Genomic DNA, 288,358 nt, shown 5'->3' with positions numbered 1-288,358 from the left:
TACCATGATCATAGAAACAGTCTACGTACAAATAGTATTCATGCAGTGTAAATTAAGTAAATTAAGTGTATAGTCATAGATAGTGGAGAAATTGCTTATGATTATTACTTGCTTAAAACGGTTTGTCGGCTTTCAACCTGCTTCTTGGAAAATAATGCATGCGTCTAAATAGACTTCACATTCAAAATAACTTTGTTAGTAAGTCAAATCATAGAAAGAGTGGGTGTGGCATCGGCATCAAAATTTTCTGGGTGGAGTCATTGCCACCAATTACATATGCATCCAGAGATGTGAAATTGAAGTCCAAATTGCACCTCCATCACAGAACACTGGTGCATCATACAGTAAAGAAACTTAAATGTGGTACCCCACACCATCCCCCACACACACTCACACAAAGCTAATTATTACAATTCACTCACCTTTTGACAGCTGATCCTCCTCCACCATTTTCACAGCAAAAGGAGGATTGTGGGTGACCCCTAAGGGACTAGGTGAAGATGACAGGATGCACGCTGTATCCTGATGGGTCAGAGCCAATACATGGTCACCAGAGATAGTGCTAGACGTCATGGAAACTTGAGCACCCCCATGTGTTAGAGTTGACTTGAATCTGGAATATGCATCTGGAGGGGACTTGTTAATTAGAGATAAACTAACTGGGGCTTTCACTGGTGCCCTAACTGGCACAGGGTTTGTTTTTGACCTATTGTTTTCCAAGATTTTTGTTTGTTCATTTGGCCTTGAAGACTGAAGCTTCTGGAGTTGACTGACTGACGTAAGAGAAATGGGTTCACACAGGGGATCTTGGGATTGCTTTGAGGACTCCAGATTGCTTGTTGGTGATTGAGAAAGCTTTGGTGATGAGATTTGTTCTGGGAATAACTTGGAAGATTGGAATTGTTCTGGCAGCAGAGATGGGTCTGAGTCATTTAATGGGCTTGAATGGTTAACTCTGGGCAATAAGGTTAGCTCTACAGAGTTAGATTGTGAGACTGTGAATGTTGACCTAAGCGAAAAGGATCTGGACAGAGAAGGGAAGAGATGTTCTTTTGCTGTTGATAATCCAGTACCAGTTGCCAAAGAAGAAACACTGGAAGAAAACAAGCGCAAGGACAAGGATTTATGCGTCTCAACTTGGTAAAGTTGCAGTGACCCATGGTCAGCTTGTGAAATGTGCACAGTGGGGAAACAATTGGATTTTTGAGACCTTGAGATTGGTGTTTTGAGTGATGTCTGTATCCTTGGAGTCTCAGCAGAGGGATATGATGACATACTCTTTGAGGACCTTACTGTATAGAAGATAACACACATAATAAGCACATTAGTTGCTTTTGCAGTCATGTTGCCACATCATTTCTTTTCATTTGAGTTAATAATGAAAACAAGGAACATCCACTACAGTCATAGTTTCAACACCACTGGTACTTGGACCTGTATTTCAGAAAATTCCTGTAAAATGGGCATGTTATCCAGTCACACAGATCCCTTCATTTTCAGTAATTTATTTGTATAAATGTTGAAACTGGCGCAGGTCGTCATTTGAGCTTGGCTACATTTGCAGTGAAACAGCACATTGTCGTCACCCCGCCTCATGTCCTTTTGTCCTCTTGACAAAATGAAGACTCCTGGACTCATGTTCTGGGTGATGTAAGTAAGATACATTTTCTTCTGAACGCTGATGTAAAACCAAAACATGCATCTGTGCATGAATCAGATTATTTCAGTGCACATTTTTGGTTATGCCCATAAGAAACAATAGCAAAGTATTTGTTAAAAGGACGCACATTTAAAATGATAATAAATTGCATCTGCTTTCTGAACAGAAAGTTCAGAAATTTCCCTTTCATGCATCTTTACAAAACAGACACAGCTTACATTCCTTCATGTGTTCTGATTGTGAAGTCCGAGAATTAGATGGATGGAGCTTCTGAGCTGTTTTAGTCTCTGTGGGTACTTTGGACTTTCTGAATGGTTGAGTTGGACTGGGAGCAAGGTGGTTGATGGTTAAGGACCCACTGGTTAACGGTCTATGGGGCAACAGGGTTGTTTCAACACTGGATTCCTGCTGGATCGAGGGGAGTCTGTGTGTGGGAATAAAGGATATCATGAGTGAGTCCACGTCTACCTGGTGATGACATACATAACATACCTGGGCCTTATCATTATGATCCTTTAAATTATTACTGGAAGACCTAAGAGGCTTTGAGTTTAATAAAATGATTCCTCATTGAAGAAATAGACTGATTGACAGATACTGACTTTAACTTAAAACATATAACATGGAATCATGAGACCTGATGATGATTATTTTCTTGTCCCTTATCTCATAAAAGACTACAGATAATTCACTCAAGTTCAAATAATTCGTCTGAATGCATATTCACCAATTGCAAATGATCATGAATGAATTCTCTATGCATTTTTCCCACCTTATATGTCTAATAATGTTGATCTTGTTTAGTAAATAAACAGTTTTCAAAAAGTTTCTGTATATGGATGATAATAAAAGTTCAGTTTTCCGAGACGGCTAAGACAGATGTAGTAATTTAAACGTGTGCTTGCCTTTTTCTCAGAGGTCCAGTGTCAGTGTGGTAGCTATCTAGTGAGGTCACAGCAGATACATCTTTTAAAATTGAGAATTGCTCTGTGTTGTTATTTGTCCTATGTTCAGCAACAAAGACTCCATTTTCATCTTGGTCTATCTGTATAAAAGAAAAGAGATCAGAGCAGTAATATGTGGATGAGACAGTATGAAAGCGACAAAAACAACAAAGATGCTGTTGTCTGTGAGCTGTTTGTGTCTACCCATGCCCTATCTTGATTCATGATGCGGTTCTTGTAAGTAGAACATTTGTTGGAATAAAATAAGACACTTTTACCTCATTCAGGACTTCTATTACGAGGCACGATTCAGGTATGGTATTATGAGTTTCAGCTGAACTGCTGCTGACAGGGACAGCAAACAATGATGCATAATAGCACCGAAAATCCTCTTCCTGAGCTATAAACACAAGAGGAAAAGGCAAAGAGTCAAGTCGTGTGTTGCGATGTGAAGGACATGTTAGTTTGTTATGTTTTAAACTACAGTGTTAAAAAAAAGAAACATTATTCAGTAGTATTCTTTTTTATTGGTGACATCATGGCTGAAGCAAGGCATAAGGATTTATCATCTGATGTTTGCATTGACAGCAGCAGTCAGCATTTAACATGTATAGCGGCCAATCAATCAATCAAAGGCCATGCAAGTAACCCCCAGCACTTTTATTGACCCTTTGGTTGTTTCTCAACTTTCAACATCTAAATAATTGTCTAAAGCTTTGCTATAATTTAGAGGCACTGCATGCAAATCAGTGCAAACCTGACCTAAGAAATTACGAACATAGTTCTGATGAAAGACACATTTGACTGAAATTAAATCTACATAAATCTTGTCATTTATTATTAGGTATTCTGCACCTTATATATCAACTTATATTATATTATATTTATACGCCATATTTCATGAGGTTTTTCAGGTAGTATCACTCATCACTTTTCTGTCTTTGGAGATGCTTGGATACTTATCCCCTCAGCCACCTCCTCCAAGGATCAGAAGCCGCAGTCATAGAAAGCGGCATACTTGGGTCTGTATTAATTTATTGTCTTGTTTTAGCTGAAAGTTGTTGCCAGCACACCAGGGGATGAACAGAACTCTCACTGACAGAAACCTGCTGTTCAAAGGACACATCTAGGAATCTACAGCAGCTGTATGTCAATGCTATTATCTATGTTTATGTATTGATATCATATTTTTTATAGTAATATGGGATGATTACTGATTATATGCTTAGCTGCGCAGCAATTCATATTTGGATTATTAAATATTTAAAATATTCTTTACAAAAGACAGTTTCCTTCTGACTATACCAATTATAAAGTGTCTTTCTGTTATTGTTTTAGAGCAAATTACCTGGTGGTGACACCTCTCGATCTCTCTCTGTCTTTTTCTCTTGTCCTTTTTTTTTTTTTTTTAACCAACAATCCTTCTATCCCTTCACCACATGGGTCTGACAACTCAGGAAAATGAGAATTTAAAACAGAGGACTGCTCCCAACATGATACCAGAAAACTATTTTTATAATTAATTGATACACACATCCTCAATCCTTTTATGTTTACAGACATGAGAGGATAGGAAACTGCAGCCTCTTGTAATTGGAATGCTTCAGAAAAGTTTGGAGATGGTGGATGGAATAGTTACTAACACCTACTGAACGTCTATACACTTCCCAAAGACACTGCTGTCTTCCTCTCATCTGCATATCACTACAACAGCTGCATATTAATCATCAAGTTGTGACCACAGAAATGAAAGTTATGATATGAATAACTCTGTTTTAGTGATAGTTAGGGTTAACTTTTCAAAAAATTTAAGAGCTGGAATAAAAATATGATTGGTTTTGGAGTGCAATGAACTGTGTGACTAACTTACCTTCAAGCATTTGATAAGAGGTCTGAGTCAGTGCAAAAACAGTTAACGTACAATAGGTTACACAAAATTGCGTATGTGTACTTAATATATTATCAGAAATCCTTCTATGTCACAGTGCAGAAACCCACATCCCTGGTTTCTGGAATATGACATACAATTTGTTCCATATATTGCATGTTCTCCCCATGATTGCAGCAATTTCCTCCAGGTACTCCAGTTTCCTCCCACAGTCCAAAGAAATGGATGTCTGGGTTAGTTGGCGACTCTAAATTTCCTGTAGGTTTGAGTGTGAGTGGTTGTTGTCTCTGTATGTCTATATATGTCGGCCCTGTGATAGACTGGTAACCTGTCCAGGGTGAACCCTGCCCTTGCCCAAGATGCCAGCTGGGTTGTCTCGAACCAGATGGATAAGCACTTGAAAATTAAATAAACATATATTTGCTTCAAAATACTACAAAAGTGGATCACACATAGAGTGTAAAAACATGTAAACTTTCTTGGTTAATCTTGAGTTAATGAGAATTTTGGAAAAAAAAGAAAAGAAAAGAAAAAAATGGGTCAAGGGATAGAGAAGGGTGAGAACCTCCTTTGGGGAGATCCCAGTGGTTAGTTCATTTTTCCACAAAATATAACTATGGAACCACTTTCAAGTAATCCTTTGAAGTAAATGAAGCCTCAAGCTTCATCTGAAAGACTAAGGTCTGATCAAAAAGATGTGTTCCTAATAGCTTTCAAATCACAATAAAGTGACAAAAAGTTATTCTCAAATCAATGGCTGTGTTTTTGTGTTTCTACTTGTATGGAATTCTCCTTAGATAAACTGTAATTAAGGCCTTCCTCAAGACAAATCCTCTTGTCCTAGGTCATAGTGTTCATCTAAAGAGTGTTAGAAAAATCAAGAAAATTTCAGGATGAGACAGAGTGATCTGTGTGTTTGGAATAGGATTTAGTACAAGTGCAATGACAGGCATTACTAATGATGCTGAGAGAGAAAGAGCCAGAGGTGATAAAAGTGCAATGATGGCTATGTATAAAAGTTGTAACAGTATCATTCATATCAAGTGAAACTGAATCAGTATTTTACACCTTTGCTAAAACATTCCCAATTTATTAGCTCAGGCACAGTAGAGAGCTGCAAAAGATGTTAATTTCAAATATGTATTTTAGTTTTTTAAACCACAAGGACACTTCAGCTACTATGATTTTTTTTTTTTTTTCAAGAATGTAATTTAGTGCATCAAATCTCTATGGTTGCCTTGCCACATTTTTAACATTTCTTTTGGGAGGGCAGGGGACCAGCTTGACCTCAAAGATTTTGAAAGAAACAACCATGTGAGTTAGCCAGCTCTGGTTAAGGGGGAATATAAGGACTTGCAGATCCTAACAAGGTCAAGATTGGAATGAATCTTGATTGATGAGATGAGAAGCATTTGACAGTCCCAGGATCCAGAGGTTTGGAAGGGGAGAGATAACCCTTGTCTACCCATCTCTTGACGGCCTTGGCCGGGGGCCAGACAGCCAGGACACTGTCCTGACTGATGAGCTCAATGCCCTGAGCTCCAGACTACAGACCATTCCCTGCCCCATTCCTTACCCAGGCAGAGTGCAACCTGTCAGGCATGAGCTGCCTCGACCGGCCCTCTGCCCACACAATCAGAGCTAGTGATTACCCATCACACTGCCAAGGATGGATGGGCAGGCACTGACACATCAGACCCACTGAGAGTATCTTTTACTCTTGTTGTTTGTTTGTATATATATGTGTGTGTATGTGTGTGTGTGTGTGTACAGGTGTGCACCTGCGTGCACAGGTAATCTATCAACAACTTTGTTTTTAGGTGTTTCTTTATTTAGTCTAAGAACCAGTTTGGGTTAGTGTATCAGAAAGGCATATTGTACAGCAAGAACACAGAAATGCTGAACATGTTGTCTTAGTATTAAAAAATGTTTATGGGCACAGACCTGTGTTGATGTGGCTGTGTACATGCATGACAATTACCTGTTAGACTTCTTTCTTCCTCAGTGTTGGATTGTGATTTTAAATCCGGACCAAAGGCCAACAATGGAGTATTCATTTCAAGTGGTGTTCTGGAAATTAAAAAAGAATATTTACTGAATAAAATGTGTATGTATGCCTTGTCACATATTAAAAATTTTGTTTGGGAGAATATAAAACAAGTTTGGCCTCTGAGATTTTGATCAATAAGTAAATACAAGATAAAATAAAAATTAAGCATAATTTCACACTGTTTTCAGTCATATGCTCCCTTTCCTTTATTCTTTTATCCTGAAGCTTGGATGACTGAATGGATGGATGCACATATTGAGGGATACATGCATACATGAATAATCCATTTTGTTTCCTGCTTTCTTGTCTGATAATTCTGCTGGTGCCCCGCCTATAAAGCAAATCTTTGTCCTTCACAGTTCCACTCCCCTTCCTCTATTCCCTTCTACCCAGTCTTATTTTGCTGGAGTGCAGTGATGAATTCAAAAAGTAGTTCCCATTTGCAATAGCTTGGGAAAGGAACTTGTCATTGATGTACTTTCCTCATACTTCCATATCCTCAATCCTGGCAATGTTTATATTTTCTCAGTGTATTGAATATACTAAAATAAAGACCATTTGTTTTAAGCACATCCAGTGATAAAAATAGAGTATTTTAGGTAGGATTTTGAATGTGTTCCAAACAATCCTGCAACTTGTAAGGAAGAGCTGAAGGAGAGTTTATCTACAGGAAAGTTACAAATAAGTTACAAGTCTCTCTAAAAAGTAAACACAAGGTACAGAATAACAACCTAGTTCCCATTTAGAGGGAAATTTTCAGGCCATAGTATTGGGTGACTGTGAGGCGATGCACTGATATTGTACGTACGACTTGCTTTCTCAGCAAGGCAGTTTTCTTCTTCAGTGGAAAGAATACTTCATTTAAGTTTAAGCTTTTATAAACATATGTCAGACTTTTAAAATACTGATAAAATACTAATACTGTTTCATGCCACCTGCAATAAAGAAAAAATGATTTTGACAAAAAAATAGACCACAGTATTATTGTTGTGCACTCATCCTTTATGTGGACAGAGGTTAGCTCTATCGCATCTGACATTTGTGCTAAATGTGCTTTCTGGAAACCATTGGACTACTCTTAGAGCTACAATTTTGAATATTATTCCAACTGCTCAAGCTTGTATTTCTAAATTCGAGGGCGAAAACTTTGGCTCTCAGTAAATCTGTGGCACAGGTGAAATTAGTTGCTCTGGACCTGAATTCAAAAGACGATTGACAGTTTACATTCATAAAAAACTAGCAGCACAGGTTTAGGGATCTGGAGTTTCTTTGTGAAAAGATGTAAAAATATTTGGAAAGAAAAATCTTTCTAACTTCCAAGCTCATAATAAAGTGATTCCACCCATTCAATTTGTGGAATTTTATTTAACAGTGTAATCCTAACCCTGATCCTAACTAACATAATGACTACAGTATATTGGAGTTCTGTTCAAAAAATTAACGATTACTCTGTTGTTATTATAGGCCATTTCTGTTTTGCGCAGGAAGACCTTTGGGACTTATTGTGTGTAGGTATAATCATCATCTATTTTTTTTTATGTTTGTGAAATAATAATACAGCATATGGTTTGAAGATGACCTATAATTTGATATGTTTTTTCCTCAAATAATGTCTCACTAGGTCAGATTTAAGTTTGGTAGCACAAATCAGGTCCAGTCAGTTCTGGTCTTCAGAAGCTCTTAGTGTCCAGTTCAGATCTTAGTTCAGACTTTTATTTCAGGCTTCAGTGCTTTGATCACAGATACTTTTACTCTGGCACTTGAGCAGTTGATGGAAGTGGGAATGTTCACTTACCTCCCGCACGTTGCCCAGCCAATTGAGGAAACCAGAATGATGCCCCCCCCGGTTACTGACTTGCTTTCTATGACCTGCAGGCCACCCACAAATCTAACAAGGTAATAGAGTTTACAACTCAAATATATATATGAGCACTTTTAGCAAATTTTTAAAAACACCCTCCCTCCATCACTTTCTTTTCCATTTTTATTGGGCCTTGTTAAAATTCAACTTCTCACTATTACTTTCTGCCAGCCAGGCAGCCTCTCTGTCTCTCCATTAAGTTCTGCCGCCATCACCACTGCAGGCTTATTGCACTCTAGATTGGCTCTCTCGTCTATTCCACAGTTAAAAGCTGCTACAGCTGGAGACTAAGAGCATTCCAGCTCAGGCAGTCAACGGACCCAAAACTGCACTCTGCTCTCTTCTCCTCTGGCCTGCTCTCCAGTGGGCTACTCAGCCCAAAAGGAGCCGCTTAAATAAAGGGCTGTAATAATGGGACCTGCCGAAGCCAGGCCCTCAGGCAGTCTACTGCACAATAAGTGCTGAGAAACTGCTTTGTACACTGGGGTGTTATGTAGGATGACTACAGAGAGGCAGGAGAGACAAGTGTGGTGGCAACAGAAGGTGTCTGTGACGTGAAAACTGTGTGCACATACACATTTGAGTGAATTTGTGTTTATAGCTACTGAAATAGCAGGAGAAGGTATGTGTGATGTGAGAAAGCAAGAATGACACGCAGTTATATTCATGTTCATAGTAGTGACCCCATCAAGTTTGAAATAAGCCACTTTTAAAGAATTTTAAAGTGCCAGCATGTTTACTGTATTTCCACCATTCACGGCATATATACAAAAATAATAAATGTGTTGCTTTGCATAAAAAATAGAACAAAATGTAAATTAATTTAGATGGTTCTGTATTTTTGATATATATTTAAAAAAAAAAACTGCAATAGCTAAGGTTGCAGTGCAAGAACTATAAGTGCCATTATACTGCACTTTCAACTTCGCAATTAGTGACAGCCATGATAACTGTACATATTGTACACAGAGACAGCGATTGAGGATTTTTTTCAAACAGTTTAACACTGGCAATAACTTGTCAAGTCTACCCAGAGCTTCGCTTTAGCTGTTAATTAAAAAGCATAGAAAATACAGTTTCATTCCCAATTCACTATTTAAGCATAAAAATTTATGTTAACAGTGAGAGCACTGAAGCATTAGAATTTTTGGGTTTTGTGCTTGTTCATGGCTCATTATACATGGCATATACATTGTATTTCATATTGTCACATGAGGTTGCTTGCTTGAGATTTTTTTGTGCAAAAATGGACACGAGACCAATTCTCATGGGCATTCTTTTGTGTCTACTAACAGAAGCCTCTACATGCTTTGCAGACTGTGACTATATATACATACTTGGTCTGTCTATCTGTGTACCTGCGATGCTTCTTGAGCAGCAATCTGTCCATGTAGGTAAGGCTGTTTTCTGTGAATTCCACCCTGACAGGTATCCCCCCTAGTGCCCCTCGGCTTCTGCGTCCTTCAGCTTCTCTCTCTGAAGGGAGGTCAGCCTGGGTTGCCGTAGCCGACACTAATACTGCAGAAATAAGAGGAGGGTGAGATCACACAAAAGTAAAGTTAAGGTAGGAGAAGGAAAACACAGGTAAAAAGGGAAGCAGAAAACATCATCCGCCAGCTCCTCAACACCTTCCTCAAAACACCTCCCCTCAAGAAGTGAGAAAACACCTTGTCACCACGCCAAGAGTGCCAAAATATAAACAGACAGAAGAGAGCCCCCTGGGAATACGAAAAAGATGTGCACAACACAAAAAAGCATCGTGAGTGCATGAGAGAAAAGGAAAGATAGAGGTAAGAAAGAGAAATGTTAAGATTGTACTGGAGACACTTTGGCAGTCGACAGTGGCAGCTTTAAATTGGGCCTGGGTGCCTTTGGCCTGACAGAAATAATTAGGGCTGGAGGGGCTAGCAGCAATTTGCAGAGCAGAGCAAAGAGAAAGAGAAACAGAGTCTGTCCAAGCAGTAAAGCAGAGAAAATAGGAGGCCTAATAAAAAGCACAAACACCTAGACACATACACACGAAACCTAGTATAATAGTGCTAATAATGCACACACACATAAATGGAGATACAGAAACACTACTGCGCATGCACACATGTAAAAACACAGTTTAAAATAAAAATTGCCTGACATAGTGGGGTTTGTACATATGCAGTACACGCAGCTGAAGTGAGGTAGTAGGGCCACTCCTTGCACGCAGTGGTAAGCACTTTCTATAAGGCCTTAACAGATCAGTGCATGGACAGGGAGGGGGAAGCAGGAAAGATGAGGAATAGGTGAAATAGATGGATGGAATAGAGAGATGAAGAACTGAGAAGATTTACAATTACTGAAGTACTACTAAGTATATCCAAATCAGATCAAATCACATCATATTTATATACAGTTAATACAAGCAATTTTGAGAGTATCACAGTCTAATCTTTAATATTTTTATTCATAAGCCATGGCCGGTTTGTAGAATTTTGCTTTGCGAAAGAACTAATCGGCACACTAAATCAACATCAGCTCATTGGCTCTTCCGTATTTGAACCGTGGTCTTCCCTATACTTATTTCTAGATCATTCCTCCTATTTGTATGGTTAGAAACACTCCGTGTTTTCCCTCAGTAAGCTTTTATTCCTAGGTTCAGTAGGTGAGGTTTTTTTCAACCTCAACATTAGATGCTGGTCCAGACCTCTGCTTCAGTGTGTGGAACCCTGCTTCTGCTTCAGATTACTCTGCATACAATAAAGTAAAACCCTTTTTTGACTCTGACTTTGTCCCAAAGTTGATTTCTGGTCATGACACCCTCACACCTCATTCAAAGAGGAAATGAATAACAAAGTTGAAGTTGAGGGAATGAAAAGGGAAAATAATGATAAATTAACATGGAAACAAAATACAGCTCTAAAAACCTTGTTTAAATTACTGCTGATTCTTGTGCATAATGGGATTTAGCCTCGTTGATATTTCTAGCCACATGAGCCCACTCCTTCTCCCCCCTATAGCCTGTATGGATCTCTGCCTGTAACACAGTCTGTGGAGCTCACCTGGTTGGACAGGTATCAACATTGCACCATGATGAACAGGATCTCCTCCATCAATTGTCTCTCCTCTCCACTGTCTGAGGGCCTCCTGGAAAGATCTTGCAGACTCCTCCTCATCGTATTCTCCTCTAAGAAGAGAAGTGGGAAATCCGGTTCCATTCTCACAATTCAGTCCCTCATCTAACAAGTTTTTCTCCTCTCCATGATTGACACCCAACACCTGCAACAATATCAGACAATGTGATGTAAGGCTAAGAAGCGTAATTTCTGACCTAAGTCTGAGTGTGGTTGTGAGTGTCCCTGCAATGGTCTGGCGACCTGTCCAGGGTGTGCCCCGCCCTCAACCAATGTGAGCTGGGATTGGCTCCAGCAACCCCGTGAAACAGATAAGCAGTAGAAGATTAATGAATTAATAAATTGCCATAGCCAACAAACTTATACCTATTTAATTAGGAATTGGTCAAGTAATTTTTGATAGAAATGGAGCAATTCAATATTTTCTGATACATGTGCATACCTTTTTAACCTTTATTTATCGCAAGACATAACTACAGAATACTATTTAAACTTGTTTGTGTCGTTTCACAAAAAAGTAAAACAAATCAAGAAGTTGTAATTTTGGTTGAAAAAAACTTTGTGAAGAAAAGGTTATTGTATTGCTGTATTCTTGACTTGATTTTTGCTGAGTTGAGACTTTGACTTACTGTTCTTGTCCAGAGAACATATTCAGTTGAATTTTACTTATGCTATCACAAGCAGAGAACAGTCAAAAGCCACATAACCAGAAGGCAATATTAATAATAGCCCCAGTAACACTTTCAAAAATCTGCATTTAGAGTCATAACTCTTACTGTATACATGTAAAAGTGTGTGGGATTAAGTAGTAGCTGAAGCAAGTTCTCAACTGTTTCCACCTACCTGGCTGGCATCAGGTTGCTGTTGCATCGTTTTTGCAAGAGCCTGTGTTCCTTTTTCTAGGCTTTGATCCCCTTGGCTGGTAGTAGGATTAGACATGGAGGTGTGACTGGGATTGGGTTTGGGACCGGGATAAGTATTTGTAAGGATTCTGGGACAGTAGCTGACAACATCCTGGATGCTCACATGGGTCTGTAAATCTGTCTGCAAAAAAAGTCCACAGTAAATGAGATTAGATCAGCCTTGCAGCTGTCACTTGTGAGAGAGCTATGACACATTTTATAAAACTTCACAATACAAAAAGGGCAGAAAAAAGAACTGAATTGAGATTATTTGCATACAGTGTATGTGCAAAACCACAAAATAATGCCGCATGATAAATTGCATAAACACAAGAGGAAATACTGCATGAAATAAGAAATTAGCAAATGCAAAGGCTAGAAATCTCTCCATGAAGGAATCTTATAAAAAATATTTTCTGCTTTATTCAGCAGAAGAAAATTCCTCTGGAATTCTATGGATGAACTGATTTGCTCTGTCCCTTGATTAATGATTAATGCTTAATCAACAAAAGTCTGTGTCAAACCAAGAAAGTCTATCTTGATGTGCACTGATAACATATATGTAATGAAATGAAACTGTAGACAGCTGCCACGATCCCCATTTAGTGGGTACAACCTAATCACCATAAATGCTCATCCTGACACGACTGGCATAACCTTTTTATGACAAAGAAACCACAAGTAGCTAGTGTCACATGTCCAGTCATGCCTCCAGTGTTCCCTTAATTGTGTTTCTCTCTTTTACAAATATCCTTCCTGTATGATCCTTATCCTGTGTGTGTGTGTGTCATGGGCACGACCTTCCTTCTTCTACTTCGCCTCCATTTCTTATATTCAATCAGCTCACCAAGCCAGCCGTAAAAGAACCATGTGTGGCTCTTCATCCACATCATTCTGCCAACTTCCATGGCAGTCACTCTCTCGGTAGTTCTGTATCTAGTCTACTTGAGTTATTTCCTGTGTTTCCTCATGCCTGTTACTGTATTCTCTTGTGGTTAGGAGTCCCTCTGCACTTTTCCCCATGGAGTCTCCTTGACCAATCATGCCATTTCTGCTTGTGAGCTGCCTTCCTCACTCCTCAGCCTGCCTTCTACCCCAGCACATTTCTACATCTCTTGCCACACGCCTTATACTACATATATCCAGTTTGCCCACCATGTTGATATGGGTGTCTGTAATTCAGTCCAGAAATAAACTAGTGCAGAAATACAATGTACAGTACATCAAATTGTCACATTGAAGCATGGCTCATGCATCTTGCCTTTACATTCAAAAACAATACAAATTCACTGCCTAGCTCCCCCCAATAACATGTGGAGTCAGAACAGTCTCATAATGAATGAACGTTTCATTATGTGATCATCATTACTGTGTTTCATTGTCATATTTCGGATTCACGAATGCACATGCAGCAAACACACCTGATTGGCTGATGAATGTGTCAATCAGAAACATAACTTTTATTGGCAGCTTTATCAGCCAATGGTGACGTTGGTTGACCTGCAACGTCCGATCAGTCTCAAAATTCAATGTACAGATTTCATAAATGCACATTCAGCAATTTGTATGCTTTGTGAATTTATATTACAAGTGTGCCTCAAAATTACATTTGTGAAGTACGAAATACAACTACAAAACAAAGCATGTGCAGTCGTCAAAACCCCCGCAAGAGTTCATTCATTATGAGACCGTTCTGACTCCATAAAACACGCCCAACAGCAATCAATGCTTTCCTTTAGAAAAGTTCATTTACAAAGTGTGATCAGTAATATCTCTGTAATTATGGGTTAGAGAAAGTGGCAATGACAGTGCTTGAATGCTGACTGAATTTCTCTGCACCACAGCTGAATACAACATTCTGTTGCTTGAGCCATCTCAGACCACAAAAGCTGCTGAAGCTGTTGAATACTGTTATTCTTTCACTGAAAGTTTGCAACAGAAACACACAAACATGGAGTTGAGGAAACCTGGAAGACCAAACACTGAGAACCTGAGAAAGACTCAGAGCAGAGTGTGGACTAAAAAAGCATATCTTAATTTTGGGATCTATTATTTAGGGTTTTATTGATGGTTTTCGATGTTTGTCCCCTTTGCTGCTACTCACTGACTTTAAAAGGCACTCGAATGAGAATTTGGCCAAATGTTGACACGTGTGCTTTTTGTCTACTGGAGAATGGCTATCTGTTTTCACTTACTTTGTTGTCATTTTTTAATAACCTTTCGCAGACATTGACGCATAGAGGACAGCTCTGGTCATTATATATAAGTCATTGGGAGTCTGAGCTGCAGTTTTGTTCAATATTGACATTTTGCCATGCATAAAAGGTAGAGAGCAGCAGGCAAAATATAAAGCCTATGGCAAACTAATCCGATCAGCATATTTGTCAGCGGGCGACATAAGTAACAGTGGGGAGCTGGCTTACAGCATTTAGGCACCAACAAAAGCTGTGTTGGTGGAAAATACATAATCCTTGCTTCCTTAAATAATGCTTTATTGAGGTGAAACCCAAAGACCATCAAACTGGTCTGTGGTCTTTTTTTTTTTTTTTTTTTTTTGTATATGTTGCCAAAATACTTGGTGGTTAAACTGTTTATTACCAAGGCAGCCTTCTGTTACTGCTATGGCTGTTGGGTACCACTCTAGATAGGATGAAAGGCCCTGAATATTCTGACAACACACGGTAAAAACTGTGTCAGTTATAGTATGCGATGAAAGTCTCTGCACAATAATGCTTTGACATAAGCAAAAGCTGGTTTGACACACTTCTGGTGTCCACATCGCCACTGTACATAGGGGAGATGGATATTGTGTTGGAATGAAGACAGCGTTTCGTGCAAAGTGCACACTCCATATGACAAACCAGACAAATCGCCATCACTACTTTAGTTTATTGTCATCCTGGTGTCATGGGGCCATCTGTTGCAGTGTATGGTCTGGATTATGCCTAGATTAAAACAGTGATTTATTCCTTTTTTCTCTATTTTAGCTCCCTGAACTTTGCAAAGATTCTCACAGACTGATGGCACAGGACACAAGCAACACACTGGTCACAGAGATTATTAATTTACTAATGGAACTTTTTATGTTACTACCTGACAAATATTATTATTATATTACTATATTATTATTATTACATAAACCAAATTTAAGGGGAACCTTTAACAGTATCAGATTACTTCAACAACAGCAAAAGTATTATGATGTGTTTAAAATCTCATGGTCAGGAGAGAATTGTTTTGGACTGTAATGGATTCTGCATCTGGTCTGGAACAGTTGTGCACAGAAATAATTCTATTATCGAGAGATAAATCTAAATAAAGTAAGTCTGGCAAAGACAGAGACTTGTTCCAGGTACACATGGATGCTTGAGGTTTCAGTCAGCACTCCTTAAGCTAAGGGTTTGTCGGATCATCCAACAGCATCTGAAAGCCTCTTTCTGAAGGGACCTAGTCCAACACAAGCAAACTGAATAATCATGGCAACTTCATTGAATGGCCAGGTGTGTGTAAGTGCATAAGAAGACACAACTTTTAACTTGTTCCTAAAGCTATCTATTTTTTGATCTTTAAGCAACTTCTGTTGCTTTTCATATGAACAACCCAATTTGTGTTCAAATGAGACAACCTAAGAGAGAACTTGGTGATGTTTCTGAGAGAATTAAATAGCACTCGGTGACATTTCTAATGTGAATGTCAAAACTAGGGTGGAAACCAAGATTGCATCAAGATCCTTGACATTTTTTTTTTTGTATCATCTGCTTTTGCCTTAATTGATTAATATTTTTTCAATATGATCTAAACCATGTTAATGTCCCTCGCTGAGGGATAAACCGAGTCTGGGCAGTAGCGCCACTATAGACTAATTCAGGTACAACACTGAGATCTAGGAGCACAAGTACTGTAACCATATGTGATTCATTATTCATTCTTATAGTGTTCATCCCATGTAGTATCTGTACTGTGGTGGGTCCTAAGTGATTGAGAAGTCTCAGATCTACAGTCCAAAGCTACTTTTTCTAAATTCTTACCCAAAAAGGTGTGACTTGATGTTACTTTTATTGGGAAGTGATTACCATGGGCCTTTTAAAGTATCAAGGAACACATGAACAAGAGGTGGTTAACAATGCTTAATTACTTTGAAAGACAACAGTTTTAAAAACAAGGCAGGTAGGGAGTCAAGCACATAGTGGGTTTTAACTGACAGAACACCTTACTAATAACCTCTGTATCCACCAGAGTAAAAGAAGTATAATGAAATTGTTTAGTATTAATCATAAATGTTATCTTATCTCTGAAGCAGACTGAACATTCACTTTCATTTACTATTTGAGAAAAATATGGGAAAAAATGGGGTTTATCATGCAGTAAAAAGAAGCCTAGGATTGTTTTGGTTCTTATTTGTGAGTTAAGAGAGTTATGCCTCTCTGGCATTTCCCCGCAACAAAGAAACTCTGAAAAGTGGACCTATAGAATGGTATAGTGGACCAGGACTCCCAGTCATTCAGTTTCTTTTAAGCTTGGTAACCTTTTTCAACACTGGCTTACTCTGTAAAACGCCAAAGTTTCTGATAAAACGCAAAAGGTTGTGCTGTAATGCAAGGTCATTACTATTGTTTGGTTTGACATGGATCTAAAATGTAATATTTTGTTGGTTTATGCAACGCTTTTATATCATTTTTATTTTGAGTATTGCTTCAGGATATACAGTACCATTCAAAAGTTTGGACACACTTTCCTATGCTTTTGAATTGGAAAGTATGTCAAAAATTTTGATGGGTACTGTATATTATAATGTCAGAGGTTCTCTAGGAAATGCCCAGTGGAGTGGAAGTGGGAAGATTGGAAATAAAAGTAGAAATAGAATTTGTGTGATCAAATTAGGGTAAAATTGACAGCAAGGACAAGAGGGACACACTCTCATGGGAGACAGTATGCTGAGGCTGACAAGGTGGAAGAAGGAGTATATGACATGTAAACAGTCACCTGTATGGGAACAACTGCACTATAGCAAGCACATTTGACTAGATGAAGGATTGCTTTTGTCATCAATGACCTGCATATTGAGCCATCCGTTTAGGTCCATGGGTAGAAGCAACAGTCAGGGGTTCACATTTATTCAGAGAAATGGTATTTGGGCCACGCGACCCGACCCCGGATAAGCGGATGAAGAAGGATGGATGGATGGATGTTATTTGGGAGGCTAACAGTTATTTCATGGAGAAAACCACTGACATTCACTCTGTTGTTGCTATTGTGTGAGAGAGAGAAAAAGAGCGTGAGGTGAAGATGGGTGAGAGACAGAGATAAAGTGAGGAATGGTTGCGATTTCACAACATACATTTGTTCAGTTAAGTGTACTAATATAGATTTTAACAGAGTTGTTCTGCTATAGTTTACAGTCTGTGTCTATGTGTCAGGGGCTGGACACATGAGCTGATGAGGTACTGATGAAAGCCCCAAAACAGCATATTGATGAAATTAATATTCTTTCTGTCTTTCTGTCTCTCATTCTATATCCCTCCCTTATTATTTCCAAGGCAAACGAAACAGGATTAGCAGAGGAGAGACAAGAGTGAGATGCCTGCGTCAGCTGCGTGTGTATAATCCCCAGTCTTTCTGTCCTGCCAAAACAAACCGTTTTGTGTGTGATTTAAAAAGAATATGATTGTGTGTTTGAAACTGTGAGTGAACTTCCGCTCATGCAGCATTGATTACGGCAGGAGAGAGAAACAGATGAACAGGTATGAAGAGAAAGTGCTGCACTGTGTTTTCACAGTTTCAGTGCGTGTGCTGTCATTGTGTATAGCTTTTTTCCACCATGGTGGCTACCTGCTATATACTAGAGCGTTGACAAAGCCAGAAGTCAGGTCATTCATGGAAATAAAAAAGCAAATGTTATACCCACTATATCTATCTATCTATCTATCTATATTTGCTATGCTGTAGTGCAAACAAAAAATGTGCATAAGCCAGGAACACACATAGAGTACATACTGTACAAGTAACAACATAAGATGTAGACATCAACAAAAACACACACAAGAACACAAGTCCATAGCCATGAGGAAAAAGTGAAGAAAGAAAATAAAAAAATAAGAAAATAAAAACATGCATTTCGAAAACAACATAAACAAATTAAAAATGATATCAAAGGGTGGGAGAAATAACACTGTGCCACAGAGGATTTATTTCACGTTACTAAAACACCATGGCCGAACATGGCCAGACATTTAAGATGTGTTTTCCCCTCTTTACCCACATGATAAGTTAATCAGTTTAGGTTGTTATTGTTGCAGACCAATGACAGGCCAAGACACATTAATATCAAGAGTCACAGTTCTATATAGGTTCTGCAATAGAAACTTTCATAAACAAGGACTGAAAAAAACAATATATGTTCTTTTCCTTCAGCCTTTGTTTCCTTAAATCTCTGGGTCTCTTTACATTAAATACACCAAGTTGGCTGATAACAAACAGAAAATCCTATCTCTAACGACAAACTCAAGTTTTGTAGTGAAAACTACCCAAGTCCACCTAGTTTCAATCTAATATGATTTTAATTACATTTATAAACGTTTAAAATTCATATACTTCAATTATGTTTGAACAACTCACCATATTCTTTATATTCCCTCTCTATACTCTCTCTCTCTCTCTCTCTCTCTCTCTCTATATATATATAGAATATGGTGAGAGATAAATGAGCTTTACCTGATACCTGATAAAATGTACCTGATAAAATGGTTTCCACACAAATTTGGCTTAATAGGTCATTTCTTCATAAACCCAGAAGGGCTTATTGGTGTGTGTGGTTAGAGCTGTTTGTGCCCTGTATTCTAATTCTAGTGCATTGTGCATTTTCAGCAAATAGATCTATGCATGTTCATGTGTATGTGTTTTCTACAGTCATAAGAGTGCACACTGCAGCTCTGATGTCACCAACAGCTACATTATTGTACGCCACAGTGATCCCTCCACTTTGTGAGCCCAACAGAAGTGCACTAGCCTAATTAAACCCTTTTTCATTGACCTGTGTTGTCGGTCTGTCATATATTTGACTTTGGACTGCTGTTGCTGGTCTTGGGTTACTGCTGCCTGAGGTCTGTTCTCGGTTTCATGTGTGTGCGTATGTTTGCTTGTTTATGTGGGGTGAGTGGGTTTGGGTTGTTGCGGCTGTGTGTATGTGTGATTGCGTGAGGGTGTGTGTGTCTTGTAAGATCAGGGCATTTGCTAACAATGGACATTCATTTTCTTATCTGTCATTGAACAGGATGCACCACAACGTACAGATACGTGTGTACTGGTGCTATGCCTTCCCTTCCAACTTGTGTAAAAAGTAAAGAAAAGGGCAGAAGGTTGAGATAAGTAGATATTGTAGTCAGGGATGCAAAAACACAAAGGCAAGAATGAGTGAAACAGACTGGGATCAGAAGAGATATTATTTAAAGTATCAGTGAGAGAGAGAGGAGAGAGAGAGTTGCAGACAGGAGAGGAGATAGACTTGATGCACATGGAGCCTTGCTCACTGGGATGGCTATAATTCTGTGGAGCTTCAGTGCCCCCTTCTGGTGATAATTGGTAAAGCATCCAATGCTGTTGTGTTTCATTCATTCATTCAATTCTAACACTTACCCATTTCCAGTTTTTTGCGGGTGCTGGAGCCAATCCCAGCTCACTCTGGGTGAGGGCAGGGTACACCCTGGACAGGTCACTAGTCCCTCACAGGGACATCACACAGAGACAAACAACCACTCACACTCAGACCTACGGACAATTTGAAGTCACCAACTAGCCTAAATATGTGTCTTTGGACGGTGGGAGTCTAATTTGATATTCCAATCCATGCAACTACTTGCAGTGACAACACTAAGTGGAACATGTTAAAAATTTTAATCTGAAGCTTAATAACTTTTCTTTTGCTCTAACCTCAACCAAATTGTACAAACCGTAACAGGAAGGATTCATATTGAAATGGATTCTTTGGTACAACATGTAAGGTGTGTTTGTATGTGCATCTGTGTGTTTAAGTGTGTGTGAGAGAGAGAGAGAGAGCAAGAACTGGAGGAATTGGATTGTCAGTGTAGGTTTTTGCCAGGAGTGTGGGTCTGTGTGTGTGTTGTGTTGGTGGGTGAGTGAGCGAGGGAGTGAATGCATCTTAAGGGAGGTCATTATCATTTCTATATGTGAGAATCTGGTCTTATTAGCAGAGAAAAGTCCTTGCATCAGCAGGTTGGGGAGGGAGGCTAAGATTGGGCGGATGGAGAACACAGGCAAGGCCAGGAGGAACTGAGACAACAAATGAGAAGGAAGGCTATAGGAACTGGATGGCAGAATGGAGGAAAGGACTGACACTGCTCAAAATTATACAAACATGAAATAAACAGCCATCATTCATTGGGGTCCCTTCATTTGGCAAGCAGCTTTGTTTTTCATTGTGGTAAATGGTTTCATCATCTGTGTCCAATTCCAATTGCTCTTTGAAGCAACATAATACTTGTCTATTTCACCTACACTATGATATTTTTCTGGTTTTAATGACTTGTTACTGTGCTTCTCAGTTCTTTTCGTGGTCATTTGGTACATTTTACTTGTTTATGCAATACTTACTGTAATAATTTGACTAAGGAAGACACAAAAACAATATCACTGATTCACTGATCATTACAAATTTACAACAAATCAATAGGTGTTTTACAGCAGAAATTTCTATCAGCTGATTCACCAATTAGTCATGTCCCCTTTCACACATTTGTGTCTGTCTGTGTGTGCGTGTGCATGCAAGTATACAGCTGCAACATTGCCTTTTAATGGTCCCATAAAGCAGGGCCTCATTTCCCCCCTCATACCTAAGGATAAATTACATCCAATCTCCAAGGACTTGGCATCCCTATCAGGCTACAAGCGGCACATCACTGCACTCCTCTGTGCCATGAAAATTAGGCCCTTATTTTGGCTGGATGACTCTGGAATAATGCACAAGGCATGCAGAGTGTGCATGCATACACATATGATTTTGATAGTCATAGTTTGAAACAAAACCTGATGCATATTTGATTGTGTGTTTGTCTGTGCATGTGTGTTGTACACACAGTATGCACTTCTGGAGATAATGAAAGAGACATAGTCATAACACTCTCCTATACTGCCATCATTATAGGCCACAAGGGCTATTGAATTTGTGTGTGTGAGTGGATTGTCTTGCCTGGATTGTATTTGTGTGTGAAGAGCCTATGTGTTTTCCTATACAACTACTAGCATTAAGCCCATCACTACGGGGCAGAGAGTGCATCAGGCCCTTCACTGGACAATTCAGTACCATCACAATCAAATACACTATCAAGCAAACTACCACATTACAGTTTAACACAGAAGTGGTCACTGCCAGCTGACTCAATTAAGCCCCCCCATCCCAGAAGTCTCTATCTATCAATCTCACTTTCTATCCCGTTTTTTCTCCTTCTGTCTCTAAGAAGCATCCGTTATTCAATACAAAACTCTGCTGGCTTTGCAATCAGACATAGGATAGGAGTTGCACATGAGTAACTCACTGCGGATTTAGAAGGCAGGGATGTAGGAGTGACTGGTCATTTAGCACATTACTCAGCCACAAGTATGCCACAGTTCAGGTCAGACACACACACACAAAAGGGGGGGGGCTTTTTATTTTTTTCTCTCACTCTTTTGTTCACACATACAGTTGCAGACCCTCCTCCTAAGCTGTAGTGGATGAAGAGTGACAAACAATAAACAATGGTGCCCTCAGAGGTCTCAAGTATCGATGAATGGATCCAGCTTCACTGTTATCAGTGCAAACACAAACACAGATAGACCAACAAATTGGAAAGCAGAACCAGAGTGACACAGGGTTAAGGAGACAAACATGACAGAAGGAGTAGAAAAAGAAAGACAGAAAAGGAAGAGGGGAAAAGGGAAAAGTAGGAAGGACAAAGACACTTGGTAAAGAGTGAGCAAAAAATAAGGAAACAAAGTGTATACTGTAAGGAAAAAGAGAGATGCAGGATGGGAGATCGCAGGAATTTTGATGACGGGGGAGATGTTAGCTGATGCAGAAGGTAGTTTAGAAGACAGAAATATAGTAAGGGGCAGGGGGCAGAAAAAAATTCAAATAAATATAATTCATGCATTCCAGCCAAAGTTGTATGTGTTGTCTGTGAACATACTAGTCCAGCAGGCTTGACTTCACACTGTCCACAGATTGTGCCCGTCAGCCCCTTCTTTTTTGTCATCTGATGACCATTGTTGTAGGATGGAGGTGGAGGTGTTGGCTGTGGCAGCACTAAAGAGAACGAGCATGCATTTTATTTCATAGGATTGACAAGATATGTGTGCTACTGTGTGGCATAAAAACATTTTTACAATGATAAGTATTGCCTCTGGTTTTGGGAAAAACACATTGACCATTAACAAGACAAAAAGGACTTATCCAATATATATCCAATATATAGATATATCCAATTAACTAATTAATTAACAAAACAGCAATCATACAGCAAATACAGTTCTTAGAAAGTTGCATTTATTGAGGAGAGTCCATAATATTTAGCACATTTTGAAACATGTTGGTCTAAGGTGTAATTTTGTGACTAAAACATGTTGAAAAAATTCAGCAGTTTGGCACACATTTACAGAGCTCAACCTTTACAGGTTATGACATAGCATGCAACAATTTTCATTTCGAAGATATAGCAGACTATTGGTGTAATAGGCAGAGAACAAAGGCAAACCCCCTGTATCCTAGGCTTCTGTTCTTTTTTGTGATCTTTTCAAAAGACATGTGCATGTTACCACATGTGAGTCCCTCTCTGTTCATTTGTTGACCCAGACCACATTTGCAGACACCAGTAAGATGGCACAGTGCAGTGCACAGCATCCAGGTGAAAGTGCACAGTTTGGTATCTGCAATGGCAAGTGTCCACCTCACTGGAGGAACAGTGGGCAAGACACTGAACCTCTACGAGTTATCAGGGTGGTGCTGTTTAGCAGCTCTTGAACCTCAATGCAGAGGGTAGAAAGAATTTCAAGGTAGTGTATCAGCGACCAGCATTATATGGGTTCAAATCTGTGTGCATTCTACCTGGTGTATTTAACACATAGATAAAACGCAGGTTAAACTGACCTGTCAGTGGTTCATCCCTTAGGACTCGGATCTTCATCTTCCCTGCTGACAGCTGAAGGAGAAACAAATCTGTGGTGATGGTTATATAAACTAGGGAAGGAATATAAACATTGAAGGAAAAATTCTATGTCAATATATATAATATTTGAAAATGTTTCAACAATGACATGATTGTTAAACACATTTCCAATATAATTATATATATTATTTGCTTCTTTCAGTTCATTGTATTAGAGCCAAGCAAAAAGAGCAAAACACTTTGATGTGTGGTCATGGGTAAAAAATTTGGTCTGCAGGTTGGGCTTGAACAGACCTATTACATGCAGACTATATGAATAATGCCTATGAACGAAGGCCAATATTTAAAATGCCACGTTTGTACAGTAATCCTATCAACTGCCTCCGGGCCAAATTAGCACATACCAACATGCGTCACCTACATGTCAAAAGTGTTGACACACTTTCCTAGAAAGTGTCTGTATGAAAAAGGAATGAATAGTCAAATCTTCATATTGAGCAACCAAACCTGATTTGGGCAGAGCACTATATCTAAAATATACATATAATTTTATAATATTATATATAATTTTATAGGAAATGGTTTCATAGATAGCAATCTCATTTCATCTGAGACATCTTTCGTTGCCATTCTTGGCAGTTTTTCTATGACTTTTAAATGTTAAAGAATGAAAAAAAAAAAAAAAATAAAACATTTTGTGAAAGCTTCATTGTGAGTATGTAGGCATGAGTAACATGAGTTTTACAGATTGTATCTAAAATAACACTGTATGTAAACCAGTCATACAGTGTTTGGGCTATTGCATTGCACACTGCATTTCTGTGCAACTCGCACTTTGAGCAAAAAAATAAATTAATTAATAAATAGAAATACATTTTTATTTTTATGAAAATGTCAAGTCAATGTCATGATACTTGTAAGATATTGCGTCATAACTACTGCATAACTTTACAACTTATGGCTGAAAATGTGCTGTATCATGTCAGAAGGACATTGACCTTTGACCTTTAACAACAAAATTCTAATCCATTCATCTTTGAGTCAAAGTGAAAATTTGTGCCCATTCTGAAGGAATTCCTTAAGGCACTTTGACAGCATCAACTTCAACGACATCACCCAAAGACAAAGGATGGTGCATGAACACAAATAAATTTAACTCATATCTACAGATGTACCTTTTGGAGTCGATTCTCCTTGTTCTTCATGATGCTGTTTGCTAAAGAATTGCTGTTTAAAGAAACGCATTGTCCGGACTTCCATCTAAACCCTCCTGAATGCCTAAATAAGCAGAGAAAAAACAAAAACAAAAGGAGAAGTAATTTTTCCTTGGAAATTCTAAATCAACAATCGTGTAATACTGTATATCTACTCTATAGTAGCATAGTTATATTTCCAAAATCTGTTTGATTTGATTTGTTGTTTGTTTGGGAGGTTTTTGTTTGGGTTTTTTTCTGGTTTTCCAGGGAACCAAATCCACGACCTAACCTCCTTGTTGTGGGGCAATAGCACTGACCACTATGCAGTCAGGCAGCCCACTAGTAAGTATAGAAAAAGTAAAATAAAATCTTTCTCAAACTGCATATACTGTATTTAGAAGGTTTAGCAACAATGACAACAAAGCACTTTACAAGGGAACAGGGGAAGGAGCTAATGTCAAGAGAGAGAAAATATCAGCATGAAAAAGATGCAATAGTATGACATATCTAAATTGTATCTCCCCCAGACTAAAGTCATGAAAAAACAAGAGAGGAAAAGGCAATTTGGACAATCCCTTGGACCCATTAAAACAAGAGTGTTTCATTTATCACAACATGTTCCTTGTTTTGTTTCGCAAGGGAAAGCACTATTCCACACATCCTTACACAGAGATTACATACAAATATGCAAAGAGATACATAAATCACTGAGAAATGGAGTTCCCATAACAGAACATGAAAAATTGCCAAAATTATACCTAATCAAACATGAACACACACTGCCATCGAATCAGATTCAAATACAAGATCATAACAGCAAATGTGCACACGAATGCCTGTCAGTTGCAGAAAGGATGGCGAGGAATCCTCATTTAGACGTGGGTTATTCATGCTCTTGTTGTTGAATTATTGATGCTATTTATGCTATTGTGATGTCTGGCTGTCTTTTGAAATTTTGGATTGAGCTCCCAGACAGTCGGGGCACAGGAAGTCAAACTCTGTTTTTATGTGTGCATGTGTGTGTGTGTGAATATGTGATGGCAAGAGTTGCCAACACCACTGCCACCATTGCTATGCTGTGCTGACACTGAGGGTGGGCGTCAGGTAATCACCCTGGCGACATCACCTTGGCAACTGGACTGTTGCTAAGGGAGACAGTTGAGGCAAACCCCTGTCGGTTCAAGGTGACAGGGTGTCTACTCAGGACAAGACACCTAGTGAGATAAGGTGTGAGTGTCTGTTTGTGTATTTCTGTGGATTTTGAATTAGCAAAGATCTCATTAACTAATCTATACAGACAAACACACAGTGTATCCAATAATAATGGCTAAAAGTTTAGACACATACAAATAAAATTCCCACAAATCAATGTTTCTCCTCCTCCCACACACACCATTCCATCTTAACCTACTGCATTACGTGAGCACTGCTGCCAGACTACTTTAAAATACAAAGTTTAATCAACTTAACCCATACTTTTCTAAAACTTTTTACTAACAATGATATCTTGTGGGTGTGTATGTGCATGCTTGTGTGTATGTGCAAGAGATGTTTTGTTGACTTCAGCCTATGCATAGCCAGAAGTGCAGTGAGTGTGACATGCAATGACCTGATTGCACTTGTTACACAGAGGAAAAAATACGACTTGGATACCTATTCACACACTGCTATTGCACATTGTTATGCACCCTTCCTTGTCTTATGGATGGATAGCAGATGACAGCTTGTGTGTCACAACTTGCATATCACAAACAAACATCATAACACCAAATGCCACCTCGTCATTTTTTATCAGAGTCAAAAACAGAAAAACAGTATTTCACATAGGCTTAGTGCAAGCTCACTGATATACATATACTGATATACTGCAATGAAACCTGACAAATGCAAGGACGTGGACGTACACACACACACACACCACCTTTTACTGGCCCATCTCACCCAGAGGGAAAACTGTGAACATCTGTGCTCCAGCCACACATATGCGCACAGAGTTAATAATCCAATGCCAAAATAATTGTGTCCTCCCTCAATTCCCTCTCTTCCATGGTGAGATGAGAAAACAGAAAAAAAGGTCGGAAAGAAACTAACAGAGGTATGACAGCTGTATAAATAGAACCCTATAAACACAAACATTTGCACATTTAGTCCAACACAAGCAGTGTCAGATCCCAGATCAACATAGGTGCTATGAGGAGCCAAAAGAAATAAGTCAGACATCTACACTGCCAGACAAAAATATGTAAATAAAAAAGAGCAAATAGATATTAAAGCAGCAAAGAAAAAGTAAAGTAAGTAAGAAAAGTGAACCTCAACGACACTTCTAGATAAGGCAAGAGCTAGTGTCTGTAAGCCATGGAGGACTAAACACGGAGCTACATTTAATCTGGAGCTCGGCAGGTCAAAACGAAGAATGATGCGCTGTCTTTGCCCTGAGCTTCTTGTCTGGCTTTATTATCACCATTTTACACTTACCAGACTGATTATACTGCACCTCCTCAGAGAAAACTGAATTTGTAGGCTTATTCTTTGGTTCTGTGTGAATGTAGCCCAACTGTAAGACAAAGATGAACAATTCATCTAATGCAGGAATACTGCAATCTTAGAAAAAGGTCAGCATCCTCGTCTGCGATTTTAGTGACTGAGAGGAGATCTGATGAGAAACAGTTTCCTCTATTTCATTAGAGGTGTATTATTAGATTGATTAAAAATTTTAAGCAGGGTACCACATCTAAGGGACTGCTGCAACACTACAGACAGCTTTTAGGTAAGAGACAGGAGGGAAGTGTTGGTACATTAATGTGAAGTTTAAATTTTATTAGTCTGTGAGGATAGGTGTACCTCTTTCATTCTAGCAACCAACAGAAATGTACTATTTGAATTCCTATATAGTCTAAACTCATGTGTTTGGCTTCCTCAGACACTATAAATTGTTCCTCTCATTTCAGCACATGGAATGTAAAAGACAGTTTTCTCTCCTTAACAAATGGCTTGCTCAGTCAAGACAGATTGGCAACACCTTTGCATATGCAAAGAAATCACCAGGTCATTACTGATCAACAATTGGTCCGAAAAGTGATATTACCTTATTTCCCTTTCTAAATACTCAAAATAAAATGAATATATCTGTGTACAGTTGCCAGTTTCTTCACATTCATACTTTATATTGTGATATTTCTAAGGCATCCTTGTCTTGTGGAGTGATTACATCTTTAGAAATTAAGTAACACAAGATGGACATCAGTCAAAAAAGTGCAGTAGCCCCTTGTAACCTGCAAAGTGTTCAAAGAAAACACACAAATCCAAGTGCCATAATTTATGGAAGGATAGTATCAAATATATGCGCACAGGCAGCCACATGCACATGTCATTTCTTGGGGCTGGTGGAGCGGTGAATGTGGTAGTATTTCAGTGTGACAGGGAACGCTGTGTTTATGTGCTTATCGTTTGTGCAGCATTGACAAGACGGTCCCATCCCCATACTGATGTGTGGCTTCTTAATTAGGGCTAGGCTTCCAATAAGAAACAAAGCAGTCCTCATATGCACACTTGCCAAATCTAAAACATTAACCTACACTCATGATCTACAATTTGTATTTCATTGTTTGTGATGATGTCTGAATTTCAACCAACAGCAATGTATAATGTGGAAAGAGTGTGTCTCATCATACCTGGACTCTAAATCACCAATACAGTAAGTAGCTGTGCTTCCTGTAAATGTTTGTAAACGTGTGTGTGTGTTGGCTTGCATTTATGTGTGTAACCTTTTTCAATTACAATTTAAAGTGTTGAGGTCTGTGTGTAATATACATACTCTGCCTTTCCCTAAAGCTGTCCCTGAGTTATGTGCTCATATACAGTGATATATGCCCCTATTACACTGTTCTCCATAACTTCACATTGGGTAACACATCTCTGTGTTATTAATGAAATGAGATGAAATGAGATGAAATGAGGTGAACTGGGAATGGAGAATAAAACAATCACATTAATAACCAGTGTTTGTTTTCATTCTGCAAATTAATTTCCTGCTCACAAAAGCTGGGATGCCCCTCAATCTGAATTTGTTGGATAATGGAAGGTACACACTCTGTAATGGAATGGAGACAGAAAATAAATGTGGTGTGTTTGTGTGTGTGTGTGTAAGAGACGGGGGAGAGAGAGAGTGAGCTATCCAATCTATTTTAAATTAATGTGCAGATGCACGTGTAAGATTTTTACATTTTTAATAGTCTTTTATAGAGGGCCACTTTGAGGCTGCATGTGCTTGTGTATCTCTGTGTGTATGTGCCTGTGTTCTGTGTATATACAATCCTCTTGTATTTACGCTTGAATCAGTTGCAGCGATGTTATGACAGCCACAACATACACCCACAACAATTTTAAGGACTTTGCTGGTCACTTAGAAATAGCTGCTTTTGCTTTGTACCCACCAGTGGTCAGTCATTCAAATAGGATAATGGACATAACAAATTTTTAAGTGAAAACATGGAAATAGGGTGAGAAATAGAAAAGTCTGTTTATATAGCCTATAACCAACATGCACAATAACTGTTAATTTCATTGTTTTAAAAGGAGAAAACAAATATGCTGTGTAGTCACACATGGTTCCTATAGTATTATAAAGTTGACAAGTTCAAGCTAGAGCAATTTGAAGAAGAATCACTCTCTGTTATATACGAAAAACTCCTCAGAAACCATTAAATGGGAGATAAACGGTGAATTAAAAAAAAAAATTAAGGGTTTGTTGGAAATGCAGACCCATGTAGGTGCAAAACCTCAAAGGAATTGTATTTGTTTTTTATCGAGATATGCGTTGTATTCTTTGTTACAAGTGTGCTTCTCACTCTTCAGTTTTTTCTAACAACATTCTTTTTTTCTTTCTGTATGCTCACTGAACCATATCAAAGGAATAACATACAGTTCATCGGTTTTGAAGAATGAGTTTTATAAGCCCCTGGAACAGCTGAACTGAACTGGAATTTTCAAAGTTATTAAAAGATATCTCTATCCTTTATCACAGGCTTGTGTGATTCCTACATGTATCATTGCTTTAGCCACTCTAAACAATAAAGTTTTTTTTTTATTTTTTATTACATGCTTTTACTGGGCTACAGTTGACATGTTGAACGAGAAAATCCATAATTCTATGTAAGTCCCCAAAAGTTACTCTGAAGAGTTAGGACAGTTAATATATGGTATATTGTGAAGAAATATATACTGATTCAAAAGATAACAATTACAACAGTCAAGCAAAAGTCATTCATTCATTCATTCATCTTCTACTGCTTTATCTGTTTTCAGGTCGCAGGGTGCGGACGAGGGTGGGGTACACCCTGGACAGGTCGCCAGTCTATCACAGGGCCAACACCCAGAGACAGACAGAGACAAACAACCACTCACACAATTTAGAGTCAACATTTATAATAGACATGCGTGTCTTGGGACTATGGGAGGAACCCGAAGTACCCGGAGGAACCCGAAGTACCCGGAGAAAACCGACGTAGACACAGGGAGAACATGCAAACACCGAACAGAAAGACACTAGGGCGGGAACTGAACCTGCAACCTGCTTATTGTGGGGAATGTGCTAACCACTATGCCACGCTGCCCTCAAACAAAAGTCAGTCCAGTAGAATACACTGCAGACAGTTACAATCAAAGCAGTTTTGATTAGATTTTGTAAACATAAGATTAAAAAAAACTTGACAAGCAAGTCAATTCTTTTTTAATTCAGATTCCTAATTTTCCTAATTTTAACATGAAGATTTTCTACACATTTAACATTTTCATTGTACTTTTCCACTATGTGCTCAAAACATCTTCCCATTATTGTCTACTGTGTTTGATGTAGAATTGTCTGCGATTGTTTCCTCACTCACTCATCAAGAAACCCACAGCAGGGGTTTCTTCTGGGCAGGAACTGAACCCACAACCTTCTTATTGTGGGGCAACAGCGCTAACCACCGTGCTGCCCTATTGATTCCTATAAATGGAAAATGTAAAACATTTCAGGTACAGGTTATTAGATTCAAGAGTCTGTAGGACACCACTCACCTTTAGAATAGTCAACCACATAAGCATGGGCCTAATTTATCTCTGAGTGACTTTTTCAATTCAGTTTCCTTTCAGACAGTTTCCTTTTTTGATTTCCACAGAAGCCTTACCTTGACATTTATAGCTAGAGAAGTCATTGACCTCCCCCTCGCTCATTTATTCTCCTGCATCCCTCTCTATTACTATTTTTCATTTCATTCCTCTTTAACAGATGTTGCTGTCTTTTTCCCATCTTTTCTGCTTCTCTCACTGTATTCAGTTGTGCCTCTAGTCACCTGCTTTGGTTGTGTTGTGTCTGTGGCAATTTAGATTTGATGTGTTTTTGGCATTGAAAGTCAGCAGTATTAGGTTGCTGGTCTCAGCTGTTCCCTTTTCCTGTTACTACTTCATTTCTTTCTCTTGTGATCCCTCTCTTTACCCTGACCTCTAATTCTAATTCTTGGGCTTCCTCCATCTCTTTTCATTCTCCCCTTTTTGATTCTGTGAGGGAAAAATTTAAACAGAGACTGACAGACATTGCGACCACATTAATGTCAGCACATGCGACATCAGATACTATATTCAAGTATTTAATTTAATCAGAGTCAATCATTAAAATGGTCAAGATATCTTGGTCTGAAATACAGGCAGACTGTCAGATGGGCAGCTGCATCCTTAGAGGCCTGCTGTAAAATGGGATTACTAAATAAAATTCCTCACAAGTCAAGCCCCAACAAACTAATAATGCATGATGGAGCATAGATAAGAAGAGAGAAGAAGCAGTGAAATTATCAGTGCAGAAAGTGAAAACTTGATTCGGGTGATCCTCCCCTTCAGTGTTTTCTGTTATAGCTGCAGCCCATCCTGCCCATACTTGTTTACTATGACTTCTTCTCTCCCTCTCCCCTTTTCTCACTATTCAAGTCTGTCCTGACTCCCTCTAAATCTTTTCTCACCCCTCCTTTTCTAGTACACCAACAGTGACACTGATACTCACCCTCTCTCCTCCTTCTCTTTACTCATGCTCTTTTTCAGCTGTTGCAGTTTCTCCTCCATCTCTTTGTTCTCCTCTGCCAGAGACACAGTCTCCATCCGCAGTTCTTGCAGGTTCCTATGGCAACATACAGACACCCTCACGTATATAATCAATCAATCAACTACGATCAATCATACAAATTACCTACTCCATAGGATAGGGCAGCCAGGCTCTCATCAATAGGTTCAATTCATCTCCTGCACTAGTAGATCCCTAATGCCATGACTGATCAATACTTTAATCAATTAGTCTCTGGATCAAGGTACCACCAAGTCAGACATCAATTTAATCAATTACCAGTTGGAAAATGAGAAACTACAGAAGGAGATTGTGTTTTGCATTGGGCGTTATGAAGATAAGCTCTGTGTAGTGAAAACTATCAGAATCCAGGCCACAAGGTTTATCTTGCCTGAAACTCTGCTTTGCGAAATACCTATTCTCTATGCAGAATTTAAATAGGAACAGATGGAAATAGTATGGCAACCAAAAACTCTAATGGGCTTCTACGAAATGCCTTAAATCACAATCTTATCTCATCTTACCTGGCATTGAGCTTGATGGATTTAGCCTTGTTGTTAGGAAGCACCACAAAGTCATTTAAATTCATGCCTCTTCTTTCTGAGAGCGCAGGTATTCCTCCAGTCTCTTTTGCAGTGTTTTTCACAAAGACTCTCTCTTGAAATAAAAACCAACAGTAATGGCATAAAACTGGCTATCATGCTGGGCCCATGCTAAATCACACACCACCATAAATGATAACTGCTCCAATGAAATGAGTAAAATAGCAGGGACAGATTTACTCAAATGTATAAAAGGCAGTTAAAATAAGCAGTCCTGTGTGTTTAAATTGTATCTGGCAGACTTAAGCCTTTGACAAATTTCTGGCAACTCTTTAAAGCAGGAAAAGCCAATTACTGAAATTGGGCAGTGAGGCAGATATAATATATTGTTATAAAAGCTGAAGCTCAGCTGATAGTAAAGTGACATTTGGTAGGGGTGATTAGCTAGCTAGCTTTCACTCAAGATAGCTAACCTCTAACCTGATCTTTCATCTGCTTAAGAACCCTAAATGAACATTTAGCCCACCAGACTGTAAAACAATACAATTTAACTTATCACAGTCTGAATTTTAATGAGGTCAACTAGTGTAATAGCTAGTTAACCTGTTTTCTCTGAGGATCTTGTATTACTTTTCACAACACAAAAAGAAGAATAACGAAGGTGTAAGTAAGAACATTTTAGTACCCACTGAATCATTAACAGTAAAGTGTTGTGAATACACAAGGGAAAAAAACAGAATAGGATGCAGTCTTGTTTACCTGTCCTTTTTCTGCCATGACCTGAAACTGAATAATAGATATATATTGATGGCTTTGATATAATTTTTAAAAGCCATATGTCCAACACAGTGACTGATGCAACAAATCTCAGGACGCCCACAGATCTTCCTCCTTTTTTTGTCTTTTTGAAAGTAATCTTGAGTAAAAATGCACTACAGCTCAGTTACACATCAATCAATGTCAAGCTCTATTATAGAAAAATACAACAACCTATTATTTCATTTTAAAATCTTGTTTGTGTAAATAATTCTTAATATTTTCCTATAAGTAGGATGGATGTGCCAAATGGGAAAATGTGTACTTGTTTAAGTGAATGCACCTGCCCCTCATAATGCCAATATCATGCTAACGTTAACCAACAACGACGTTAATGCAAGGCCATTTTTCTATACATCAGGGAGCAAGAGGTCCATGACGTGGGGCACAAATTTAGGGCAAGATGACCAGCACGTCCCCGAAAAGGCTTCAGCTTTTAGACAATAAAGGCGACAACAAAAGAAAGGCTAGCAAACGTGAAGCTAACTGACTTAACGACATACAAACACTTACTTTACGTTTTGACCTCACCTTGCTCTCTCCGTGACTCTCCTGGGTGACGGTGAACTTCCACCTTTCACTTCTAAACGCAGCCTGGTTCACTGTCTTTTAATTAAACTGTATATTTGAAAAATTCACCGTCTGTATTTCACTTTTTGTCGACCTGACCTCCAGCCCCGAAAAGCTCAGGGCGTTTTGTGTTGCACTCCGGTTGCTATGACAACCAACGCTTCTCTCGCGATAGCCCTGCAGCTGGCGAGTTTACAGGAAACTGTTTGTTTTTGACGTTATTTGGGTCATTTCCCTGCACGAATGCACTGTCTAATCTTAAAATAAAAAAAAAATAATAATAATAAATAAATATATCAGGGTGTGCCATTGTTTGCTCGGGGAATAATTATAATATTCCAAGACATAATGTCCCCGTTGGCTCAGTAATCATCGGCGGTGGGAATTCCCTCCTAATTAAAATCCTGACTGCATCCAGATAAATTTTATATCTCTGATTAGAGCCTTTGAACCTTCGTTATTTTCTTTCAGCAGACTTTAGAGAAGTCTTTAGTCACCCAAGATGATGGTGTTTAGATCTTTCATGTCGACGAGCATTTCATATCAGAAGCAAAATAATTTCCCATTAGCCCCATAAGAAAAATGTGCTGGAACGAACTTGAGAAGACCAAAGTGAGGGATATAATGTGCATGTGCCCACAAGGATGCTGTTTGTTTCTCTGTAGGAAAGCTGAGCCATAATTCATTTTTGCCTATGAGCAAATAGAAATCTGGGGATCAGTTCTTTGGCAATCAAAGAGGCAGAAAAAACACCAGATAGGCCACTATTTATGTTGCCAAGATCCTGCCAATGTAATTATAAAAAATGTTTAAATTAAATTTCAATTTATATTAAAAAATTTTTTTTTACATTAAATTTTACAAAAGTGACAGTGGCTATTTGTTGTAACCCGCAAACTTTTTTAGTTTAAGCATTGCTTATGAATATGATCATTTCCAAGTAAAATAAACGTAAAATAAATAATCTGTATTACAAAACTACAAAAAAGCATTGTTATACAGTACAGGCCAAAAGTTTGGACACACCTTCTCATTCAAATGAATAGGAAAGTGTGTCCAAACTTTTGGCCTGTACTGTATATTGTATAAAATCAAGAACTTAATAAATATTCAAGTATAAATACAATGAAAGAATTAAGTGAAAATTATTAATAAAAACAATTAATATTTGAAGTCTTTCAATTGGATAACCAATCAATTGTGTGTACAGTTTTTTCTTTAGTGACGCATTTTTCTGAGCTTTAAGAACTTGTATTTCATTAATAAATGGACAAGACCAGAGAGGCTTTGATAGTTGAGAAACAAACATTTGAATGTGATGGAAATTACCCTGAGATACAGAAATAAATTTAATTAAATCACTGAAAAAGAGACCTATGAGAATGGAATCAAATTCAAAACACTATTTCGCTCTTATGAATATATTACAATAATAAACACTAATTCTTCTCTTATAATTCTGAAATAGTTTTAAGTAGCTAATAAATATATAGTTAATTATTTATGGGTATTTTTTTTTTCTTCAATTTGCCTATTTGTCTAAAGGAAACAACAAAAGCCTTAGTGTGTCTGTCTGTCCTGTTACAGTGGAGTCATGCCTTAATGCATCCAACACTCATCTGTATTCTAGGACAAAAGAAACTCACTGACATTAGACTATTGCAAAAGTATTCTTCTTCTGCAAGCTATGCCCCTTCCATTACTACTCCTTTCTATGTCTCTGTCTTTCTTTGCCATCCTTCAGACCCAACTTCAGGACAATTATGGTTCAGCAAGCACTGAACAAACCTCCACCTCATTCCTAAATCCTGCTTTCACACTCTATCTCTCTCTGCCTCTCCTTCTCTTTCTCTCTCTCTCTCCTTCTTCCTATATTGTTGGCATATGACCTATTGCTCCTGTCATGAGGGAAGTGTGGGTGTATGACTTATTGAGCGTCCCTGTGTGTGTGTGAGTGTGGATGGTCGTTTAGGGTCATGACCCCCCAGCTGGATTCTGTCTCTGCTGCTAAATGTTGACTCTTGTGCTCTCTTTCTCTCTCTCTCTCCCTTTCTCTCTTTCTCAGTCTTTCTATCTCTCTCTAAGCTCTGCCAGCATGGACAGCAGGGCATGCATGCCGATGAGTGGACAAGAGAAGAGAAGGAGTGAGAGGGAGAGGGAGTAATACAGAAATTAAGGTTGTAGCAAGGGATAGGATGCCGGGGGGTGGGGCGGTGGGGGGGGGGGGCATGGTAACAGGACAGAAGGACACATGGAAAAGCAAAGCAGGATGAAGAATAAGAACAAGAGAGCAACAGAATGCATGAAAGGAGGGGTACAACGGCAGTGCAGTTGCGGGAAAAGGACAAGCATTGCGCTGTGAAATGTCAGGGCTATTTAATTCATTAGGAGGCAATGATTATGGTGCTGTACTGAATGTCATCTGCTGGGTTAAACCTTCCTCAGTGGCCTCATGCTGGATATGTATTGACTGTGTGGCAATGGCTGGAAACCTTTTAGCAATGACATACACAAAAAAAAAAAAAAAAGAGAGAGAGAGAGAGAGAGAGAGAGAGAGAGAGGAGTCATCAGCCAGCCAGAATCAATGCCATTTTTTGTGACTCCTGGTATGCACAGAGGAGTTGTAGATAATCCTGGGAGTATATTGACGGAATAATGGAGAAATTGTTAAATAACCTTGAAAGAGGTGGTTGAGAGCATTTATACATCCATCTCCTACACCTACTTATTCGTATTCAGAGTCACAGGGGGCTGGAGACTATCTCCGCATTAACAAATGGTGGGAAAGCAGGTCACCAGTCTATCATAGGATTAACACTAGGCAAATGTATTTATACAAGCCATTTTAATCTTCTAGTTAACCTCATCTAAATTTCTTTGGACTGTTATGATGAACCAGAGCATGCAACACTCACTGACAGTTAATGGTAATCATATCCAGTTCCAGGGTCCAGGTGAAGCACAAACACTCACTTACTGTGACACTTGAAAGGAACAAAGCTATTGTTAACAGACATGGTAAAAAGTCTCACCTGTGATATTTCTTTCCCGAAAAATGCCAGTGGAAGTGGATTAAATTCATGATCGGTACTGAAATAGTAATTAAAAAACAAAAGAAAGAAAGACGTTGGTGAATGGTAACAATTATTATAGAAAAGAGACAGAGCTGATGAGTCTTTTTATAGGAACAACGCAAATGTCAGAGCCAGACGTGTTTTCACTTATGTTGGTGAATTATAATTCATAATGAAGGGGCATGGAGCTATAATGGAAAGCAAATACATCAAAATCTAAATCAAAGTAGCAATGAAAACATGATAAATGCATAAATCGCCTCAAAGTCACTGGTGCAGTTAGAAAACGAAAGGAAGGTATCTATCAGGTACAGGCAAACCTGAGCGTGTGAAATAGGTAAGAATGCCTGTGTAAGTAGCTTTACAATGGGTGTGTATGGGCTGTACTGATACATTTTGGAGAAAAAGCGATGTCTGGTGGGGTTAGTTGTGCGCAAGTTGCACACCCAGAAAAATTTTGTGCACATGTGCTGCTGATGGGGTTCCAGCTTTAGCCTGCAGTGCTTTTTGATTGAAGGCTGCTACCCTGAGTGATGCTGACTGATCATGAAGACGGAGAAGCCCCCCGGCACTCTCGTTAGAAAAGCAGGATGAGAAATGCGAAAGAGACTATAATGTGATAAAATAGTCTATTAAAAACCGCAGTAGCACAACATTGATTACAGGTTACTTGCAGTATTTACAAGCTAACTAGCTCGTCAGTTAAAATTTACAGGTTTTGCAGGGTATTTTGTAAATCGCTTTTATTTCTGTATTTCTTTTACTATTTGTAATTTTTGTAAGGCACGACACTGTCCTTAATTTCCAGCTATAGTTCTTTCAAGAACTGCAACCTTCATGTCTTATACTCTGAAAATAATCCCTTCACACTGAGGTTCTCATCACTGAAAAGTCTTTCTCAGGCCATGACTGAAAAAAAAAAAAGGTGCTCAATGTCAGTGTAAAAGGTGCGAGCTAAATGATGAGGGGGTTGAGAGGCAGGAGCAGAGGATAAGGATCAGTGGCTTCACTATAGGCCACAGTTTGATGGGATCATGGACAGGAATACGTGTCCTGGTCCTTGAAACGATAAAGACAGCCCAGTATAACATCTTAATGATTCTCCTCCATACAACAGTATGTGTCTGGTTTATGAATGTGGAAATCATTCTGTTTATTTTCATTGAGCAAAGTAGAAAAGGAAATATGAAACAAATGGAACTGAATAAAGAGGAGCCATAAAGAAATATGAGAGATAAGATGAGAGTTGAATATCATGAGGCAAACGGATTATAACTTTCAGGGATACAAATATCGTAAAATATGTGACATTTGCAGTATCTGAAGTGTTGTATAGATCTAAATGCTGAGAAAAAGGTCTGATGTCGGATATATGAATGGATAAACAGTCAAAGCCCATTCAAATGACAATGAATACAACTGCAAAAGCGGCAGAAAAGAGAGAAAGAGACCAACGAGCATTAAGGATGTAACTGTGTTGATTGAAATGAAGATAAAAAAACAACAAAAGTGGAGTGAGGGGAAACAAGCAATAAATAGAGTTGCAGCACAAAGGTAAGAAAGAATAGAGCGACAGAGCAAGGAGGATATGACAGTGTTGGGAAATGATGGCCAGCCAGTCACTGGATGTCACTGAGAAAGACAGAGAGGTAATGAGTACTCTGGTGGAGGGGAGCGGGGCCAGAGGGTTGGACGCAAAGGCCAACAGAGGAATTGAGAGGTTGAGTATCGGGGCGGAAGGGAGATGGATGAGTGTGAGAGATGAAGGTGGAGGGGGGGGCACGGAGAGGCACACGTGAGTGGCTCTTCATCATGTTGAGTGAGCTTAAGCTGATAGCACTGTGTCACATCCCCAGATACACACGCACACAAAAGTACATACACTGAGATCATGCGCATCAGTTACAGCTCAGATAAGTATCTGAAAAATAGTTGGGATTAAGAGTTGGTTAATGGCAGGCAGTGATGCTACTGATGACTCCTGATAAGAGAAGAGACACAAAAGCAACAGAGAGAACGAAGAAAAAGAAAACAGTGGAAAAGTATCCAGCACATTGGAATGAAAACAGTCAAAGGGAATGGGAATGTGCATAGACAGAGCAGAGAATCGACTTGGTCCTTCGAAGGAGGGCCAAGTCAACGACAAACCACCATTCGACATCGATGAATTGCCAATTTTGGCTCGAGAGGAAGGTTTGACAGCAACACAGACTGCCTTGTTAATCCTGCATCACAATAAAATTATGTACCATTGTTTTTTTTTTTTACTCCGTTCTATTATATTCGACTTGAGGAAAGGTAGTGAGTGTGACAGTAACTGCTGTGCGGGAATCTGGGTCAGACATGACGTTTAATAACCAGGGAACAAGATGATACTGTTTGATCACATCAGCCTATTGTTCTGCCATGGATTATGGAGACAAATGGTGGCATAAACAAGATTTAGAATACACAATTTTCTTTCCAATGTCTGTAAAACAATGTGCGTGGGAGCCCAGGTAAAATAAAATTTCAATACCTTTCACAGCTGGAATTTTTTTCCCTGCTTGATCACTCTTGAACACCCTCTCCTTCTTTCACACACACAAACTGATTTTTCCAGGTAAACACGCACATCTGCATATGTGGACACACACATTCAAAGTTGTCCGTTGAGGAGCTGTACCTCTACTGCCATCTAGAGCTTATGTGGGGAACATGGTCCCAGATTGTTTGCAGCAGAGTAGTTGAAGTTTTAGCCTGAAAAATGTCTTCTTTGTGATTTTCTATGTAAAGGTTGGGTAGGAGTGTGGTCAGTGTGCTCAGGAGATGCTCGGACACTCCTGACATTGTGATTTGCACCAAAAAAAAAAAAAAAAAAATACAAGTCATTTGTTTCCTGCTCACAAAACTACAGATCTGCAGAAGTGTGCTGAACGTGCATGGAATTTCATAAAAATCACACGAATCAGTCTTGTTTGCTTGTACCATTATTCCCCCATGGCTGTGTGTTTGTAGTAAAGTATTACTGTGTGCAACTTCAGAGACTGAAACAAAGAGCTCTATGTACATGCGACTTAAGCCTCTGTTTGCTCATGTCTGATATAACTGTTTGTATGCCAGTTTATGTTTTGCGTAGATAGCGAAGTTTGCACCGTGTACTTTCTGTAACTCTGACAGGAGCTTAAATATGTAAATAGAGGATCTCAAACAGTACACTACATGACAGAGACAGAGAGATACAAACATAAAGAACAGTGAAAATATTATCTGTCCCAAGTGCATATAGTTCATAACTCAAAAATAAACTCAGAGATGTAAACAGAGTTGGCATTAGGATTACATATGTCTCCGTGACCCGACCCCCGGATAAGCGGATGAAGATGGATGGATGTGTCTGTCTTTCCCTGAAAAAAAGACTACTTTTGCATCTTTGAAAATGTCTTCCTTTGCTTTATTGACCATTTTCATAAGACAAAAGGGAAAAGCAGCACACCTGTGTAGTGTAAAGCTAGACCCAAAAGGTGCTTAAAGGATGACAACGTGCACAATAACTAATGAGCGTTCCTTTTTTCTTAAAGTCTTGACATCTAGACTGATATTTTCACTCCGATTTATGTCTGCAAAGCTAAGCAAAGACTAAATTAAGCATCAGAACTATAACTATATTACTGTGCTCCCTTAAACAAAGTCACACAAACAATGGAAAAAAAGAGTACATTACAACCAGAGGAAGTCTCCTCTTTTTCTACCTCACAGGACTCATGCCGTCCACTTCCCAGCCTCAGCCATGCCAAACACTGAGGTGATAACTACTGTTTTGTGGTTGAAAATAGTATTTAAGTGGTTTTGTTGATCTGTGTTGCTTTATGCATCCCTCAACAGTAAACAACCCTGATCTTTAGTTAATCATTCCAGTATCAGGCCGTGCCACCTGCTAATAGCCTGCTGGTTATTTGTGCATTCTTGGCCATCTAAACACAAGCCATCTAGCCCATTCACATATCAAAAAATATGGAAAAAATGTGGGAATATGTGTCTTTATGCCTTTTCTTTCTATTGTTATTGTGGCCACAAACACAAACACATATACAGTATAGGAATGCATACATAAACATGTGGGATGGGCAGTTTCTGTCATCGCAGCACTTTCCCAAACAGGCTCTGATTAAACAGCAGCTTAGAGCGCTTTAATTTCATGGAAGAACAGACAGCGAGAGAGGGAGTGATTGAGAGAGACAGAGAGAGAAAGAAAAAGTGTGTGTGAGAGAGAAACAGGGCTAAAGAGGCATGGACAGGGGGTAGAGAAAAAGAGGGAGGTGAGGGCAGGGGTTTGGGAGAACAGAGAGAATGAAGCTAACAGCGTGTGGAGAGAAGACTGAAACAATGGACAGAGGATGAGAGAGAAAGAGATGGACACAGAAAAGAGGACGACGACTTAAAGCAGTGGAAGGCAGCAATGATAGACAGGATATGAGAGCGAGAGAGAGAGAACACGGGGAAGTGCAAGGGTACGGGAGGAAGGCGATAAGATAGAAAGAAAGTGAGATGTATTAAGAAAGTGATCTACAGGCTTGACCAGAAAAAAAAAAAAAAAAAAAGCTCAGGAGGTGAAGAAAGGTTTGAGGAGATGCATGCTACAGGCATGTGGAGGCCATCAATATTTCAGCTACATAAAAAAAATTAAGTATGGGTGACTTAATTTCTGTGGAAACTGTGTATTTGTGATTTTGCCTCTGTCGCACAACATGCTCTCTCCTCTTATCTCTATCGCACACACACACGCAGCGTATTATACTTTCATAGCACACACGCCCTTCCAGTGAGTGGTTGAATGGAACGGGGAGGGAGATTATTGGGGGATATCAGCCATGGGGATGTGACCACGGGGCCAAACTGTCACCGCACATTCTGAGCCAGCAGATGAGTGAACGGGTGTGTGAGGAGCCTATAGCAAATGAAAGGAGCTAAGCCAACCAGACTTGAACAGTTGAAGTGTGTGCGTGTATTTGTTGGCGCATTTCTTCAGTTTCAAATGTACCATTGAATAGATTTACCCACTACAGTGGTTTGGTCAAAGGGGTTTTAGCATTCAGGAAATACAATGAGGACTGTGGGAGTGCACACACGTTTATACATAGCTAGCTTTTTAAAATGCAGAGTTGGATAATATATGGTAAAGCGCTCACAAATCCATTTTCTTTGAAGAGCTCACCGTGGCCTTAAGGAGAACTCTGCAATAGCCAGCTATGGTAGCAGAATAGTAATAATAAATGAATATTAATGCCACAGTCTCCACTCTGAACTGCCTATAGATGGCAAAGGACCTTTATTGCTTGATCTTTCAGTGTGGACTTGTGTCTGCGGGTGCGTGCAAAGGATGTGGAGTCCAGAATTTCGGTACTAAGTTACTCCTAAATTTAGAATTGCCAGGATTAAGATTATCCAGGTTTTTCAGATCTGACATTTACGTCAAATACTAGCGCCTCCAGCCTGTCAACTGCAAATCTTTTATATTTTTGAACATTTTCAAATTTTAGGGTGAATTTATCCATCACCCTGAGTGGAACAGCATTGAAAAATATGAAATGGTGGAGCCTTGGCAAAAATGCTACATGAAGCATCAAAATGAGTTTCACAAACTGATCAAAAAGTGTAATATAAATGCAATTTAAATTTGCATTATATGACAAGAGGAGCAGGTTTAAGATTAAAAACTCTTCTTCAGGAAGGACTTTCCCGTGATGCCTACTTTGTCTTGTTTACTGGTGAACTTGTGGACTTTGTGGACCAGGCGGACATGAAGCATCTCTCTTCATCACTTTTATTCGTGTCTTCTTATATTTGGCTCTCTGTCGATCTTGGTGCCTCTCTTCTCATCCTGTCTTCACCTCGTTCCCTTTATCTTTCCGATTCTTTATCTCCATTTCCTATTCTGCCCCTCTCCGTCTAACCTCTTCTCCTCCGTATTTCCTTTACCTTTACATTTTTATCCACCAGTCACCTCTCGTCTTCCTCCTTAATACATCTACTGATGCTGCCCTCTCTCCTTTTCATCTTCTTCTCTGTTCCTCTCATCTCTGCCCTCTTGTTTCCTCTGTCATTGGCTATTCCTTTACTTGTTTCCTTCCATTTCTAGCCCCCCACACCCCAGTCCTTTTTTCTCACTCTTCGTCTATCCTCAACTCACCTCCCTTCATCTTCCTCTTTACCCTCCTCTTCCCTGCGTCCTCCACAGCTGGCTAGACAAGGGTAGATAAAGTGAAAGAGAAACCTGTTTTGACTAGTGAGGGCATTGGTATTTACAACCAAAATGTGTGTACCTGCTGATCAGCAGCAGTCGGAGCCCAGGGAACCAGCAAACAGTGTCAAAGTAAATGTATTGCCCTACACCTTCTCAATATTAAGACTGTTTAAAGCTGCTGCTTAGCATTCTCACTGCATGCATCTTCCTGCTCTAAGTTAAATGGATTCAATCCAGGTGAGCATACTGATACAAGTCATGCTCCCTTGGACATATTTTTATCGTGTGCTGATGGATAGTTAGTTCATCTAAATTTTGTCCTTTGAACATGTTGCATAGATGGAAACATTCTCCCACATGCACACACACACACAGCACACATAAGTGATGGTCACTAATTACACTTTGGCTCCTCCACCTTGTCACACACCAGAAGGAATCGAATAGCCTGTGACATGGTAAAATGTACTTTCTCTGACAATTTTACTCTCACAAAAGAATATAAAGTCCGCTTATTTCCACCTTTACAAGTGCAGGAGTAACCATCCTGCAATTAAAAATGTATTCAGGCAGCATCCTCCTGTTGAATCCAGTGTCAAGGAGAAACATGGTGATAGAGCAGACGGAGAGACAAGCAGGAACCACAGAAGTGGCACAAAAAGAACAATTCAGTGCTTTTCTGCTGGTATCGATTCATCAACAATTTGGAAAATGTTTGAACCTCAGGGCCACCAAAATCAGAATTAACAGTGCCACTGTTAAAAAAATATAAATAAAATAAAAAATTATAATAATAAAGAAGGAAAATAGTGAGAGGGAAAGATTTCTAGATAAAAAAATTAAATTACTAATTAATCAGACAAAAAGGCACAAGACTAAAATAAAATTAAGGTTGCTTGATTGTTCAGTTCATTAAGCATTCATTTGCTAGTAGTATGCCTGGAAATATTATCTTATAATTGGGGAGGTGAGTTTTACTGCCACAGAGGAAGGAAATGCCTGTATGAAAATGTATCCTAGTGTGCTTGCATTGAAAATCTTATTAGCCAGCATTAACCTTATGTGCCTGATCCTGGTATATCTTCAGCCAGGGTTAAGAAAGATTTATTGTTAAATAATTTTCCTGAAGAAGAGCTCCTCCTCGACTGAACAAAAACTCTGATATCATTGTTTTCTCAATATATCATCATTTTTGTTTAATCGCAGCATCAACATTTCTTTTGATTATGGACAGAAGCCAGAAGAGCTCAGAGTTGGCCGGAGAAATGCCTAACTTCAGCTGAAACACTTTCATCACTGGTCTCTGTACTACAAAAACACCATCAAGTGTTTGTTTTCTATCACTGGCAGAGCACACTGCCCACAACAATCGTTTGTCTCTCTAAATATTTAGAATACCTGAAAAGCAAACACTTTTTTGAAAAAGATCAGAAAATGCACAACGTTTTTCATCTAATTTGCTGTCAGATTTATTTGTCAAAGGCTTCATTTATTTAAAGATGATGTTTATTTGTGGATTTGCCCACCTGGCTGCCACTGGCATTATTTTTGGCTCCGGTTCGAATGTCAATTTTGATCAATCCGCAACAGCGTTCTCTTCATCCTGCTTTCAGGTGAGTGCTAAACTCAAAAGACCGGACTTCACAAATCATCAGCTGGAAGCACAGCAGGATTTAGGCACACAAAGTCCATATCCATGTGCAGTTCGTAGTGTATTATAGGGAAACTGAACATCCGTGGATTCTGGTGTTGAAATTTTTGGATAAATGTTGGAAAGCGGCTAAACACAAACAATGGCAACACTTTCAGGTCAGAGGCTGTTGTTTTGATCCCTGCTCTTTCCAACCATCAACATCTTTGAGTCACAACATCTGGTCCCAGTGAGCTGACTGGGAGAACAAGTTAAGGAGTGTGTGGCCATGAGAGTGAAAGCTGAGAGATGAAATACTGTATCTGAAGTGTCAACTGTTTGCACACATAGTAGAAATTTTATGATAGCTCCCTTGAGATGTGAGTGGGAGATTTGTGTGTGTGTGTGTGTGTGTGTGTGTGTGTGTTACGGTTATTAATCTGTATGACAGTAAATCTAATTTGTAGTGGATGCTAAAATTAACATGAGAACTAAATTACATGACAAATGTAAATTTGATTTATGGTAATTATGCTGAAATCAGACAGCCTGCGCTGAAACATGCATGTAGAGGATATGAGCAGAGATTTATGCACCATTCAAGCAGATAAGGCAATATTACAAGCTTAAATGCTTCAAGCCAACTAATGTATGGAACACGCATCCGCATAGACATACATATGCATTTGCAATATACTGTTTGTTTGCAATGAACCCAACCTCAATTATGAGTTAGAATCTCAGGGACTCTAATTCTCTGAAGGCAGTACATGCAGGACCTCATGTTGTGAAATTTCAATTTAATGGTGCTGCAAATTATACAAACTTATGTATCATATACAGACACATGATGATGAAGATTCATGCACATACTGTGCAAATGTGCGGTTTGTTTGTGTGCTTGTGCAATGCGTTGATATTTCCACAATTTGAATGTCACCTTAAAAGCAAGCCAAGACTGCTAAATTAAAATAAACTCAAACAGAAAGTTATGCAAACTAGCTCTAAACACACACACACACACACACACACACGTACGCAAGATAAGTATACTGCACCAAGAGGCCCATATAGCAGTACACTTTAATCACAGAGTTCATTTCATTTCCTCTCCTCTCTCCTTTATCACGACTTGGTTCTTATTCATGTTCATAAGAAAGCAGAGGAGGAGCAGCCAGCTCCTAATAGCTCACTGATTTACATGATGAGTGTTTAGCCACACAGGCAAACTCCTGGGAAAGGCGACAGGAGAAAAATACAAGTGGACACAAGATAATTTCACAAACACACAAAGAAGAATGTCATTTGTTTTCATATAAATACAAAGAATCACAAGCAAACGGACACAGACATCTATAGCCAAAACACACATATATAAAGAGAACAAACAAGCCATGCCCTGCCCTAAACAGATGAGTTAGCGCTCACACACTATTTTGCTTGCTTAGTGTGTAACTCAATTTGAAATGCTAACACTGCCATAGGCTCTGGGGCATGCAGCAGCAGGCGCTAACATCATCAGCCCACTTCCTAGCAATTTAACTGCACCATTTCAGCACAGACGATTGTGCAGTGGCCTCATATTTTACACATACTGAATAAAATTAATTGGGAATTTTCGGACACACATCACTTGGAACGCTGGACCTACTTTGACTCACAGCTGGAGGGGAGGGGAGGTGGTTATAACATGCTGCAGCACGTTCAAGCGTGTCACCATGTTTGTGTATGTTGTTGTTTTGTCTCTCTTTTTCTGGTTATCTGTGACATATGTTCATTCGGTGTAGACCTTGTATCAACGATAAGACCCCCAGCTCTGCCCTTATAATCCATCAGTGAAAGATATCTTGGGTTTGTGGTCAGGAGAGATAATGAGAAGGACGACGGAGAGGAAACTCTGTGATCATGCACATAACACACAAACCTTCTGACTCTTCCGACTCTTCTTGAATATAATATATGATAAGTTAAAAGCAAAAACTGTTATGTTGCTGAAGTACCCTGAAAAAGTTTGAAAATATTCCTGAGTTGTTGTTGAGGTTTACACACCTGGAGGCAATGTTGTAAACTTGGGGTAAAACGACAAAACGTGACCAGAAATTGTGTGACAAATGAGAGCGTGAGATAGAGAGAGCCATGTTGCAGCCAAGCTGTCTCCACACAACTGGCCAATCACTGTGTGAAGAGCATTTTAAAGGAAGAGCTGGCAGATGAAAAGTGAGAAAATCAGAAACTCAGCTTCTCTGGCTCAGTCTGAAGGGAACAAAACACAAAACTTCTACAGCTCAATGATCCGTATGTTACATCTTTGTTTAATCCATCCACTCAAATGTGTGCCTGACAGTTTCTTGGCGCTTTGGGTTCGGACATAAAGTTCTTGGTCGGGGTTGTTTCAGCTGCCAACAAGCTCATATGATCTCTTTATCCCTCCATCCCTCAGACCACCTAAAGAGCTAACAGCTAACACAAGTAACTTTAACTGAGTGACGTACTCAAATCTCAGAAGCAAGTGAAACCTTAAAACTTCACCAACTCATCCTGTGAACTTCAAGCTGTCAGGAGCTTAATCTGGGCAAGCACATTTCAAATTTTGAAAGGGAAAGGTTTGTCTTTGTGTGTTGGCCCTGTGATGGACTGGTGACCTGTCCAGGGTGTACCCCGCCCCTCGCCTGGAAGGCTCCAGCACCCCCCATGACCCGGAAACGAAAAAGCGGTAGAAGATGGATGGATGGACTGGGGAAAGGAGATAAATGTGAGAAATCCAGACATTGACGCCGGCTCGGTGGTGTAATCTGATTTGATGATCACTGCTGCTGAGGAAATGAATGCTGAGATTTTTCAAAGAGGCAACATAGTCATTACCTCTGCAATAAATCCTATACATAATGAACTGCACTTTACTACATATTGCCAATCACAAACTTGGAGTAAAACTGTTCCATCAATTTGAGATTAATCTGGAAGGAGGAGGAGGAAGTGGTGATTAGGCCACAGGAATTTCAATTAAACTGAGTCAAAGAGTTTAGCAGTACTGACAACTCCACCTTTATGTCTGTTGGCTGTCAACGATAACAGGTGGGGTTCACAGCAAGGCTCCAATTAAAATCAAAATCAACCTTCCTGTTTGTAATTGCTTTTCCAACTTCACTGTGTGTGTGTGTGTGTGTGTGTGTGTGTTTGTGTGCGTGCGTGGGTGAGGCTGGTGGCGAAATTTTATGACATCTACATTTCACAGGCTCATTTGGTTTTCGACGTGTTTCCAATGTTCATTCCATGAATCTATTTTGTTAGAATTTTATGTGATCTCTGTGGTTCCAGATAAGCACAAAGATTAAATCCTGCACTTTCTTCAGTGAGCACTGTGTCCTATTTCTCCTGTGGATGCCCGAGTACTTTGTGCTGCTGCAGAGATTAGACTGAGCGCCCAGACCCATCAATATCCATGACTCCCATATTGCTCGTGCACACACGCGGTGATGGAGTGAGCGGAACAGACCTGACGATCTCACTCACCGGTGAATGGCTGCTCTGATGGACTGCTGCTTTTCAGGCACGCACACACAAACACTCAGCTGGTGATGGAGTGAGGCCATTCCTTCTCCTCACCTCATGCCCAGTAGCTGGATGGCAGCCCGGTGTCGACGTGCCAATTGGCCCCTCCACTAAGAAAACCACACAAACTTTTCTGATGAGCTCAGTACAGTACAAGTTTTTCTTGCTTGCCCTCTCTCTGCCACACACACACACACACACACACCATCAATATTGATTCCGCTTGGAGAGTCCTGGTGAGCACTTTCTCTCCTCTTTTCACACTTTCCAGGCGTTTCAAAAGTTGGGTACTCTCTTAAAATGTGAAGTCCTTTGCAATTTGTCTTGCCCTTGGGCTTAAAGAGACACTTAAATGCTCTCTTCTCTACATGTACCATTTTCATTATCCTTTTGGAGCTATTTTACTGTAGATTAATATTACATTATTCCTCTGGCTGAGTACATTTTATGAACTTGTAATGATAGAATAATATACTTTTTAAAAATTATTTTTTTCATTCCATACCACTAACACATAATCACCTAGCCTGCTTCATTAGAGCTTAATCATACATCTGGCACAGCTATTAAAAGAACAAAGCAACTTTTAGGGCAAACTTACTTGATTGACATTTATGAACTTCTCCACTTCTTCACACACTATGATAGCATAGGAACAGCTGCTCCTCTCATTGAGCAGAGAAAAAACTGGGAGTTTCTCACAAGAGCTCTCCACAACGTACATGCGAAGTGTTGGTTGCTTCTTGAGAGCAAACCACCTTTGGCTTCCCCGGAGCCATCACCGTGTTAACAAGCCAACGGATTAAAATGGGGCCGCTTATCAGTGCTGCTTCTTTTTCTATTCTGCGACTGCAGATACATATTTTAGTCCTTGACTGTCCTGATATTGGGATGATGAATATCTTAATCTTATAAATTAAAGTACTAACATATATCTCTGTTCAGTGACACTGATATCTTTAGTAAGCTGCTATTGATGTCTTTTAATTTTTGCACAGATCAGGAAACGAGTTTCATTCTAGCCATCAATTTGAAGAAAGAAACAGATTTTAGTTACTTGATCCAAGAAAAAGAAAATCTAAGCCTAAAGGTCAAAACTGAACTCCTTACTTACTCCTTAACATATCAACTTCTGTTAATGACTTCCCATCTCTTGTATTGAGTATTCACAGGTATATGACAGAAGCACAGACAGAAGACAAATGAAATACAGATTTGTGTGCTGAACCGAGGCTTGGTGCTAAGTATTATTAAGATCTGCATTGTTGATTCAGCTTCGTTATTAAGCCTTGACTTAATAGGTTCAATGTCCACGACTGGCTAAATTTGAAGGCATTTTCACTCTTTTAATTTTTTTATTAATATAAATAATCATTATCTGTCACATAAATCTAGAAATCCAGAGAATCCAATGTTGTGTCAAATCTGTGCCAAGCCTTAAACTTCTGAACTGCCAATAAAAGCAAGACTGACTTTTGGAACTCCAGTAAAGACAATTGTTTTTGTATCACAGGGAAGCAATCAGTTTGAAACCAAAAGGCCAAGAAAATGATGTTGAATGTGATCTTTTTCTGTTCTCAAAGCATCAGAGTAAGAATAATAGCACTGGGACCGTTACAAATGCCATTGCATTCTGTGCGACTCAGACAGGCAGTCATGACTATTCACTGTCTTAAACCAGACTGTCCTGAGGCGCAGAAATAAAATGTGAAAAGCCTGCAATTTATTGGCCATTTATCTGACAGGAGGTCTGAAGGACAATGGTCTCGCTCCGAGTTCTACTATCTACTGATAATAATATTGAAAAAAAAAGTTGGCAAATACTTTTGTCACACGTACAAAAGATTTCATGGATTTTCAGAATCACAGCAGACCATCTTATCTACCCGTATAATAATTTGAAAACATTGTGTATCCTTATCAGGAATTGCAACGAAGCAATGAAAACAGAGAACTACGGTGCAATGCAATTTAGCCAGATTTTTCATTTCACTTGGATAAAGGATCATTTCAGTCCACCTTGTACCGTCCTTTTTTTGTCCTCATTTCTCCAGAGTCTCTGAGTCGTTCATCATAAACCAGCTCACTGAGAGGCGGAGGTCACCTCTCCACTGGGCTGGCTGTTTCTTCTGGTGTCTTCTTGCCTTTCATGGTGTCTGTGGTCTGGCTCCAGGTCCTGCTGCAGTCTTGGTCTCTCCAACCACCATAGCTCCTTCTGCAATTGTTGGACCACAGTAGGACATGGCACAGTGAGAATACTTGAGGGTGTGGGTTTGTCAGGTGACTTTGTGAGGGCAGGTTTTCTGCTTTGAATCAAGCCTAATCACACGGAGCAACATTCATCAAACTGCTGCTAAGCTCTTTAGTCTAAGCAACTGTATGTTCTTCTTTCTCTGAAACATAGTCATTACTTACAGGGCATGATTTCATAACCTGATGTGCTGAATATGAATATAGTCTTTTATTTGAAGCGTTGATCCCTGACAAACATGATTTATAAATAAAAAAAATTTATAAATCCAACAGTATAAAAGAGAATTATACTATGCAATACCTCTGAAAACACTAAAAGCAATACACACTACATTTAAACAACTCTTTTCTCCACCAGCTCAGCTGTGTGTGGTTCTTCACGTGTAGGTGTCCGTACAGTAGTTTGTATTCCCCATGGTAGATGCGTGTCTCCTTTTATTCATTCACATTCATGCATCTTTGGACCTTGCTGCATTTGTGTGTGTGTGTGTGTGTTTGTGTGTGAATGCATATGTGTGGGCCTGAGGCAGACAGAAATGAAGCAACACTCAGTAGACATCGCCTAAGGCTAACTCAGTATGGGCCTCCTTTTACACAAATGCACGTCTAACCGTGGCTTGATGCTGGGTTTCACTTCCATTTCGTCAACTGACTCCTACCACCCACCAGCATGTGGCAGGGTGGGAGGTGCTGCTTAGTCAAAGCACCTCCTCGATTGTTATTGAATCACAAGGATCTAAGGCCGTTACCTTGACAGTGTCACACCAAAAAAAAAAAAAAAAAAACAATATCTCTGCCATCCAGAACAATTTATTTCAAACATGCAGGTTATGTTATGGCACTGAACTTAAATAAGCCATGTGAGTGTGTGTGTGTGTGTGCACACCTGTCCAAACAGACCAATGGTTTCCCCAGGCAGGTAGCTGAGAGCAACACTGCAGTCTGATGATGCAGAAAGGAGCAGGGTTGTGTTGCCGTGGACACCTGTCTCCAGGTGAGTCACATGATCCAGGTGTGTGCGGAAATCACGCAGTAGCCTCGGAGCTTCTTTGGGTATTTTATCATCCAGCTCGAGGCAATAATGCTGAAGGAACAGGAAGAAAATGTCAATATTATCATATCAGGACATTAACCAGTCAGTAAAAACAGAAACTGACTAATTTTGTCCCAACATAGAATCAGTTTCAAAAAATTATATTTTCAAAAGCTAATTGCCATTAAAGGGTTTGTTGCATGAATCATGAATAATATATGAAAAATAATTACAAATGTTTAATGACAACCATAACCCCAAATCAAATAACTGCATCAAATATCTGCACAACAGAGGAAACCGAACTGCGACAGCTGTAGCCTTAGTGTAAGGTAATTAAGCCACAACAACCGCTCTCCTGTTACAGAAAATCCCTTTTATTTCATTTTATTGAGTTGAAATGATCCAATTTTTATGCAGCATGCCAACATATTTATGTTAGATGATAATTAATAATTAGCCACATGACAAAATTTAAAATGACAGCTTCACAGCTTGTAAATCTTTTTCACAGTCTGGCTAATAACCTCCAAATCCCCTTTTCTCTACTTTTTCTAAAGTTATGGCGTGTTTCTTTGTGAGACGACATTGTCATTAATCCTTTTATGTTGCGCAGTACATAAAAGAACAAACTACTGCGTCATGTAATGATGACAACGATGCTCAGCTGTAAAATCCACTGTCTGGGAGGACAACACTGTATCGGCTTCTGTGCAATCACTCGAGTCATCCGGCTCCACAGCATGCACCAATTTGCCGAAGGACAGGATTTCTACCAAAGCACTGAGCTCGACCAACTTCGACTCTGCTACATACATACATACATTTCCATAAATTAAACTGGAAGCCAAATGAGACGCACCCATCTGAATCTATCCTTTTTTATGAACTGTGACAGAGAGTAGAGCTCTGAATATTGTAGCTATAACACCCACAAGGTTTTTTGTTTTTTTTTCATAATTCGATTATGAACAGGACAGTGATGCAGCAATGCCTTATACTGACGGCATGATCAAGTCAAAAAGCCTCCCTGAAGTATCAGAAACTCTTGAGTCACCATACGTGTGATGTATGTAAAGTGATCTTTATCCCATTCTAGTGGAGGCAAACAAATATCCTGGTAAATTTCTGTTTTTCCTTGGCCCTTCTGACCTGCTTGTAAAATCTAAAAGGGGAAATGAAAAGGGGTGGGACTGTTCCACTCTTTTTCTGATACGTCAGTGGAGATTTTCCAGGGTGACAATGAGTTTTGTCATTTTTAGAATGAAGAACATGCCTGATGTCATGTTCGGTCCTTCTTTACTGTGGATCATAGTTGGTCTACCTGTTCTTTGTCTACCCCTGGGCAGTCTCCATCAGTCCCTCAGACTGTCTCTTACAGTAAACACACGTCAATGTAGTGTGATGCTTCTCAGCTGTCAGAACTTGGGCGTGAGAGAAACACCTACCTGAAGGTCCCACGTCTTCAGTGTTCCCTCTCTATCAGCTGTGACTAAATATTTCCCACAAGGGCTGACTGTCATGACAATAGATCCCAGGTTTCTGCTGTGAGCCACAAACTGTCCCACGAGACGGCCATGGACGGTGCTCCAGAGTCGGACCACACCTGAGCCTCCACAGGACACCAGGTCTGCACCACCTGCTGGAGTTTCAAGAAGTATGTGTTGGCTGCAGCGTGGACTGATATAGATTTCACAAAAATCCTGATTTTCTTACAAAAAAAGACCTTTTTGCTAAGAGGGGAGCAGATGTGGGGTCAAGTAGTGGCTGTGGCTGCATCCTGCATACCAAAAACTCTGCAGCAGTTCTTAACAGCAGTTCTGTACTGTTAGAAAAGGGCTTGATCTCAGCAGTACACACAATCCTAGTCGACTTGAGCAGAAGGCACAATGGCCAAGGTCCCAGAGGCAGATTTTTTTCAGCCAGCAAATGCAGCAGCCACACGAGGGATGACGAAATCAATCAATAAAAACCCAAGCAGTCACAGCTATTGTTTAGATAAAGTACGAAAAGTCAACTTCAGATTATAAATTGCTGGATATGAAAAGTAGTAATAAATGGAAAACTTAAAGCAAACTCCACACAACCTCAAACAATCAGTGATGTGGAGATGTGATACAGTATTTCAGAAAAAGAGACCTGCAGCATTATTTTCTTTGTAATGTGTAAATACACGACAGACAGAGTAATGCGTCATTGGGTGAGTGCATATTTCAACAACAAAAACGAGGCAGTATTTGCAGTGTAAAAAGGCTTTTGACTGTTGAACTCATTCAACTCTCTGAAATAACATCGCTGTGTTTGCATCAACTACAACTCTTCAAGTTGCAGGATTCCACAAGCAGCTAAAACTGAAATGCACTGCAACGTATCTCTTAAAACAAAAAGCTAAAATCACCACAGGTCTCACAGCCATAAAAACACTTTCAGCATCTTATGGTGGGATTACGGCATGATAAATAAATGCTGACCGCTAAATGTCGTCATGTGGTGAAAGAGAAAGAAATGATGTAACATTGAGGTTAAGTAATATCACATTACGTCAACATCATTATTCCCCAAACATTCCACAACTTAACTCTTTCCAAATAAAACAGTCTAAGTTGATATTTAGTCTTTCAAAATGAACCTGAAGCTGTTGATGTACGTCCTGGTATGAAGAACAGTCGGGTGATGGGAATGAAGTTTTCCAAGTCATCTCTGCCTTTCAAAATGTGACGAGAATCAGGAAAGTCACCTAGAAAATACAGACAGAAGGCCAAGAAAAGACGTGTACAATTTAGTCTGTTTGAAAAGTTACCCTCCTAATTTTTGTTTAAAAATCAAACCGTAAAAACTGCTGAATTAAGTGTTTCTGAGTTAGTGTGTGAGCGTGAGACCTTCCTGCTTCTTGTAGTCTTCATGTTCAGCATGTAGCTGTAGTTTCTTCAAAGCTTTTTCTGTGCCATTGTTCCACACTACAATCTCTCCATCGTAGCTTCCTGCACACATCACAGAAAGAAAAAGTAGGAACTTCTCTGAATCTTTCTTAAAATTTGAGCTTTGCTTTATGGTGGTTTTGTATTGAAAAAGAGAACTTGCGAAGATTTATAAACTCTCATATCTAACAAGTGTCCTCACAGTGAGAGAAGACATCACATTTTCAATAACTTTTTGGCAACACACACACTTTTACTTTCCACACACTGCTGAATCATGCAAGCAGCTAAAAACACTTTAAATAAGATAAAGCTCAACATCTGTCCCCAGCTACCATCTGTTCCACCTGTCAACTCTCAACAGAAAGTGCTTTTAAAATAATTCTCACATATAAGAGAGTGCTGGAGTTTGTGGTGGGCATCTCATCACATGGTTGGAGAGACAAACAGCAGCGGTTAATGAGAAGTGTGAGGACTGAGTTATGGCTGGTGTGTACGTGTGAGCAATAGGAGGTATAAAGTTTATGAGAGTATGGGATGTCTGAATAATTCATGCAGCCGAGGGCCAGCTTCAGTATTTAAAGCAACTTTTATCATGGCCTGTTCTTGTGTGTGTGTGTGTGTGTGTGTGTGTGTGTGTGTGTGTGGCTGACCAGAGAGAAAGAAAGAGACAAAACAGAAATAACATTGCGATCCTGAAAAGATTTGATTGAAAAGAGGGAGCTGCCTTTTTTGTTCCTTGTATTCTTCTTACTTGCCACTTACATTACCCACAGTGCAACTCTGGTGTGTTGCTGGTAAACTACAACTTAAGAGCTGTAACCAGATGTTAATGTGTTAAAATCGCTGGAATTTCCCTCGTTCCCTTGTGAATGAAGAAACCTGAACTCGGCAGTACGTAACTCTGCACTCCATCTTCTGCTTGAAAACTGCGTTACTGCTGTCATTTGGCATTCCGATTTTCATTTCTGAAACATTTTGGCTGTCCGTCAGAGTTCAGATGAGTTGGTGCTTGGTCTTTTGGAGGGTGTTCAGCCATGGAGGATTAAGGGATCCAAGGAAAGAAGGAAGCACGAGGAGGAGGTTGTGAGTGGAGAGGACAGGAACCCTGCGTGCACGTGCCCTGCCGTGTGTGTGTGTGTGTGTGTGTGTGTGTGTGAAAGAGAGAGAGACTGTGACTGTGTCTGTGCGAGAAGCCAAGCGGAACCCAGAAAAGACTGAATATGGATGAGGCAGCTTCAGTCCCACATCAGCCAAATGGGCCTGTTGCAACTTGATTCAACTTGAGACACAAACAAACACATGTAAGTGAAAGAAGCGCAACACACATACATACAATCTTCAGCGTATGTGTGTGTGTGTGTGTGTGAGTGTGTGTCCAACAGAACTTTAAATTAACTTTTGTCACTAGTGGCCACAATGCTGCCACTGCTTTCACTTGGCGGCACCAACACATAATTTGGCAGCTTGCAGGCGTTGATGTGAAAACAGCATTGCTCGCCGCTACCCTGAAGAAATATGCTGCCAAATGAAACAAATGTGTCATCGCTTTTCGACACCATCTTTGTGCTCAGCGGATTTGGGGAGGAAAGAATCTTTGCAGAAATAGTTAATGTAGGAAATAGAATAGTATATAGTTCACATGAAGCTTTTGATTTAGTGTGAGAAGATAAGTGTGGAAATGTAGAAAATCCTGACGCAAATGTGATTCATCCTCTCTGCACATTCGGCCAAATGGAAATGAAAAAGAGAAAATAATGCACAGGATATGAAAGCGTAGGAGGAATTACTGAATGAAATGCAGAATTTTATGAATTTTTTTTAGACAAGGCATTAGTTTATCGGAATATACCTGTGCCTCTGACAACCACACTCATTTCATCTTCTGTCTTTCTGGAGGAAACCATCAACTCCATTCCAAAGATATTATCAGGCCAAATGCTGCAATTTACTCTATAATATATAATACTATTCATAAGGCTCCTATGCATTCATCAGACAGGCAGGCAAGACCACGAGTAGCTCTCACTATCAGTTGAGTGACAGCAGGTTATGAACAAAAAAGAAATTGCAGATAAGGAGAGGTTTTGTTTTTTGTTTTTTTTTTAGTTTTTGTTTTCTCAATTTCTTGCATCACCTATTAACTAAAGGAAACAATGATTTGGATGAAGCCACAAAATGCAACCACAATGTCACATTTCACAGACCAATGCAAATAAACGCACAAACATACTGTACAACCCTGCAGCATTAAACCACACGCACACACACGCTCATCTTGAAAGACAAAGTATTCTTTCTCATTTTGCTTCACTCCCACTGAGAGAGCTCTAATAAGCATAATTTAAATTGAGCATTTGGATTAAATTAGAGAGGGAGGGTACAACGAGGAGTGTGGAGCTACGTGTGTGTGTGTGTGTGTGTGTGTGTGTGTGTGTGTGTGTGTGTCGACGTGCATACGTATACGTGGCTGGGGAAAGAACTGCAGCGGGCTAGCGGGGAGTGCCAGTTAGAAACATGGGAGAAAGGGAGGAAGCAGGAAGAGAGGGGAACTAAACGTCATGAAAAAAAGATTTTAAAGAGCAAACGTGGAAGTTTCCTAGTTCACAAAGTAGCTCTTGAATTGTGTTTTTGTTCCACTTCCAACTTTTCATTTCCTTACAAAGCATTTCTCCTTGCGGCTTAGAGAACACCCTCCCTTATCTACCTTTCCACCTCCATCCCTCACTTTATCTCTCTCCAGACTTATCTGTGGAGCTGATGCGTCAGTTTCTGTCTGCACTCCGGCAGCACAAACCGCTAAACGGAAACTGAACTTTTGATACGTGACCTAAAGTGATACAACTTTTACAAACTGAAGAGCATGCTGGGGCAAATTGGGTGCAGAGTGTCTGTAGTTTGATGGTAACAGAGGTGGACCAGTCACTGGAGGACTGCCAGATCAAGCCTCCCCAGGCAGAATAATCCAGGAAACGTGATGCGTACGAAGAGATATTGCTGATATTTCAAAGTACTCCGTCCTCACATATTAAAGACCGTACAGGCCGAGTCCCTTTGTCCATCAGTTGTTCGGATGTTGATCTTTTGTCATGTAATGTGCAGGGTTTGTTTCCTGGTTAATGGTGGTCATTCGTCTTGAGTGGTTCAAATTTGGCAAATCGGATCAAAAGTGCCACAGAGTTGAATTCCAGGGCCAAAAATATTTTTAAAAAATCATAAAAATGCACACACACGCAAAAACTTTCTGCATTGAGTCATGCAAGTGCAGAAATAAAATTGGCTGATTGAATGAAGACAGAAAACTCCACATCTGCTCTTGGCCAAAGGCACCCAGTTTTTCTTCATTCTAATAAGCGCCGGTTTGATATCAGGACTCAATATGGATTTTGCATGAGTCATTGCCTTTTGAGTCTTTCTTCATCTCTTTTTACTGTGAACTTGGATAATTTTCTCTACTGATCATAGAAATGTATTTGCTTTTCTCTCTCTAAAATATTTTCATTTTGCAACAAAATTACAAAATCAATACATTCTGGAATGTGATTAAAACAAACACAACGAGAGTTATTACAGACATTAAAATTTACTTTATCTGAGAAAAGTTTACAGAAGGTTTTTACAAAAAGGTAAAAAAGGAAGTTGGGTTCAGTTTGTTTACTTAATTTAATGTGGTTATTTATATGTGTTTTTCATTTGGTCAGGTTGGTGGGTTTTTCTTCTTCTTTTTTTTTTTTTGGAGGAAGGGGGGGTAGATCTGTGTGTATTTTGGTTTTTGTCTTTGTCCACCCTGAAGCTGATTAAGGAAAAGCCCATTGCAAATTATTAAGGTAGCTGCCCCTCCAGTCATTTGTTTCTGGGGGTTCTCGGGAATGGGATGGACTGAGTATTTATGTTTAACACCCTGCACTTTGGGTCATGCCCCATTTTTCTATCAAGTTTGGTGAAAATTGGTTTTGTGTTCTGTTGGTAGATGGAAACAACCAAAAAGCAAAGAGAAACAGGAAGGTGGAAACATTCAGCATATCCCCACTCCTATACTTATTAAGAATAATAGCAAAATGGAGGAAGGTGTTTTCTGGAGAAACTGTTCCTCCAAGCTCTTTGTGTTTCCACAAAGTAATAAAATTAAAATACAAATAAATCATATGTGTGACAATAATGAGATGCGTGTGTAGCTTTTTGTCTTCAAATAGATCTTGATCCCTCGTTTATTAGACAAATGCCAGCACAGAGCACAACACTGAATATGTTTTGTTTTTTTTTTCTTTCTTGACCTTTCCAGTTCATCTGCCTTTAATACAGTACTAATTAAAAATGGAATGAAGAATTGGCCAATTAATAGATGCTCACATGTAGAGACTTCTCTCTGTGGTGGTGGCAAATGTCACCTCACAAAAGAGAAAAAGGAAGCTGATGTTCACTTCAGATAGAAAAAAAAACCCCAAAACATTTCAATTACTGGACAATTCACTGGCTTTTATCAGCGATGACAAAAGGAAGGACCGTGACGGTAGAGGGTCTGGCAGACCATTTTAATTGCTAATTTTCCTTTAATTGTAATATGAATACCGTTTGACATTTGTTCAAATGAAAGGTGTGCACAAATGTTTCAGTCATAGTACACATTCATTTGAAATATTAAGTCTCTTGCCAACTACACATGTGCAACCATTCAAATAAAAACACAGAGCTATTTCCAGCAGAGACACATGTGGAGCTCAAGCTCTTTGATAAATACACCACTTACTTTAATCAGCAGATAACTGCTACCACTTATTTTCATTCCACTGATATTTTTCCTGAGGTTCAGTTTTATTTCCTATCCTTTGTTTCTTTCTTTGTCATTCCTCTGCATGAGCCCTTACTCTTAATTGAAGTCATGAAAGGGTAATTTACAAGGAAAGTGAACATATCGAGCAAAAGAGAGCACAAATAGTTTGTGCAAAGGCAAGTTAATTTCATACACAATATAACATCTAAGGAGCACTGAATATGTGTACACACACACACACACACACACACCTGTGACCAGAGTTTGTGGAGGCTGGAATGCAGCACAGCGCAAATCACCACGATGCTGAACGCCTCCTTTCCACTCTGAAGGCTCAACAAACGGCTGCGAGAAGGAGTGCAGACGGAAAACTGTTAACCTCCTGGAGAGGGAGCGACACAGAGAAAGGGCAGTTGTAAGCGTGTACCAAACAAACTCTCTTTAGATAATACTGTACAGGCTGGTTCATCCACAGACACTCATTCAGGAAGGCAGATTTTATTATTATTGTTATACTATCACAGTTGTGCTATCAGTGAGAGGCACAGTCGTACTAACTTGGCATGAAGAAATTATGCACTGTGGTTTGAAACTGATGAATTTGTGGGATACAGATTTTTGAAGCTGCATGAAAAGGGTGAAGCGGCAGAACGCAATGGGAATAGGTGCCAATGCAACACAGCACCATATGAATTCAAGTGATGTCTAGGTGGATGTGGGGAAACAGTATTTTCTTTTACCGCCACTGATCTGTCATCAAAGTTCTCTTGACCACTGAGATACCCCAGAGAGTGACAGAAGATGGAGAAAAGAAAGACGGATGGACGGATAGAGAGGGGGAGTTATATAACTTGTTGATAGAACACTGCTGAGTTCAGCTCACAGAGTGTGAAGTGATGATGAAGACGAAGGGCAGATCTGATGTGGGGAACAACCCTCCCCCCACAGGCAGACACACACACACACACACACTCGAGTTAATGATACTGAAGTGACTGGGAGCACCCTGGAATGTACTGACTCGTTAGAGCCCAGATGTCCGGTTGGCTTTGAACTGAGTGAGCAGACACACACACACACATACATACGCACACATACATACGCACACACAGCATTTCTCCAGTAGACACACACGCTTTCTTTCAAATACACTGTCCATACATTTTTAGTTCTTCACTATGGCTGTGAAACAGAATACATATCCTGAAAAATAAATGACAATAATCCATATAAGTACCTGTCCCAGCCCATCACCAGTATGCTGCTCTTCAGCAGCAGGACCTGCGAGATGTCCACAGTCCGACCTAGACCTGCATTCATTCTGTGGAGACAGCGGCCATTGAAGTCCCACACCTGCAAAATGTACCACTAAAATTATTATCACAGCATTGTATGAAAATGATTGCTAAGATTTCTGTTTGCATTTAGTATATTACACTTTTAGGGATGTAAAGAAAATTATGCATTAGGCCTATTTCAATGGACATTCATTTCCCAAAAAATCATTAAAAAACAAAACAAAACCTCCTTATCTGCAATCTTTGCTGTGTCCTGACATTTAAGGAAGAAACTCTGATTAGCCCAATGGGAACTCTGCAATTAAAACATCAAACTTCACATTTTGAAGGGCCCTTCCTGCTACACCACAGGTTCAATGTTTATGAAAATTGGAGACATGATGCATCCTGTTACCAGTTGGCTCAAAAGGGGGGCACCTTCTGTTGTAAATGACTTGTTAAGCTCTTTCTAATGAGTGTACACCTGACACTGCTTGGATTGTTTGTAGCTGTCTTTTGACAGGGCCTCATGTGGTCAGAAAGTGGAGGTGGTTGATTATGTTGATTAGAATATGCATAATTATTTTATCTACCTTTTTAAAGTTTGAGTTCAATTACAGTCATAATGTGAAAAAATCTGATCACTTTTGATCATGGCATCAACTACATCATTCATCAGGTACATTTGAATAAAAAAAAAAAAAAAAAAAGAGTGCAAGATGCGTTTGTACAGATTTTCTAATGCTGTTGGAAGATGATTAGAGTGAAGAGGATATTAGGGACCTTCCTCAGGCCTCGGTGATCTACTTTTCATTGACACGCATTTAACAAGACAACGTCCACTCAAAGCTTGCCAATGAACATGATTGTAATGACCGCATAAATATGGAAAAATATGCTCGACTGTTCATTGCAAACAAACACAACATGAACCATCATCATTTGGCTTTATAGGATGCGACACATTCAGCTTTCACTGCACCGGTGCTATTAACAAATGTGAAGTATGCGTGCGTGCGTGTCCACCTACTTTGACCTCTCCATCAGTGCCTGCAGTAAACAGCCGGGTCTGCGTCCCATCTAGTGCCATGGTGGAGATCTCAGCATTGCCATGGCAACAGTTGAACTGCTTGACCTTTTGGCCTGTGTCAGCTTGCCAGCAGATCACAGAAGAAGAAGAGTCACTGCTGATGACCTACACACACACACACACACACACACACACACACACACACACACACACACACACACACACACACACACACACACACACACACACACACACACACACACAGTGAGAGAAGGATATCAATCATCAACAAAAGTTTGATCTGTTTTATTCTGGGAAACAGGCAGGCTGCACTGATGTAGTCTTTAATAACTCACAAAGCCAAAACTCTCTTAGTTTCATTTCACTTTATTTTGGTGCTAAGTCTCTGAGGATGAAGATATGCTATGCTTGCTCCTGTAAGATGGGAAAAAAAAATTGAGCATGGAAGCACTGATGCTTCTCGTGGTCTTGCCTACCTGCACAAATGATCGGTGCTCATTTTGGATGCATTAGTTCTTTCTTTTATTTTTGTTTTGTTGCACCATTGTGTGGGCCACTGATATTAGCAGTCTCTCTTAGGGTGGGGCAAAAGAGACAAGACATGCACCAAATGTAAGAATTGATGCATAAAGGTCAAAGCTTGAACCCTCTGTAAAACTACTAGGGTTCAATTTAATGTCATTAATATCAAATAGTTGTAACCGAAGTGTGAAATGGACTAAGTTTTGTATTAACTGTGATTTGGATGACATGAATTAGAAGTTTCAGATGGTTAATGAAGTCAGAATTATTTATAATATACAACACAATTTATATTTGCCTTAATATTTTGCATTTAATAAAGACCAAAATAAATTTCACACCATGGTCCATTCATTAAATGTTTTGTGAACTCAAGAATGAATGTCTCGGACTGCTCCCCCACATACCTGTCTGAACAGACTATTGTACAGTACACAAGTAACAGGGTGATCATGGCTGCTGGTCCGCTTCTCCTCCTTCTGGGTCCCCAGAAGAAGAAGCAGGCTGTTGAAAGAAAGCAGGAGCAGCTGGCGTTCCTCATGGAGGAACAGGAGGGTGTGTGTGTCCTCCTGTGTCTTTGGGAAGACACCTGCCAGACGGTGAACACACTGCTGGCTGGACACGTCCCACAGACATAAAACCTAGAAAAATGACAAAGAGGGGTGGATGTTTTGGAAAGGTAGAAGATATATGAATCAACACAATCACAGAATAAAAAAGCATACCAGTTAGTATTAGTCAGAACTGAAAAATTTCTTTATGGTACAAAACAAAATGATGGTCGCAGTTAAAGAAACCCTTGCAGGGGAACTTTAGGTAAAGCTTTCAAAGGCTCTTGCAGTAGCAGATGGTGTTTGAACAGATGGCAGATGGAACATAAATCACTTCTAAAATATTAATTCTCCTCAGAAAAACTAAAGACAAGGCAAACATACACAGAGCCACCGTGGGGAGAGGAGTGCCAATATCCTCTTTACATCAGAAGGATGAAGGCCAACTTGCTCTTAATTTGGCTTCGCTCTTAGAATATGTGAAGCAGACTACCAATCCTCTGCACTACAGCCTTCTACAGCAGAGCGCTGCATAAAGAGACACAAAATCTTACCTTATCTTTGGAGTAGCTAAGCAGTTGTTGCTTGGTTTGCATGAAGCAAACTGCAACAACGGGGCATGTGTGCCCGCTGAGAGCGCACACCGGTTTGGAGGTCACATAAGGGTTCCACAGCAAGACCTGATGATCCACGCCTGCTGTGGCTACAGCCAATCCCAGCATATAGAATTAGTTGTTCACAGCAATTAATGACAGGAAAGCATGCTGTTTTTAGTCCCCTTTAAGCAACTTAATGGGGCATTTGACAGCTCTAATGTCATTTTATGTATTAGTGTACAAAGAAAGGTATTATTACATCAGCTTTGCCTGTTTTAACTTTCTTTATTCAAATGAATGACTTAAAGATAGCTTCATAATGGTTTAGGAACACCCTCTTATAAAGCTTTACTTGATATGGTGTTCATAAAAAAGGAAATCAGTGCGCTAAAGGCTGCCGTGTCCTGATTTTTTGTCACTAGCATGGATCAAGCTCCAGCTTCCCTGATTACATCAGAAACACCTCTATTTTTTTTTTTTTTCGTCTCATCAAATTTTAAAAAGCCTTTTCATGAACCACAGTAAATGTTTTACTTTTAGACTGTTTTCACAGGCTGAAGTACTTCTTGTAACAAGTAAACTGAACTTCATATGAACTTTAGAAATACACATTCGCACTCACCAATTAGATTCAGTCCAGGGTGATGGTCCACGTCCCACACTCCCCTCTTTGTGAAGAAAGAGGTGACTCGTAGATTCCTACTTTCCTTTTCCCACCACCCAATCACCATGCTGCTCTGTGGTCTGGTGCTACAGGACACAAAGGCCTCCAGTGAGCTCAAGTAACGTACTGCAGGAAACAAAAGGGAACAGGAGAGTTGAAGTAAATTACGTAATGAGGTGATTGCTAGCTTTGCTACATCCAGAAAATGAGGCCTGTTAATGACTGTGAAGTTGGAACTTGATGTGAAGAATATTTGTTTCTTGTTTCTGTTTTTTTACCTTTATGTTTTATAAATCTGTTGCTTATAATACATCAGCAGCAGGCACTCACGAGGCAGCTTGACATCTGGCTTCAGATATAGAACTCCACAGAGCAATCCAAAAATTATGTTTTAACTGCAACTGGATTGTAATGTGAAAGTACAGATCAGCCAGTAACATTTTAATTTTCGCCTGTTGTCTGAAACCTATAAAGGGAAGCCTGTGCATCTGAGAAAACAGGAACAGAGGGACATGCATGGGAAGGGAAGATTTGAAGATTATGAAGAATTAAAAAGATCCTATCACTGTTACCTACATTCATACTTTTCTCTTAGTTTTCTTGGAGTGGTAAGGGGTCAGAATATCAGCTACATTATCCTTAAAAAGCAATCATTAAAATGAAATACTTAAACCGGTGTAATGCTCTCCTCAATAGACTTCAGTCACTTAAATGATCATCTGCACAAGGCGTGAGCTTAACCTTTACTGTGCAAACTCAACCTTAGGGAGAAGATGCGTCTGGTTTTTAAGCGTCCCTGGGTGAGGAGCAGTAATGAAACAGAATTTACTGTTGTGGCACTGTTTGAATGCACAAAATCTAATATAAACCTTAATGCGACATACAGTTTGTTGATGATGACACATGGGTTATTTTATAACACTACTTACACTTGGTTATTTCTCTCTGCCGTTAACAAAATGCTTTCACTCCCAGATGTCTGAAGGACATCCACTCCCTGAAAAGGCTGTGCTAAATGTGCATTGACTGCAGTCCTGCTGCATACTGTAGTAAACCAGCCAATTTACAGGCACTCAGCACAGCATACAATTATCCGAGTTTGATTTGCTCACTGCTATTACAGATAATGTAATGGATCTTGCATAACCATCCATCTCAATTCACACTTTGACTGAGAACAGCTAAATTGGATGCCACATGTCTATTAGACGCCGCTTAGCTTTCAGATACTGCACAAACAACTGTGAGTTGTGAAATGGCATGTGACAGCCTTAGGTCAAAGATCAGCCATCGGCCCAGGGCAAATAATTACGTCTCATTACATTTCATCCCCCACATCTTCTCTCCTCCCTGTAAATTAGAAGATCAGTGGGTTTTTGGACATCATGGGATTCACCATTGTTTTCTGATGCCTCATTTCTTTCTCCTGCAGAAAGTGATAGTACCAAATCATTTATGATGCTGTCCGGGATACATAACATCTCCTTTAGCCAGATGATGGTTCTCAGCCTTAACTACATTTAGATCAAAGCAAGCTTTTTCTTTTTTTGTCCTGCAACAAATGGCTGCATATTCTGGTACATGTTAACAGCATGTCTATCCGTAATGCCCTATCTCCTGTCTTTGATCACCACATTTTGCTCTGACAAAGAAAGACCTTGACTTGACCTTCATTGTCCTTAGACTCACAAGTCTTCTGTGCCCATTCCAATATCATCCTGATATCCTTTCAATTTGCCTTTCTGTCCTCCAACCCCAAACCTAACCCCACCCAATCCCCTCTTTCTTCTTCTACCCCTCTCTCCATTCTCTCTGGTGGCCCTTGAGCCTGAAGGTTTGGAGGTCTGGATAACCAGCCATGTCTAATGGTGCAAAGCCCACTCATACTGCAGGGTGGGCAACTTCAAAAGAACAGCACCAGCACCCCAGAGGTATGCAAACGCATAGACACTTCAACACACCGCCTCCTATCCTTTCTCACACATACACACAGACATAGACACAGAAATATCCAACATGCACTCTTTCACGCGCGCCCGCATACACAGCCTGTAAAATTTCAATTAACCAGTGCTTTTAATGCTTTGGCATTGTCTCTGCTATTTCCCTCTTTTTTGTTTCCCCTTTGTTTTCCCATTTGTTGTGCTTATTTTCATGCGCTTTATTCTCGTCTTTCCCCCTTTATCTGGATCTCCCCTCTCAGATATGCTCATCTCAGAGCGCTGCCGCTGCTGAATCATTATCAAAAGCCCAGTGACTCTTCAGAGGGTCTCTACCCAAATGATGCAATCAAGATACAACTAAGGGACCTCTTTGTTATCCATGCTGAGCTGAAGTAGGGAGTCTCAGGGGGCCAGAGCTCGAGCCTGTGACTTTCTGCCAATGCAAGACTATGAAGAAGTTGAGTCAGGACTCACAGGATATATAGTGTGTTTGTTTGAGTTTCTGTTTGTGTGTGTGTATGTGTGTGTTTGCAGCAGCAAAGGATACCTAGGATAGCTAGATGAGGTAGCTGGTAATGAGGTGGATGAGGTAATACATAAAACCAAAAATTTAGCCACAGGTATGTGCAATAGCCACAGGAAAGGTACAAGAGTGCATGTCTACCATTGTACAGTAGATTTTTTCTGTTCACTCTCTCATAACATATATTGGATGAAACAAGACAATGAATAGCTGGGGATATTACAACAAAGATGTGCTTGTTGGGTTGTGTGCATTTATATAAGTCATCCAGATTACCGAAGAGTGACAGAAAAGAGGTTTGTATCTGTGCTTTTGTCTAGTGATGATTTACATACATGAAACATTTGATGCGTGAGATTGCTTTTGTTTCCTACCTTTTCTAACCCAGGCAGGAGTGTGTACTTGGTGTGTTACAATATGACAGGAGAAGTGTTTCCCTTTGACCAGTTCGTCCCACAGGATGACTCCTGCTGAATCTGAGTCCATCGTCAGACTGGGTTTCTCAAACAGAGAGATCTGAGCTGGGGTGAAATATAAAGCACTGACCTGGGAAAACATACATATCCACACTGTTCTGGAGCAATGAAATGAAGAAGAAATACAGATGATGCAGAAAGATGAAGACTCCTGACAATGTTCTGCCTCCCACCTACACCTGCCTCTTTCTGTCTCTGTTTCCCTTTGACTTTTCCCCATCCGTGGCTTACCTGTCCTCCAACGTCTCCTATGGAGAGAACAGCCTGGTCAGGTTGAGAGGGATCAACCCAGTAGTCTAGGCACCAGGGAGTAAACTTCAGACCCTGTAGAAGATAGGAACTGCTGAGTAATGTCCTTCATAAATAATGTACCAGTGGAGGATAAAATGAAAAGTGAGAAACCAGAAGAATCATAACATTAGAGTACATATTACTGAATGCTGTTACTTGGAGTTTATACTTGCAGTTGAAGTCCAGTTTAGACGATATGTCATAAAAACACACTTCCTTACTTGTAAATGACACAGCTATCTAAGTGAATGAAACAGAGAGACAGTGAGATAATGGGCAATCAAATCAATATTGATCTGACAATGTCTTCAATGAATTGATGTTCAGCTGAAAAATCACATGTTTTATGCAACTGAATTACATCTGTCACAGATTTGCGGATTAAAGAATTCTAATTAAAAATGTTGCTCAATAATTAATGGTTTCTTCACAGAAAAATGAACGTTTGTTTTCAGAACATTATGTAACCGCAGCATGTCTGCAATTCCATTAAAGGCAGCCACTGATCAATAATTACTTGATGGAACAGAATGCGTGTTTACCTCTATGCAATACAATGTCTGCCCCGATAATTGAAGCTGTTAATCAATTATTAAACTAGAATTGACTTTCTATGGATAACACTACAGGAACTAGATTCTGTGCCTATAACCAGTCAAGGCCCCAATAATCCATATCTGAGGAGCTCATTGATCGTTATGCAATGCTTACAAAGTAATCACCTTGTCTGTGTTGTGCAGCAGCACCACGTCTGTGACCCAGAGAGCTTTGGGTGCAAAGGTGCTGTTTTGTAGTCGATGGGTGTGCAGAAGGGACATGTCTTCTCCATCCCGCAGCCCAACGGTTCCTCCTTTACTCACCGTCAGATATCTGCCTGAACTCTGCATGTACAACACCTCGGAAAGCAGAGGAGCCATTTAATCTACCCTGACTGGTCAGAGCTTTGATCTGATCTTAAGAACATCATTGATACTTGTTGCAGAACAGTTTATAACATTTTAATGCGCAATGAATTACTAAAGCTTTTAGATGAGATTTAAAATATTTCTTATTTTCATCTCTTTCCTGGCTGTTATATACTCCTCCTTAAATATCAATTTTACAGGCTACAAGTGGCAAGCAGGCCACATTCTGTGCTGAAACCAATGAAATAGAGGATTAATGAATTATGGGAATTTATTGGCTGAACTACAAGAACCAAACACAGAGGTGTAGAATAAAGACAGGAACTGACAGTGTCTGATGAGAAAGAGACAATATCTTTAATGAAAGAAGGGATTTATTAATACCTGTAGAATGCAGGCCAAGATGTACTACCCATGTAATTACTGCAGACAGGGTGATTGTAAAACCGCCAACTGCAAGCTTTGAAAAATCTTTCAGATTGTTGTGCCATGTATTATCTCTAATTATTCTAACCGCCTTTTATGGACAACTGGGCCAATGCATTACTGCTACCTGCTGTAAATATTCCTTGGGAAACTAATCTGAGTGAAACATTAATTGTTAAAAAAAAAAAAAAAATGTAGTTTTGTCCCAGTTAAAGTGGTAGATAGCTCAATAGCGAACATCTATTAATGGGAGCTAAAGTCACATTTAAAAGTTCTAAAAGTTGATATGTTGTAGAAAAAGTAGTTCCTCTCTCGGGAAGTTTGGCATTTTAATTTAGTGGTCTTTGGGAACTGACCGATTATTGGAGACAATCTCAAAACACTCAACTTCGATGATGACACAAACTGCAGAGATATGTGATCATTATCGGTGAATTTGTCAGCGTGAGTAAATCCCATTTACACAACACATTCATTTAATACGCTGTATATAGAAAATTGATCAGCGCAGATGGAGGAACATGGAACAGTCTAAAAAGAAAAAAATTATCTGATTCATTTGGAAATTATTGACATATACCCCATAATTGTTCTAAATAGGGTCTACCTTGTTTAGTGTTCAGTTCAGCCCTTTTTATGTGATCCTGCTGACAAAAATAAACAAATATAGAGACAGACACAAGGGTTATAATAACCTCCTTGGTGGAGGTATTCTTCTGTAAGGAAGAGACTTTAGTCTTTCTGTTTCGTTTAGCTGCTCTTAGCTAAGGGGGAAAGCCTTCCTTTCATTTGGAAAACAACTGACACAACATTCTGACATTTTGACATTCTCAGGATTGAAAGATTAAAGTGTTGAGCCATCACTTTATTCACAGCAGTCGGCACTTTATACCAGACACTTCATTTACATATTAATTGATAGATGTTAAAGGAGTCCAGAGCCATTTATCTCAAAAGAGGTGTGCCATTTTGATGAGCAGGATTAGAATACTCACCAACAGTTCCTCGCGCAGTGTTTAATAACATTAAATTCCTTCCACTCAGCAGATTTTCTATCATTCAGTGTGAAATGGTTTTATTTTAATGATAATATGTAGAAATGGATCATATGTTTTGAATGGGAAACAGACCGTCACCCACATGACATCTACCGCATGGCTACAAGATGTCAGTGAGCTTTTACCTTTTGAAGCTGGTCTCGGTGTGGAGAGGTCAGGGTGCGCAGGGGCTTCCAGCATGGCGCACTACGGGGGCTGGCGTTCTTTACTTTGTCAGAAAGCTCACGCAGAAGGAAAGAGCACAGGCTCTTCCAGTCGACACGTCCTTCCTCCCTCACCGCATCGTTGTCCAGAAGGAGACCACGGTGCTCCTGAGTGACAACTACACTGTCAAAGAGGAGGCCATATTCCTCCTTGGACCCACAGCCTACTAAAGACCACGCCAAATCAATGAATTCACTTCTGGACAAGGAACAAGATGCACCCAAGGGATCCTGCGTGAAGATCAACAGGATCATGAGAATCCACATGGTATATACAAGTGTCTTTGCAAACTGTTTTCCTGACAAAGGAAGTATTAAATGTTAGAAATGTGCTGTTAATCATGTGAAACAGACATGTACAGTATATTAAAACTCTTTTTCTGTTATAACATTGTTTGAGCATGGGTTCACTGAAGAAGCTCACCAGAAACAGACTCTGTAGCTTTCTATAGTCCTCAGCGCTCAGCCTGCTCTCAAGCTGTGCCACCTCCATCCTCGTTCCCCTGGTTATAGCTCACCTGGCAATCAATCGCCACCTTATCAGACAAGGTTGGACAAGTGCAGCATGTGTATTTGGGTCTGTACTGACCACGCCCAGTCAAATAATACATCCCTTCATATTTTTTGGTGTTGCACGACAAAGCAAGATGTTCCCAGCTCAAGTAATCTCTTAGTAACCTTCCATATCTGTTTCACAGTGTTACCGTAATCACTGTAATCACACAGTGGAAGTCACAGCAGCCGCAGCAGAGTTCGACTATTAGAGATAGTCACTCTATCCAAACATGACTCTGTTGAATGGTGTGCAAAGGTTTTCCATTTGCAGGAGAAATTTTCCCCACAGCTCAGCGGCTTTCGAAAAGGTCCCACAATTATATCTGAAAACTGGTTCAGGAAGGCAGTAGGTTGCCAAAGCATGTCAAATCTCTGTTACATCAGGCACTGTGATATAAAATGCCAAAGTCAGCTCTATGAACGGTCTGAATTAAAGGTGAGGTTTATTAAACCAGCCTGTGCTCTAATTAAAGGTTTGTTTGAGGTGTAACAGAGAGGTGGATGATGTAAGGTTTGCTTTTAATCCTCTAAAAGAGATTACAAAAGGCAGCTGAGGACGGGAAAAAAAAAAAAAAACAAACAAATTTTTTTTGTTGGAGATAAATGTTGACGGGACAAATTCAAAAATTGGAAGTGGCATCGCACTGAGCTGAGAATCAGACGACAGGCTGCATAATGATACATGATAAAAAAAATGTTTTAAATAAATCTGTGCTTTGCTTGAACTGTGATCTTTTTCTCAACTGTGATTAACTGCAGTGTGATCTTGATATTATGGTTTATCCACTTTTTATTGTCATCACTGACAATGAGTAGTAGGCTATGACAGGCTTGTTTGTGCTGCTCTAATAAAAGAAAAATGGCGAAACCTTGGGGGCAGTTTGTTCCTGTTTGGTTTATGAGTGTGATAACTTTTAATCCTGGCTTCCTGCTGCAAACAGCTGGCATAGTTCTTTAAGTAATTACACAGACATAGTTCAATAAAAATAACACAAAGAGTAGTCCATATTTGTAAATGATGTGCAATAGTTTTATAAGGCATTACTTTTCAGTGCTGCGGTCATTGGTTTCAATCATGCACATTTTACAAGAAAACTCCGTGGAAAAAAAAATTATATATATATATATATATATATGTTCTAGTAGAATAGCACTGTCACATCTGCTGGCAAACAATATCCACTTACCAGAGTTGTCTCTCTCCTTCCCAAAGACCCTGTGAGCTCTCTTGAAACTGTCACTGCTGGATTTCTATCTGGATTTTATTAGAGTTGGAGAGAATATCATCCATTGTACTCATAACTAACCCCGGACTCTAACTGCCTGAATATAAATGACAGGCTCTTAGCCTGGAAACATCACTGCCACTGTGTACACACTTCAGCCAGACAGGTTTTTAATCATAGTCCATACGGTAGTAATGAAAACACAGTTTCTTAGTTAATAACAATTTCATACATACCAGGACATCCAATTTAATCCCTTCAGTCAACAAAAGGTGTCTGCAAACCGTCCCAAAGTCCCTGTGCATCTGAGAAACTGAGAGGCCATTATCATTATATTTTTTTTTTCCCCATGTATGATTTTCAAACAAATCCTCAGTCTCTGGTTAGTCTCTCTTGGCTTTGCTTGGGTCTTGTGCCCAGGAGATTAAGGTGATTCCCAGAGCACAAGCTTTGTTTCTAGAAGTTTGTCTAAGCCAGCGATGTCAGAGAAGCAATTAATGCTAACAGCCCTGTCCGCAGCACAGAGACCCACAGAGAGTTAACTAACTGCCCCCAGTAGTCCAGACAGTGGCAGGCAGGCAGGCAGGCAGACAGGCAGACACACAGGCAGACACACTGGCACACACACAGGCACACACAATTCTTTTCTTTTATTATCCTTCACTCTAAAAGTCTCAGGCTAAGTTTCCTGGCAACCAAGTAGTCAAAAAGAGTTGTGTTTGTGTCCAGGTCCAATGATCCGTATATAACACAATATGTGTGTGCTAACTTCTATTCACAGATTAGACACTTGAGAGAAGATAATCTGTGTGAGGTACAATTCCACCCCTACCGACAAACAGCTACAGAAAAACGATTCATGAGAACATTAGTATGCTACTGCCTCTCATAAAAGTGTTCAGCCATTGAAAAAACTAAAAAATACTGATGTGAACCTGGAGCTGAACAAAAATAAAAAACACACACCAACAGAGCTTTACAGTGTCTTTCAAATGCCTTTGAGAAGGTATCATGTGGGTCACTCTGCGCACGCACACCCACACAATAAAAAGGGAAAAAAGTCTCTTTGGGTTTTGTTAAAACTGAAACAAATGTATTGCCTGTGAGACTGCAGGCCACAAAAATACAAACACAAGGTTGATGTTATCATTTCTCTTCCTCCCGGCTGCTTCAGTGACCACCAATAATCCCTGTGTGTGTGACTTAATGGTCTGGAATAACTTGAATTAGCTGATTATGGCGGTCGTCAACGGTGACAGGATCAGAAAATTAGGTCTCAGCAATTTCAATAATAAAGCTTTAGAAATTAACACTATCACAATTGGATTACAGCAGCACATGTAGGAGCCAGTACAGAGCCCGAAATAGCCCACCATAAATCCACCATGGAAAATCTACTATTATATGGGGGGAAGAATGAAGTTGGATTGGAATGGGGGAAAAAAATTGGTTCGGATCGTAACACTTGGGAGGAAAGAGGTGCCATCAAAGAAAACAGAAAGCAAGGGCAATTGAGCGGAAATTAAGCACTTTCAAACAGCAATGGAAATCTGAGGAGACCCATTTTTGAAAGATCTTTCTCAAATATTGGAACTCTTTTATTTGCGATTAAAAAAAAAAAGAAAAAGAAATGGCATTGTTCAACACACTCCTTGTGACTCCTGTTTAACAGTTGTTTTGAATTTCAGGTTTCATGGCTTTTGTGTAGGGTTGTGTTGAATTTCAGGTTTCTATTTTAATAACATTTGGCTGAGGAAATGCTGGCTCTTGCACATTAAGGCATTTGAAAGGTAGTGACAACAGAATAAATAAAATGATACATACATAGTCAAATGTATTCGTGCACCATCAGGACATATTAAAATTTTTCTGCTCCGAATTCCTTGACACATGGATGAACATTAAAATTAAATGTCAAAGTAAGATTGTGTTCATCCCTTTTTATGTCTATTTTTCTGGATGACAAAAGAACTAATTGTGTTACATTTGCTATACTGATCCTTCTGGCTCTAAGATCACCTGGCTAATATCTTCACAAGTTAAGCGTCACAAATGAATTCCGGTAAAAAAAAATTATGTATATTATTGACGTATAAATTGTATGTACCTTTTCTTTGCCAACCCTTAACTTCCTAACACAGTTATTGCACAAAAATTCAACCAAAATAACTCTTGGATCTTGTATCTGTGATCACCTACCCATAAAAGCCATGTGTTGTTTTATATAGACTATTTATTGTGAGTAGACAGGATATTTCGGCAACTAGGGTGAAAAGACAGATTGTACAGGTGGTGAGTTACTGCTCACCTGGATGGCTGTTCCGTTTATAATAAACTGGATGAAGCAGTGCAGACTCCAAACCGCAATCACGGGCTGCACTTAGAAACTCCTCAACATTTCTCCAGACCATGACTTCTTGACAGGATCAGAACGTATCACATTTAAGCTAGAAATGATGGATGCTGATAGTGGCACGATATTTGTGGAGAATAGAAGACCCCACTGTGTGTGAACAGAAATGAACAGAACAGAAATGACAAAGAAATGAGCGAATGCTTTACAATGCAGGAAAGTGTTCAGTAACTCAATGGCCCATGTTTTTATTCCTTATTTTTTTAAGACTTACACAATTGACAAACTTTTAAAAGACACGAAAAAGGATCTCATCTTCCCCATACTTTTTTGGGCCTACTCCACACTGAACAAAGAGACAGATATATGGAGGAATGAAGAAATATCGACCGAAGAATCTGATAAAAGGACAACATAAAACAGCGTCAAATATCCCTGGCTATTACTGTCAATTCAATTTGCTTTGAACATCACACTACCTGATCTCTCTTCAAAGCTTTGGAATTGTAAATGATACAGTCCAAAATAATACAATGTCTTTACAAATTACACAGCTTCATAGCACCTTTTCTCAAATAAAAACTTCTTTCAGGGTGTGTGTGTGTGTCTTCTCTGCCTGCTACACCACAGTCTTGAAGGCCTGAAGGATCATGTTGGTTTGGTGGATGAGCCGGTTGGCGCTGACAAACACATTTATCACTCTGAAAATAACCGTGACAGAGACACAAGGATGCACTTGTCAATCATACAGGAAAGAAACCATGGCAATAATATCGGGATATATCCAGGAAACATTTGATCAGGCTGGAATAGAGAATGCCAGGCTTCAGAGAATACAAGCCAGCATTAATCCACAGGAAATGGGTCAAGGGAATTATTCACTGATGGTGGATTTGCTGTGATCAAACAGCAACCACTTACATGATGCTGACATTGTGTGCGTGTACATGCATGCTTGTGTGTGTGTGTGTGCGCGTGTATCTGTGTGTGCACAACTATAAAACTTGTTGGTAGCTCTGTGGATGCCCACAAAGAGAAATCGGAGGGGAAAAAAGGAAGAAAAACAGAAAAATGTCTTAAAACAGAGAATAAACTAGAGAAAGTGGCATACTTTCCATCTTTGAAGTAGGTTTTGAGAGTGTCACTGAAGCTTTTGGAGTACTTCACAAACTCTTTCTTCTGCTGTTCCAGTGCCTAGCCAATAAATACAGACAGCTTTTCAGCCCTGCTTATTTCACAGAGATTATTTGTGTATATGCACTTTTTCCTCTTCATGTATCTACTTACCCGTCTGTTCTGATAATGGTATTTCCTGAAGACAGTATTAACTGTGTCTAGCAGCTCTTTTATGGCACTGGCAATATCTCTGTGGATGACATTCACAAATAAAGTGCATATTATTATAATATTTAAAAAACTGGACTATCCGTGATAATCCTGAAACAGCAGGTCTTTGATTCTGCTCATTGTCTGCCTTTCTTCCCCCTGTTCTCACAAACATGTTGTTCCTACAGTCAACTTATTAAATATTATACATATTAAACACATTCCCCATTCTAATTGAAATTGTGACTTATATCGCGTTTTCTATGTTAACACAATTAAAAACTGATTCTTTTTTTTTTTATTATTATCATTATTTCATATATAGTGTAGCCCCACAAATCACAAATAATACAGATATTCACTCCAGCTACCAACACTGATCACATAAGTGTGTGGAGTGTCGACAACTCAGGCCGACCTCAAAATTCCCCACAAAGTAATGAAAGATTTTCTCTGTCATCATGAAGACCCAGATAATGTATCAAAGCAATTAACTACAAAAGAAAACAATTTTAATCACTCATGGAAATGATTGGCAAAAGCCCTCCAGTAATCTCCTGACAACGTATTCAATTAATTAAGGAACTTCAACTGAAATTTATATATAGAAAAAAACCTGTCGGATATTCAACACACACACTCAGATCCACACACTGAACTGTCTTACTTGATGGTCTGTAGGAAGCCTACTCTGTCATTGATCTCATCAGGTATGGTGCTGAGGATGTATCTCAGAGCTCTAGCCCGCTCGTTCAGCTCCTGGAACTCGGGCTCTCGTCTATCAATCATGAACTCTGAAAACACCGGGAGGAAGAGAAAAACACTGATCTCTACGACAGGTGCATTAACACAGAGACTAATACGATACATTCACAAAGTGTTCAAATCCCTTCACTTTTATCACATTTTGTGTATGTTGTTTCCTAAAAATCCAAAACAAGGTCTAACTCTAAGCCTAACCCACCGAATATATTATGACAGTGGAAACAGAATTTAATCTTTTATTTCAAAATAAAAGGAAAATAAAAGGAAAAACTAAGGCATCACAACTATGTATTATATATTATTATAGTATTGATATATATATTTCAGTATGGAGGTTTTTCCAGTGTTCAACAGAAAGCTCAGCCAAAGTGATCATAAGCTTCTTGGTCATCTAATCCTATCCATCTCCTGATTGATCGGTTTGGTCAAGCTGCCAACTCTAGGTAGACGCCTCCACATGGCCTCCATTCCTTGGGAGTATGCAGCAGCTTTCCCCAGAACTGCGCCATGATGCAGTCATATCTCTGCAGATTTATTTTTTTCTGTTATGAATTATCATCTGACATTTATATATATACAGTACAGGCCAAAAGTTTGGACACACTTTCCTATTCATTAGAATGAGAAGGTGTGTCCAAACTTTTGGCCTGTACTGTATATATTTTACATAGAGACATGTAGACATGTGCTATTCCAGGTCAATAGCACATGTCTACAGTCCAAATATATAAAATGATTATAGTAATAATCATGGTGTTTAATCTGTTCAGTTAAGGCAGCATTAGGGTAGGATTTGGGACAGGACATGGAGGAGGTGCATTTGAAAATCTTCCAAAGTATGTGTGTGTATATATGCAACTGTGTATTCATTACTACCATCAATCAATGTACAAGGCACAAGGAATTCAATTACAGACAGAACTGAAGGGACAGCTGAGAGAGGGGAGATGAGTCGATTTGTGGAGAAACAGCTCCCCCCAGTGAAAAACGAAGCTCTTGTAAAAAGGAAAAAATAAAGTAACAGGAACCATGGCCAGGCTAAATTACCAATCGTTTGCTGAAGCATCCTTAAAAAATACTGTGAGTTTTGTGTCTGTCCTTTCTTTGGATGAAAGCAAGATGCGTTTCTTTCTCTCCAGTTGATAGTCACATAAATTGATATTTAAAAGGCAGCTTAGGAAAGGTAATGGGAATGTCCCCGTTTAAAAGAGTTTTTTGTTTATGTAATTCGTACTGCTAGAGTTGTCTGGCTGTACCTTCTTCACTCTCCGCAAACAACATTCATCAACTACACAGCTTCCTACCTTGTACATTGTCTGCAGCCATGCGAAGAAGAGACTCACTATAGTTGATTTTCAAATTCTTCTTCTCTAGTATTTTTATAACAATATCCTGGGTCAGCCCTGGATTCTCCTTCTCTGCCTTAAGATGAACAAACATACCGTTACACTGATAGAAAATCACAGTCAGGCCTGGGCATCAATGGGATTTATAAAATCAACAGCAGAAGCAGAAAGTTGAAGCTAAAATTATTGAAAAAGAAAAAGTTATGGGCTCAGATATTATAAGAAAGATTCATTCCATGAAATGTAAACAAACCTTTATAAAAGCTGCTCTCAAGGTTTGCGCTGCTGATAAGTTCACATGCTCCAACTGCAAGTTATAATACACAGACAAACAAACATGAGTCAGTAGTACAAACCATAGTACGTACGTGTGCGCGCACACACACACACACACACACACAGAGCTCAGCTCTTATCATCATCTCTCCACTGTCCTGAAATGTAATTGTGCAGGCGGTACGTACAAGCCAGCCATGCTTCAAGATCAAAGGAGAACGCTGTATTATTGTATTGGACTGTACACTACACAATATTCTGTTCAGTTCCCCAGAGCTGATATTCTAGTATCACACAAATAGTTACTGCTTCACACTCACATAGCACATCTGGTTCTCATATGTGCTGCTGTAAACTTAAGTATCTTTTACTGATCAGGTTTCATCAAAGCCCATGTTTTGGGAACATGCAGTTAAACTTCTACGAAGAAATGAGAGGAGAGAGGGATGGGGAATGAAGATGGTCACTGTCTCAAACACATGGACCACCAAGAGTTTGTCTGTTAGGTTTTCAACCACAAAGTGTGAGTGTGTATGTGCATGTTTTATTACACTGCACACACTACAGTGATTTGCTACAGAAGGAGCATTTATGTTGGTTTTAAATTGGTTGCAGTAAAAACTGTGAGGTAATTTATTTGAGAAATGAACCCCATTGTGTTTTAAGCACACGTCCCCACATACTATGTTCTGCATTGATTTTCTTTGTCCTGTCAACTTTCTGTGCCTTTTTGATTTAACATTTGCATGGCACCTCTTGAAACTCACTGCATTGTTTAGAGCTCTGAGTGAATTATAATTTGCCATGTTTCTCTGTGTTCCCTGTTTCTTTTTCAGAATTAGACTTTTTACAACAGAGATGAAAAATAAATGCCTTTTTAAACTATACGATGTTAAACAAACACATTCTACTGAATTCTACTGCTTTGTGTTAAAGGACTTTAAACACACAAGGCACATAATGTGCTCAAAGCTATGGAGACTATAGAAAAACGTAACCTGCACGCACAGTAATGTAAAATACAAAAGCTGTAGACATTAACATAAACACACTGCCACGTATCCTTTTAAGTGCTTTGTTTTGCATTTACTCTATTTCTATTGCACTATACATTTTTGGACTTGCAAAAAACCTATTCACTGCAAGCATCTACCAGCATTTCCATTAAACACACATCGGATCTGAATATATACAACAAAGCTAATCTATATTCCATTCTCACACAACAGCCATTGCTTTTCTTGTTTTTACTGAAATTCTGCATTCTTCACCTGGTTAAAGACAGGATACATCACAGTGTAGAGAGACATGGAGACTAGTGAGGCTGCGTCGGCTTCATTCTTCATGTCGTCCATGGTCATCCTTGACCAATCAATGGCCCTTTGTTTGTGTGCTTGTCTGCTGATGCCAGTCTAACCGCATTCAATCACAAACGGACACTGACAGAATGAGAGCAGACAAGGACCTGAAGAAGAAGAAGGAAAAAAAGGTGAACAAGCAGTGACAAAATGGATGCCGTTGGATGGAAATCACAGAGGAGGGGATTGAAAAAATAGCAAATACAATTGCAGTATTTAAATGTAGAGAATGCAAATTCTTTTTTTTATTATTATTATTATTATTACATACACAGTACATTTAGGTGCTCATAGATGGAATGGAATTGATAAAATACATTATTGGAATGCTTCCAACACTGCACAAGCTCTATTCCTTCCATTACACGTCATAAAATACCATGCTCACTGCTTCCCAGAAAGGCTTTCAGGAGCCAACATGATCCATCACATAACAAGGGCAGTGCAAAGCATGTACTTTACTGTTCCACTGGGCACAAGGGTGAGAAAACTGGTATGAGTCATACCTCAACAAGGAAAACCCAACCAATATTACTTCTGCAGAAAAATGTCACTGACACAAAAATAGAAATTTGGCACGCGCATTATATGAACTTTTACTATGTCCTCTATGACAGGCCAGTCATGGAAACAGTGAATTTTCATTGTAAGAACAAGATAAAAATATCAATGCCATCCTTTCACTTGCTCATATGTGACACTGCCAGGACCAGTTCTTCATTAAACATTGTTAATTGCTTGACACCTATACAAAATTCACTGCATCATGCTTGATTAAAATCATCATGCAGATGATTCAGCTAAAGGGAAGGGAGGCTCACCAACATACCAATTATCTGTTCAGAAGCTTGTTGTTCAAGATGACCATGAGTCATCTCCTGCTGATCAGAAAACATGCTAAGCATCCAACTATCAAACAGCATTTTGATTATATGCACTACCAGTCAAAAGTTTGAACAAACCTTCCTATTCATTTGAATAGAAAGTGTGTCCAAACTTTTGACTGGTAGTGTATGTCCCATTGTGGCAGTCTTTTTTACAAATATCTGCCTAGGGTTGTAAGAAAAGGACTGCTTAGTGCCTTCAACAGCAAGAGCTAAGGAACAACCAACGCAGTTAGAGACAGCCAGAGGAAAAAAGTTGAACAAAAAAGGAAAAAGGAAGCCCAAGAGGAGTGACGATGATAAACTGTTAATATACCACTTTTTTTTATCCTGCAACAGCTGAAACATGAAATCAAAATAAACTTTAATCCACCTGGATTCTAATCTATCAATTTAAACTGAGACAGCTGTGGATAAAATTTTCCTTATTTTGGGGATTATAGTCTCTCTTTCTTTCATATACTTTTATTTTCACTGAACACAGTATAAGTTTGTACTAATGTGTTTGTAAGTACATTACTTTGACAACAACAACCACGAAAACTAAAATGAACTGACACTCCCAATTGTATTTGGGTTATAAAACAAGTGGAATAACATTTGACAAATACATTGCCTGTGGAGAGAAAAAACAAAACAAAAACAAACTGTCTTCCCTGATCAGTTTTTGAGTAACGTGCAGCTGGTGATAATTGTGAAGAGTCTGTTTGTGAAACCTTTGAGAACTCAAACTTTAATATGGTCGTCTCAAACCATGAGGAATCATTTGGGCTTCAGTCAATTATACGTGGATTACCAAACAAAGAAAAGATTTGCCGGTAGATGTAAGAAAGCAAACAGAAGAAGAGGAACTGTGGAGGGCTAATAGTTCTCTGTGTACAGGATCTATTTGACATTATTTGCATGATGATCGTAATGGCAGTTTTATTGTTACAAGCTCAAGCTACATGGCGATCTGCAATGAGGCTTATTATTATGGTAGATGGGAAGACATGACCTGCCATTATCAGTTACAAACAAAATCTCTGTGCTTTCAGGTTTGGACCATTATAAAATGGCATCATGTCCACAACCGCCGAATGAACACTTGGCTGTCTTGCTGCATTGTGACAGTTTCGGTCCATCACTATTATTTCATGGTTTTGCCGATGTTGAACCAAAACACCTTGTAAAAGCAACCAGGAGGAAAGACAATGTTCGTGAACAGTCCACCTTTTGTCCATCGTTGGCTCTTTTCCTGACTGCAAAATACAACATTCAACAGCTGATGCTGTGCTGACAGCCATGGTTAGTGTGCTAACAGTAAAACAAACAAAGAAAAACACAGTACGACACTTACCTGCAGTGAGACAGCAGCCAGGGAGCCGATGTCAGGGAGCTGGAGAGGCGAACAGCCCCGACAGGTAGCCTGCTAACTGGAGATTAGCAGCTTAGAGCTGGTGGCCACCTCCGTCTTCTGCTAACCACAGCTCTGTCGCTTCTGGCGACATAAAAACAACAACAACAACCAGCCCGGCCGCGTTATCCTACAGGTAACTCCGACTCCGTTTTTGTTTTGGTCGGACTCTCATTCAGGAAGTTTTCTGTCTGACAAAAATTGTAGCCGAGAGGAGGGGCGGGCGGTGTCGAGAGCGGAGGAGCTCCTTGTAGTTCTTTCGATAAGCCTCTTTAATGGTTTGGAATTACAACGGCTCCCATAATGAACTACAAATCCCAAACAGGTGCAGGTTGTGATCGTCTTAAAAAAAACCTGCGAAGCTTTCGTATGTGGCATAGATGATTATTTTTTCAGCTGTAGTTCGCTTTTACAATATAAATCACATAAATATGTTTTTATTTACATAAAAAAGGCAAACGTACAGCTGAATTATCAACAAAATAGCTTGTTTATCATTAAAACGCGAAATTAACGGACGCAGTGTCGGTCAAGACAGCTCTCTGCGAGTAGCAACAATTACTGAGCGTTTCATATAAACGGCTGAAGTCTGTAAAAAGTAAGTACATTGCAAAAGCTTTCCACAGTATTGATACAGTTTTGTTGGTGTTACTAGAAAACTTCTTACTAGCTACAAAGAAGAAAAAAATCATGCTGAATGATGCAGCTGACTAATTTCGAGAGGGCCGTCAAATTGAGTTCGGTGTGGTTTAATGTATCTTAAATCAGCTGGCCCGCATGGCCTCTGTGACGGGGATAAAATACTGATGGGGTGAAGGGAAAGCTAAACACAACGTTTTCACTGACAAAACAGGAAGCCGCTGACAGATACATGTGTGGCCTCACGTCGACGCTCTTTGGACGGTGTCCACTCGACCAATCGGCGGTGAGGGGGCGGGGCCTGCTGCAGACTAACGGGCAGTGAGCTGCGGCGCCGGAGGAGAGCAGCAGAGAGAGAGACCGCACACATCCATCCATCCATCCATCCATCCAGACATCACTGCCGTTCACCGGTTATCGGTAAGAGACCTTTTTTTTATTTACCAACCTCCAGCTGGTTCCCTCATAAATCCTGTTCTGGTTTATGGGAATAGACGTTTCTGCGGAAAAACTACTCCGCTGATCAGCTTCTGATCTCCCACATAAGAGGTCTATTTTCTGAGTTTTCCATATAATATTTTGATGAAGGTGCAAGAATGTGTAGGTTCAATAGTATAAAAGGACTTTTAATCTATAATCAACATGTGTGGGGTTTTGATAAGGGGGCGGGCGGAGACGCTCACTAGAACCAAATAGCCTATATTTCTTCAGCCTATTCATTAAAGCCACCCTGATCTGCTTAATTGCTATCGGTCGTTTACAAGTGCAATGTTGTTGTAGTTGTTGTTTACTGAAACCATCTTAGGCATTGCGGCGTGGTCCTTGTCCTTGAAATACGGGCAAAGGCGCAGTGAGTGAGTGAGTGAGTGTGTGTGAATTAATAAGGCAGATTGTAGTAGCCTGGTCCTACCCAGTCCCCACCCCACAAACACACACTACTTGTTATTCCTTCATGCAGGTCTTTCAGGTCTCTATTTGTATGTGTGTGGGTGTGTGTTTGTGGTGGTTTTGGTGAAAAATCACGAAGAAACAGAGCCTGTAGCTGCTTCAGGTTGCCTTTCTGAGACACTTCTCTTGTAGTCCAAAGCACGTAATTATATCATGTTATGATGTAAGATACACCTCAGATCAAGAATTGCATGGTGCATATAAAAGGTGAAACATTTCAGAACAGTATGAATACTAGGAAAATAACAACGAAGTACATGTCGGCAACACACTTTTTTAGTGGGTTACCATCACAGTTTTAACACCAGTGTCTTGATGTTCAGATCATTTTGCACTGCAAACATTCTATGAATCTCTACTGCCAAAGATCCTTTTAATATGATATTTTACTGGTAATACCAAAACACGGTCAGCAATGAACAATTCACATTCACATTTCACATTCTCATGCTCTCAATCCACCTATGGTCTCTCTATCCCTGCAAATGAGATAGCGTAGCAGCTCCACATTTAGAAAAACAGTATCCTTTTCAGACATCGTTTAAATGTATTAATCCCTTATGCATTACTATCCGTGGTTAATCTCTGCTGATGTGCAGCCTGCTGTCTCCTCCCCATGCTTTTCAGTGGAGTATGTGTTTGTTTGTGTGCTCTGCCTATTCCCAGGGAGAACTTCATTAATTGTTTTTCAATAATTAAATGTCTTTCAAATCAGCCAAGTGAAACGAGACGAGTAGGGAGGAGAGGAGCTGTATGCTGCATGCATGTGCTGAGGGTGCATATTTGTAACACTCCCCATCTATGTTTCCATATGGAGAAGTATTGATGTTTTCCTGGCTATTGTGTGCAGGCGGGAGAGGTAAAAATCAAGTTTAATATGTCTTTGTCCTGAAGCACATTTTAACACGTTTTCTAAATTTACTTAAGATGTAGTGAAACAATAGGCTGGAAAAAAACGGCTTATTGGTTTCCTAGAAACCAAATCTATATGTTTGCAATATATAATTAAGACATAGGAAAAGTGGGCCAATCATATTTCTGCAGTTTTTACTCCATTCCATAAATTTAATGAAATAAAGCAAGCTGAACACTTGGGTAGCTGGTTTGTGTAGTGCATATGCTGCTGCAGCAAAGACACAGGGGACACAAGTTATACCTGGCCACAGAGAAGGATGAGCGAGCACAGAAAAAGGGTCAGGACTGGTAAAGCGCAAGAGAGAGGAAATGTCAAGAATGGAAATGATTTCTCGACTTGAAATACTGTTTGAGACCAAAAATACACTCATGCTGGAAAAAAATAATGAATACACACATAAAATAAATTTACCTCTATATGTAATATAGGACATACATACTCAGATTAATTTCCGTTAAACCTTTAATTAGTAATTTTTAAACAGGATATATTTGCAAGTGGTGGATTTCAAACATTTCTACAAAACTCTACCTGAGATTGAAATTTAAGGGGAAATTGAGTGTGATTTCACTGCAGACATGTCAACCTGTTATACTCTGAAGCTCACATCAATTCTCTAATTAACGGTTACACACGCATACACGTGCATGCACACACACAGACACACACATCCTTGACTCGATCTGTGAATTCATTGGAGGCAATGAGGGATGAGTTAAGTGTAGAGCAGGAGTGATGAGAGAGAGCAGCAGATCTCTGTGAGGAGGACAGTAAAATGGTTGAAGTGATTCAATAATACCTATATTTCCTCCTCTCTCAAACTCAGCACCTCAAATACCAAATCAAGTTTAATTATTCTCCTGATTGCCACACTTGTCACCACCATTGTTTCTCTCATTCTCTTCTCAATTTTTATACCTCTTCAATGGCTAAACCTCCACCCCCTGAAGAAAGCAGAGTAATCACAGATACATTTATGAGCACTCTAACCTGATTACTGCTCTATTGTCTCCATCTCAGCCTCCCCGCGCAACTATCGCTTCTTCAGCACCAGCTGCTTTGTCTCCCATTCTTACCTTGGTTATCTCTCTGCAAACACACAAACACACTCGCACTCATGCGCACATTTCCCCCGCAGGACTGGTTGATAGTGACCTTTACAGTGAAAAAATCTACCAATCTTTTCACTTTTACCATTGACCCCAAATAGACAGTGATCCAATTACAGCCCAAATCTCCGAACCTGCGCTCCCACAGCATTGTAGCAGTTTGTGTGTGTGTTTTTCTGATAAAGAGAAAGAAAAGAGATGCTGCTGAGTGTGTCTTGGCAGACGGTGTGGAGCAGTCAACCATCTTGCCATGCTATGCTGGGGGTTGTTCGATAACATTGGCTCCGAACTGGAATCTGCATGGAAGCTGCCTCTATTCATCTTTCACTTCTCTTCCTGCCTTTTTGTTCACTTTATTTTTTTGATCTTGCCTTCATTTTCCTGATTCTCTACCTACTCGTCTTCCTTGTTGTTGGTTATAGCCTCTGTTTTCCTTTTCTTCGTCTCTCTCTATTTTTCAGTCTTTTTACCTCTTTGTCTTTCTCTCTCCCTCTGTATGTCTCTGTTAACAGGGATTAATAAAGGGTTGTTAGCCTTTGTTTGCCCTCTTTGGAGTACAGTGAGCATCCTGGGACTTCAGGCAGGTTCCATAGCACATTATGCCATTTTCTAACAAGAGGTTGAATGAGCTCAGGCAGGGATCTGAGGACAGACTGTAGATGGCTAATTTTGTCAGCAGGGTTCAAATTAAAATTGAAAAAAGTTGTAATCACAAATATATACAACTGGAGTTATATGTGCGATGTAGCATGAACATACTCAAGGAACTACAAAGTAATATAAGAATGACAGGAGATTTTCTAAGGCTTGAAGTGCAGATGTCAAGAACAGTTGTTCTCCTAAATCTTATTTCAACAGTTTTAAATTCAGTTGTCTAGTATCAGTGGTGCTTGTTTTTTTTTTAATGGCTATGAATTTCATATGTGATAATGGACTTTTTCTAGACTGGTTCTACTTGAAATCCAAAGAGACAAGGGATTAGTTTCCAAATCAAGCTGTCCTCAGTGTACCTACGAGATGGTCAAAAATAGACTGTAGAATATTTTACATCTTCAGCTGTTAGTCAGGGTTTCTGTCCACCAGTGGCCATGTGTAATACAGCAAAAACCTGTTGCCCTCTCAGTTAGAAAAAATATTATATCTACAACGCATTTCTTACTTTCCAATCCTTGAAAGCATTGAATTGGCCACTTTACAAATTAAATGCTTGTCCATTGAACCAGCCCAAGACAGCTGCATCTTAAATAAAATGTAATCAAAAGTATTTACAGCTGGTAGTTGGTATTGGGATAATCATTGCCATCTGTTTACCTTTAATATCAAAACTGCCCTGTTGACATCTGGTCAATGCTTTTTCACAGATTTCACAATTAAATTACATTTGGCAAGTCACAGGTGTGACTAATAAATGAACAATGGCCGAATCCCATTAAGCTTATTAAGTTTCAGAGTCCTTTTCCTGCTTATCCTTCTATGTAAAATTCAAATGTTTGTGTCTTGGCCTAGTGTAAGAGATTGTTGTTAATTAAACACCACCAACAAAATTAAGTTTCCCCCTTCGCAACACAGAAAAATTACAGTCCCCTTGGGTCTGTGGGTGCATAGTTAAATGGCCTAGTTTAGTCTTCTGATCTTTAGGCTTCTTTGGTGATGAAACTGGTGTTACACTTTATTTTAATATTTACAGTTTATTTAGAGTTTATTTAAAATGTGATAAGGTAATTCAGAGAGGACATTGATTATTCAGGAATGTCTTTGTTTTCTCTCACACCAAAGCTTTTATATGGAAAATAGACAAAGCTGTGTGATTATGGTTGCAGTAATATTGGCTCTGTGCTGGTTTTGAAGATGTTAGACCTTTTTGTTTAAATGATTAAAATGTACAGTGTAAAAATACTGTTAACCTTACAGAATTACATTTAAAAGCACTGTAGTTAACTATTAATGACATTCTGATCACATCTTGTAGACACGTAAATCAAATCAGTGGGTACTTAAGCAATTAGTATGATTGTGGTGTGAACAGCTGGATTCATGCACTAACTAATATAATACAGGTATGGACAAGATTACCATATATAAAACTGTTGCATTATTTTTAACTGAAATTCACTTACTGATAGAAACATCAGAGGTTATTTAGCAAAGTATTTCCCGTTGCTTTAGTCCATCAGTGGGAGCAAATGGGGCATGTGAGCAGAGCAGATAAATTGATGAATTGAAACCTCTAACTAACGGAAGTCTACGTCTGCCACAGGAGTTTAGTGCTTCCTTTCTCCTGGACTGCAGCGGAGTTAAAGGCCCTGCCCACTGCTGAGCTTTATTACTCCTGGTGTAAATTTTCTACCTCGAGAGTCTCTACATCAGCAGACGGGCCATAGTGAGACAGTCACAGAGAAATGAGGGATTTGGAAGGCTCATGTGTGTTTAGTCATTTGTTGTATGAGCGTGTTTGTATCTTCCTGCATTTCACTTGGTTCACCCTCAGTACAATAATATGGAGAAAACAGCTGCTGTGGTGCCTCCAATGAAAGCTAGAAAGCTAAACTCATAAATGATAAGCGGACTGTGTCATCTCTGTCACAAAAAAAGCTGGTATGTCATATATTCATGGTGAAATCATGCCAGATAACCCTGGCAGAAGGTTTCATGGTCATGGAGATAAAGATAGACATGATTCTCTGCAGTTTACTGCCAGAGGGATAGGCCTTGATGAAATGGGATGTTAGCACTTTCATCAAATTCATCAAAGCACCTATGAGCTTCAGCAGTGTGGAATTGTACTGAGCCTAACTGGACCAATGTCCTGTGGATTGAGCTGGAGAAGGAGACTTTCCTGAAGATCTGTGGTGATGATCTCCAGATTTAAAGAAAAAGTCCAGTACCGTGCCTGAGTTTTGCAAAATGACTATGCACAGTCAGTGTACTGATGTGTGCTGTAGAGTATATGTGTCTGTCAGTGTGTGTCTGCGTGTTTGTGCAAGACAATGACAGAGCGTGCATTAAATGACAGAGCTGGAGCTGGTGAGGAGAGTTCTTGCAGAGAGAGGTGCTGTGTTAGACAGAAAATGCTGAATGGTGTATGAAAGTAGGAAAGAAAGTTTATCTGCCTATATGGAAGGAGGAAGATACTGTATCTTTTTAAAGTTAAAAATTCTTTCTGTCAACTTGGTAAAATGAAAAATGTCCATCACTTGCAGTTGCCTTGGCAACCTTGGCTTGGAAGTGTCTGTGGAAATGTGTGTGTGTGTGTGTGTGTGTAAGGATGTTCATGTTTAATAAAATTCCCCGGGCCGGTGAAGCATGCTGTTTTAAGGTGTTGTGTCCAAATAACAGTGGATTAACAAACGTGCTGTGGATTTTGATGATGTCATGTTTTAATTGTTGAAAATGTCAAATGCTGATCTATTTTTTCAGAGAATTAGGATTATACGGAGAGATTAAAGGCTGCTTTTAAAGGCCAGTGAGTTTAATTGCATGGAATTAATCAAGTTGTCAGGTTTAAACGCTTGCAACTCAAACCACAGGAGATTTTCTGACATATTCACTTCTTTCAGTCACAAGATGTTTAAAAGCCAGGTGTTGGGTTTCCCAGCTCACCTCGGGGGCATGCTGGGAAATCCACCCGGGCAGCTGAAGTCGAGCTCATAGTCATCAATGGCCAAACTGGTAAAGTGTGGGATCCTCTTGCAGACAGGGCGCCACAACTCAGAAGGTCAGAATGGTGTCAGCGTTACAAGTAAAAGCCAGCCACCCATTGTGTTATTATCCACTCACACACGCACACACAGATGCACACACAACGATGTTCCACACCAATTTCCCTGGCTTAACTGCATGGCTGGGTCTTTCCTTACAGAGAGCAGGGCGGCCTGTTTTAGAAAAGTTCAGCTCCCACAGCTCAGAAGGTCAGGAACATTACCTCCATTAACATCTCTGCCAGCCGCCTCGTCCTTTCCCCTGGCTTTCTTTCTTTCTTTACTCTCTCTGCATCTCTCACACTCTCTGAGTCACTGCCCAACATGTGAGAGCAGGTGAGCACACGAGGCAGACGGTGCGTTCTGTTGGTCTTACATTTTTTTCTGTTTAAATCTATTTAAAGCTGGCCATTATTTCCAAAATTTTAGCCCGCCAACAACTTTGCCACTTACAGTAAAGACTCAGATCTAATTTAATATTGTATCGTTAAAAATCATGTAATATTTCAGCTTCTTCTCATTATTATCATCATATTTCAAAAACAGTTTAGGCAGGAGTAGGAACAATTCATTGTTGGCCTTCATAGGATGTGAAAGATAGATAAGCAGGGAAATAGAAACTCACATTGTTCCCAGTAGATTATGAGGTAACAGGTCGCATATTTGGGAACACAGACGGCAAAAACCAAAATACTGCTTAGGATGTGAAAAAACGTTGTAAATGTATGAATTTACATTCACAGACTCAAGCAGATGCAAATCCAGCAGGCGGTTGTCAAAAGCAATTTGTCAGAATACTTATGGATGGAGAACAAACATGATGAGACCTCGATCATCATTTTAGAGGGATGTAAAATGGAAGTGGCGTGTGGTTATGTGTGGTTTGCAAGAGAATGAGGAGTCATTTTCAAAAGCTCATATGTTAGCTTCACGAGCAGGGATGGCCCTGTCTGCCTGTTCAGTCAGGAAATATTGCTTTAATTAGACATCTGGCTATAATCTATGTATATGGAAGTCAGTCAAAAAAAATATGTGTCCAAATGCTTTATGATGTTCCAACTGTTTTCACACTCTCAGGCCTTCAAATGAGTGAATATCTAGGCCATATCATTAGTCATATAAACATATATACGACCCATAAATGTCATATTATATTCATTAAATACTGGTCATTTAACAAATCAAATAAACTTGTATTTTCAGGCTAAATCATTTCATGAACCATTGGTCTCTGTACTTTGTAGCAAATACTGCCAAAAAAAAGATTGAACCAAACAGAGGATTTGCTGGAGACTGTTTCCAGCAGGGGATTTAGTATTGTGTATGTATACAACAGCTGAACAATGTATGTAAGACTGAACCCAAATAGTTGCCATGTTTATATGTAATGAAGGAAAATATCACAAAACACAACAATATGGTTCATTTGAATGATTTGAATAATTTTCAGACAACAATATCTGTCTGTAGCGCAGCGGAATAAGCTCACAAAAAGCTCTGGACAATTATTGGGAGTTTATTGTTGGTCTTATTGTTTTCAAGGGATTTGATGTCAGTCAGAAAAATAGAACCCATTTTGAATCATGCGTGTCCTTGGGTCGAGCTGGTTTATTTTGGGAAGATAAATTGTTTGTCACCTTGGCAGAGCGGAGTGGAGGGAAGGGCACTACACAACAGGATGGGGTACTAATTTTCTGGCTGCAGCTCATTGTTAATGTTGTTGACACCACAGTCACCTGCAGCCTCACACATACAGTAGCAGCCAGCAGATTCCAGCTCTGCATGGGACAGCTAATTGAATCCTTACCACAAAATGCACGAGGACAGCAGCACAGCAGAGCAACACAACAAACCAAACGTGTTTTGTTGTGTCTCTCTGCTGTGCAAAGTGCATTATCCATAACTCTGTATCACTCTCTGTCTCTGAACTTGTTATCTTTATCCTATATATTTTTGAATCTCCTTTTTTTCTGTTCAGAGAGCAGAAAACAATGTTGCCTGGCAACAGCAGCATCACAGAGATGGTGCGATCGGTGTGTGTGTACATTGTAATTTCAAAAAGTATGAAAGAGGGGTTAAAGAGACAGAAAGGGCAAGAAGTAGAGTGGTGAGAGGAAGGATTGGTGAGGACAGATAACATATGAACCAGTGGGAGATGAAAAAGAAGGGAGACAAGAAGTGTGACAGCACGGAGAGATGAGTTGAAGGCTGGAGCAGAGGACGTATAGGCCTCTTTGCAATCCGTCATTCTGTACAGACAGACAGAAGGTCGTCCATTCAGATACAAAAGCTCAAACACACACACAAATGCGCAGAGCGAGGCAGATTTTGAAGGAAAGAATCTGATTTTACTCAAGATGATAAGAATGGCCATGAAATATGTATGAGCTCATTTAGCAGATGTGCTCTGCACAGCAATAGTGACTGCAGTCATCGCTACAACTGTAGTTACTGCACATTCGTGTTCTTGATATACCATCTTAGTGCTTCTCAGCCTCTCTCTCTTTTTTCTGTAGCTGTGCAGAGCCAGATTTTACTCTTTATTTTACACGTTCCTTTGCGAGTTATCACTTTTTCCTCCTTTGGTTAATTTTTTCTTATTATTCTTTTCCTTTGGTCGTACATAAAAAATAATTTGAATCTATAAATATCAGTATAGGCTGTTTTTTAATATTAAACAGCTTTTAGAAAAGTGTTATTCACAAAGAGTTAAAAATGTAATTTTTTTTTTTTTTTTTGCTTTTCAATGCATTCCTTTGACTGACAGATGTTTTTTGTGTCTCACTGGCTCTCTGCTCTCTTTTCATCATCCCACATCCCTGCTCTCTCTACTTCCATCTCTGTCTCTCCTTTCCAAAATCCTTTTGTCCGCCATCTGTTTTTCTGCCTTACACAATAATTTTCTCTACCTTTATCACCATCTCTCTTTCTCTCTCTCTCTCTCTCAATCTCCCTCCCTCCCCTCTGCTATTGTCCTCTCACCTCTTTTGACCCCATCTCCCCCAATTCATTTTTTTCTCATTTTTCTTGTCTCCCCTCCATCCTAATCTGCCTGCTCACCCCCATCTTTCATCTCTCCAATCACTCATTTCCTGTTTCTCAACCCTTTCTGAACACCCCTCCATGTTTTGGTCCTTCCTCTAAACATATTTTTTGTCCTTTGTGCTTTCTTCACTTCCCATTTTTCCTTCCTTTTCTCCATGGCCTCTCTCCCCCTCTTCCTTGTTCCTTCCATCCTTTCACCTCCTTTTCATACATCCTACTTTCCCTCAGCTATCTGTGGTCTGTGCTGCAATGTTGATCCTGGACATTTTGTCCCCACTCCTCCTCCTCCCCCTCCTGTTGCTGGGCTACGGTTGCCGGGCGGCGGACATTCCGGAGGACACTACATCCGAGTTCTCAGTCAGACTGTACCATCAGCTCCAGGTGGCGGGGGGTCAGGACAACATCATCTTCTCTCCGCTGAGCGTGGCTGTGGCCTTGGGCATGGTGGAACTGGGGGCTCGAGGAGCTTCGCTGGCGGAGATCCGGCAGACTTTAGGATTCAACCACCTGCTGCCAGGTGAGACACACATACTATATCTGAGGCAAACATTTCATAAAAAGTGCACGCCACCTATTTTATAGCTACCCCACGTCAAGGTCACCCATCATGGGGAGTAACACTCTGTGTGTGCCTGTGGAAACACTTGCACATGACTTTTGTAGTTCTGGAGGGGAGCTGTTAAAAGTTTGGAAAAACTACCCTGAGCATGGTGTCAGGCTATGTATGCTGCTATTTGTGTATGTATTTATGTATTAAAAACTTTACACACTGAAACAGAAAACTCAATGACACATGATACGTCTTTTTGAAATGGATGTAGTATGAAGGATATAAGATTCACTCTAAATACCACTTTGTTTCTCTTTTTCAGCGTGACATATAATATGTGGATGAAATATTACTGTCCACTTTATCTGTACTTTAATATCACCTTAACACTGTTAAAAGTGATGTACACATTTTTGTCTGTACTCTGAGTATGTATGTGTGTCAGTATGAATGTCTGTGTGTCCCTCTGTTGTCAAGGTGTGGAGTTTTCATTACTCCAGAACCTGACAGCGGCTGTGTCCAATGATGATGCCCACTGCGTGATCCGATTTGCCAACAGCCTCTTCCTGCAGGAGGGCATCGCCTTTAACCCCGAGTTCCTGCATCTGATGAGGAAGTATTTCCGGGCTCAGGTGGAAACAGTGGATTTCAGCCAATCAGCAGCCGTTGCCGAACAGATAAACAGCTGGGTGGAAAATCAAACAGAGAGTGAGTTCAAAAGGAACAGTCGAAAACATAAAAAGATATAGATGAAGACAAAGAAAAAGAGGCTGATGTCATGAATGCATCATTGTCACACTTCCTAAATATTCTAAAATGACATGCAACATTGTCAAAGGAGTTACATCTTGCTTGTTTGATCACGTCACCTCGTACAAAACAAAACTGGCTGAATTCCCTCCCCTCAATTGCATTAAGTATCCTCCCTATCCTGGTTTGTAGCTTTCAAAGGTGCATTACAGCAGTTTGTGAAGTAAACTCATGTGCATCCTACTGCGCCATTCAAATCACTCTCCCCAGGTAAGATTCGTGAGCTGCTGTCAGCTGAGGACTTCAGCAGCGTGACCCGCCTGACACTTGTGAACGCCATCTACTTCAGAGGCTCCTGGAAAAACCAGTTCAGGCCAGAGAACACCAGAACCTTCTCCTTCAGCAAAGATGACGGTTCTGAAGTCCAGACGCTGATGATGTACCAACAGGGAGACTTCTACTATGGTGAGGTGGCACTTTGTGCGAATTCTACTTGTGGCTCTTTTTCCGTAGCCCTTGATTTTAAGATCATATTTCCTGTGGTTATTTGATATGTTAGTCTTAAATCTAAAATATTCACATTTAGAGTTATTCCCAAGAAAGGCAAGTTTTTTATGCTCAGTGAGCTCTGCTGGTAAAAGTCACTTCTCTTGCACAAACTCCTTATGTCTGTTTGATTTAGTAGTTTGTTTTGAAGACTATTTTGTTAATGCCATCCAACATTAGCAGTACTTTGACAGCCTGCGGTAAGTCATGCAATACCATATTACCATTTATAAATCCCTATAGATAAAAGCGTCTGCCAAATGAGTAAATGGAAATGTAGATACATATATTAGCTTTTGCCATATCTAGCGTGACACTTGCAAGGACGCACAGCACTTCCCTTTCCACTGAGTTAGCATATTCATTTGTTTTATCAGTGTATATTTGAAATCATGTTGTAGAATATCATATTCTGTCTGCTGTTACACGGAGTTTTCATGCAGCTGGTGTAAAGTCACTGTGAATTTCCAAAGTGCTCTCTGAAAAGACCTTTTGCTTTTCTACATTTCAATGCTTTCATCATTAAAATGCAGCTTTTTTGGTTCAATGGAAGAAAAAAGAAATCAAGAAATGATAAATACTGTATTTTTGGATTTAGGTTTTCTCAACTTTTTCAGTTTGTAAATGGCTTGTTTTGTTAGACCAATCCAAAACAAAATAAAATAAAATAAAAAAAATACAGAATTGAGTAATTGTTTTTGGTTCTGACTGTGGTATTTCTGTACATGTTATTTTGGGTTGATAATTCATTGGCTCTGGGTTTCTATTTCTTTATATTTTTTGGAACATTTTACCTTTGATATTTGCTGGCGCTTCTGAGGAGTTGGCCATACTATATGCATCAGTACTAGAGGATTTCCTTGTTTTCCAGCACCATGTGCTGTGTAAAGCAGTTTGTACTGCAGTTTGGCTTTAATGCAGCACAACTGAATGATTCCAGCTTGTCTTTTCAAGTTATTTTTGCCTGATCGTCAGCCAAAGACAGTTGCATTATATTGTTGATGCATTTTTTTGGTAGATGGATTTGTGTATTTGTATTGAGATTGCACACCTGTTGCATTATGCTCAGATGATACACCCATATTCATTGTCACAATCTCAAGATCAAGAAAATCTGAATGAGAAAACTAGTATGTGGTGAGCAGAATGTGTGGATTTGTGGATTAGTCAGCTCGAATCTTGGGGGAGAAACACAATCCCATTAGTTGTCAAGTAAAATGGTTAGGGACAACACACCCATTTCTCTACTGCAATATTTTACCATTCTGCATTAGCTTGCACTTTTTATTTATTTATTTATTTCATTAATTTATTTCTTTTTAATCAAGCTTCAAAAGAAAAAATGAAAAAAAGAGAGGGATAAAATCCGGCTCTGTTAATTGTGCTATAAGCTCCATATCCTTAGTAAGTGGGATAATCATATATTTAGATTTAAAATTTAGTTGAATTTATTTTGAGGATAAAAGGATTATCTCATCCAGACTAAAAAATACTGTCTCACTTAATGAAAGTAAATTTCTTGACATGTCTTGATTAAAATTTTTATCTAAGAGTTTTCTTTAAATAGATACATGAGATATATCTGTTAAAGAGCCACCCCAGAGCTCCAAAAATATGAATCATCAGTTGCTGGAGTTGTTTGCATGTGTTTTCTATTGTGTCTTATTGTGTGTATATGATGGAGTATGAGACAACTTCTCCGTCAACATGAAGGGAAATTTACAGGAAGGTGGTTTAAAGAATGTTAAGGTGGAATAAGTACACTATGTCTTTAAACTGTATGTTTCCTATCAGGTGAATTCAGCGATGGCTCCCAGGAAGCCGGTGGTGTGTATCAGGTACTGGAGATGCCCTACGAAGGAGAGGACATGTCCATGATGATCGTTCTGCCTCGACAGGAGGTCCCTTTGGCCTCACTGGAGCCCATCATCAAAGCACCCCTGCTGGAGGAGTGGGCTAACAATGTTAAACGGCAGAAGGTGGAAGTCTACTTACCAAGGTGAGAGATGTCACACAGTATATTTACACAAACATTCAGACAGTCGGACATGCCGTTATTAAATATTTTGACAGTGATTTGGGTCAGAAGTTGTTGAATGTACCTAGTTTAGCTGAAAACGTGCCTGGGTTGCTTGGTTGTGATCCTGAAGATTTTATGACAATTCCCAGATTCACAAAAGCAATAAAGTATTACCCTGGAGTAATTTTCAATTAAGCTGGTGGGAAAAACCATAACAGCAGCAGTAATTTTTTAAAACATCATTAAATTACATCTTCCATCACTGGGGCTCTCTGTATGATTTGTTCATAAATGTTGATGTAAAATGGCCCATAAAACAGCTTTCTCGTGAGGTTTTTATTTTATGCAGTTAAGTCACTTGCACCTGCACTGCAAAAAAGACATTATGTAATTTAAATTTGGCTATTTGGCTCCTACATAGATAGGGGTGTCAAAATCGTATATCTTCATAAGCGTATTGCCACATAGTGATGGATCCTGAAAATGCTTGTTGAACAGTTCACTTTTCCTCTAAAAACACAGTAGCTGTTAATGTTCCTGTATAATTGGCTCAATTTTAATAGCAAATAGATGTACAACCACTGTTCATATGCTCGGAGCATAAAGTGACTGCACTTTTCAGGTTCAAAGTGGAGCAGAAAATTGACCTGAAGAGCAGTCTGCAGGGGCTGGGAATTAAGAACATCTTCACCAGCGATGCGGATCTCTCTGCCATGACAGGTAACACTCTGCTCTATGGAAAACCTGAGAGAGGTCAGACAAACTCATACATTATTATATAAATCACATACATATAGGCACAAATGCTGAGAAAATAAACTCCAGAAAGGGTTCAGCATGTGAAGCATCATCAGTAATTCTGCTTCTTGGCTGCAGTGAAGTAGCCCCTGGTACTTTCTAAGGTAACCAAGGTAACTGGCACCAAGTGTGCAGGCCTTAGCTGTCACATCATCCAGTAAAAATAGATAAAAAGAGAGAGAGAAAAATATATATGCATAAAGCAGAGAAAAACATGAATATAATGGGATAGTTTAAAGTGAAGGAGCTGAAAGCCAGACGGAAGAAATAACACAATAGGATTCATACATGTCAACAACACACCTCAAAACTATTTTTTCTTACTGTATACAGTACATTGTGAAGCCAAAGGCTTTTGTATGTGTATAATTTCTAGATGGTAAAGATCTGTACATTGAAAAAGCTGTGCAGAAGGCCTATCTGGAGGTCACTGAGGAGGGGGCTGAAGGAGCCGTTGGGTCAGGTAGGTTTTTATTCTTACTGTCTTTTATTTTTTGGCAGGTTGGCCTTTTTCTTTTTTTGCATGTCAGGTCATATATGAAAAAGTAAATTCAAGACCCATCGAAAATGGATGTTTTGGCAGATAATTGAACTATTTACTCTTTCAGGAATGATCGCTCTGACCCGGACTCTGGTACTGTACCCCCAGGTCATGGCTGACCACCCATTCTTCTTTATTATCAGAAACAGAAGGACAGGTAAATATGAATGTGTGTAATGCTGTAATACACCTCTTTGTGTGTATGTGTGTTTTAGCCTGACTTTCTCTGTATCTTTTCCTTTCAGCGTCCATCCTCTTCATGGGCAGGGTCATGACCCCCGAAGTCATCGAGCCCAACGACCATGATTTCGACTCCATCTAAATAAGGTGTGAGGTCACTCACGCTCAGCCAGTCAGATCCTGACGTCATAAATGCTACCTATCCTCTATCTCCATCCTCAGATGTGTTTTATACTCTATGAAAAAATATATAAACTGGATATTACACAGTATATTATATATTGAAATATGACTTATGGCATATAATGCGACTGTGTTTTGATACTGGAAGCTTTAAACCCTTGGATACAGACATGCAGACAGAGACGGTTGTAAATATTCTCTTGTAACCGCTGGTTTGTATATGAGAAAAAGAAATCATAGTACGTAATCCACGCACAACCCCTTTAAGTTCAACAGCTTCATACTCACCTGCGCCCACACAGACAATGCACAAAACAGTTTTCTCTCTCCTTTCTCTTCCGTCGTCCAGATACAGTATGTGCACACTGTAGGTTTCACGCTTTAATTAAGTCCCTGTACATTTGACATTGTGTTCTATATATACATACAGTATATACTCAGTATTTATTACAGAATAAATGTGCAAACATTTTGTCCTTATACAATGAATCTTGATACTATATCTGTTCCAGACAGTATTCAGTATTCATTTTTTTTACACTGTAGGCACATGGCTTAACTGCTGATGAACTAATATGCCTTATCACATCTGAGTGGTTGATTAAGGCCCCAACTGGGCATCTCACAAGTGAGCAAAGGAGGCTGCTTAACTGAGGTGGGTTGCTATAGAGACAAACTGGAGCATGCAGGCACACTAAGAAAGATCTGCCGCACTGTTTTGGATGTACATACAGGGAGAGAAAGTAACACCAGCTGTATCCCGACTTTTACTCAATAAAAAAGATGAATGTGTTCCAATTAAAATATGTCCTTTTCTAAACATAGTAATGATTTTCACCTGTTTATAAAGACATTTGTGAAAGTAAACTGGATTTTCAAGGACAGCTTATATGCGTCTTTCAAAGCATTTTGGAATTAATCGGAATGGTATTAGCTAACACAATTTTGGGACTAAATGAAGGAGTTGGTAAGGCAGAAAAACATGCAATGCTTCAGGAGTTTATGAAACTTGTTAAGAATAAGTCCACGAGCGTGCATATATAATGGGATTTATATAATGGATGTCATGGTGGAATGGCCAACCATCAGGCAGAAGTTGGCAGATGAACTGTAACTCATCTTCTCAGGGCAGACAATGTCCTGCCAAGGCATTTTGGTGGAGATCCAAGTCTGTGGCATCACCTAGCTACCACACAATAAATACACACATACACAAAAAGGAAACAGATCATATTACTGAGCCACGCAATTGTGAGCAGAGACAAATTAGAAGTGCAAGTGTTACGTATGTCAAAGAACATAGTAAATTTTCAAGCATGATAAAATATTACATGATTAACAGAAGGGTCCAATTACGATTGCAAAATAATTAGGTGTTTTCAAGTTTTCTGGAATGTTTTCCAGAGTATTGATTCAATGTGCATTACAAATTGATGTTAAAATATACTCTGTACCCCCAAAGACACTATTATATGTACATTCATTTTCACAGAATTGTGCATACATAGTGCTGGTGTAAAGGTATTTGTCCCTTTTCTAAGCTTATATTCAATTTTCAATTTGGTTTGAAACAATACCAAAACATATTAAATATTCATATTACAACGAGCACCCTTATTTCTGCCTGCACAGTACTGGTACAATAAATCGTTAACAGATGTTTCTGCTATTATATGAGCAAATGTGACAAAGATGACAAAAAAGCAAAAACACAAAATATTGCTTTGATGTAACAACTATCATCTCTATTATCAGCTGATGTTGAGGATCTCTGATGTGGTTTAAAACAAGATGAAACAGACTGTAGAAGACCAAAACAAGTTAAATATTTACAATAGTAAATCATAAAATCAGTTTAAAGTAAATTTGCTGCAAATGATGACTCAGTCCTGAAATAACGGTGGCTATACATCTGCTAAATCCAGTACAACACTACAAAGTCAGAGGGCATCATTTATTTCTATAATGTATAAAATAGATTTCTTTTATTTCTTTTCTGTGCACATTGTGTTTCAGTGCTGCAGTATCTTAAACACAATGGATGGTGTTGTAGAGGAACAACAACCCATGGGTATAAGAGCTTATATATAATCAAAATTATTTTCACCAGCTGGTGTGATAGCTGTGCCTCATGTCTTCATTGTGTACCACCGAAAACAAACAATCTGACAACAACAACATCTGAAAACATCGGACAAAATACAGAAAGACGGGAAGAATAATAGAAGCTTTCTCTGAACCTGTTGTGATCTGGCCATAGTGAGTGTGTCTACAGTACACCACCCAGAGGCCGAAAGTAATCAAGTACATTTGCTCAACAAAAATAGTTGGCCACTCTTTTTAGGGACAATTTTAAAATTTTGTAAGATTTTGAGCTGATTCATTGTAATTATTAATCATAATTTTCCCAACCACATTGATCTGGCATACATTTACTGAAAGGTATAGACTTATGCAGTATATTATGTAGTAATTTGTATTTTTGGTATCAGCTAAAATGCTTAAATAGTAAATTAATCAATACTTTACTTAAGAAGGCCTCCTTCTTTTGTTACATAAAAACATTTTCCACTTTAGTACTGTAAAAACGTGAAATCAAGACATGCTCCGTGAGTATATGTGGTATTACACAAATAAGAATGAAGTATTTTCCAACCACTATTTGTTATTTGCTGAAAGCTTAATTTTGGACTCCCAATGTTTTTCACACATTGCTAACACAGACGTCATGAATCTCTCAGTTCCTGTCCAACATGACAGACTCAAAACTTTCATCTTTTAAAAACTTATTTAAAAAGATGAATTGACAAAATGGTACTTTTATCAGTAAACACCAACAGTAAAAACAACAACAACATTGTAATAAAATTGTAATACATTGTAGTTGCATGAGCTAACACGGCAGTCAGGGTGTAGTTTCACTGTAGTAGTTCCAGTTTAATTGCTTTAAAACTCGCCAAATCACAGAAGAAGCTGCATAAAAAATTACAGTCCAGTTTCTGGAGCGATCCCAACCAAAGCAGCTGAGATCAGTCTTAGTTCAGGCTCGCTCTGCACAGCCTGACTACACTCCCTCCCCGTTGCCCGGGGTGATACACTTCAACGCTGTTGCCAGGCAACCGTTGCTCAAACGGTTTCCCCCGGCCGGCCAGCACCGGCCTCAGTCCGCCGTGGGCAGCCAGCAGCTCGGCCAGCAGCTCGGCCACCGGGCTCCATGGGTGAGAGCAGCTCCAGCTCCGCAGGACTGAACCGAGCTGACGGAACAAACGACCACAGCAGCACCGGGACATGTCCGAGAGGTGAGCTAAAATCCAACACGCGCTTCCTGCGTGTTACCTGCCATTTTAATGCCATTGTCTGTCAGCTCGAGCTTCTCTGCTATTTTCTAAAATATCAGCCAAAATAATGAAGTCACGGCCTCAAACTTCCCTAACGTCAAAGGAAGCAGTGTGTTTTAATGAAATTCAAGTGAAGTTTATGTGAACTATTTATGAAACGAACGAGCTGGCAGTGTCCTCTGCGCACAGACACCTGCTCAGGTGTCCTCTGCTGCCTTGGCAACAGGTCAGGCCCAGTTTGCTGTAACTCTAACCGCCGGGCCAGTGGTCAGGGTTTAGATTACCAGAGGACAGCTCATCCTCAATCTGGGTCCAAAGATGAGAAAAAGGACTGGATGACGCACACACCCCTTCCCCCTCCATCCAGTTTGTGATTTGCCTGATCTTTGTCCCTCTGTTGTCTCTGTCTCAGTTCTTCAGGCGTGAACACTCTCAGCGGCAGCTTCCCCAAATCCCACTCGTCCCAAAACTCTGACCGTGCTGTCGTTCACTCGCCTCTTTTTGTGGACCACAGTCCTGATTCTGGACTAGTATCTACACCTGTAGGTAGACCCCCTCCCCTCCAATTCAATACATTTTCTTGCTATTTGTTTAATTATAAAAATTCATTAAAGTGTCTAGTAGACTTGAATCTTCCTACTATGTCTGCATTTGACATGATGAAACCATTAACCATGAACAGTGTTTTAGCTGCAGTGTATTAGATGGCATGTAAACAGGATCGCTGGAGCTGTGTTGTGAGTGTCCACCAAATGAAGAGCAGAAGTGAAGTAAAGATTAGGTTAACAGAGGGAGGTGTAGAATTACACAGTTAAGGTAGGGGTGAACGGGATGTTTGTAAATTGGTTGAAAATGTCAAGCAGGGAGAAGAAGGTTTTTTAATTCCCACTGCCACTGTACTAACCGTCTTTAAAAACAGTTAACAATGATCTATATTGCTTTATGCATTAGGCTACATAAAATTTTAGGATTTGTGAAACTATAACCCTGGCTATAAAAAAATAGCCAAGGTGTCTGGTAAAGACTTATGATTATAATAATTGGAGAAAGGCACAGATGGAAAATTTAATATTTGAGTGTTTAATGATAACAGAGTATATTCACTTGCTCGATTTATTTGATAAAAGCAGCAGGTAGGTCTGCTGGTCTGTCTGGCACATCGTGATGCACTACCTGCAATAGTGTTAGGTCAGAAGTCGCCAACTCTGATCCTGGAGAGCTACTGTCCTGCATGTTTTAGATGTTTCCTGCTCCAACACACCTAATTCAAATGAGTGACTCCTGATCAGACTTCAGCAGAGCCTCACGACAAGCTGATCATTTGAATCAGGTGTTGGAGACCTCTGGTGTAGGTTAAAGAACATAAATACAAGATAATGTTCAGGTGTGCTTGTAAAGAGTGAAGAAAGATAAGTGGAAAAATGTAGGTGAGAATAGTGGACAGTCAACATTTTATGAAACTGAACATTGCCACTTAGCTAACACATTTAACAGTATTGGTTAATGGTCTCACAAATGACCCATTGATTTTGGCTTCATGCTGTCTGCACACCGAGGGAATAGAGTTTGCATTACATTAATAGGTAGCCATGATAGATTAAATTTAAAAGTCTCCTGTTCTCCGAAGTCATTTCCATATACTGTATATCTCTGTGTTTGTCCACCAATATAAAATGTAATGTGTGTGATAGTCGCCCTTTGAACTCAGTCAGTGAGTGAATTTTGATTAAACTAGAGGGATAGACATGACTCATCACTGCTGTCTTCATCATTATACTGAACAGTGCCATTTGCACATCTTGTATACAGACTGTACATGTGGCTTCTCATGATTACAATTTGGCAAACTGGCAAAGCATGGTGATCAGCAGAGGGTGACATTTGTTGCTGGTTTTCCCTAGAAAGACTGCATCTTTACTTCCTATTACTTGCCTTCTCCTCTCTCAGCTTCCATCAAATCGGTTCCGCTTTGTGTCGTGGCATCGGCTCGAACATTGTGAAATTACAGGTGACCAGCTGACCTGCCCCAGGGTCAGAGAAGGTGTGTGAACAATATGAGAAAATTGAGTCAAAAAATAAAATATATGTAGTCCTACTTTGCTGTTTGCTGCAGTAACCTTGGAATAGATAACAGAGGCAATATCAAATCAAATACTCCCATGGCCTCTTCCTGTTTGAATGTATTTGGAAAATTCAGTTTAGATTTTGTAAGAGTAAAAAGAACCAATCTTACAACCCTTTCTTGAAACTTGTTTCTGTCTGATTTCCTTCAAAAAGAGCCTTCAAAGACTGAGAAATCAAACCAAAAACTGTTAAAAAAAAAAAAAAAAGCAAGACAGAATACAAAAAATGTTTTTGCTTTATGGATGATAATGGCATGAATGTTGTTAGAGACCTTTTTGTTCTGACAATGTTATCAAAAAGGGCCATCAGAAGAGGAACTCTTTCAAAGAGAGGGAGGTGACAGGTTGTTGGAGTGGGGGAGAAGGAGCAGAGAGGAGACAGGACTAAGATGGGAGGAGAGAATGCAAGAAAACTGGGAAAACTGTCTGGTAAGCTTAAAAGAATAATATCTATGTTTAAGTGATTTTAATGCTGTAGAGATTTGGAGAGGAAGGGAGTAAAGGAGCTGGGAAGAAAGAAGGAAAGGAGACAAGAACATTTACAGAAACTCTCTAACCTACCTATCTCTTGTCAGGAGTTAAATTTGTCCTACCAGGACTTGGGTGATCCCTTCCAGAAAGCGAATTTCCTCCGGATCCTCCGCCGGTTGATACGTGTGGAGAAGCTACAGCTAGTTAATAACTCTCTCACCAACCTGAATTCTGTTTGTCTCCCAAGGTATGAACCGCAATACCCAGCCTGCCATTTTATGTGTCCTGTTTTTTGATAACAATGCCACAACCACATAATTCTACCTTGTCAAATGCTACATTTTCAGATTGAACAGCCACTATTTGGCCTCTTTCTGAGTCTCTATTCTTGGCGGACATTCTTTAAACCTCTACCATATCTGTATCAAATCTATTTATTTTTGTAATGAATCTGTTATTTTGTCAGAGAGCAGTACTGCTGTTCTACTCCCACTTTATATGGCAGCACAAAAGGGAACTAAGTTTTTTTTCTCTACGTAAGATTTTGTTATTTTGGATGACAGTAACCACAGAAAAAAGGCAAGCTTTATTTTTGCTTCCTTTGGGCAGGTGCAGAATTTTAAATCTGCACTGTAACCACCTGGTGTGTCTGCGTCAGCTGCCAAAGCTCCCAGCAGTGGAGCACCTTTGTCTGTCTGAGAACGCCATCAGCTCCCTGGGGGGACTGGGAGCTCTTGAAAACAGTCCACTACGTTCCCTAAATTTGACCCGCAACCCAGTGACCTTCACTCTGGACTATCGTGCACGGTGAGGTTGCAGTAAATAGAAGAGTGGCCATTTCATACATTCCTGTCTTTTTTTAATTAATTTATTTATTTATTTATTTTGCGCCCTTGTTTAATGTTCATTCTCTATTTTGTTTTCTTTTTCTATCTGCAGTGTTTTCTCCTGTTTGCCAAAGCTTGAGTTTCTGGATGGGATCCCTAAATTGCCACAGGACACTCTTCCCACAAGACTACAGTTCTCTGAAACCACCAGGATGTGCAACATTTTGTGACATTCTTCCAATCCTGTTTGCAGCCTTTATCAAAGTGATGCCAAGGCTTCAGCAAAGTACTCCACACTTGAAATTGCACTGAAGGTTTCACTGATTTCTTCAGAGGAAAGCCAACTGGTATTCACTCATTCACACAAAATGTGTCACAAGTGCTGCCCAAAATCGATTTTCAGCCACAGCGAATATCATGTCAGATACACTGCAATGGTAATGTGCTCAAAGGCCAAGTATCTTGATGTTTATATGACACAATATGTTAGTGATATTTTTTAAGTATAGATTTTTGTATTTATTTATGGAAATTGGATAATAAATAGAAAACACCTTGAAAACTTCTCTCTGGATCCATTTTTATTCAGCTTTGTTCTGAAAATATTGAACCAAAAAACACATTGAATGTTTATGAACAACTTTGGCGTTGGTGGCGGGAAAGAGAGAGGAGCCTAATCAGATTGCTGCATGAGTCATCTCTCAGGACTTTGCTGAGCCAACACATTCACACTCCCCTTGTCTGCAGATGATCACTCCAAACATACAGATATACTGTGTTGCTGAGCAGAAATGCAATCCCCCATAACCACAATTATTATTCATGCATATTTGCATGTTTTTGCGTTTCAGCTGGGTGTGTACTCTACATATGTAATATATGAGCAGAGAAACAGGACATCCGCTTTCCAGGGTTATCAAACATTTAGTGTCCAGACTCCCCAGGATAATGGCCTCCTGTGTCCTCTGACTGACTGGGTAATGACCCGAGAGCCTCATGCAGCAGGTAACACACACAAGCACACAATACATGTTCACAAAGTAATCCTTGATAGCTTGCAAAGCACTGGCACTGGCACTAGCACGATTTAATTCTCACCACAAGTGCATATACTCTGAGTACCGTAAAATGCTTTGGATGAAAGTTTGATGCTGCAATACATAAAGTAGTGTTGCCGAGGTTACACAGAGACATTACCCCCTCCTGGAAGCTGGAGCTGATTTATTTATACATTGCAGCAGTCTATTATCCTTTAACAATGGTTTCATTTTCAGCCTGCACCTGAAACATAAACACACTTTGTTATCTGATATTGCAAAACACAAGTATGGCTACTGACACTAAACCAACCAGGCGAGCATTCATATATAGTACACACATACATCAAGTGGGAACTTGGGGACACAAATATACACAAGTAGCACATGCACATCTTTTTCGTCACAGTAATGCGAAGAAATGCAATTTAAGCAGCTGATTTCTCTCTAACAAGCATACAGCCGCGCACAAACTACCAGTTACATGCCTCATTGGGATTTGTTTAAGTGTGGAAGATTGTTTTGTGCAATTGCGCTTTATCTGTGTGTGTTTGTTTATGGAGGAAGTCTCTGACTGATGAATGAGAGATCATTACTGCTGCAGAGAAACAGTGTAATGAGCTCATTGGATCTAGATGTACCACAAACACTATCCAGGTTAAGAAGAGATGCAGGAGTCTTTACCTTATAGATGTCAAATATTTTTGCAGCACATTTTAACATTGCTGTCTTTTCCAGTGTGGCAGTAAAAAAGGAGAGGAGTTTGAACTGATTACCCAAAAATCGCAAGTGGGAAAAAAGACATCTTTTCATAGCTCCAAGCTTCAGCTTTCAAGTAAATCTTGCTCTGGTGTTAAATGGAAGGTTTTGAGAATCGGTGGCAGTCATGTGGGCACGCATCTCAAGATAGACTCCGGCTGTAGGCAATCGTCATGTTAAAATTATTCATGCTTGGTAAATCACCCATGAAGTCATGACTGAGACAGCGTGAAAATGTGAGTGCGGAGGAGTTATCATCTCTGTCATTTCTTGTCACTGTCAAAATGTGTCTGTGTGTGCGTCTCTATGGCCTGCTATTAGCACAGTAATGAGACACCTGTTACACTCACACTCCTTCAGCATCCCTGTGTGATGCTGGGCAGAAATAGACAGGGTGAGGGTGGGGGCACACTGAGAAGCAATGAGGGAAGAAAAGGAGAGAAAGCATTGGGATGATAAGGACGGGAACTGAAAGAGGAGGGGTGATTGAGATGGTGCTGGGGACAAATGTTTATTAATTGCTTTTCTGTAAACCCCATCTTATTTGATTTTCACCTCCTCCTGATTTGCTGGTGACTTCACCCACAATCCTCTCACTTCTTTGTTTTCAGCCAGAGGGTAGATAAGGAACAGAGTTGGCAGGATTTATACTTGGAAACATTTGTGGTTTGGAGCACAGATGTGAACAACCAAGTACCCATGATATGTGAACAGTGATTAATATTTATGCTCTTTACCCCTTTCAGCTTGATACATATTTATGATCATCTTTTCTCTGTTTGAGAATAGACTTGACAGAAGAGTTGCGCACAGCTTTAGTCAAGGTATGAGCTTGTTGCAAGTCAAGAATTTGTTATTAGTTATGCCAGTCAACCAAGTGCGTATTATCCTATCATACATATTATCTTAACGCCCTGAATGTTAGCATGAAAAACACAACAGTTTCAGTTAAAGAAGAGGAAAACTTAACTGTAAAAGAACAACTAAAATTTTGAGCGTCAGATCAGAAAAACAAACTATCAAGAAATATATATTCAAATAAACCAGGAATAAGCATCAAGGTTTTTTCGATCCAATGTAATGTTCGTCTCTTCGGTTTGAGTTTGGTGCCAGTTTCTTATGAACTGATAAAACCCTTTGCATTTGAAATGGCGGGAAGTATTCGATATTCAGTTTCTTGTCATGAGGTTGAAAAAGGAAACACCTTAATGACAACAGTTGTTCTAAAGTTAAGTCAATTAATAAATGCATTTTCAAAGTTTATGTACTTTTTGTGTTGTGTAGTAGGGTTGAGGACAAGGATAACTCCTCGATAATGGTGGGGGGAAAAAAAGAAGAAAACTACTTTGTCTTCATTTGAATGTGTCCACCAAACACCCAAATTCTACACTTTCAAGCTTAAGTTATTCTGCAACCGCTGCGACTATATCACCTCTGGAGGTGTTGGGACAATGTTTCCAAAAGACAATTGTCAGCTTGAAATTTCACAACAACAACAACAAAAAAAAAAAAGAAAGTGAGTGAGGAGAATTAAGAGAACACGATCACAATTACCTGAGATCCTTCAGCCTCTTTATTCCACGCATTGTTCAGGAAACAGAAATGGTTCAATACAATCAAAATCCTGCTTCTTTGTATCAAATATAATTGGCAGAAAATGTACAAATTGGCTGAATTTGTTTTACAATACATTGTACAGTATACTAAAGATGTTGCATTAAATAGTGTTTGTATTTTGTATTTAATTCACACCAGCAGTTGACACGGAGGCTGTGCTGAAGATAAGGTTCAGCACTAACTGGCATGCTCTCAAATCTCTCGTCCTATGAAAAGCTTTTCCAAATGTAAAATGAGTAAAATCCAGAATTGAAACGAAAAGACAGACTGACACTTTCAGCACAGAACGGCTTTACCAGAAATGTCTTTGATTGGCATCTGCAAAAATATCCAGTGAAAAAGCTCCTGTACATCAGCTACAAGAAGCTGGTGAAAGGGAAACTACTTTAGCCACAAGGACAAAAAAAAAGAAAAACGATTGTCAGTTTTTAAAATGATCAATAAATAATAAGAAACGACTTGATGATTGGAATGCAAGTTGGAAATTAAAAATTTGATCTCCAGAGTACGCAAATGTTTGTTAAAACATACATATAAAAGGCCTGAACATGAAGACATTAGAATAACAATTTATTTTGGTTTCTTTTCCACAAAGAAAATACATTCTCTGTCTGTCTCCTGTTAAAAAAAAAACAGAGCTATACAGGCAATCAGGCAGATTTGTGAATAAACAGAAAAGCAAGTGAATAAAAAAAAAACAAAAAAACAAAAACAAAACCCAACAACAGTATATAGCCCATTTGTGTCCTAAAAATTCTGTCCATTTCCACAGTGTAAGCTGATTAGTTCCAACCGCACAGTGTTTGGAATAGCATCCCATCTTTTGAGCAAAACATCCCAGTTTTCCTAACTGGAATTCTGAATGAATGGCTGCTTTTATTCCTTTGAGAAACAAGGAAAGAAAGACCTGGTTGGTTCAACGGGCAGTTGAAAAGGCACTGCAGCTGATTCCACCCCGCGTCCGTCCTACATCTCTGCCCTCCGAATGATTCCCTTGTTTTGACCAGCAGCATCCTCCTCGACCTCCTCTTCCTCCTCTTCGTAATTCTCTTCCTCATTATTCTCTGCATGTTTTCTGTTCTCATCCTCATTTCTTGGTCCCTCCTGTTTTTTTGCCTCACCCTGGAAAAACATTGTAGGCAAAAGACAAGGTGATTTAACAAACTTAACAATAAACTAAACATGATTTCCTTCCATTATGCAGGATTTCTGACAACTAAATATGAAGATCAGAACACCCCGTCCCCACTTGAACAGGAACAATGAGCGATTGCATGCCTCCTCTTTTTGTCTGCTCATCTGTCCACAGTATTGCAACAGGAATGTAATTAATTCTAGTGTAAATAAATGAGAGCCAGGACATTTGTATAGAGGTTTAACTGGTCCAGGTCTGCCAGACCAACTGAACAGCAGTGCATGAATGGAGCTGAATCAAGGGAAAGCTACGCCGAGCTCAAATTACAGAGAAACTCAAGCACTAATGTTCACTCATTAGGTGACAGAGCATGAAACACAAGTCAGTCAAACAAGAAGAGGGAAGATGTAAGAACTTGTATCATATGTTTTCTCTTTATTTCTGTAATTAATGTATCTAGTTTTGAAAATCTCTTGCAATATCTGGCACCATCAGAAAAAATGATTGTACACATATGTTACATGCCCAAAATTCACTGCAGTCTTCTTCCACTAGTAAGGAATATAAATTCATTACTGTGCTTCCTAGGAAGGCCAAGAGTGAGGGTCAGTTAGACATCAGGGAGTAATAGGCAGAGGTGGGCTGAGTACACGTCACTACCTGAGTAGAAGTACAGATACTCTGTGTGAAATATTATTCCAATACAAGTAAAAGCAATATAAGTAAAGGTATACTTTTTAAGTAAGGTTAACTTATAAGGTTTACTTATACTTAAGTAAAAGAATAAAAAAGTACAAGTGGGGGGTCTAGTCTCTAGTCTTTGGAGGGGTTTGGTCCAGTCCAGAGGTCTCCAGCTGCGGTCCTGGAGGGACAGTGTCCCATCTTTTAGATGTTTCCTGATTCAAATGAACAGCAAACGCTTCTGCTGTCCTGGACCCAGGGTAGAGGGGGACCCAGAACTGGGCCCTCATTAAATTATGGAAGAATTTTTCAAAATTTCTAGAAATAAGCATATATGTGGAAAAGATTATATAATATTTGAGCTTCATAAGCTTCTTATTTGTTTTCTTCCTAATTATCACCCCCCCAAACAAATGGTTTGGCCACCGAGCCTTCGCTAAGCCCCGCCCACCTTGGTTACTGTTTCTATGCTAGCCTATTTTCTGTTGAGTGAAGTTCGGTAGGAAAATGTCCGGTCAGCATCAGTCCGGTGATCAAAAAGCAAAACAAAAGAGAATAAGAAAATAAAAAATAAGAAATGTTCTAAACTAATATTTTTAAAAAAAAAGTGGCGATGAGAAACGCAAGGTAAGAAATAGCGCTGTTAGCTTGTAACGTAAGCTAACTGCCTAGATCTGATGCTAACGCCAAGAATATAGCCTAGCTTGTACTAATGCCCGACACAAAAAGTTATCTCAGACAGAAACAGCTGAGTTTGGTAGCTCCATCAGAAAGGAAGAGACGGAGAGGAGAGGGCTGCAGCTGCAGTCAGGTAACAGAGAGAGAGACACGGGAGGGTCCTGGTGGGGAATTTATTTAAGTTGTTGGCATTATTTCTGCACTTTCCGACAAAGATATTGACCGCAGATTTAGAAGTGCTCCACTGTTTCAGACACAACACACACACAAGGACCGGGACATTACTCGTTGTTAATGTTTTTTTTAGACCTGTATTCAGCTGTGAGTGATGAGGAGTTGGACCGTGTTGTAATTGAAAAAAAATACAATTAAAAATAATGAAGGAGTTATGTTAAACTAGTGCAAAAGTAGCAAGTAATGAGAGCATCAATAGAAATGTAGTGGAGTAAAAAACAATATTTGTCCTTCAAATGTAGTGAAGTGAAAGTAAAAGTATCCACCAAAAATAATACTCAAGTACAGATTCTCAAAAACTGTACTTAAGTACAGTACTCAAGTAAATTTACTTCGTTACTGTCCACCCCTGGTATTAAGGAGCCTTGCTCAAAGACACTTATGCAGGGTGAGCTACAGTGATCACAAATGTGCTGCTCTGTCCCAACAAATGTCCTCAGAAACCTGACACCCCAACAGACTCAGCACCTGATCTCTTTCATTTACATGCATGGGCACGAATCAAGTTACAGGGAAAAAACACAGGTATTTGCACAGGCGTGCACTCATGCATGCACACACAAACACACACTCACATTCAAGCGAAAACAACTGAATCCCTGTTCAACAAATATGTCAGAGCAGCGAGCTGCTTTCTGCTGTAACTGTTTCAAGGTGTGATGTTACTCAAGAGCTGAAATAAGACCTTGTGAAAAGTTACTGGGAATTAAAATGGACGCCTCAGTTATACCTTAAAAATTATCATTAATCATTACGGCCACACAGCACATGCCTACTTCCACTTGGCCTGAATTTTGGATCTGGAAGTGCCGCAGCGCGCAGCTCTTTAATTTAGGTGAAGTGCAAGAAATTCACTCAGTTCCTCTTTTGAAATATTAAGTATGTTTTTAAAATTATGGTAAAACTGCACACTTTTAAATATGTTTGTAGGAGCAGCAAAGCCAGACATTTCAGCAAAGTCAGCAAAGTTGGTGGGTGAATGCATCTTTTATTCACTTTGGAGATAAATTTGAAAAAAAAAAAAAAAAAAAAAAAAAAAATCATATCCTGTTTGACGTGGGAATAAAAGGCAAAAGCTAAGGGTTCTGAACGTCTGTAGGAAAAGGCCATAAAATGAAACCTACCTGTTCCATGTTCTCCTCATTATAAGGATCCTCTCCTTCCTCTTCCACCTCGTCCTCTCTCTTCTGCCCACCAGCTATGTCCTCCTGGGCCTTTAGAAGAGGGATAAAAAAAGAAATGAGTTTAATGCCAGTCTGAATTTACGGATGAAAATATAAAAGTAGAAGTTCCCCTGCTGGGCTGGAATAATGAGGCACATATTTTACATATTTGTGTAGTGTTTGATGTGAAGCATCTTTCCGTTATGCCATTTTCTCCCCTCGCATCTTTCAGGCCTTCGTTGTGTGTGTGTAAAATGTGTATCTGAGCATTACCGACCTCGTCCTCTCCTTCCTCCTGGTACTGCTCGTCCAGTGTGTCCTCCTGTTGATCTGGGTTTCCAGCCATCTGAATACACACAAGACACACACGTTCAAACACTATGACTAAGATTATCACTGATCTGTTTTCTTGTCTTTGTCTTTCTCTCTGTCAAGCTTTCCTGACCCGATACTCACCACCAGGTCTTCCTCCACAGCAGGATGCTCAGGTCCGGGATGTGTGTCTGCATGCTGGACAGGTGCTGCTGGCTCCTCTTCCTCTTCCCCCACCTCCTCCTCCTCTTCTGCAACTGTGTGCTGCCGCCGCTCTTCCTCTGCCTCTTCAAACTCATCCTCTCCCTGGTTGTTGGGGTCATCCTCGGGGTCCAGCTCTCCGTCCACTGCACCCTGTACCAGAAGAGATCGTGGTAAAGTAAGGTAGGGAGGGGAGAGAGCGAGGATGGCGTACAAAAATAACAGAGCGGGTCCATGTTTGTGTACATGTGAATTATAAACACATATTATAACAAGAGCTAGAGATAAAACTGCAATTGGAGGATTAATGAATGGTGCCTGATGTTTGTTGTCAAAGACATATTGAAGGAGATGAAAATGCCAGATAGAGACAGTGGAAATTGAGGATGACGAATATATTTTTGTTTGGACGGCAGAATGAATGGATAGATGACACACAATACTGTGGTGTGAATATTAAAATGAGTGAATGAGCTGACAGCATAGAAATACGATCGACAGATGGAGTGAGCAGGATGAAAGGGAGGGGGGGATGGATGGATGGATGGACAGTCACCTGGTGATGAGGTGCCACTCTGTGATCTGCTTCTTGTTTGTCCTCCTCTTCCTCCTCCCTGTGTAGCTTATGAGCACCTCTCTCTGTGCACACATACACACTTAAAATGAACCAGCTGCAAGTCTCAGCTAATGACATCAGACACCGATAAATATTATTTCAGACATTTTTGTGGTGTTTCGTTTATTATTGTGACGCTTATGACTCCTGAGACATTCTCCGTCTCACCTTCATTTTCAATGTGGTGGTCCTCTTCTCCTTGAACAATGTCATTGTCCATGTTCTCATACTCTGCCTTCTTCCTAATAACAACAGTGACAAACAGGGCACAGCCTCCATAAGCTACGTCAAAAATAATGTTAAGAACCAAAGCACACAAATGGTTATTTAAAAATTCACTTTTCAAGTGACTTTTCATTTTTCAAAGTCCATTTAAGATGCTGTATATGATCTGTGTAGTGGAATTGATCCATTCTTTTTGTTTTCTTAAAGACTTTGCCCAAATGGAATCAGCAGTGTCACCGTGAGAATAATTAGTCTGGTCAGCGGAAAACATCGCAGTTAGAGGAAGGAGAGGGTTTAATTATTGCGATGATGTCTCATTAAGCATTTCGTTTTACATCCCTTTTGGAGAAGATGAATTAGAAAATGGCCCACAGCTATGGTTGACCAAGTTTGCTGCATGTGGTCTTTGATCTTAAGAAGCAACAGGGCTAAAGATTAAGCACTCTGGGTTTGGACCATTTCCTTTCTTGTTGCCCAGGTAATATTTGCCCTGAAAGATCTGATAAATGAAATTACACCGTTGATCGATGACATTGTCTATTTTGTACTGAATGAGCAACATAGCTTAGATACAATTACATATTCCTTTTTTAGCACAGTAGTTGGGTTTGTATTCTCATAACACAAGAAAAGTCCTGAAAAAATTTGACATTTAAAGAAAACTATGTGATCACAACATATCAGCTGTACTCTAAAGATGGGGTGTGTTGTTGTGGTCTTCTGGGCACAGTGTGTTACACACTGGTGTATCTGGGTATTTAACCAAACAGGAGCCCTTAATATCCTCAGACTGGCACACATTAAACTGAAACTCTCTGCACTGCTGACCTTCGGTAAGGATCTATACATCCTCAGTGATTCCAGCTGATTTGAAACTGACCTTTGGTGCTCTTCTCTCAGCAGCTGCTCCCGTCTGTCGGCGTCCCTGTGGTGCTGCTCCTCTCTCTCCTTCTCCTCCTTCACCTTTTGCTCCCTCTCTTTCTGCACTCTGTCCCTCTGGGCCTGCAGAGCCTCCTGTCGCATCTGGACCTGCCTGCGCTCTTGGGCCCGCAGAGCATCCAGGCGCTGCTGCTCTTGCTGCTGCTCGTAGGGCGACTTCACGCGCTCCACCCGCTCGTGCTCCAGCTGCGTGTCCTGTTTATAAATGTATTAATTACTAAAAACTCTAATAGTCAAATGAGATGCATGAAACTTAAAAGAGATTGAGGCCAGTTTTAAACCTATTAATAAGACACAGTAGTTTAAACTACTTCTGACCGGTTCTGGCTGACGTCTCTTGCGGTCCAACGCATTCTCATCCGGCTGGTCCTCTTCTTGGTCCTCTTCCTCCTCATCCTGCTGCTGCTCATCCAGTGGTTGGTCCGGGTCCTCCTCCAACTTCTGAGGCTGTCCTGCCTGAGCCATCTCCTCCTCTGCCAGCTCCCTCTTCCTCTCTGCCTCCTCCTCAGTGGGCTGGGACTTTGTGTCCAACATGGCAGGTACCTCCTTTGCTTGGTGGTTCACCTGAGAAAACAGCAACCAGAGAAATAAGTTTCTAACTTGCTGCAAGCTTCTGGTCTTGACTGTAAAGAAATCCCTAAGAATCACATAATACCCTGGACTGCAGGTGGGCCTGGTGATCTTCTTTGGCCAGATGCTCTTCATGTGGCTGGTTTAGGATCACAGCCCGCTGGGGGTCATGGACAAGGGACTCGGGTGCTACAACAGCAGCTGCTCGTGCCTGCAGCAGAGCAGAATTTCGCTCAGGCTGTCTCGTGCTGTGATCCCTGTTCAGAGACTCCTTCAGCTGCTTGTATTCATCAACCTGCATCTAGGGTTAAAGAAATAAAACATCCAGAACAAGGCTCAGAGAGAGAGACAGAGAGAATCCAGAGGGAACCATGTAATGCAGCGGGAATATAACTATTCCAAAACTGTACCTCTCTACAATAAGACAGCCTTCAAGAGTTCCTTCTGTGACTAATGGTTTTACTTCAGGTTGTTAAATCATTCACTAATGTTTCATAGCTCAGTCTCGGCCCATTAATAAGAGCAACAGCTGGCTTTTGGTTTAAGACAATTAGAAGGTGACAGAAAAGTGATTATATACTAATGACTTCATAGTTCATAGAAATTTATGACCTTCAATTATAAGTTTGACCGTTTCTGGCACACAAAGTTGCATTTACTAAACCCTATCACTGATTTAAAACAGAGTAGTAACTCATTTATTAATCATTAATACAGCAATCAATTTATAAAAAAAATTATTCCTTAAATCATACAAAAAAAATATTTTTTATTTTTTTAATTACTAATATGATTCCTGATAACAAAGCATTGAGGTAGTATTAGGAAAAGAAAACTAGTTATTTTAGAAAAAAGGAAAGCTTTTTAAAAATCAAGTTTTAAACTGTACAGATTATTTAAATTCCTAAATTAATTCCTAATATTCCTAAAATTAGTAAGCAAAATTACAAAGGAGTGTGTCTGGGCTTTGGACATTTTCATAGTTAAGGGACGGCATCCTATAATACTATAAATTAATATGATGTTGCACGTGTAAAAGTCTTGAGTTAAATGTCTTCCAATAGATCTGACATGGCCTATACAACAAAGAGACAAACACAAACTGAACTCCCACAACTTGGCTCTCACCTGAAAAATTGAAAGCATTTATTTTAATAATACATTTTAATAAAATTTTGATAATTCCTTGTTCTCCTGAGGCAATAAAGTAATTTCTTTTTTAGGTCAGGTCATCCGGTCTTAGGCAACACACTGCGTAATGACACCTTCTGTTACCTGGTATAGACATAAATACTTTGAGACCAGGCCAGAGGGATAAACTCAGGAAATTCTTTCTAAATTCCTCCCCTCTCTCTTTGTCTCGCCCCAGTACCGCCATTATATGTTTCTGGCTGGTTGGCTGCAACGTGCTTTAGATGTACTGCTCTGACAGCCCTGACTAAACCGAACCCCCTGGAGTGAAGGAAATGCGTTTTGTGTGTGTGCGTTTGTCCAAACTAGAAGCGCTAATGAAGAGCAGCATGGGATTCAAAATCTTGAGCAAATGCATACAGACAGACAGAGAAAAGAGAGGAGGGCGAGTGACTATCTATAAATGTAGACGAGAAGGAGGGAGCATTTCAAACAAATCAGCAGAGTGTCTTGGATTCAGTGAAGCGTTCAGATATTTCAGAGGTCATTTTCAAGGAGAAACGGCAACATCTGATCCCATTACAAGCAACACGTCAGACATCTTTCCTCCTGTCTCCTTGGGATTATACAGTTTAGAGCAATAAACATTTCTGCTTTACTGAGAAGGTTAAAGTAAAGGTTACTGTCAGGCTGAGAGGAATGCAAAGCAGAGGAGCAGATGTTTTAGTGGCTCGGGGGAGATGTGACTCCTCGGTTTTCCAATATGACCTCCCTTTGATCAGCTCATTAATTCTTCTAAGTTTTCATGAAAATAGGGTCCAATCACCTAAGCACAGAATGAATGCACCCTCCTATTCTCTAGCTTTCCTGCTATAATACTCAATGATGACAAATTGAGACACTAATTTCTTATCTCTTGGTGTTACAAACAAAGAGCAGAATCTTTTCTCTGTGAGATGGGCAGTTCAGTATCCTTCAGCTGCTGTCTTCCCAGAATGCAGAGAGTAACGACATGAAACAGCCTCTCTCCTGCTGCTGTCTTACCTGAGCTGCAGCCAGCGCACTCTTGTGGTCCTCTAGCGTCAGTGCCAGCTGGTCGTGGGACGCCTTCAGGTCCTGATGCTGAATCTGAACACACAAGAGCAGGAAGGAGCCTGAATTCTTATGCGACGCTGACACAGTTCCATATATTACCAATAAAACTGGATTTTTTTCAGTTCAGATAGCAACATTTTATGGTTCAACTTTTTTGGTGGGGGAAAAAAGGGCTAAGCATTTAAAAAGAATAGGTATGTTCCCACCCGTGCATCTTGTAGCTGCATATGAATGTCATGGTGAGCTTTCCTCAGCTGTTTATTTTCCTCCCTCAGGTTATATACACTCTCTGTAAAAGAACAAAGAACAAATAAAGCAAACACATTAATGGAGAGCAGAAACGCAAGAGAACAGCTTTCTTCTGCAAAGCATATGTTAAGATGATTAAAACGACATATATGTTTATGTTTCTTTTTTCCTCTTATGACTCATGTTACAAACACTTGTCAAATCAGTGGGTAAATATCTTATGGGAGAATGAATCCATCTGCTCTAAGTAAACACACTTGGGGAGCCAGATATTGAACAGTACAACACAGCATGTCTTCTATCTGGATCTAAAATACTCAGTCCTTAGTTTCAGACAGTATTAGGCTAAAATCAGAAGATGGAAACATGACAAACAAGACTAGGGAAAAGTACAAAAATCTACCTTTGAGTTGGGAGACCTCTAAATCTTTGGTTTGCTGCAACTTCTCATAACGCTCTTTGTGTTCGTCCAGCATGCGGCCGTGGTCCTCGCCCTGCGTTTGGTGCTGCTCCTGCAGCTCGTAATACTGCTTCTTCAGGTCCTCGTGCTGGTTCTGGCCGAGAAGCAAAAAGAAAACAAGCTACATTCATCAGCTGCTCTTTGTTTAGTTCTCATGATAATAAAGCTTTGGGGGAAAAAGGTTCTTTCCCCCAACACATGCAAAATTCAAAAAAGAAAAGAGGAAGGATGTAGTGCAATAAGGTCAAGAGAAGGTGTGCTTCTATGAACAGGAAGAAAAAGGGTTAAATACGTGGATATGTGACAGACACCTGCATGATTAACACAAGTGTGGTTGTGTTTGTGTGTGGGTGTGCGCATGTCTGGGGGTTTAGTTCATCTATACCTTTAACATTTGATGTTGCACTTGTAAAGAGTTGAATCTGCTGCTGGAGTCTTGCTGTTTCAACACAAAAACAAAATGTTTGTGACTGTGTGGTTCAGGCTCAGTGTTACTGCAAAAGCAACAGTAAAGAGATTACCTCACTGGGAGAGTCAGTTAAAGCTGTTTGTCTAGCACTTTACAAAGCCTTTGACAAATATTTAACAATCCAACATTAGCACACAGCTCAGGGAAAATACATTTAAAGATCACTTTTAAAATACCTTCTCCTTGTTCAGTGACTGTTGTGCTTCCAGTTTGTAAACCAGATAATCTACAGAGCAGAACAAATCATGTCAGAGAATATAACAAAGTAAATTCCTGATCATTTTTACCAGTGTCATGGAAAATTGTGTTTATACTTTTCAGTTCGTTCACACAATTAATAGTTTCACAAGAGGCTGTAAATATTCATTTCAATCTGATATTTGTTCTTCCACTCCATCATATATAATGTTAGTGTGAGATAAGACTTTCCCAAAGCTCCTTTGAATGTGCACCTCAAGAGTCAGAATTGAGCGTGGGTGTAATTTTTCTCACCTTCTTTGGCCTTTTTGTGCTCTAACCTCTCCTTCTGCAGAGACTTCTCCAACCTGGAACGATGCTCATACACCACTGGACATACAAAACACAGATGGAGCGAAAAGAGAAACAGAAAGACAAGAGAAACAGCAGAGGTTCAGTGTTTGGGTCAGGTGGAAGGTAAGCCAAACAAACAGTGAGCTGGAATACAAATGTTTGCTGCAAAAAACGCATCCACTCACAAATGCCAAAAACGGTGACTTTCTACAGACGGCAGGCGTTTTATTGTTGAAGAGCCCGGTGTGATTCAACCACACTGATCTCATGATCGCTCCTCCATTATCAAAAAGCTGTGCTATTTCTCAAAAGTCCAGCAGTCTAACTGGTCTGTAAGTGCTGTTTATATGCATGGCAGGTAATGTCCAAAGAGGTTTCAAACATATGAGTCATGTTTATCGTTAAATTAAAATGAAATCAATTCAAATAACTGTTGGCTCCCAAAGTTCTTGTTGGCCCGAACAGAGGTCCTAGACACACTTTTTTTGTTAAATCTCTCTCTCACGCTCAGACAAACTCTCAACAGATTCATCTTTTACACCATCCGCTCTTCAACTTCATCAGCGTCAAGATTAAATCAGATGAAAAGGAAGTGATCCCTGAGGGGAATTAGGTTCTTTGTAACAGCACAACTCAGAGATCATATAGAAGGCTACATCAAATCTGACACAACAAATAGTTTGACACCAAACGATGAGAGTGAGTAAGATACAGCCTCACTTGGAAGACATCCACTGAGTCAAGTTTCATAAAAACTGTTAAAGCTACAAAACAGACCTGTGTCCCGTAATGTTGCAATAGGGTATCTTCTCATTGAAAGGAGTTGCAAACTCCTAAAACAAAAGAAGAAGCTGAATTTGAATCGAAATTGGTTAATGAGCCAAGTTTCATTGTTTTGCAATTTTATGTGAAGCAACATGAGCAACAGGACAAGTTTCAACGATCAGGTTAGAAACATGCTTCATCTGCTTAACCTCATTTCCTTTGTTGAAAAAGATGTTCATCATAAACTGATAATACAACATCCCATGTTCCAGTTCTGGGGCAGCCTGTCATTAACACATCTTGGGGAAAAAAAAAAAAAAAAATTAAGCCTTGAACGTGACTACTACTGTATCATCATTTCTTCCACTCTCTTTCTCCTGCCCTGGGCGATTTGGGCAGTCACACTAATGATGTTGCTTTTTCCCTTTGCATGCCAACTCAACAGATTCCTGGACAAACTGTTGACTTTACAGAGCAATCTTGTAATTATTTAATTAGAAGAAGTTGAAGAGTAAATGCCTGCGAAGGAGAGAAGAAGATGGAGGTGAGGAGGATTTTAGAGTGAAGAAGACTGAAATGCTGACAGCAGCTAGGACAGAGAGGCAGAGACAGAAAGGCAAGAGACAAACCGCAGTAGGAGTGAGACATTCACTTGGCGTTAAGGTGCAATAAAATAACTAATGGTTGGTGAAGCTAAGACAGGGCAAACATCAAATCCAAACAGATTACATAGCTTGGTGGTAATTTAATGGAAGCGTTTCAGCCTCCAATAATGTGGAAAATGTCTCTCTGGCTCCATCTGGTAGAAGTCGAAGTAGCTCTGCTCAGCAGTGTCATGTTCTAATGAGAGACTTTGTTCAACCAATAGTGGCACTTCAGGTTTGTTGACTCCATCTGAACTTCATGCTGTTTTACCTGTTGGCACCGTATTATTGTTTCCCCTTCAGTGAAAAATGATTGTATGACTTCACCCCCCCTATGTTGAATTGACTCAACACTCACATTTGTTTTGATGCTGCTGTCTGCTCTTTCAATATAGAAAGGTACAGGTTTTGGATTACCAGGTGTCATTCACATTGAGTTTTTTTCTATAGCCATATATCACTGCTGTTTTGTGGTCAAACGCTGGAAAATAAGAATAATTGGAAGATTGCTTTAATTTAACTTTATCTCATAAAACCAGCTCAAAAGTAACAAATGACTTCAAGGTTCAGTGCATGTTAAAATGTTATGATTGTTATTGTTAATGCTAATGTTATTCTGCTGTAGTCTCCCAGTTGGGCCAAAGATGAAGTTATGCTGCTCTTAGCTCAGCTCAGACCACACAACTCACACCCTCTCTCTGGGGGACTGGGCAACTGCTAAAAACAAGCTACAGTCTAAATAAGGATGCCATCTGAACGTACCTCTGAGTCACTAAAGCTCACTAAAATTGCCTCAAGGCCAACTCATTACATGCAGTGAGCAAGACATAAACACAACAAGTTTTAGATTCAAAGAACAATAAATGAATTGGATTTTTTTGTTGAAAAAAATGCATGTACTTTAATTATCTTCTCATTTTTTCCCCTTTACTTCACCAAGGCAAAGAAAGTGGGGGAAAAAAAGATCTCTTGGAAAATTGACAGTGATTCCTGAGTCCACCCGTTTAACTGGATCAACTTGGGAACTGGGTCTGAACAGGTGAATATATTCAATAATATTATTCAACTCTGTGAATATTCAGTCACCAAGAATGGTGCTGAAACATGTCCATGTCCACTACTCATACAAGAATACCTTCCTAAACATACGCCTACACGACTGATTCAATTTACATATGCCCTTATGTTGTTCAGACTTCAAAGAGCACAGGAAGGAACATTTTTTTCTTGGAGCTTTTCCCTCAAAACCACTGAAACACTTCCCTCACAGAGTGGTTACAAACAAAGGACTTTTCTATAGCAGTGACCTTTATTGGCCTACTGATTTAGATTGGGAGAAGGTTGGACTGGTTTGAGTCGTGGACAGCGAATCTTATCCTCCATCACAGGGAGAAATGAGCTGCCAGGTTTTCTCTGTGGTCTGTTTGTTTTTTCTCCATGCACCACTGAGCAGGCACACACACACACACACACACACACACACACAAATACACATTTAGAAGGAAATGAGAGTCCATGCAGATCTTAACTTATCTTCAGTAATATAAAAAGAGCAGTATGAATGGCTTGTGTTTGCTGGGCCCACTTTGCCTGGTTGTTTTAAGAGCTTACAGTGTGTGTACTGATGTTAAGTGTTGTCAACAGGTGATCTGATTAATTCCTCTCAACAGCTACAGTAGGCCATCATGCCCTGCCAGAAAAACTCAGAAGACATCTTGATCTGACTCAAGAGCACATATTAGGAAATATACATTAGAAACGTACATTTGAACAGCAGGAGATTTCCTGAGAATTGGCCTGACAGTGTTTTGATTGGTTTATTTCATAGCTTTCACTACATTGCAACTCAAAGCCGATGCAATATGCAATATGTACTGCAGTCAACATCCCTGAGTTTCTCATAGTTATCATGTATGTTCAATTATTTTCTTTTATAATTGTCTTTTCCATCACAGTGACATATCAAAGGTTGCATGTGTCCTATCTCCTACTGCTAAACACAAACCACAGAGGCACTCCACACCCAGTAATTTGACATTTAAACATGTGTACATGACACAAAAAAGTGGTCTGAGTGGTGATGCGTTTTTCTTACTGAAATTGTAATTTCCCTTTCTGTTGTCGTCAAAGTAGCTAAGACAGTTGCTTAAGGGGATGATGAAGAAGGAATTGAAGTGAAGTAGTATGGAAAGTTCTGTGTGCTGAGGCCAATCTGACTGAACCCACTGGACATAAAAAAAATCCCACAAATGTCATTTTAAATGAAAAAATTGTTTGTTTCCATATATTCTGAATGGGCAAATACAAAAACCCAAATCAGGTCCAATGCAGCATGAGAGTGCATCCCTAAAGCAACTAGTTAGAGCACTTACTACAATAAACAGCAGGTGACAGCAGGGGATGTAAAATATTTAGCAAAACTTGTTTTGAGATAGATTCAATTACTCAGTTTTATTAATGTCTTTCAAATGGCACAGCAACACTGGTGGGTGTAAATTTGCGAGTTTCCCCAAAGTGCAGGCGTGAACAACAATGAGCCAGTTGATGTCATTAAAGGACTAAAAACTGCCAGCCTGTGGTAATAGCAGGCAACACTGAATCAATCACAGTTGGCTCACAGCCCTCAAGCTATGGCCCACCTCTAAATAGGACAAGTTCTCAAGTGGTGTGGACCCTGTGATTGCCTGAAGAACCCTTCATTTCACAATGAAAGTATGGGTGTGGTGAACAGTGCGTACGGAGTTGATAAATATTACTCTCTGTGAAGTGTCAAATTCACACACAATACTCTGTGTTTCTGGGTGGATCGGATTGAAAGTATCTTTTGAAAAAAAAGAAAAAGAAAAAGAAAGAAGAAACAAAACCCTCTGATGAATGACCTGAAATGGACCCTGCTCAGCTACCTCAGTTTAACAGTGAAGTTGGGGATGGGAGAAAAACCTAATGTCCCTGCTATTCACAAGCACCTATGAAGTCAAATATATTGTTTACATGTCACAGAATACTTCACATGATAATGGCATAAAAGCCTTCAAGCCATGTGTATGTATTTACTTTAACATATCTCTTGTGTAAAAGGCAGCACCGCAGTCAGTCTGCTGGACCCCGGCTGTGGATGACGGGGGGAGATAACTACTGGTTCAGCAGATCAAAGGTTGCATTAAATTATCAGGTCCAGAATCTTGGCTAAAATCCGGACACAGTCCATTACTCCCTGATGTGGGCGCAAACCATACTGTGAATAAATGTAGGAGTGAGCGCTCTACCTGGCATTATGATAGGATACAAAACCTCACACGCTGCCCTCACAGCAGAGAGTGTTTAAGTGCCTTTACAGAGAAGCAGTGAATCACAGAGGATGTTGTAGATCAAGACAGTTTAAGTGAGGTTTTTAATGGAAACTGTCTGCCAGTAAAACAGGATGGTACAGTAGACTCTGTGTGCATCAAACCTTCCACAAACAGCAATAAAGCAAACAGATAAGTCATTATCTATGTATTTATGGTTTGACTGCAGTTTATTAGTTCTTGGATAATACTGAACAAATAGCCAGTAATGGCCGGCAAATCGGTACAGTTGCATCACGTTTTGATGTAACACCTTAAAAGGAAAAATCTATGATCTAAATTGGAAAAGAAAAATTACCTGACCCGCCAGCAGAATTAAAACAAAAGGACTGGAATAAGTAGCCAACTACAACATGCCTATTATATATACATGATGTGCAACTGCTAGTGAAGCTATGGTGCAGTGAAAGGGTTGAATACTTATTTTCATACGTAGATAAAATGATTGATTGGATATTTCATTGAAAAGTGTTTCAATGAGCTCCCCGCACGACCAAATCTTAAACTCTTGGCTGTTAACAGCATTCTACACTATTGGGATTTTAAAAAGTTCAGGACTGTTTACATGAAACCTCTGCAGTGTTGTTCTTCCCTCCTCTGCTCCTCTAGATGTGACCAGCAGAAGCAGATGTGCTGGCTGACCTCCTGACTGTCACATTACTAATCTGTATACTGGTGAGGTGAGCCTGGGGACACAGACACAACCAGGTGTGTGTGTGTGTGTGTGTGTGTCACAGCCCTCAGACTGCAGTAAACGCTCAGCTCTGGGGAGCGTGGCCTCTAATTTCATTCCTCACACTGGACTTACACAGCCGACAGACCTCCCTGTTGAACTTTAAAGCCCCAATCTGCTCAGACTGTATCCAGGTTTATGACGAGATTAGACAGCCCAATGAGGTCAAAGGTCAAGGACAGGCTTGGGTCTGATGGACGGCTCCTTCTATGCATTAGACACAGACCAAGGTCGGAGTGTGGTCTTTACTTCAACAGGTTTAAACTTTACAGACAAAACAAACAGCATATGTAAGGCGTAGATTTAAGGTGTTTACTGTAAGGGGGCGGGGCGTTTGATAACCTTTATTTATGGACTGTGGCCTGACGTGCGCCACATCAGGCGGGTCCTGGCGCTGACCTTTGACCTGCCGTGTTTACCTTGCAGCTGAGCCGACAGGGACTCCTGGTGTTGCTGGTACTTGAGCGCCATCGCCTCCGTCCTCTTCAGCTGCTTGTGCATCTCGTATGAGATCATGCCGCCGTACAGAGTCCCGCAGACCACCGTGAGCAGCAGCAGGCCCTGGAAGATCCTCCGCTGCCGCCGGGAGCACACCCCGTTCCCCATGTTGGACCCGCAGCCCGGCACAGGACGGCCCGTCTCTGCCACCGCAGCTGCTGGAAACTTCCGACTCAACTTTTTCTCTGTCACCTCCCCGGTGGAAAGTGAGGCACCCCTCCTCCCCTCCCGCCTCTCACACGGCCGGTGTCTGTGTCTGTTTTTTTTTACCGGAGCAACATCAAATCGCGACCCGCCGCAGCAACTTCAAAGTGTCCGCTGAGATTTTCGGGTCAAACTCCGGCTGAGCTGGTCAAATGAAGCCCGGACACAGGCGGCCCGATCCGGCCTGCGATCTTCCGCCCTCTGCACACTTCGGCTGTCCTCCCGAGATCATTGGAGGATAAAAACAAAACAAAACAAAAACTCTCAGGTCCCCGAAGAGGCCTCCATAGCACCTTTAACTCTAGTTACGTGTCAGCCCCGCCGCTGCCTCCTGCCATCCGACTGCAGCCCGCGGAGGAAGTCCCTCCTCCGGCTCTATATTTGCCTACTCCCGCCCCGCAGCTCCTCCATTGGTGGCCGGAGAGCTCGATCAGAAAGTTTTCCGGGAAACATGGAGGGTGGAGAGTTTTGGAGACTTGTGGCTGTGCCGGTACAAAAGCCCGTTGTGATGCTGTGATAATACATTCAGATGCTGTTCAAACCTGCAGGTATGTGACCACACAGCAGCTTCCAGTCACTCTCCACATCCTTCACATGCTGATGTCTGAAATTGCATTAAATGTTACCAGCATTATGGATGAACTGAAAGATAGGCACAACATAGAATACAAGTCATTAGATCCAAAATGATCATGCCTCTCTTCAGACTAATTATTCAACAGTTTACTTGACTACTTTTGATGCAAACAATTTGAATCATACTTCCAGGAGTGATTGTTTATTTAAAAATATGTGGCACCAGAGGATTCTTGTCATTTGCATGTTTTGCACCAAGTCAACTCTGACAAATAGCTGAGGGAAGTTTATTCAAGTTTGGTTCAATACACAGAGTTACTGTAAGAAGACGTGATCGATAAACACGACCCGGCACAGAGCACAGGATTACAATATAATTGGCCATATACATGAAAGTGCAACTGACAAAAATGAAACCTTATATTTAAAGACAATAAATACACCTTACTGTTGTAGTGTAACGATCATTTAAGTAAAACTACAATCTAAATAAATACTACAGCTTACATAAGTAATATCTACAATATAGTGATAAATCTTTGTGCTAAAATGAAAAAAATAAAATAGAAAGGAATTTCAAAGAGATCAAAGTATAAACTGTGCAATATAAAAATAATTTATAAAAACTCGAATAAAAAATTTTTTGTTTTTCTTTTGGAAATAACATCAGCACAAATCCCCCAACATGGACATAAATTCACATTATTGCATAACCTGACTGACTATGAACACAAAAGGGTCAGGCCTGTTGCTCACATTGCTGTGGAAAAGATTACCAGCATATATCTCAGAACTGTGATTTTCTCAAAGATGGTAGGTTAGATATCATGAAATAAATCTTAAGTTTTTTAATTCATTTATCAGAATCTTAAATGCAGCACTTTTAATTTCAATTTAATTTGAACTCCCTCACAGTAGCATGTGCCACAGATACAAGCTCATCAAGCGCACAGGGACAAATAAATCAGGTCAGCCCTATTATGAGGTAGAAAAAGTGAAGTGCTTTAGTAGCATAGCAGTGATACCACCACTGATATAGTGAGTGACAGAATTTGGCACAACATTGAGCAACAATTATTTTGCTAATGATCCAAATTAACATTTGCTGTATGTGTGATGCTCTTCAATGAGACAGTTTATTCCAGTTATGTTTTGCTCTCATTTATTGCCATCCATTTGTTTTGTGTTAATTCTTTAATGAGGCAATTAAAAGGTCTTTTGAAATACATTTGACACAGGAGCTTTTCTACTTTAAACCTGATGACAGAGTATAAAGACATGTTAAATGTGCAAACAAATTTTGAAGTGCATTACTTGAACAAGTATCATAATAAAATCCTATTAGTGTTCCTAGTCTTAGATCTGTGTTGAGTATTTCTTGAATAATCATGTCTTGTTAAATAATATTATGAAAATGTAAAAAAAAAATAAAATAAAAATGACACATTGTGAGAAAACTTAGAAATTAATGTTACTCACACAAACTTCCAGAAGCAGACAATGTGGAAATTGAGAAGATAAATTGTTTCACAACATTCTCAACAAAAAAGTCAACAAATCTTTGCAGTAGTTGAGAAATCTTAATCTATCTTAAAATAATATTGGCTTGACATGATTACACAGTGAATTTATATTAATGCAGAAAGGCACAAACTAAGCGTCTTTCAGCTAAAGCAGAGAAATGAAGCTTCCCAAACAATGTGGTCACAGTACGCATTCAGTCAAATGAACATTTTTCAGTAGAAGCATGACCTTTGCACACATTTACATCTGGGCTATTCAATGTCCCAAAAGCCTAGACAGCAAATGTTTTGTTCATGATTCCTGCTAGCTATAGCTAATTGCCAAGGATTAAGAATCAGCAAGACTAATCTGTGTCAGCTTCACAGAAATTCATTACGCTTAGTTCTTCGACTGGAACCAACCAACCAACTCTATTCTATTTCACTTAAATACCTAATATGACAAACAAATCCTGCATTGTTTTATACTGCCAGTATTTCCCCTGTCAAAAATATGGAAATTCAGCAGGCACTTTGTTCTGGAATAAAGCTCCCTCATCTGAGTGTGTTTATTCCCCAATGGCAAATAGGAAGAAAATACAGCCACTATATCAAAACAGGTCAGGACAAGTCAAGAAATCCTGGTTGAATAATTGATCAAAGCCAGCAGTGCTCACGAGCAGAATGAGACTCAAATGATGCTGACACATCAGTCTGAAGAGAAACTGGGAAATGGTGCTTTCTCTCCAGTGTTTACAGAAAATGACTTGATGCTACTATAGGAAATGACAGTAGGAATGCTCTGGTGCGGGTTTTTAAGAGCACAAACAAGATAGCCAGGATGCTTAAGAATTACCTGTTGACTCCACAGAGTTCTTGAAAAAAATGAGTCAACAATGTCTGTTTCTATGTGTACTGTAACCAAGTCAATAATAAGAATGAACCCAAAGAATCGTCAAAAACAAAGTGGACTCAGTGGTCCAAGTTGGTGTCCATTTTTGTTCCTATAACCAAGATAATTCCTCTTCTTCACACAGGAGAGGTTCCACCTCTGGCACACTGATTAGAGTGCCGCTTTTAGCTGAGTTGTTCTTCTTGTACATGATGAATTGGGCAGTCACCTGAAAAGGTTAAGGCTCACACGGAAAGATGAACAAGATACTATTTTCTCATGCAACTACTGAGTACTCAATTTTTTCTACCCTGAATGTTATTGCAGTACACTTTTTGTCGGCAAGTTTGCAGAGTCAAACGGGCAATTATTGTAGCTTTCTAAACATTGTTGTTTTCCAACAAATTAAATAATTGCTATCTCAGGTTATGTCCTCTGTAAAGTACACGCTGGTGCCTGAACACTCCCAGATGCAATTGTTATAGTAAATGAACAGGCTTCATCAAATAAAGTGACAGAAGACTACCTCATTGAGGTGCACTGTGCTGATACAGTTCCTGTAGCAAATACAACAGAATAATCCAGGAATGAGAACATTACAAGAAACATTTATACCTGAACATCGATTCAGGTTTGAGTGTAGGATAGTAACAAGCACTGAAGACAACTACACTGGAATTATAGCTACAATTTCAATTTAAGCACAAGTCGATAGGAGAGGCTTGGTTCAGTTGGCTTTAGGCTGGATTTGAAATCTTAAGGATACCAAGAAGTCAAGTATGAGGACTCCCAGGCTGCCAATGAGCCAGGCCAGATGTTTAATGATGAATGTCTGTTTGGAGCCCTTCAGGGCAGGTAGGACCACAATGACGCTCAAGCCGTACGTCCCATTGCCCATCATGGCCAGCGCAAACAGCAGGTAAGAAGTCCCTTCTGTTGACTGTCGCTGAAACTAGAATGGGTTGAGTTCATAGCATGTTAACAACAAACCAAACAACAGCACAAAACCTGCCTTGACCTTGCAGGCATCATTTGCCATCTCAATGGATACAACGTCTTTACTTGAGCATTCTCTTCTAACTGGAAGCTCTCCTTCTGGTGTACACACGTGAAGACCCACAGTCAGTGAAAGGGGATAAGATTTGGGTTCAATACAATAACTGAAAAAAGAATTTGCTGAGAATCTGTTGGGATGTTTTCTGTCTTGGACTTCAAACAGATGCAGATCACCATAACATTATTGAAGCATGGACTATATTTATCTTTAGATTGCTATCAACAAATCCCCATAGAACACAATAAACAACTCAGAATTCATTCTGCTCAGAAGTCCAGTAATGGAATAACAATGGATACTGAAATTAAAAATGCCAGTTTGCTCTAGATAAAATAAGTGACAAAGAAAAACTGAAGATGTGTTCTACCACTGTGTTGTAAATAGCTAATCACGCCATTACTTTTTTGCACTGTTAAGTAACCACGGAAATGCATTTGTTCAATATTGTGAATTCAAAGGAGCATTTTAATCTTGGTTCTTTGTTTGAGTAATGGGAGTTGCTATTGAGTTCAGTCTCGCCCCCAAAAGCACAAAATACTGAAATGTTGCTCTACAACATGTTAGTGACTTGGAGATTACAAAATGTGCTTCACCAAAGCATTAGAGCTTTCATACAAACTCTAAGGGAATTATAATAAATAACAGTTTGCTATTTATTACTATTCTGCCAATCTGGATGAGTAACTCGCTACTTGGAACGATATTGAAAATACTGTTTTGGGCTTTCAGCAACTTTGAATAGTGTGGTTGTGCGAGTGTGTGTGTGTGTGTGTGAGAGAGAGAGCGCGTGCACGTGTCTCTTGCACTAGCTCCCTGCAGAGACAGTCCCCTCCCGTGATTAATAGCTTAATCTGAGCCAGGATGTTTCTTTGGTACAACAGCACCATTGTCTTCAATGTCTGGTTCTCATTTTTGACACATGCAGCTCTTGTTTAGAACTAAGTGACATTCAATTATTAAATTTTTTCATAGACTTCCTGAAGATCTCCCCCTTGAGGATGGTGCAGCTCACATGCATACATGGAAGCAATCTTCAAATCTTAAAAGCCTTACAAGCAAAGTGCCACTTACATTTTTATAGAGTTGAGGCAAACGTGAGCAGAGGTAGAAAATAGACGCCAGGTAGCCACATATGTAGCCAGTCATTTCCACTGATTTAGAGGTAGATGCACTCTGTTAAAGGTGAGGACAGACAGAAGGCAGGAGAGAGGGAATGGTCAAAATTCTGGGACTACAGAAGAAACAGCACAACTTCAATCTCCAATAGAAAATTACTTTACTTTAATTACTTTATATTTATCGTCATAAAGGGTTAAAACTTCAAAAAAAAAAAACCAAACAACAACAACAAAAAAGCAACAAAGAAAACCATGATCTGATTGATGAACATGTAAATCTAATCCCTGTACTATCCATTCCATACTAATGGATACAAACACAGACCCTATACTGCACACGATTTACCTACCTGGGTATCTGAGGTTACACTATTGTCTATAATGAGCTTGGGTAAAACCAGGAGAACTGATGTAGCAGCACCGCACCACGTAAAGCACAGCCACTTCAACACAGGGCTCTCTAGAGTACAAGCACACAATGACAAAATAAAGAGCTAACAGTGAAAATTGCCCTGAACCAAATTCAAATATTTCCATTAACCGGGGCTTAGCTGACAGCCCTATACAAAAAGGCCCATCTATATTGTATTATTTGCAGCATGTAAGATGTAATTTTCGTTTCCTCAATGACATTAAAACTTATAAATAACAAATGACGCATATAACATTCACAATGTTCATAAGCCGAGCTCAAAGCAATCTTTGAATAGCTCAATATGACTTAAGTGTCAGCAAGTGGTTTTGTACTTAGGTTTTGGTGTTAACCAAAATGCATACTTAAAAGCATAACAACTGGAAAGTTCTCAAGTCATAACTGTGAAATCATCCTGTGCCTGGTTTGTTGACTTCATTGCAGAAACAATGTTTCCATTAGGGCGTGTTGATTTCATCTATGGAACAATGTATGTGGCCCAGCCAATATCAGATTAAGAGTTAAAAACAATTATGTTATTTTAAAAACTTTTAAATCACTATATCAGCCAATATAAGCATAATTTTATGAATATTAAGAATTGATTTATTACTTTGGAGAACTGTGACCAAGATACAGACTTAGAATTACACTAGTTAATGATCTAATCCATTAACCTAAGAATTTCCAATCAACTGTCGACATATAAATAAAAGCAATCAGCAATAAAATATTGAATTGAATTGATTGTAAACAACACATCCTCAAGAAGGTAGTTCAGTCCTCTGGTGGTTGCATCATACTTCTAGTGGGAAACATGAATGATTATTAAGATGGGAAAACAAGAAAGGACTTCTTGCTGACAGTCACAACAATACAAGAAACCCATCACGACAGTATGTCCCTGTGATCCAAGATTCTGGAGGTATAACTGCTCTCATAGCACAGGCTTCACTCACCCTCTTCCTCGTTAAAGATGATATACAATATCAGGACTTACTTCTGCTGGAGCTGTTCTTGATCTTATAATAGAGAAACTGGGAGATGAGGATCAGGTCTGTGAAGATGTAAAACACCACTGTGACTACCTGAGAGAAGGACAGAGAGGAAAAGAAAAGCAGAAGGTAAATAAATCTTTATTTTATTCGTATGGCAGCTGAATATATTGTTTCATGTGTAGGATGGAAACATGCTGCGAAGGGCACACCTTGATGAGTCAAAGCAGACAAACAGTGTTTGTGTGAAGACAGGAGCAGCCAAAACTGAGCCAGGCTTGGTTATAGTGTGTGTGTGTGTGTGTTTTACCTGGATAGGCAGCTGGCTAGTGAGATAACACCCTGCGAAGCTGGTAATGTCTCCACTGAAGAGGAAGAGAAGGAAGCCAAAAGACATGGCCTCCTCCACTTTCCCATTGCGATAGGCCTCATAGACCTGCCTGAGTGAGTGGATGGGATCCTTTCAGATAGATAGATAGATAGATAGATAGATAACACACTTGCACAGCTACATTTTAGTCAATCATAACTTACGGCAAAGTGGACAGAAGAAAACAGAACATGGAAATGAGCCCTATGACCACGCTGCAGTACTCCCACACATTATCCACACACTCCTCCAGCAGGTAGAGGATCCACGGGGTTCCGTTCACACACAGCGGTCTGCCCGGAACCGGAGCGGTCCAGTTGACGGCGGCCACGTCCAAACTCTTCCCGGGGAACCGAGCTGTAGCCATCTGGGAGGATGGAGGAGGACCGGCTCTGGGCTGTGAGTATCCGTGAGGTCTGTGTTGGGACCAGAGCAGGTCTGACTCAGCCACCTACCTCATGAGACTGATGCCTGGAGGCTTCTTTCGTCTGACGAGACTGCGAGCACCAAAACAGACAGAAACAGTGAGAAATGAGTAAATAGGTCCATATTTAATCAGTGTTTGGCTTTGCACACGGTTCTTTCTGGCGATCAGCACTAGTGGGCCATAACCTGATCTGCTTTGCTTTGGACACTGTCATTGTTGGGCTGATTTGCATAGACTTGAGAAAGGGATGCTAACAAACAAAGATGGCTAAAATGAGCCTCCGATAACGGCTCACCTGATAAAGTGGGCTCGTAACGGGCTGCTGACTGATCGTGGGTCTGTGTGAAGTCCCCCCACATCCTCACACCTCGCCAGCGCGATGTTATCCTTAATAAAGAAGGAGATTATCAGCTGTCCACCACTGGTGGTCCACTAGCATCCATTAGCATCCATTAGCCCACCATGAAGGACTCAATCACATCCGGCAAGGATTTTCAAAATCCAGTCCTCAGTCCCCAGTTCAGGACTGGATATATTATGGACCATCTTGACCTATGATTAATTTATAATGAGTAATATTGTAATACAAACGCCAAAAATACAATATTAAATCCGTACACAGTCCTATATGCTTTGTAACTGTGTGGGCAGAAGGTGTAATTCTTAGTAGCACCAGGACAAAATCCTTCACAAATATTATGAGTTATGATTTTCTGCAGATTGCAGGAATCTGTGCAGGAGGAAAACACAAACACACAACAATCTCTTTTTTTTTTTTTTTGAGATTTTTTTTTATCGACAGGAGGTTATGTCACAACGCTTCATTATATTATTTTAGTATCTATCTATTATACTAATGAAGTGTCCGTTTTATTCTATTCTAATGATTCAGCAGATCTCATTAGTAGTGATTTTATTATTATTCTCATTTTTATTATTACACTCCACCCACTGTAAGCCCTACGGGTAACAAATATAAGTATTTTATTTTGAAGGCAGAAGTACGTCTATTACCTTTTTAACATCTTGAAGCTGCAGAAGCTGAACACGTCAAGCGACTCTTCTCAAGGCTGATGGCCGAGGAAACACCACCACCTACTGACTAAGTCGATCAATATAATGAAGGCACAAACGTTACGGTGTTTTTTTTTTTTTTTGTTGTTGTTGTTGGTTTTTTTAACCCCAAAACGTCACTCTGTGGTAGACCTGGATTTTATTTCCTTAATTGTAATCAGTATTATATAATTTAAGCTTCTAATACTGTCCCCAAGACTACAGTCAACAACTGATAGTAATGACGCTCAAAACATGTTTCATTTGTTTAAAATGTATTGTGATTTTTAGGCCAGAAAAATGATTTATGACTGTCGTGTATAACAGTATTTTCCTCCTGCATTTCTTTATCCATCCTTTCAGCCTTCACCGTGCTGCCTTTAAGGCCTTCCAATAGCTAAGTCAGTTAATCGTAATTTCAAGTATGATTTGACAAAATAAAAATAACTGTTTTATAAAAAGGTTATATTTTGGCTATTTTGTTTAGCATTTTTATTAGCATATGAGAAATGTGTAAACGTGTATATGAGCACAAAATGATTGAAACAAAAATGATAGAGCTAACCACATTGAAAGTACCTTGTTTTTTTGTTTTTATTTTTTCTCCCACAGGCTTTCATATGGTGAAAGCCATTGAAATAATCGAAACAAGAGACAATGAAATTTGTCCTGGTTACCGTTTATTTTGTTAATATATTTACCTTTAACATGTGTAGCCTACATGTTGCGCATATGTAACTACGAACTACTAGTTTAACTGCTTATTTAATTATTTTAACAGAACCCCCCCCCCCAAAAAAAAATAAAAAATAAAAAATAAAATAAAATAAAAAAATGAAAATCTGGATTTACTTCCAGAGAGTACTTGAAGGTATCACCCCAGCGGCCCCTCCCTCCATCCACCTGTTGCTCACTCCGCTCCGGTTCGCCGCATGATGGCGTCCTTTCCAACGGTGGCTGACGAGGACAAATAGAGGTTTGCTCTCTCTCTTTCTCTCTCTCCCTCTCTTTCACTCCCTCTCTCTCTCCCCCCCTCCCTCTCTCCCTCTCTCCCCCCCCCCCCCCCCCCGTGTGCAGCGGTAATTTGTGGTGCTCTGTGCAGCGTCGGACGGAGGTATGGAGGCAGCCGGTGATCGGAGCTCCACACTCAGGGTCCGCGGTTCCTCGCCCCGCTCGGAGCAGGTAAGCTAAATTCCTTGATGTCAGGAAAGTTGCGTGGATGGAAATGCACAAACAGAAAGCCTTCTCGTTTTAGTTGTCAAGAAGCACTAAATCCTAAAATAAGGTTAACTTGTTTATTGTGGCATGTTCTGCAGGGTACACCTAAACTAAAACTGTTTGTGTTGGAAGGTGGGTTCAGACACACGGTGCATTATGAGAATGTTTTTAAGTTTAGCTGGAAACATTATGGTGTCCAACGACACTTATTTACACCGGCTTCCCCTCCATGCAGGCTCTCTCTCTCTCTCTCACACACACACACACACACACACACACTCTCTCTCTCTCTCTCATACACACACTCTCTCTCTCTCGGTGTTTCGGTGTAAATACAGTGGAATGTGTCCTGAGAGCCTGAAAGGCGAGTTTAGTCACATTACTCACATCGACTCTGTCAATTTGTCCCCTGAACGCCTCTCTGTCCGAGCCGATGTTGCTGTTGCTCCACTGAGCGCCTCAGTGAATGCCAACGACTTTTCAAGGTCACAGACCACACAGACAGACAGTTGGATGCTGGTGTCCCGGAAAGGAAGGACAGTCCAGTCTAGAAATCGACTTCAGCCATGTTTTCAATCATTTTCTACTCTGATCCAATCCGTCATGCTCAAGGTGGAAGCTGACGGGGATCACGGGCAGGGACAGATGATGGGACTCTATCCATCACGTTCACTGTCATTAAGGTGTGTCCTTTTCAACTCACCTGTCTCTCTCCTGTGAAGACCTCTGTGGGATATTACTGTATTTTTATTGTGTGTACGGTGTGATGTAGTTTACACCATCTGATTTTGATTCAAAATTTTTCCACGTCATTCAGTTTTAGATAAGGTTTTTGAAGGTTAAAAGATGGTTAATTTGAATATAAATGTATTTTGCTGTTGTGATTTAGGTGCTATTTCAATAAGAAAAAGGTTGTGTGTATTTTTAGCAAACAAGTTGCGGTATTAAGACAATACTTTCGACTTAGCACAAGCGGCAATCCGCTGCTCATTTCTTCTTGTCAATCCCTTACCCAGAACACATGAAATCGAGATAATCTGGAGGAAGCAAGTTATTAAAAGATGTCTAAACTTAGAAACCTATTAAACATGTATTGAGGATATTTGAAAGCAGCTCCCTATTTAAACCGAGGCCCTGATGTTTTCTGTGCTGAACGTATTCCTTAAAGCCTGCTCTCCTGGGTTAGACCTGTAGCCTTTTCACTGAAAGCAGAACATTAGTCCATTGAGACTCTGGGTTTGGGCTGCCCAAGGCAGCGGGCAGTTAGAAAAACGTGTGTGAATGTCAGTTGGCTGAATGGAGCGGGGGGTTAATGCACGTCTAACTAACACTGCTCCTCTCTGCTATGGAAATCCTCTTAGCAGTCATGAGTCTCCCAGGGCTGCAGAGAGAACTGGAGAGCAAAGAGAGCCCACCCCTTCGCACTGTAGACTGGATTCACTGCTATTTGACACAGTTATGCCTGCTGAGACGCACAGTTACAAAATGCTAAAATGACAGAAGTCAGTACAGTCTATCAGCCTATACAAACTTATATTCATTTTTCCAGCTTGTAATGAAATTCGATTCATCTTGGAATCCAGCAAGGCGGCTCCCAAAATAAATTTCTCTATTAGCTACCTGGGTAAAAACTGAATCTGATAACTGATTTTACAGGCAAATATGCCACACACATTTACTGTCAGACAAAGAAAAGGATTATTTCTGTCTTTGTTTTTTTGCGTAATATTTAAATTATTGTTGGTGAATGGGCAAACTGATCATGAAAGTAATCATAATTGCAAACCTCAAAATGCAGTTTCCCAGTGCCCCCAGGTATTATCGTAAATCCCAGCAATTGATAATGGATTACTGAAATTGTTGATATATTTGCCATTGATTGCCTCTTGTGTCTAAGTGTCACATTGAGTTGAGTTCCTGTGGTCTGCTTCGGTTTACTCGTGTCATGTCCCAAACGATCGATCTCCACAGAGAAAATGAAATATTAGCTCTATGCTCTCCCGCTCACGATCAACCTCTGTTTTCTCTCACTCTCGTCGTCTCCATATTTCGTATTCTGTTATTCATCTCTCGTTGGCTTCAGTGTGCTTTACAGTAGCTGTTTTCTGCAGCTTCTGTTTCACTGTAATTCCCAGGGTTTGTCCACAGCTGCATAACTGCTGGGCATAAATAATGGAGAAATTTCTTTCTTGTACACAGACACACACACCCAGACCCACACCCAACACAAACACATGTGCACACAAACACACACACACACACACACACACCTTTCTATGCTAAACCTCAGTGGTCTATTATCGAAAAGTCTTAACTGAGTCTCTTCTCTGTGGCAGCGTGGACCTATTTCCAAAGAAGTCTTCAGGGAATCTCTTCTTTGTGACTTCATCTTACTTATTCATGCATCAGTTACATAACTGACTGGCCCAGTTATAGGGAGTAAGTACTATCTCAACCAGCCTTTAATCATCCCATTAATATGGAAGGTGGATTTCTGCTCAGCATATTTTGGACCAAAATATACTGCAATAGTTGACTCAACTTTTAAAGTATGAGTGCTTTATGGAATAGAAATTTAGGTTGGTGCCAAAATATAAATGCTCATATAAGGTACAGTTGACTATCACTGTATTCATTCTGTTCTCCTTAGCTCCTTTTTTACCTCAATAAAGGATATGAAAAGTGCTTGGATTGCTCCAGAATACAGCCAAAAGACTGAGCAACAGTAAAAACACATCCTCGTGGTGGTGGTGGTTGTTTTTGGGACACTGGCTGTGCATCATGTAGCCTATTATGTTCTGCTCTTTTTGCCTGGCTTGCAATGAACGGCAGCATAATGCTGTCAGTTCATTGACAGATGCTGTGACTAATATATATCGAAGAATTGGAAATGTCTTTAAAAATCTCATTACTGTTATCAAAACATTTTCTATCACAATATATATTGACATCAAATTAATATCTAGTCTGAGATCAAGTCTACAGAAGTTCTTGTTGTGGAATAGGTTTGGTCCCTCAGGACATCCTCCAACCTTCTCAACAGCCACCAAGTACCAAAAATGTTTGACTTTTTATAACCCGTGCTTCTTCTTTGCAAATGATTAGAGGCATATTTGCCATTTAAGGCCCAAGTTAAAATGCTTTATTTAGAGATATAGTTTCACAAATACACACATACAGTTCCAAACCCTGTAGCATCTGATCAAATATAAATCAAGTCCAGAAGAGGGGCTTTCAGCGGGATGTAAGACTGCTGAATTATCACCAGTTGGGCAAAATTGTCTTTGTGCTGAGGAACTTCAAACTGTTTTTTGAAAAGTAGTTTTCAAACAGGGTTCAAGCTGTCTCTACTTCAAAACCCCTCCCCTCCTGTTAATTTTCCCCCAACTCATCAATCCACATAATTGTGCTGATAAAGAAGAGAAAATAAGAAAATTAGTTTGAAAGAAAGAGACAAGGGGGCTAAAAAGAAAGAAAGAAAAGTTAAGGAAAATATTACCCCCACGCTTTACATCTTAACTTGTACACACAATGAAACAGTGATGTAGCAAAAGCAGTGGAAAGCGTTTTTTTATTTTCTCCTGTTGTCATCTTCTCTCTCTCTCTTTCTAACCCTAACCCTAACCCAGCGGTGTGTGTGTGTGTGTGTGTGTGTGTGTGTGTGTGTGTGTGTGTGTGTGTGTGTGTGTGTGTGTGTGTGTGTGTGTGTGTGTGTGTGTGTGTGTGTGTGTGTGTGTGTGTGTGTGTGTGTGTGTGTGTGTGTGTGTGTGTGTGTGTGTGTGTGTGAGATGTCTTCCAGGCTGAGCAGGTGCACATTACACAGAAGGATAGGGCCCACTGAGCAGGGAGAGAGTCTTATAGGTCACACAAAAGAGCCAGTGTTTTCTCTCCCGTCTCCCTGTCTCCCTCTCTCTCTGTCTGAGTGCTGAGTGAAGACAGTAATGGCAGAGATGGAGTAGAAAGAGAGAGAGAGGTGGAGAAAGAGGGCCTCTGGTCACATTGTCCTCACATACCCCCTAACCCTTGCACCGGCCCCCCACTATGCTGCCCCTGCCACCCCTCAGACAGAGGCCCACTAACAGATCTACTGCAACATGTGGCTCAGCTACATTCACCCGATTTACATTGGAAGGATTTAAGTTGGCAAAGTATGAGCAACTCAACAAGATAAGAAATGAAAATGCAAACCACAACTCAGATAGGGTGTGTGTGTGTGTGTGTGTGTGTGTGTTCAAAGGCTGCATTCCTGAGCTTGCTGAGCTGTAGCTGGGTGATTAATGGCAACTAGCTGATTGTTTAAGAACTGAAATTCCTCAGGAACATTTTTTTTCTGCTTTTACTCACAATTACATAAAAGTCACTCAGGATGGTGTGTATACATATATGCCATGTTATATCTGTGTGTGTGCAGTTTGGATGCACATGTGAATGTTTTTAAGGCACTCAGGTAGAATAATAAAAACTCTGTGTGAGTGGTTGCACAGTGAATTCAGGACACCACAACATCATCCACTTCTGGCTTTTTCTCTCACAGGTTCTCTGTCTAGTTCTGCTCCTCGATGTCCTCCTTCGTCTTTCACTCAGGCTCAGTGTATGTTGAATGCTCATTTGTCTCCTTTGACTTTTTGTCACAGTGAAAGCCAGGTCCAGACGTGTATGGCTTAATGTCTTTGGGCTGTCTGTCCATCCAACTGTAAACAAGTTTGTTTTGTTAGAAACTTTAATTTGGTTTTAAATATGAACTAATAAAATTTTTCATGGTCAAAGGTCAAGGTCACTGTGACATCAAAGAGCATCTTGAAAGAATTTCTTCTGATTAGGAACATACACTCACTGTGACAGAGTTAAAAAAATAACAATTTATTCCCTAAGACTCAGACTAACAATACAATTTAACATATATGCCTAATAAGATAATGTTATAAAATGAGGAGATTTCATATCAAAATGGTTGATGCTCAAATTCAGTGTGATATAATAATCTGCAAAAAAATCTCTGACGATGAATACGTTGCGATGACCACATTTCCTGCAACTTGGTTGATTGGTGGAGGTGGTATTTCTAATTGTAGTTTTTGCTCTGTTGTCTTTGTCTGGTCCTCTTTATCTCTCTTTCTCTGCCTCTTTACCTCCTGCACAGTACTAGTTGGTCTCTTAATGTCTTTATTTGCTACTGTAAACTGCAATGTCTGAAGTCCATGGAGGACTTCTTATCTACACAGATCGATGACCTTGTAATTAGCGCTATGGTCTCACTGTTCATAACTTGATACTGTGGCTCATCTGAAAATGAAAAGTAATGAAACAGAGGATGCTGGCACCTTGGTATAGCATACAAAACTCTTCCTGTCGCCGTCCTACCAGTGCTGAATCATTTCTGCTCCACGTTCCTGCTCAGCACCCGCTGCTGCAAGGGTTATGGTTAGTGTGATAGTGTACACTGTCAATTCATATGTGTAAAATATGTTGCAGGTAATTGGTGGTTGATACCCCTCAGAAATACTGGTACGAAAATACTTCTGATTGTTGCTTTGATTGCTTTCAAGCGCTAATTGTTTGTCTACACAGCGTGGATAAGAGGTTTGTGTGTGACTGTCAGTGTGCAACAGATAAATCTCTTTGCTCTGTGTTTATGATTGTTTTGTTGTGTTGCTCCCAACGGCCTGGCTTGGATCAATATGCATTCCTTATGTGGTATCTCGGCAATGGGATGGTTTCTATGACCATCACCAGCTTGGCAGGAGAGATAACGGTCTCCTGAGTGCTCTGCTTTGTGCTTTCCTTTGTTCTAGCTTGGGCTCGCTCCAAAATGTGGCTTACAGAGAAATGGTGTGAGGACAAGATGACGTCTGATTGTGGAGGGAAGCGGGAGCAGAGAGCAGACAATGACACATATGCTCAGCTCCTCATCCTCTGAAAGAAGACAGAGTTCAGCTCTAAGCAGAGTCATCATGGTCACTGGCAGCAGGCACACTTTGTGGCTACTTTAAAGGGAAAGACTGTGTTTCCCACTTGCACAATATTTCTGTGCTATCATAGGAAACAATTGTTTGTATTTGCTTGTTCCGAGTTCCAGTTGTATTATATGTGGGAGGACAGGTATGAAGCTAGGCAGAGCAAGTATGTCTTTACTGCATTTACGCTTTTTCATGTGTGTGTGTCTATGTGTGCGTGAGTGTAATCATCCGGTGCCTCTCGTAGTGTTAATGTTTTAATGTTTAATTGAGGCTGACAGGAACAGCGATAATGGCAGGTAAATGGTTAACACTGTACACTTGATATTCAACAACTTTAAATCCATTCCTGACACTCACAAAGGAAGATTTGATGCTCTAACTCAAACACTTGATGTATTTTTATCGGTGATACCAACTTTTAACAGTGATCACTGAAAAACCTTTAGAGAATAAATTTAATACTGTTTCTGTAAGTAATATTTTCTACAGTCTGATCTAATCTGTTATTTAGAAGATACACTGATACAATAATGTGAACTCACCAACAGACACTATGACATTGTGAGTATTAGTTTCACTCAAAATGTCTCTAAGGTTGCACTATCTAAGCAAACGCCTTTCTGGTTGTGAAAAGAGTAGTCACACATTCCCAAAGTATGTACATACGCATGTATACATTTTGGAAAGTAGCTTATGTGTGATTTAGTTGCAGATATGTCACATATTACCAAGCAGTGGTTAAGTTCACATCACCACATATTAACTTCACTCACTGCACCTGAAGAAAGGGTGAAAACTAAAAGAGAAAAACTTTTCAAAAACAGATGAATAAATGTTTGAAGATAGTTATTAAGCCACTTTCTCATAAAGGAATAGTTAAAATTTTTGAAATTTACTTTGAGAGTTGGAGCCAACTCTGATGTGGAGCTGCAGCCATCACGTGGTTAGCTTAGCACCAGGTTTCACCTTCAAACCTTCGTTTGAAGAAAACAAAATGAATCTAGACCAAAGCTCCTTTTCAGAAGTGACCAGAAGTGAAAGCATTCCCAGATGTTTCTGCGACTGATCACATGGAAATTGGCAGATTGTGTACCCTAACAGAGTTGAGGGGTGGCATTAATCATTTAATCTAACTCTTGGAATAAAAATGTTATACTGTATATGCATCTTCCACCAAATGTCAGACTATCCATTTAATTCTGACTTGCATCTGCTTCCATTTTTCAGCTTTTTTGTTTTTCAAGTGAAGTTCTTGAGACCTAAAGGAATCAGATTTAACCTCTCCAGCTTTCCTCACTGACTGAAAATGAATTTTCTCTCCCTCAGCTGCTCAGTCTATTCTTGCCAGAATATAATTTTGTATACACAATTAATGAACTTTAAATTAACCTGTTTAATTTCATTTCGATCTTCCTCTCTTTCCCCCTCTCTCATCCAGGCCTCTACTGTAGAAAGAACAACTTCTGGAGAAAATGCCTTGTTTCCATGGTAACAGGCCCCAGGCAGATCCAGAAAAACACGGGGCCATTTCCACTCGTGTCCAAAGTGCTGGATCCTGGATTATACTGAAGAAGATTTCCAAAAGATTTGTGTCTCATTTTCTCCTTCTGTTAAAAGTATTTTATTTTATTTTTTTTGTACATTAGAAGTCACTGTCAGGACCATAAATTCCTAAAATCACACCTGAAAATGATTACTGTGATGCACTTTTAGAAAAACATTTTACTTTCTACTGTTTTGGGCTCATCACGCAAAGGGCTCTCTACACTTTTTAAATGGTTTCCCCTAAAGCGAAAAGCATCATGTCAAGGATTTACTCACTATCAATTAGGGAATCTTAAACTGGGCAGGAAAAGTCCCATACTGGTCTGTCCTAAACCTGGATCAGGATGCATCAGCTGTTCAGCCTGGTTCTGGGTCAGAGGGATCTGTCCAGAGCCGGGGATCTGTTCTCTCTGGAGGACACTGAGATCAAAGACTGTCTGTCACAAGCTCTGGACCAGATCAAAGCCATCTCCTGCTCACCGGTGAGCAGACATGTTTTGACACACGTAGATTCTATTTATCTGAATATTATTTACCAAGTGTCCGTTTAATTCATTATTTATGAGCTTATCCATAATTCATCATTTTGTCCTTGGATCATTAATTTTGCATCTCATTACTGTCTGCAGGACTATTTGACCAATGACAATGACCAGGCAGTGGTAGAGATTTGCATAACGCGCATCACCACGGCCATAAGGGAGACGAGCTCGATCGAGCGGCACAGCGTGGCACTGGTGGGGCTGTGGGAGTCGTGTCTGGAACATAACCTCACCCCACAAGGTGAAAACACAGAGGACACACCACATGCCAAGATAGCCTCCGACATCACCAGCTGTATCCTGCAGGTATACACAAGTGCACACACACACACACACACACACACACACACACACACACACACACACATTAGACCACAGCATTTTCAAGAGAGAAAAGTGTACAGTTTTTTTTCCTTAAACAACAATTTACACATTCAGCTCACGTGTTGCTGGTGAGTAGCCTGAATGTTGTGATTCTGTGATTTTGTTCCATGGGTCCTTTACACGTCTGGTTGAAAGGTATTCTGAAGTGGAAGTAGATACATCACAAATAAATACTACAACAGGCAACAAACCCAAAGGCGGCTACCAAATATATTTAATGTAATCACAGCTGCAGGGTTTCAGAATGTAACTCTAAATCTTCCTCTGCTTTTTCCCATCACACCTCCGAAGCTGAAAGGCTGAAAAGCAAAGTGACTCTCTCTCACTCTTTGTACCCCTCCATTTCCTATTGGAATGGGAATGTGCTTAATACCACCATAATGAGAAGGATTCTTGTAGAATGGCATGTGCGCGTGCACACATACACACAGAGGTGAGACTAAAACTTCTGACAGCTCTGACAGCAGCTTCTGGCTCTGATGTCCTTCCTCCAGCAGTTCCAGGGGAGCACTTCTCTCTCCCTCCTTCCTTTCTTACTGTTCTGCCTGTTTTTACCTCAGAACTTTTTCTGTCTTACCTTCTCTTACTCTCCAGTTGATTTGATCTCTTTTCACATCTCCCCCATCTTCTTGTCAATTTGAATCTATCGATGCACAGACGCTCTTATTTAGCCCTCTTATGAAACTCCCACAGAGACGGGGAGTGAAGTGAGAAGACAGGAGGGAGAGGTGTTTTCTTTGGTTCACTGCCTACCTGCTTCATACGTTGAGACAAATATCCACACACATTTCTTGTTTGTTCTGTTTTCTTCCTGGGAGAGAAAATGAGAGCTATGGGACAAATACTATATATACTATCCATTATATTGTTTTCACCACAAATACAGACTAAATGCTATTTTTATTTTTATTTTTGATGAATTCTTGCATGCACGGATTAAGTTCTCCTGCCTAACAAATGTAGTGCGAGGCAGGTTTATAAATTGACCAATAGGTTATCTTGACTTGAAGGATATTAACTTTTCTGTGGATATATTGTCTGTGCTGCCATCATGTGGTAGAGTAGCGGTATCATGGACAGAGAGGAAAACGTGTGCATAATTTTCTGGGATAATCTTTGGACTAGGACTAGGGAGTGGACTAGGAAAACTTCAAATATATAATGTAAAACATCCAGGGAGTGCTTTGAACATCAAATTAATAATACATCATGCAATATTTTCAGAGGTGGGTTTATGCTGAAAAAGCAAATCTGCTTTGCATAATCACTGCCAAGGGACTTTAAAATTAAAGTTGCTTTACAGGATTGCAGGGTTGGGTGGGAGCGGCTGGTGGTGAATACAAGCAGCTCTCTCCTTTGGCTGTCCCTTTCACACAACCACACATGGTTACATTCAAACTGCCTTGCTATCAGGCTCTCCAGTTGAGGGTGCTAGAGTATTTCTAACTTCCATGTTCCTGTTTCATTTAAAGTGATGCAGCACATGCTCCTTCACAGTTGTCTATACTTGAATTCTATAGTTAATATAAACAATTAAATAATAACTCTTTAACCCATTTTAATGTGTCTGGTGGTTCATCATGCTTACTGCTGCTTGTTGTATGAAATTACTGCAAATGTATGAGAAATGTGGCTCAGTTGTAGTAAGGATGTTAACTTTGTAAACTTTGTTATTATTTGGCGCTGCACAAATAAATCTGATTTGATTAGGTTTGATCCCTTGGTACCAGCATCTACCAGCTGATACCAGTTGTTCGTGAACGATTTCTGTCTGACAACCAATCAGCCGCGATGATCTATGACTATTGTAGTGTCTTCAATCTTGTCTCTACTTGTCCCCTCAGAACTACAGCTGTCCTTCAGTCATGGCGCTGGCAGTCCCGGTGGCAGTGCGGTTCCTGCAGAGAGGGAACAGGGAGCTGAGTAGGAATATGTCCAGTTACCTCTCCCTGGCAGCTATAGCCAAGGCTGATTTGTTGGCTGAACACACAGAGGCCATAACACTCAGTGTGCTGGGAGGTATGTTTACACAAACACATTTACATGTGGAATAACTAATGCTTGAAAAAAATGACTAGGTCTATAAATGTGCACACTGTCACATATATTCTTATATACGCACCCATAAACCCATAAACCCATAAACACAAAAGTCCCTGTCATGCCACACCTCATAGATTGAGAAAATAAAAGAGGGCAAGTTGCATGTAAAACTTTGTTGTTTTTGTAATGTACAAACCTTGGCTGACTTGTTCTCTGCAAATGTGGTTTGCATTTGCTTGTGTTCTTCACAACTCGTCGTTTTTCAAATCCAGATCCTCTCATCTCCTCTCACCTCTTTTCTCCTGCCCCAGTTAGATAGAGATCTTCTAACACAGTTAAGGAAACGTGTGTGATTGTGTGAGTGTGTGGGTGGGCGTGTGTCTTTTGTAGAGACTGTAATGGGAAAGACAGGTGCAGAAAAAGCTCTGTGCAAGCTCTGCTTAAGAAAGAAGGCTTCTCTAAAGGGGCCATCATAGACTCCATTGTCTATTTTGCTGTAGACGGTTGATGTGTGGGTTGGGTCTGGCTTATAGAAACAGGACTTGTTTACTCTCACTACAAGGAGATGCACAACAATGAGATCAACTGTTTCACTGGGATGGGAAAGGGAGTTACAGACATAATTAGTTGTAATAGCAAACCACAGTCTTATCTGATCATAAGGTATAATGAATACTGTCTTTTATTATTTATTTGTACTACTATTATTTGGGCAAAGCAAAAAGCAGAACTGCTGTGATAGATAGAAGATGTTCTAGGAGTGAAATTTTCCTAGCTGTTGATCTGATTGCTCAGCTCCTCCTCTTAAAAAGCTTTTTATGTCTTTATATCAATCAGTAAGTGACAGAGAGGCTGACAGCAAACATGGGGAGCGAGAGGGGAATGACCTGCAGTATAGGTCCCAGGCTGGGATAACGCGGCATGCACACTAACCACTCAACCACCAGTGCAGCCTTTCCCTTTCTTTCTGAACAGTTAAAGTTGGAGAGCAGATCCCATGTGACCTGTGTTCGGCGGTTAAAAAAAACGATGCTCCCTGAAACATCCTGTCTGCCATTTTAACCCCCTTTTTTCACAACGAACACTGTTAAGGCTTATTAGTGCAGCGCAGGTCAGAGGTCCATAGTTAGCAGTTTATCCCTGAGGCTTTCAAACGCACACACGCACACACACAAGCACACACACACCCACGCACACACACACGCACACACACACAAGCATGCACACACAAGATCTGTTGATATTTTATGGCTGTTTCTGAGCAGCCATTCAGTTAATAATATTTACTACCAGATATAATTCAGTTGCCCATTAAGTAAACATGATTCCATTTAGCTTCATTTGTGTGAATTAATGAATGTGTTTGGCACCACACACACACACACACACACACACACACACACACACACACACACACGTGTACACGTGCACTCCAGCACATGATACTAATCACTTCATGCAAAACCAAAATGAGGAGCCCACCATGTTGATGCTCCCGCCGAGCAGATTCTCTGCCAGCAACTCAGCACATGAAACAGCTTAGCTCTTAGCTGTCTGTTTAATTTTACAACAGAGATGTTGCCAGTTTTGGGGTTTGGAGTGTCAAATAGTTGGAAGACACTTTACACCTTTGGTTCACTGTGGATGAAAATAGAGATAGTTGGCTGTGCCAGCGTAAAAACAGAAACAGAACCCAGGTGTTTTTCTGATTTTAGTACAACACTAAATATATTGTGCTTAAAAGGAGTCTGCATGACTTAATGTTGATGTTGGAAGTAATTCCAGAAACATCATGACTTTTCTGCAGGAACACAAAGCCATGACATCAAATCATCAAATCAGCTCTCTGCCATGAATTCTGCTGTTATTAATGGCTGCTGTTTGTTGTGAACTCGTTGGCACTGGCAGCATTTATTCTTTGCAGAAAGGTTCAGGTTTTTATTTGTTGTTTTTTTTGTTTTTCTACAGGGCAAAAAAGACAAAAAAACAGAACTACATCAGCATGATTGTTAGAGCTCAAAATACATTGTGACGATAGCGGTAGAAATGAAAGGAAAGAGAGAGTGAGGGGAGAAAAGGAGAAAACAAGGGGATGGATAAAATTCTGGTGGGTGTGTTCGAAGCTGGGATATATCACACACATACACACACACACACACACACCAAAAGTGGACAGAAAATTAAAGTGAACAAGGCTTGCTGGAGGGCTTTATAAGCAAGTTCAGATTTATGTTTCCTCGGGCAGTTTTTAATGCAGCTTTGGCAGTTTCAGATTCTTACCCCCTAGCTCACATCTACTCGGCTCTGAACGCTTGAACCTTGTGTTGCTTTTTGAACAAGCCTGGACCCACTGCAACGCTCAAGTCCCCCTAAAATTTCAACATCCGCACAACATAAACACAAAGACTCTAAAAAAGTGCACATGGACATGCAGCTCATTGAAGCAACAATAGATGACCAGCAGGAGGTGAGATGATGTAATGGGGTTTGGGTGATGATGGCGCTACATGAGGTGGCACGTTTGACTGGCATGTATGGATTTATGCTGCAAGTTTGTGACAGATTACTGTTGTTGCCAAATGCTGATTGTGTCTGATGGCGGCAGGTTTTTTGCACTTAGCTGTTATCATATATCTGTCAATCAGTGTATGATGTGTTTATTGAGGATGTGCATATGTTTACTAGTTACAGGAAGTCAGCAGCTTGATATGTTTTGAAGGTTTTATAGCTAGCTACAGTAAGTTACAGCGGAACATCGTTGTTGTTAAAAGTCATGCACACACGCACACACACACACACACACACACACACTTTTACAACATATGGTACTGCTTTGGCCCCATAGGGATTTAGAGCCAATAGTTCCTTCCCTCTCTGTGTAAAACCTGATCTCAAGGTAACACTGAAGTTTGGAACCTGTCATCCGTCTGAGTTAAGTCATATGTCTCGTTTAGCTCCCCTGCTGCAAAACACATGTATGTACTATACTCTGGCTTGTATGGTTAAAAGATGGCAAGCTGAAGAGAAGGTGCTGGGGAGGGTTGTATGAGGGGTGGGTGTGAAAGGTGATGTTTCCATTTCATATCAGGTCACAGCTACAGAAATGGTTGGAGACTATGATGTGGCTGCAGGAGAACTAAATGTCCTGCAGCAGCATGTACCACTTAAAACTGTGAGCACATGTGTATGCAACAACAACAACAAAAAAAAACAAGCATTGCAGATTGCTGTTTCTCAACAGCTCCAGAACAAAAGATTATACGGCACATGTTTATAATTTATTTAATTTATATTGAATGTTCTGTAAAGCATGATATCAGTGAGTCAAATATTGTACCACTTCGTGTTATAACACATGAAAATATTGTGACAGCAGATATTACAGCCATTGGATCAGTTCACCCAGTTGCTTTTTGCTCTCATGGTTACACACTCAGCCTGAACAAAATCAACAATTTACAATAATCAAATTTAAACATACATTTGACTGACTGTACTCTTTAAAATATGCTTTGATTTGAATTCCAATGAGTAGCTGCTCTCCCTCCAATGTTGACCTCAGCTCTCTGCCGCCGTATCTCAAGGATTCTGTCAGTAATCTGGGGTTAAAGTTCAACTTTGACTTTAAATTTGACAAGCAGATCAGCTGTGGACTTCCAAAAAGTTTTTATTAACTCTGACAAATAGCCAAGGTGAAACATATTTTATCTTGACCAGATTTAGAGAAATGAAGCCATGCTTTTATCACAAATCGTCTCGACTTTTGCGATTCTCATCATGTGGGGATTAGCCAAGCTTCCCTTGCTCCCCTTCCTCTGCAGCTCGTACAGAACTCTGCTGCCCGCCTTTTGACACAGACTCATAGGCGCCAGCATATCTCACCCATCCTGGCTTCCCTTCACTGGCTCCCTGTGTGGTACAGAGTTCATTTTAAATTTCTCTTATTTGTTTTTAAATGTCTAAATAGCCCGCTTCACCAAACCTCTCTGACCTGCTTCAGCCTTACTGTCCACCTCGATCTTTAGCATCGACCGATCGGCTGCTGCTAACAGTCCCCCCTCAAAAAAAAAACAAAAAACAAAACTGAAGCTCAGAACGGATCGAGTGTTTGCCGTTGCTGCTCCCAAGCTCTGGAACAAGTTGCCTTTACACATAAGACATTTAATCTCTTTTAAAAACACACTTATTCCTTGACTTTTAAATTACTGTAATTTATTGTTCACCCTTCTTGGCTTCTTACCCCAGTGCTTTATGTTTTTATTCTTACCCCTTGTGTTTATGTTTTTATATAGTATTGTCTGTTGTAGTTTGTGTTTTATGTTTGAGGTGCAGCACTTTGGCTATCTTTGCAGGTTTAAAAAAGTGATTTATAAATAAAGTTACTTACTTGCTATATTATTTTTTCATTCTTTTAGCCATAACAAGGGTGTGGTGAAAATCTGCAATTGTGGCATCCCCATATTGCACTATTGACCTCTTTACCAGTGTTGTGTTGGCAACTTTCTGCCTCTCTGTACTTTTTGTTTTCTTTAAAAAAGCATAGGTTGCGTCTGTTTCTGAATGGTTTTATTCAGCTGCTTCCTTGAAAGCTTTAAATCAAGGGGCAGTTTTCTGTCACGTCTGTTTGAGACATCAATGTTCAGTGCTTCGTTAGAATATTTGAACACTTTTGCAGATTTAATTGAAAGTCTCACCTAAATAGCACTGGTAACTCAGCAGGAAGGTATATTTTAACTTGAAATCTTTATTAATAACTCACTCTCCATTCATCCAATCATGTTATGAAAATATATTTATGTACAAAATACATTCAGTTTAAACTTTTTCACAAGAAAAAGAAAGAAATTTACAAGACAATAATATAATACAAGACAACTTAGTTCATAACAGATTAGATTGTGTAAACATTGTCCTCAGTTTCTTTATCAAACTCCAAAAAACAACCACAGCCTCCAATTACAACTATAACAGTTTTATCCTTATTACTTTATGCAAAAGAGAAGACACACACATGTATTATCCTAAAATTAAATGAGAACTACAGACAAAAGAAAAAACTGACAAGGTAGAACTAGAATTATATAACTCATATGAATGTAAACACTTTGAGTACAAGGTCGGAAATGTAAAGTCTTTCAAAATGTTTTAAACTATTTCAGAAATTCAAGAAAATTTTAATAGTAAAATAAAAAACTATTTTGTTTGCCGATATTTCTAGATGATCAGGCTTGAAGTTAAGGCGAATACAGCAGTTTTCAGTCACACGAGTATTTCATAGCATCACAGCACATTGTTAATGGATCAGAATGGAAAGGAAGGAAAGCAAGCATTTTATATTAATGCTCCCAAGTAAAATGTAAAGGGGGATCAGAGTTTCCATCGACAATCGAATAACGTATAAATATAAATTGAAGGGAAGACAAGGCATCATTGCATAGCTCTATAATTGCATGATAAATTGTTGCAGATGTGTTATTGTGTTATTTATCTCTCCTGCGAGGCTGTCCGGTTATGAGTCTGTTTAGTGGCCCAGAACCTGTTCACTTTCATAACAGACATTTTGTCTTTCTTCCAGTCTAAGTCTTTGGCAAACGCTGCATGCAGCACATTTTCCTGACGCAATGCAACTTTTAAGGTCTAAGCTGAATGTTTATCAGTGTGAGCACATGTGTGTCTGTGGTGGTGTGGCAAAAAATGCAGCATGTGTGTGTTCAAAAGGTTGTGTTATAAAAATAAACATCAGTCTCTCACAGCTTGGCTCTTCTTCTGTCCAGTAGAGTTCATTGCAGCATTAGTATTCATGTTAAAAAATGATGAAACGGATGCTCTTGATAACAAGATAAAAAGTGAAATATTTATCTGCTGGGACAAAGATGACGATGATGATGATGATGATAGTTGTGAGTTATTCTCTTCACAAGAGGAAAACCTATTACAATTTTTCTTTTTCACAATAATGATGATAATGACGACTGATTAAAATCACAACGTGTAGAAGTCTGTTAAAAGATGAACTGAGCGCCTCCATGTGGCACCATCTCTGTCACACCCCACGCCACCACGTTTCCTCTCTGCACAAAGCCTTCGCTTTTCTGCAAAGCCAGCTGGGAAATCTCCTCCTCTGAAAGCACTCTGTCCCACATGTTAACTCCTGTCATCTTCCCGGCGAATGCCAGCTTGGGATCGAACCCTTCTTCGAACCCTGTAATGCCGCTCCCGCCGCTTGCAGACACAGGGCAGCAGCCGTTCCTTTCCTGCCCCAGCTGGAGTGAACCCCCGTCGGGTAACACGTGTCCCTCAGCCACGCCTGGTGTGGAGGCCACTTTTTTCCCACCTGCCCACAGGGTTGCCAGGCCCTGATTGGAGGACCAAGCCCCACACAAGTGGATCCACTCTCCTTGTTTCACCACACCTCGTGCCTCCACCAGGTGAGCTTCCCCTCCAATGGTGAAGAGCGCTGTGGTCTGGCTCAGCAGCAGCTGGATCTCATATGGATTGCGACGGTTTCCGTAGGAGAACAGTACTGTTTTGTTGGCGACGGTGGTTGGCTTCGCCCACAGGCAGACAGTGAAGGAGGCGATGGAGAGAGGGACATCCGGAATGACAGAGGTGTAGATTCGACGGGAACGCATCGGGAAGAGGAGGGCCATTTCGTTGCCTATGCAAGAAGAAGACGCAATTGGGTTGAATGTTACAAAGTCAAATCACGTTTTCATCTGAAACTTCAACTCAGCATTTTACAGATATAGCAGATGTCTTAACCGCATTAATTAGCGTGTATTAACTGACTTTTTTTAAGCAAATCTTGGATGGAAAGAAAAAAAAAAGTTTTGACTTGAAAAGTTTTCATCTTTACTGTAAAAATACGATTCCGTGTCACCAAAACATTTTTTTTTTTTTTTTTTTTTGAAGGTGACACTCCAATACAGATGATATGACATATAATAAGCAGTAATGACAGCAGCAGCTGTAGCCAGTTCATGTTCGTTTAACTTCTTGCACTTACTGGACTCCACAGGCTACGGCTGAACTGAGTGGGTTGGAAACTTGAAAACGTATTGGACTTGAACATGCTTGTCTAAGCCAATGTAATGTTGTAAATTGTACAGAAGAGTCCTGGATCGTAGACCTCCCTTTCTTCTGCATTCTTCTTCTTCACTCTCTTTTTTCCTTGTCCATTAGTTCCTCCCTCCCTCTCCTCCCTTCTTTGCTGTGGTCTACACTACCTCTCCACCCCCCCCCCCCCCCCCTCTCCCCCCCAGTCTCAGCCTCTCCTTCCCTCCAGTTGCCAGGCACACTCCCTACCTACTAAAAACAGATCCCAAATTTTGGTGTGACATTTGTCTCAGGTTTCTGCCACTCAGAAAATAATGGTGAAAGAAGACATTTTGAACATGACTGGTTGTGTGTGTGTGAGTGTGGTGTGTGTGTGTGAGTGTGAATCTGTGTGTGTCCATGATGATTTCCATCTGTTTCTGGTTTCCCAGGGTCCTTTGGTGTGGATTTTGTGGCCACCAGCTAATGATTACAACTCCCTCTGCCCTACACATAGAGCAGAGGGAGTTTCTAGAGTGTAAACGTGCTTGTTCACATGAATGCTTTTTTTTTTTTTTTTTTTTTTTGGTGTGCGCGTGTGTGTTCGACATTTTTTTATTAGATTAGTTTTTTAATTTTCACCTGATCAGTTCTGCTGAATGTGGTTCTGCTTTGTAGGACTGGACCTGCTCCAGTTTTTCTGTACGCTTAGTCACATAATGCTTAAAGTTGCAGGGGTATTATTATGTGCATACTTCAGGGATGGAGAGTAAATGAAAGTAGTAGCACTGTTAACTGAAGGCACGTAGTCATGTTCTGCTGTCCAGTAGTAGTTCTGTCTAAAAGTTGTGTTTGTGTATTGTACATAATCAATTTCCTTTGTTTGTCCCATAGTGGGGAAATTGCAAGTCAACCAAGCTTTTATTTATCTTCAAAACACTAAAAATACCTTTAAATGTCTGTCAATGAAAGTACCTGGAGCTATCCTGGTACCAGGTTATCATGGCTTTCAGGCATTTTTTGGTTTTGGAGAACTCATCAACCCCATACTGGCCTCATTCCTCTTGTTTGACTAGACTACATTTACTGAAACTAATTAGAGTAAGGGATGTGAAATGGATTGGTTACTACTTGAGGCTGGTGGTGCCTGGAGAAAGAGTCAGGAAAAAAGGTATTTAGGACAAACATGAGCAGTATGATTAGTTTTTCCTTGTGGAGGGGGTTCTCATTCTTTTACTTCAAGTATGACCTGAATATGTCAACACAGAAAAAAGGTGAAGGTAAAAGGTGGTGTTCCGGTGGCAGCGTGAAGAGAAATGCAAAACAAAAAGCAATAGGTACAGACAGAGATTAGTGTGGGGAAGATGGATCTCTCACCTGCGGGTAGGTATCTTTGCCTTGATGATGTCAGGACCTCCTTCAGCTCCACATTCATCTGTTGCAGTGTAGCCAGAACCGCATCTAGTGCGGCCTCTTGTGATGTGACCTCCTGCACCCTATGCTCAGACCCGCCATCCTGAATCTGGAATCCTGCTTTTGCATTCATCCCCGTCCCAGCCCCGGGACCGCTGAAGCAGTTGGCCTCCAGCTTGGTGAGACGGGAAGCTTGTGATTGTGCTGCAGAGAGGAGTTGTTGGAGCATCCCCTCCAAGTTTTTAGAATTGCTGAATGAGTTCCCGGCAGCAGCAGGTGCCTGATCTCCAGGCCTGAGACGCCCCAAGATTTCTCTGAGCAAGCCCTCCAGTTGAAAAACAATTTTTCTTCCTGCTGTGTCCACTGCAACCCCACAGGAGCCACCATACTGGGCTATGAACCTTTAAAAGATATTCACCAAAGTAGTCCAGTATTATCAGCACGCAAATTTGACCTGAATATATCACCCAATATCACCCCCCTCATTCACTCCTAAAAATAATACCATTGAAATAAAAATAATAAGAAAAAAAAAGACCAGCTCATCAGATGAAAGCTTCTCTTTTTTATTCATTGATGGTAAAATGAACTTCATACCTTTGACAAATAAATCACAGTGAGGGTTTGGAGATGTCCTTCAGGTGTAGTTGTAAATTGTGACTACAGTTCATCTGAGCTTCAAGTTTTTTTTAATACGAAGATGCTCGGCCGAATCAAAAACACCCATTACTTTTCTCCGTCCAACCAACCTGAGCATTTCTCCGCGCAGCAACCCCATTTCCACCTTGATGATATCATCAGCATACTGAAGCAGCATGTTCTCCCTCATCTGACTGTTCTCCAGCATCGAAAAGAGTTTGTCCCACTTGGTCAGGTCTGTAGAGCTGCAGGGGGGGGGGCTCGGGGTGGCTGGACAGGACGGTGGAAAGAGGAGCAGAAAGGAATAAGTTTAGGTAGCTAACAGAAAATGCAACAATCTGCCATACAGCATTTAGGGAGAGGAGGATTATCTTTTGGGTAAACCGGTGGTGTCAGTGTGGCTACAACTAGTTGAAAATCTTTTTGGCTGCATCGTTGGATAATGTTTTAGCAAATTGACACCATTAAAATAATCTTTATTTCGCAGTGCACTCATTATCATGCAGACAAGTTCTCAGTTATTTCAATGCAGAATTAAACTGAAATGTGTGTTGGGGCATCTCTTTTTTTTCTGCTTCGGATGCTTATTAAGGATTATGTCAGGAACATCGAGTGAATCTGAAAATGCATCATGTAATAGCGGTTTAAAGTACCTCGTCACCGTGTGGGTGTGCAATGGAAAGTGTATTTATCCTGCAGAGGTTTTTATTGCAGTGTCCTTATAAACCCGATGGTAGGACAGGTGTGCCTTCAGAGAGAGGAAGCAGGAAATGTCTCAAACTTTTATCAGATGTGCTGTCTTGAGCATATTGTGATTCAATGCCATGATTGCAAGAAGGAAGAAGAAAAAGTACAAATATGCTGAATTCTGCTGGAGGATCTGACTGCCACAAGTGGTCTGGCAGAGACAGTGGAGATTGATTTGAATAGCAGTTCGAATGAAGGATGCAGCGAGTGATAAAAGAGTTGTTGGGACAGAAATAAGGTCCTGTCAAAGAAATAGAATAATTGGCTCCCAAGCCCGAATTTCAGACTGCTGCTGTTTTCTGGCGTGATAAAACCAGACTTGGAGGTAAAACAACCCAGGAATGAGAATATATATCAGGCACGCTGATCTGATTAACATTTGAGTCTGTTTTAAATCTGAAAATGTGTCCTAAAGAGGCTTTATCACCAGGCCAGGCTTGGATTTGTTTTGGCTGTATGTCCCTGAAATTCAAAGTAAATTGGTTTCATACACGACGCTGCCTCTAACTTACAGTGCTACACTGAGAGCTCAGGTCTGATTGTGGTTTATGAGTTACTTTGATGGATATGAGAAGTAAAAAGAGAAATATTTAATCAGCTTAGCTCTTTTGTTTGGACTGGAGCGATGTCAGCCTGCTTGGTTTTACCTGTTGGACTTAATCTGCATGTTTAATGAATGAAGAAATGAGTCAAAATGATTTGTTGAATTATGGAGTAGTCCATTAAAAAAAATACATCCCAAGCAAAAAATCCAAATATCCTCTGGTATTTTTTCTCTTTCATATCTGTGGAAACCAAATATCTTTTGGATATTTGACATTTGATATTTGTCAATTGAATAAAACAAGATTGAAACTTTTTACAGACCTAACAAAAGTCGGTGCAGCAATAACAGGAATGAACTTAAGTTACACATATACTGTATATTTGCAGTGTGAGATAAGCAGAAGTGCCCGTGGTGTAGACATAAAACCAGTAGCCTCCTACAGCCAATGTGTGTTGGGAAAACGTGTGGGCTCCCTCATCTGATGCATGTTTTTCTTTCTTCTTTTCGTTTGAGGTTGTCATTGTCTTTAAAAAAAAAAATGAGCTGTGTCGTGACCTCATGTTGTCCTCATTAATTTAAATTCCACTCAGATTTCAGCAGGTCACAGGCCGTGATCTGTGGCTTCCTCCAGGCTTTTACCTCCCCTTTCCTCACAAACCTGCACACACACACACACACACCTCACACAACTTTGTACTATTTGCCCTTTTCTCTGTAGTCCTGTTAGCACATTAGATTTAAAAAAATTTCTTCCTGCCTCCCTCCACCTTTTTCTTGCTTTCTTGCAGACAGAAGCAACCATTGTTTGCCTGTGGTGCATAAATTCACAAGTTTACGTCGTCTCTTGCCTTTAATGTCATTTATTCACTTATTTATTTATTTTATGTGTATTTGTCCTCATAGTTTAACACTACATAGGGTGTCAACTTTAAATGATTAACCAGTAGTCTTGCAGCCGAAGATTTTCTTACTTCACTTTTTACAGTTTTAACTTTGGTCACATTTAATCACATCACCCACTGGAAAGTTATCCGGACCGTTCAGTCTTACCTCCTGCCAGGTTTAAAACAACAAACAAATGCAGGCTGAACTCACACTTTTTCTTAATGTACTCTCACTTAAACACATTCCTCTGTGACACATTCACCCCCCCCCCCCCCCCAGCTTTCACCTTTACATGGCATGCACACACAGAAACTGATGCCCCCCAAAGAGAGACAAGAGAGAAGCATTTCATGAGTGATGCTGAGGGTGTCTGTGGGTGCTGAGCAGTCATTCATGATGTAATCTGTATTGGCTCTTTGCTTCTGTGGCTCTTTGATGCTGCTCATCTCATACACAAACTCTCTCTGCCAACAGACTCGTATACTTCCTGCTTTCTATTCTCTCTCTAAACCTAACAGCCTTGGCTTTCTCACAGAATAGCATTAACACGATCATCATTATCATACATATCAATAGCTAAATTAATAAAATTGTACATTTATGGTCACCAACCCCACTCATGAAATTCCTTTTTCATTTCACAACTTGTCTCTGTTCAGTAATATAGTCCTACCATTCATTCATAGTGGAAAAGCTTCCTAAACAACTTCTGTCTACTCTTTCTGCCCATTTTTCATGACTGAACCCTTGTGCATCTGTTTCGCATTGAAGAATAATGTAAATGCATTTTCACTGTAATGACTGTCATCTATGGAGAAACTGACTTTAATGTCCTGATCTCAACTCTCATTAAAGCATGAATGAACCCCACATGAAATTGATTTCACACACCAGAATTGAATTAGACTGAAACCACAACCATCTGAAGGTCTGAAACAGATAAATCTTCAGTTCCAGCGCACAGACACACACACAGTTTAACACTTACCTTCTGGTGTTTCTTGCTCTGGGATTTCATTGTCGTAGTTGTCAGCGTAGTTGACTTCGATATCATCCTCGTATGCGAGAAGGAGACACACACAGATCGACAGCACACAGACTGCCTGGGGGAGCCTCCACCGAAACATGCTGCCGCTGCTGAATGAGTCTGTGTGTGTGTGTTTGTTTTTGTATGTGTAAGAGAGAGAGGGAGTAATGTATGTATATCTGTTCAGTTTTAGGATCGTATCTCCAGCTACCTGCGCTCTGTGTGTGTGTATGTTTGTGTTGTATGAGATTGTTGTCAGGTTGGATGTGTGTGCTTTGTCTCCGCTGCGTCTTCTCTGCCTGTCTCACTTTCTACACTGCTGCAGGTCCACCACTCTCTTTTTCAACCCTTACTCTCTCATACAGTATTTGTACCTCCTCCTTAATGACTCCACACCCCCACCTGCCCCCCCAAGCCCCTCTCACTCTCTCTCTCTCTCTCTCTCTCTCTCTGTCTTTCTAATTTTTTCTCGGTAAATGCTGAGCAATCCTTTGGCAGGAAGCCTGGCAGTGTAGCGTGATCCAACCACAGATAGAGGCTGAACACACACACACACACTTTGTGTTACTACATAGTACTTTCCATTGATTTCACTGTGTTTATACATCTTTTTTTAACCATCAGGACTTAACCTTCAGCTCCCCGTACATATTCTAAAAACATTCACTTTATTAAAGTCTTGTTGCTGTAGGTGCTCCTGATTTCTATCAGTCATAGTTAACTGCAAACATTGAAGGGTAGCTGAAGCAACACCTGACAGGGTAGGAAACATTAGCAGACAATAAGACTGGTAGTTCAGCTGCAGATTATCAAAGCATTTTGTCTGAGGTCAACCCAGAAGTGAGTGCATCAAAATTTTTTCCAAATTTCCAATGCATTATCATATTAAAGTGCCACTGGACAGATTTATCTGAACTTCTCTTGACTGTGCCACCGGAAGTAATACGATGAAACACTCAGGGAATGTCATTAAAGGAAATGAAGCAATTTCCAAAAAATTTTCTTGAAAAAAAGTTTTCTTTCTTGTGAAACTTTGTCTTGCAAGTTCAGAAGTGTTAAGACAGTGGTCAATATCCATCCTGTGAAGGAGGCGGTGAGTAATGCGTCATTGGAGGTAGCCTGCGTGTCGTAATCACATGCAACTGCAGCTCCTGTGAGTCAGAGAGACATGGAAAGAGAGACAGAGGAGGTAATAGAAGGGGGAGGAAGTACAGAACAAACTTTACAGATTTATGCCCCATGCTGAGAGGTGTGTGTGTGTGTGTATGTGTGCTGATAAAAGTAAGAATGAAACCCAGACATCAGCGGTCTCTAAATGACCCTATTGTTCTCCTGCTTTGCTCTTTTTATTCATTTGTCTCCTGACTCACTGTGTGTTGGTGCTTGTGCACAAGTACGTGTGTGTTTGTGTAGCACAGGGGCATCTGTGCAATGTGAGAGTGAGCTGCACACATTCCTGTGTGTGTGTGTGTGCGCTTGTGTGTGTAATTCTAGAGGAATGGAAATAATGACCTCCTCATGGGATTTCAGTATTTGCCCCGTCGCCCGCTCTTATTCCCACTTCCCCTCCCTCCTTCTTTCCGTCTGCCTGGGTCTCTCTTTCATTGTCTCTGCTTTCTATCTGTCAAATACGTCCTGAAACACACTTTTGTCCACTTGTTATCTGGGAGGAACAACCTTTCATTCAGACAGCTACAAAGGAAGATGGAGGGGGTTGCATTGTGTGAAGAAAAAAAAAAAAAAACCCTGCATCAGCGAGATCGCTATCACCTCTCGATATAACAGTATCGCTCTATTCTGCTGCAAGTTCACAAAAGCATTTACGCTGTGATGGAACTAACTGTCTTTTGTATAATTTCATCATTCTATGTATCTGTCTAGAGTTGAGTATTTGATAGTTGCTTTTTTTTTTTTTTTTTTTTTTTTTTGCTGATTTATCATTTACAAAAACTAGAATCCATTGTAAACCCAACATTAAAACTCCATCACTGGGAAGAAATATATATGAAGTGGACAAATGAAGAATAAATGACAAGGCATTAGTTCTGTTCATCACGAGAGATTTGAGATTTAGATGATGAATATTTGGTCATATAAAATGTAAATATAAAAACTGCCATTGCTGTGAGAGACATTACTCTTGTGCCAGAAAACTTTTTTCACATCATATAAAGAAAAAGTGTAGTGGTCATTGGTGACACTGCTAATGTTGGTGTGGCAGCACCAATTTATCTGAAACATTACATTACGGCGAAAAAGGACGAACTTGATCAGAAACCGAACAAAAATCTGCATCTTGCTTGGTAAAGCAGGATAAATACATCACGGCGGCATTTTAAAGGGAATTAACAGAGCTCGTTCTCCAGGGTGTGTCGGTCCACCGTGACATCACTGTTGGATGTAGCGACACGCAGCTTGTAAGGTGAAACTGCTGACACAAAAATGGTTTTAGATCAAGTGGTTCTATCTATATCATATCTCCAGTGGTCAAAATGATTATTTAGATTCATTTCCTAGAAGGTCAGTATAACCGCCTTGTTGGTGTCCTTTGCTCGCTCCACAGTGTTAGCAGTCATTTAAATAGGGAACAGGGAGCAACAAAGACAGGCATATGTCTCATATTTTAAAAGACAGACATGAGCAGGGAAAATTTGATCGAAGCATGGATAATTATCTTCCAATGGATACCACATTGAAGTTTGCAGATCAAACGGCGTCTAAGATGTTATTTGTGGAAATCTAGTGAAAAAATCTGTGTTTCTGTGTTTCATGTTGCCCATAAGGAAAAACTAATTTTTTTAATCTGTGAAAAAGTCAGATAGGCAAGCTTAAAAAGTAAATAAAACAGCAAAAAGGCGGACAAATATAACTTTTAATGACCAAAATAAAAAAAAAAGACACAACAAACAGGGAAAGGTGGTTGTATTCAAAATACGTATGTGTGTGAAGTGTATATGCTTTCACGTTTTAGTTCATGGCTGTCCCCTGAAATGAGGGAAATAAGCCAGTTGCTGAGCTGCCACCACGCATGCCCCCCTGAACTCACACACATCAACGAAATCGGGGTGTGCATGAACAATTTGTATATTGTGTATGCTTCCTTAGATGAATGTGATTTATTCTGACAAAGAAAGAACTTTCACGAATTCGTTTTTTTTTATTTGAACATTTAAAAGTAATTTTTAGTTTAGTTTGAAAGACATCTCCGTCACAGATGATTGATTCATACGTAAACTTAGGTGAGAGGTCCTTAATGTTAAACATGACTCGTGCAATGCTGATACCATTGTTATGTGGCAACAGATGATCTGTTTTGTAGTTTATGTATGACTTATCTCACAAGCTGCGTTTGATTCTAAAACAGAGAGTCTGGAGGGTAAAGTTATCTGGGTGAAAGGCAAAGATGGTCATTGTGTTTAAACTTTGCAGGGGAGACAGTGTGTGTGTGGATCTATTGTACTGGTGTACATCTGGCTGGCTGTTATGGTGTTCACTTTGTGATTTAAGCATAAAATATTTCTATGCATGAACCATTTTGCGTCATGCGTACATATGATCATGCGTACATATGAAACTCTAACGTGTTTCTTTCCGCTCTGGTATCTGGATCCCATCCAGGGAGCTGGGAAGTCTGGATGAGAATTCTTTTGGTTGTTTCTAATGTGTCGCAGGGGGGCAGTTTTCTCATGTGACAAAAATGCACAGAATCCCAATGATACTGGCTTTCTCAGAAAGGTTTTGTCATTTTCTCTGACATTTACATTTGACAGGTTCTCCCCGCCCTCCCCCACTTGAGGTTACACAAGCTGCAAGATATATGACCTTAATATATATACATGTGTGAAATGAGTGTTTGAAGCTCCAGAAAGCACATTTAAGTCATAAACACAGTTCTCTGGCGATCATTTCAGCTGATCTATGCAGTTTTGCTCCGTACAACAACCTCCCTTTCAAAAGTTCAGAGTTTAAGAGTTCCTCTGGGCAGCTCACATACTTGGATTTGAATGAAACATTCCTGCTTTTGTCCAATTAGGAAATTTGAAATGATAAGCAGATTAATTAATATTGTTTGGTAGTGAGTAATTGAAGCTTCAAAAGCTGTGATCTACCAAAGAAGACAGCTCAGTTAATGTGTTGGTGTCTGTTGTGTTCATATGATTGAACAGGATTTGCATATGCATCTTTTAATCAGATGTCAGAGAAGTTGCTTTGATGTTGATGTTAGTTCTGTTAGTGATACCTTGAATTTATGGGTTTTGTCATCATTGTTATTTTCACCAAAGCCTCAACAAAGTCAGACTGTGTCCTGCTACAGAGACATTTCAGTAAGGAAGCAGAAAAGAAAGAGTATAGGCATGGTTAGTGTCGTGATTTTAACGCAAAGTTAACTGTCTGAACGTAACGGACTCACCTTTCATTGTAATATAACAGAAAGAAAGCAACAGTGTCCTCTTCTTAACAATAGTTTGACAGATCTATCAGCAGTTTTTTTTTTTTTTTCTTGTCTGTCCATTCAAAAATGTCGCCTTTGTTTCCAGAACCAAAGGTCATGACAGGATATTTTTAAGTCATGATAATGGGTTGGGTGTATGCAGGAATGAAGATATGAAGGTCAGATATTATACACACACACACACACACACACACACACACAGACCAAGAGAGAGAAAAGGGAGTTTGTCTCACATATGCTTTCTGCGTGTTTAGTGTGTTTTTGCGTGGATGTCTTTGTGTGGTGCACACATGCGTGCCTGAGGGTACTGTACAGCCCACATGCTGCTCAAACAGGTACGCTCTATAAATCCTCCTTAGCATGTTTGTGTGCACACCCTCGTCTCTTCCTGCCTTTTAACATTCCTCTGAGCGGATCTATAAATGCGCCAGCCTCAGCTTTATGATGACCACCAGCTCTCCCTTTCTGTGCATCAACTTGATACTTCTTTTTTAGTGTGATTTGTGTCAAAAATGTAGAGATTAGTGTGTACGGTATAATCATGGACGTAACAAGAGCCAGTGACCGTTCTTTGCAAGTTTTTCTTCACACTCCTCTGTACAGAATGGGAGAGAGCAACCTGTAGTTGGGATGATTTACAGCTGTGTGAAACCATTTTTTCAGGCTTCTACTGCAAGGTCCCCTCAGAGATGACAAAAGTGAACCACATGTTGTTTAAATAGATTCACTTTGTTGCAGCTATAGATGTTTGAATTTTCTTGGACCAGATCAGTCCCAGTCAGTGCAAAGGCAACTGACCTGTCCTATAAAATGATATTTTAATACAGTATTGGGTAAGTACGATTGATAACGTGAGAAGTGTGAAAAGAAAGCAGTGAAATGCACTGAGGACAGCAGAATGCTGCGATTCATTTTGGAGGAATAAAGGCATTTCCAGTAATTTAGCACTTTCCGCTTTTTTGAGATACAGTTTGATAGAACATGACTTAAAAAAAAAGCAGCTTACACTCTTATAGTCCAACTTTGAGTGCAGCTGTAGCATATCTAAACAGTTTCTCCAACATTAATGTAAAAATGCAACTTTGTCCAATCTGTCCAATTGCTGTTGTCCAAATTCCTGCTTCCAGTCTTTATGCTCAGGTACCTGTCCTCTTGCTGCCTATTTGCTGCACAGCACAAAGATGCAAGTGGTATCAATCTTGTAGTTTAACCCTCCATAAGAAGGTGGAGTAACATTCCTCAAAATGTAACACCATGCCTTTAACCCTCGTAAATCAGCCCTTCACTCTGATAACCGTCCATCTTCTTCTCCCAGGTACTGAAAATAAAGTACAATACTGCATGAATCAATCTAAACACATTAACACAACACATCATGCATCCTCGTGGTAAAGACCCTTCGCCATCTACAATGTCTAGTTTTTTTAACTCCAAAATATCTCATCTCTCACATTATTAAAATTCAATATCTCTTGTTGTCTGCCATTTTTTCCATTGTGAGACACAAGAACCATTGTTTTAGGCCTTGAAACCAAGACCAAGAGTCTTTGTTTACCAATGTGAATCATTTAAAGATGTTTCATAAGTGAGTCAAATGCTGTTGGGTAACGACATGAGTTTTGTTGGGCTGGGTGCTGATTTATGGATGCCTTAATGTCATGTTATGCATCAACACTGAGTTTCTTTTTTCCTGTGTCAGCATCACTATTGATCACAAATGGACAATGTTTCTTTCATTGGAACTTAAATTACTGAAAAGTAACTTTTGAATTATACACTGTGAACACACAATGAAATTCAAGTTTACAACCCGAGTCTCATTTCTGCTTGGAAGAGGTAAACGTTTTGCAGAAAACACAAACAGTCCGACAATCATACAAGTGTTACAAAACCCAAGCTTATCAAAAAACAAATAAATAAAAAAGAATAAAAGAATAAAATTGTTACCCAAACTGTCCAGTACAGGGATTTGGGAGCCCTCATCTTAAATCCCATATGAAACATTTGCTTATTGCTCTGCACAATGAATTGCAAAGTACTGAAGTTTTATCATCTATCTAACCCCACCTGGTTTACAGTACATCTGTGAATTTTTTTGCACCTAACAGAAATACCATGTGTCTTACACAGCAACCATTGTGTGAGTCTTACTTTGAAAAGGGAGAAAAGAATAGAAATTCGGGAATTAATTTTTTTAAAGCATTTTGCAAGAAACTTGACTTCTTGCCAGGTTTCTTTTCAGGATCCAATTGTCAAGTTCCATTACACATTAACATTAGCATTAACATTACCTCTCTCTCTCTCTCTTTTTCACAGGAAACCACATGCTGTTACGAGTGCTGCCGTCAGTTTACCCCAGACAACCAGACACCATCCACCGTCACCTAGGGAACCTCACTGCAATGGTGTGCCAGCTGGAGTCCCCAGAGCAACAACACCTGATCAGGCTCATCCAAATGGTTGCAGAACAACATCCCCTTGTGAGTATTAGCTTGGGCTACTTGGAGTCAGAATTTAAACATAACGTGTAATGAATTTTTCACTTTTACATCCTTATTTTTTCATAACCACACTGCGTAATTGAATTGTCCTATTATTATCTTTTATCACAACTAAATCAGACCTATACATCTGTGGCGATGGTACAGTATATGTCTATATCTAAGTTGGCTTTTGCTTGCAGAGAACTACATGTGCGGCTGCTCTGACCTGAACTTAATCTAAACTTTTACCGTCCAACTTCGCTGCATCTAGTTATACTCTTGTGTTAATATATAGAACAAAACCGTCAGGAACTAAGTTGAAAGTGAGAGAATACATGAGTGAACATGGTGTGCACATTTCTCAACAGGAATATCCTTCATCTTGCACATTTTGGAGCTGCTAATGTTTAACATCAGGGGAATGTACCAACTCCCAGCAAACAAATAGCACATGTTGATAAAAGATGGGATGGTCCCATTCACATGTTTAGCACTGGAAAGGAAAAAAACCCCATCCATCTGGAGTTATTCTAATGTCCACCCCCCTGATGCAGGCACACAAATTATTTCTGTTGTGATTGTCGCTGCGTTCATCACAGCAGTTCCCAAGGATCAATCCTAATAATTACTTAGTGGAAGTGTTGTTCAGACTGAAAAGATTTAAAAACAGCAATTTATTGAACTGTCATATTGCGTAACTTAATTTTTCAGTGGTCAAAAATTGTTTTCCCGAGGAACAGGTACTGTATGTTAGTGTGATTATTCAGAACAAATGACTCATAAAGTAGCAGCAGGAGGGCTGCGATGGTGGATGTGCAGTCCAGTGTGACCAGTACAGATAATGAGTGAACTGTTCATTCACTCAGTTTTTCCACAGTCATACAGGCAAGCTTTTGTTTATCATTAGTCACCGGGCTCTTCATCTTGCTCCAAGGTCACTCCTCTCACCTCCAGATTTCTCATCAGGCCTCTGTTGGGTGCTCTCAGTGCGCAAAAAGTGACGGTAATCCTGACTGTTATCATTAAGAAATTACAAATTGTGCTTTTATCTTCGTTTTCCCATACAGATGTTAAGCCCTCAGGTGCCGGCGTTGGTGGGTTACCTAGGTGACCACTGTCTGACTGAGGCCCTGCTGGGAACACTTGTCGATGTGTCACAGGCAAGCCCCTCCTCATTGGTCAGCTTCCTGCCAGCGCTAAGGGTTGTGGGACAGCAATGCCCTCCTCTCCTTGGCCATGTGGCTAAGATCCACAGCGCTGTTGGCATTATCAGTGAGGTACAAACACGCGCACACCCACAGACCAAACACATACTGACAAGTTTACATTGGTTTGCAGCAGCTGTTTTGACAGAGTGAAAGTATGCATATGTAATCGAAGACCAAGCAAAAAAGATGGAAACGGCAAGCTGACGCATCTGCACAAGCTGGATGTGGTTAGACTTGCACCTTAGCTATTTTTTCCAAGATCCAATTAAGAAATACAAAGAGAAAGGAGGGATAAACGGACAGTTCCTAAATATCAGTTCAACTCTGACCTTCGCAGCCATGTTGATTTTACAGCAAAAGGCCATACTGCTGATGCCTGGGCTAAGCAGTGAAAGCACTGATATTCGTATGAAAATCAAAGCAATAATGTTGTTAATGCACCTTAGGTCTTCCTGATCATGGGTATTCACCACACAAACATAAACGTGCACACACACACACACACCCACTGGAACAGGCAGGAGTGATTACTTTAATGAGTAGGGAGGAATGGGCTGCAATCTCACATGACTTTTCCTCTGTTGTCCTGCCAAGTTTAAAACACACACATTTACACCAGACGAGCTGGGCACATCCGGAGGTTTTGACCGCTGTCTAACACCTACATCAGTGTTCAGTAGAAGCGTCTGTCCTAAGATAAACACACACAGAGTCCTAAGAGGAGTGAGAAACTGCTGCCCTGCTGGGAGGGAAAAAAAAAACAATCTCATTTGATAGAATAGTTGAGTGGCCGTTTTTTAGCTGTAGCCTAATGGAGTGGTCATAACACAATTTCAGGGAAGCTTAACCTCAGGAAGGTCACTTTGTTCTACAACTATCAACAAAAGAAGAAACTCAGAAATAAAAAAAATAAAAAATACTGATTTAAATTGTGCACTATAAATTTGTTGTATACATCTGAGGTGAACAGCGTTTTTGTACTAACTTCATGAGATAAAGTCAGTCAAATTAACAATGAAAGACACCAAAATGTGTCTACAGACAGGCTACATATGTCCCATCAGTCAGATTTTGACCAGCCAATGGTTAAATACTTGTCTGTCCTGGAGACCTGAATGCTCATTTGCCCCCTAACAGCACATTTATTGGAGTCAAAATAGCTGCTTCAGTGCTTATTTACTTTGATTGGAGCCCACAGCTAAAACGCTTGAGCTGCCTGTTCCAGGTTTATTAACATGGCCACTGGAGCAAACTGTAAGATGGCACTGCTACTGACTGCTGGAGTGAAGAAGGAATCACCAAGGTTTCTCAGAAACACATGTATTCAGAGGGTCAGTCTTCATATCTTGTTTTATTAGCTGCCTGACTGTTTCTCAGAGGGGAAAAAAAAATACAAAAAACAGAACCAATTCCAGGTTCATTTTCAGTTCATTTTAAGTTGGTTGGCCAGCTCATTGCTTTAGTACAGACTGAAATACTCAACCCAACAAATCTGCAAAGTATTGCAATGAAATTTTACACAGATGGTCATGGTGCTCAAAGGATGAATCCTAAATTTTTCTCCACAACTACCCACTGGTTTGAATCTGAATGAAAACGGAACAACAGGGATTAGGACTATTTTCCATTCTGGAGTCTGCGGTGAAATGTTTTGACAGTCATTGGGTTCATTACTGTAAATGTAGCTTCAGACATTGATGCCTCTCTCAGGACAAATTGTAAAAACTTTATTAATGCTCTGAATCCTCATATCATGCCACAAGGAACAAGGTTCACACAGCTGGCCCAAGTGGCCTGAATCTGATTTTTTTTTTTCCTCCTTCATGACACGGATCTGATTGGAATCAGATTTTCTTAAACCTGAATTTGACCACTTTGTTATGTGGTTCTAAACCAGATACAACTCAGATTATTTTTAAAATGCAACCTCATTCTTAACAGCCATACGGCCAGTGTGAGAACTCAAATCGACTTTCCTGTCTCTTTAGATCAACTCTCATCATAATTGTGTTCACAAAACAAAAACATTGCAGACAGCTGCAACGGAGGTAGTCAGTGCAAGTTCAGTGAAATATTAGACCTTATCACTATTTGGGGTGACACCTCGACCTCCCTCCAATGCACAATGACATGCAAATGAAACCATTAACCCGAATATCTGCGGCCTCCATTGTCTGTTATTCTTGATGTCCTCTTGTTACAGTAACTTCCGTACGCAGAGTCCTGTGCGACGTGCACATGACATCTTGTTGTTCTTCTGCACATGTTGGTCACATCAGGACCATGACCAGTTCACACTGGAGTCCAACTTTTAAAAGATAATAGCTGCATATAAAAAAATCTAATCTAGAAAGAAATCCAAATTGAGCACTAAAGCTTGCAATGTGAACGTTGTCCAGAAAGCCTGGGCTTTATCACCCTAATTTGCCTATAGATGTGAGTATAAGCATGAATGGTTGTTAAGGGGGTTCACACTGACAGGCACAGCGATATGCAGTGCATTACAAATGAAATGTTAGTTTTCAGTGCAAACATCACAGTTACGTGTAACTGTGATTGTTTTTTCTAGTGAGTGCACAATGGCAGGCTTTGATTTGTTTGAACACTACTCTGTTGAAATCACTATGCCAGTGAGTAAGCTGTGCACGCAGTGTGCTGCATGTAAGCGTACTGATGGAAGACGCAACATTAGCTTTGTTCATCTGAGGATTTAAAACCAAAACTCGCAATTCCTTTGTTTATATTATCTTTCTCTTCCATCTGAAATCGATTCTGATGAGATCTTTTAGTTGGCTGGGCTTGACAAAAAAAAAATTAAAATGAAAAAAAGAGAGAGTGTTCCATAGCAACTCAGTAAACACCTGTAAACCTAAAAGGGCAGTAGACTTGAAGTCAAGGTAACACAGAGGATACGTTGAGATGTAGAAGAGATAGTTTAGGGTGTGTCCATCACAGCATCTGTGCTCAACAGGACAGCAGGACAGCACCTCTGACACAGCAGTTCACTGCCTGAGATTGATCCGGTCACTTGTGTAGCAGTGTACAGCGGTATAAGGAGAGGAACGATGAGGTCACTCTGACTTGTGTGTGCAGAGTAATGAAGGTCACGGCAGGACAGGATGAGGGCTCCTGCTCTCTGGTTACCTCTGGGTCCATGTAAGGCAGTTTAACAGGAAAGTAATGGAAGTGGGCGAAATGCATCAGGACAGCCATGTCATGCATCCCATTCTCATGTGCACAGACACACAGCTAGACATTAATACTATATGGATTCACGCAGAGTAGGTCATGGAGCTGGAAACCCTGATAGTGTTTTCTATTACCTCAGGGCAACCTTTCCTCCAAAAGCTCCCTTCCTCCTCAGTCTTCTCATCGCAAACCTTTAAGTGTGGCACACGCGCACACACAAACACAAGCACATGCTCGTGCACACGGTTTATCGGAGCTCAGTGTCCTTTTCTTTCTTCATGTTGGAACCATTTGGAAAATAACCCACGTATTTCTGGGAAATGCCTCTGCAGAGGCCTCCTGGTGATGGCAGTGGAGAGTGCCTCCTGTGGGCCGTTTGTGCCCCGCACACATACACAAACACACACACACACACTCGCTGTCTCTCTTTCGCTCTCTGGGCTTCATTGTATTATATTCTAACTGAATTGCACAACACACTTTTTTTTACTTGATTTACCTCCCGTAGGGCTCCGGTTTCCTCCCACCATCCAAAAACATGCATGTTTGGGTTAACTGGAGACTCTAAATTGTCCGTAGGTCTGAGTGTGAGTGGTTGTTAGTCTGTCTGTCTCTTTGTGTTGGCCCTGTGACGGAGTGGTGACCTGTCCAGGGTGTACCCTGCGCACCCCCCGCAACCCGGAAACAGATAAGCGGTAGAAGATGAATGACCTCTCTAAGGGGATTAGTCTATGTTATGTTTATGTTTCTGAGCATACTGCTTGTTAGGTCACAGTACAGTACAGGCCAAAAGTTTGGACACACCTTCTCAGTCAAATGAATAAGAAAGTGTGTCCAAACTTTTGAAGTACACAAACTTAGAACAAACTTAGAAATTTATTGAAATGTATGTAGAAATTCTGTCAAACATTGGAGCCTTTTTGTCAAGTGTGTGGGGTCACAAAAATATGATGAACAAATTACAAAACATAAGTGGGAAGGGGAAAATGAATTAGTAAAGTGTGATATATTTCTTCTGAGGGAACCTGACTACATATAAGCGGGAATCGTTCAGTTCTAGTCGAATGTAGCAGATTTCTGATTTCAAATGAACCAATCCCTTAACATACACAGAACAATTATTTCCACTGCTATTTACTAGAAAAGACGACACCTTTATAGGTCATGTCCCCAAATGAAGCAGAGAGATCTGCATGTTGGTCATTCAGAGTAGTGGACGATCAGGTGGAAACTGAGCATCTGAGAAAACAAGGAACTAAAGAGAGACAAACAAACACAGTAGTCTGCAGGGCATGGCTTCTATGTAGACCAGTGCAATGATTTCTTCAGTTTTTCTTTTTTAAACTCTCAGTCATCCAATAATCAAATGAAGATATCTCTGAAACATCGGACATGGGCTACTGCCAGAGAAGATTGTCTCGCATTGCTGGTTCATTTATGATAATGGGGTGATGGAAATGAATGGGCCTGAGTTGAACAGAGAATCTGTTTACGTGTGTGTGTAGTTATTTGTGTATTAGAGCCCACTTGAGGCAGAAAGAGCTGATTTCTTTATCCATCCTGTGAGATCAGCACTTCAGGGAAAAGCATTCTTGGAAAGCGTGGAACATCTTAATGAAATGTAAACAGTTAGTAGTTTGCTTGAAGATTTCACATTTGGTTTTTAGTAGTGAATCAAATGTTGATGTCAGGCAGGAATCAAAAGATTTTTTTCCCCTGAGATAATGAAATCTGTGATATCCAATGATGATGGGGTGTTGACCTGGCATGCTTTTAACAATATCACTGTATCACTCACATTATAAATGAAGCAGGTTTTGCATTTGCTGTAATGTTTGGACATGACGCAGTGAGTCCTTAAAAAGTAAAATTATCGTGACCTGAAAATCTTGAACTGTGGTGCATTAGTAGCATACACCTCAGTCAAGCCTGTGTACCAACAGCCCACATTCATGCTGCTGTTTCATTTTTGTGTTCGAGCTCAGAAATTCCTTCTTCTTTTTCTGGCAACTTTAGCATCCACATATAAATTTAGTATCCTACAGAGAGCTGGAGAAACATGCCCGAACTGCAGTAACTGCATTCTTCTCTCCTCATTACAAGGTGCGCTTGAGCTCTGTGCACACAGCTTCGCTCTGTTCGTCTTTCCGTCCTTCCATCAATCTGTCAGTTTGTCTCTCCTTTGGGGGGGGGGTGGGCACTTTAATGTTCCCTTTTTTGTCTGAGAAATGTGAGTTTTTACAAGCTGAGAGAGTTACTTTAAAAACTTCTGGTTTTGTTCTGTCCACACAGTTGGGGGGACGAGGGGTTTGTTTGGCTTCAGTTCTGCCCAAAACACTGCAAGAGAGCTATTGCTGAATCATGTCACCTTAGTTCATCTGTTATCACAATGATTTTTGTGTTGACTGATTTACACCCCTTTAAGTCATGACTGTTTTTTGTTAATAATGGAGTGAGGTCCCATATAGGCAGGGTTAAAACTCTTTGATTAACTTTGATTAGGTGAAACTATGTGCTATATTTACTACACTAATTTATAGTAACCAGAATAACAGAAGAGCAGTTTGATTCTTCCTGCAACAGAATAACAAATGAGCGTGAGGGACCACATCATAATGTCAAAGCTGAACACGTTGTATACCTTCTACAGTCAGTCTATAGGTGGAACAACCTCAGAATGATGAAGTGTGTAAGTGTATTTGTGTGTGCACCTGTGCATGTGAGCTAGTTCAAAGGAAAGTAAGAAATTGTAAAAATAAGAAGTTATATTGTCTACCTGCATGTGTTCTTATTCATTTCATTGTTTGTCAATAATAAATTGACAAACTATTGAAATTACAATAAAGGAGCTTGTTGGCAAGTGTATTTGCACATTTTTCCTTTTCTTTTTTTGTACAGTGGATTTCTTGTTTTCTTTTAGCATATATTTGGATTGTAAGATCTTCTCTCATTCTTTCTGCTGTCTCCTTTCTCCAGACTCATGCTCACAGCTCGCTGGTCTACATGGTGTCCCTTCTGGGCAGCATGGAGCACAGTTTTCACCACATGCTGCTGCTGGAGATCAGAGCTCTGACTGACCGGTACCCGTCTTTACTGGGAGGCTGCGGGAAAGACATCTACAGGATGAGCAACTCTTTTACAGCAATGGCCCGGCTGTTGGGGAGACGGCTGGAGGAGAGCATGGCCACATGCTGCAGGTTGATTAAATCATGCTAACATAGACAAACAGGCAGTTTTTTCTCCTCCTAAATATATATTTATGTTCTATTCAGCATATATAGCATATATACAGTCCAGGCCAAAAGTTTGGACACACCTTCTCATTCAAATGAATAGGAAAGTGTGTCCAAACGTTTGGCCTGTACTGTACATGAAATCCATTGTGCTTGTTTAATGTGGTCAAGCTATAGTTATACTGCTATACTGGACAACATGAAGAAGGCTAAATCATCTGTATCGTTGTCTTTCTCATCAGAGGAGCATGATACAGATAGTCTGATACTTTGACTCTTTCATGAAAAAATATTCATAAACAGAAATTAATTTTTTAAAGAGTTTCCAATTCACAACAGTCATTTTAATCAGGATCTTTCTTTTGTTTTGTCCACATATTTCAACAACTCACCAGAGGGATTACTTGTGGACCCCTAGAGATTCATTAGTGATGTTTACCAAGGTTATTGGTCATATTTTTATGGGTTGTTATGTAAGCTCTTATGTGCGGGTTTCTTAGTGGAGATTAACCACAGTACATGGTTAAGAGCCTTTCATATTATTTGTTATTCTTTACATCAGTTTCTGCAGTATTTTTTTTTCCATACATAATTCACGCTGTGAATACAATACACAAAATGTGTGTTTGTGTATGTGTGTATATGTGTTTGTGGCCAGGTTAATGGGAATATGTTGACTCAAATTCATCTGGCTGCAATGTGGGAGCAGCTCTCTTCAAAATAAGAACATTGTGTGGTTGGTGGAAGCTTCCAAAGACTTTGCTTGGGGTCCTCTGGACAAATGAAAGCAGGAATGTGGGATTAAGACAGGCGGAATAATTTCCATGTTCAAAGTCCTCCAAATCCTCCAAGGAGTCTGAACATGTTGGTAAACAAGTGCAAGATTTGCTTACATTTTAAAAACCACTTCTAGATAATTAAACAAGGACAGGAAGGGTTAGAAAAGGTGATTAGAAAGAGTGACAGTGACAGTATGTTTGTCTGTACAAGCGCCCAGCTTCATCTCCTGCCTCTTGCCACTACCTGCCTTCCAACCATTTGGCCCTATGTTTTTATTTCCGCACTACAGGGTGGACGATGCGTGTCCGCCGTCTCCCCGTGCATCTCCTCCAGGTGTGGGGAGAGGAGGAGGTGGCCCGGAGCAGGCGTTCGAGGAGAAAAAAGGAGAAGAAGCCGGAGAGGAGGATGTAGAGGTGGAGGAGGACTCTCCCTCCTCCCGACGGTGCTACAGTCTGAGCCAAACCATCCGGGAGGAGAAGACAGAGATGAGAGTCAACAGGTACATTAACAAGGCTTTCACTGGGAATCCGCTTCTGTATGATTAATGATGAACAACAGATTTTAGTCACTAGCTTTGTGCCATTGTTGTAGTTTAGTGAGTTGTTGTAATACATACAGGTTGTATGTGTTATATTTCTAACATTGACAACTTGAGGCTGTTTACATCCATATCAGAATGTGTGTGGGAATCGTAACTCTGCCTTCCTCCAGTTTTTCTTGTGAAGAAACAAAATTTAAATGCAATGATTGCCTATCAGGAACATGACCAAAGCTTAGTTTCTTAAAGCACATGTTAATTACAAGTTCTGTAACTTTACTCAAAACAAGGTGTGAGAAACACACACACCTCAGTGTGGAGGAAGAAGGCCTTGAATTGTCCAGATCTTCACTGCTGTAGAACTAGCTAACATCTTTAATTCTCTCTCAGGTCAAAGAGTCTGGCTCTCCAGGCTGTGCACTCATCCTCCATCACCTCAGACATGGGGGAGGACGGTGATGGAGTGGAGCTAATTCCAGACAACATCTCCAGCAACACTTTGCCTCATCAGCACTCAGAAAGCCAGGAAGCACAACCTACAGATGGGAAACCACTGACCGGCGATGGCCCCCTGCACCTCACCTATGCCCTGGACAGAGGGGTCAAAGAGGCAGAGAGAGGTGAAAGCAGAGGGAAGGAGGATCAGGGGGACGCTGATAGACTCTTCATTCATTTAAGAGACAATATGGAGACAATCAGAGTGTTCTGTGAAGACATGGTGCAGCAGATCCCCTCACCAGAGCAGTGTGTGATTGAAGGTAATGTGAACTTCTGTTTTCAGAGCATTACTGAAATTCAGTGGATGACAGTGTTATTGGTGTATGCAACACAGAGAGGAAGTGCGCAGAGAGGCAGGGGGAGTGTTTGTGTAACCTGCTGAACCTGAGTGAGATTACAGTCAGATGTGGAGCCTGGGGGCTGATTAATGATTTCACATCAGGAACAAACCCTGTCTCCTCCGTCCTCCCTCACACTTTCCCTCACTGCCTCACCACCACACACAAACTGCATGTGTGGTGCATGACAGGCCACACACTGATGCAAACTGATGCAACCTCGCAGCAGTCAGCCATCAAGCAGCTGATTAGTGTTTCACATGCTCCAATCTGACAGATATTTATTTCTCCCAAAAAGGAGTTTGATTTTAATGTTGAATCTTTTATCCCAAAAAACATCAATTTAGTTCTTAAGCAACAACTATCCTTCCATTTTTCATTGATCTTTATCTCCTCCAGGACTGATAGTCCTTAATGTCTCCATAGATAGAGATGTTGATGTAAAAGGCCGGATGAGAATGGTTATTATTAATTTTCTTACTCCAAGCCTTTATCTCTCTCTCTGACTCCATCCGCAAAAAACCACTTTGTATGCATGACAATGTTTCTTATTGTCAATAGAGTCAATGAAAAAACCAAGATTGGCTTCACTCTTCTAATTTTATGACCCCATCTGTAGCTTCCAGGTCCAACCCCACTGATCATTACAAAGATCAAATCATTTCCTGGGCGGTGTAGTTTTTAATAATTGTCACAAAAGCAGGAGTTAATGGTGTGCAGCTTTAGGGTGAATGTGAGTGTATGCATACACAATACATGTTGGATCAACTCAAAATGAACAAAGGAACATGTTTGCAGGCTTGACTCACTGTTGTGGTTTCATTTGTTTTCTTAAGAGGTTAAACCTCCTCGTTCAGCTACATATTTCTCCTTGCCATCATTACTAACTGTTTGCTGATGGTGGGAAATATTAAATCTCTAGTCAATATTATAAAAAGCACAGTCTAGATCCACTCAATTTCACTGGTGGTTTGAAATTGTTTTTTGTTACAATTTGGCGCTACAGATATACTCAGCAGATGTTTTTTGACTTTTCGTGGGGTTTTATTCAGCTGTAGGTCCAAAACTGACTGGTACTCGTTCTTAATTTGGACTGAAGAGGGTCTGAGAATGTAAAGACCAAACCAGATCCTGTGGGGCACTGTCATGGAGCTAATTTGTTAATGGAAAAATCAATCAAGGTATAAAGGCAAAGGACTGTTTTAGGTGGGCAGGCCCCTTGTATTCAGTTACATCTATACAACAAAGCCAAGTCTAACTAGAAACAGATGAATGAATTCTATCCAGACAGCTGACAAATGAAATGAAAAACCTGCAGAGTGGAGAAACAGCATGACAAAGCCCCCATACGAAGGGCACAATGGGTCACTGAGTGGTTTGATGAATATGAAAATGATGTGATGTGAATCATATGCTATGAACTTCCCTATCACCCGATCCCAACCCAACTGAGCACCTATGGGAGATGTTGGACAGACAAGGGGCCGAGCAGTTCTTTTAAAAAAACTATGAAATCAAAACCCACTTATGTCTCCAAAGTAATCCAATCCATTTTATAAAAGTTTGTAATCTGTTTTTGTGTTACCCTTCTTTGTCGTCTCAAATTTTGGGATTTGATATTTTATTTTCATTCATGATCCAGATTTTTGTGTATTTTCCATTTCCAATTTGATTTGCCTCATTTCAGTTAAGACTTCATTGTCATTTTTAGAAGCAAGTGTCAACATCTTTCACTCTAAACTGTTAAATCATTTTGTGTGATGCTCAATCATTCAGTCAAATTTCACCTAACATCAAATATGAAACAAAAAAAACCTGCATTGCAAATGTACCTATTTACAAAACAAAGACATTTTGTTTTGATTCATGATCAACTGACATCAGAGAGTCAGATGTTCAGAAGTTCACATTCACCATTTAAGCAATATATTTCAGTGCACACACCCATAGATATGCACTCAGTCAGTAGAATTTGTCCTGTTGTTTTGTCAACCATGTGCTGCAGTGAGCTCCACCTTTACGGATGAAGCCCACGCACACACAGTACCAGGCTAAACACAACAAGGCTGATGCACATGAGAGGCAGTGATTGGCAGGAGGGGATGTTATTACTCCGCCTTTGGTCTTAATGTCATTCCAACCCAGAGGCAGCCAGGAGTCATACAGCAAAAGCACACATTACACACTCAAAACAGGAAACAAGGCAAAGAAATAGCAAACTCCAACTCCTTGCACACACAAATATATTTCTCATCCCGTAATTGGTGCTTTGCATTCGCTCTCTAAGTATTAAGACACTTAATGATAATCAGCCCCAATGAACTTAGGATGTGATGTCACACGTGGTCTCAGCTGGATGATGTCATCATGCTGCTGGCTGACCTGCTGTCTCAGTGGAGGGGGATTACACAGAAGAGTGCACATGCATATTTATACTCAGTCCAAACATCTACACACACACACACATCGACCAAAAAGCCAAAGGTGTCACCACCTCTGGGATATAAACTATTTTAGTGAGTACATTTGTTGTTTTAAATAGTCCCTGCTTTTTACAAATATGAATAGTCCTAAATTTGGTTTTGTGCATTTTTAAGACACTAAATTCATTCCATGTTAACTCTTATGGCAGCAGGAGGACTGCCATAAGAGAATAACAATAAATCACTTCAAAATCGCTTGATTCAGTTCAAGGCCAGATAGTTTTACTGAGTAAAACCTCTTGCAGTTATTCTATATATATCCACTGAGTTTTGTCCCTTTTTTAAAAGATGAGCGCTGCAGAATAATTTCATTTGGTTCAAAATATGTCTCAAACACATTGAACGCTATTCTGAGTCAGGTCAGCTCTTTTCAGTTGTTTTGTGTTTTGTTTTTTTTTTTGGCCTCTCTTCTGCTTCTGCTCTTCTGTGATTTCATAGACAGTACTTAGCTATGGCCAAACTCCCCCCCCCGTCGTCCTTCGCAAATCTTTCTGGTTTCAGGGAACATGTTCAGTGCAGTGACTCATGCACCATCCTTTTAAGACTATGTGTTGAACAGTCATCCCCAAACCATTTCCAGTCATTGCTAAAATCCTGTCCTTTTACATCCTTTTATAACCACAGCTCCATCTGACAAAACCATGTAACCTTACGCTGAAGTCAAAGATAATGACTGTTCTCAAACTTTGGCCTCTATTTTCTGGTAAAATGGTCACTCAGAGACAGTCTTTACCTTTTACCTCCTTATTATCCTTTCCTTTGCTTGCAGTCATGAAAAAAAAAAGAATCTCTTTCGTTTTACTAAACATCCCGATATAGCAGATGATTTCACACAGAAACTATTCACTGGCAATTTCCAGATTTTTGGGCATAGTGTAGTTTTTGGCACTAGAGGTTTTCTGATGATCATAAAATATGCTGTGTTTGCATGTTATGAATCACTCTGTGTGTTCTCAAATGTGTTCTCAAGATTACACAACCCCATATGTGCAAGAGACACAAAGACGTGCGTAGAGCTTGAGAATCAAGTTTCAGTTTTGCAACTGCTAAAAATTAATAGTTTCGTGAACTTCACTCTTTCATGTGTGTCTGTGCGTGACAGATTCAAACCGAGGCTGTGTCGCCAAGCTGTCCTTCTCTTGTCCACTGAAGGGACACTACTGCCTGTACGCCAAGTCGTGCTTCAGCTTGACCAGCCGACAGCCTCATCTGTGGATTCACGTCATGCTCCTCCATCTACAGGTGCACACAGATATTTAAAAGACGACAGCGCCTCAGTTATTGAGCTCTTCAGGTCATGGAGTTATATCTTTGATAAGCAGGATGCCGCTCTGTCAGTAACTGCTGTTGTCACTGAGTAAAAAACAGAAGGACCGTCCTCTGGAGTAAAAGATGAAAATGTAAACTTGAAATACAGTATTTTGATTCAGAAACCCTCATTTATAAAAACACAGAGCAACAAAGTTTAAAAACATGCTGGAAGGAAAATATAAATATAAATGTAAAAGGTGGTTGCCTCTGTCAAACTGTATATTAAACAAGACGAGCTTTGTTTGACAACCTTTTTACTCCATCTTGCCCACATCTTTCCCCATAGTCCACCATGATCATACTTGTGTTTTTTGTCAATTTTTTTTTTTTGGGTTTTCCCTCTCAACCAGAGTAAGTCCAGTGTCCCTCTGTGCTCCAGGGATGAGTGCGTCCAGAGACTGGCTTCACTTTGGGAGAAGACACAGCTAAAAGGAGCTCACAGTTTTCCTATGGCCATGACACAGCATGTCACGCCACAGAGGAAGGTACTACGCCAAAGTGTGAATGTGAATGTGTGAGTGTGTGTCTTGGTATGTCTGTGCACACATTGTGCTTCCTCTCTCTTCAACAGAGGATGAAGTCATTGGTAGTGGGGAAAAAAAATCCAAAATAGCCAAAGTTCAACATCCACTTTGTTTAAATAGGGAATACACCATTTGGACATTTATGTATACAAGGCCTCCGCTCACTCCAACACCTTATCCTTATCATGTTGTGTGTGTGTGTGTGTGTGTGTGTGTGTGTAAACATTTGTAAGTAAGTGTGTGCTGGGTGGTGTTCCTAATGCTGCTCCTTCACAGTGTGACAAGCCAAATGGTTGGTGGGAAATAATTGGGCCCCAAAGAAAATACAGCTGTCGTTTGTCTTGCTAGAGCAAATGTGTGTGTAAGAATTCGGTAAGATGGAGTAGCTATGGTTACCGGGGTCCTGAACACACCGGCACACACTCCGATTCAGTCTCATTCACATAAAGCCAAACACATATGGTCATACATGTTTAAAGCAGAGACAGATGATGTCGCCTCCCATCATGGTGTACTCTCTCTGTAAATAAATATAGACCTCATGTTAGCTGCAAGTGGAGACAATCATACACCAGAAAGGTTATAGGTTTGTGAAATTTCAGTCTGTATTGTTAACATTGTCCCAGCCTCATAACTTCAGGTCTCACCAAAAACATGCATGCTAGCTCCACCAGAAGTGTCCACCTGTTTTCTATGTTTTGTGATTTGAAAGGAAGAAAACTCATGTATGAAAGATGCAGGCAAGCTAGTGCACAACATTTGATCGATCAGTGACGATGGACAAAGTTTTGACTGATAGTGCCAAATAGATACCAAACAGAACTGCCAAGTACACAAGAAGGACTATTAGGGTGTAGTTTAGTGTCTCGTTATGCTTTGAAATGACCTCAGCCTAATTTTTCAATGAGCACCAACAAAAACCACAGAAGGAGGAGGATGAGATCCAATAGGAGAGAGGGAGGAAGAGGGTCACAACCTTTCCCTTCAACCACGTGTGTTAGACTTCCACTTTGCTGCCTCTCTGTCTCCATCAGATTGGCACCTTCACTCCTGTCAGCCAATCAGGAGTATATGTGGCGGAAAATGAGGAGAGATAAAATATGAAGGGCATAAAGCTATTACATAAACGAGACTAAAGGGGTCATCGGCTATATCTGCACTGACAGTACGATTTAAAGGGAGACGAAGGAGCTTTATGATGCTTCGGAAATTTAAGAGGACCTTATCTATGACCTCTGACAACTCAGTTTAGTAGTTTTATAACAGAGATAACAGAAAGCTGTTATGCAGGAGGATGAGACTCACAGAAGGGATAGGAAATGTGGGAGGATCTGGGATGTAATGAGGAGAGAGGAAAGTTTTAGAGGTGTTATGTAAAGGATGACTGAATGGGATGAAGATCATTGAATAAGAGGAAAGACCATTTAATCAAGTGCTGCACTGTGAGAAGACATTCAGCTGTGAATGGTGAAAAGGCAGGATAGCATTAATTGTCGCAGAAGAGAGGATGTAGTGAGAGAAGCCAGTAAAAAAAGAAAAGGAAAGGAGGGGAAGATGTGCCGGGAGATATGTTGAGAGACTGAGCCAAGTGGAAGTCTGAGACTGAGCAGATACTTCACAACTGTTGTTTCACCTTTCTTCCTTCTTTGGCTCACCATGTTGACACAACTGTGGTGGAGATAATGTTTATTGGAAAAGAGGAGGAAGGATGGAGGCTGAAAACCATGAGATAGAAAAAAGCTAAAGGCAGGGCTCAGGTTGAGATAAGATAAAGATTTTTGGGTGGAGGAAGGATGGAAAAAATAGAGCAAAGGCCTTAAAGGATCACAAACATCTAAACACTGAGACACCGAGACCACAGGTATTTCTCCTGTCCTGTCCTGTCCTAGGTTAAAAATTCAAATTCTTTAAAACTGACACAAGGGTTAGGGTTAATAATCATATTCATGAGAAACAATTTGAGTTCTTTATATGAATGTTTTGAGGATATGTTTGGTGGATCTGCCTGTCGTGGTAGTCGTAGCCTGCAGTCGGTCAGTCATGTTACAGTCTTACATCTTGATCAAATTATGATCCTGATCTAAAAACAGTGATGGAGGGAGGTGCAGAAAAGAAAAGGGGGGTGCATGTTGATAGGTAAGAAGGGGTTACTTGAGGACAGACAGATTATGTTCATAATCCATCCTCTGTTTCTTGGTGTCCTTATTGAATCTATATCTCTGGTTCTGATAAATCCAAGATGGAGTTGTGTTTGTCCATATTAACCTGCTGCCCAGCTGGAAACTTGTCACTGTGTACGTGGCCTATTTTCCCATTCCCATCCCAAAGTCAGTAAAGACATACAGTGATGATTTGCCGTGCTTTATGGGCTCTTTCAGTGCTGTGTGCCACCCCTCTCGCTGCGGGTTGTGGGATCATTGTAACTGATTCCAGAAACAAATGTGTGTTATCTTACTCATTCCTCTGTATGTGATCTCTGTCTCAACTCATTCATTTTTTACTCAACAGCTGACTCACTAGCCTTTCATTCGTGGCATTTCCGATCACATCCCATTTTTTCTTGCCTACTGCTTTCGAAACACTAAATGACTCTGATTCAGCTTTGCTTTGTAAGCAGTAAACAATGAATTCAATTACCTTTGTATTTTTTAGGCATGAATTGGACTTTCACCTTAAAAGCTTAAAATCTCTTTTAATTGTCTCTATGAAACAAAACTAATTAGAAAGAGGAGTCACAGGAAGTTAAAAGTGGAATATGTTGGGACTTTCCTACTTTCTCAGCCTCAAGTGCCACATTTGGCAGTTTTCCGAGCATAATTTAACTCTATCAACCTTCAGCTATGCAGAATTATTGAATGAATAGCCTAGATTAATCTTTTTTCCCCTCTAAGATCACTTTGCAATCTTTAACTTAAGTAATTCTGCCAGTACAACACTATAAAATAAATCATTACGGGCAGTAAACATGTTTATTCCTGCTGTGAAACTGACCTTTTAAAGTTGGGTGTGGAGATTAACCAACTTTTAAAGCCAATCTCAAGTGGTAATCTGGGGAATTGTTTTTTTTGGCACTTTGTAGTTGTACCAGCATTATCAAAGGAAATACAGCCACAGTGTTATTCATTAGTAAATGTGTAAGTGCCTGCGGTGAAGCTGGTATTAAATATTCTTTTTGTTCCTTTATTTCTACTTTTATTTATTTGTTTTTTTTATTATAACAGTAAAAAGGCTGAAAGGTTTGTAAGAAATTCAAAAATGATCAGAGCAAAGGTATGATATTCAGATTTTTTTTAGTCTTTCCACCAGTAAAGCACAGAATCCTTGTTTCCCAAAAACTGCTCGTTTGCAACATTTTAATGGACACCGTCTGTCAAATGTCCACTTCTATCATACGCCACACTCTGAGATGATATGATACAATGCAAACAGATTTTTATACTTCTGAAAACTGACGTCATGGCTACATGAAGTCATGAAAACTGTCACAACAACGTAGGTCACAATAGAAGATTTCCCTCTGAAATGTAGTGAAATAAAACTACAGGAGTATAACTTTCCTCTTCCATCTTGTTCTCCTCCATCTCTCTCCTGCTTCATCTCCTTCTCTTCTCTTGATCTATATTGTTCTGGTTCTTTCTGAAATCGTATTCAGTTTTTTCTCTCCTGTGTCTGCTGAAGACCTCTCAGTGCTCTGAATCTTACCCGACTATTAATGTTCCTGTAGAGCTGCAGATGTCCGTCGGTCTCAGCCACACATGGTCCTGGTTTATCTGGATCCACAGGCAAAACCCCTCCACCTCCACTCTTTCACTTGCAGCAACAAAAAAAAAAAAAAGCTTGAATGTATAGATGAATCTAAATACTCAGCCACTCTTTGAATCAAATGTGCGTTTGTTTGTGGACAGAACTGTGCCTGTGTGTGTGTGTTCATGTGTGGGTTTGTTTTAGTCCAGATGTCAGTTGTCCAAATAGGAACACATACTTAAAAACATCTTTCACAGTTACTTCCTTGATCATTAACATCAAGGACTGAAGGGGCAGAGGTCAAAAGGTCAGACACAGCCGTTACAGCTACCTGTTTTTCCTCTATTCATTTAAATCCGACTCCCTGAAGGTCTTTTGTGTGAGTCTCAGAGACTTCTTAAATGGATCATCAGAAAATGTGGCAGAACTGCAGCAGGGTCAGAGTTCAGAGAAAATATGAAGGACAGGTTAGTTTCCAGCCTCATCATAGAGAGATTTCCTCAGACCGCATTACAGAAATCACTGGACGGAGACTCCCACACAGAGATATGCTGTATTTTTAAGGTGCAGGGTTGGATATTGAGTGATAGGTAAATACAGTAAAGACGCCTGAAGACTAATGACAGTCATCCATCATTTCATTAAACAATCCTCCCTTTTTTGCCAAACAAGCGAAAAGATAAATATGTATTATTTCAAGAGTTTAAGTGTCACTAAAGTGTGTTTAAAGTCAAGTTTAACTCTAACCATCTGCAGGAGGTCTTTAGGGATTTCTCAAGGGGGTCTAGGATCCCATTACCTTCTTTTCTGAGCCACACACACAGATGCTCAGTGGACTTCAACTCAAAGTTTCACTTATTTCTGTGTAAAGCTAATGAGAACTCCTCTGTGAATTCATACCCCCCCCCCATATGTTCTTTATCCTCGCACTGTGTTGCGTAACATAAACAACAGTGATGTCCTGGAAACAGTTCAAGTATCATTTATACAAAACCTACACACAAAGCTCTGTCATGTTTTCTTTGTTTCATTCGTCAAAAACAGCCCATTGCACTTCTTTAAAACACAAATGTACTGCGTAAATAAACAGGAGCCAGCAACGTGAGCATCATAGCTCTGAACTGGTTCCGTAGGTAAAAGGCCCATTTTAATTTGTTTCGTCTTAACAGATTGTAAATAATTACAGTTGGAGAACAAAGAAATTGTAAGGGCTCCTCAAATGAAACTTGAAACTTTGGTTGGCTGTATGAAGGATCATTAGACAGTTGGATATATATATTTGACGGCCAGTGATTTTGTCTGTGCATGGTCTGTTTTCTTTCCCCCCCGTCCTCAGGACCTGGACAGTCTTCAGATCCAGCTGGAGGAGGTGCGTTTCTTTGACCTGTTTGGATACAGTGAGGAAGAAGGAGGTTGGCTCTGCTTTATGTGTAACAACCCTGAGAAAGCCACAGGTACACACACACACACACACACAAACATCTCAATCAAACAATATTGTTTAGTGTCTTGTATAACACATCAATGATCAACTGTACATACTCAACATAGATGAAGGAGAGGCAGACAGGAAACACACTGGGAAAACAGACAGGATGCATCAACGGAATGGCGGGATGAGCTGTTGTTATCTCGAAAACCGACTTCAGAGCCTCATTTATTCATTCATTCATTCACCAGCACCCCGTTTCGGGGTCACGGGGTGCTGGAGCCAATCCCAGCTCTCACTGGGTGAGGGCGGGGTCAACCTGGACCATCACAGTCCATCACAGGGCCAACACACAGAGACTGACAGAGACCAACAACCACTCACACTCACTCTCAGACCTACAGACAGCTTAGAGTCACCAATTAACCCAAACATGCATGTTTTTGGACGGTGGGAGAAAACTGGTATACCTGGAGGAAATATGAGGAGAACATACAAACTCTGCACAGAAAGGCCGGGAACGGAACCCAAGACCTTCTTATTGTCGGGTAACAGCGCTAACCACTGTGCTACTGTGCTGGTGACTTCAGCACCTTTGAGAATTACTATACACAAACATACTTTGAGCCTTAAAATTGCACACTTTTCTCAGACTGCGTTTCACTGGTTTCTGCTGAATTGCTCCCAGCCCTTGTTGTCTTCACTAAATTGAGCAATGAACAAGGAAAACAAGATTTAAAGAGTTCTTGGCTCTTTTGGGGACAGTTATATCTCTCTGGGGTCCGAATTTAAAACCATCGTAGAGCTCCATGGGGATGTACTCAAAATTTTCCAAAAACAGTTAAAGAAAATTCACTGCTAGTCTGTATTTGGTAATCAGTTCAGTCATCAGCATGATGACTGAGTACTGACAGGTTTACGATGAACCAGAGACACCCTCCGATCTGCACTTAGTCCTGATTAAATCAGACTTGGAAAAGTGACGGAACCCTTAAATCACATTAAATTTGAATTGTGTGTTGTTCCATATGCTATATACAGTGGCTCTAGTCTTCCAAAATTTCTTGCTAAGGATTGATTTATGCTTTTAAACATCTCCCCCCTTTCGCCTGTCTTTTGTTGTTCCATCCACTGAGGATCACAGAAAGCGCAAAGTATATCTGTGTCACTGATGAGACTGTAAATTAACAGACTCTGTAAATCGATGAGTGACAGTTTAGCCTCAGGAGAGCGAATGTGACAGAGACGTTGGGGAACAAGCTTTAAATTTGCTGTCATCTCTCCATCGGCATCACATGGAAGCAGTTATTGGTGATATTGAGGAGTCAGAGGAAAGCAGTTAGTTGCAGAGGCTATGTTCTGCTGAAAAAATATGGAGGGACAGGGGATCGGAGAAAAAGGGAAAAAAGAGAGGGACTGGCTCAGGAGAGCAAAAGTCAAGTGTCTCTAATAAGTAGTTTGGAACCTCTGTTGTGTACGGTAACTTTTCAACTCTGCTATGTGGTTTGATGGAAGTGAACAAGATGCCAGAGGGCGCTTCTCAGAAAGTTACTGTTAGCCAGTGGACTGAAACAGGGGGATGGGATATCCATAGTTAAAGTTTATTGTGTGTGAGAGAGTTCATGTTTATTCATGTTGAAATGCTTTGGAAGGGCAAAGGTTCAGATTAGAGATGATTACCACATCAGGAAGCTTTTAATGGTCATCAGACAGGAGCTGGGATTATATTAAAATGTCCAGAAAACAGAGAGACCAGCCTTCTTTGATGTTGAGATAAAACATGATAAGACATTCATGCTCATTGACTGTGAACATGGATAATAATTAAACTTAAAGGCACGCAGTGACAATTTCTTTTAAAACCAAGTTATATCTGCAATCTGAATAAACATATCGTGTGGGCTAATAAACATGTTGAATGCATTTTCCTCCTCCAAGTAAATAAAAAGAAACCAGCGGATGATCTTCATGCATTCATCCATCCCGCAACTATAAATAATATTCATACAGTCCATTTAGATTGAAGCTGTCATCGTGCTGGGCTCACAGCTTTTTATTTTCTCTTTCTTCCTTGTCATTGTGTCATCATCACTCAGTTCTTCACATACACAAACACAGAAATAAACACACGCGTCACACCGCCTGATCCAAACTGGAAAAACAGCCAAATGAAAGCCAAACTTCCAGCTCCAATGTAATCAGTGACGGAGGTGAATGAACGGATGATTACGATCCAGAATCATCCTGGCTTCTCTTCATTATAGGAGGATTTAGAAAAAGCAATAGTAGGACTTTCCCTGTGGTGTGGTTGGAAGTGTGTGTGCAATTGGATACACGTGTTTACTATAGCATCTGTGTCCTCGTGGCCTTGGAGGGCCCATCTGCTGTGGCTGGTGTAAACCTAAAAGCTTAAATCACCTAAATTAGAAAGAGAATTTTTTTGTATAACCCTCAGAGTCGCCACCTAAAAGGCAGTTTATAAAATATCTGCCTCTCACATTTTTGCCTCCACCCATCCTCAGATAGAAAGAATGGACTGGTTTGTGGTGCTGATGGCATTGATAGATTACAGTGTGAAAATCAAACAGCATCATCTCTGTCTAGAAACTATTTCCCAGAGCTTGCTGGTACCACTTTCCTTTGGAAAGACTTTCTCACAAACAAATGCTCTTGTGAAAATGAAATATTCACAGGCAAAGCAAAGCCAAAACAATCTGCATGAGCCTAACAAATGTAAGTGGGAAAACGTGTTTTTTGATTATTGGTCATTTTCTTTAACTAAAATAATTTTTTAGCTATTATACTGCGGTTCAAACAGTAATCTGTCTTGTTGTTAACGATAATAAACCCAGCAGACATTTATTTATAAGACCAGATAAAACACACAATCACTCAAACAGTCGTCTGCACTGAAGTCAGGTCACACTCCAGTGAGTACACAGCTCCAAGTCACTGTCAAAACAGCACAAGTTGTAACATTATGTAGATGGTAGCCATTAATCTACCCCTCCTGATAGACAGCCAAATATGTCCAAGAGGTGACCTCCCTGTGACCTTTACCACCGGAGGCCTGACATTTTTGTGTCAGTCACACTTCAGACTGCTGGTTTGAACTCAGTGGCCTGAACTGTTCTATCTCCCATTGACATCAGCTGTCACCTGGGCATCACGTCGCTTTTTTTTTTTTTTTTTTTTTTAACCCATGAATGTAAAAACATTCATTTCCATAATTTTGGGGTTTAGTTTTGCCTGCAGTTGGCTGACAGTCTGGCAGGAAAGCTTTGGAGATGGAAAAAGTGTCAGCCCCAATCATAAGGCCCTCAGACCCATATGAGTTCATGTAATATACTGAGAGTCAGTGTATTTAGGAAAAGGTTTAATGTGGGGATGCAAAAAATATGGAACCCATGCTGCAGTGCTGAGCCTCATACAGAGATGATTTCTGTGCAACTTGAAGGTTATTCTTAATTTTCAGAAAAAGACTTTTGTACAACACTTTCATACTTCGGAATGAGTCATTGCAACACCCATCCCATTGAAGATTGGACACCAAATGCTGTCAAAGTCAAACAAGATCATGTGAAAAGTAAAAAAAAAAAAAGCTAAAAAATAAGCTCTGAACACGAAGGTCAAGTCTCCAATGACCTATTTTCAAAATTTGTCCAACTGGAAGCTATTGAGTTGCACCTTTTACACTATGCCATAAGTGACAGTGATGACTCATCACTGAAACACTCTCCGTATGTTTTACCCAACTTTCTCATTTTCATCATACAGTAAAAAGGGCACCAATTTGCCATTTAGGCATGCTGTTTAAATTACCAGCTGCGGCCATCCAGCATTTTAATTTATCAAGCTTTATATTGCTTTGCCATAATAAAAACTTGCTGACTTGGCCTGAGTGGCTCCAGTGATTACTAGAGCTTACACACACACACACACACACACACACACACACACAGATGCACACACATGCAACAAGCTGGTCTTATGTTTTAATGGTGAAGGTAAAAAGAGAGAAAGCGAAGTGTTTTACGTTGACGGAGGCCAAGCGGTGCCAGTGGTTACTGCACCTCCATGATGCTTTTTGATTTACTGTCGAGCTTTTTCTGCTGGAATGTCTTTGAAGAGAGCGATAATGAGGAGAAAAAGAGAGAGAGAGAGTGTGTGTGTGTGTGTTTGTGAGTGCTAAGTATGTGGACACGTCAGAGTAAGGTTCCAGTTCTGTTTCAAAGTTTCTTGTATTCTTAACTGTTAACTTACTTAACTCAACAACATTACACTCATGTGACTGATTTCTGTAAAAATACCAGAAACAAGAGAAGAGAACTGTTACTCTCCTGAGTGGTCTTTTGGCTTTTGTAATCATACACAGACTTTAAAATGTGCATATGTTACCTGATTTTCTCATGCCTGTACATGTGCGTTTGGTGCATACATTCACTCACATCTTGACGACAGATGTCCTATTTACAAAAAACGATGGAAAACCCCAAACCCGGGTCAATAATTCCACCATCAATCCCTGACAGTACTGCTGGACAAAATTTCCAGGAATTATGCTCTAAATTCAGGCGATATTCTCATAATGGAGAGACTGTCATCACACAGAGTTAAGCGAGTGAAGGCTTTGGAGCTGAAAAAAAAATTGGTCCAGATGATCTAAGACAGCATTTCTCCAACGTGCTGTTACATATTCTGGTAATATCATGAGTCAAGGTTGTAGGAAACACATTAGCTCATAGCCCATTATTGACAGAGTGAATTTTTATGTGTAACGTTCTACTGTCAAACCTGGCGTCTTTAATTTCTTCACTCAGTTAATGTACTCTACTATTAATCCATCATACTACTGTTTCATTTCGTTTTTTATGTTTAGCGCAGGGCAGCATGGCAGCGTAGTGGTTAGCGCTGACGTGGGTTCGGCTTGGGGCCTTTCTGTGTGGAGTTTGCATGTTCTCCCCATGTCTGCGTGGACTGGCGAGCTGTCCAGGGTGTACCGCGCCCCTCGCTCAATGTGAGCTGGGACAGAAACGAATGAAGATGAATGAATGAGTGTTTAGTGCAAGTTTGAAGCTCCTGTGTGTGTGTGCAAAGAATGTATAATTTATCATGCAGTCATGCATTATTTATCTTTTAGTCAAACCGAGCAAAATAGAAGGGGCTGCTTTCTGTCAATGTTTTTGTCTTTTCAGTCTATTTTGCAACATGTTTTTGCAGACCTAGACATGTTACAAGAATTAGTTGGGGTTTTTTTTCATGGCAATGACTCTGCATTTTTTTCCAGTTATGAAATTCTCTCGTTCAACAGCGAAACGTGACATTTACCACAGAACAGGGGGCAGCTAATGTGTTTACAACCACATTTTTTCCTATAATTGATATTTACCAAGGATGAGTAAGTGGACTGTCAACCCTGATTTACACCCACAGTTTCCCTTCAGTATTATTTCCATATTATCTTCACACTTGATCTGGCTGCTTTTATCTTCAACAAACCACAAACTATTGCGCACATACACTCATCCATTATAAAATTCAAACAAATTGAACAATATGAAGATGACAAATGTCCTTTGAATATTTGGGCCTGAGGGGGAAATTAGTCTCATTTCTAGGAACAGCTGTTTCTGGTAGTAATTTGGGTTTTTTTCTCCTGTCACAGTTTTGAAATGTTGTCAATGAAAAAGTCAGTGAACCCTTTTAAAAGACTTTCTACACTATTTCTACTTTTATGTTCTGCTCTCACTGCTTTGGTAACTTTAACATTCAAGGTGGTTTACTTACCAGTCTAGACAAAAACTTGAGTTCCGTATTAAACTAAATTTCTTCCCTCACTATGAGGTCTCTCCAACAGGAAAGTAAAGTCAACACCTCACTGCAGTCTTCAAACAGAATGGGAGATGTCAGGCTGGTCATAGATTTATGATAACAGTCCTGTATGTTTAACGTATATAATATAATACAATTGTTTGTGTATTATTAGATCAAATATAAAGTATTTGGGCAGCACGGCAGCATAGTTGTTAGCGCTGTCCACAAAAAGCGGATTGTGGGTTCACTTCCCACCCTCCCCGTGCATAGGTCTCCTCCAGGTACTCCGCTTTCCTCCCACCCTCCAAAGACATCATGTTTAGGTTAACTGGTAATTCTAAATTGTCAGTAGATCTGAATGCGAGCGTGAGTGGCTTGTGTGTTGGCCCTGTGATGGACTGGCGGCCTGCTCAGGCTGTACCCTGCCCCTCGCCTGGAACGTTGGCTGGGATGGGCTTTAGCGACCCAGAAACAGAAAAGCAGTAGAAGATGGATGGATAAAGTATTTGTAGCAGCTTATTACATGATCAGACCACATTTTGTGACATTATACATAAATGCAGATAATTCCAAAGGGTCCAGATGCTTTTTCCTTCCGCTGTAGCCACTGAGGCAGTCAGAGTCATTCCTGTCAGATTCAGGATTAAAACATGTTTGAGGTGATATGACTGATTTTTGACTCCAAAATATATAACAGGATTACAGCAGAGACACAGAGGACACTTGATTGAAATGCACCCAGAGGTATTTTATTTGCTTGTACAAGCATCCTCCATATTTTTATGTGACTCACTCATTTGAGTGTATGTGTGTGTGTGTGCAAGACATCGTGTCATCGTTGGACATCAGCGTGTCTCATACAAGGTGTTGTGAACTATAGTGCATGCCTCAGGCTAACAGAAAATCCAGGCATCATTTTCCAGGTGTCCACATCAAAGCAAGGTAGTGGCATGGAGCGCAGTGATTTATGCAGCTGTCAAGTTCATTTCTGCACCCAACAAACTGAAATATTTGTTCAGAGAAGCAACTCCTAGTGGTCGGTGTGTGTCAGTTCTAAATGAGTGTTAGGACCCTGAAAAAATGTCTCATGGTGGTTTGACATCTGTCAAACAAAGATGTGTCATTTACAATGAAGCGTAACAAAAAAAGGGGGTTCAGCTCTTCTGACCTCTGTCTTCTGATTTTGGGTTGTGTGGACATGCCCACACATTTACACATACTGCAGTAATCTGCACTGTCATAGTTGCAGATCCTCTTGTTGGATTTCAGCATGTTTAAAGAAGTTAAAGGAAGGAGCAGGCAGTGGGAAAGAGCATAAGAGCATAGTATTCATTTGTAAGATAATGAGTCAAACACAGAATGAGTCTTGAGCCGTAAAAGCTCACATCATACAGTCAAATATCAAATAACATCTGCACTGACAAAAAAGCAGCAAGATAACGGATACTGTCAGAATGACTGTACAAACGCCTCTGCTGGACAGAGTGAGTTCAGTGGTTTATTTCTTATGTGCACTGTCTTTAGTATGTTTTTTTTCTGATTCATCCTGGTCCTGGGTGAGAGAATGCTGCTGATTTAAACTGACCAACCCGGTAACGCTGACTGTTGTTTCAGAACAAGTTCATGCAAATGGATTTCAAAGTGTTGCAAGATGAAACATCTGAACTGCAAACAACAAAAACAGCAATACAAATAAATAAAGATAGAAGAAATTGCGAACAGATGCAAAATAATTGTGTGACAACGATGTGGCCCTCAGATCGGCCCAGTGGCTGTGCAGCTGTGTGAGGAAGCTCCTTTCTACGGAATCCACCACATTTGGTGCTTTCGGGAACATTTTAAAACTGATGTTCTCGGTTGAAATGCAACGTATCCGTGTTTTTGTATGGAATATTTAGAGGTGCTATCAGTTACATATACTCCGTGTGACTGCCAACACATGGCCAAAATATACCATGACCTTTTCATTTGGGATCCTTCTTGTACTGTGGCAGACTTCTCACACTTGAATGCCCCAAGTGCGGTTACAGCTGTGATTGTTCTCACTGCGAACAACAATTTACTGGTTGCACATGAAACAGCAAGTAAAAACTTTAAACTTAAAAATTATATGCAAGTTTCCCGCCTCTTTCCTCTGAGTGCAATGAGATATTTTGTTGTACTCTGCATCAGATAGTTTAATTTTTAAATTGACAAATGGCACGACAAAGTGGAGTTAAATTGTATAAAGAAATAAATGGCCCTAGCCAGAGACCATCTTTTGTTACTTTGAATAATTATATTTTAACATTGTTTTATGAGCTGGATCCGGCCCAGTCATTGGTATAAAAATCAGCCTTTGCAGTTTCACAGTGAAGAGGATAACTGATTAATAGCCAAGCTAACATTTATTAATTTCACAAACCACCTTTTTGCTCATAATTTTTAAACATAACATAAACATAGCAACAGCTCTGTGACTCATTCAAGTCTCAGATGTCAGAACTGGGCCATAAACGCATCTTAGCGTCATACCTTTCAGGTCCGTTAATGATCAGCACTAATGTGATGCAAACCTGCAAAAACATTTTAAAGTTTGTCTTTCTTTCTTTTGTCTTGTGTCTGTCACTGTGTGGCCGTGTGACCTCCCAGTTGTGAACCAGGACGGGCAGCCTCTGATCGAGGGAAAGCTGAAGGAAAAGCAGGTGCGCTGGAAATTTATCAAGCGCTGGAAAACTCGCTACTTCACCTTGGCAGGAAACCAGCTACTCTTCCGGAGAGGCAAATCAGTAAGTAAAGAATGAGGACAAAGCTTCCTCACACATGGACACATCAACTCCTTTTCTGGCCTCTTGTTTCTAAAACCTTCATTAATATCGCCTTGCTTGGCATCATTTGAAACATGATGAAATTCAGGATGAAACAGTGGAAATCCCATCTTGTGATAAGCTCGACTGTCCCTCAGGAGAATTTGGTAAATGTGACCGTTACAAACCTTGGCCCCAGTAAGGACTCTTGGGGGACTCCCAAGGCCTTGGCATAATGCAGCAACAACATGACTCACTCTCACTCTCTAAAACTCAAAGCAGATCTCATTACGAACAAGTAGCACGCAGAGTGAAGGAGGTACTGCCCTGTTCAGTATGTGTGAATGAAATGAAGGCTGAATAGGTGAAGAGATTTCCCTCTGGGTTGATACGACTCAATTTTCCCTCCATCTGTACTGTATTTCCTGCTAACTTACTGTAGGACTGAACAAAGGCTGAGGTCACCGGACACAATTATTGTGCAAAGGAAAAGCTTGCTTCATCATCAAAAACATGGAGCCGTTTGATCAAAACCGTGTTGAGGTCAAGTTTGATTTTAACTAGCTGATGATAGAAAATATGATGTGTGTCTGTGTGTGTGTGTTTGTGTCTATATCCTGGTTCATGCCACTCATCTCCTAAGAGTGTAATAATTCATTATAATTAGATCATGTTTACAGCCAGGAGGAGATTGAATGCTCTCTGGGTCATGTTTATACCATCAGCTCCAAAACTCTAGTCATGTGAAACAGCACAGTTTAGCTTTTTTTTTTTTTTTTTTTTTTTTTTTTTTTTTTTAACTGCACACAATAGTCTTTGTGCTCTCATCCAAATGGTAATGGAGTCCTCGCATTTTTTTTTTTCTTTTTTTGCAACAGCAGCCACAAATTGGAAAGATTTAGCGTCTTTGTTCTCAGAGTTCACTTTGTCTTCGCCCGCATGATCGGGAGGTGGGTTGGTATGTTGTGAAAGACCTTTTCCCATCTGGGGAATAACATTAAGGACAAAAAAAACAATATTGTTTTGTCCATATCAAATGATCGAGCAGCTTTGACACAGCGAGGTCTGAAACGCTCCCAGAATCCGCATGTAGCTCAGATTTGTATCTTCAGGCTGTAAAATCCGTTTCCATGAGCGTAGATAAAATGCGTTAAAAAGAAGACTGTACACAGCATGATGCCTAACTGCATCCACCTCTAGACTTGGATTTGAGAAGTCCTCGAGTGTCTGTTTCTTGATACTGAAATGTTGTTCAGAGCTCTTTTCACTGGCCTTGAGGTGAAGAAGAACAGAAACCCTACAGTCTGAGATCCGAGACTACAAAGAAAAAACATAAGAAACAGAAAACTGAAGGATGGGTTAATGAAAGGGCAAATAAATCATTTATTTGTTTATTTAACGCACTAATTATACTTTTATTGACAGAGAGGGATAATATTCAAGACTTTTTTAAATGAAGTGTTTTTGTCATTTTCTAAAACTTATAAAGCTAATCAAATGTTCAACATCCTTTAGTTATAGAGAAAAGGTTTTAAAGATTGTTGGTTTTCAAGCTCATTTGTTTATCAGGACATCAGAGGCACAAAAAAAAAAGCATGCATGCAATAAAAAGGATCAGACGATTATGATCAAACTTAATAACGTAAACACAAACAGACCAGGTTCTTAACATACTCTTCTAGTCTTTGGCTTCTTATCAGCACTGTGGTACCTTAAACTGCAGATATAGTATCATCACAGTTTGTGAATAAGACAAAGTGTCTCACTCTCTGGTTTAAATCAATCAAATATTGTAACTACATTAACACACCGACATGAATCCTCAGCAGGAAACGGCAGTCAGACCCTCAGCAGAGCCACCCGGGAGGTAAAATGGAGAACACATCTCGTCTTCATCGCATTTCAAAACACACCAAAGAAAGGATGTGGGCAGTTGCCCTTAGTCTCGCAGCTACTTGTGGGTTCATGGTTTTCACCACATAACAATCTACCTGTGGGGCAAAAAAAAGACACAGCTGTGGTGCAATATCCACGCACATCCACACCTCCACACACTTTCAAATACACACATCCAATATTTTTTCTTTGTAGCGTAAAACACAGACGTGATGTTCAGCAGAGATGGAGGATTGTGTTTCCTGCCCTGGAGAAGCAGCAGAACAATAATGCTGGTTCAAACTGGAAATGGTTTGACTTGAGTTAGCTCATACCAGAAACAACTCTCTGACACTGGATTGTGATGCTGCAGCTGGCAACAAGGAAGAATCGTGATCTACTTGAAAGACAGAGCTTGTTTAACACAGCAGGAAATTGTATTGTTCATCCGCTTAACTGTCTGACCATAAACGAAAATCGCATCACACATCACACACTTCAACCACAGAGTAAACATGGAGCATTTCGCAACTCTCCAGAGCAGTTTTCTTTCTTACTAAGAGTTTTTACAGCTCCAAATAACCCACAAACCTCAGTGGTATCAGTGTTTCCCTGTATCCATTCATTTCATTTATTCTTTTCATTTCTGATTGTGCTCCCACAGAAGGATGAGCTGGATGACATCCCTATCGAACTGAGCAAAGTGCAAAGCGTCAAGGTGAGGAGCTGCACGGCCATGATTATCCCTCAGTAGCTCAGTAGCGGAGAAGGTTATGAAAAGGTTTACACCCCAGCTGTGTTTTTTATTCGTTTTTCTTCCTTAATGCAGGTTGTCGCTAAGAAGCGCCGAGATCGAGGTCTGCCACGGGCCTTTGAGATCTTCACCGACAACAAGACGTACGTGCTGAAAGCTCAGGATGAGAAACACGCTGAGGAGTGGCTGCAGTGCATCAACGTGGCCGTGGCTCAGGCCAGAGAGAGGGAGAACACGGAGGCCACCACCTACCTGTGAGGCCCGAACCAGCACAGTCACACACCCAGAACATTACAGGTATTCGTGAGCCATGAAACAAAATGCACACAACATCACACAACAAACACACTGCCAGCAGCACTTCAGTGGCACTCTAAAGTCATATCTGCAGTTATTGTTATGAATGTTCAGTCCCAGTGATGATGGAAGATCTTTTTAAAACAATCCAAAGGACTTTGTTTGAGAAAGCACTTATTCAACCAGCAATAAAAGACTCATTATATAAAATGGTTGCTATATAAGATGGCTACTTATTAAAATACTTACTGTTACACAATGAACCTGCTGGTGATTCATGATTCAAGATCCTTTATTATTCCATAAAAGGAAATTGAAGTGTTACAGCAGCAGCATTTCATACAGACAAACGACAATTCTTTTAAATGGTGATGAGCGACTCTACATCTGTGGACTGTCATCAATTAAAGTTTCAGATCCTCACCTGATTGGATCTTTGGAAAATTCAACTCCTTCTACTCAAAGCTGCTGAAACTGCTGCGAGCCTCCAGAACCAAACAACACCAGCATCTATGGACACATGGGATTTTTCAGTTAAATGATATCTGATGATTGATATCTTTGATTCCAGACTCATATTTAGCAATGAAGACTTAATGGACCTCGGAAAGACTTTTAGCAATGCTGAGACTTCACAGTTGCTTTGAGAGCAGAGAAGATGGAAGAGGAGCCTAATGACCAGCAGATGGGGAGGGCATTGAATACCGGACTCTGTGTGTGTGAGAGAGTAAAGATGTCATCTCAAAGGCACAGTCAGAACATTTCAGGAAACATGGTCATTCCTTTTCTTGCCGAGTGTTTGATAAGAAGATTGACGGACCTCTGAAGTCTCTACACTGAAGAATGAAGCTACAGCCAGCAGCTGTTTGCTTAGCTAATAGGGAGGCAGCGAAGTCTACTAACAGCACTCTAAAGGTCAATGCCCCCCCCAGGGCAAAGTCCTGGACCCTCATAGCCCTGATGAGATGGGACAGTGTTCTCTGTGGTACGTCACCTTTATGCTGAAGATGCCAAAATATGTTTTGTGCACTTGTTGATTTTAGACTTTTGAATTCAAATTTTATTTAGATTTATTTCCTTTTACTCCCTTTTGTCATGAAAACAGCAAAGTTGGATTACTTTGTTTGAAAGCAGAGTCTGAATTCATCGTTACGGGATACTTCTGGCTTTGAGCAACTGTTTTCTTTTAACATTTGGGTTCATTCCTCTCATGAATCTCTGCTGCTGAAAGCTTTTGTTCTACTGTTCTAACTCTGTTTTCTTAAGTTTAAAGGTGTTTTTTTCCACTTCTGGTCATCCCCTGGTAGTCATATTAACCCTGGGGTCACAGCACAATGAATTGTGGGTAATGGCCTGAAGTAAAGTCTCCAGTAACATGCAGTTAGACTAAATATTGCAGTGACCAGAGAGCTTTACCAGCTCATTTAACTTTTGTCAATGAAAGTAAAAACAAAAAAACTAAAACATTTCTTCGAACGATGAATGTTTCCATTTGTACATGTTTTTAAGATAAGATAGTACTTTATAAATTCATTGTTTACAGCAGCACCACAGGCATAGAACAAATACAAGAATAGAAAAAGAGTTAAAAAAATATATACATAAAGTGGCAGTGATAATGATAAAGTGATAGTGAGAAAAAGTTTCCAGTAGGGCAAAAAAAAAAAAAGTGTAGATGTATTTCAGACTGCGACAGAGAGGTGCTGGAATGAGTGACCTGTTGTAGTCTGTTGCTGAAGGAGCTTAGTTCTCCCACAGTGTCATGAAAGAGTGCCATCATGGAGGTCATCCATGATGGATGTCAGTTTGGCCAAAATCCTCCTCAATGGAGTCCAGAGAGCCGTCCAGGACAGATCCTCTTCCTGTCCCTCTCTGAACTTCCACTGCTCAGCGTCATAGAAAGGCCTTAGCCGAGGCCAGTCTTCTCCGTAGGTGGAGACGACTCCGCCCCTTTTTGTGTGTAAATGGTCAGTTCAGTGTTTTATATGATTTTGTATCGTGCATTTTCTTCATGTATTTTTAGTTATAATTTGTTTTGCTTCACAATCTTTTTATTTTTTCTCTCAAACCAACAAGATGAATGTTGATTTCTTGGATGTTTTCTTTTTACTAGGAAGACAAACCCCTTCTGAGTCTGTGCAGTGGTCAGATTTCCGATGTTTTGCAATCTCTGTATGGCTTTCCAGTCGTCTGTAACAATTCACTGCATGGGTTACTGCTGTTGCCCCACACAAAGAGGGTCTCCCCGTACCTGCGTGTTTCCTCCTGCCTTCCAAATTGTCCGTAGGTCTGAGTGTGAGTGTGAGTGGTTGTTAGTCTGTCTGTCTGTGTGTGTTGGCCCTGCGATGGTCTGAGACTGTGACACCCCCAGATAAGTAGCAGAAGATGAATGAATGAATATATTCACTCCATGTTTTCTATGAGGAGTCCTGTAAACTAAATTGTTGCTTAATTGTGAAGTTTAGACTACAGATTACTGAGAAAACACTGAAGTAAATTAGTGGTTTCCTTGCGGTGTTAGACAGAATGCCCGGTTAGCCAAGTTGATTTAAGATTTTTCGGTAAAACTGTTTATTTTGTGGAATGCCAGAAACTGGAGGTGATCTCTGATTTTTTAGCAGGCCATTTCTATCAGCTAAAGTTGTGTTTCTTTGTGAGTGTGGAAGTTAATTACAAGGCCAGTTCTTTCCCATGTTCCCTGATTCCCTGATGATTTCTTCTCCGGGAACTCACAACGTTGACAATAGCATTGTGAAGCACTGTTAGTCACAAACCACAAAAATGTTTTGACCCAGCGAAACCCACGTCAAATCAATTATCTTGCACCATGTCAGATTTTATCTCTGGATCCACATCTGAAGTGTGTGTCTGCCCACAGGTGGAAGCAAAGCTCTCCTTTATGGCATCGAATGATTTTTGGTTTTGATTAAACATATAAGATGTTTTTGATATTTTAAAAATACATAAAGGTGCGTTTCATTTGGACTCGTGACAGACAGTCTTACTGTCTTTGCTTTTTGCTTGTCCTCCATCTAAAACCGTGCTAACGGCACACAGACATAACACTGCCTTTCCCGCTGTGTCGGGTTTCAACTGTTTGTACTTTTAGCCCCCCCACCACTACCACCGCTGCAGAGACGACCTGCATCTGCTTGCACATGATATTATTTACATCGTGCCTCTCCGTCACATGACTCCCTCCTTCTTCCATTTTTTTTGATGAATGACCTACTTATACAGTTGGCTCGAATCACACAAATGAGGGGAGTTTCCATAAAGATTGTAGTAAATGTGTTTTTAGTATGTCAAGGCTGCTCTGTGTGAATTATCTCAGCAATCACTGGATGGGAGAAATTTGGACATTTATTTAAGATGAAGCTTAACGACTGTAATGATCCCTGACTTTTCACTTCATGGCAGTAAAATGAAATGTTTGGCGAGGGGCTGCAAGTTTCAGCTCAGACATTCAGTCACATTATAATGATTACATTTTTGTACTGAACTGCAGAAAACATTATTTGGCAGCTGATAAGCAAATGTTATTTCTACTGGCACCTTCAAGTTCAATTCCATACAAATCACCTTCCACTCACGCATCCGGATATCATCTATCTATCTATCAGTGTGTATGTTTGAGCACCATGAGATTATAGTCTTTCCAGTGCAGGGGGCAGATATGAGAGCGGACTCTGCTGTGGATGTCAGCTCACTCACACAGACTCACACACATTATGTGAATATGAACAACTGACAGACTATTGAAGATTTTAAATGCATAAAAAAAAAAACAGCTTTGACCATCTGTAGTTTCTCTGTATGAGAATAATAGGAGAGGAAGAGTTATTTGTTTACTTTGTACTTTAGAGTGTTGCTAATCTGATTTTATGTTTGATTTTTTGATATAAGCTCTATTTATTTTTTATAAGCACTACTGTAATACTTAAATCTTATCTGGGAAGACTAATGAAACAATGAATGACAGATTTTAGCTTTATATTACAATGAATCAATACTGCAAACATGAAATGAGTGCTGTATTTTATTGATAATTAAACTGTCTTCTTATTGGTTGTGTATTTGCCTGTAGCACCTTTTGCATGTCTGACAGAATTGTACAATATATCTTTAGCAGTGAAATAAGTGAATCTCTCCGGTGTCTCTTTTAGTCTCTACACACATGGGCTTGGTTTTGGTCATTTTGGAGGAAAGAAAAATATACATAAAGATGATTTCCTGGATGTCCACAAGAAGAGAAAGATGATTTGGCAGAAACAAAGTGGGCATTGTTTCAATGCAAGCCATAGCTAATCTCACCAGTTGGATTTACTTATCAGGCTGACTCACTGACTTGCCCACGCTGGATTTAATCCTCTGGCCAAGAGCTCCTATCTGTTGCTTCAGTGCTCTCAGCACAAGATGCAGATCTGAAAATGCAGGTGTTGCTGTCAGATGAACAGTGACAGCAGCGCTGGCTAATCTGGAGATTGTTTCATCCCAATGTGAATCAGAAGTGAGAAGTTGGTTTAAAGTTGTCACGCTAACGTTAAACAGACCCACAAACACTGAGACAAAGGACGAATTAAGCAATGTATCCATTCCACGTACCCACAGAGTAAACCAAAACGTTCCAGCCGCCATGCATCTGTCCTGGGAGCATTTCGTCTAAGGGCTTTCTGTGTGACTGGAAAAGCTTCAGGTCGGAAAGCCAAGATCGTCTTGATCCTGAAATCAGTTTCACACATCAGCTGAACTGAAGTGAAGCTGGTGAAGCTGATTACTTGTCATCCCCTGCCCTTTTCAAGACTTAAAAGCCCTTCATGAAATAGGGAGGATGGAGGATGACTGTGAAGAATTATGGATGCTTTTGCAGCCAGCACTGTGTTGTATTGTACAAACTTAAGGTCCATAATTCCAGCCTTTCACCATCAGAGAGCACGGAGCTGCTGGGATTGGCTGAAAGAGAGCTATATTAAATCATTTCAATAAATTTTGAACATTCAGAAATACAGTTGCTGCTTTCCGAAATACAAGAAGATCATGCTCAACTGATATCTTCTCTTTAAAATAACCACAACCCCTTTCGGGTGTTCACACATTAAACAAACCATAACATATGACAGAAATGGAACTTAACCCTCACCTCCCAGCATTAAACAGAAAGCCAGCATTATGAAGTCATACAGCACATTCAACACATTCAGCATGACCAGGATGAGGAGAATCTGAATCTCATTTATAAATGTATGTGCAGTTTCATCCGTCCATCTAACAAGAATCGCAACACAGAGCCACTCTGGTGGAATCTTCAGAACATGAAATTATACCTGACTGAAAGGCACGTAATGCAAGTAATGCACACCCACACTTTGCCAAGGCTGTGAGCATAAGTGGGGATCCGCCAGCTTCTCCAGTTCCTTACTTGCACCTGTGTGTTGGCACTTGCAGTTAGCAAAACAATAATTAAATATTTGAATTTGTCAAGGAGCGTATGGTGATGAGGAGACAGTAAAAGCCACCGCCGGTCTGTCATTTCAATGTCACACTAACACATTAAACTGCAGCAAAGTTTAGCTCCTTGAGGTAGCAAGCTCAGGGATCATCATGACTACAAAATAGGAAAAGGCTGTTAATCTTCCTAAATCTCTCAGAACAGGGAGAGATTCACTCTTCATAACCATCCTCGCTGCACCCTGATCTGATAGTCTCCGCCTAAGAGAGCTTCTGATGGGAGTGGGCGGAGCGGTGGCTATCACAGAACCTCAGCTCATCATTTCAAACTGTCAGCACTTCGATGAGTTATCACTGGGCCGGGATTGTCCGCTGGGATTCGACACGGAGTGCACTGAAGGATTTGATTGTCTCAGTCTTGTATTTGGCCTTTAACTTGTCCAGGAAATGATTAACAGATCTATCAGGACTACGGCCAGGTCACATTAAAGATACATCAGTATGTGATGGTGCTTCACACATTCTGATTTGCAGAAATGGAAACTGCAGTCATTGATAGTTGGCTTTGATATATATTAATCCAGCAAAGGACAATATAAGGACGTTCTGTCCTCATGGTATTGTCCTTTGCTGGATTTGTTTAATCTGCTGCTCACTATAAAAATCTAATATTTATCAAAACCTGGTAACAACACATCAGAAAACTAAGTGTGGCACTTCCGCTGGGAGCCAAGATGAGTCTGCCTACAAACCAAAGCCAACAGCTCCCTCTGGCTGCCAGGAAACATTAAAGGAAAAGACCACCGCAGTTTTGGCTCCACATCGGAAAATCTGTCCGCTAGTTACAAACGCACTATCACAAGAAGGTCTGGTGGACGGATTTGACAGCCTTTCTCAGTACAAAAGAATCATTTTCATTTCTACACTAGCCAACTCAATAAAGACTGTACGGTACAGTTCAGTGGCATAACTCATTTATTATTGAATAAAAATTGGACACGAACACGTGCAGACTAAAAACCAGTGTAACAAACTGACAACCTAAAAATGTTTTGAACTTAAGTCTGCATCCCCTGTACTAAAAAGAAAAAAGAAAGAAAAAAGGGGGGAACCCTTTATATAACCAGGTTGCTTTTTTTAAACTGTACAAAACACATCAACATACACCTGTCCTCAAGAATGGACAATGGAAACAAAAACCACTTGCCTTCCAGTCCCTTTATGTGCAAACATATTGATCTTTCCTGAATGATCTTTTTTTTTATTTTCCATTTATTCGTTCAATCTTTCCACTGAGCGGTGCGCTTTTATAAATCAAAGCATTCACATTTTGTCAGTGGATATCAATCTTTACACTGTAAATAAGTTTCTCTCCCCCCCAAAGTCCACATTACATGTAAAATCAAAAACATACAGGTAGGCCAGAGAGCTGTGTGTGGATAGTATCATGAAAAACAAAATAATAATAATAATAATAATAATAAAGAAAACCCTTTAGATGGAGGAGACAAAATTCCTGGACTGATGTCACTCTGCACTGAAGCCTTCCTTTCACTACTGATTGCACTGACCAGGTAAGAAAAAAGGCTCAGCACCTGTAAACTCAAACAGTCCACGTCTTGCTGGTAGTTACGGCTGCAGCCTGGATTCCTCAGACACACACCCTCGGGCTACACTAACAACATCATACACCCCAGCCAAATATCAGCTACAGGTGTGTTGTTGTGTAGATAAGGGTCCAAGCAATGAATGCTCTATCACCAAAACATTAGTGCATGCAAAAGCTATATGCAGGCAATTTGAACAGTTCTTCAACTGCCTCTAATTTCAAGGCTTTAAGCTCTCATGAGGACAAATATTCACAACTGCAGGTTTATCATTTGGCCGAGGCCAACAAAATTCAAGGTTGAAGATAATCAACATTCCTGTAAATTATACTGGTCAGTTTCAGGATGCATGTGAGGAACCCAGAAAACCAACTATGTTGGCATTATACTGCTTTTAATATACCCAAAATTAAATCAAACTTGCCTTGTTCTCCACCTTTTGGCTCACAGCATTTGGCTTAAATAGCTGCTGCTTGGTCACAAAGCCCAAAGACATGTTAGCCGTCACATCTTGTCAGGCTGCAGATATTTGGTTAACTTCCATAATAGTTGAAGAGTAACTTCTGAATAACTTGCAAGATGCATGAATTTAACATGACTTCAGTTCATCTCTAATTAGAACATGCCAGATTTGACTGTTTTGAGTATAGACAAAAAAATTTTTCAGTGACTTTCAGCCGCAGGGCAAGTGTTTTGGGGTGTGTCTCAGCGCCGGTGACGGCCATGTCCTGAGTGCCCACTACTGCTGTGGTGTTTGCTCTTGTGGCTACGTTCCCTCTCCCTGTCCCTTTCGTAGGACCGAGACCTCTCCCTCTCTCTCCTATCTCCTCGATGACCGCCTCCTCGCTCGTGTTTGTGTTTCTTTGAAGAGAGCTCAAAAGAGCTGCGGTCTCTGTCTCTCTCTCGTTCCCTCTCTCTGTCCCGGTCTCTGTCTGCTTTGACTGGAGTGCGGGACCTTGAGCGAGAACGTGAACGCTTCCTCTTGTGTCCAGATCCGCCACCTCCACTATTGCTATGGCGTCCACTAGGCTTGGAGTCACTACTGCTGTGGTGGCTGGTCTTGGACTTAAGATGGGGGAGGAGGGGTGAGGGTGGATGACGCCGTGGCGAAGGGCTACGACTGTGAGATCGAGAACGTGAGCGAGAACTGTAGGTCCCTGAGCGACTGCGCCTGCTGTTGTAACTGTGAAGAAAAAGAAAAAAAAATTAAAGCCTACCTGGTTGGACAAATGAACTATTAAGGGTCTTGAAGCTTTAAGTTAAAACATGTAAGTTCAAACTTGGGCCTATAAACCATAGATATTGTTAGTGATCTTACTGTCTGCGAGGCGATCGGGATCTCGACCTTGAACGTGTTCTTGAACGAGATCGACTTCCACTCCTGCTGTTCCTCCCTATCTTAACCTCTTTTCTTAACCTGACAAGAAAGAATTAAGGAAAATTTATTAATTATAGCAGCCTGTAAACTAAAAACTTTACATTATTAATCTTAGACCAAAACTTTAATGAAAGTAACAATAACTATCACTAAAACATCCTCATAATTCAGTAGTTTGTGCTCCTTACCCATTGTGGGGACTTTTGTTGACCTGAGTCCGGTTGTCTGGCTCCTTCTTTACTGGTTTGAGAGTCTGGGGATTTGGGGACTTCTCCTCTACCTTGACCACATTTGGTGAGCAGGGCTTGGAAGCAGGAGAGAAGCCTCCCAGCGTAGACAGTGCAGGTGTACCATCGGGATTTAGGCCTTTGGCCTTCAGTTTAGCCTCTGCCAAGAACACCTTCCTCCGCTCCACTTCCTTCTCCAACTGCTCATAATTAGGCTTGAGAAAGAAGGGAAAATATTACACGGCTAGTTAACACAGACAACACCAGCATCATCACTGCTACTCGGGGTTAGGATTACTGATGATGTGGAGCTATGTTTAAAATGCATACCTTCTTCCTGGTATAAAGTTTCAAGGTGGTTATGCAGATGTCTTTAATCTCATCTTCACTGGCACCAAACAACAGGTACCAATGAGGTCTGGATGGCAGAGGTATCTGAGGAAAATATTATAGCATCAGATGGTGCTACTCTATAGGTAGCAAGTATACAAACTGCTAGCTGTGTGTCTATAATGCAGCATTAGTAGCAAAGTAAGCATTTCCTCTTACCTGCAGAGCTCGGGCAGCGAGGTATATGCAGGCACAGGCAATGGTCTCGGCTTGGAACCTCACAAATACATTTGTCCTCAGACTATCATTCATGTAGTTCCTACAAAGCCATAAAAAGAACAGAAAAAAAAAAACATAGCATCTTTTCTATACATGCCACATCTTTCACATCCATCCATCTTCATTTAATGCTGGTTCATGATCCACTTTGGAAATAATATTCATATTTTGTTTCTCCAGTTAAAACAGCTAATTCCTAAATTGAAAAGATTGTATCAGTTGAGAAGTTATCAGTGACTTCTAAACGGGCCCTGAAAACCGACTGTCACTGATGTACTGGAGAACAAGTTAACTGTGGATTTGAGTTTGAAAAGAAGCATGACAACATTTGAAATATTTAGGCCTAATAGTTATAAAGGTAAAAATACAGGTTTTAAAGTTACAGTGCTGAGTGAGATGCAATTTGATTTGTCAAGTTTAACTTTGTCCATTTCTCTCTGGGGCATCCATAGGAGGGCTGTATGTCACAGGTAAAGCATGGGGACACAAATGAGAAAAAGTCTACTGAAGATCTGCCAAGACCATCTTACCACACACCACGACCTGAGTGTAACTACATTAGATCTAATGATGAGCAAGACGATGAAACATGCCTTGTAAAGTGGGGAACATGCAGGCATAGAGATGAACAAAATTCATCTATAATGCAGTTGCCACTTTCAGATTGTTAGATCTGATGGAACAGGGAGACAGCATGTATGGCAGCAAGCATGACAGCTATTTTAGGAAAGTCATTGGCATGCTGGTGTAATAAAATGATGCAACACTGGTATTTTGTTCTGACAACTTCAGTTTAGGGTCTGACCTGGATTGTTGTGGTAATTGAAAGGCTCAACCACAAAACAAACAACTTCCCACTTTTAATAAACGCCATTTCTTGGCACGCTGAAACCGACCCATAACACCAATACCCATATTAACTTGCAACCCTATTCCACGCTGTGGCATTTTGTGACTAACCTAACAAGATTTTGTGGCAATCTATGCCTCATTTCTAAAATCTGTATCTAATATATATCTGTACTGCAAGACAGATGGGTTGTCAAGGACAATGGATAAATGAGATTAGCCATTGAGAGAGTAATAAGGGGGACAAAATGCCCAGGATGTAAATTAGACAAGTAGAGTAATATGACCATCTATGTCTTTATGAAACATAGAAGTCAAAAAGACAAAAACATGACAACATAAAGATGATTAAAAAAAAAAAAAAAAAAACCCAGAGAACCTAACTTAAGAGTGGCCCTACTGAGAATGTCAGAGGAATTTCAACCAGGGTTTAAAAAAAAAATAAATAAATAAAACACTTAGAGCAACGCAACCCCTTCACCACAAGTGACTCCTGCATATGCATACACTGTGAATCAGTCTCTACCCATTCACATATTAACTGCTCCACTGGATATGTGACAAGCAACTAAAAACCTGCCACACAGGGATTACTTTTGGCCTAACCTGCCTTAAATAAATTGTCAGACCTGAACTACAGCAGGTCATTCTAAGCAAACGCCACTAAATATAATACATGGCCGTTGAATTCTGACTGCTGCCTGGGTGAGACAGGTCCTTGGAGGCAAAACCTGAGAACTGGATCAGCCTGTAAGACAGACACATGTCTGGACACCACGTCAGTTGGGAACAGGACACAGTATGCTACTGTAAATATTTGAAAAAAGGCAGGTAAGCTGGTGAAAAGGGTTATTCTTTTCTGGCTATATTTATCTCATCACTAGATGCAAGCAAATTATAAAGAAGTTATATAAAAATATATCTGTAGCTACTTGACAAAAGTACGTATTACAGTGGAAACCGTTGTAGCAAGACCAAAAAAATACAAATCCTTTTGGACACCCAAGAGAAAACAAGACGATGTTGGCTGTTGGGAAAGGCCCGCCCGCCCCCTTCAGTGAATCTTGGCATTGGGATTGGCTGTCTGGAGAGGGGCAACCAGCCAATTGGGGGAGCTTCCTGAGGTCATGTGGTTGAAGGAGGCAGAGTTCAGAGGTTCTTTATGTGACTTACCAGCATGGACTACCCTTTAATCAAAGAGTAGAGAGAAAGGACAAAGTTAAACCAAGTTCCCTGGACACCAAAAATATAACAGACTTTACAGCTAAGCCATGTAAGGGCAGACAAGAGAGTGTGACAAACAGGTTGGCAATAAAACAAATATCTCCATCAGAAAAGAAAAAAAAAAAAAAAAAAAGAAGTGGAAGGGTTAAAATGGAGTGAGGGAATGTCGCAGTCAGACCTGGGCAAAATGAGTGTTGATGGTTTTAAATTTGTGCTTAACAACACATGGGGCACTTGAATATCACTTATCTGACAGGTGTTGTTTCCATATGGGTCTGTCCCAAGTTCCTAGCAGATAAAGCAAGTGCTCTTCAAGTTATTCAACCTTTTGAAACGCCTTCAACTTCATCTTTCGCCCAGGTCTGGTGGCACTTCTTGAGGACATGACACAGGTTGCTGCTGTGGGGGTGGTCAGTGGAGAACTAGAGAGGAACTTACCAGGCCGTCTGGACCAGCGTCTGGTTCTTTTCACATTCCAGGACTTGAAGGTACATGACAATAATCTGGAATGGTAAAATAAATTGAGTTTTATTAAAAAAAATAATAATAATAAAATAGCCCATGTGTCACATGGTTCAGAGATGTTAGAGGCAGTTTCATGTGTGGTTGCATCTGTATGAGGAAACAAAGCTGCAGTATGTAAACTACACCGCACTATAGCAGTGTTATGAGTGAGTGTGACTTGAACTCACCTTGTGTGGATGCTTGACATGCACACAGAAGCCCAGCTCCTTCAGGACCCGACGCTCTGCTTTGATGACTTGGTTTTTGGTATTTATGTAGTTCTGATCAAGTATCAATGAACTTGGAGTCCTAGTTTATAAAGGAATCAAAATAAAATAATGTTCCCCCTTTCAAAATAAAAGCATACAAGAAAGTGCCCTCCTTTTTTTCTTTTTTCCGTTTCAACCAACTCGAGCAACAGGTCTAACTGTTTGCATGCCTGACAGTTTGATGGGGTTTGTTGACTCCTGTGGTTCCAGTGAATGCTTATGGGATCTTTCGACAGTCCTCAACCACCCAATGCCACAGCTTTCCCAGAAATACCAACTCACCATTTCCTACATCGCTACCTACACATGCAGAAGGCTTTAAGTCTTTAAGCTTGGTCTGTAGACTCAAATATAATACAAGACCACAAGTTGTCACCATTACTTTCACGGATGGTAATGTACTATACTGTTACATAATCTGTGAAGTGACCAACACCACTGACTACGTTTTCCAATAACAGTTAACCAGTTTATCCAAAACATAAGAAAATCAGAGTATAGTTTTCTTTGTTCAATTACTATAGTTCACCTTCAGTGTAAAAATATTACACTAGCCTATAAAGTGGCTGCTGGTGAAATGCAACACATTCAGGCACTACCAAAGACATGATACCATCTAATCTTCTTCTTTTTTTTTTTTTAACAAATCATTCTGATCAGTCAGTTCAGAGGATTGCATAAAACACCTCATGAATGAGAGCAGAATAGCACTTGACATTTCTAATTTATCCAAAACTTTTGGGTAATTTGAATCCTTTTCAGAAGCGACAATTGTCCACTTATGATCCAGAACTTGCATTTAGAAATCTTAAGTAACAGATGTTTAAATGCTGTCATGCTAGAAATGGCATGCATTGAAAAAAAATCTGCAAAATAATGTCATTACTAAACATAAGACTGAACTGTCCAACACACCTGACAGACATACTTCCTATAAGAGCAACAATTTTGGTAAGCTTTAATTTTGTATCTATGAATAATGTTACACAAAGGTGCATGCGCTGACCCTACACAAATACATAACCGACATGAACTACAATCATCCTTTCAAACTTCAATGATTAAGGTGATATTTCTACAAAAGCCATGGGTAACAGTTGGTGAATGGGGTGTTGCTCAATAAGCACAAACAAAATGCATGGTGGGGAGCAGTCAGAAGAAAACTACATTACCCAAAGGTCCGCAGATTGACGGACAGATACCCAAAGCTTAAGAGTGAACCACAGGAGTCCTCAATGCACCCTGGGGGCCAAGGACCGTCGGCCAACCTGTCATCCCCGATCCCCGCGGTGGCTCAGACCACGGGTGTCTCCCACAGGAGGGGGTGGGGTGGGCCTGGGGGAGGAGATAGACCCCCTCGCATCATGGTTGTCATGCCGACTGCTTCATCTTTACGTACCATTCCACATCACCCAGGCTTTGGTAAATGTAGCTGGTCGCTGTTAGTTGGTTGCAAGGGAAAAAAGAAGCCAAGTTAATACCAAGGTCTACCGCACAGAAATGAACAGATTTCTATGAAGACAAAGGCACACAAAAATAAGTAGATGTGCCTTGTCTTACAATGCACTCCACTTTTCAAAGAGTGACTTTGTTGAGAAATCATTTTCAGTGTAATTCAAACTCAATGTCATATGTAGACAATTACACTTTTGAAACTACCAGTGAAGCGGAAACTGAAAAGTTTTAAGATGGTTTAGAGTACATGGATAAAAAGAAGAGCACTTTCACACAGTAAAAACAGGGCAACATCAGACAACATTGGATAAAAACAGAAAACAAATGCAATGCAACATCTTTCATGAAACAAAAGCATAATTTACTATTACCAAATTAAGATGATCAGATTCAGTATCACTGCTTACTTTTTGCCTCTGATCTGCCTCAGATGATGGAAAACATTGATGACATCTCGTATTCGTCGCGGTGCTTCTTCAATCTTGGAGGCCAAGTTTATACAAGCCATAGCAACAATCTGTAAAGAAAACGGTTAGAAGGAGAAGTTCAACAACTCAGGATGGACAAATATGGACTTGATAGACTTATCACATTGTCAGCCAGTAATCTCATAACGTATAATATATATGACAAATTTATCAGTGGTCAAAATTGTATTTGTTTATATCACTATTTTAGTTTTGGGGGGAAATATAAAGAATGATCTACCATATTATTGAATTTGTGATTAATCCAGGCAAAAGAAACTTGCCTTAAACTGAAGCCACACAGACCAGCCAGTCAACCACCATTTGCATGTGGAAAACATTTTGAGTTTGTAGGTCTCGTATTACTAAAAAATTATCTGATTCAGAATCGCCTCGACATTTGAATGTGCGATCTGTTTTGTAATGAGCTTCAGCATGTCTTTTGTCTTCAGGAAGCTCGGCAAGTCTGATGCGACGTATCGACAATATGGCTGCCACAAACGCAACCGTAACGTTAAGCTATGCTAACATGAACGCAATGTAACCGGCGGCCAGACAATGTTCCGTATGCTTTACAGGACTTACCTCAAAACTGTGCTTCACGAATGACTTGGAGTAGAAAAACCGATGAAAAAGCACCTGTCCCGTTGCCATTGCCACCTATGAAGAGAACCACAGCGCGACGTTTGCCATTTGTGTTGTATAAACTAGCATAACCTTGCACAATGGACCGCCGCCATTTTAATCCCACCACGCCAACGTCAAAGCGCTAACATTAGCAACCGCTAAACTCAGACCAGACGATTAAAGGGGGGAAAAAAAGATTAGGATATAATCTCGTTGTGAAATAAACCAAAACCGACGTGTGAAAGTCAAGAATACCATTCAACAGGTTATACCTGAGGCATCCGGAGAAGAATGCCAGCCGACTGAATCAGCTCACATCCCAGAATGCGAAGGTCGGTCTCTGTGTTCAGGTCGAGGCCGTCGAGCATCGACGGCGTCGGAGAGAACCTTTCCTCCGGTATGAGCGAGTTATCGATGGTGAGGTACACTTCGGAGTAAACTTTGTCGCCGATAAGGATGCCATCGTTGTTCGTGGATGCGTTGGAAGAGACAGAAAGGGGACCGGCGGCCATCTTCACCCGAAAACACGGCAGTTACGGAGCTCAGGCAGCCTTGACAGAACAACGGCGGGCAGGGCGACGACAGGGGCGTGACGTCACCGACCGTCTCAAGCCCAAATGACTGTGCACATCCGCGGTGGTGAACTAGCATCGCAGTATTTTAAACACTGGACACAAAACTGAAAAGAAAACAGTTTAGATAACAAAAATAATCATACTGTTTTATACAGTTTAAATAGCCATTTCGCCCCAAGTTTCGTCAACGATCTGACTTACTCTTAATACACTGTTCAGTTTAACAAGCATGGCGCATAGTTTACATATAAAACATGGAGTTTAGAAAAGAAACCTTATACAGGTTTCAATTGTTCCTCGGGGTTTCGCATGTGAACATACCTTTAGAAGTCTTAGAAAATTATGTTAACTATGAGAATAATGTTAAACCAACCTAAAGCAACAGCGGCTGGTCATGTTTCATAGTAATAAGCTTAAAAAAAAAAAAAAAAAACACCAGTAAAAGTCAAGTAGGCAGCTATCAGTTATTTTTTCCATGGCTTTATTTACCTCATCGTATCGTTCACGAAGGCTTATCTGTTACAGTTCATTTAGCTCCTATTTAATATTTTAGCTTATTAGTCATCAGCTGACATGTAATCGATACAGGCCTGTGATTTCATTATGGAGGTCAATAACATGTGCTCACTTCCCGACATTAAGCTGAAGGAGAAGGCGGAAGTAACCGAACCACCACCAACGACTTCTGTGACGTATTTACGGGAAAGTCCGGCCTTCTCACCCGCACGACAGGAACATATCCATCCGCCAATTTAAAAAAAAAAAAAAAAAATATATATATATATATATATATATATATATATATATATATGTGTGTGTGTGTGTGTGTGTGTGTGTGTGCGTGTGTGTGTATGTGTGTGTGTGTGTGTGTGTGTGATAAATGATAACATAGTAATGAAACGAAATTAGAGATTTATAACAGCAATAAATTGATTTGAATTAGGAATATGGCAAGTTCGTAATATCTACATAGTTATTATAGTTATTTAATAATTTAAACAGCCTTAGTGATAACAGCAGAACCCTGGAAGGGTGAGCATGTCAAAATGGTTACAGACAAACTATGAATTTGATATTAACATTGTCGTTTTGATTGGGCAAAAGAAGATGTAGCGCCATGTGAATAGTCAGAACAGGGAACATTGTGTTCAGTCACTGCTTTGTGATTACAGCCTCGCGAGGTCCTGCAGTAACTGGACACGGACAGCAGAGAGAACCAGACACCCATCTGTTGCCGTTTCTGAAAATTCATTTCCCCAGTGAAGCTGTTGGTTTTCTGGGCTTATCTGAGGTGTCTGTGACCTTGTACCACATTCCCACCAATGACCTGATGCTGCAGTGCAGTTGACTGCAATGTCAACATCAGTTCTGTTATGCTGTATGTGTGTTTCTGTGCATGTTGTGCTTTACTGAATCTGTTGGTTTATTGTAAAAGGCAACAACTGTCCTGCTGGGTGCAAGCTTCACTGTTCAATCATTCATTTTCAATCTTATTTTATCCGTTCCCAGGTTGGGGGGGTGCTGGAGCCAATCCCAGCTCACACTGAGCATACCGAGATAAACAACCACTCACACTCACACCTATGGACAGTTTAGAGTGACCAATTAACCTAAACATGGATGGTGAGAGGAAACCGGAGGAAACCCATGGAGGCACGGGGAGAACATAGAAACTCTGCACAACAACACTAACCACTATGCTGCCGTGCTGCCTGCACTGTTAGTCATTTCAAACTTAATCATTTGATTAATGTATTATTGGATCTTGGGGGTAAAATGATCTGATATGAATACTGTATTTCCCTTGTTTTGTGAATCCTCGTATTAATTTTGAAACCTGCCAGACTGGTTTATATCATACTCACATGGTGCATATGCACAAAGAAAGTTGTTTTTAATCAAATTACCACAAAGTAGATGATAGACAGCAAAGACCTGGAGCCAGATATTTTTCCAACAACAAGACTTTGGTTCTTGTCTGGGTCTGCAGGAAAATATGGTTAAGTTGTCATAATTAGTCAGCTGTGTGCTGTGTACATGTGGACCGCAGGGTACATACAAAACTCTCAGAGGGAGGAAATGGGGGCGTCGGTAGGAGCCCAGAAGCAAGTTGTTGCGCTGCGACCTGCTCACAATTTAATCCTACCAGGGTTGGTTATTTCCTGAGGTTATATCTATTTGCATGTGTGGGTTTGTGTGCATCTGAAGCTTTCATAAACAACAGCTGTAAGCATGCAAACACAGCATGGAGGTCTACTTTCATCAACTGTTTCAGTCATGTAAGGGTACACGCACAGATTTCAATTTTACTAATACGCCACATAAGGTAGCAGACTGAGGTCTCATTGTCCCTGTCATGAACCAACACCTACTACCATCACCTCTGGCCCCTGCACTTACGCAGTTACCACGACGACAAGAATGCTGTGCATTCTCCCTCTGGTTGCCTGGGTGACACTAGTTATAGGGTGTGGGAGGGCTCATGGGACTCTAGAATTCCGGAACAACCATAACCACGCAGGAGAGAGGCATTCAGGGACGCCCAGTGACGAACAAGGCCTTAGTTATACACACACCCCACGCCCTGTAGTGTGTGTGTGTGTGTGTTTACGAGCAACTTGCACAGATTCCCCAGGGACACATGTGCATGCCTGCCCTGCTATGATAATTACTGCAAGGAGATCACACTCCAAATGTGCGTGCATGGCATGCGTGTGTGTGCATCTGAGTGTTTGTGTCTGTGGGCATTTCTTAAGGGGGGGAGTATGATCAAAATGTCATCCATGTCAAAATAATGGGGTTCTATGCTGTGTGCCTGCTGCGCATAAATCAAGATGTTTAAAGAGTTTCAAGGAGGGTCCTTTCGTGACAGGTCTCTCTCACACTGCTGCCTCAAGGCTCTCTTTCAAACTTACACACAAACACATGCATTCCCACACGGAAGAACCAGGAAGGACAGCAGGTCAAGGGCTACAAAGGGCATGTGCAAAGGAAAAAGTAACAGAAAAAGAGCAAATTGGAAAAGAGAGCTGACTGGATAAAAAATAAGGTGAAGGTCCAGATAGCTGTGAAGGTGAGGCTGAAAGGGAATTGCTTTTTAGCAACACGGCAGAGGAGTTGACTACCAAAAGAAGGCCAAACAGATTAAATGAATATTGACACAAAGACAGATTTATGTGCATGTGAGTGCCAGAGAAACTGAGAGAGAAAGCAGGGTCTTTGTGTTTAGAGGGATACAGACAGTGTGTGTGTCAGGCTGGGGGATATGTGTGTTATGGGAGAGAGCAGAAACTGAGAGAGTGGATGAACTCCTCTCCGACTGGTATAGAAAGAGGTTATCTCTTCAAATACACAGCAGACATGCAGGTCACGATGTGAAGGATGTATAATGGGGATAAAAATAAAAGGTTAAAGTGCATCTGCAGGGGAAAATGTGAGCAGCTGTCAAAAGACACAGGGACATCAGAAGGGACATGTCTGAAATAGACCATTTTCACATCAGATAGTTTGCTTTGTCAAAGGGGGAAAAGAGCAGATGTAAATAATAGCAAATATAGCTGCCCTCTGGCAGCCCTCCCCTCCCAGGCATGCACAGAACACACCAACAGTCATGAGCAGTTGGCCGGGGTTAGCAGAAGAGTGTCAGTAACATTGGACACAGCCACTCATCGCCTGCTTTCATGGTAAATCTACCTTTCCATCCAAAGACTACAATAGATTTCAAAGCTGTATTATGAGACAGTGAGGTTAGCAGCCATATCCTGTCCATCTCTGAAACAATTTACTGATATTTACACATGTCCACCTGGAGGGACGTTCACACACGTGTACTTTAGTGGAGAGCCAGTTAGAAAAGAAATTTCTCTCTGAAAAGACACATCACAACAATTTTTAAAGTCTGAAAACAAGACAGACAGGGCAAGACCCCTTGCTTGCTCTTAGACCACTTGAAAAAGAGATAATAATGGGTTTTTTTTTGTTTTTTTGTTTTTTTGTTTTTTCCCACAATGATCCAAAAATAACGTTTCACCACTTCATAAATAAATCTTCACTCAAGGACAACTTACTCTTTTTTTTCCAAGCCCACAACTGAACTGATTACTTTTTCTGCCACAATTTCCATCAAGAACAACCCGTCAAGCTTCCACCTATGACTTATTTTTATTCAGCTATTGCAGGCCTTGATGGAGTAACTCACCTTGCACTAGGATGGAATTTTTTAAAACAATAACCAATCCCAAGCCTGGGACTTGCAATCAGATTCAGCGCACACTCTTAAAAGTAATGTCTTCCTCTCACATACAAGCAGACACACACACAGCATTGTGATGTTCAACTTGCAATCATTGTCCTTCACAGACGTGATGACAAAAAATGAGTGATGGTGGTGTTAGGACAAAAACAACAATTCACCGGAGACACGCATATACACATGGCACATACACAATGTCACACTGTGAGTAAACACATACAAGGCCGCACAGCAGCACACGCTCAAACACAGGAAGGCAACAAGATGTCAGCTGCAAAACAGAAAATAAAGGCAACTTGTGTCGCATAAATCACTTCAAGGGGACTTTCTACAGTTTGTTTGTTTTTTTTTTTAAAGAAATTTGGGATTCATTCGACTTACAAATTTTGGTAAAATAGCAATTGTTATTTTAGTAAAACAACAACGGCAACAGAAATATTTTTCTAAGGGAAATGTTTTTTTTTGGAAATCTTATACAACCAATTTCATCAAATAAATTGTAATCCCATCCAATTTATAACAACTTAACATATATAACTTATATTGTTATGTGAGATAGGAAATTTTCCATTAATCCATATGACAAAAACAGAGGAGGTAGAAAATTAGGTTTTAATGTCACAGAGTGCTCATTGTTCTGTATTTCAGAGGGGGTTTGCTGCAAGGTTTTTTAGCAGATAAACCATATGTGTGTGTTTTGGCCAACAGAGAAAACATTGGCAGGATAAAATCATTATCATGCAGCCGTTTTTGTACAAACGACGTGTACATGCATTGTTTCGCAGGCAGATCGGACACAGGGAAGTCAAACCAAAAGCTTTCCATGTGTGCCAGCGAGTGGGGAAATTAGTCCCATGCCACACACACACACACATACACACGCACTCCACACATTTCTCCCATCATGCCAATTCATCCCAAATGTAGAGAGAGAGGAAAAGGGGGAGGGAGCGATGGAAAGACCTTGCACGGAGTGAATGATGTCAATAACACACAATGCCTGAGGGGAGAGGGCTGGTTAATTGTTGTGAATGTGTGTGTGCTTTGAGGGGGATGCTTGCCTTACGGTTTCTTTTGTGTTTTTGTCTACGGGTGGCAAGGGACATGCTGTCATGCTCCTTCAGTCCAGCCCTTGAGACAGACTGTGTGTATTTGCATGTATTTGTGTGCACATGTGCGTGTTAGGTGTTTGTCTGTGAAATACTGTGTGTGCCAGTGAGACTGCGTGAAGAGGGCTATGAAAAAACAAGTGCACGTCTGTCAGTGATTGTGTCTTGGGAATTTGCTCGAATATGAGGAGGACTCAGCAGTTGTGTCTTACATGTAAAGTGTGTGCATATGTGTGCTTATATGAGAGTACTTTACTTAAATACATGCATTATTACATTTAACGTGATAAATATCATCCCAATAATATGAGTCATATTGAGACACAATTTCATTAAATAACGTTTTTATTGATGATTGATGACACCTTTTCACCTTTTTTCATCTTCTGCCACATTACTAAACCGGCTGATGTTTGACTTCATTGACCATTCTGCTTGCTTTGAGTTTGGGCAGCGCCCCCCATTACTGTTTTTTCTCCAACCAACTGCAAACTCCTCCCTGCTCCCTCTCCATCCGTGACCAGCCTCTGTCTTTTTGTGTCTAGGCAGAGGAGTGTCACGGTGTGTTTGGGAAGGTTGAAGAGCAGCTTAGAGGTACCTGGGTTTGACAATGGAGAAGGAACTGCTTGTTTTCTGGGAGGGTGTTGCTCTCCAGGGGCTTTGGAGGAAACCTGGAGGAGCCCTGATGAGACACAGCAGAACGTAGGCCAAAGAAACCTCCTGAGCTTTAGACAGAGCAGCAGTCAGCTCCGCTCTCTCCCCACACCACCTGCAGGGTGTGGGGAGAGAGAAAGAAGAAGTTTAAGTTCTATTTTACTCTCATTATGTATATTGTATGTCATATAATAAAAGGGAAACTTCCTCATTTTCATCTATAAAATAGAAATTTGCTAGGCTGCTTTCTTTTTGAGAGTGCAACTACAAAATGGATATTGATTTAATTTTCATGTGTTATTGAGTTATACATAGAGGTAAAGTTGTGATGAAGTTAGTTATAGCCAACACTAGCTAATAGTCTTAGACATTACGACCAAAATCAGCATAATATCCAACATAACATAACTATTGGCAGCATAGTAATGACTCTATGTGTCAAGCACATACCATCGGGTTACATGCTGTGCAGACAAACAAAATGGCAGCTCATTTGTAAAATCTTTGCTTAAGGCTTTAAAGGGAAACTTTGCAGTGAAGAATAATAACAGAGGGTAAAGCTTAAGGCAGAGAAAAAAAGACAATATTTTATACTTAGGTTTTTAACTCACGCATGAAAGAGGTTATACTGTTCTGAGCAGCTCAATGATACCAAAAAGTCAACAAGACCCACAGCACAGTATCTGGTATTGCAAAAGCAATAACAAATGACAAAGTATGCAAAAATTCCCATGTACAGAGCAAGTGTGAAACACGTGAAGCTAAAGAAAAAACTCAATGCAAACTGAGAAACTGAGTCAAATGTTGCATGTGCTTAGCCTTAGCAGAATAAAACTGTCTGAGATAGACTGAATAGATGTGATGCAGTATACCTCCTCTTCTTCCTCAAAATCAAGTCTGATTAAAACAAACAGTCCTTTAATATGTGACAGCCTGACAGAAATAGGAAGAAATAGCAAAGTTGCTCATGTCCTGAACTAGATTTTAATATAAATAGCGTTTCAGAGCTTTCTCCTTAATTTTCATGCGTTTCTTACCAATATGGTGCATGGCCATAAATGCTGCTCACTGGCTCATTTAATTACAGACACATGCCATTTGAACAGTTTACATCATTATAAACATGTGTTGCTGGATAACAGGCACGTGGTGTATTTATCCCAAAACGTTCCAGTGACAAACTGAAATACTGGAGTTTAGCGAATGCTTTTGAAGATTGAGGTGAATTCCTACAATATTAAGCACTCAAATACATCTCAGTGTTTATAATATGATCATCTTGGAACTGTACGTTGCTTGCTGGCCTCAGAATGGGACCTTCATGAGACCAGTTTCAGCTGTACTTTGGTCTGACATGATTCAATTGCTCCTGTCTCATCCCTTATAGGTGACAGAGCGGCTTAAACATAGGCTGCCTTCATGTGAGCTGTGTGTGTTTGTGATGGTGATATATGGACAGTATTTGTCCACTGCCAGGTGTATATCACGCATTAGAGGACAACTTGGCTTGTGGCCATGCATGTTTAACTTTTGAGGCTTAGGGAAATTCGCTTATATTGCAGTATGCATTTACACTCATGATTTGTGTACAGTTTTCTCTATGTGTGTCTGTAGTTGCAAACATGCTTCTTAATGAGCCAATATGCCCTTAAATCCATGTTCCATTTGCGGCATATCATGCAATCTTTGTGGGAGTGTGTGAGACAGTTTGCACATGTGTTCAGCCACTTTCATTCTGATTATGTAGGAAAGACTTGTGAGCCTCTTTCCTGTCTGTGTATAAGCAGGCATGTGTTAGATCCTTTGTGTGTGTGTGTGTGTGTGTGTGTGTGTGTGTGTGGTAGTGTGCATGCCAGTCTTGCTCTGGAGAGAGAGACAGCCATCATTAGGGGCTCCTAGTGAGAGCAGGATTACAGGGCTATTAGATGGAAGTCACACGCAGACTCACAGAGCCCCTACTTTTAATCTAACATTGTAAAGCACATTCCACTGGCAACACACAAACATGCACACACACATACACAAACCTTGTACGTGTGCAAAAAACCCTAATCATGCATGTAAAGATGCTTATAGGCTTGCATCAAGGGGAACTAGCACATCCAATTGGAGATAAAAGATTGAAAGCGCAGTAACACACACATACACAAAGACTAATTATGACCTTGGGTGCTGTGTCCTCCATGTGTTCTGCGACCAGTGTGTTAGTGGAGGTTAAAGGTCAGGCGTCTCTTCCCCAGACAAAGTGACCTTTCCCTCTTATCCTGGTCCATCTGAAACAATGTCAGAGATGGAGGAGGGAAAGGGGAGTGAGTCAAGAGTCGAGGGGGGGGGGGGCATATAGAAAAGACAGAGAGGCAGTGAGAGAGAGAACATTTAAGAGTCAGAGAAAAAAGAAGACCCACACTACAGGACAAGAGAGCAATTCAGTCTGAATGGGGCACAACCAGAGCGTGTTTGTGTTCTCGACCATGATTGGCCTCCTTGCTAATTTTAATTTCCATAATGTGGAATGTGGAAAAACATAAAAAAAAAAAAAATCAACAAAATATTGAAAATATTTTACAGTTTTATTCTTTTTCTGCAGGAAAAATCAATTTTCATAAATGAAACATACAAAATAACAACATTTTGTACTGCCGTTTGACCGGATCTGTAAGATTTCCTGATTTTGATAGACTTGGCTTTTTAATCATGGCTGTTTTGAGAGATTATGTTAAAGGCTGTTCAAATCTGGATCTGTAGTTGTGAAGTGGTACTGGTGGACTGTTTTGGAAAAAGTTGCAAATGCTACCTTTAAAACCCGGGTGGCAGGGTACAAGCATACTTCTGTCTTCTGACCTTTCTCAATCACCATTTGTGAGAGTGAAAGGTATTTCAAGTACAAAATATTTATGCCATTTCAATCGATCCTTTTCAGTGCAGAAATTGCTCTTTTATCTCCAGAGATTGATTCATATTTTGTTGTCTTGAAATTGGACTGGATGAAAGGTCACCCGTACTCGCCAACACATCATGATGAAAACATTGGACGAGTGTCTTGACAACGGAGCGAAATCACAAGGTCATGATCAAAACCTTATTATCTCTAATGAACACACTCATAGACAAACATCCACAGATCAATAAATCTTCTATAAAGAAGAGGGCGATAGAAGCTTGTGTTTGAACTAGATAAGAATGCAAAGAAGGAAAGAAAGAAAGAAAGAAAGACCATCTAAAAGGATGGTACTGATTGATCTGCTCTAAAGCTGCAGGACAGTAAAAAAAATTGCCCTTTTAAACTAAGAAAGAACAGAAAGAAACGGTGCTGGAGGAAGGAGCTGTTGTGCTGAAGGTCCATGAATGTCATAAAAGAGCATGTCAGCTGTGAAATTGGTACTCGGGCATCTTGAACTGTTTGAACCCCCCAGGAGAGGCTTTCTCAGAGGGAGGAAGGTTAAGCAGATAGTGTGTGGGAGGTTAGAGGATCACTGATGTGACTTTTAGACTTTTATAGCCTAAATAGGAATCTCCATTTCTCATGTGGGCTGATGATTTTTGTTGTAGCGATTGACTCACGTGTTAACGAACTATCCACCTTCTTTTGCTCATGATAGAAAATTACCAGAAAAAAACGCTCTGATCATGAGTTTCATCATGTTGTCGTTGTTGTACTCTGTGTCGCAGCTCACAAAAAACTGTGAACAATTAAAAGTAAAAAATCTGTTTTTCTGCTGAATATTTCTCCACTCATTTGAAATTTCACAGGCGCTGTTTGGACTTTTCACATTAGCTTTGCCGTCACTTCAGAGGAAAAAAAAAAACAGGTAACAAGTTTAGATGTGTTTTTAGGATTTGAACGTTCCATTCATATTTCATGAATTCATATTTTATACTGGATAGAATCAAAATCCAGCCATGTTGGACTCACAGAATTTATTAAATGGTCTGCAGTTTCTTTCTTTAATTGTTGTTTTTGTTTTGTTTAGCTTTTTGGGTTTTTTTTAGCTTACAGCGTCTCCATTTTTATTTCAGTCTTTCTGCTCTAATTAACCTTTTTTTTTTTCCAACCACAGCACGCAGCTGTTTTCAGCAGCGTGACTAAGTTGAAGCCTCATATATGGCTGGACTCTGGTCAGAGTGGGAAGATGTAGTTCAAAACAGTTGTGTAACAGCAGTAAACAAGTGACATCATCACATTGTATTTTAAATCTGCGTTTTGCCAGCCAGTTGATCTGTCTGCTTCCCTCCCACTCACCGTGCTCATGTATCTAAATACCAAATACCCACCAAAGCTATTCTTGTTTACAGGTTTTTGTGTTTCCGCTGTCACACAATTCATTTTGAAAGAGCAGCAACCAATGGGGAAACTCCAGCGCTAGCAGCCGAGCAATGGCATAACTCCATGACTCATTCGTGTGGTGTTTGGCTGACCGATGGTGTAACTTACACTTCTCCACACAAACTAAATTAGTAACTGGCAGCTAAATGGCAATAACATATTACTTGTCAGAAACGTATGGAGAGCTAAATTAAGCCAAAGTGGAAAAAAATAGAAACTTCAAAAGAAGATTAAATGCTTCACATTTGCAGATATCACTGTGCTGCTCAGTGTTCAGTTTACGCCTTATTTCAACAGCTCCAATTAGCAAAAAAGATGATTTAAAAATTCTTTAATTATCACTTCCCTAGTTCCAAGTTGCTGTCCCTCATTATGGAGTGGAGAAATGAAAGATTAAGTTAAGAAGCAGGATGTGTGCAATCCAAAATAAACAGGTTACATGACAGGGAAAGCTGAGTTACAGGGTAAAATGGGTGTTTGATTGTGTGGGACTGTTTGTTTAGGCGACTGTATGTGAGTTAGTGGTCAGACAGTTCAGATGTCGTGACTAAAGCATCAGACTTGCATCCCTCAAGTCGCCTACACACACACACACACACACACACACACAAAGACATACAAACAAAAACACAAAAATACACATTCATCCAGAATCTCTCTTTGGGACACTGCCCTTCCTGTCTTCTTCACAAAAATTTGTTTCCATTTAATCTTTTCTTCACACACACACACACACACACACACACGCTCTGGCCACTCTTCCACTGCTTCCTACATCCTGGCTCTTTATATGTACAGTCCACCCTGCTTTCCTTATGCACTGCCTCGCTCTTTTCACTTTTCACTTCACACCTTAATTCAGTTCCATTTGGATGGCGCCGGCACAGAAATCAATCACTGCATATTCTGCTGCCAAAGCAAAGAACTCTGTCTCTCCCTCTCACCCCCCCCTCTCAAAGTGGAACTCACTGCCATCTTTTTGCTGTGACCACACTCATACAAACACACACCTACTAAATTTAATCCAACTCTCTCGGTACAGGAACACATGAGTAGAATATGTGAAGTAAACCGTTCTTTGTTGTATTCTTCAGCACTTTTCTCTTTCTTATCCTTGTGTGGACAATCTCAACACCACAACCCATACGTATGGAAAATGATGCACACGCACACCCACACACCCACACACTTCTTTTTGTAGTCCAGCATTCCTCTCAGTCATGAGCTGGAGTTAAGCTTTAGCTTGGCTCAGCTGTATTGCCTTTTTCTGTAGCTCCTGATGGATATCCTCCTCTCTCTCATCTGATTTTCTTGCATCCTCCTCTTCTCTTCCCTGCTCCTCATCTCCTGCTGCAGCTGTTCTTTCAGTCCTCACAGCTCCTGCTCTCAGACTCTCAGACTCCTGCCAGTCTGCCCATACCTGCATTTTTATTTGAGTATTTCCAGCTAACCATTCATGTATTTCTCTAAAAGTAGCAATGACAAGTTTTCCCTTTTATCATTACACCATCAGTGTTCAGACTCATGGCCAGTGGTTTTCTGCGGTTGGTGATGTGAGCCCAATTCTGAAGTGAGATGATTGATAGTTTAGTTGACCAAGATTACAGGCACAGATTACAACATGACATAAAATGTTGCCAGACTTTTAGGGGTTTTGCGTCACACATCGGGCGCTGTTGGTTATTTTCTACATCTTTTATATTATGCACAGAAAATGGGGGGGAGGCCAACTTGCAGTGTCACACAGTGGGACGACTGAGATGAAATTCAAAATTTTACTACAGTGTGGAAAATTGTTAACCGTCACCACCTGTCATATGATTGAAGTGTGTTGGAATGTTCTTGCCTTTTTGTTTTTTCTCACTCCGTGGGTTGATATATATATTTCAGGGTGCAGGCAGCAGTGGGAAGCCTTTTCAATCTATGTGTCATTGTTTTCTGCTCTTTCACGCCCACTGTCTGGAATTAAAATCTCGCTGTTTGTAAGTCTTTCTTCCTTATTTGTCCCCTCAGTACGCACAGAGGCTAACCACAGTTTCTTCCATACTGTGTGTCAGTTATCTCTAGTCATCATGGTGGTTGCAATGATGCAGAAGGCGTACAAGGGGATTAATCAAACACAACACACATAAGAAATAATTAAAAACAAGAACATAGATTAATAAGAAACACATTACTTGTGTGCACAAAGTGGGAACTACTGGTAAATTCCTGAATTCCTGGAAGCCAGAAAATGACAGAGAGAAGGGAGACACACAGTGGGCATTCCGGGAAGCAAAGCAACCAAGAGAAACAAGACAAGATGAGAAAGACTGAAAAATAAAACAAGTCACAAAAGTGAGCGATGTTGGTCAATAAAGAACATGTTTGGTCTCCCTGTAACTACAGAGTGATTTTTCTCCATATCATTCAAGATTAGTTTCTTAAACTATGACAAATGACAGCTCTGAAAAGGAAAAGGACGCTAAGACAGGAGAGGTAGAGCGGAGCTCATGGAAGGAAAGACAAAAAGGAGCTTCATTGCTTCATGTAGCAGCGAGCTACAGAATCAAAGAGAAGGGGCACATTTACACACTAGGTTGAGTAATTGTGTTCATTCTCACACATATGATGACTCACGTACAGTGTTGGCACGTTGCTTCAGAAAAACAAAGTAGTTATCGTTACTTGTTACTTCTTTGAAAAAGTAACTGAGTTAGTAATTGCATTAAATCATTATATATGTTACTAGTTACCATCGACTATAACTATTGCGCTACAATCTGCCTTCCCCGCCCCCCCCCCAAAAAAAAGAAAAAACAGTACAGCTCATCTTTGGCTAAGATGGTCATAAGGTCCATTAAGGTATGGCACCCCATGTAATTGTAGGTAACGGCATTTTAACAATAGAAACTGTCATTAGTTAGATAACCTGTTACTAAAAAAAGTAATAATGTTTATTTTAACGCTGTTATTCCCATCACTGTTCATGCACTGCAGTATTGCAATGTAAACTTTGAGAATTAAACAATGAAAAATACACATTTCATCCTCCAGAGCATTAGTGTATATACAGTATGTTGACTCTAAGGAGAAGTTCAGTCTTGCCCACATCCTGAAAGTCCTGAAAGAGACTGTGAAGTGTTGATTTCTGCATGATATAAACAGGAAGGAGGAAGGTCACACAAAGCTTTGTGTAACAAGAGACACTGAGACAGACATTAGGAGACAGCAGTGGTGTTTCAAATTGCTGGATATAAAATGCTCAAACAACCTGAAAACATCATAAGCAAAAGCTTTTCTAAAGTTTTTTTTTTTAGCTGGCAGGAAAGAAAAAAAAAGATTTGGCAGGTTTTAAAACACACTAGTGCTTGTGTAAACATAGTTTATCTCGGAAGAAATGCTGTCAAACCCTGACTCTCTAACCTCCTCAAGACACTTTAGAAAAATGCATTATTGTTCCATGATGTATTGCATATCACTGGTGGTTCAATCTCCAAATAGAAACAATGGCTGTAGCCTTTTCATGATACACGAGGACGGGTTTGTTTATGCAAAGCTTTGTCAGCAAGTGTGAAAATAAAAACAGTGTGGCAGTCCAGAATTGAATTGTTGGAGACCTAAAACACTCACTTTGGCCCTGACAGGAGGGAGGCCAAAGCTGGATGAGACATATTTTTAGTCAGGCTTGGCCAAGGCCACCTTGTTTTCTTTTCACCAGCACTGGAGATCAGACAGACTGCGTGTCAGTGCCATGGGCTGAGATCACTGTGTGTGTATCTGAGAGTGTGTGTTTATCTGCGAGTGAGTGTGTTTATGCGTGCAAGTGTAAAAAAAGAGAAGCAGTTGATGTGGGTGTCAGCGGGGGAAAAAAAAAAAGACAGACTGGCGTGTGAAAATGTGTATATTTGAGCCTGTGTGTGCGTGTGTGTTTTGCTTGGGCTTTAAGAGACTGTATGAGAGACTAAGATTGCGTGTGCCGGATCAAATGAGAAAACACCACTTCCTCTTTGCTGAGTGAGTGTACGTGTGAGCAGCACGGATAGTTTGTGTGAGTGTATCCATTTGTGTTTGCGTGTGTTAGAGTGTGTATGTGCACAGCTGCCATTTGTATTTAAAAGGTGCACAAGTGTGACCACTTCCTTTCTATATGTATAAAACCCATTCAGAGTCAGAGAACCCCCAACTTAACAATAACCTGTATGGATGTGGGCCAACTGCAAATATTAGTATCAGTACCATCTTCATATTTACAGTATGCATGCCAATAAACACACTGAATCGGTCTTTGATCCTTGGTGACACATCGTGGGTTTGTGGGGTTAAATATGTTTTTGCCACAGAACTGGGTCAGGGTCAAGATCAAGTGCATGTTCTTCTGAAGGTTCAGCAACTGTCTGAGTAGTCTTGTGAGTGCAGTATACGTAAATATATCCTACCAGCCATGTATTTAAATATGTGCATTAATTAGACATTTGTTCTGCTTTACTAAATGTAGATCACTAACAGCTGAAATGATGAACCTCAACCTTTGTGTCTGTATTCTCAAAAAAAAAAAAGGCACAGCAGTGTGTTTACAACAATGGTTTTCTGACGCTGAGATTCATTTTCTATAAAAACTTGAAACAAAACACAACACAGTATGTGACAACAGTGATTTAATGCAAATCTTTTGTCGCTGTTCTTGTGATGTTCAACTCAACTTGAGTGACTCTTGTCGCCAGAAAGCCAGGCAGTCAGACAGTGCAAGAGACACACACTGTTTGACTAATAAAAGTTGGGTTTTGTGACTGTCTGCATGTATGTGTGTGTGTTTTCAGTTTATCTGGTGTCAAGCAGACTGGTGGTCTTGGTGCCTCATAATCTTATCCACATTGTGTGTCAGGATCCTCCCTGTTAAACTCCTCTGAACTGTGACAATGGCTTGGAAGCTGTCCTAAATGTCTGGTTATTTCAGCACATGAGAACTAAATGTCTGCCAGCTGTAAACAAGTACCCCCATAGTCACTGAGCTTATGAGAAACGTTTTTCTTTTTGTTTTGACTTAATCATACATGATTAAAATGTAAAAACATGTGATACCCAGGTACACTAAAGAATTAGATTATGCTGGTAAATCCTAACATGAGTTCTGAGGATACATTAATACATTTTTTAATTAACTAGTTGTTCAGTATGACAATATATATACCTGTATGATTTGATTTCTAAGTGTAACTGGAGCGGATCAGAGGCGGTATGTCACAAATACAAGAGCTGTTTGGGGAGTAAGGTAACATGAAGGGAAGTGGGTCAAGACCTTTATGAATAGAGCAGAGAATATGAGTGCTATTTCACAAGAAATATATGCAGAGGATGTGGGACCTGACCCCTGGCCCTGAGATGAGCACATAACAGCCAACGTGGAAGCCATTACCAAGTGGCTGGTATAGTGTACAGAAACATCTGTGCTGAGTATGCACTGGAAGTCCCAAGGTCACAATGTTTACACTTCCAGAAGTGGTTGAGAATGACTGAGCTAAGATCCTGTGGGACTTTGAAAGACAGAATGACATACTGGTTATGTGGTTATGATCAACCAGCTGGGCACAGTAGTCGTGGACCAACAGCAGAAGGCAATAGTGATAGATGTAGCAATTTAAAGCAAAAGCAACAGCAACACCAGGGAGAAGGAACACAAGGCCCTAAGAGTTCATACACCACACACACACACACACACACACACACACACACACACACACACACACACACACACACACACACACAAATTAATTAATTAATATTGTTCTTATTTCAGTGGTTTTTGGCTGATCGTTCAGAGTATTATCAGTGTTAGCATAGGTAAAGAAATTCCCTTGAGGCCATTTGCTGCCTTCAGTCTCTCTTCACCTTGCTCTATCAAGGTTTTGTCTGTAAACACACACCCATTTAAAATTAAATCATGTCATGGGCATATTGAGGTTTAAACAATGAAAACGTCTTCATTTTGATAATTTGTCCATGGAAGTAATGTTAGTACTGCGCCTGTAACTTCAGTTTTATTTCTATCCAAATAAATATGCGAACGTGAAACATATACTGGGAAGATAAATGTAGCACCAGGTCAACAACAACATCTGAAATAACGTCAAAAAAGCAGGCTGAATAATTCCTTTATATCATACAACGGATGTAAACATTCTTCCATCTGTTTCCAAAAGCGTTAGCGTTCTGCTGTAAATGCCTTAAGATTCCCACATGAGACCAACTAGCATGTTCAGAGCCTCTTACGACTGCAGTTTTATTCGGAGCCTCTGATGTGAGTCAATACAGCTCAAACTCAGACAGAAGAAACTGAAGAAATGCAAAAACCAAAAACTTTAAGCAAAATATCACCATTTTCTGATGCTAAATGCAGAACCAGAGAAACAGATAAAATAGGTAAAATGCCCCCTTTTTACACACACACACACACACACACACACACACACACACACACACACCAAACACTCATACACACATGACTGCCTTCACCATTTCAACACTTGAATAGATAACTAAGTAAGCCAACATCACATCACATCTCCTGCATATCTGTCACGATCGAAAAGGCTCTGATAATATTTACACATGCTTCTTCTCTGATGAGCCTCTCAGCGTGTCAGGTTGAATAGAGAATATTTAGCAAGAAAACTCTCAGCAGTCTCCGGGGAAACAGTGGGAGATGAAGGAGGAAAGAAAAACTGCAAAAGAAAGAAAGAAAGGAAGGAAGAAAGCTTCAGGTGGCAAGAAAATGGGACCTTACATTTAATTGTTGATTTGCTGTCCAAATATAATGTGTCATTTCAGCAGCTGGTCTGGCTGATAAGATGCGAAGCGGCATACATCTGAGTCCCGCTGGGGAAGACGAGAACAGACCATTTCTTAACAATGCTGCCACAGTAAGAACAGAAAAAACTGTTTGGGGAAACTCTCAAAGAATCTACTGAAACAGCCCCTCTGCCAGAAAAAGGAGGTCACCACGGTGGCTTTAATTCAAATGTAAATGCACACACAAGACATTGCTAGATGCCAATGTTGCAGAAGGCTAAGACAGATATTGAACTGATTTATAACGACTCACTCTTGCAAAACTACAAAGCTAACCCTAGCCTCTACTTCCAGCCGCCATTGCTTGAATGTTATCTTCATTTTGTTTTTTTTAATAATGTCTGAATAAATAAGCCTGGCTGAATGTAACAGCCGGTAGTAAATCAGCTGTAACACGGAGCATGAACGGCACAGCTGACGCACTAGCTCATGAAACAGCAGCAACAGCAAACACACACATATACATCAACACAGCAGCATCATATACATCAAAACCCTGTTTGGCACAGCTTGGCATGTTGCATTACAATACTTTGCATGTGTGAGCAGGTTCATCTGTGGGCGGGTGTGAGATAATGTGTAAGTCTATGTGAGGCGATGTTTGTGTACTGTGTGTATCAGATAGTAGAGTAGATGATCTCCTGTATAATAAAGAGCAGCAGCTATATTCCATCTCTTCATAGTGGGGCAGACACAATATTATTCACTCCACTGGCTCTGGCTAATCACATCAGCCCACTCATCACACACACACACACACAGAGCAGGAGAGAGAGGGGGGCAAAAAAAGAGATGCTACAGACAGAAAAGCATTAATGCTCCCCAAGAGTTGCAAGTTTGATGCCACGGTCTGACAACATAAGCAAATTATTGTATTAATGTATTCAAACCTTGTTAAAGGTTTAAACACAGTTAACTACGTCTGAAACTACCCATCACATTGAAAACACGTCTCACAGATATGTTTGGAGCAGTTATGTAGCATACACACTTCTGAAAGATTGAGATGGTTGACAATTGTTGATGGAGACTCTTTAACACGTAATAAATTGCTCATGCATATATCGGTTGTGTGCATGTTTGTGTGACTGTGTTTGACAGATATAATTCCACCTCCCTGATTAATAAAAAAAAAGCAGACCCCTACAAGGTTAGTGTACCAGAAGTTTTAAAATCAACTTTGAGCCCGTGTTTATGTATGTCTGTGTGCTGGCATGTGTGTGTGACCCCACAGGGAGCATGAGCGTGCAAATTCAGCCCTCCGAAGGAGGTCCGAGGGGATTACAGGGAGGAATGATGGGAAAATCTGGGAGCATACTCTCATCCACTCACACGCCAGGCTGCTTTTAAGGACAGGCAAGTGTGCATGCATGCAACGTGTGTGTGTGTGTGTGTGTGAGAGAGAGAGAGAGAGAGAGACGCTGTTACCTCATCAAAAGACACATTCCATTTTTCCCCTTTATGCTGATACAATCTTCTGTGCTCACGCAGAGAGAGGAGGCTGAAAGCTCCAAACAACTACTCTGATTTTTTACGGTGAAGCTCGAGGGGAAATTAAATCATGCTATTATGGATGAATCAACAATGTAGATCAACAGTTCCCAGGAATCTCTGCTGACATCATCTCATACATCCTCTAAGTTTTTTTGTTTTGTCTTTTTTTTTTTTTTAAAGGACACAACTGTCCACCTGGAAATATGATTAACATTTTCAGAACCTTCTCATGCTGGCTCACACTTTCAAAGCAGGAACGGACAGCCTTGTAAAAATCTAACATATGAATTTACAGCAATGGCAATGTGAATAAAAATGACTGCGGGCCACAGTAAAATTAAAGACCCAGACAAGTATGATATAATACTTTCCACTGTGAAAAAGAGGGAAAATTTTGAAAATATAGAAACAGATGAGAGAGAAACGTGCTGGAAGAAAGTGGTAAACATATCTGTATTTTATGGATGTGTGGTTGACGTTAATTTCTTCTATTCTTTTATTAGTCTAATTGTGCCAAGCCTGAGGCATTAAGCCTCTTCTATGTATAGAGACAGACAGAAGAGAGAGTTTTTGGGATCATAATTTCTGTCACGAAAACACTGCTCTGCTGCTTGAAACCACTTGAAACAAGTCCTCTCACATTTAGCAGATGGATGAGGAACTGCACAGATACTCCTGACCTGTCTTGACTTTAAAATCTCTTACTCTCTCCACTTTCTGCCACTTTCACTCTTTTCCCTCTCTGTGCTCTTTTCCTCTCCGGCTCTGTCGCACTGCCTTTAACTTTGTGTCAGTTATACCGAATGAAGGGCGAGCTGTTATGTTTGGGCCGTGTGTGAGTGTATGTGTAGATCATGTGTGGCCCCTGTGACCCTGGCCGTGTGCATGCGAGAGCCCGACAGTGTGTGAAGTAACCACTACAACCACAGTCACGGTCTCCATCCCTCCTCCCTGCAATAATCCCTCTACCCTTGCCTCCCACCCTCTCTACAATCTCCTCTCCTCCCTACTTCCTTCCCTTACTGTGTCCTTTCATGCTTATCTTTCTTTCTGACCTTCATTTATGCCTCTCCCTTTATCTATTCCCTCATGTGTCTTCTGCATTTTTTTCTTTGGTCCCACAATCCAACAAACCTTCGTTTCTAGTCAGGCGTGGTGAAACTATCGTCTGCTGGGTTTTCAAGATTAATTTTTTCACCATCACGTCATAGTCAGTTTTTGTCGACATCTGCGTGACAAGATTAAAAACTGCTGTTTTAATCAACCTGTGTCTTGGAAATTATTTTTTGTAACTACGTAATTTCATCTTTCATGAGTAGCCCTCATGAAAGATTTTGCTAACGTTGTCATTACACCAGGTGAAAGCAAAAGGCATAACACAGCCTCCTACTAAAAATAAACATTTAGGCATACTAACCCATATTAACACTGTAAAGGGCTTGTGCAGATGTGATTAACCCATAGTATGAAATGTATTAAATGTACAATTCCATTTACAGCAGTTCAAATTGCATTGCATCAACAAGTCTTAAGGAATGTTGTTTTTGGTTAGCTTTGTACAACAGAGGGCTTGGCAAAAGCCTGTGTTTGGAGCTATGTGTGAATGGGATAACAGAGGTCAGAAGAAGACAAAGACACAATCAGATAAGATTAATAAAGGAGGAGGGGAAGTCTTAGTAAGAGGAAGCACAGGATAAGTGGCGATAAGACATATACTACAGAAGTGTAGATCTGAGAATGTGTGTAAGAAAGACTGCGGTGCAAACAGGGGGACATGGTGTCCTTTCATGGGTCACCGAAGGAGTGCAGGGGAAGTGGTCAAACCTCTCAAGTATAACGAGAGCTAAATGAAAAAAACAAAAAAACAAAAACCGAGTCTTTGAATCTGTGTGTGTGCATGTATGTGTGTATATGTGAATACTTGTGGTCAGGATTCAAAGTGAATACAGTCAAGTCAGTAATCCAGCCTTTCCTCTCCAAGCCTCTCTGAATATCTGAAGAAAGGACATTTAGACGCACACGCACACACACACTCTGACCACGAGACCTCCAGCAACTCTCAGTTCAGCTGAGGACACCTCATAGACACTGCACTGAAACATGCCTGGGTGCCTCCTTTTGTCCCACTGATATTTATTTAAATAATGAGATCAAGTGGAAAAATGAAACAATTTCAGCCTGGAGGACAAGCTTTCAATTTCAAGTCTGCCACTGAGTTTTAGCCATCTAACATTTGGGAGTTATTTTTACCAACAGACCTCACAATCTTACAGGAAAATGTTTAAGGGATAGACTGTTAAACACACACACGAAAGGAGAGACTTCCACCTGGGGCTTATAAATTAGTTTCAGATCCTGAAAAAATAAACACCAAACCCTCTTATGGAAGATATCTGAAGAGGTGCTTTCATATGAGGTCACCTCCACACTGACATAATAAATCTATAACTTTGGCATTTGTTTTGTTCCCCTGCCCTACAGCACATTTTGTTTCAGTGTATGTACTTTGAGAGACAGTTGTTGAATGAAAAAAATGGCCTCCAATGGCCATTAGTCCATTTTTGTGCTCAAGCCTGTGACTAATCTTTCCTGTGACAGAGCATTATGATATTGTCATTTTCTCAGACAATCACAAAATAATATTTTGATGCAAATAACCTAAATGATAAACACACAGACTATCATCATCCCACTTCATTTAGTCACTCATTTTTCATTGTAGCAGTGTACATGTAGTGTCAGGTCTGTTAAAGGCCATTTCCATATGTTCCCAGTGAAAAAAGACAACATTCAAACATGACAAAAATCTATGGACCAGAGATGAGGAGAACATTGCTGATAACTGCAGTGGCAAAAAGTGGGTGTTTCTGTGCAGGTACACACAAAGTGTAGCTTCACCGCAGATGATTTGTGATTCCTGGGGTGGTATTATTATTATGAACTTTACTGCAGAAGAAACTGAATGAACTGATGAACTGTTTGTTTTCTCAGAGATCCCAGGAAAGGATCGGCTTGACTGGAGCGTTCTGGGGTCATGAGTTGGTCACTTCACTTGATGGCACAATCTGGACTTAATTAGCTGGTTCCATCTTCCCTATCTGGCTTCTCTGAGGCTATAAACTTTGTAAGTATGTCACTAGGGGAGAGTCGTCTGAGAATTTGAGCCGGACACAGAGTCGTGGTGGGGTCTTGACTTGCAGAGATGTAATTGGTCCAGTGATGATTTCACTGGATGATTGAAGTATCTTCAGGATTTGTTCCAAGACTCCTATGTTAGGGAAGATTACAGTTTTATTGTCTGGCATTAAAGGTTAGGACACAGTGTGTTTTTCCTCCAGGATTTTGGTTGGTGCAGCAGTGAAGTCATTGGCAAGAGTCTGAGCCATGGTAAATTGTCTCACACTGAGATACTGAGGAAAACTTACACCCAGCAAAACATACTCCCGGGTAATATTCCTTCAAGTTAGTGTACATATATTTTGGGATATATATTGCGAGTGAGCTGAACAGATGGGTTTCGTATACGGACACCATACAGGTTTATGGGATAGCAGTTTAGCCTCTGACCTTCAGCATACAGCTGACCTCTTAAGTGAGGAAGGAAAGACAGAAAGGAAATTCTCCTCCTCCATTCTCCTTGTGTGACTTCAGTTCTCTGTTGCTTTTACAGAATCTCTATCCTGGGCTTAGAAAAACAAAAAACATATTGCTTTCTTTAAAACAAGGACCCATACAAATATAAAAGCTTGAGCACAGAATAAACAAGCAGATACACTCAAACATGTTCATGAAATGCCTGTAAGCTTGCCCAGCAAGCATCTGATTCCAAAGAAAGTATAACTGTAGGTATCTGGTGCTGAGAATATGTGCATTTGTTGAGCTGAGAGGATGACGGAATTTTATATTTGTTTAAATATATTATAATCATTTTAATGAGTTCTCGTTGACAATTCAGAGTGATATCATTTTGCCTGTAGGTGTTGGTACATTTTCCTGTACAAAGAGAAAGCCCAACAGGTGCAGTGTACTTCAGAGTTTTTCCTCCCTGTGTTACTAAAAAACATGTAGGTTGATAGAGGTTCTGTTGTTTTAATCTGGCAACAATATGACTGTTTTAACAAAAATGTTCATTTAAACTTGAATTCGACTTAAACCTCTCAATTAGGGGAAAATATAAGCTCTTACCAGACCAAAGATATGAACTCCAGGTAATGTTAATGGACAATGAAATCGATAAAAGAAATGAGCTAAAGTATTGACACAGACACACAACGCTAAATGCAAGGAGCCAGCTCCTCAGGGAGAGCTGTTTCCAAAAATGTTGAACTCGTTTCTGGATTAGCCTGTCATCATTCAAGGTTCAAATTACAAGATCTGTTTCTTGATTTGCCAGGTTGTCAATATTGGAAAGAATAAAATGGAATAGAATAAAAAGGAGCAGAACAGATATCACAGTCTTGACCTTTCACTCCTCAGCTCTCTCGTTTCCCGCTAGACTTCCTCCAGGGCTTCCCTCAGTCATGTCACTTCCTCTTGGGCTTACTGGTACTTCCGCTTTGTTTGCTTCTGTCTTTGTTGTCATGACAACAGCTACTCCTGCGTGCTTTTGCGCCTTCATTTATATGACAGCAATCCCCTCATGTTGTTGCATAGATGTACACACATACTTACAGCCCATATGGAAATGTTCAAGAATCATGCATCTTGTGAATGCACACACACACACACACACACACACACACACAAATTCTATACTGTCAAATTGACAGGAGAGAGCAAGTCAGGTCTTATACAAAAGACTTCATTATATCATTCTCCCTATCATGAGGCAGCTGATGCAAACACAAACACACCAAAACCTGGCAAAATGAATTAAAAGCCCCCATCGTGTTTTTCTTTTCCTTCTATGAAAATAAACAGGTTCTCCTCACAGGTCAAGTATCAAATCATTTACAGCACAGAGAACTTTGACACACTAAGCAATCATGAGAATGAACATAAAAAAAAAGGAGATAAACTACTGGAAGATTCACCAAAACCCTTTTAAGACGACAAAGTAAAAAGGGGCAATTTCATGACCCTTTCAACTTAAAAGCAGCTAACGTCAGATAGCATCCACTTATTGATTTCTCTGCAGACACCAAAGCTTTTCAACCATAAACATTACCATTTCACACCTATGGCCTCCAGCATCACCATTTCACACCTATGGTCTATCTTAAACAATTTGAGGAAGCATTGTGACCCATGAACAATTTTGTCAGCTAATGGGAGGGGGGGGGCTTAAAACTCATCCCTGCTGAAACAGCCTCCGCCCCCCAGTCGAGTGCTATCATACGTTGAGCTGTGTAGGAGCCAGAGGGTGAGATCAGAGACTGCTGTGTGGGAAGGGAAATAAATTGACAGTGTAATTGAACACACAAGGCTGCCAGTGGCTTAGAAAAAGAATACCAGCAGAAACCATGTGAAAAAACATACTCCCCACATACATCTAAGGCCTGCGTGAAAAGATGAGAGGCTCTGTGTATATATGTCTATCTGTGGGTGTATGCATGTGGGTTGGGTGTGTGTGTATATGCACATGTGTCTGCCTGCTTATTAGCGTGATGCCCTCCATCAGAAGTGCCACTGTGCCTTTGCACATCTACACGCATATACAAGCGCATGCCTCTGTCCACACATGAATGTGTGTGTGAGAAACGTGACACCACGCCAACTAAAAAGTGCTTCCATCTGTTACACCAGCCTCACACGAGACTCTCTGTTGTGTCACTGGTACTTTATGGGGCCTAAGATCTCCTCAACTGATCCATGAGCAGATTTCAGCTGACACTAAAATCACCACCTCTCTCTAGGAGGAAGGCAATGGCAGAAAGAGATGAAGCCGAGGAAAAAGATGAATGAAGGAGAACGTGTGTGACAAGTGCAGAGATCGAGGCAGGTTGGCTTGGGGATGAGATGGGAATTTCTGCAATGATATAAAACAGAGGTGGAGAGAAAAAGAGGGTAAGTGCACCTGAGTAGTTTTCCTTTGTGCTCCCTCTCAGAGTCTTCCTGCTAGGACAGCTGCTCCCCCCTCAGCTTTGTCTGCTCCCTGAAGATAGTCGGCACGGTTACAAAATTATCACCATGTGTTGAGTCTGTAAATTTATGACCAAGGTACACTGACAAGCAGAAAATACAGTAATACCTTCCTCTTAAACTAAAATGTAATTCCCATAAATTGAACTGACATTTCACATTCAAGCAGAAGCAAATTTAATATTCACTCTCACAGTATGTTTTTACAATTTCAAGTGTCATTGAAAAGTACTTGAGCAAAATATCAAATCCATACAACTGCTGTTCTGTCTATTCCTACTATTGAATCTTGATGTGGAAGAAGCCAAGCTTGACAATGAATTCTCCCTCTGGGATCGGCAAAGGTTCAGCAAAGATTTACATATATATCAGGTCTTTTGGCTCCAAAAACTGAAATGCATCAGTAATTTGGATGTTTATAGCTGTCAAATACAAAGTAAATAAGCTACGTGCATGTGTACTTCTGTGTTTTCGAGATCATCGGGGAAAAATATGTGCAGCTGCTTCCTTGCACTTGAGAAAGTAAATTGGAAATTAGTTGTAATTCTAATTCTGCGTGCCATGACAGTATGTGGTACTTCAAACTCCTGTGTACACACACACACACTCACAGACTTTTCCTTAACCCCCCTAACCCTGTCGGCTTCTCAACCTAATCCCCTCTCTGGCGGCATGATCAGTTAATGTGTTGTGCGTGCGAGTGTGTGTGTGTGTGTGTCTATGTCTGTAGCTAGCTGTCTAGCCCTGTGACCTTGCAGCCACACGCAATGAGGATACGGAGTGAGAGGGCTTGCACGTCTGAGCTCACAGACAGACAGTCTGTTTTCACTGCCAGTCTTCAACAACTGGTCCAACTGTGTGGAATTATTTATCCATTTCACTAAAGTAGATTTTGAAAAGCAGACAGCTCAGATCATCAAAGTATTAATAATTCATCATGTCACCACATATAATAGATGTATGCTGTTCTACGTGTCGTCATGGTTCATAAACGTTGATTGTATAACTGAACTACTTCATGTTGTTATTCCAATATTAATTGCAATAATTCAATCATTTAAGACTGAGAACCAGATAAAGATGCAAGCCTAGATACACACACACACACACACACACACACACACACGATACACTAACAGCTGTTTGGCACCAGTTGTCAGTTTTCCTATTTTTGGTCTTTGTGTCTCACATCACACATTTTTATCCCATTTCCTGTTTCTCTCTTTCTTTCTTCTTTTTTTTACTTCCCTTTTGACCATTGCTGCCAAAGCTTTTGAGGAGGCTGGGACTGAGCCTGCTTTCTGCCTATTCAGCTACAATATTCTGTTCATACAGTACAGTTCATACTGCCTGTCCCTTGTTTCTCTGTCTCTCTCTCTCCATTCTCTCTTCAGGGTCAGAGTTGACATGATATCTGCCTCCCTGCTGCCATAGCCACAGTCCCTAAACGTCTGGTCGGCTGTTTCTGACATGGTTTCAGAGGTGACACAAAAGCTCTAAGTGGAGAGTAGGACCGGGGAAGTGGTGGAACAATTGGGGCATTTTTGTGTCTGCAACTGTGGTGTACCTGGTGTGCTTGTGGAAAGGTAAAATTTTGACTAATTATTAAGTGAGCCATGCTGGGAGCAGGATGGAATCACAACAAGGGGGCTCTTTCTGTAAGGCTTAAATGTAAAACAAATTGAAATGTTCCATGAAAAAATCTTGTTTTTAATGGAACAGAAGGAACTGTGAGGGACTAAAGGATGTAATTATCTCCCCGAAAAACTGGAGAATAAACAACCAAAGGAACAACAGATCTTGGCGTGCACGGCCACACCAAGACAGCATGCATCTGTCACGTTGGCCACCTCTGCCTTGCCTCTGTTTTGCATTCTGTCTCACCTGCCTCTCGCTCCTGTTGCCTTTCATTAACATCTCTCTTCACACACACTGCCAATCTCTGTTGCCCTGCTGTCACCTCAGTGCTCCTGCCACTTGCATCACCTGACCTCACTGCCCACCTGCACACCAGCCGCTCATTGCCGCATTGTTCTCTTCGTATAAATGCTACTCCCTCTCCTGTAGTCGTTTGCCACATTACCTTTTGTATTTGTGTCATCGTTCCTTGGCTCCGCAGCCTGCTCACTAGTTCTTGCCCTGCCGATTCTGACCTTTGCCTGTATCTGTTTTCGTCTGCCCGCTCCTGCCCTGATTTGCATGCCTATTCTGACTGCCTACCTTTTACTGACCCTCCTTAACCTTGGAGAATTTTTTTACCTGCCTGTCTCATGATTCCCGCTATTGAGTCTTCATTTCAACTGTCAGGTCTGTTACAGTTCCACTCAAATTACAGACTGCACATGGAGTACATACCTGCAGCTGGCTGTAAAGAGGCTTAATCTTCTGTTGGGATGACAGAAGCTGACAAGAATCAAACATTAATCTTCACGCTGCGTACTTGGATATGAGCAGTATAAAAATATTTTTGCAGTGTAATTATATGTGACAGTGTATCATGAAAGTGAATGAGACAAGCATGACATGTGGCTTTGCCTCCATAAAATAAAGTGAAGAGATCTGTGGAGTTTTCTGTTTATCGAGTTTGAAGAGACGAGTGTCAGACATTACAGGACAATTTGAATCTTGACACTAAAATTGTAATGCACTAGGAATACCCTGCTGAGCTTCCCCTCCCACTGCGGGTTCTGGCAAAAATCTAAAATACCAAACAGCCATAAAAGGGAAAAACATCTTTGCATTTCAGCAAAATACTATTTCTTGTGAGGAATGTACTCATACGATAACAGTAAGAGAGGGGGAGAGGGAGAAACAAGAGAAGTGAGATTTCTTTTGAATCTGTGAGAAAGAAAAAAGACTTCCTGTTTCCCAAAAGGCTGTGGCAAATTTTATCTGATATGAGATAAAGGACTGAGGTCATTGGGGTAAAAATAGAGAGATGTAAGCGTGTGTACGCATTTGAGCGTCAGGCAAATGGCAGTGCAAGATACTGAGGGAAATTAGGCCTTTGGATACACCCTGAGATCAATAGTAACTTTGCCACTGTAACACACACAATCACATAGACACACAGAGCATGCACACACATGCATGGACAGGCACAGAGCAGTCAGCATGCATCAGACTGATGGAAACAAGCTGTATCACATCAATCACAACAATCCTTTGCTCTTTCTCTCTTGACCTTCACTCATTCAATCATCTACTCTTTTATCTCTCGTCCCTTGCTCAGTGTATCCATCCTGACTTTCATCTATCCCTCTCTCCCTGCCTAATCCAGCCTTTCAACCTGGCCTGTGTCTGTGTTGGATGATCCATGTGCTCATCCTCTGATGAAAAGATGAGCTCAGCATCTCCTGCCAATCACAAAGCAGCAGTAAGCTTCCCAACATCTTTAACAAACATGTCATATAGGAAGTCACTCTCTGTGTTCCTGTGACAAATGTTGTCAACGTAGCCCTGTACTGTAACAGCCCATCACGCCTACTGGCCTGTTCAGTGGCTGCATGAGCTGCAAGCTGCATACAGTGATCTTCATGTACCCATGAGCAAATACTGCAAATGAAACAGCCAAGACAGAAAACATGCTAAGAAACGCTGTATGCATGTGTGTGTCCGTGTGTGTGTGTAATGACCAAACAGGCTGCCCTTGTGTGTCTCGCTGGCATGCTGATCAGATTGCATGCTAGGATCAGAAGGATTCCACAGCCGCTCGCTGTCCTTAGACCGCCTCTGAAATATGTGTGTATGGGTGTGTTTCTAAGGCAACAGGCTGGCGCCACAGTAACGCAACAGGTGCGGAACATCGATGTTTGATGGAGTTGCAGAGGTCAAAGTTTGGGTAGTTGTCATGGCAAAAATTCTTGCATGTAAATAAACTACTTTTTGTTGTTGGACCTCAGGAATGAATCAAAAGTTCAGGAGTTCATGTGAAGAAAAGTGAGACAGAGAGGAAAACAAGTCACACACTGAAACAACACAGCAGCTGTGGAAGAGGACGTTTGAACAGGCAACCGATGTCGGCTAGACAGTGAAAGGAAACTTAGCTGATCAACTCAGACAGCCCATCTGGACCTCAGTCTAAACCTCTCCTGAGTGTCTGCTGGGCCATTGGACCGATAGACACATTTTTTTATTTGAAGGTTGTGTTCACTGCAATTTTTCAGTAGTGAATTTAACAAACTTGAGTACTTGGACTTTTCAATGAGTATTTCAATTTCAAACCCCCTTATACTTGATATATTTCTGTACAAAGCCTTTTAATTCAAAACAAGGCATTTCTAAGAGATAAGCATAAGCCACCAACTTTTGGCAAGTTACAACATAAAAACTACATCTTTATTGCTCTGTATAAATGAAATAATGGCACATGTTGTAATGGCGTACTGAACTGTACCAATTTAACGGATGATAGTTTGGTATGATAATGGTTTCTTTTTTCATACAGTGCGGTACTTTTGCATAAGTGGGCTCACAGGATCAGAATAGTTTTACATTACTGTATTTTCTTCTTGCCACATATCTAATTATTTATACATTAATATGAGGATTAGTGGGATAATTACTATCTTTGCTCATGAAAACCTAAGCTCTAGGGCCAGAGGCTGTCATACTGTACAAATGTAAACTCTCAACAAAAGATACTACATGAAAACACCTAAAGAAAGAAAACACCTAATTTAAACTGTATCTCAACAAATTACTGTTACTTTCAGGCGCATGTGAAAATATTAAATCACAAATAAAAATGAGCAGTTTTGTGCTCTAATTTGGATAACAATAATTTTTGGTGTAAATTTGACAATAGCTCAAAAACTGTCCAACAGCTCAAGTTAAACATTGAACACAGTGCTGCTGTGTGGACATTGAACAGCTGAGCTGTGCTGTTCAGATAAATGCGAGCTCTGTTTTCCCTCTTTACAATCCTCTCTCCACACGCACACACTTCTCATGCAATAAAGTCTAAGACTCGAGTATATTCACTGCCTAGTCCTGCACACACACCTCATCATGCAACATGTTCTGAGGACTGATTCTCCTTGTAGCATATGCCCATATGTCTGGGTGGGTTGCGTGCAATTGCAAACATCCTCTCAATCCTCCCTGTCTCAGGCCTGATCCCTATATTGGATGGACATGCACCTTCTACACACATACATAATGTCAAATTAGCGTTTGATACATACACACTCTGTGTGTACAATCTAACACAATCTGTGTGCGAGGGTGCGGGTCACAAAAGGGTTTTTACTAATAGTGCCAGGGCCTCTGGCTGAGACCATTGCAAAGCAAAGTTTCAATGACTTCTTTAAAAATCGAATTAAATAAAATTAGCTTGATATTCACATTTTATCTTGCATAAAAGCCAGATGTTCACAGTTCAAACAGAAAACTCAACACTCAATATGACATAAGAAAGCAAGTTAAAGGGGAACCATAAGAGGTAATGAAATCCAGCTGTCTGCTATCAAATACAGTCAAAGTGAGGTGAACAAGCTAAAAGAATTAACGACAGGGTGTGTGCATAAAGAAACTTAAAGGAAGGATAGTTGTTTTAATATTTGTTTATCAAATGTCTGCAGTCACACGCTATCAGAAATGCGCAGTATTTACCACCACTTTATGTGCCTGTGAAATGTATCTATGGGATCTGTTGGTGTACGTGAAAAAGGGCGTGTTTTTTTTTTTGTTTTTTTTTTTTGTGGCACACAAACGAATCACAACTTTATTTGTGTTGCACACAAGCATATAAAAAAAGCTAAATATACAGTAAATACTCTGAAACTAATGACAAAATCAAACATAACCAACATTCTCAATTTCTCCATATTTATGTGAAAGTACCCTGCAAACAACATGTGCATAGATAAGTTGCAACAAAAAAAAAAAGAAAAAAAAGACAAGAGAAACACAAACACACACACCCTCATACACATAATCAACCACATATGCTCTGGGACAGTCTTTCCTGTATTTAAAAGCTGACAGCACTTTGAAACTGCTCTAAAATAAAAGAAGGAAAAGCAAAATCTGTCATTTCAAAAGGTTAAAAGTTTATGACCGAAATGTGGGAGCCAGAAAGAGACTCTGATGAGGAGTTTATAAAGGGAGGAGGAAACATTAGTGAACAAATGAGTGCTTCATCTGCACTCTGTCAGGTCAAGTAGTCCTTTAATGCTTTGATTATCAGATAGAAGCAATAATTAACATTCACTCCCTTTGTTGTTGGTGGATGCTTGTCTTTCTGTATGAATACATCTTTGAAGTGGTAGATTGTGAAAATATTAAGAATGACGTCACCAAAACATGATTCAAAGCATTCTCTGTTGTTTAAAAAAAAAAACACTAGAATTCCCAATGCTGGACATTTGCAAATAATGGAAAAAGTTACAGTGCAACCCAGTCTTAACATTTGACTAAATATGGCATTAATTTAACGGTTTGGATTTTAATAAACAGCAAAACCTAACCATGTAAAATAAAAAATGTTGGCTTCTAGTTTGTATCTACACACTAAATAATTTAGATTTTCCTGTGCTGGGCTTAAATTTAATTTGGCTTAGGGTTAGTGGACCACTACAGGATCACTTCTCTGAAAAATCATTGATTTATGTAAACGCTCTCATTACTAAGTATCACAAAGTTGTTGTGTGGCTGTGGACTGACAGATTGCCGATAACAGAGCCACATCGCTTGGGATGCTAAAAGGCAGGTTACTTCTATGACGACTTCAGAGCTGATGCTGACACTGACACTGAATTTAAGGCTTTGAATGTTTATTTATATGAGCTAGTTATGTATGTGCTGTGGGGATGGTCTTGCATTTATCTTTGTATGAGTATACATGTGTTGGCAGAAGGGTGAAGAGGATGGAAGATTAAAAAAAGTAAAAGAACCTACAGAATGTTTGAACTGACTCAAAAGCCACGTGTGCATATTTCTCCTCAAGTCATGACTCTTTTTTTCGACCTTTGTGAGAGCACACAAGTAAAATCCTCCTTTGCATTGTAGCTGGTCCAGAATGAGGAGCGTGAGCTTTTCCTGGTCTGGGTGGTGCCAACTGGGTTTCACCGAAGGTTTTCATTGGTTGTGGATAATCATACATAAAGCCAAACTCTGGAGTGACCTGTTTTTCACCCGGCATATTTCAAATACCATAATCCACCTGCGTCCACATGTGTGTCTCCTCTTATGTGTGCTTCCACGCATGTGTGTGTGTGTGTGTTTTTACTGTGTACAAGAAACTTACATCAGCCTCTGAGTGCGTTGCTTTTTCGCTACTCTCATTTTCTGTATCCCCACAATGAAGTGTTTCTGCTCCTCTCTCAGCACCGTTCTCACACGAACACACACAGACACACACAGAGGCAAAGATCTTAGTTAAAGTGAGATGAGGAAGATGCTTACAAAAGCTTGCCTCCATATGATGCTGGCTCAAGGCCAATGTTTTCACCCGAGGCAGTTACACTACAAGACCTGCTGGGAGAGGGATACAGAGAAGAAGAGACAGAGAGACCGTTTTCTATTATATTGTTACTACTTCACACTCCAGCAGTAGATGAAACCCATCAACAAATGAAATTATCTACAAGAGAGACAACATTGGTAAGAAGAAACAAACCAAGAGATGGAGAAGGAATGATGTTCGTCATGGGGAAGTGAGAGCCCCTAAAACACAAGAATGAGGGGAACAGCAAGACTGAAAAGAAAATCAAGGACAAACAGTTGAAAGTGAACAAGAAATGGGAGGGGGGGTTGTACAAGGAGTATGAAGGAGTCATGAAACATTACACCACAATCTGGCAGTCTGTTGTAGTGTGTCTGATACAAAGTAGCTGTTCAAATGCTACTGTTTCCTCCTACCTCAGTATTTACAACCCCTAGACATAGCAAATGAAAAAAGAAAAAGCTTATAATAAATACATAAATAACCCAAACTGTCTAGCAGCTTTTGGAGGAAACAATTAATACATCAATACTTGCTTACTGCACATACTACAAACTGTACATGTCATATACATGGAAGATGCAATTGAGTGAAATCAAATCAAATCTAATAGATTCTAATCCATTTTATATAGTGCTGAATCACAACATCGAGTTACATCAAGGCACTTTACATTTAGACCAGGCCTAGACAAATCTCCCAAATTAAGCCCTAGCTAGACATAGTAATTCTTAAAGAACAACAGATGAGCCATGTATGAATACCTGGAAATGTACAAAATGAGTAGGTACTTAATCTGTAATAGCTTCTTTCTACTTGCTTGGGCCTAAATTTGCAGTGATCTTTCAAAGGTTTAGAGTATGATTTTGTTCTGTTCAAATTTACATAAGTTTCCAGGCCCCTGAATGAATTTATTAACAACCAGACATGGAAGAAATACTTAACTTTAATATTTAGGCCAACAATTTGCCAGACTGTAGCTCTGGATTTACTGCAGCTGAAGACAGGAGTGGATACCACACAAGAGAGAAGCACTTAAGTTCCTGAACAGTGAATATTATTCTCGACACTCAATGTTTGTTTTAATACCAACTTTGCATAATCACTGTCAATATTTGTTCTACTTGTCTTTGCTAGCAATATCTCCAACTGGTGCATTATTTTCATTAGCATTATCAGTTGTCAGCCAAGCTTCACTGGAAGCTTTAAAAAGATGTGGAACAAAAACTGTTCCTACATCAAGTCCAGTCGACCAGAGAGAGAGACATATGAAGGCAATCATGACCTTTATGTCATCATAGCAACAGCAGCAGACATACCAGTAGATAACAAAGATCTGGTCTGAATAATAAGGTATAAAAATATATTCCCAAAGAAATTCTTCTTCTTCTTAGATGTAGTCATGAAAAACTTCAAATGATTTAAATTACTTAAATTATTTACTAAAATTGTTTAATTAATTTATAGAAAGCACTAGTTACATTATTTTTTGGGAATTCATAGAAAATGCCATTTTCTATGGTACAGTCCAGCTGATACAATCCATCCCAAAAATCATATGTTTGTTTTACCTTTCAGTTTGTTTTAGAATATATAATAGTATAGTTGAAACAGTTTAAAGCTACCTGAGCATAAAACAAAGCAATTTAAAGGTACACTGTGCAAAACTGAACTTTGGAAACTGGTCATCAAAGTTCCCATGATAAATATGTTGCCAAAAAAAAAAAGCAGCTAAACAAGCCAACAGACCAAAGATCTGTGTGGGGGTCTCAGCTACTTATATGATTGGCTGACAGGCTTGTAGTGTGTTGAAGAAGGGTAATGCGTTTGTATTTGTATGTGCTGTATATTGAGCTGAGATTTGAGAGTCTGTGAGGGTCCTTTGGGACGCCGCACCAGGGCACTGTGGCTGTGGCTCTACAAAGCTCTCAAGACAATCCAGCAATGTCAGCCTGACATTCTCATCTGCTGACTGTGTTGTCCTCTCTCTCATGTTGTTTTTCTCTCTTTTATTATTCTTCCGCTTCTCTACTCTGAGTCTTTGTTAATCGGTTTTGCTATTCCTCTCTATGTGTTTTGTCTTTTGTTTCATACCTGCTCAATCTCACTCTCTCTTTCTCTCTTACCAGGAAGAGGGGAGTGTAGGAGGGTCGTCTCAAAAGCGGCAATACACAGATAATTGCTTTCTGGTCACTGTGACATGATGAGGTCTTCGAGGGTAAAGCAACACACACACATACACACAGGCACGCACAAACACACATGCACACACTCTCACTTAGAGACACTCAGAACCTCACACAGACTCAGACAGACACACAGAACATAAAAGGACACATGTCAGAGAATCACTCAGAGAAAGACACATGCAGCAGAATAAAACCTCACACAGAAATACACAAATCCAGAGAGCCAGAGAAATGTTCAAACAGAAATAGTTGTATTAATACTTGATGGGGAAGAAAGGCTTCACAATAAAAGCAAAACAGACTTTCTGACTTTCTCCACAGTGCTTCGTTTATGTGTCTGTGCGAAGACACACAGACAGATACAGTATGATAAGAAGGCAGACAATACTGTTAACTGACCATCAAGTTACTGTAGCATAATGTGACTAGACAGGTTGTAGCACAGTTGGAATTTGTTTTTATTCACTGCAAATGAAATTACAGTACATCACTGCCACGATTTCTTTTACTGGTATGAAAAAAAAAAAGCTCTGATTAAACAATTTGCGATTGTAAAGTTACTTGAAAGTTTCTATGATTGCAGTTTTGTTCAATTCCACAGCAAATAAATAACCAACACGATAACCAAATTTCGATGCCATAAAATAGTAATAAAACCAGAAGGATAACTTGCATATAAATTGCTCTGCTTGAAAACAAATTTGGTTTTTGTTGGTTATTCGTCTCTTGGAGGAAAAAGAAATGCTGTAAAAATGCAAGACAGAAAAATTAGCAACTACATATAGTAGTGTATAATCCCTGCTAAACAGCCAGAAGGAGAGGTTAATATAATAACAAAAATTTAACTTTGAAATACAAACTGTTTAAGACAGCGAAAAATTTTATTCTCAGAAAACTGAGAGTAATTCACAATTAAATCAACTATGAAAGAGCATCATTATTTGTGTTGAGCTTTAGAGCGTCATAAACTATAAAAAAAAAAAAATTCTCCTGTCACTGGCAAATTTCCCAAAACAAAAAAAACAAAGTCACAAAAAACAAAATAAAATTCGTGGCGATATGCAAAACAGAATTCTATGTTACAGTTTCTTCATATTGAAAAGTATTACAAGTCTGTGATACTAGATTGTAATTAACACTTTTTCTTACACAAAAATAATCAAACCCAGACATACTACACACTTCCAGCTATGTATTATATGTATACCATAATAGATCTAAGACAGCACTGGCAGTAAACGGCAGCAACAATAAACTACATTATGGGAACCTGTGAGAACTTGAGACTATTTCATACTATAACTATACCTTTGCAGTTAACTAAACACATACACACATATAGAAAAACACACACACACTTGCACTTTACTTGCACAAAAAATGTGCGTACCACCGCAATTTCTGGGTGTGAGCCTGATTTATTATGTGTAATAAAAGTAACACAACTTCTGGGGCATTACAGCTTCGTGGAAGAAAAAAGCTGGATTCCAAAGAGATTGAGGAGTGTTGCTCTTTCAGCCTATAGAATATTTATACTTTACTAGAATTTTTCCATTAGCCCTTCCAATAACTTAATGCCATAAAAAGCTTCCTGTAATCTACTCTTACTTTCCATTGCAAAATAGCTCAGTTAGGTGAAGTTATTTCACTTTTCTTTATCTGAGAACTATAATCCGAGAGACATTCAACCATTATCGTTTTACAACGATCTTATACTGTGTGTGTTGCAAGATGTACATGCCTTACACGAACATTTACATAATAGCAGTTTAGATAAATCTCACTAAAGGGAGGTAAAAACAGAGAGACAGTTGTGGAGATATTGCTTGAATGGGAGATGATGGGTACAAAAATATTTGATAATCATGTGAGTGTGACAACCTATTAGCTCTTTGTTATTAGATCGCTGTAGTCACTTTTAACACACATAAAAATTTGCTTCCTGGAAAATAGATGCCATATATTTTAAGGATGGCCCACGGTGTTGGCAGATGGCTTTGGTTCAAGGATCTGTCATAAATGGAGGCAGACACACACGCACATTCATATACTCTTAGTCACACTTAGAAGCAGCCTTTCCCCTCAATTTTATTGTGAAACCTCCCACATTAAAAGTCTCTTTCCCTCAACTTCAAATAAAGTTCAGATAAAGTCATCTGCTCATAACTGCCCAACACTGATTAATGATTAGAAATTAATCACGTATTCATCTACAAACTGTTCATATTTGTTTTGTTGGCTATAAAATTCCACACCCGAAGAGGCTGTTCTCTCATCTCCTCCCTCTTCTTCTCTGCGTAACACATAGCCATAAACCGCATTCATATGCTGACATTTGGCAACCTCTTCATGTCCCCTCCCACTTTCTTCTGCAGTTTGACGTGTACCACAGATTGCTGACAGACGGGCAGCATAGTTTGTTTGCCCGCTAACGCCCATATCAATTTGGAGTTATACACAGGTGACTGCGTAGGTGAATGCTTTGTTAAAGTTCAGTGAGAACAATTTTTCACACACTCTGATCCAGTCTCATATTTTAGTTTTTACTTCAGCTTCTGGTTGAATAGCAACACAATAGTTGACATATTTGACGTTAATCATGCTAATAATCTTTGTTGAAATTAAACTGAGTTTGAACTGTGTGTCCATTCCAGTTTCTGCTTCTGTGTCCTAGAGGTCCAGTACTATACTGTTTTACCTCATTTACCTCTCATTCTGTCCCCTATAGAATCAATATGCTGTGTCCTGTATTGTCCTAAAGGCTAACACAAAAGAAAAATTGACATTTTATTATCTGAGTTTAATAGCATTTAAATTTAATAAAGAGACTAGCAAATGTAAAAAATGATAAGAAAAATCACAAAAAATCTAATGGATTGTAAATTACACAAATTTAAGGCAAAGCCAATAGAACTGAGGATTTCTTTTTGTTTTTAAAGTTATTATACAAGCTGCAGTTTGTTTCAATATGCTGTAAATAGTTGCTTTTTGGGAGATGAGACAGACAACACAAGACAAGAAACATCATTGTGTAGAACAGAACACAGAAAAAAACAAAATAAAGTATCATTTGACCTCCTGAGTCAATCTTGTGAATGTAAATGAGTAGTTACTTTGGGAGGAAGATATATGTCTGACTGTGGTTTCTCTGAATAGTAATATGTTATGTGTGTGTGTGTTTATAAGTGTGTCCATGCATGCATTCCTGGGTGTGTAGTTTATTACATCTGTTGGTCCATGAAGCAGATGCCTTTCATGCGCACGTCACTGAACAAACATATACTCACAGCACTGTCACAAACAGCAGACATTTTTTTCTTCCTTTGACTCTATTAAAATTACTCTCAGTCCCCCTTATTGTCTTTCACACACACAAATACATCGGCACACTTGGCAGCATAAAGTCAAAAAGACCCACCCATGAGGTGAGCTTGAGGTTAACACTCCTTCAGGCATTTAGTGTCAATAATGATCACACACACACACATACGCCCAGCCACACAAACACACAGAGACTGCTATTTTATTTCCCTTGCTTGGCCACAGTCCCTTTAAAATGAACAGTAAATACATACACATAGATACACACCTTAACAGATCCATTGTGGTAGCCGCCCTAAAATTTGTTAATCAATTATTTGCTCAACAGCTCTGGGCTAAAAGTCTGGCTGTGAATATGTGTTACCTGTGAACACCTGCATGCTGTCCTACAGTATCTGTAACTTGAGGTTTTGTGTGAGATAGCTGAGGAAACCATACGCATCAGTGACATCACTGCGGGTGGAGTAGAGCACAGAGAAAGTGGCTTTTAAGACCTTGTGCGACTGCAGACACACACCAACAAACCAACATTCATGTGCACGCAGGCACAAAAACCAATAGCTTAAATAAGCCGTTTAAATAAATTGAAACTGGAAATTTCCATGAAAGCAGGTACAATAAATGATAAGATTCTTTTGTTGATGGCAAAAAAATCTGACCATCTAATGGAAGCTGTCATATAAAGATTGAGAGTGTTGTTAACAGCTACCTAGGTCGCTGTTGACAAGAGCTGTTAAAATGACAAGTGTGTGAATAAGAATGAACGATTGGAGGAGTGGCTGAAAAAGGCTGAAGTGGAATCCCAAACTGATGGGAAAAGTTTTCACACCACTATCTCTCTCTTAAAAAATAATAACAAATAAATTTGAAAATAGCTGTCTCCCAATTCAGGGGCTGCATTCTTTGAAGGTGGCATTTGAAAACCAACTGATTATTACGGCAGCATTTCAAAGGCTCCTTTAAATGTGGCAAAGACGTGAGCTGGAATCTTCCTAGCCAGCCAATGACCCAATATGAGGCTGAAGCTATTGCAAGATTTATTGCACATTGATGAATGACAGACGATAGCTGGGAAATCCTGTGTACAGCAGACCGTCTCACTTTAGGATGGCCTCCCTCATAGTCACAATTGGCAACAAAGGCCACAGTGTCAATGTTGATTACATTTTGTGTTGTATTTTAGTCTTAAATACAAGTGACCTTATAAATAAACAAAAAAATGTAAAAGAGCAAGAAATGTAAATGTGTAAGTAACTAAACAATCAACAAGAAATGATCCAGGAAAGTTAATAATTGAGAAACTGTAGACACGGTTTGAAGTGTGCAGTCCTGACCCTTTGTCTGCTCTTTGATGTGTGTGCTCTCTATTTTTCTCCAGATGGAAGATTACAAAGTAATGAGATTGAGACTATTTTTGAGCTTCAACAGAAAACACCCCCATTTGGATATTACCATGTTCACACAATCCTGCTTCATCATGCTCTGGTGGCACAAATTAATCTTTGGTTAACTGCAACTATTTATTTACATTTACAAATAAAACATACTTCAGAAGCACAAGTTGCTTCAGCAGAAATAGATATTCCCACATAAGGATGCTGTTGGTATAAAAAAAAAAAAAAGCCACATGTATAACACTCTGGTCACAGAGCCAGTGGACATCCTGACTAGAACAACAACAAAATTGTTTCTGGCAACCGCAGTACAGCCAGATCCTGTGTATATTGTCTGTTGCTGTCAGGGTTAGTTAAGTCTGTAAGGGCTAAGAGGAGCTTAGATGATTCATAGAGTCTAAATGTTTCTTTCTTCCCCATGTAAGTCTTAAAAGTAAAAAATAAATAAATAAAAATAACGTAAGCTACCAAACATGAAGCATATTTTTAAAAAGTTTTATCTTGAATGTAATAACAACACTGGATATTGCATAAACTCTTGATCTGGTGAGTAAAATGGCTTTATCTAAGTATATATTCGGTGTCAGGACAGGGGTGCAAGGGAGTGAGACCTCACATCCAGGTCTAATCGCACAAAACATCCTCAGTTTGAGTTTGTGAAAACATACTTTAGTAATTAAAAGTGCTCAATTCCATTTGTATTGGCATGCAATGAATGACAGGTTGAATGAAATGGGCTTTCACTGGCAAAAAGCCCATAATAGCCTTTCAGCATATTGTCACTCATTTGGTCCAAGAGCAAACTGGAAGTCTACATCTCCTCTTGGCTCTGTTTGGTTGTGCTATTTTTTATTTTGCTACAGTAGATCCTCGCTGGCCCAGCTTTAATATAAAGACAGAAAGGACAAGGCATAAAACAAAATTAAATGGAACTAAAGGAGATCGAAGGAAACTGAGGACTGATTTAAGCAGACTGTCCTTAAAGAAGGACCCACAACCCTGTTTTACAGCACTCTCTCTTTCCCTCTCCCTCCTCCATCTCTTTATAACTCACAAAGAAATATGTTCAGACGAAAAGCACTTTCAGCAACATGAAAGATCATGAGTTCATCAGTTCGCACACTCACATAAATGTATGAGCACACACACACACATGCTCAATCAAGTCCCAAACTCATGCAAAGCATGGATGTGGAAAACTGGAGTGCTGGAACAGAACATTCTGTTATTCCAAGAACTCTTTTAAGGGAACATGTGGGTGAAAACAGTTTCCTATTTTCTCACACACACACAAAGGTGGGTGCATTAGACACATGTGACACATATGGATACATCCATTGTACTTGCACACGCACCTGCACAAACACACACACAAGCCTACTCACAGACAAACTTGATGAGCATGGCTGGGTCTTGCGTGAAAAGTGATGTGACAGTTTTTGAAAGCACAGCAGGGCTGAGTGGTTGTTGTTTTTCCTATTCAGGGTTTGTGGTTTGAGGTGATCAAAAATGAACGGAGTCTGAGACGAGCCAAAATGGGGAGAAGGGGAAGACTGAGTTGCTGTGTGTCGTCTAAGAGACAGGCAGAGTGTGAGTGTGTGTGTGTGTTTGTGCATGTGCGTGCAGAGAGGAGGAGGGCATGGGCACCGCTTGTCACGAGAGCCAGTTTATAATGTCAGATGACATAAATCATAAGGCTGACAGCACCAAATGGAGGAACAGATATGAGCCAGATCTGTCATTGGTGATAAGAAGAAGATAGAGGAAAAGAGAGAGAGAAACAGACACCATTTGCTCAGCCAATGGTTTACTCATTTCGCATCTTTCAATGTCAGCAGCCTGATTGAAAAGCACTGTTTTTACCCTGATGTCTCATCTCCTCCCTCCCACTCTCTTCACCTCTCTTTTCTCCTTTCATTAACTGCCTATGACTTTTTCAAGCTCTCTCTTTACTTCCAGGAAATAAACAGTGGGTCAGCTGAATTATCGTGCTTTTCCACAGTTTTTTTTTTCCATTCTCTCTTTTATTATCTTCCTTCTATCATCTCACACAGTTGTTTCCCATCTGACCCGGCCTTCCTGCCATGCATCTGATCAAGGACTGGACATCCAATCACAGTGACACAGACCAGTACGAATGCAGTCTGCTATTTGTTCCATCTTTTGTTGTTTGGCTGGACTAAACTTTCATTAAACCATTCTCTCTGTGTCAGTCTCTCTCTCTCGTTCTCTCTCTCCAAGTTTGTCTTCTGGCACTGGTTATTTACTCACCTGAAAATTTCACCTTACAGCTCCTCTTTTCCAACTAACCGGTCCTACTCCTTCTTCTGGGAATCCACAAACTCCAGCCTGTCAGAGCCTAAAAAGATAAAGGTGGAAGAATGAGGGTGAAGAGCCAAGCTATATTGACTGTTTAAGGCACTGTACTCCCATGGGGTAAAAATTATCTTATAGATTATTCTAACTTTAATGAGAAGGACAAGATGATGATCGTGATCGAATGGAGCGAGATGAAAGTTCAAATGTTCTTCAGTGGTAACTGATATAAAGAAACAGGCCTCCCTCAGTGGCTCATCTTTCTCCAGATAATTCACTGCATAATAAATTACTATTTGAGCAGGAGCAGAATCAGCAAAGCATAAAGGCAATGATTTAATTGGATTGAGAAGGGTAGGTTGCATGAGAGAGTAAGAAAATGACTGAAGTACAACCTTGAGAGTATCGTGGCAGGGTAATAACAGGCTGAAGAGTTAGGGTCATACAACCGCGACACCTGCACCCTCAGGGCTGAGCACTTACATATACAAGTGTGTATTCACGCATCAAAGGTAGTGTGGCCCACATCTGAAAAACGTCTACATCCAATATTCTTAACCCACACTTGATGCACAAGGAGCAGTATTCCCACAATTTGTATCCCACAATTCACCATGGTCGACTGCACCATACCAGCCCAATTACTGGCAGTAATGTGCCCACAAGACTCATTTATCACTTACAATTATCTTCAGACAAGTTCATGTTCATGACATACTTTTTACAACTTGCAAATGTGGGCTTGTGGATGGACCTTTACCCAGCATTGCCTTTCAACAGATGTTTTCAACCCCATTGATTCCAGACAGGAGTAATCAAGTGTGAGAGACAAAGTCCAGTGCAGAGCAACCAGACAGGGACATCCACAAGGAGACAGTGTGAGATGGACAATTAGAAAACAACACAACACAGCCTGTTTAAAAAAAAACAAAAAAAAAAAAACACCACAAATATGTAGTGACAGTGAGACAGATGAACATAATGAGCAGAAAGTGCACAAAACAGACGAGACAAATAGAGGCTAAAACCAGACAGATAATAAACAGGAAAAACAAAGTGCAATTCGATTGAGATGAAGCAATTGTGCCAGGGGACTTCCACTTGGTGCCAACAATTTGGAAACAAGTGCTAGGTAAGTTATAAAACAATTAAAAGTAGGGAGTAAAGCTAAATAAGTTCACACTCCGATACTAATCTGATGGATGGAAAGGTAATGTGATGCCCTTCTTTCTAGCCTTGCTTTTTGCTACCATTACTCTTCTGATTATGCTGATCCTTTTCAATGAGTGAGGTGAATGTTTGTGAAGTGGGTTTGTTGTTTTTACGTTGATCGGCAGAAAATCTTTAACATTCAGGTAGTGTCTTAAAAGAAAACAAATTTCTCTTTCCTTTCATTTAAGGTCAACCTTTGAAAGTGTTAGAAATAAAAACTGCAGACCTAAAAGGGAAAACAAGTTACTATTTGAATAGAATTTAAGAGATTTGCTTTTATAAGGTATAAAGAAATGTAATCTATTTTAAGTACAGGCCAATAAATATTTTAACATGCGTTACATAAATAGCATTAAATATATGACAAATAATCAGTAAACTGTGCAAGCAGGCAGTGTTGAGAGATTAGACAATTGAGGTGGGATTAAGCAAATCATTTTAAAAACAGTATGTATAGAAGATTCTGTGAGTTATTTAGACTGTATGTTGACATATTTCTTTGGTGAATTTACATTTTACTGAACATTTACATTTTCGTTACCTTATCAGGACATGATAAGGTTAATCACATAAGTAGTTTACACAAACACAAAATATAGGAGCAGTTTTATAGTGAAGAGGAATAAGCCTAAAGGCCTACAAAGAGTTTTCAGCTGCAGCATATGAAAACAGTTCATTTAGTATGTCAGATAACATCTGAGCCCGCTGGCTGAAGATATACAACTAAAGTCTCAAAATCATAAGTAAGTCGGCCTTCAAGATTAGATTCACTTCACTATATATTGCTGCAAGAAAACAAGAATAAACAATTTACTGATGAACTCTCTTATATTCAGAATATGATGATGAATGCAAAAAATGCTGTTTATGTTTGCGGTTACATGTTTGAAAACTTTGGGAGCCCGAGACTACACCATTTATATATTCGTGTCGCACATTAATTTGTAAGAAATGTTTTTATGTGTATCCGGCAGGGTTGAGAGTAATGTACAGTGAGAAGAATGGGTTGAGAAAGTATGCATGTTCCTAGTAATCCTGTGTTTGCATGCGTCTGTGTGTGTTTGTGTGTGGGTCTGTGCATGAGAGACCATGTCAGAGTCAAAGCATGTTTACAAGTAAGTAAGTTTGCGTGAGGTTGCAGCTTAGCTGATATATGAGTGTGTGTGAGAAACTGAGTGAGCGACTTAGACTCACTGAGCATTTTACTCTATTTGTATGTTTACCACTTTCTGGTGTACTCTGGGTGAGCCTGTGATCCCGTGCTTGTGCGTGTGAGTGCGTGCAAGGAAAATTTGCGTCTTTGGCCATGCGTGCCTTTGCTTGTCGAGTGATGGCAGCCCAGACTCCCACTGTTCACCCTTCTGTCCCCACCAGTCCCAAAGCGAGATCAGAAAGAACATTGCCTCGAGAGGGGTGTGTGCGTGTTTTGTATGGAACTCTGTGTGTGCTTTGTGCATGTGAGCTTGAGCTTGTGTTCCCAGGGCAGGGCTGTCAGTGGAATAACTAGGTAGAGCAGTGCCAAAGTGTGCGTGCCAGATTAGAGTACCCCCTACCAGCAGCCCAAATCAACTGCCTCATCAGGACATGTCATACACACTCACAGACACACACACACACACACACGCACAACAAGCACACACATGCGCATTCATGAACATTACCAAATTGCCAGCCACAGTGTTGTCGTGACCTACCAAGTCAAGTGTTTTTTTTTTTTGTTTTTTTTAGCTTTAGTTTTTAGCTTCTTCATATTTTGATATTTGGAAAGTCAACATTACAAATCCATACTTATCCTCCCTAGAAAGCTTATTTTTAGACCCACACTGCATTCAATGTTCTGTATTACTATTTCTGTTTACCCTTGTTTTAATACAAGGTTGAGTCTCATTTGCTGCTGTGGCTCTCCACTTATGCAAATAAGTATGCAAGATCTAAGAAATAATGGCTTTAAGGCCTCTCAGTTCTTTGTTGCCTTTGTTTAAGCTGTTTTATTTCATGGACTGTTTAGCTAGTTTATTGCACAAGTACCAACGTGTACAAAGAGATTTTACTCTTTTTTGTGATATTTCTTTGATGCAGTTTTGATACAGCATTGTCAAATAAAAACAACAAACAAATATGGTGTAATTTCTCGTTCAGCCACATGGGAATATTCCTCAAAAGTGCTTATACACTGCTGCTGTATCACTATTTACCTAGAAATTATTGTTTAGCAATTACTGCATACCTTTTGACAGCCTTACAAGTGAATATGATACAGAAACATGAGTGGTGACTCATGATTGTCTGTGTGTTTTTGTATTAATTTTGTTTGTGTGCACTGGTATTTTCTATCATCATTAAAAGTGGCATAAAAGTCTCCCTATATCAAAGCGTCATCTGTTCATTCACTGTGTGGGGGCATCTGTGTGAGTTGAAAGAGGGTTTTGATCAACACTATGGCAGGGCATTCAAAGCTGAAAGCCATTTTGCTTTGACCAAAAATGAGCACAAACAGAAAAATATGCCTACAACTAACAAGATGTTGATTAGCACGCACAAAGTGATACACAGAGCGTGTAAGGGCTTTAAAATGTTTAGAAAATTAAAAGGCTGAAGATGCATTTTGGGCTCATAAGCTAGTAAAATTTTATAATGAAAACATTAAGCACTTTAATTAGATCAGTCAGTGCCTCTTCAATTAATCATTATCCTTGACTGAAAATCTTGTGTGTGTGTGTGCGCGTGTGTGATGTGACAGCTGTCTGTATATATTTTGTTTTCTAGTTATCTGGTAACTATGTCATGATTGCAATCATCAACCCCAAACAACACACACAGAAATTATGCACAAACAATGATATAATATTATGGGTGACTGAATTAATTCTAAAGATGTGACAGTGTACTTGTCCTCCAGTGTATCCATGTCAATTCAAATTTATGACAGCAATGCATCTCTGCGTGTGTGCGTCGGTTGCTATGCTACTGCTCCAACATGTTGATTACGAAATAAAATCGGGCAAGCACACTCACACACAGAGCTGAAGAGAGATCATGTTCTGCCAGGGAGAGTTTTCTCACAACAGACCCGGTGATGTCTGTCTATTTGATGTGGAAAGCTGAACTTGAAAGAAGTTGGATTTGTGCTTATACTTCACATGCCGGCGTTAAACTTTGTGGAAAGAAGACCCAACATTACCTAACACATACGTATACACACACACACACACACACACACACACACACACACACACACACACACAGAGGGAGATACTCTGATTTTGTACTGTTTCTGCAGTTGCCAGTGGAAACCAGAAGTTTAAATGAAACCATGAATACATAACTTTTTTGCTATAAAATGCATGCTTGTTACAATTGGCTTGCTCTCTGATTGTCATCCATCGTTTGTCTCTTCCTCACTCATACTCTCCCTCTTGCAACTCATGCATCTGCATCTCTTATCAATCAATCTTATCATCAATTATCAAACAATTCAGCCTCGGGTGCCACGTGTCTGTCTGCATTTGTGTTCTCACAAACTTATGATTCTACCTTGATTTACCTTCCAAGTCTTTTTTTTTTTACCTTGCTTAAGAGTGATTATTTTAAGTGTATACAAGTGTGCATATGTACAAGACAAATTTAATTGTAAATGCAATATACATGCACAGAGATAGACACAAACAGACTGACACCCAGACATACTCTGTGGTTTAAGATGGAGGCCAGCCTGCCAAAGAGAGTGTTACAGACACTTCTTTCAATGCTATGAGCATGCGCACAAGTTACTTGATATGTTTCAACCTGTCAGCAGTTAGATTAGCTGTCTTTCTATACCTGTTCACCAGTTTCTATTAGCCCTTGGTAATTATTTCTCCCCTTGCTTCGGTATATTTGTCCTTTTCCTCCTAATCTCTCACCTTACTCAGACTGACCCAGTGACATGAATTAAACAAAACTGACTAAATTTTATTTAACTATAAATTGGCAAATCTCAACATCCATTATCTCAAGGCTTTTTTAAATTACATAGTTCTCACGAGCAAGCACTTGATGAAAGTTTGCAATCAAGAATCAGTCTCCAAAAGAACTAGGCTGTCTGCCTCAACAATGGTCAGTGGTTCATCTAAGTGTGATAAGTGCTCACCAAAGGTTCTCTATTCTCACAGGCAGGAACAGCACTTTCACCAAAATGGTATATTACGGACAGCACAAGCTTTGATGACAAGCAAATGAGCCAGTGCCAAGTGGCAGGCTGTGATCGGATACCACTTCATCAATCAGTCTGGCATCAAATTCACGTATCAAAATCTGCATCCATGAATAAACCCCTCCTTTTGGCAAGAGAAACACTTTTTTGAGTGGCAGCCTAGTTATGTTCACAGCCTGTAGCCAAAATCTGATAATGAGGTGAGCATCACATATTATGAAATGTTGATTAAATCTAACTGACACTTTGAAATAACAAGTGCAGCTTTGTACAACAAGAGCAGCACATCATCAGTGACACAGCAGCAGTTGTAGTTCTGGATTGATTGAAATAAAAACATAACATTCCTGTGACATGTGCTTGACAAACATCACAGAATAATAACTTTTATTTACATTCTGTGTAGACAAGCTGTTGCTTTAAAGACTCAGACCTAAGGTTTAGTCATCAGATTAACTCTGTTTCCCTTTCCTTGTTTTTAAAACTTGACAGTGATGCCAGTGTCCTGGCGTCACTGTCAAGTTTTAAAAAGAAAAGCATATCTCAAATACATCTCACTGACCTGGAGGCACTCTATGGCATAGCCAAACATCTCAGAACCTCTGCGAGGCATTTTATTTACTGCACCAAGAGTGAGAACAAAGACCAATAAAGCTTAACTCAGTTACTCTGCACCAAACAACCTCATGTATGAACAGATCTGTGGAGATTTCACACCAGAGACGGGAAGCACAGAGAAAAGTCGAGATGTTAGCTGTCAGTGCTTCAGACTGAGATATCCTGAGCTCATCTGTGTTTGAATCTGTCTCACACGTGACATTTTAAAATCAGGTTTAATGACACTCTGCACATTACTATCCTTCTCACCCCGCTCTCCTCTGTCATGCACATGTCATACACCCTCACAGTCAAACAGGTGACATTTTAATAAGGTTTGGGTTTGCATGTTAGCTACTTGTCTAGCTCTCCTCTCTACCACACCCACACACAGACACACACCAACCCCTTCACTCATTCTGTCTCAATAACACGATAAGTTGGATAAAGGAGAAACCAATTACATGTAAAGAGAAGAAATGTGAGCGTGAGTGTGTGCGGATGTGGTGTGGCGTTCTGTGCAGGGTGGGCCACTTTTAGGATGCCTAATCCAAATTATGTTTACAAAGTGAGTCAAAGTGAGTAAAACAAAAAGCAAAATAAACAACAAAAAATGCCATCAGAAAGACCAGAAAACTTGGTTAGGTATCCTACTGGCTAGAAAGATTCATGTCTATGCTTCAGTAGAATCAATTGCCCTTTCATGGAAAATTTCAAAATCTGATAGCAGAAGCTGCATTGAAAGTGTCAGAGTGGAAGAGGGAGTGTTGTGAATAATAAACATATTTCACAAAACTGTCACACTCCTGCAGCGTAGTTAGCCATTCAGAAACATCTTCACCAAATCCTATCACATACATTTTTTCTCTCTTTCTCTATCCCTGTTTGCTCAGAATCTGTGCACTCTTTCACCTGAGTGAGTGGTGGTGTGCAGTTGCAGTAAAGTATTGGAAAAATGCTGGTGTAGGTGTTAAGGGATTGATCGAGTGAAAGACAGAAAAAAGGGAAGATAATTTAAATGACCCCAAATATTTCATTCAGGAAAAAACACATTGCAAATTTCAATGCACATGAACACAAATAAGGAAATAAGTAGATTGGAAAATAAAAGTAATGAAAATAAAAGAATGACAGCACAGAATCCACTCCTTTCTCTGTGCTGGTTTTTCACACATAACTGAGCCATGCATCATTATCTCTGACTGAACTTTGACCTCCTGACCCACGCTTGGCCCCAAGTTGGCTCTGGCGCCCGACTGTAGGCACTTTATGTTTGCGTGTGTTGTGGATTCAGTGAAGAGGCAGCAGTTTATGAGAGATAATCAGCTTACATCAGACCACATAGGGGATTGGTTCTGCCAGTCTACCATGAACATAACAACATACGGACGACCTGGAAACCAGCAAGCCATATGAACATACTGGCTGTTGCCTGCACTGCAGAAATTTGAGGATCTGCTTAGTGACCAGTCCTCACTGGATGTTTCAAGTACAGCTTAATTACACTATTAAGTGTAATTCATAGATTGTCCCACTTTTACACAGATACAATCCAATCAGAGAAACCTTTAATTGTATTTTTTTATGTTAAGAAAGGAGCAACAAAATGTATTGTGTTTGTCTACAACAGCGTGTGAACCTGCAGGTGTGTCTGTGTGCAGGTTTGACGGACATTGTTTCATATCCTTGGTTGTCTGTGGATACCGTCTGGTGTCATTGTTTTGTGTTCCAACAGGAGTCTCTTAGAAGTTTTGGATTATTCATAGCTTTCTGATGAGTCATGGCAAGCAAACATTTCCAACACATTATCCAACTTATCTTTGCATTTGATGACTGTTTGATTATAGACACCTGCTATTTGATTACCAACACTATAAAGCTTATGTAAGTGACACAACAGGAATATTCACCACCTGTATGCTAGTGTGTTTGTGTGTGTGTACACCATATGTCCCTTGTTGTTGGTAACTATACACACGCACAAACAAATAAAACTGATAAACTAAAGCCAAGTGAGTCAATAAACTGTGACTAACACAAAACACTTTGTTTTTGTGCGACTTTGCAACTATAATTACGTTATGAAAATTAAGGAGACTTTGATGCTTATGTTTTTGTCAGGGATAAAGGTGCTCTGCCATTAGCAAGCTTCCTGACCTAAATTGGTTCTTATGATGTAACGATTATTAATAAAAGAAAAAGAAATGGACCTGATTTATTTATATATCATTTATATATGAAAAGCCCACATTTGGTGTATGTGTGCATTTTCTAGAACAGATACCAACATCCCCAGAGAACATGCCTGAGCCTGTTGCATTCAGCTGATGTAGAGGTAGAGTGAGAAATGGTAAAACATGTATGCATAGTAGTGAACTGAAAAGATACCAAAAAGCCTCCATTATATTAAATATAACATCACATATGGTTCTGTGCATTTTGATCTATCAAGACTGTTTTTAAAAGTGCCTTTCATTTTCTTTCTCAAAGGCTGTTCAGTGTCAACTCAGAATGTATCGAGTGAAATGAGGAGAATAATTATAACACAGAGTGAGATCTTATTCCTGACATGTAAACACTGCATGCAACTGCACATATGAAGAATTTTCTTCTGGGCGAATTTTATGGAAAATAAACTGTATCACTTGATAGTCAATGAGGACAAGTTTCTTAAAAAAAAAAAAAAAAAAACACGACTCTTGGATGTTTATCAGACCAACATTTTCAGTATCTCTTTTCCCTGGACACTGTCTAATGAGGGCGTGCAAGCATGGTTTGTATTAGAGGTGCGCATCCAAACACCAGCTAGTGGGGTACATGATTCGTCTAAGAGCGTGTTTGTGTGTTTTGGTCTTAACTGCATGACTCACAGGATAATTGCACACATGAAGCCTGGCATTATAGATCATTTCACACCAGAGACAGGAAGCACAGACAAACACATAAAGACCTCACCTCTACTCCAGCTGTTGGAGGTATTTTCTCGGCTCATCTAAATTTTTATTGGCCTTTTGAAGTGCGTCACTCAGAACTTTCTATCTCTCTCCTCAGCCTGCTCAGATTTTTCAGCCTGAGCACTCTCTGTAGCTTTCCAGTGAGCTCCAGTGCCTCTTGCTGGGCCTTCTCTCTCACACCCTGGAGTTCAGTCAACTGAGCCGGTTGGGTGCGGAGATGATGGAACTCATGGTAAATGAGGTAGTTTACAGTAGCAGCTTGTCGTCTCACTGCACTCCATCTGAAAGGAAAATGTATACAATTGTAGTAATAATAATAATAGAATCATGTTTACATAGTAAGAGCTTTAAATCCCATCCTTTTAACTAAGAACTTTCTTTTGACAATATTCACATCAATGCAACTTGCTATTTTTATATTGTGGTAGGACAAGAAAAAGTGATGTAAAAGGTTTTTTGCATCCTTCATTCATTTGATTAACTATAGACTTTACCTGCAAATACATTCTGTACATCTTGAGCTTACTTGGTATGCCCGAAATTTGTGTAAACTGACCGTTCAAGAATTACCTTCACAAAATATTATCTCTAAAGGTTCTATGTGCATGTATGAGTACCATTGATGTATGAGGTCTTTAAAATTAGAGGTAAAGAAATCAAAGTCACCTAAAAAAACATTTTTGTGCAGTTCAAAATAGAGAAGTGCAGATATTCTAACCCCTTCCTCCGAGGGATTGTTTTTACTGCTGTCTATTAGAAAGAAAAACATCTCCCAAAATTATCTTTCCTTTTCTGTGCATGTCAAAGCATTCTCTCCAAGCTGTTGTCACTTCTTTCAAGCTTATGAGGGATAAGATCACATCCCCTGGGCTTTCATCTTCATGATGATATGTGGCGCAGAGGCAGATGATATTTGTATGTCATGCCAATGGCTTCCATGAGAAAAGCTCCAAATAGATTTTTACATGATGTAAACAAGGTGCAATAAACTTACAATTACAGCTGATGTTCAAAGGAAGTCTACAACTAAGAAGTCATCTGAGTTTCTATTTGGCCATCCACTTTGAGTGTGACCAAAATATCTCAAATCCTAAGGGCAACAGTGGCTTTGGTATGGACATTTTTCCTTGTAAGGATAAGAAACCTGTTCTGGTGATGCTTTGATGCTGTTTCCTTTTCTCCAGAGAATGATTCAGACCACAGCTTTCATATTTGCCAATCAGTAATATTTTATACAGGCACGCATAAAAATTGACTCATGTGACTAGGTGACTCCCACCTTTTCAATCTTCCCCTAGGCTCATGACAATGTGGAGTGGAGGTTTATGCCCTGTGGTTTCGATTGGACTCATCCTGTTCAACCTATCCTTTTGTGAGAATAGAGAGAACAAAAAGTAGAGGGAAGAGAAACAAGTAATATTACACTAGATGAAACTTAGGGAGTGTACTGCATTAGGGTCAGGCACTGTGTATGTTCATTTGCTTTCTATTCAAATAAAAAAAAATTCTTCCATACAAGAGAAAGAAACTTTGTCATTGTTTTGGTTTCTTAGTGATTTCCAAACAGAGTAGAATAAATGCTGACAGAGTAACATTGAAAATATAGAGAACAGGTGGAAAGACAGATCAAAAGAAAGGCCGCCACCATTTGAAAGGAATTTTCCTTAAAGACCCTAAAATGTTTTGTATTGAAGATCATTGTCTTTGTAATCCCACTCTCTCCCGCTCATTTCTGTGTGTTTTTTTTTTTTTTTGTTGTTTTTTTTGTTCTTCTTCTTCAGAGAAGTCAGATTGAATGATGAGGTGGTAAAAGAGAACAACAGACAAAATATACAGCATGAACTTGAAAGTGCTTTGATGAGACAATGACTGACAGGTGACACTTTTAAGAAGATAAAGCCTCTCTCCCTCAGTCTCCCCATCTGCCACATTTAACTTTCTCTGTTCCACCAGTGACTGGGCTTTCTTCCTCTGTGTTAGCATCTTCTCTATCTGTCAGGTCAAGGTGCAAATTATGTCTGCCTCATGTCTCCGGGACAGCAGACAGTCTGTCTTGTAAGAGCCATGACAGGAAGGAGGACAGACTACTGTGGGCTTTATACAACCATATTGTTGGTTCTGTGATGTTAAACTTCAGCTCAGCGCTGCTTTGATCTAAATGCTATAGGCAAATATTTAACACAAGGAATCCAACACCTCATAAGCAGGTTAAAGCAGTGCATGCCTCTCATGTTCTCACAGAAAAAACAGCATATTATGAGGCAACCAACAAAAAACAACAAGTATTGCACAAGAAAATCCTCATAAAGTGCTGAAAATCTACTCAGGTAGATCACTAAAATTCAGTGTATTTTGATGTTCATATCAATAGCGAATTCTACATTTGACAATGGACAAGCTCCATCGTATTTCAAAGAGCTCATAGTTTATTGTCCCGAGAGGTCACTTCACTCTCTGGATGTTGATTTACTTTGGTTCCTAGGGTCTCCAAGAGAGAGATTTTTCAGATATCAGGCTCCTCTTGTATGGAACCAACTCCCTATATCGGTCTGGGGGGGCGGACTCTGTCACAGCTTTCAAGATCAGGCTTAACTCCTTCTTGAGTTAACTCTAGTGTTAGAGTTAGGTTTAATTACTCATTTTCTTTTAGTTGTGCTGCCATAGGCCTCTCTGTCTCGCTCCCCCTTGCATCTACATTAGTGCACATTTAGAACTACCAGGTTGCATCAATCCCTGTATGTTTTCTGTATGTATTTTCCATGGCATCTTCTCTCCTCCTGTTCTTGTCCTCGCTCTATCCCTCTACCGAGCCATCCCCTTCATGCTCGTTCTCACTGCCTCTGCTTCCTTCACTACCCTCCCCTTCCCCTCTCTTTCAACCCAACCAGTCGTGGCAGATGGCTGCCCTCCCTGAGCCCAGTTCTGCCCAAAGGTTTTAGCCCCTGGAACCAAGCACGTACTCTTGGAGGGATACGTTGGGTCTCTTTAACAACTGTGTAAAGTGCCTTGATGTAACTTTGCAATGATTTCGCACTATATAAATGAATTTGATTTGATTTGATTTCACACAGCTGAGCCTGTGTGACATATATGAAACTTGGCTGTTTTTGTCATTATTTTTAGTTTGTATGTCTTGTCTTTCTGCTCAAAAACCAAATGTTTGGTCTTACTTGTCTCACAACAGGACACTGGATTTCAACCCATAAACTGGTAGAAAGGAGGAAGCATATTCATGTAGGCAGAAAAAAAGAGCCCCACGACAATGTATGACATTGGTTACTACAGAATGCACTCTAGAGAATATGGGTTATTATCTGTTTGCAGTGTTAGTGTGTATGTGTGCACGAGAGAGAGAGAGAGAGAGAGAGAGAGTGACTGCATGCCAATGTGTGCAATATTTGGGACTGGGGCTCAGGGGGTTTGGATGTTTATTGTGCAAATGTCCTTGTGGTTCCTGCAGGCATAGATACAGTAAAAACTACTCTGTTGTTTGTGTGCGTGTGTGTGCGCAAATGGGGGTTGTATATTGCCCAGAAATGCTTATGCATGTAAATTTCTCTCTCTCTGTGTCTTTGTGTGTGTGTGTGAGTGTTCTTTTTATGACTGATGTCATCATGAAGAAAGACAACAAGAGTGCTACACACAATGATAAAGTGACCCGAGGGCTGAATTGTGCCTTAGCCATGGCTTGAAACACACACTGAGCCGAACTTTCTCACACTCGTATAATCCAGAACAAACAGTCAAACACACACGACATAGATGAAAGGCATAGAGAGAAACAGACATCCACCCAAAGACACATAGACTGAGACACAAAAACCCACACTGATACAAGCACAAACACGTACACGGGTTCAAACAAAAGACACAGATGTAGACAGACACACACAAAGGCAAATTTACTTGCATAAGCATCGTCAGACAGACAGGAAACTCACACAATTGTTCACTCTTAGCACACACAGATACACACACACACAAGCACCCTGAGGCAGAATGTATGCGCCACCAGTAAGTTGTGTGCTCCCGTGACTGGGTTCGGCCCCGTGGGGAGACCCCTTGCCCTGGGCACTGACACGTTCACTTAGCACTCAAACCACAAAACTAACCCCTCCACACGCATGCTCTCTCTCTCTTTCTCTCACTCTCTCACTCTCTCACTCAGACACAATATACGGTTGCTTGCAGAAATACCTGAGAGGCTGAAGAGAAGCAAGGGGACAGTTTGACTTAAAGAAGTGCTAGAAAAGAGAGAGATAGTGAAAGAGAGGCAGAAATAAAGGTCCTGTTGTCCTTTAAGTGTTTCATGCCAGCAGCCAATTGACGCTTCTCCTCACACCACCATACATACCACTATTATGGCTCCTCTTCATTGACTCCATTAGCATGTTCCAGTCTTCCCAAAACCAGTTCAAAACATTAATTTCAAGACACATGCAGCTCTTAGACCTGTACTACATTTCCTATGGTAATGATGATTATATTCCTCTTATTTAGAGTTATTAAATAGCCATTGCAAAAGCTTATTATCAAGTCAATATACTGTATGTAACTGCAAAGCCAAATTAATGTCTCAGGGCACATCCGTAATGTTGCAGCTATAAGTTCAATAACCCCAAAGGAGGAACGCTGAGTCATCTACCTCTTACTGTAACTGAGGCTTCGAAGGAGTCTACACCTAACAGGTACCAAGCTACTCTGTGTGTGAGTGTGTGTCTGTATACTGTGACTTAGATCTCTTCTACACTGAATGTTATTGCCAGAATGCCTCCATGCTCCATCAATTAAACATAGGGTTATTACCTCTTGCCTGAAGTGAAACATTTACGGGGGGCAGGTGGGGGCCAACTAGATAGGGGCATGGTTGGTGTCCTGCCAGGATGAGTAACATAATTAATTTATGTAATGCCTTTGACTGTCTGCTCTCATTGTCTCGTGCAGAGTGGAGGTTGGCTGCTGCGCAGACAGCACACATTACCAGATCTAATTTTCCCACTGCACTACAATCCTGTACATCTACAATCATTCAATCTCTATTTCTTAATCCTCCTTAATCATTTTCTCATCTTCCACTTTCTTGTATCCCTTTTCCAGGTTGTTTGTCCCCCTCTCCCTCCTACTATTACTCCTGTCCTTCCTCAACTCTCTTCCTCATCTTCCTGTTCCTCTCTTACCCATCTCTGCCTCCTCAGCTACAGCTGCCGTGACCCATCTGTCTCATCAAAACACCAGAAGTGGGTCACTGTCACGAACACAGACCCTTCATGTTACACACACATGCACAGTATACCCTCCCACCCCCACCCCCCATGTCCATTTACACACCCAAACATGCAATCCGTGAGCAAAAAACTGACCCAACAGGCATACAGCCACATTCACACACAACCATACATTGTGCACACACACTGGTACCCAGAGGTGGACAGTAACAAAGTGAATTTACTTGAGTACTGTACTTAAGTACAATTTTTGAGTATCTGTACTTTACTTGAGTATTATTGTTGGGGGATACTTTTTGCTTTCACTTCACTACAAAATATTGTACTTTTTACTCCGCTACATTTCTATTGCTGCTCTCATTACTCGCTAGTTTTGCTCTAGTCTAACATAACTCCTTCATTGTTTTTGTAACACACACACCTCTGTGCGTGTTCCAGGTAAGAATATGGCCACGATGTATAATCCTCATCCTCCCTGGATTTTTTCTCCATAATGATCGGCTCATTCTACATTATACATCGTTATTATTACTATTATTACCTGGAACATGCGCACCTTGCTTGTAGCCAGAGTTTGGATGTGTCACTCTGTTACCTGACTACAGCTGCAGCCCTCTCCTCTCTGTCTTCCTTTCTGATGGAGCTACCAAACTCAGCTGTTTCTGTCGAAGATAACGTTTTTTGTGTCGGACTTTAATACAAGCTAGGATAATGGACGTTAGCGTTAGAGCTGGCCAGTTAGCTTACGTTACAAGCTAACTGTGCTGTTTCTCGTCCCAGCTTCACCGTCACCACTGACTTTGATGGGTGAGTTTGACAGATAAAATAAATTCATGAAGCACTGCAACAAGACCATGAAATAATTAATTAAATAGTAAATATATATATATATATATATATATATATATTATATATATATATATATATATATATATATTATAATACATATATTATATATTATAATACATTATATTTATACATTATATTTATATTATAATACATTATATTTTTACATTTAATAAACTGGTATATTAAATTTAGTCCCTTTTTCTGGGGTGATTCGTTCTGTTTTTTTCCTGGTCCATATACTTTGGACTGATCTGGTCTACTCTGGTCTGGTCCGGTCTCTGGAGGGGTGCTGTCACCAGTCTAGCCTGATCATGGTTACCAGCATCAATGAGCCAAGCTAATAGCTAGCTACACTAGCATAAGATGAGCTAGCTAAAATGCGGAGCCGTGACTCTAACTCACTAATTCTCACCTCCATTTTTGCCGTCATCCTACATCTATGACAACAAGTCCAATCATAAAAGGAGGCAGAGGAAGAACTAGACATGGAGAACACAGGACAGTCTATTAATCAGGTGAATAGTAGAGACAGCAATACGAGGTAACACACAGCACAACCAGCAAAGACCCGACACCCCACAGGTGTCCACAGAGTTTGAGACTGTTTATTGTGTCCATATAAAATATGTTTTGTACAGACGAGAGACTAGATGGTTCCTGCTCCGACACACCTGATTCAGATGAGCGACTCCTGATCAGACTTCAGCAGAGCTTGATGACGAGCTGATCATTTGAATCAGGTGTGTTGGAGCAGGACAGTGTCCCTCCAGGACCGGAGCTGGAGACCTCTGGACTGGACCAAACCCCTCCAGAGACAGAGACTGGACCGGATCCCTCCACAGACCGGTTCTTTAGGGCCTCTTTAGCTGAAGGTATTTTTGAGCTATACACATCTGTAGCAGAATCACATCAATGTATTGTATAATGACAGTAAAGCTACTTTCCTTTCCTGTATTCTTTTATACTTTTACTTCAGTAATGTTTTAAGCAAATACTTTTGTACTTTTGCTTAAGTAATATTTTACTTCCAATATTTTGACAAAGCTACTTTTACTTGTATTGAAGTAATATTTGACAAGGAGTATCTGTACTTTTACTCAAGTAGTGAAGTTGTGTACTCTGTCCACCTCTGCTGGTACCCCTATATGTGCAGCAAATGGCCATGGAAAGTGTTTTACACCCAAAATCACATTCCAGTATTACTCCAAACATGTTATGTGGTGCAGAAAATATTTATATAAAGGGAGAAAACATAAAGAGAGTTATATAGTAAGGATGAAAAGCGAAAAAATCTACCGTTGACTTGAATGCTGCACTTCTTTGGTACTTGTCAGCCAAAGCAGCCAGGCAAAAATCTAACAAAAAATCATTTGTCCTCTAATCTTATTTATCAGATAAATAAAAGGTCAAGGCTTTTAATAAGAGAGAAAGAGTACAGGCTGCACACAGCATTCAGAGACAATTATAGACAGCTGGATACAACAGACAATATACAATATATTTTATTATAGCAATATATTTCTCCAACCCATAGTAGTTTAAAACCTGACTGCTCTTACGTAATTCTGGAAATAAGGGAGACTAGAAAAACTACGGCCCAAGCTCACATATACATTTAATATTGCAGCAAAGCTGAGTGCACATTGAAATGTGTTTAGCAATATTATGGAGGAGTACAAGGCACTTAGGCATTTTGGGGGGTTCCTGGGGGATTAGAGGCATTAGGATTAGGTTTAATCAAGTGATATGATGATGGACAATGGATTTAGAAAAAAGCAAAGGCAGGGGAGCAGTCTTTCTCCAAAACTGGATCTCTCTGAACTCTCTCTTTCAAACTCTCTCTCTGATTCAATCTAAAAAAAAAAAAAATGCTTTTGCCTTTCTATCAGCTTAGCTTGCACTTCATCCTACTCTTCTATCTGTCTGTCTGTGAAATCACAGACGGGATAGATTACGCAAAGATTCAAGAAGGGATTATGTATTTATGGGATTTATCCATTTTTTCCCTCTAATTTTTTTAAAATTATTTTCTTTTTTGGACTGTGACAGCGTGTGAGTGTTTGTGTGTGTCCAACAAAAAACATAGCAACACAGTTGTGCTCTTATTAATGGGTGTCAAATTAAAATGTTTTTATGAGCTCTTGTCACTTTGTGTGTGTCCAAGTGGTTTTGTTTTTGTTTTTCTCCCCTTTTTGCGCATGCATGAATTTGCCTGGGCACATGTGCACACATCGTCTAGTATTTGTGTGCGTGTGTTCATGATTGTGTGTCTGTGTGATCGAGATGGCACTTCGTGACCAGGGCTTTGTTGATTTTTGCAATGATAAAGACCCCCTGTGGTGCTCAGTGTAGCGAGAGCCAACACTGAGATTCTACTCATCTGGACCCCATGGTGCACCACACATCACATGACAAGTATATGTGTATTTATGCGCAAGTGTATGAAGGTAGAGGTGGGCATGTGTGGGAATATTTGTGTGTACTGTATGTAAAACCTCCTTGACTGTGGCACGGTGTGCGTGCCTGTTTGAATGAGTATGCTTCAATGTCTGTTTCTGGGTGTGTGGAGAAGGAAAGCGGGAGGGGTAGTAGTGGTCACAAGGGATAGAGGGAAGTGCGGGGGGCAAATGCATGCAAGCACTAGAGAGTAGAAAAGAAAGGGAGCAGACAGATCAGGGGTGTACTGTACTGTGGAAGGTGACTCAAAGTGTGTGAGATGGGCAGTGTCTGGGTTGTGTGTGTAGAAGAGAAGCACTGAGGAATCCAGAGACAATCATTCACATTCACAGATGTGTGCATGCAGACAGCAGACATACGAGAGATCAGCAACAGTCACAAGAAAGTCAGGACAAAATCAGCAGGGCAGACAATCATGTGCTGGTAGGGTGATTGAGCGGTGGGGTGGGAGGGGGATTATATTAAACTGAGGACTTGGGGGGGGGGGCATTATCCATGGTCATCTGTTTGTTGCCTAGCTGTCCTTCCTTTCCTCATCTGCCTGGCCGCCCACCTCACTAACTTCTTTGCGTGGAAGCAGAGAAAGGGCAGTGACAGGGAAAAAAAATCACCTATGGGTGCCTATATCCACGCATCACATCACATACAAACAAAAGGCGAGGCGCAGCACGGCATGGCACTGCACAGAACCGCACAGCACACACAACAACAAACAATTAGCCTGAGGAGCAGGCAGCAGGCACAGAGGTTCATTCAGTTGTCCAAATGCAGACCTTAACCCTAACCCTAGCCCATTAGTTTATGAGTCTTTGTGTTTTTCCTAAAGTTAACCAAGCCTCCTAAACTCATTGGCAACAGTGTCTACTGCTGCTAAAGTTATGCTCCAAATCAGGGTCACTATAGTTGATCTGAGGCCAGTTGCACCAGCTGTTGCTACTATTCAAACTTAGTCTAGTTAGGTGTTTACAATGAGGAGATTTACACATCATCAAATCAAAACAGGTCGCACCACAGGCAAACTAGTTGTAGTTAAATATCTAAAAGCAGTAAATGCCAGATGGAGGAGCTGCTTAACCAAACCAGCAAACAAAACATTACCATTGCCTAAAAGTCAGATGCACTGGGGTTCTTTCATCTGGAGTATGACAAGGCTCTTTTTAATGGATTATCAAGAAATCAGTGGATAGACATAAAAAAGACAAGGAAAGACAATCCATCAAAGAAGTTTAAACATCTTCATATCAGCCTTTTTAGAATTGATTGAAAAAAATATGATTACAAGCATGAAGAGGTCATTAAACACTACAGCAACAACTACACCAACAGTTACCTCTAAGATGTATGGGAAGGTAGATTTATTTATGCACAATGGGCCATAACTGTGGAAGTTCCCATAAACATCCCCATGTGATGTCTGCAAAGTTATTTAAAAACTAATTTTCAAAAAGACTCATTTAATACACCTTATGATTATATGGCACACGTCTCTTTTAATGTATTGTATATAACACTGTTTGTCAATGGACTATTTATTTTAAATGTGTTAAAGTGTGTACCATGTGTCAGGCACATTGATCATCATTAAGAGTTATACAAATAAAGTTTATTATTAACTAAATTGCTTGGCCCCTAAAACAAGTTATCTTTATTACAACCTATTTGATATCTTCTGTTGCAGTAGTGACTTCCTGTTATAAACTGTGGAAAGCTCTTGATCATAAATCATATTCACCAATTTACACATAACGAAAGTCTTTATTAGCTTTATAAGTTCAATCTTGTAACCTGATTAAGTTAATCACTAGTTTTTAACAGTTGAGGATACCTCCGTTGCATTACGGGCACCTCAGCTGGGAATATAATATTAGCTGACTGACGCCTTAACCCATTGTCCTGACTTTACTGACTCCAATTCACAAAACAAGAGAAGCACCATTTTATATTTTAACAACTCAGGATCAAGGTTAGACACACAGAATGAGCGCAGACATCAAGGGTGAAGGCAGGACAGCAGGGCAGCCGGTGAAAAAAAAAGGATGGGAGAAAGAGGGAGTATAGTCTGTTACATTAATCAGCGTTAGCAGACAACACATGTGCTTCCGTTAGCCCCAGTAGACCACGTGGCTCGGCACGACATGGCACGCCAAAGTAAGCCGAGAGAGGCCAGAGGAGGTAACATTGGCTGAACTGTGCGTACATGTCTGCCTGCCTGTCTATCTGCATGCTCTATTTTTCTGTTGCTGCACAGTTTGTGAAAAAGACTGTACCGTGTTGAGTCTGATCCTACTCTTCTGTTCTTCTTTGCAGTTTACACCAGGTCGAAACAGACGACATTCTGTCTGAGTTGTTGAAAGTCGATGGAGCAAAGCATAATGCAACCTCATTTAACCCTCTTGAGCAAGAGAAAACAAGTGCCATCGCCTGCAGTGTTTGTCTCTGCAATGACTCTAAGTATATTATGCAAACAAGCGTGAGACAGTTGTGAAAGAGTAAAACAGAGATGATCTAATTCAGTTTGAAGGTACAAATAACATAATGTTATGTTTACAAAAAACTGAAACCTCATTAACTGTTAAGTATGGTGGGTCTTTAAATGTGTTTTGGAAATAAAGTTGAAAGTTGACAGTACTTAAAAACAGCATGAAGGTGACCAAAGTCCTGTACAAAGAACAATAAATGAATAAATAAATAAAAACAGCAAATACACAATACAGTGAAACTAGAAGGTAGGTGAGACCAGTAGATAAATGTGTGCATTAGGTCTAGATAGTGTTTTACTTTTCTGTTGTATCCAGAATCCCTCATCCTGCCAAAAACCCAACCAGTTGAAATTGGAGCTTCCAAAACACAAAATCTTTGTGCATTTTAAAGTTCTTTTTCTTTTGATGGTGAATTTCCTCTATATGACTGTGACCCATATAATAGCGTTTCGTCTTATCAAACTCAGTTCTAACCTGACGTGTGCGGTGTGGTGATGTTACATAAGGTTTGGGCAGAGTCACAACACCAGACCAGTTTGCATCAATTATTAGCAAATAATGTTTTTTAACTGAATGGATTTTAATTGGGGGATAAACTGTCTGAACATTTCATCAATGTCTACCCTTCAAAAATAATTTCCACAAGAGCTGACATGAATACTACTTCATAAAAGCAACAGTGACCTTGTACTGACCTGTGGATTATCATGCAATATTGTCACTTTGTATTACCAGGCCCAGACAACACCCGTGACAATATTGCACAATAATCCCCCCGCGTCTCTCAGTCATTACTGCAGATCAGCATTTGCCTGATGAAACCTCCCCCTTTCCCTCTTTCTTTTAATCATTCCCTGAACAGACTGAAAAAGAACAGGAAAGGTAAGGCTGGAATAGGAAAAACAGCCAAAGAAGAAGAAGAAGGAGGAGTAGCATGACAAGGGAGGAGGAGCATGGGATACATTGATTAGAGTGAACTACACATGTGCTACCACTATCCAGCGACCTCCTGATGTCTCAGAAAGAAGGGAGGAGTATGTCTGGTTTGAAATGATTCATTATTCAAGGAGGGGGAAACTGAAGGAATGAGTGAGAAAGAAAGTGAGACACAAAAAGAAAGAAGAGACGTGTAGCATAGTCTAACTCCCTGGGACATGCAGCTTGTCTCTCCTCTCCTCTTTTCTTTTAGAAGACTTTGCCATGCTCACATTAAAAATGGATGGATGGAGGGAGAGAGAGAGAGAGCAAGAGCAGGAGCAGTTGAAAGCCTGTGTCAACAGTGAGACACACACGAAAAGACACGACAGACCAGTCAAGACTTCCACTGGCACGTTTACTCTACAATAGATAAGGAGAGAAGTCGAGTGTTTTAAAAACCAGACAGTGCGGCTGTCTAGTAGAAGCAAAAGAAAGAGCTTACCCACGTACAAACAAGGCAACACGCTGCTGAAGAATGTGTTTCACTTTTCCATTTCCAACAACTCAGCCTCCCTGAGGTGGCAGGTGTCCACAAGAACACACTGCACTGCACTAACTGTACAATCAAAGGCATCTCTACTTTCTATAAACTGTAGCCATGCTTCAAAAAGATATATTCATCCAAATATTCATCCATTACCTGTTACACTTATAATAAGGTCACAGGGGCGTTTAAGTCAATCCAACTTGGCATTAGGCAAGGGCGGTGTAAACCTTAGATTGCAAGTGTGTCACAAGGCCAACATACACAGACAAATAACCAACCACAGTCATATTTTATACATCATTTATTTTATTCTTAAAAAATAACCTGAAAAGCAGTTAGCAAAAAGGTGTGATGGTTATATTAATATATAAACAACAGAAAACCTTTAGACTTTTTATTTTACAGAATAATGAAGTGTAGTGACTGGAAAAAGCGGTGCAGGTGCCTTCACTGAAATGTGAAAGTGGTCAAGTTGTCTAGTTTTGTAACTGTCCTGTCAGCATAGAGAGGGTACTGTGTAGTCACAGAATGGGCTCTGTCCTCCGTAATCTTTCTCGTAGAGGTGTGACTGTGTATTATTCGACATAGAGGTTGCACAGGCCATTAGGGCTTGACAAGCTAAAAGTCTAGCATATGTCAAAGCTGTATGTGCATCTTCTCCTGTGCTGATTTCACTTTGTAGACTGTAGACTTTGTGTAACCTTTACCCTAAATAATACAACAGCATCCATTCACAATGCTTCAGTTACCCCATACAGCCCTCACTCTTACATACAGCAGTCAGTTAGGCAGCCAAACCAGTCAGTACCACAGGCCCCACAGCGACACCTCCAGTGTCTCTGCTCGGTGAGCTGGATCTCATATGGGGAGATAGAGAGAGAGAGAGACAGAGCAGTTGCTGAGACTCTAGAGTTGGCAGCCTCAGGCTGAAACAGACTATAATGTGAATGTGCTGGTTCACAAAACTGAGCACTTCCTCAATTATAAATGTAACTACAGTCAAACAGGTAGTGAATGCATGCTATGGCGTGCAGTGTGTGTGTGTTCATATGTGGATGAAGGAGAGTAGATAAGCACAACCTTTTGGAGTACTAGTGTTTTGTCTATAATCTCCTGTTGTGTTCTTAATAGGTGTGTTTGGTGTTATGAAAGAAAAGCGATGAAGGAGGGAGCTGGGTGTGTTTGTATACTCGCATGAATGCGTGTATATAACAAAAAAATGTCTTCATTATTGTTTCTTTCTTGGATTTCTTCTTTTCATTGAATCTCTTCTGAAGAAAAGGAAACAGAAATCACTTCGGTCTTTCACACGGGGATGCTCCTTATTCTGTCTGTGCCTCTTTTACTCTCCACTCACTCTCTAATTATCTCTGAAGTGAATGTCTTGTCTTGTTACATTGTGTTTTGAAGCTTTGCACATACCACAACATTTGAGGAGTTAACAGGGAGTATTGTCCTTCCTGTCTGTCTCTTTCGCTACTTGCTTTTCTTGCTTTTACTGTTTCTTTCTGCCTATGCTTTCCTCTCTCATGATGGTGAACGTCCTGTCCTGTTACACTGTATGTTTGAGCTCCTCTCAGACTGTGCCACTTGAGAAGAGAATAGGTAGTATCGGCACCTCATGGAGAACAAGAGGTGCTCAGCAACTGTGAAAAAGGCCGTGGTGTACTCTTTTCGATGTTACACTTAAAACTAATCCTTTAGCCACACTTGAACTGGAACATTGTGTAGAAAAGAGGGAAAAAATTGTCCATATTAAAATGTTAGTTTGACAAGTTGGAGGAAAATCCTGCCAAATCAGGTAGTGGTGAAAGTGCTTTGTGTAAAGATTTGAGGTGGTGATAGACAAAGGCTTATTCTACATCCAGACCAACACCGCCACTGCATTAGAACACGATTATGTAAATGCAAATACAAAATTCAAATTACTTCATAACATTTAAAGGTATTCTAGTTATACATGAATACTGTCAGAACAGACAATAATACAATCAGCATGATAACTAAAATTAGGTTAATATAAATATGTGAATTACAATATTAAAAGCCTTATTATAAGCATCATCTTGTACGCAGTATTTTTGGCATTAAAAAAACCCTTCACATTCTTAGATCTTTTAATCAAACTTGACTTTCATATTTCCAATGGAACCTGTAGCAACACGCCGACGCAGCCCATTGAATTTTCAAATCCAGTGCTATTTTTAGTCTGACTACCAGAGCAGCAGGTTTGAGTTGATTTTCAGTCCCAAGACCATCAGTGAAAGGGGTGGAGTAACACTCTCGTGCCCTGAATAATAAGTGCTAATGTGCCCTTGAGAGAGACAGAGAAAGAGAGTCAGAGGAAGTACTGTACAGCTGTATTCATGTGACACTGGACGAAACTGCAAGGTAGCATGAAATCCCAGCATGTTTAAATTACTGTATTTTAAGTTCCCTTGCAAAAACTGTTGACACTGTTGAGATAGTTCAGTCAAAAAAAGTTCAATGAGATTAGTGTGGTTAGTTTTGCTCAATAAAAATATGGAGCAAAATGATCAAATTACTTCCCCTCCTATTAGTCTGCAAGAATCCAATGGACATTGAAAATATGGATACAGACTTATTTGGTGTTAATATCAGGGTGGACTGAGGGTAGATCAGCTAGAGTCAAAACCCGAGTAGCACCTAATAAAAAAAAATCACTCACGTTACAATACACCAACAAGTTTCTGATATCAGGGTGAAAAACCACATGAAAGGAAAAGCCATGTTGATAGTTTGCTGTCTTACGCCCTGACCAACGTAATTTACAGAGAAATTAAATTAAACCGACCATATTATGTGTGAATGTTTATATTTGTGCATGTGAACCTCTACTTGTGTGTGTATGTAAACATAATCAACATGCTGTTGGCATAAAAGTTCAGTGTGTTTCTGAGCACAAATTTGTGGGGGGGGGGGCATGCATGTGTGTGAGTGTGCGTGAGTGAGTGAGTGCGTGCGTGAGTGTGTGTGTATGGGTGTGGGTGTGGGTATGTGTGTAAGTGTGTGTAAGTGTGGGTGTGGGTATGTGTGTAAGTGTGTGTGTGTGTGTAAACCGCAGTGGTCTCCTTCTCAGCAGCCCACCATTAAACCTTGGTGCCAACTCTCTCCCAGCACACCAGGATTAACAGCACTTAAATGGTCCTGTTAGTACACCACCTCCTCTTTGCCTCCCACGCTGACTAGCGCACATGGTGCTGCCCACAGCTGTGCACTTGCAACGCACTGCCTCTGTTGTTTTTTGTTCTCTACTCGCTCCCAGCTAGCTAAGCCTCCTGCAATAAATGGTGCTGAAGTGTACCCAGCAGGGGACTAAGCCCAGAACATCCTCTATTTTACGGACCTATTTGAATCTGAGTGAATGACAGTGGGAGGGAGGGAGGTATATCCTGAGACTGAACCAGATGGGCTATGATCAAAATGTCTGTCCCTCCCTCACTCTCTCTCTCATTCTTGATTATTGTCTCTCTTTCTCTGTCCTTGGCTCAGTGTCTGGTTATCGCATTCCCCCTCATGAAAAACAATTAACAGGACAGAAACGGATGTACACGTTCACACTGTGGCGAGATGGATGCCCACTGCAGAAATCAATAAATAAAATGGATTCTCATTTGAGTCTTTGGGCCACGATGCAGCAGGCAAAAAAAAAAAAGATGAACAAATGGATGTATGGGAGGAGGATGGACTGTGTGCACTGTGCATACATGGGTCTGTTTGAGACTTTCAGGAATTTTTGTACTTGGCCAGTATGGTGCATGCTGTTCAAAGCCGTGCACTCACTTAAAACTTTGTAGAACTACCATTGCTGCATTCAGTCCACACTTGGGATGAGAGACCTGCCTTCATTCCAGGAAACATGAAGCTGCATTTTAGCATCCACATTTAATATTTTTGGTTTCATAATTTTTCTCTTTTAATTTTAGGAAAACCATCACCAACCCAGCTCATTGATTGGTTAGGATTCATAATCAGGGCAGAGGACCTAAAGCCTCCATAGCTTTGTGCATTTGTTTAGAAATGTGTAGGTAAAGTAACCAATTACATTTGGATTTATAGTGGACAGGAACAAAACTCACTGGCCTAGGCCTTCCCATAGGCTTAAGGGTCACAGCTTTCACACATAAGACATTGGCTTTTTGAATGTGTTCCTTTTGCGTCTTCAGTCAGCCTTCCAGTAGTGATAATTCAACAGAACATTATGACCAATTTGACAACAAAGTAACAACACTAAGCCCTCCAACCAAAATTTGACAAAATCCCTTTCATGTTTTTAGTGTGAAGACCAGGAAATTACAGGCTGCAAACTCTCTGCGCTTTTTCACATTCACAGCTTTAAGTACTTTTACAAAAAAAGGGAACACAAATAGCTCAAATTCTCACTGTTTGCCACTGATCTTTGGGGCGACTCGTGATACTGTGATTCTACCCAAAAAGATTGTCACATGATCTTTCGGCCACATCGCCCACCCCTAGTCCTCAATGAGAAATTCCAGAAATTACTAAAAGGCAGAGCAACAGACTAGACTGAGACAGCCAGTTGAAAGGACAAACAGAGAGAAAGGCATAGTGGGTCAACTTATCTTACTACAATGCTCTTGTATGAACATGAACAGACATGTTGACAAGTGTAATAGTGGGGATTACACTATATCATATTAATCATATTATGATCTCAATTTTGCTGTGTTGTCAACAGCAAGACTCAAAGAGTAAATTTAAAGTAATTTTGCTGTTGGCTTCACTGTGGAACTATTTGTTGAAGAAATTGAGCAAATTAGTTTGTAAGTTTTTTGATAGTGTCAACTCTCAGAGGAAAACAACAGATGCACTACTACTCAAGCAAAGGAAGGATAGATAGTAAAAGCCTCAACATTATTGTCTTGTTTTTCAGGTCTTCTGGAGAGCAACAGATACAGCAGTCACAGGGGTTCCACTAGCCAGCTGCTCAGAGTAAAATAACATCTGCATTGATAATGTGCAAGAGAAGGCTTACACAAAGGTTACTATTGTAGGTGGAAATATTGCCAAAGTAGCTGGGTCTCCCATGGGCATGAGAATTTTTTCTGTGGGTTGAAACAAGAGATATTCCCTGCTAATTTATATTCATACCATATGTTGTGTCATATGGGAATATGTAATTGCCACCTGACATCGACAAGGATATGAAGCAACAGACAATCATTGCCACGTTATTTCTTGAGTGCATTATCTAAAAACAGATGGAAGATTAAAAGAGGACACACTGCTCCATTTCTTATTCAAATCTTATGGATTAACATGGCATATGGAAAGAGCGCTATGTTGACATACTCATGTGTTCAACATTTGTATTCCAGGTTTGTGAAAAAGAAGAACAGTAAAAACAGAGAGACAACATATGTTGTGTCAATATGGTCTTTCATTTAAATGTTGCTTTGAAATTTAACATGTACAGAATGGCCCAGAAACAAAATGTATGTACGCAGAAAATCATCAGATTTTATTTCAAATGCAAAACCTGCAAAGTATCTGCCATGTGTTTTCAGAAGCATAATTTTTTTTAATCACTGCCTACCTTTTTTTTATTTCTTCAGGCAGTGGGTAGATAGGACAGTGAAGGACCATCTGCGTTTTCCTCTCCTTCCCCTGTTCCACCTCCATAGATCCTTTTTTGTCTCCTAGAAACAAGCAGAATACAAGAAAAATTAGCTGCACTGGAAATAGCACAAAGCACGTGTGCTACAGATTTTTACTTTTGGCTACAAACTAGGGCTATAACTAACAAATTACGTTCAGTACTGATTAAACTGATCAGTTTGCCTATTTAATCAAAGAATTGAGGGGAAGCAATTTAATAAACCAACAGCACAATAAGCCACAAACTATACCATTACAGAGAAAGCTGTAAAACCTTGCATCAAAACATCTGAATGTTTGATGAGGTGAGTTCTATGCCTTCATCTTTAACTTCACAATTTTGTATAAATATAAATAAATATAAATCTTGCTGGAATTTTTTTTAACAAACATAAACCACATATCACAAAAAATTAAAGCATGATATCAGAGTATTTATGCTCATGTTCTAACTAATACAACCACCTCTTTTCAATAGTACTTTTAAACTGATGGATAGCATTTAGCCTTTGAGGTTAATATAAGGATAAATCCCTTAGCGTGATGTTTACCATATTAAGCCCATTTGCTGTACATTCAATATTCAATAGATTAATCAGTCAAGCTTATGGTATTAAGCTTATACACTGCAGATTATGGTATTTCACAGCTGAGGGTATTTTAACTTTGCAGCCATACATTAGCCTGTCCTCCACAACAGAGTACCAGAAGGTTTAAGAAAGTGTGATCCATCCTTAAAGTGAGTGAACTTTTCACAAAGAGTTGTAACGTCTTTGTCTGCATGTTGTTGTTAATTAGTGATAAAGGCGATGCTTTAGTTTACTATCAGAACTACAGTTTAAATAGTTTTGGTTTCCCCTGTTGTTTCACAGTGACCACTTAAGTGCTATCAGTAATGTGACTGTGGACACAGCAGGTCATGCTAGGAGAATAGTAATGTAACCCTAACCCAGCCTATATCTGTCTATCTGTTTGTGCACGCTTTCAGAGCATTTATCAATCAGCTCACCATTAGTGAGGAGGAAAGCATCACGCCAACTTAACACTTGACCTCAGATTAAATACCTCTGGCTAACTTAGGGCCGGAGGTCACTCCTATCAGATGGTCCCCTGTGCACGGCTGCATGCCAGACAATGAATGCCCTTGCAGACCATTAAAGGGAAACAGAGTGCAAGGACACAGAAGGATGTGGCCAAGAGCGCAATGCACAGGCACATATCCAACTATATACAGCCTGAGAAATTTTGCAAAAAGAGGCAGGTTTAAACACTATCCAAAACATTTTAGCACTAACATTTAAACAAGCTCATGTACCATCTCTCTCTCACACACCAGTACAGAAACACAAACCCTGCCCAATCAAAGAGCAGGCTTCATGTTCATGCACGCTAATAGCCTGATTGTCCCCTACTGTCTCTGGGCCCTGGGTTTAAAACTCAGCTGAGATCCTTCATTGGTTCACACAACACAGATCAACTAGTAACGCCCTGTGACAGCATTAAGTAGGCCTATCCTTTTAGATGGACAGAGATATAAAGGGCTGATTTTGCATGACAACTGTTCCCCCGTGACATTTTATCCATTTTAGCCCTGATTGAACTATTAATCAGTCTAATGTGAGCGAGGCAAGCTGTTCATAAACTCATCTATTCTGCATGGACGGATGCCTGAGTCGTGAGAGGAATAACATACACGAACATATAAACTCATGACGGCCCACAGTTTGGCACGACCACAAAGGGAGGCACTGAGGGGCGAAAAGCATTTAGTCACAAGACGAGGAAATGTCTCATCCTGAAAGAAGTTCAAATCATTTTAATGATCCACAAAGATTTTGTTGTTGCGCTATCTCGCCACTAATTCTGCCGCAAACCCAAAATTAGCAGTCAAAAAACGACTCACTGAGCCAATTAAAGCCCATGGTGGAAAAATGCAGGACAAATATCCAGACTGCTCCATATGAAATAAGCCTACAGCCTAGTACGTGTTCAGTGTAGATGTGTTTGTTGCAGCGATATATTATCTATGACAAACCCAAGTTGACCAGCTAGCATAAACTCATAAATAAGAATGACACAGGTTTATATATTACCGAAAAAAGAAAGAAACCTCAGCAATAACAACAGCGGCTCGGTGCATTATGGCCCCAGTGAGGGTTAGAAGAGGCTGGGTGAAAGGGGCATTAGCCAATTGTAAACAAATGAGTTATCTCAGTTAGCTTAGCATTTAGCACTGCAGTGACACCGGAAGATAACTTTATCTTTTGACTTCTATTGACTTGTGAGCAGAGTAAAACTTTACCCACCCATTATCCACAGTTCGTCCGGACCGAAGGTGGAAATAAATCACAAAAAGCCTTTGTGATTTATTTCCATTCCTTTCCATATGTTCTGCTTTCAGCCGTACGCCGGCCGTTGCTATGGCTACGACGTAGCAACATTACGTCGGCAACATAGGACGTCATACCAGGACGAGCACCGGATGTTGCTCTTCCACCAAATTAAAGGTTTGGTATATATTGGTATATATTGGTATATATTCATCCAACAATAGTTCCTGCTAATAAGCTAAAGCGTCCTTAATCTGAGAGAGCAGAAACTATACTGGTCACTTAAAGTTTATGCTTTAGCAGCCGATGCTTCACATGACAGGAAAAGCCATGACTAATGTGAACAGGCCAGTGACATCTGTTTGCTATATAACATTCAGCTAACCTCTGAGAAAGGGGAGCATTGGGATCTTTAGGATACAGGAAGGTGAAACTGTTTTCCATCCATTTGTTTGTATATGTTTATTTTAAGGCTGGCTAGAATCGTTTCCAGGATGGCAGATATTTCCCTGAAACACACATGAAAAAAAGCTGGCGAGAATACATATGGTGATGAGTTAATAGGTTACCTTTAAAATAAACACATTTTTTATCTTTTAAACTGAGGCACAAATACGCTTTGGTGCACAAGCTAAATATGGACAATGCCTTGAAGTCATGGTTGTAGAGAAGAGCTGTGCTTCCTAGCATGCACAGGTCACACTCCATGCTCTGTTTGGGTTGTGTGCATTTAATTCATTGCCTCAGAAGTAATGTGAAATAACAGCCAGACATTCCCGTAGGGGCTTTTACAGGGCCAATCATTATGTGGTAATAGATTGTCAACAAATGTCTTTAGACAGACATTTTTGCCTTTTACGCAATGTCATTGCTCTCATATTGTGGCTGACCAAAACAAACCTGTGCTTGAATGTCACCCGTGAGAACAAGAGAGAAAGTACAGAGCAATATTTTGGGTAAGTTAATTTGGGGTACATATTGCGATATTTATGGGCCCGTCAATGAATCATGCAAACTCAGTTACAATGATGCAAATCACACTCACCCACTCAACTCTCGCCTATCTTTCGTGTTTGTCTAACTGCCTCCACACCAGAAAAAAAAATGGTGGATACGACAAAGGGTGGAATAAAATGTTGTACTCAGACAGAGACCCTAACCCTAACCCATAATCAAACCTTACACCCTACTGAGCCAAAGAGGGGAGAACAAACCCTTGCTCGGTATCCCTCCCTCCCCTTTTCTTTCTATCTTACTCCCTGTCACCCTTTCTGAAATCGGTCATATCCTCAAATACCCTGTGGCAAGGACAAAAGAAGAAGAAGTTTGTCCAATCCAATACATTTCATGCAGATTCTCACAAAAAGCATTATAGCTGGACCATAATATAAGTAGTGTATAAAGTTAATCAGAGTTTTATGATTGTTTGTTTGTTTTGTTTTGTTTTGGAGTGCAAATAATAAAGCAATACAATTTTATCAAAAGATCATACCCATGTTCTTATAGGTCTGCCTGCATTCACAGTGTTTAGCTTCATCAGTGCTTTCATATCACTTTGATCAGCCTGAGTATCATAATTTGAATATAGGTCATATCCATTTCACATTAGCTGGTCTTAATTTGAACCCTGTTGGTAATTGATGAGAGCTAGAACTGGCAATATCAAAAGAAAACAAATCCTATTCCTCTGTCATGTTAATATATCCACTAGACTGCATTTAGGGCAGTCTCCATGGCAAAAGCAAATAAACCTAATTTGGGAAGGTGCATCCAGTGTTTTAGGGGCGCTGAGCCTGTCGGGACTGGGGGCTTGGCATCTACTGAGTCTGTTTCCGGCACGCTATGCTGTGTGGGCAAGTGTATAATGAAGCATGCTGAGTGTGTGCTTGCGTGCGTGCGTGTAATAGAGTGAGAGAGACGGAGGAAGAACAAGGAGGGGGAGGGGTGACAGGCGAAAGTGTGTGAATGTGTCTGTGTGTGTATGCACACATTCAGGCAGACGGGGGGTGAAAACCACTATTCTTTTTTTGGAATGAAATGACTAATAATGTCACGCTTGACATATTTGGGCCAGGCTGTGAGAGACAAATCCGACAGCCATACATTTGGGTTGGGCTCACCAAAAATCTGTAAAGCCAAAACTGTAAGTGAGAAATGAAAGAAGAGAAATACAAAAATGATGGGAGAGGCAGGTTCTACGAACACATAGACTGTGTTTCTTTTCCATGTATTAAGATAGAACTTTTGTGACATAAGCTCCTCTACACTCACTTAGTCAGTTAACCCAAATAACCCATCCCACCCACTGCTTCCACAGATGTGAGCAGTTTTCCTTGTTATTTCTTTGGGTAGCACAAAATGATCCCCTGGAGCACACAATGGTCTACTGTACAAGCTCTGTCCACTCCATTCAAACGCAAGACCTGTTGTGTTGCATCATTGTGTGTAGTCCCCTGATCTCGTTTCATCAATAACTAGCTGGGGCTCTGCCAGAAAGGTTTTTGTGTTTCCCTTTTCAGTAAAATAAGAGAACCCCATACCTTATTGATGACAGACAAATTTCTTCTTATTTGCACATGCCACTAAATTTGTCAGTCACTTGCGTAAAGGTCCAGTGTGAGTGTTGAGAACAGATACATATATAAAGACAGCTCAAATAGAATTACAAACAAGAATATTGGCCATCAATATAAATAACAACATAAAGCATAAAGCATATTAATTATTGCTATGTGTCTTCAAAATAGCAAAAAAGCACAATGTGTGTACATTAAAAATAATTCAATAATAATAATAATTTAATTATATATACATATATGCATATAATTTATAAAAAAGGTAAAGTAGCAATCTTTTATACGTGTAAAGTCTTGGCTAGTCCGAAGTAGGTCACTGTGACCACCAGAGGGCGGTGTGATAACTAGGAGATAAACCACTTTGTAGCTTAGGTAGTAAAACATCGTCTGGTCTCTTATCGTAACCCCCTTTTCTTTAAAATCCCAAATTCTTGACAGATAACAGCGAAGACATACGCTAACACCTAAAGAATCCTTTTTGTTGGCGGAAACTGTGTTTTGTCAATGAGACTTCACAAAGCTACTACTCAAACATAGAATGCGGACTGCAGGAGCAAACCGACTTTGATCAGCTCTTATTTTATATCAAAAATCCCATCAGTTTTTCAATCTTATGAACAAGACCAACATTATTGAGTTTATCCATAACTGTGTTACGTTTATATGTGAACAATAGTCAATCGATTATTGGTAAGACATAGACATGATTCACTAAGCGAACCATTTTTGACCCACCTTTGAGTTTTTTTCTGTATGAAACACAAATACCTTTTCAATTAGATTTTTTTCTTTTCCCAAAAAGTTAGGTGAGTGGGACATTTTAAATTCTAACTATTACAACACCATTTGGGGTCATTGTAATGGCTCAGGATTACTTACGATTCAACTAAATTATTGTTGATTTTAAGTGTGAGGCTATCTATCTATGTATCTGACAGTTTTGTGATGTGTGTGTCTGTCTTTACATTGATGGGTGTATCTTTCTTGGGTCTGTCAATCTGTCTTTCCATCTGCCTAAATATTTTCCTGTCCACCAAGCTCTCTCTGCTTGAATCGCTGCATGTCTGCCTGCCTTTCTCTCTGTCTTTTTGCTTATCTGCAGGACTATTAAGTGCCTGCATGTGTGTGTCTGTGAGTGTGTGCGCGTGTATTCTGAATGGATTTGCATGAGAGCCAGTGGGGTGACCCTGCTCTCTCACGCCAAGGCTTCTGTGGAACAAATAGGACTAGTCGGATGTCGTGACAGCATCACATCAGTTTAAATACGAGTGCTGTGCTGCAGCCGTGTGTGTGCGTCAGCGTGTGTGTGTGTGTGTGTGTGCAGCCAGGCAGGCATTTAGTCAGTAAAGCTTTGCGAGGCTTTGTATGTGAGTGTCTGTGTGTGCGTGTGTGTTTCAGCCACGAAGCATGCAATATCTTATGAGGTTTTAGGTTTTGTCAGGAGGAAGAGAGTGATATCAACAGTTTAATGAGCACAATGCTCAACGCTGCACAGAGTTCCTTTGAAAGGGAACAGGTTTGTCCTGTAAAACCAACCCTTCCTTGTGAATAAATGAACACTGTCACAGGGTTAAATAGAGTTCACCTCAACGTACATCACTGTATTATAAATGAGTGCCAACTACAATTATGGATTATAGCCTTTCATTATATTCATGATGCCTTAGAATATAAATAGATGTGTTGCTTAACAAGGTTCGTTCAGGGACAACAAAACGTTAGATCTAATTAAGTTTATTATTTTTAGATTGTTTACCTAAACACAGCCTAATTTTCCGCTTTATTTTCTAATCTGCATGCTCCCATTCTGTCATATAAAATTATATCACTTTTCATTTTCTTGTTTTTGCCAAGTAGCCACTGTTTGAAAACAACTTTATTACACTGGCTTCCAAGAAGAGACTTGTAAAAGACAATAAAGTCTACAGGGTGATACATTTCTGAGATTACTTCTTGAAGGAGACTGATGTCTTTCTGTGAGTTTCAGGTGACAGATTCATTGTAAGCAGAGTAAAATGGTGTTCACATTTTGATTCAGTTGCAGTTCAGTAATGATAAAATTAAACTGCCATCAGCAAATTCAGGTTCTCCTTTGGTTGATGGATGAGCTTCCTGGAGTTATTTCGAAGTCTGCAGAGTCTATTTTTAACAATGATTTTCTTACTGTCCTGTGTGCTAACAGTGTTACCCTTTCAGTGTTATCAGTGTGTGTTTGTGTTATAACTGTTGTTTACTCTGCTTTGCAACAGTGGGAAAATTGCCATACAAATGTGTACTCACATAGTTTGTGATGATTACAGTTTGTGCTCTTGTGGTGGTGTTATTACATTTTCTAGTTTTAGATTTATTGTACTGTGAAAACTTTGTTATGGTCACAAAACCAAAGATAAACATTTTATGTCCTCACTAGCCATGCTTATGGTTAGGCAAACAGAGTGGTTTGAAGTGGTTGTCTTCACACGAAGACAAGGACAGAATTTGCAGATTTGGTTGTTTTGCATCAAAGGAATTTGGGGTCTCTATTTCATATTTGAACTTTTTGTGATAATGCAAAAAAAGTTCAATTAGTTATCTTGGCTTTTTACTGGGAATAATTTTAAATATTTTATTTCTCTATCTGTTTTCCACCTGCATAATAGTCTGATAATCTTTGTGTATGTACATGAACAAATCTGGGGACTATAATATTTCCTTTAGGGAAAATGCCCAATGACACAGTTATGCTGGGCTTAATCACTGAATCACTGTATTACAGTGTTTTTGATTTTTTGATCTAGTTCTTTCCTAGTGAGGGATTCCCTTTAAACTGAACCCTCAGTCAAGTAGTCTGGATTTAGGATGCCCACACAGACTTTGCATCATCACGCACCCTGAAGCATCATGGCAGATGAAACACAAGGAAGATGTGCGTCACAGTTGCAGGACTGGGGAGGTGCATGTGATGCGTGCAGCAGATCAACTGTCACATTGGAAACTCCTTTCACTATAATGGCGAGTCACGAAGGCATTTACTTCATTCTTTCACCATGAAGCTGTGAAGGGAGTCCTTTGAGCTGTGTCTTGGCAGAGCGATAGACCCATTGCATGGCTAACAGTGTCATGCACACACACACGCACTGCCAACCATCCTAAGGCAACAACATCTCCGGTCTCCTGAGAAAAAAGACAGCAGGGGGAAGGAGAAGAGAAAAAGAGAGCCAGCAAGACAGAGAGGCAATGTACGTCTGTGACTGTGAGTGAGCTGGCTGTGAGACATAATTACGGCAGATTAGTGAAGCCACACTGAGAACCTGAGTCGGAGCCGTCTGGACCCAGAGACAATGACCTCTGGGAAAAAGCCACTCACACGTCACACACACACACACACACACACACACACACACACAAGCTTGGAAAGATCTACGCAAAGAGGAGGAGTTAAGTGGAACAAACATCAGGTAACGACACACTTATCGCCCTGCTTTTAAATTCCAGTCTGAGGCCCATGTTACGTGTCTGTCAGCAAGATCGTCACTTCATGAATCCATGAGAAATTGTAAAATTCCACAATGAGCAACAGCAACGACAAAAAATTAGGCTACAACGATAAGTTACCAAACAGACACCTGTCAGGCAAAGTCCCTTCAGCACAGATGGAGAAAGACTGCTGTGGTGTTAACTCTGATTTCTGAATACACCTCAGATACATTTGGTGTGACAGTTGGTTTGCTCTAATGAAAATGCACCATCAAATGATCTGACTGAAACTGAGAGGTGTCATCAAGGCCACAGTTGTCAGAAGTAAACGTCTGGAGCCTGTGTCCCAAAAAGCACCGTTTCTACAGTGATACAGAGATGAATGTGTGACTCATACAGGGCTCTTGCATGCTTGTCTAACAGTATTCATTTTCAGTGCTGAAATGTATCAAAGTGGACAGAATTTATTGTCAGAGTTATTGTAAACTATATTTTCCATATTCCAAACTTGTGCTGTTTTTAATTATAATAATAACAATTTGACTGCATTGTTGTTGCTGTTTTTTTGTTTAGACTGTTTGATAAAAACAGATGCAATGTAATATACCTACAAGAATACAACACAAAATGAAGAGGAGATTTAAAAACAAACTACGGTTGACAGGTGAAATAAATTAGAAAGGGTTTTACAAGCACTTTGAAAAATTGCATGTGCAGTGCACAATCTCATCAGAATCTGAGGTTCTGTGACCCAAATAGGTTTTAGTGCTCAACAGACAACCAGCAATTGCAGAAAGCAGTGATCTTCTGGGAACATAAATTGTGAGGTGTCATTAAACCAGTTTGTAGAGCCGTCTGTTATCTGTGCAGTGGAGTAGAGACAAATCTCATGTTTGCATATTAGTATAACCTGATGGCAGCATGTTCACACAGAAGAAAATCAGACCCATTACTGAATCCCTGGTCACAACCTGGGGGAAACAGTAATCTCAAGTATCATTCTAAAATATAAACCAAAGTAGAATTTTAAAAAGCTGTAGTTTATAAACTTCATATGCCTAATGCAATGTTTACATAGCAGCTTCCATTGACTCTCACGTAATTACCTAGAAGTGAAAAGAGCCACCTGTGTTGGATCATTAAAGAGTGATTTTCAGTCTGTGGTAATGTTAAGAACAGCATGATATCATGAAACTCACACTGGCTATAAGCACAAGGACTCTTGTTCGGACACTATGTAAGCACTCATGGTGCACGTTCAGTAGACAGTTCTGGGAAGATGATATGTTTGTTTGACAGAACAAAGAACTTCCAGCTTTCTGTTTTCACTCATTTCTTCTTCCCCTACTATGAAAGACTGACAAACAACAAAGAATGTAGATTTTTCCTTTCTTTCTAGAGAATGTCTTTTTAATTTCCTTCTCAAAGACATTTGTGTGTGTGGGTGTGTGTATGTGTGTGTGTGTGTGTCTGGGCAGCACTCCAGTCTGTCATCTCAATCTGATCTCTATCACACACGGCTGTCTGGCTGGAGTTATCTGGCCGGAGGACCACCCTAGCTGATGGGAAGAGGAGTGCTGCAACGCTCCTCCAACCAACATTATATCCGCCTGCATCATGTTAATGACTGTGCATCATTCATTAACCCCTGGCTCACCTAGCTCTTTGGCCTGACATGCCATATTTTCTCTGCACCTATTTCATCCACACACACATCATATGTGTTAGTTAGATACAAAGCTGCAGCCTGGAGTTGTTGGAGATTCTAGAATGAGAACAAGAAATCCCATGATTGTCAATTTATATCCTGAAAATCCTTGAAAAAATCGATCTAAAACATGATGGAATTTATAGGCAATCTTGCACTGAACTATTTAAGGTGCACCTTTGGACAGAACCAGACTTGTTTGTTTTCCCCCGCCAGCCTTTGGACTAAGCTAAGCTATGCTAAGCTAACCACCATCAGACTATCAATCT

The 288,358-nt window shown here is 40.1% G+C and overlaps 9 protein-coding genes across 13 annotated transcripts; 3 read left to right on the top strand and 6 right to left on the bottom strand.

Annotated features, from left to right (window-relative positions):
- Positions 1-50,341: 50,341 nt before the first annotated feature.
- On the bottom strand, positions 50,342-70,212 carry LOC115053224 (WD repeat-containing protein 49). Its single transcript, XM_029517790.1, has 17 exons — positions 70,144-70,212; positions 69,642-69,950; positions 67,850-68,008; positions 67,284-67,367; positions 67,068-67,160; positions 66,735-66,906; positions 63,853-64,020; positions 63,189-63,337; positions 62,491-62,724; positions 61,541-61,705; positions 60,471-60,586; positions 59,485-59,615; positions 54,424-54,525; positions 54,174-54,281; positions 52,993-53,186; positions 51,398-51,595; positions 50,342-50,473 (listed from the first exon to the last, which is right to left on the bottom strand). The coding sequence occupies exons 1-17, from the start codon at positions 70,210-70,212 to the stop codon at positions 50,342-50,344; spliced, it is 2,583 nt and encodes an 860-aa protein (XP_029373650.1).
- A 3,864-nt stretch (positions 70,213-74,076) lies between these two features.
- On the bottom strand, positions 74,077-81,412 carry pdcd10a (programmed cell death 10a). The gene is made up of 8 exons (XM_029518082.1): positions 81,148-81,412; positions 78,838-79,031; positions 77,544-77,597; positions 77,249-77,366; positions 75,847-75,973; positions 75,141-75,219; positions 74,965-75,047; positions 74,077-74,554 (listed from the first exon to the last, which is right to left on the bottom strand). Exons 2-8 carry the CDS (start codon positions 78,925-78,927, stop codon positions 74,473-74,475), a joined length of 633 nt encoding a protein of 210 aa, XP_029373942.1. The 5' UTR covers positions 78,928-79,031; positions 81,148-81,412; the 3' UTR covers positions 74,077-74,472.
- serpini1 (serpin peptidase inhibitor, clade I (neuroserpin), member 1) lies at positions 81,147-97,926 on the top strand. Of its 2 annotated transcripts, none has more exons than XM_029518081.1 (10): positions 81,147-81,340; positions 82,058-82,263; positions 91,788-92,076; positions 92,587-92,817; positions 93,130-93,324; positions 95,200-95,404; positions 96,048-96,145; positions 96,600-96,686; positions 96,832-96,921; positions 97,010-97,926. In XM_029518081.1, the coding sequence occupies exons 3-10, from the start codon at positions 91,809-91,811 to the stop codon at positions 97,084-97,086; spliced, it is 1,251 nt and encodes a 416-aa protein (XP_029373941.1). In that variant the 5' UTR covers positions 81,147-81,340; positions 82,058-82,263; positions 91,788-91,808; the 3' UTR covers positions 97,087-97,926. The 2 variants fall into 2 exon arrangements, with proteins under 2 accessions (XP_029373941.1, XP_029373940.1); XM_029518080.1 differs by lacking the exon at positions 81,147-81,340 and adding an exon at positions 81,568-81,802.
- A 2,372-nt stretch (positions 97,927-100,298) lies between these two features.
- Positions 100,299-104,304, top strand: LOC115053552 (uncharacterized). Its single transcript, XM_029518359.1, has 7 exons — positions 100,299-100,426; positions 100,878-101,007; positions 102,413-102,506; positions 102,890-103,017; positions 103,164-103,306; positions 103,669-103,866; positions 103,999-104,304. The coding sequence occupies exons 1-7, from the start codon at positions 100,416-100,418 to the stop codon at positions 104,114-104,116; spliced, it is 822 nt and encodes a 273-aa protein (XP_029374219.1). The 5' UTR covers positions 100,299-100,415; the 3' UTR covers positions 104,117-104,304.
- A 2,933-nt stretch (positions 104,305-107,237) lies between these two features.
- golim4a (golgi integral membrane protein 4a) lies at positions 107,238-124,516 on the bottom strand. The gene is made up of 16 exons (XM_029518373.1): positions 123,897-124,516; positions 117,950-118,024; positions 117,634-117,683; positions 117,374-117,427; positions 116,932-117,082; positions 116,486-116,568; positions 116,229-116,312; positions 114,139-114,354; positions 113,802-114,047; positions 113,425-113,678; positions 112,488-112,561; positions 112,260-112,342; positions 111,647-111,856; positions 111,468-111,536; positions 111,152-111,241; positions 107,238-108,421 (listed from the first exon to the last, which is right to left on the bottom strand). Exons 1-16 carry the CDS (start codon positions 124,081-124,083, stop codon positions 108,266-108,268), a joined length of 2,082 nt encoding a protein of 693 aa, XP_029374233.1. The 5' UTR covers positions 124,084-124,516; the 3' UTR covers positions 107,238-108,265.
- A 512-nt stretch (positions 124,517-125,028) lies between these two features.
- On the bottom strand, positions 125,029-131,983 carry LOC115052756 (lysosomal amino acid transporter 1 homolog). Its single transcript, XM_029517066.1, has 8 exons — positions 131,824-131,983; positions 131,266-131,598; positions 131,042-131,171; positions 130,737-130,824; positions 129,675-129,784; positions 129,278-129,379; positions 127,916-128,101; positions 125,029-127,378 (listed from the first exon to the last, which is right to left on the bottom strand). Exons 2-8 carry the CDS (start codon positions 131,466-131,468, stop codon positions 127,262-127,264), a joined length of 936 nt encoding a protein of 311 aa, XP_029372926.1. The 5' UTR covers positions 131,469-131,598; positions 131,824-131,983; the 3' UTR covers positions 125,029-127,261.
- Positions 131,434-198,410, top strand: veph1 (ventricular zone expressed PH domain-containing 1). 4 transcript variants are annotated; one of them, XM_029517063.1, is made up of 17 exons: positions 131,434-131,500; positions 133,659-133,763; positions 141,195-141,783; positions 141,931-142,149; positions 144,072-144,246; positions 163,333-163,496; positions 164,567-164,776; positions 170,873-171,093; positions 172,199-172,408; positions 172,838-173,205; positions 176,869-177,008; positions 177,428-177,562; positions 182,682-182,799; positions 191,220-191,356; positions 193,914-193,967; positions 194,079-194,300; positions 194,872-198,410. In XM_029517063.1, the coding sequence occupies exons 3-16, from the start codon at positions 141,646-141,648 to the stop codon at positions 194,259-194,261; spliced, it is 2,472 nt and encodes an 823-aa protein (XP_029372923.1). In that variant the 5' UTR covers positions 131,434-131,500; positions 133,659-133,763; positions 141,195-141,645; the 3' UTR covers positions 194,262-194,300; positions 194,872-198,410. The 4 variants fall into 4 exon arrangements, with proteins under 4 accessions (XP_029372923.1, XP_029372922.1, XP_029372921.1 ...); XM_029517062.1 differs by having other exon boundaries at positions 194,711-198,410; XM_029517061.1 differs by having other exon boundaries at positions 194,079-198,410.
- ptx3a (pentraxin 3, long a) lies at positions 149,051-156,845 on the bottom strand. Its single transcript, XM_029517065.1, has 4 exons — positions 156,525-156,845; positions 153,468-153,627; positions 152,683-153,119; positions 149,051-150,928 (listed from the first exon to the last, which is right to left on the bottom strand). The coding sequence occupies exons 1-4, from the start codon at positions 156,661-156,663 to the stop codon at positions 150,273-150,275; spliced, it is 1,392 nt and encodes a 463-aa protein (XP_029372925.1). The 5' UTR covers positions 156,664-156,845; the 3' UTR covers positions 149,051-150,272.
- Positions 198,411-200,705: 2,295 nt separating the features above from the next.
- On the bottom strand, positions 200,706-209,554 carry ccnl1a (cyclin L1a). The gene is made up of 10 exons (XM_029517732.1): positions 209,237-209,554; positions 208,923-208,997; positions 208,278-208,387; positions 206,335-206,455; positions 206,081-206,145; positions 203,510-203,609; positions 203,291-203,395; positions 202,922-203,175; positions 202,674-202,772; positions 200,706-202,538 (listed from the first exon to the last, which is right to left on the bottom strand). Exons 1-10 carry the CDS (start codon positions 209,474-209,476, stop codon positions 202,061-202,063), a joined length of 1,647 nt encoding a protein of 548 aa, XP_029373592.1. The 5' UTR covers positions 209,477-209,554; the 3' UTR covers positions 200,706-202,060.
- Positions 209,555-288,358: the final 78,804 nt, after the last annotated feature.

Source organism: Echeneis naucrates, chromosome 13 (assembly GCF_900963305.1).
Source record: "Echeneis naucrates chromosome 13, fEcheNa1.1, whole genome shotgun sequence".
NCBI classification, from domain to species: Eukaryota; Metazoa; Chordata; class Actinopteri; order Carangiformes; family Echeneidae; genus Echeneis; species Echeneis naucrates.
The sequence above is the reverse complement of the archived record's forward strand: the minus strand, read 5'-3'. Positions and strand labels throughout refer to the sequence as shown.

Excerpts from the sequence above, each read along its gene's own strand:
- ccnl1a (XM_029517732.1), bottom strand. The coding sequence starts at position 209,476 with ATGGCCGCCGGTCCCCTTTCTGTCTCTTCCAACGCATCCACGAACAAC. Across the intron at positions 202,773-202,921 it reads AACAAAAGTCCCCACAATGG|GTTAAGAAAAGAGGTTAAGA; the intron begins GTAAGGAGCACA and ends CTTTCTTGTCAG. Across the intron at positions 202,539-202,673 it reads TCCCGATCGCCTCGCAGACA|TTACAACAGCAGGCGCAGTC; the intron begins GTAAGATCACTA and ends TTTTCTTCACAG.
- LOC115053552 (XM_029518359.1), top strand. Across the intron at positions 102,507-102,889 it reads CTGCCCCAGGGTCAGAGAAG|GGCCATCAGAAGAGGAACTC; the intron begins GTGTGTGAACAA and ends GTTATCAAAAAG. Across the intron at positions 103,307-103,668 it reads AATTCTGTTTGTCTCCCAAG|GTGCAGAATTTTAAATCTGC; the intron begins GTATGAACCGCA and ends TCCTTTGGGCAG.
- ptx3a (XM_029517065.1), bottom strand. The coding sequence starts at position 156,663 with ATGTTTCGGTGGAGGCTCCCCCAGGCAGTCTGTGTGCTGTCGATCTGT. Across the intron at positions 153,120-153,467 it reads CTGCGCGGAGAAATGCTCAG|GTTCATAGCCCAGTATGGTG; the intron begins GTTGGTTGGACG and ends TATCTTTTAAAG. Across the intron at positions 150,929-152,682 it reads GCAAAGATACCTACCCGCAG|GCAACGAAATGGCCCTCCTC; the intron begins GTGAGAGATCCA and ends CTTCTTGCATAG.
- golim4a (XM_029518373.1), bottom strand. The coding sequence starts at position 124,083 with ATGGGGAACGGGGTGTGCTCCCGGCGGCAGCGGAGGATCTTCCAGGGC. Across the intron at positions 117,684-117,949 it reads GCACAAAAAGGCCAAAGAAG|ATTATCTGGTTTACAAACTG; the intron begins GTGAGAAAAATT and ends TCTGCTCTGTAG. Across the intron at positions 114,048-114,138 it reads AGGCCCACCTGCAGTCCAGG|GTGAACCACCAAGCAAAGGA; the intron begins GTATTATGTGAT and ends CTGTTTTCTCAG.
- serpini1 (XM_029518081.1), top strand. The coding sequence starts at position 91,809 with ATGTTGATCCTGGACATTTTGTCCCCACTCCTCCTCCTCCCCCTCCTG. Across the intron at positions 92,077-92,586 it reads ATTCAACCACCTGCTGCCAG|GTGTGGAGTTTTCATTACTC; the intron begins GTGAGACACACA and ends TCTGTTGTCAAG. Across the intron at positions 93,325-95,199 it reads ACAGGGAGACTTCTACTATG|GTGAATTCAGCGATGGCTCC; the intron begins GTGAGGTGGCAC and ends GTTTCCTATCAG.
- LOC115052756 (XM_029517066.1), bottom strand. The coding sequence starts at position 131,468 with ATGGCTACAGCTCGGTTCCCCGGGAAGAGTTTGGACGTGGCCGCCGTC. Across the intron at positions 129,380-129,674 it reads GTGTAACCTCAGATACCCAG|AGTGCATCTACCTCTAAATC; the intron begins GTAGGTAAATCG and ends CACCTTTAACAG. Across the intron at positions 127,379-127,915 it reads TCCTCATACTTGACTTCTTG|GTGACTGCCCAATTCATCAT; the intron begins GTATCCTTAAGA and ends TAACCTTTTCAG.
- LOC115053224 (XM_029517790.1), bottom strand. The coding sequence starts at position 70,212 with ATGGAGGTGGCACAGCTTGAGAGCAGGCTGAGCGCTGAGGACTATAGA. Across the intron at positions 67,161-67,283 it reads ACTGCAAGTATAAACTCCAA|GGTCTGAAGTTTACTCCCTG; the intron begins GTAACAGCATTC and ends TATCTTCTACAG. Across the intron at positions 61,706-62,490 it reads ACAATAGTCTGTTCAGACAG|GTCATCAGCAGTGACTCTTC; the intron begins GTATGTGGGGGA and ends GTGTGTGTGTAG.
- veph1 (XM_029517063.1), top strand. The coding sequence starts at position 141,646 with ATGCATCAGCTGTTCAGCCTGGTTCTGGGTCAGAGGGATCTGTCCAGA. Across the intron at positions 182,800-191,219 it reads CAACCCTGAGAAAGCCACAG|TTGTGAACCAGGACGGGCAG; the intron begins GTACACACACAC and ends GTGACCTCCCAG. Across the intron at positions 193,968-194,078 it reads GCAAAGTGCAAAGCGTCAAG|GTTGTCGCTAAGAAGCGCCG; the intron begins GTGAGGAGCTGC and ends TCCTTAATGCAG.
- pdcd10a (XM_029518082.1), bottom strand. The coding sequence starts at position 78,927 with ATGACCATGGACGACATGAAGAATGAAGCCGACGCAGCCTCACTAGTC. Across the intron at positions 77,367-77,543 it reads TGAGAGCAGCTTTTATAAAG|GCAGAGAAGGAGAATCCAGG; the intron begins GTTTGTTTACAT and ends GTTCATCTTAAG. Across the intron at positions 74,555-74,964 it reads ACCTACTTCAAAGATGGAAA|AGTGATAAATGTGTTTGTCA; the intron begins GTATGCCACTTT and ends GGTTATTTTCAG.